General features: G+C 42.2%; 1 protein-coding gene across 1 annotated transcript; it reads right to left on the minus strand.

The window, feature by feature from the left end:
* Positions 1–38,905: 38,905 nt before the first annotated feature.
* Positions 38,906–183,261, minus strand: brinp2 (bone morphogenetic protein/retinoic acid inducible neural-specific 2; the record flags this gene model as incomplete). Its single annotated transcript, XM_079216273.1, has 8 exons — positions 38,906–39,727; positions 40,410–40,716; positions 46,463–46,685; positions 92,965–93,201; positions 113,497–113,602; positions 134,093–134,274; positions 141,583–141,773; positions 182,903–183,261. The coding sequence occupies 8 exons, from the start codon at positions 183,259–183,261 to the stop codon at positions 38,906–38,908; spliced, it is 2,427 nt and encodes an 808-aa protein (XP_079072399.1).
* Positions 183,262–288,358: the final 105,097 nt, after the last annotated feature.

A 288,358-nucleotide genomic window follows, 5' to 3' on the forward strand; every position in this document is an offset into this window, starting at 1 on the left:
AAATGTACTCGACACCCGGTGGTAAAATCATTGATCAGGAACGTTTATTCTTCGAAGAAGGAACAGAGCCAGAATCACAACATGATATGTCAATTGCGTATCCTGGACTGCTCAATGAATGAGCAGAGAGTTACCTCTTAAAACCTTTTAAGCCCCGTATGGACCTATATAGGTCCTTTTTTTACATTTTAGTTAAACTGTGTAAAACATTATGCAGCCCTGGGGGTTAATAATAATAATAATTATTATTAGTGGTACTAAATAACTCTTTGTGAGATACGACATGATTCACATTACAATACTTAAGTCCAACCAAATCTAATATTTATTATGTATTTAATAAATATTAGATTTGGTTGGAGAAATATGAATGATGAGTTAAATTAAACAAAGAGGCCGATATTTGATTCAATATAGTTATTCAATACCCAGAATACCAATCTTTAATTAATTTATTATTTTTTTAACCAATAATATTGTACATGGATTTATATAAATGTAAAAATATATGTAAGCCTTAAAATAAAAAAAAAAAATTAAAAAAAATTAAAAATAATAATGCCATACATGTTCAGTTTAAAAATCCCTATTATGGCACCACCTGGTGGAGGCAATGGAAGAAGTCTCAGCAAGAATTATCAGCAGGATGTCAAATGTTATGCATAAAAATGGCTTCTCTAACTGATCTGTTGTATAAGACATTATCAGATTGTTAATGCTGGTGAATGAAAATGTATGCAGGACTTTACTGTTTTATTTGTTTTGTATACAGTTAGGTAGTTTAATCCAGTGGTTACCAATGTATAGGCCCCCTTCAAAGCGGTCACAAGATACTTTTGCAGAAGGAACCAAGAAAAACCCTTCAGCTACACAAATTTATATTAAATTTGCTTTTATTTGAAATATTGGATATTTGTTATTGTATAAGTCCTTTAAGAAGTTTGAAGAGGAAATCACTCCTTGGAACTGCTAAAAACGTTTAAAAAAAAGAAGAAGAAAAAATATATATATGTAAGCACATTTTTTGTATTACTATGACATAAATCCATTCAATTTAGGGTTAAGAAACCCACATTACTCTATAAAAGATCAAACTTAAAACAGAAGAAAATAACAAAGACAAAGATTACACGCACGTTATTGTATTAACTTTGTTCAACGTTTTTTGTCACAGTTGAGAACGACATAACTCTGGTCCAACAAATAATTGTGAGCTAATAAGAACATGCATGTGGTCTGGGGCAGTGGTTCTGAACTGCTTCTGAAATTCCCTTCAAACTAAAACCATGCAAAGACACGTGATGCACTGAAAACAGGTCCGTGAACCACTGAAAACGGGTCCGCGATGGTGATCTGCCTTTTCATGCCTTTCAAGCCGTGAATACGGCACTTTGCTGCATTAAAAATTCCCTTCAAAATAAAAGACCCGTGACTCACTGAAAACGGGTCTGACACAAGTGCTCTACGAGGTGCCGATACCACGATTTAAAAACTAGTGGCAACTGCTCTGGCATGCCAGCTCGTAGTGGCAACTACCCTGGCACCTGACGTGGCACCGGAACTGCTACCTCTAAAGTAGTGGCAGTTCGAGACAGTTGCTGCCCCGGCACCTGGCAGCTCCCGGCAGCTCGAGGCAGCTGCTCAGTGCCACAATTTGAGCTTGCTCCTACTGGAGAAGGAATGAGTAATTTATTAGCAGCTATGGAAGTTAAAAATGTTTAAAAGGAGACAACAAACTGTAGTTATGAATATGTGTATTTATACCAGGATATATTTCAGGTCCTCGTTGCTATAATTCCACGAGATAATTTTTACAGGACAGCTGCCAAATCTAGAGCAGACGGGGAATGGAGCCAGACAGCTTTTAGTGTCTGGGACAGTGATTTCTAAAGGGGGTCTTAGAGATCCACATTTACTCCGAAAATGTGCAACGAATGTCAGATACCCTGTAGTTTGCCGGAAAGTGACTAATAATGGTTTACACTACAGCCATCTTTATCAGAAACCCTTTTTTTCACACACAGTGACTTGCTTAAAATATGCAATATCAACTTTCACACCAACACATACATACATTCATACATTACCAACAGTGGACCACCATGCTACTCCAACAAGTCTTGACTTTTGTTTCTGGTCATTTAGATTAAAAAAAAACAGAACATTTCTTTTTTAAGGCCTTTTCCCAGAATAGTACTGCAAATGTGCTTTATAAATATTTTTTAAATACATTGCCAAGAAAGGACTAGCATCTTTTTAATGCGAATGCATTACGGTAAAAAGTTACTTCAGTACACCCAGAAGTAAGCAGGACTGCTCATACGGCCTGACGAGTCTTATTATGTACAGTTTGTCATGCTTACACATACGTAAAAAAAAAACAGTCATAAGGTCAGTATGTTTTTGTAATAGCTGGACACATGTTCCAAACAATATATACATATATGTATGATTTCTTCATACATTTACTGAGCACCTCTATATGCTGCAAAATAGCACACATTGTACAGTAGATGCCAGCTGGTAAATTCATCTAATAGCCACCTTAAGTCAGGAGACACAACTGTCCTTTAAACTGCGGCAGGTGTGCATAAAGTTTACAGAACTTTAGTCATTCAAGGCTGCTAATGTAGCCAGCTAGCATCTTACTTTTTGGCGGAATTTGTTTTTTTTTGTATGTGTCGTAATAACCATATTGTGATGAGATCTACATTTTACACATCAGGTAAAATATAAAACATACAGTAATTCAAGTTAATTTTTCAACCATACTTCACACACACCATTTCTTTATTTTTATGTTGGTGTATGATGTACACCTGTGTTGCTTTGCTCTTTGTACATTCATTATTTTCATAAGGTTCAAAACAGAAGCCATACATGATCAATATAAAAAATAGCCTATTATTTTAGCTAAAGCTACAGGAAAACACTGCACAACATGTCCGCTCTGTGTTTCCTCTAGTTTCCAGATTTTGTCTCTATAAGTGACGGAATGTTCTGTGTTTCTCTCTCGTAGTTAAATTAGGAAAGTTTGACTCCAATCAACAATCAGCCATGTTTTTCGATAGCTCTGATGGAGGAACACTCTGGTGTACTGAAAGATCTGAACTGTATCAGCTCATCGGAGAACCATTTGTCCAATTCAGTGGGATTTCACAGAGAGAGAGCATTAGCTGCGTCACATGTGACACTGAATCAGCCTCACGCTGCATGTCTGCCCTCTTCCTCCTCTTCCTCCACTCTGATGCCGACCCACTGGGAGTGTGTTGTGCGATTGACTTTCACATTACTTCATTTCCATTCAGACAGTGATGGAGGTAGCTTCAATACCTGAAACCAATATGTCATATCATCACTCACTGGAAACCACTTACAGAATCATTTGTTTTTTGATGTCTGAAGCAGATTACCATCTTATTGGCATTTATATATTTATTACATGAATATGAAGTATTGAAAACGGACAGTTTTGCTATTTATTAAATGTTATTGACAGTTTTAAAATACAGTAAACACTGTTTTAAAGGCTTTACAAGACACTTTGCCACTGGTGGATGTTGTTGGTAAGCAGCCTGCATTGTGCTCACAAGTTGGCAGACACACTTTCACTTTCATTACAAGCGTATTAAAGCGTGTTGAGCCCATGAAGAACATTAAAGAGACTGTGTCACTCGAGAGCTGCAGGCCGGAAACAACAGTTTAAACGCGCCTCCCCTGCATATTAGGAATACTTTTTTTGTGAATGCTTGAACAAATGTATTTGCTAAATAGTAGCCTGATGTTGTTGTTATTCACAATTAACATTTTCCAGAGGCTATGGCATATTCAACCTGGCGCCCGGCCTGTATTTGTCAGGACTTAGAGCTATGGGAGAGCAAGGGAGCTTTCCAGCACCTTGGGAGAGTGAGGGAGCTTCAAGGGGATTATGTCACATTCATTCTTTTTACACCTTCTTGAGAGACCTTTAAATTGCACAATCAAATGATGAAGCAAACATACACACACAAACACGCGCAGATTTTAATTGTTCGTCAATTAATTTGCTGTAAAGATCATTGTATGATTTTAAATATGTCAGCACTGGGGAGCCTTGTGGGGAAGATTGTGAGGGAGACCTGTGACACACACATCTAGCTGCAACTAAAGGATATAAACATATATTTAAAGTATCCATCATGAGTCCAACAATGTCCAGGAATCAGGGCTCTAGAATCACGTTTTTACATGGGTTGCACTAAGGCCTCTAACCTTTTTATTTAGGAGCACCTTTTCACAGTGTATTTTGGCACCACAATAGCACATCTTAAGCATCACCTTTGCTGCCTGTTCCAAAACACGTTGGAGCAAGTGGGAACAGTGTAGCCATCAATAAAGAAGGAGAAATTGTGCCTTATTGAGTGATCTGGAGCCGATGATGAGGATTTTTATATTTGTGGCTCTTGAGTTTGATGATGTTAGCTTGTATCCAGATCTTTATATTTGTGGGGCAGTTTGTAAGGGTGGAGTGAGTGGCAGCAGTAATGAAAATGCTGGATATGCAGAGTTGGGTCTCATCAACATAACAGTTGAAATGAAGGCCATGATGTGATCGAGGGAAAAGCATGTAGAGGATGAAGATGAGGAGGCCGAGCATCGAATCTTGGGGAATACCACGTGTGATATGTACACCTGACTTGGTCCTAAAAAAAAAAAGATATACTGTAGGATGTATTGCAGTTCTGTGTTTTTGGACTGCAGCGCCATCCTATAATAAATCGGCACCTGCTTACATGGCCCATAGAAACATTGTACTGGAGGAAACTTGGTGGTCATGTCAAGTTTATTATTAGTTTTCCGTGGAAAAAACGCGGAACAGAATCTTTGCAAACAAAATGGCCACATCCTTTACCACATTCTCTGTATTCCCTGCAAACAATACAATGTATTTGAACAATAATAACAAGTTTAATTAGACATGATTTCAAATTACTACATTCATCAGACATTCTAGATATAAAAGGATTCATCAGCAACAACATTTTCCTTGGAGACCTTATAAAAAGACAACCCAGTTAACACCTAATTGGCTGCATGCTGAAGGTTACCAGCAGGGAATTGGAAGGCATATGCTGGTTCAATACTTCTACTCAGCAATAAGCTGTGTGGCCAAAGTCCTGTTGTCAATGGTAAAAATCCGGATGCATAGGAAAGTTCAAATAGCATCAACCTGACTTTGTATGCAATACATTTCTTTATAAAATCAGTCACAAGGTACTGCTTTGTACGTACTGCAAACTTTAACTTTTACTACCGTGATATGTGCCAAATTAAATACACAATCACTTATAATACAATGATTGCTGGTTTCCCAAGAACCACAGACAAGAGCCACAGAGACAGAAAACGTGTCAACGGAGGTTCAAGACACCATCACAGAGATTCATGTAGCTCAAAGTTATACCAAGCAGGTGATTTAGATCCATGTTTTCATAAAGAACCACAGCATGGTTACATTTTAAATGAGACAAAGAAAAATACATTAAGGAAACGTTTGGTGGTCTTGTGTTGTTATCAGAACTCATAAACTCCTGTGGTAGTCAAGGTTACATCCTAATGTTTTAAACTTTTTGACTTGAGACACAAAAAGGCTGGCAGCAATGAACTGAATATCAATCCATTCATCCGGTGAACTAACTGAGGTGCAGTCATGTACATGGAGAACATGAGTTCAGAAGGCTAATGGAGGTGATCTTTTGAACATGAGTTCAAAAGATCAGATTTTTCACTCAGGTTTACTTAATTATGTCGTTGCATGACTTACCTACTTCAACATAACATAGAGACTGTGTAAAATATGGAAAAGTCACCTATGGATTGTTGTTAAAGTTCATTGTTAAAGTTCAGAGTGGGACACTCCGGCCATCGCCATCTTGGAAGTGACGACACAGCTTAACTCCTGGGACCTGGATAATAAAAAAATGGGCAGAGAGTTGGATCGACGACGAGGATGGTGTGTTGCCGTTACTCAACCATTGTAGGGGATGTGAGTGGTAATAATTCCAACATGCTAACAAATCACCAGATGTGCCCATCCATTGGACGGGGAAAAAAGTAATGTGTAAAATCAATGCAGTTCCCCTTAAAAGCCTACATTGTGGTTGCTAGTGTGATTGATGTGGTTAGTAAGAGGTTGAGTCTTGGGCTTGTTTGGTACACATTAAGCATGCTTACTTTTTAAAAATGTAGCGAGATCATGTATCTACAAAAACAGTCTTGAACATAACATGCTATGAAATTATACCGCACAGATTGCAAAATATCCATAAAGTGTAGGTTTGATTTACCCTTCACTTCATCCCAGAATGGAAGAGCTCATCTCTGAAAACCACGTTAAAGTGAGTGGGGTCAGTGTTCTGCTATCTAATGACGAACCTCCAGCATAACTACAGTGCTTTAAAGTGAATTATCTTGTGTCATGTGGGAATTATTTATCAGAATGGACTACCAAATGTGCTTTAAAATGAGATCGCTCACTCTGTTAATTCCGTCAGGTGGTTATGGAAATACTTAAAACTTGAGGAAGTGGAGGAAAGCTATCAAGAGTTGATGAAATGAGCCGCCCTATTTTATAGCGCATTTCAAGTACATTTTTTTTACTGCCAGTCATCAGTTCTGAGAAATAATTTCCATCCGACTCAAAGACCTAACTTTTACTGGAGGTACATTTCCTTCTTGTCTGTTCTGATCCGAGCTGCCATTCTTTTCCTCGCAGTCAAAGAGATGCAGCGAAAGACAGACTGACGAGTAAGAAACAGGAAAGAACTGTGACAGAGCTTAGATGGAAGAGGACTCACTGATGTGTGAAAGCATATTCCACAATCAGGGCTGGGCTTTGTGATTCATAAAGTAAGGAGACAGCAGAGGGGAGAAGAAAATAGCAGAGGCTGTCAGTGATATCCGAGAAGAGAAGAAAGCATCTGAGAGCTCCTCCAAGGTCAGAAATGTAACCCCTGAGCTAGTGTGGAAGTCACCACTTGATGTTTCATAGGGCTCTTTGCACCTTCATTAGCCTTCTGACAAGCAGGGCATTTTGTGGAGCTTCGTCACATGTCTTTTGTGTCGTGAGGCGGCCCCAAAGGGCAGAACGCTTCCAAAAGTATATGCGGAAAATACTGAAACAAGGGAAAAGGCAAAAGCACAATCATTAATGGAAATGTGCCGCAAGAAATTCCAAAACACTTTTTTTTTCAATGTGCAAAAAGAGAAATACTGCAAAGCCAAGTTGGAACTGTTCATGTGGTGGATAATGAGTTTAGTTTATGCTGACTCAATGCCATTTGATGTTGTTTTTCTATTCATGTCAGCCAGTGACCAAGCTGTGGTATACTTGGTATATCAGTAATATTCAGGACACTTTCAGTATAAATGTAAGAGCGAGCCCAGCAAACCACTGCAAAACCCAAATGGTCATGGCCGTCAGGTTTTTGTCTCATTAAGTCAAACTATGAATCTCTAAATAAAATGTGGATGTTAAGTTAGCTGTTACACTGTTTCAGTTGATATTCCTTCGATGTTTAAGGTTAAAAATTAAGGTCAGATAGTAAAAGGTTTTGGGAAAAAGAATTAAATCATTTCTAAATCTCTTTTTGACATGCTGACAACTCAGAGATGTTAGAAGGAAAAGATGGTCCTTGGTATGACCTTCCGGTGCCTGCGTCAACCTCTGACCCCCCCTTAGTGTGCCGGACACGGTTCACTGCGGACTCCAAGGTCTCCCATCATGCTGCTGCTTGTCAAACTGTTCCGGATGATGCCAGCTGGCCGCCTACACTACCTCTCCCTTATCTGCCCGATCCGTTTTTTTACTTTTATTTTAAGTTCCACTTTCCAGATTATACTGATGTCATACTGCCCTTTAACTAATTAAATAATTAATTCTTGCACATTTTTTCACGTGGTTGGCCCTTTTGGCGTTTATAGACAGTGCCTTATAAGTATTTCTCTCCTTGACAATCCAGATGACTTGTTTGAAATGCATATCAAAGAGTAGTGCACAAACTGAGCATCACACAAAGAGACATGGCTCCTTGCACAAATACACAAACGTGCAACTGCAGCAGAAATGGCCCTCAATTGTTTGTCTCACTGAAACCTGCTAATGATAAGAGCTTGTCACAGGCAGGAGTGCTTGTACATGTGAAGCCGCTCCCTGTTCTCCACATCACAATCTTAAAACATACTAGTAATGTTACATGAAGAAAAATATTGCTTGTTTTTTTCGTCAAGAAAAATTCTGCGGTGACGTATTTCACTGACCAGTCATCATCAGCGAAGGCCTGATTCTGACAAGAGGCAGCATATAGAGACACTGTACATGTAATAACACTGTAATTACGTTTCATATTTAAATACACATGTCTAGACTTCGCTGCTCTAATTGCCAACATCAGGGGCTCAAAGTGGTCCAATGGGCCAACATCCGGCTCCCTTCTAACCCCAAAAAAAGAATGGTTGGTGTAATCTTTCATCATATCATCTGCTTTGAATGCCACGTCAACCACGATGCAAAAGCAGCCTTCATTTATCTCTAAAGCATTGCCCGACCTCGTCTCTCCCTTTTTTACACACTCATTGCGGTTTCATCACCTTACGACTTGATTTGACCTACCCGAACGCAGCTTTAGATCCGTCAAGGCCAACTTCACCCCTCTCTCATTGGTGCCACTGGGTTGGGTTCCGCAAAAAAAAGTCATGCAGGTATACCAGAAACCCCTTCAGCTCAGACCAGCCCGTCATGGACTCCCCCAGATCTGGCTTTGCTGCCAACTTCACCTTGCAGTCTTAAGATCCGACAGGAGGAGGATACCTCAGGGACTGGCAGCAGCTGGAGGCCAGGCCTTATTGATGGAGGGAAGGAAGACACAGGAGAACCAGAACCTGCTGAAATAAAATGAGGTTTTCTCATGGGAATCTGGTTCTCTGAAACACAACCACTTTTGTTCTAAGAGACTGCCATAATCAACACAAAAGTTCCTTGTAGGAACTTTGAAGAAGCTCTGTAACTTAAATAATAACTATGACTACCAGAGGTTACCACCTAAAAACAAACATAGATAAGAAACATAATAAGTTGCTTGCACAGATGACCTACTTGATGAGGAATCAAGGTGCACAGTGGTCGATGCCTTTTGCTAATGCATAATGTTAATAACTCAACATATAGGAGAAGATTTCAGCAATTGACATCTGAAAAAACTACAGAGATTTGTTATACATTATCAAAGTCTTTAACAAGTAAGTCTTGAGTCTATGAAGTCAACACACCCTTAAACTTTGCTTAGTAATGCACCCTTCACCAAATGTAACACCATGTTGATTCTTTTAAACAGAGTTGCAGTTACATAGTGTAGTAAATTGAAAGAAATAATTTGAAAGCCTTTGAAATATTTGTATATTATTGAAATACACTTTTCTAACATTTAAACGTGAAATAAACATGTGGGCTATTATGTCTTTGTCCTGTGAGACAAGTACAATCATTTGTGATTTCTGAGAAAATTGATCACAGCAGAGTTGCCTCCCCCACTGTGATAATCCAATTATTCATTGTCTCTCTCTGTGTCGAACACATCTTTCCCTCCTGCAGGTGCTGTGTAATTGTCTGCTGACAGATTGATCAGAGTATATCTGTTGCCAGCAAAATGAAGAGTTGATTTGCCTCATGCTCATTTTCAGGTTCCTACGTGTATTTTGGGGTTTTATTAGAACTTGTTTCCAGGCTACTTTTTCATACTGTCTGTCTGAAATTACCTTCACTCGCCCTTTCTGAAAAGCCCTGTCTTGACGCCTGTCTCTTTAATCCCAGAAAAAGTGTGTTAGCTATGGTATGTGTGTTAGTTTGGTTGTTATGCCTTAATGGGTGTCCCTGACAAATATAATATATATGATTTAAAAAGTCAAAACTGATTGAAGTCTTGCCTCTCGTCAACAGCGCAACAGACAAATGCGTCACGATTTCTAAGCATGTTCAAACAGTTGTTGATGAAGACATGTTAATTCAGGTGGACACGTGCATTCAGGTGGATAACGGTTGCAACAATTTGTACGACTCTGTGTGTGTGTTCCATTGCGTTACATCTTTTTTTGCCAGACTTTGATTAAGACCTTCCATCCCCCAACCTTGTATCATCAGAACCTTGGCAAACATCCTCTGAGAGAACAAACTTTTACATCTCCCACATCCTTAAAACTCCTCAGAGACACCTCAAAGATTTCTGGACCTTTTGTTCTGAGCTTCAAAATGAGCCGTACCCATTAACAGTCTACCCGCTGGTCTGTCTGCTACATGTGCAAGAGACTTAAGCAGACATTTTATTATTTTCAAGACAGCTAGTGCGTGCCTCCTCCATACTCCATGTCCTCGGGAAATGGTGGTGGTGAGTCAATTCCCTGAGCATTCCCATTTTCAGCTCGCTCCTTTGCTGTTCACGGGTTTTGGTTTCCCTGGTTTCGTTTTTCCTTTAAGTCTTAATTCAGCTCCTTCTGCAACTCTTTCCCTTCCACTCCCTCACAATTGTGTTCAGTTGAACCTCATTTCTTTAACTGTGTAATTATCACTATAATATAAACCATTACAGTACTGATACCCAGCGGCTGGGGACACCAAACATTGAAGAGGACAGAGGAAAAACACATAATTATTTTACACTAGTTCTATACTTATCCCTACTTTCTTTCTTATTCATGCCAAACAAACATTCAGTGTATAGGGGTAGTATACCAAAATAATAATGATAAAATAGCCTGGGGTATATCACAGTAGGCAAACATATTATGAAATTATATTAAGTGTCTTGATAGCCCTTTTATAAGCTGTATTGGAGGGGAGTTTCACCCATTGCTCAACATCCTTCAGAAAACAACAAAATATGTTTTTAGTTGAAATGTATTTATGAATAAAATATTTTTCCAACATCGATCAAATGTATCTTTAAGAAAAGAAATGTGACTTCTTTTCATTGTTTTTTTGAGAAACCAAACACTAAATGTTCCATATATTTTTCATATAAGTGAGCATCCAAACCGTAACAATATATATAATACACAATTTACAAACCAAGTCCAATATGCCATGATATATGGAATAGAGACAACATCTCTTTGAAATGGGGCAATATTTTGGGGATGTGTAGTGAAAGACAAAATTCCTCCCACTGTGAGCCAGCTGGGTTGGGGTTAACGTCTTCTTTATGTGCAACAAAACATTAAGCAGTAAAATACTGGCTTGGACGCAGCGCCAATTTGTATTCTGGTTGTTGATCGTTTTTGAGGACGTCCTCCCTTGGAGCGTATACTTATACTGCGTTGGACTGTAGATAAAACTGAGACAAACTGTACTGACCTTTCTCCTTCCAGTTACATTCATATGCAGCTATTGTACATTAGGCACGACGGGGCAGGTTTAGTTGTATTGTACACATCCAGAGGCAATTCACAGTGTCTTACTCCAAAACAACCTTTTAAAATAAAAGGAAACATAATTTAAGTAGCATTTAGTCATTCTGGCTTCGAGGCAGTGTTCACTACCAAAGCGAGACACAGTGCAACATTATATAATACAGCAAAAAGGTTGTGTTGAGTCACGATGATACATGCGCATGAATACCATTTAGCATGAATCATCAACACAAGCATTACATCAGTCATCCATAGGTATGTTGAATAAATTAGGATTATTATTTAGTAGAAATTAAACGACATGTAACGGTCCGATTACGCAAGGACCCAAAAGCACGACTCCGGAAGACAGAGATAAAGAATATAAGTCTTTTACTGAACAGGTAACACACAGGGAGAGCTAGGTTCAAAAACACAAGACAATCTGGCAGGGGACAAGTGCAAGTGAGGGGACCTAAGTAGTGAAGACTAATGAGGGGATGTGCTACAGGTGAGACAGGGATGGGCCAGGTGCAAGGAATGAGGACTGACGAGGAGGGAGTGACTGATGAAGGGGGCGTGCAGCAGGATCTGAAATGACAGGACAGTTAGTACACAGACAGACAGGCAGACAGGATGAAAATAACTTAAAGAAAAGTGTGGCGCTGAACCGTGACACGACACCCTTTCCAAGCATGTATGAGAACCTACATGCCTTTAGGTAATGTAATAACGTGTAAGCTCTCTCTTTTTTTTTCTTCTTTTCGTTCTGGGCTATTGTAGAAACATGGAGGTACAACATGGTGGACTCCGTGAGGACCCGCTCCCTACACTAATACAAATGTAGTGATGTATATTATATTCCAATTGTAATCCCCTTTATTTCCACACATTGGTACAAGAGTATTACATATATATTGAATGTATCCACTAGAGGTCAAATATAAAATGTATCGCAAAATGTATATGGTCCAGAGTCAATGGTACAATGCAACATATTGTTTCCTGATATAGGAAATGATACTGTATTATAATCCGTAATCTGTTTTTCTCCATAAAGCCCTGTCGATGCTATCTCCTCGGTCGGAATGAAGAGGGTTTGGAAAGCCACATGCAGCGTTGCCAGATAAGGCCAGTTTCCAGCGCAACTCAAAACACTAAATAAACAATAAAAAAACAGCTTTAACAATAATTTCAAAACCCAGGCAAATGTTGACAAAGGCAGACCAAATTTCATCTACCAATGCTTGTTTTTCTTCAGCCCAATTCATTCAAAAGACCAATTGGAAAGAAACCTGCCCAATCTGGCAACACTGGCCACATATCCCATCTGACCAACAGTAAACAGTTCTAGCCATATGCTTTAACACACACAGGTTTACACTTTCCGTCCAGATTCCACTCACCCTTTTATACAAACGCCCCGATCAACAAGCAGGACTTTCTAGAGCTGTGAGAAGAACACGTTCCCGCACTGGCTTCCCAATCCTCTCTTTCTTTCCTCGTTCCTTTCCTAGTGATCAAGCGTTCTTTCTGTGGTGTTGATGAGAGTAATATGGAGAGTACCCAGCGGCCATCCCTATCTCCCATTAATTATACTACAAACACTTTGCATTTTTCATTTTAATTCAGTGGCAACATTAAGTGCTAATGGAATAAGTAGGGTGGCATTAATAAGTGCAGTGCAAAGTACAAGAGGCCGAGCATATTGTCATGCCATTGTATGGAGAAAAAAAAATCCAATTGAAATACATTTTGCAGTCAAGGCTTTACAGATGCCTTTAATACAAAGTTTCTTTATTCTCACACGTAACAGAAAACAACAAGCAAGAAAATATGAATACAGTTGCCATGGTTAACAATAACCTGAGATAACTTGGAATAGAAGACACGACAGAGCTCGGAAATAGATGGAAATTACAGTCACTTAAAACTGGCCAAACTCCATCGGCTGAGGAAGATCATGAAATATGATCAAAAGTTCCAGAACAACTGCTCAAATGTTCTTTGGGGTAAGATTATTTTGTGAAAAATAATCTTCTTAACTTGGCGGCATATGCTCACTTCCCCTAATCCCGTGGAGACTCCACCGGCTCCCGAGTTCCACTCCATGCAAGATTTTCCACTCAAGCAGTCTCGTGATGATACTCTGCGGTCGGCCTTTGACCAAGTGATACGAGTTGATGGTCAGCTGCTGCGCCCTGACACAGCGCAGTCATATCAGCACTTTTCATTGATTAGGGACAGGCTGTACAGAGTGAGTCGTGACACTCAGACCGGTCAGGAAAACACCCAATTGCTGGTGCCGAAAAGCCGCCGGGAAATGATTTTCCAGGCGGCTCACTATAACCCGATGGCTGGTCACATGGGATATGAAAAAACACTAAACCGGATAATGACCCGATTTTATTGGCCGGGCATCCGGGCGGATGTGCAACGTTGGTGCGCGTCCTGCCCGGAGTGTCAATTGGTAAATCAACCGGCCATTCTGAGGGCGCCTTTGCGTCCTCTGCCATTAATGGAGGTGCCGTTCGAACGAATCGCCATAGACCTCATCGGGCCATTTCACCGGAGCGCACGCGGATATCGCTTTGTGTTAGTCCTGGTGAATTACGCAACACGATATCCGGAGGCAGTGCCGTTGCGGAACATTTCTGCAAAGAGTGTCGCGCAGGCGCTGTTTCAGGTCATCTCCCGAGTCGGAAACCCAAAAGAGATTCTGACCGACCAGGGCACATCGTTCATGTCACGTACACTGAGAGAACTTTACGGGTTGCTGGGCATTAAATCTATTCGGACCAGTGTTTACCACCCACAGACCGACGGGCGTGACGGTGCGGTTACGACCCTACAGGTTACCTGAACACAAGAGAAAAGTGGTTCAGAGGGAATTGGCTGCCTTGCTGGAGATGGGGGGTAATAGAAGAGTCCAACAGTGCCTGGTCTAGCCCCATTGTTCTTGTTGTCAAGAAGGATGAGTCTATACCAGAGATGGGCAAACTACGGCATTGTAATCTGGCCCGCCGAGTATTATAATTATTATAACATTAAAAAAAAAAAAAAGTTATAGTAAAGACCGCTGTAGCGCTTCTCCGTTCCCAAGTTCAGTTTCCCGAAGCACGATGACCACAACAGACCAGCGTTGATGTTTCTTCATGATTATTTGTTGCACAGCGCTCTTTTAAGCTTTCCGTGTGTGTGTTCTGCTGCAGCAGAAAGACCGCTGTAATGCGTTCTGCTGCGCACACGGCTCTGCTGCAAAAGAACACACACACGAAAAGCCTAAAAGAGCGCTGTGCAATAAATAAGCATGAAGAAACATCAACGCTGGTCTGTTGTGGTCATCGTGCTTTGGGAAAATCAAGTCGGGAACAGAGAGGCGTTACAGCAGTTTGTACGCGCCGTGCGGACCGCTGCCTGCCGTGTTCTGCTGAACTAGAGCGACACACAACACTTGCTGTGCTGCGCTGGTCAATTCCACCCCTCCTCCACTGATCCCACAGACAAGGGCGACACTTTTTTATTTTTTTTATTACCGTAATATACCGCAAAACACTGAAAAGCTCCACTTCTTAGCGGTCAGAATCCTTTTTAATTATGTCGTAAAGCGTTAACTTTAGAAGAATTACGGTAATATGAATCACTTTCTGTCGCCGGAGACAGGGTTTGTACTACAACAGTTTTAGAGTTGTAAAATGAACTGACAGCTGCATGCAGAGTATTTTTCCTCAGTATAACTAACATAACTAACCACACTCCACCCTGCGCGCTCATGTCATGTGACATATAGGGTTCTGTCTGTCAGCCTCCTGCAGTGATCCCTTCTGTCACAATGAGTGGACCCAAGAAAAGACAAGTCGACAGTGAGTGCAGAGTCTTTAATGAGTGGACTGCTAAGTATTTTTTCACCGAAGTACGATCAGAGGCAGTATGTCTTATTTGCCAAGAAACCATTGCAGTATTCAAATAATACAATATTAGCCGCCACTTTTCTGCCAAGCATGCTAACTATGCTAGCCAACAGTCAACGACAGAACGGGCGGCTACTGCTAAGAGGTTGGCAGCCAATTTAAAGAGTCAGCAAAATATTTTTCTCCGCCAAACTGCTATACAAGAATCAAGCACCAAGGCAAGTTTTTTGCTAGCATTCAAATTAGCAAAAGCCAGCAAGCCTTTCTCTGAAGGAGAGTTTTTGAAAGAATGTGTGGTAGAAACAGCAGGTCTCTTATGTCCAGAGAGCAAAAACTAATTTGAAAAATTGAGTTTAAATTGAGTTCACGCAGAACAGTGACTCGGCGTGTAGAACAAATTGATGAAGATTTAACCAGCGAGTTGAACAAAAAAGCTGAGTCATTTACGTTATATTCTCACACCGCCCCCTGCCGGCCTCGCCGTCGTCCAGTGTAGAGCCACGGCTCTCACACCACCCAGCACCCCCTGTGGCGGACCACAGGCTCCCCATCTTCCCTTTGGCTCCAATAATGTGTTTTACTTGATACTCATACTCTCATGTGGTCTGCATTTGGGTCCGCAACATTGTCCTCCCGTGACAGGTTCACACAAACACCCTCCATCCATCTGATACTGGCCCGGCCCGTCTGTCAAATCTTTTAATTCAATGTGGCCCCTGAGCCAAAAAGTTTGCCCACCCCTGGTCTATACAGTTCTGCGTGGACTATCGCAGGGTGAATGATGTGTCACGTTTTGATGCGTACCCAATGCCCCGGGTCGACGAGCTCCTGAGCGACTAGGCACTGCGCGTTTCTTTACGACACTGGATTTAACCAAGGGCTACTGGCAGATTCCTCTGTCACCAGAGTCCAAGGAAAAAACGGCCTTCTCCACTCCGTTTGGTTTATACCAATTCACCACGCTTCCCTTCGGGTTGTTCGGTGCCCCAGCCACCTTTCAGCGCCTCATGGACCGGGTGCTGCGTCCGCACGCTGCATATGTGGCCGCCTACTTGGATGATATGATCATCCACAGCACCACCTGGGCGGAGCATGTGCAGCGGGTGGGCGTGGTGCTGGAGTCCCTGAGGCAGACTGGGCTCACCGCCAACCCGGGGAAGTGTGCAGTTGAACGGAGAGAGGTACGGTATCTGGGGTACCACTTGGGCGGCGGGCATGTGCGCCCTCAGGTGGACAAGACCGCTGCAATCGCGGCCTGCCCGCGGCCCAAGACTAAAAAAGAGGTGAGGCAGTTTCTGGGGCTGGCGGGTTATTACAGGCGCTTCATCCGAACTTCACAGATCTGACCAGCCCCTTGACTGACCTGAATCGGAAAAGTGCCTCAGATCCGGTCCAGGGGACGGAGCGGTGCCAGTTGGCGTTTGAGGAGGTAAAACAGGCTCTCTGTGTTGAGCCGCTCCTTCACACACCTAACTTCTCTCTTCCCTTTACTCTGCAGACTGATGCGTCGAACAGAGGGCTGGGGGCCGTTTTGTCCCAGCAGGCAGAGGGGGTTGACCGCCCGGTCCTCTACATCAGCCGGAAGCTGTCCGAGAGGGAGGCCAGGTACAGCACGGTAGAGAAGGAGTGCCTGGCCATCTGGTGGGCGGTCGACTCCCTGCACTACTACCTCCTGGGACGCTCTTTCACCCTCTGGTTGGACCACGCCCCACTCCAGTGGCTACACCACATGAAAGATACCAACGCCCGGATTACTTGGTGGTATCTGGCTTTACAGCCTTTTAATTTCAAGGTGATCCATAGGCCGGGGACGCAGATGGTTGTGGCTGACTTCCTCTCCCGCTCTCACGGGGGGGGGGGGGGGGGGGGAAGTAGATTAGGCCGGATGGGGCCCCGGCCTAAGACGGGCGGTGGAGGTATGTGGTGGCAGGGGCATGGTTAGCGCAGCTGGAGAAAGGGAGTGGAGAAGCGACTCAGGGAACAGGTGTCGGGATGAGACCTAAGTGGCCTCAGCTGGAGCAGGTGGTGTGTCTTGCCTACATAAGGTATGAGAGGCACAGTCTGCAGGATTCATGTGACAATAAAGCAGTTACCAACGCAATCCCAAGTGTGCTGTGTCATTGGTGCTGGGGGGGACCCGAGGAAGTAGCAGGATCGTGTTACACCATCTTTTTTAAAATGTATTATTGATATGAAGTCTATGAGTTTATGTTTTTGCAGCCCATTGCAGGTATTTGAATGCATTGATATGAGTAGATTCCAGCCCTGTGTGTGTGTGTGTGTGTGTGTGTGTGTGTGTGTGTGTGTGTGTGTGTGCGCGTGTGCGCGTGTGCGTATTGACAGGCATGACACTGATGTGTAGAAGGCTTGTGAAGAAGGCTGAAGAAAGAAATGACTGGGATGAATGTTCCCTCGACATAGTGAGCGCCCACTTGATGAACAATTATCATTCATTACCGCTCGCTGACAGCCTCTCTCTCTCTCTGTTTCCTACCTCACTTTTCCCTACCTTTCACCCCTACCTCCCTCTCCAACTCTCCCGCTTTTCCTAGATGTCCTTCAGCAGTCCTGGGCATCCTGTCAGCCCTCCATCAGCCTATCGATTGGCCTATCTTTGCCCGACCATGGACAAATGCTTGCATGCCAATTCCTCTCTGTTTTTTCTCTTCCTCCAGACCCTTTTCTCTCCCCCTCTCAGTGACTTGTTCCATCGCTCTAAGTAGTTTTGGCAGGGTGGGTAAATAATCCATTCTAAACTTTATTTCACTGTGACAAGAAATATTGCTCTTTTAGACTGAGGTAAATAGTGGAGTGCCAGTGACGTTTAGAGAGACTGATAAAGATGGGCAGTGTGGTGTTGCAGATACTCAGAAGTGGTCTTCTCGTGGCTCAGGGAATGATAGGCAGATATTCAGACTGAAAAGCCTTTTGGTTTCTAATCGTTCATCTTGCTGACATTGACTTTACGTTCGGCATTTTCTGTAGGGGGAAGATTTTACTTTGCCCGCAAACCAATCACTAATATGCAACCACTCCGATATTGTTTTCCTTTGACACTGAGAGTGTTAGCTAGAACAGTTCTGTTATATTTCTATGACCCAAACTATGACTTGCCTTTACCAATCACATTTGGTATTCTAAAGTAAGTATTTAGACTGCGCTATGAAGACAAAGGCTCTTACACTACATACTCAATCAGTGTGCACTGCATATGGCATACTAGATAAAGCATTAATTTCGCAGCAGAGTGTTCAAACTAAAGTATACCCGAGCAACGGCCCAGCAGGTCTTCAAGACGCCAGCGGCTGCATCACAACTCTGAAAACGACTGCAGCAAATTCCAAACCAGGCTTTCTTTGGATAAACTGACCCCATATTGGGAATACACATGGTTCCTTCCTTTCAACAAAACAGATTCAAACTAATATTAAGAGCTTTCAGCTTGGCTCAACATCTCAGAAGCCCGACGGCCAGGCTGGTCTGAAGGCACCCAGGCAATGCAATGCATTGTGAGGCAGTCCAGTATGTGTCGTGAGCTCTTATTTAGAAATGATCTATTTTCTCTACATCAATAAATATATAATCTAGTATACATTTCTCGCGTACACGCAATCCACAGACTATACAGTGTGAACACTGCATAAGCCAATATTATACTACTAATATTTCAGGTCATCCTTGGTATGGATAAAATGTTGGCATGCCATTGTAGACACAGCCACGCTAGCAGCTGTGTGGTTGTGTTAGAAATCTACACGCTCTATTAGTGTATACTGCAAATTCAAACATTATGTCTCGATCATGACTGAATCGACAATGACAATTGTTCATTATGAAATTAAATAAAAACTTCGACTCAATTTGATATTTCTCTGAATTTAACGCCATCATTCATAATTATTTCATCCAACTGGTTAAGTATTTAAACAGTCTGCCTCGCAGCTCGCCATTGAACAGTCTGAAGAGATGCAAAGCATTTTGGGACAGTTGATTATGTCCAGTCAGCTCAAGTCTCATACTCCAAAATGATTCTGTTCTATTCTGGTCCGGAAGCAGGCTATGAATAACTGACATCACTGGAAAAGTAATAGCAGGGGAATTAATTTAGAAGCTTTGAAAATGTTATCCATTGTTCTGTGCAGTTAAAGTACTTGAACTTATCAGTTTGTTTACACAGATATCACCGCTCTGGACAGATTTACTTCAGAGTTCAATACCCTTTGAGTCAAGCACTTGTCAGATGTAGCACTACCCTCATACACTTTATAGGTCAGGGTTTTATAAACATTTCAGCCAAACACAAAACTTATCATCTTGCCCCTATCCACACTTGCAGACGTGGCCTAGTCATACAGATTTGTATTCTATGATGTTTTCATACAGTGGTTGCTTTTGCTTTTTCGATTACATGACGCACCCTAAAGCGAAATAGAAAATGTGAGAACTGCAGCTTTTTGGCAGTAGACTTTCCTCTATGAGCTTTTTAAAATTAAAGCAACAATCAGTTTTTCTTTGTGCTATTTCGGATGGCATGGTATATTTATCTCTTAGCATCCTTCACATAAACATGTTGGATTTTAGAATGTTAGAGGGGATGGAATTAATTTTCCGTATTAATTAACTCACGGGCGACCAACTGTGGCCTGTTTCAAAGTGGCTCAGGGTTAAATTAATACAAAATATATTCAAAAATCATTAAAAAAAGGTTTATCCCATTTCATTTTTTACCAATACATCAACTTTTTAATCAAAATGTTAATATAGATAAAAGATAAAATAAAAGACTTAGAACATAAACATAAACAACCCGAAGAGAACTCAACAGCCTACTATCAGATAAAATTGAGGGAAGTTTAAGATTCCCGAACCAAAGATACTATGAACACGGTAACAAGGCAAGCAGATTATTAGCATTTAGATTAAGAAAACAGCAATCATCAAATACAGTACAGAAAATAAAATCAAAAGAAACCTTTTCTACAAAACCCTATAAAATAGCAGAATCCTTAGCAGAGTTTTACAAATCTTTATATTGAGAATAATGTATGCCCAGAGCCCTTACAAATATTGCCTTTTTTAGATAAGCCCATAAAAGAAGTGACAGAGTGGACTAAGATTATTACAGACAGCTTTTGGGCTTCCGAAGTTAATTTCATTATTAACAAGCATTGGATCTATGAAGACCTTCACACCTAACAATCTAGACACAGGCTTTAGAAAGTGGTCAGACATGGGACTGGTTCACCTGCACCAGCTATTTAATGAGGACAACCTCAAGACATTCAAGCAGCTGAAAAATGATTTTGATCTCCCCAAAACAGATTTTTTCAGATACCTAAAATTGAGAACTTTTCTAACGACACACAAAGAGTGGGGAAAGCTTGTGAAACGTATTACTCTAGAGAGGTTTTTAATAGAAATACAGATGGAGAACGAAAATAAGAAAACAATAAGTAAACTGGCTACAGAAATAGTAGCCAAGATGGGCTGTGTTGCCTTTACGGCATTTTCTATTTTCATTTTTGTTTAATTAATGGGGTTTATTTCAAGACAGTTATTGGTAACATGATTTTCCTGTTCATGGCATGTTATGACGTCACTTCCGGTTAGTTCACTTCAGGGGTGGGACTTCCGGTTTAGTCACTTCCGGGGCGGGACTTCCGGTTTAGTCACTTCCGGTTAAATGGTGTCTGGTTTCACTAGCTCGGGTTAACATTTGACAGTGGACCGCATGCTCCAGAATCTGCTCGCAACCACGGGGAAGCATCATAGAGGCAATTTCGTGAGTGCTGTATAAAGATGCAATGTATATTTATGTTTTCTACTGTGAAATGTTATATTTACGTATGTACACTGAATGTTTGTATTGTCTTTGTTTGCAGTTTTCACCAGCAAGATTGAAGGAAAAGAGTTACAGTACATGGGTGAAACTTATTACGACTCCGTCTTCATTGACTGTGGTTTAACTCTGTGTTTAGTCCAGAGTTCCAACACCCTGCACGAGAACACTACATGGGCCCAACACATTCCAACTTGTGTTGGCGGAGTTGCGGAAGCGCTGCCAATCACACACACATATATTCTGGCTATGCCCCAAGTTAAATACATACTGGAGGGAAGTATTTGATGCCCTCAAAGAGATATTCCAACAAGACCCCACAGTAGCAATATTGGGAGTGATACCTGAAGGCCTGGATGGGGGGGCCATCAAATGGTTATAACCGAATCCCCCAACATACGACATATGGATCCAAAAAGTATAGGACATCTATCAAATGGAGCAAATCACATATTTATTAAGGCTCCAGAAGCCTATATTTAGTAAATTGAGTCCTGTCGCAGCATTATTATTACAATGAGGTGATTATTATCTGTTGCTTGGCCCTCTGGTAGAACTGCTCTCGCTAACTCTCTCTACATACACACAATACACAATCCTCTCTGGAAAGCATATATAGTAAATATAGTACACTCGGTAGTGGACAATTATTGGTTCTTCATCCCATTTAAATTATTTATTTTACTTTAATTATTATTTGTACTTATTTAATTATCCCCTCTTTTCATTATTATTATCCTCATTTCCCCTCTTTTGTTTTCTCTTTTTTCTTAGAGGGAGCACCATTTGATGTTTGTTGTTCTTCTTCTAACTTCGTTCGGTGTTTCACTATGGGAAACGCTCGTCGTGAGCAACTAAGGAAGCTCCAATGACACCACGTCTGTCAGTGACAGACAGGTCGAACTGTGCTGGCACCCCGCCCCCTCATATTATCACAGTCGACCGCCCCTCGCAAATCATTCTCGCTTTCTTCCCGTGAAGAAACTATTATAGCTCCCTCAGCTTATCTTGGCTAGCTTGGATTTTCTGCTTAACAGTTCACAGACGAACCGTGAAGAACACATCGCCGAACGCAGTTCCTGGCTCTAGTCTAGATTTGCTGGGTAAGTACTTTGTGAGAAGTATATTTAGACACTACATAGTATTTAGGCAGTGTCCGCGTCAAGGCGAGCTGTTCTCCCGACTACCCGGTGTTTGTTTACCGGTGTCGTCGGTCACTGTGTACCTTTATTATCTCTGGCTAACGCGTTACGGCGAGCCTACCAGGTCTCGGTTAGCATTTGTTTGCTAGTCGAGCCGAGTGCCCGGAGTTCTGCTAACGTGTTACGACGGGCGAACTCTCACGGTACACTATTAGCGGGCTAAACCCCCGTTTGCTAGAGCAATTCGCCGTCAGGCTAACGCTAAGTGTGGTTAATTGTTCATATATTTCCCTTCCTTCTCAGTTGCCATGTCGGCAGCTACCCCCACCAAAGGGTCGGAACCGAAGGCAAAAGAGGCTGCATCCTGCCATCCATCTCGGGCAGGGACCCTCACCCGATGTGCATAGCATGCATGGGCGCTAAACACGCTCAGATATCGCTGGCGGACCCAGTCATGTCTGCACTGTGCGTCAATGCCGGAGAAGGTCCTGGAAAGGAGGCTCAGAGTAGCGGTATCCCCTAAGCAGGACCCGTGCCTGTCGGGAACCGCCCCAAGAGCCACGACCAGCACACATCTGCCGCGAGCCTCTTCGAGCTGGGCAGACATGATGGACGCTATGTCCCCGGATATGCCTCCAATTTTCGAGGAGCTCCTCGAACTGGAGCCGGGTGGTGAGGACGCAGAGGGCGATGCTAACTCTGACCACCTCAACATGGATGATGAGGAGGATGACTCCACATTTCCTGTCCAGCTGTCCAGACCCCCTAGTGCATCCAAAGTTGCTCCCCCAGGGGACAGCAACTTGTATGAAGTCTGCAAGCGAGCCGCGTCCAAGTTGGGCATACAATGGCCAGCAGCCCAAGATGCTAAAGGGGGGGAAAGAGACCTGTATGACGGTAAAAGGCTGCCACCAGCCCAACCGCCATCAAAACAACTTCTGCCAGCAGTACCTATCTGCATGAAGGAAATGGCCAGGTTCTGGTCCAGTCCATTTAAGAGCAAGCTTCCCACCAAAGGCTACTCTAAACTGGAAGTCGAAGGGATGGGAGAGCTGGGTCTGGCTGGACCACCAGGAGTGGAGCCATCTGTGGCTTATCATCTCTACCCGGACCGCCGCTCTCTCTCAGCTTCCTCAAACATTGCTTTGCCTAATAAAATGGAGCACCTGACCGCCTCAATTTTGCAGAGAATGTACCGCTACGCAGCACAGTCAGTGTGCTCGCTAAGCGCGATGACTCTGCTGTCCGCGAATCAGGGAGAAATCCTGGAGGAGATGGGCAGGCAGCTGGACTCAGGTTCACCTAATCCAGCCCTATGGGATGTGATTTTTGTGGTGAATGATCTCATCCTCCGCTCCTCACGCGGTGCAGTACAAGGCTGCGGCCGTGTAATGGGCCTTGCGGTCTCAGGTGAGGGCCCTGTGGCTAAATCTCTCAGGCCTCAGTGATATGCAGAGAACAGAGGTGATGGATGCGGCGTATGACCCAACCAAAGGTCTGTTCGGTCCTGCTCTGGAAAAAATGAGGGAAGCCAGCACCCTCAGGAAACAGGAAGGCGAAGCCTTTAACCTCTGCTTACCCCGGAAGCACGTCCCTCGTACCCCACAGGTACCCAGGGGGCCAGACCTCACAGACAGGCAGCAAGCCAGCCAAATAACCATCAGCCTCGGGCGGAGAACCCTAAGACCTGGGGAAAACACTCCTTTGCGGCCACGGCAGCAAAGAACCGCCCGTCCCGCCCCGGGGAAGGGAAGAAGAAGCGCACAAACTAACCGGCCTTGCTTCTACCTACTCTACACCTTCAAAGAAAAGAAGGGTGGTGGAGGTAGGACCGAACCCCCACGTTCATGTTTCAAGGTCCCCGGTGGTTTCCAGTGCTCCGGGGGTACTTTTGCAGTTTCTCCCCCCTCACGTTCAAAGGGAGGAGAATCGGGGACAGCAGGGAATGCAGTGTCACCAAGCACTTTTACCCAGTTCATTGAAAGAAATAAAGTTAGTATCTTTGCAACCAAGCCATAGGCTGAGGGCAAGATACAATCCCCAAAACAAAACAAAAGTAAAACCATATGATGGCCCCATAACCCCGGCAGGATGAGCTCAAGCTGCGCCGAGGGGAGGCCGCTCCCTCCAGGTGAGGGAGATGACGTCACTTCAAGGTGTCGTCAGCCCCCTCACTGCCCAGGCAGCGCGCATGCGCAGTGCATCCATGGGTCCTTTTCACTATTTCGCAGGGGTACAGGCTACAATTCGCTATGAAACCACCCAGATTTAACGGTGTGTTAGTTTCTGTAGCCACGGGTGATTCAGCCCGAGTCCTAAAGGACGAAATAGCGTCACTGTTAAACAAACAGGCGATCAGAGCTGTCCCGAGCGAGGAAGCTCAGTGGGGTTTTTACTCCCGCTACTTCCTCTTTCCAAAAAAGGGAAGCGCATCCCTGCGCCCCATTTTAGACCTACGTGTATTAAACATACATCTAGGATGTTAACACACAAAGGGCTCTGTCGCTCGATTCGTCCGGGGGATTGATTTTCAACAAACGATCTTGTGGACGCTTATTTTCATATCGCCATTTATCCGGCGCACCGGAAGTTTCTCAGGTTTGCCTATCAGGACAGAGCCTACGAGTACCAAGCCATCACGTTCGGGCTCTCATTAGCCCCGAGGGTGTTCAGCAAGTGTGTTGAGGCCGCTCTGTCTCCGTTACGGAACAGCGGCATCAGGATATTCTCGTACATAGACGACTATCTGATATGCTCCCACTCACGGGAGCAGACGGTGAAAGATTCCGCTACGGTGATAACTCATCTCACGGATCTTGGGTTCAATATAAACTGGACAAAGAGTCGGGTCGAACCGGCGCAATGTACAGATTACTTGGGTCTCAACATAAACTCCCTCTCTTATCGCGTCACGCTATCGGAGGCGAGAGTAGCGTCCCTCACGCAGTGTCTCGCCCTCTTCCGACTGGGGAAAGCGGTGTCGTTCACACTATGCCTTCGCTTGCTCGGCCTAATGTGGTACATTTGGGGCTTCTACGGATGAGGGATTTTCAGCGCTGGGTCGCGGCATTACGCCTATGCTCACGCCGTCACCTCAATCGCAGAGTAAAAGTAACACCGGCGTGCGTAGCTGCGCTCTGCCCGTGGGAGGATGTTACGGCTCTCGCGTCAGGTGTCCCGCTGGGGGTGGTGTCATCCAGGGTAACCTTGACAACGGATGCCTCCCTATCAGGGTGGGAGGAAGCCATGTTGGGGAGAACAGTGAACGGCACCTGGGACCCGGGGCTGGCTCAGAGTCACATAAACATATTGGAACTCTGGGCAGTGTTTTATGCATTAAAGCATTTTCTGGCATTTCTCGAGGGACGCCACGTCCTGGTGAAAACAGACAACACCACTGTGGTGGCGTACATCAACCGCCAAGGAGGCACTCGCTCACTACAGTTACACAGGTTGGCTCGAAAGTCGAAAGTTCGACCTGTCTGTGACTGACAGACGTGGTGTCATAGGAGCTTCCTTAGTTGGTCACGCCGGGCGCTTCCCATAGTGAAACACTTCACTCAAAGTTCTTTCTGTGTGTTGTACACTGTACCTGAATATCATGTGTACCAAGACATACAACTGAAACATTTACAAAGAATGTGAAAATATATGTTGTTAAATAAAAAGTGAGTAAAAAAAAAAAGGTTATTACCCATGTTTTTGTTTCCACTCAGATTTGACTCGTTAATGGAAGTTCATGAGATGTGACTGGCCATTTAACACAGTGCTTGGTTTACCATGCAACTCCGAGTTGAATCATCAGAACAATAGATAAGCAACTGCATGAGAAAGAATATGCATATAAATACAAAAAGTGACATTAAGTACAACTCCCAAGGAAAGCTAGAAAACATCCACAGAACCTTTTGCTTAGTTTTGAGTTGTTGATGACAGATAGTTGAATCGTGGCTAAATATTATACTGTTCACAAAACTGATCTTTCATTTTGATCTTGCAAAGTCTAGGTCAGTTTGAGATGCAATTGTCAAATATGGGGCCTTGGTTTCGTTCTCATCTGTAACAACAACACTTTCTGAATGTCCCATCACTCTGTATGGCTTCTCCTTCATAACAGAGGCCAAGGCTCATGGGTATCATAATATATAGAGCCATCTATCCAGACCAACGGACAGGATAACACCATTCATCAGAAACAAAGCAGAAAAAGATCAAACTGCCAGCCATTACATAAACGTATAGAAGTTTTTTATGTTGAGTATTATCAAGCAAAACAATAAAAACTAAATTGAATTAGAAAAATGTCATAGAAATTAAATACACAATCAAATCAGAGAACGCTAAAAGATTATCAGATTTAAATAGCTGAGCAGTGAATGATGGGTATTTTTTCTTAATAAATGATGTGAACGGATAATAAATATGACATTTAGTGATTTATTGTCTATAATCACCATAACATTTAATATATTTTCCCATGAAGGAGTCATTTTTCAAAGCGATAATTGGTATGACAGGGAGTATGATCTTACAGATGCTAATGCATGCCTCCCCCCCCCCAGATAGGCCCAGTCACCCCCCCGTGACTGGGCCTGTTTGCCTCAGCAGTCCGCTCGCTTTGCCCAACAGGATAAACTGTCCTGATCTGTTCTGTTGTGTGCCGCCCGCTCCAGGTTCAGGCTCTCGCTCAAACGACAGGATCACTATCACAAGGGACGGCTACTCCCGCTGGGGAATATTTGCATGTCAGCCAGCCTGCCTGCCTGCCTCTCTCCGTGTCTCAATTTGTCATCCTTTCATTGTCCTTCCCTTACTTTATGCTCGCTCAGTCACTCATTCTATCACTGTGGGTGGATGAAAAGGATTGGCTGGAGGAACGACACTGGTAAGTAAAAGGGGAAGTCTTTAAGCAATGCAGACAACTAAACGTCTTCACGTAAAATGACAAACTTAACCTCCCCTGTTTATGTGTATTGATTGTAGGTTCCAATAAACCATCACTTATCACTTCCCAAGAACCTCCCTGGCCTTCAATGCTGCCTAGGATGCTACAGAATAGCACTGTATGTTCTTCTCAGTGATTTCAGACAGGTGTATCATTTGGGGAAGTCAAGAAGTCAAATCAGCTTCTGTATCATTTTGTGTAATCAGTGTGGCGTCTGAGGTTGCCATGGTCACAGTATGAGCCTGTTATGACTAATTGGACGGCTACTTAGGAGGGAACCTGTGGGGCCGGCTCTCTCTCTCCAGCTTCCAACCGGGCCATGCTGCACAAGAGGGATCCTTGGGGTGGTGGGGTTAGGAAGAGTGTCGGTAGGGGTGAGAAGACCTTTTTGTTTCGCCGTGTTTTCTCCTGTTTTCGGGTAAGGAGATCGGTAAGACACCTGTATTTTCTTTTGTTCCTTTTGTGGTAGGGAAGTTAGATTACGTGCACAGATTGTTTTCTTTGTTATTTTGGGCCAGGCTCACCCTGAAGAACTTATGACACCTGGTAGAAAAATAAAAGCATAATTGAACTACTCCTCTGCAGCATTGGTCCTAATTTGGGAGGTGGGGAGACCCGTCCGTATGTTGCGCTCAGGCTCCCCTAGGCCGGGCGTAACATAATTGGGGGCTCGTCCGTTTTTTTTTTTTTTTTTTTCTCTCCTTTTTCTCATGCTCTGTCTCCCGGAGTCGTCTGTACGTTTGGTACGTAGAGTGGGCACATGTATGGTGCTGGGGGAAAATGGACTTCGATTTGGACAAATTTGTGGCGGACCCTACGCTTCAACAGCTAAATAAATGTAGAAAGGGGGAGTTGGTGCTCGTTGCAAACTCGTTTGATATACAAGTCCCAGAGAAGATAAACAAAGAGGAACTGAGACAACTTGTGGCTGATAAACTAGGGGAGAGAGGGTTGTTGACTGCAGGGCCAAAGAAAGTGGATGATCAAGCTATGCCGATGACGTCAGCTGAGGAGCTTAAGCTGACACTGCGCATTAGAGAGCTGGATTTGAGGAATCGGGAGTTAGAGGTAGAGGCTATGCATCTTAGGGTGAGGGCCTTAGAACTGGAACGCAAGCCTGGGGGCCCGCCCCAGGCACCGATACCAAATCAAACCCCACAGTCTCCCCGAGATAGCTTCGATGTCAGCAGGCATATAGCGCTGGTGCCACCGTTCAGGGAGTCTGAGGTAGATTCCTATTTTAGTGCGTTTGAGCGCATCGCGTCCACCTTAAAGTGGCCAAGGGAGGTCTGGACTTTGCTGCTCCAGTGTAGGTTGGTGGGTAAAGCTCAAGAGGTGTGTAACACACTAACACTGGAGCAGAGTTTAGACTACGACGCGGTTAAGACTACAGTGCTACGGGCATATGAGCTAGTGCCTGAGGCAAGGGTTCAGAAGTGGCAAAAAGGATGGGAGCCAGACGTACGTGGAGTTTGTGCGTGGGAAAGGCATGTTGATAAATGGTGTAAATCCAGTAAAGTTGCTGACTTGGCGCAGCTGCGGGAACTGATTCTGTTGGAAGAGTTCAAAAAGTGGCTGCCAGAGCGCATTGTCTTGTACCTGAATGAGCAGAGGGTGACGACAGTGGCTGAAGCGGCTGTCCTGGCGGATGAGTTTGTCCTGACCCACAAACGTGTGTTTCCATCTTCTATGCACCGTGAGCCGTCAGTACCTATGATAAATAAAGCGAGGTCGCCAAAAACTTTCCGCCGCAGAAACTATTCGGCCCCGACTGCAAACCGAGAGTGCTTTTATTGTCATGACCGGTATTGCGGAAAAAGGAAGAATCAGAGAGGAAAAGACCTTCTGCCATCGGTCTAGTTCAGGGGGAGCAAAAAACTAGTCAGTATGGGCTTTGGACAGAGGAATTGCCATCACGGGAGATTGATGATTCTTTTAAACCCTTTATCTCACAGGGTTACTTTTCTCTGAGTGGCCGTGACGGGGATAGGGTCCCAATTACAATTTTAAGGGATACTAGGGCAAAACATTCTGTGGCTCGACGTGGTGCGGTACCGTTCTCTGACCGGTCTTACTATGGTTCTGACCTGTTGGTGTGGGGAATTAAATTAAGTGTTTTACGGGTGCCTCTTCCTATAGTTACACTCTCCTCCGCCTTTGTGTCTGGCCCAGTTCAAGCGGCTGTGAGAGATCGGTTGCCCATCGCAGGGGTTGATCTCATTCTTAGGAATGATTTAGCTGGTGTTAGAGTGTTTCCCTCTACTCCCGAGGTAACTGAGAAACCTACGGCTGGTGTGCTTGTTAGTAACCCGGCGTCGCATAGCGTGCTGCCCATTTTTCCGGTCTGTGTGGTAATGCGGGCGCAGAGTCGCAAACGGGGTGATTTAGTGGAGCTCTCCAAGTCTGGAGATGCGGGCAGCCCCTCCGCTGGCAAGCGAGGGGAGCCTATTGTTGAGGTGGTGACTGTGGAGGATAACTTGTGTTTAGCAGTGGAGAAAGGTCAGATAGTTATCGCTCAACAAGCTGATAGTACTCTAGCTGCCTGTTTGTTGGCTGCTCGGGAGCCGAAAAGTGACTCCAAGACTTTAGCGTATGTGTATGGTCAGGGGGTCTTGTTGCGTCAGTGGCTCCCAGTGGCTGGGGCGGAGTTCGATGTAGTTACGCAGGTGTTGAACAAACTTTTCTTCAAGTGAAGAAATGTTTGATCTTAGGTGGGGGGATGTTATGACTCAGGGCATCATGGAAAGAAGCCCCACCTAAGTGCTGTTCACCTCCCCGCCTGAGGGGAGGTGTTGTGACATGTGTTGCCTTGCCCTGTGCTTTTTCATTCGCTGCAGGTAATTGGACGGCTACTTAGGAGGGAACCTGTGGGGCCGTCTCTCTCTCCAGCTTCCAACTGGTCCATGCTGCACAAGAGGGATCCTTGGGGTGGTGGGGTTAGGAAGAGTGTCGGTAGGGGTGAGAAGCTCTTTTTGTTTCGCCGTGTTTTCTCCTGTTTTCGGGTAGGGAGATAGGTAAGACACCTGTATTTTCTTTTGTTCCTTTTGTGGTAGGGAAGTTAGATTACGTGCACAGATTGTTTTCTTTGTTATTTTGGGCCAGGCTCACCCTGAAGAACTTATGACACCTGGTGGAAAAATAAAAGCATAATTGAACTACTCCTCTGCAGCATTGGTCCTAATTTGGGAGGTGGGGAGACCCGTCCGTATGTTGCGCTCAGGCTCCCCTAGGCCGGGCGTAACAGAGCCGCAGCGGTAAATTGGAGAACGTTAAAAAAAATCTGCAAATCTGATTGAATGAAATAAATGAATTAGACAAGGTATGATGTGGTCCTGGCTGAGTAGAGACCAGAGGTATACGCATTTAAGACTCAATTCCAAAAAAATCCAAAAAAATAAGACTGACATTTCACTGTTAATGTTCTTTAAAACCAACAGGATATAGATATAAAACTGCTTAGGACTTTAGAGCGGAATATAATAAGATATAGATCATGTCTGACCTTCCTGAACTGATCCCCTTATTTGCTCTCCTAATTTAGTCACGTTGCCTTGCATCGAGTTCTTAACCCTCTTTGTATTAATTTAATCTAAATAAATCCTCTTGGACAGTTTAGTGAATCTGTTGTACACTTCCACACACTTTCTGCACTCCTGTGATTTTGCTTGATTTGCAGTAAATGCTCTCTCAATCTCCTGAAGACATGTAAGCACACACTATCCCTGGGCTTCAGCATATCAGACTAAGCCCTACCCTTTATCTGTACTTTGACTAATGCCATGATGCTTCTTTAGGATCTACGCTGTTATTTGCTCTTAACCCCCAAAGACGGTGATGGAAATCATGGGAGAAACATTTCTAAACCACAATAAACCTTAAGCCATATTTGTTAATATATATGTTGTTGTTAGGAAAGTAGTCACATATCAGTGTCTTCCAGAAAATGTATCACTGTGCCAGTAGCTGCTCCAAGGAGTTTCTGATCTGCCAACCCGATGTTGAAGTTAGGGTGAGAGTTTGGTCCTCATACGATATGTTCCGAAAGGTTTTTCCTGCTTTTTCTACTGAAGTCTAGCAAAAAAACAATTGTTATATTTCTGTCTTCACATAAAACTACTAGGGTTTGGCAACAAAACCCACAACAACAAAACAAAAACAAAAATCTCAATTTGGGTTAAAATAACCATGGATGTGCTGTAACTAAATTACGCAAGTTACGTGACAAATACATCAACATTATCTTCTGGTTTTCAATAGGAGAACAAAAAGCGGTTTCCTGGCTCAAAGATCGCTGTGTTGGACCCATCCACCTTTCCTCCTGCTGGGCTTTGTATTGTCCTAACTCTTCCTCGCTCTCGATTATGTTGATAAGATACACAATTATTTCCAACGAATATTGGCGCATTATTTTTCGTAGGTGTAGCTGCGAATGCTGAATGAGAACAAACTTAAAAACTGCATAGTTAACGGATGCAATGTGAAAGATTTAAAAAATCTTGGAATACCGCTTCTTGACGAATAGTGTCACAACCACACGGATGGCTCACGGGAACTATTGGCGTTGACGTCTGTAAATTGAGATTGTATGGACCGAGTGGGAGGGGGGAAATGCTGCCCCATATTTATTGAAAGCATGTGGCTACACAGTATGGAAAGGGAAAGATTGCTGATAAAGGTTTAAAGAAAGCAAGATGGAAAATATGACGCAATCCATCCTTCCCACTGTGACCAATGACACTTTCCTCTGCTAAAATGAGGAGAAAAAAAGAAGCATTGAGCACAGCATGTACTTCAGGTCCGGGGGTGCTGGCAACTGCAAGATAAACACGTAAACAGAACATTATTCATAAAATACATTTCCATGAAAATATTTTTGTAGGTCGACTACGGGGGGCCTACATTCAAGATAAAAAACCTGATATCAATGTGAAATGTCATTCAGGAATGTGGTCAGGGTGGCGCCTACACAAGCGGTGATGGGCAGAAAGTTCTGGATCTGATCCTACATGTAACGAGTCCTTTTTTGTCTTCATAAGTTGTCGAGTCCTGTTGTGGTTTGAGATCATTCCAGCTGTGGGCCTCTTTGTTTTGGGTCACGGGTGCAGAAAAGACTTTGCGCTTGTAGCTCCTCGGGCAGTCTCCTCGATCCTCGATCCCAGCGTTGCAATTTTATGAAATGGGAAGTCCTTCAAGATGGAGCGCTAGGCTGGATTTCCAGGTCACAAGCCGTAGGAGCAAGGGGCGAGGCCTCCAGTTGGTCTATTGATTTTCTTTTTTTCCCACTATGCGTGGCACTCTAATCTGTAAAAACTACAAGTACCTGTTTGCAACCAGCTCATCAGATGCACCTGCCTCTCATGTAGTGTTTTCATACCGGCTCTCCAGTTGAGAGATTGTTGCTCCTACCTCGGTAGAAGGAGACGAGAGGGCATTTAATGCGTCGCATGTGAAATAAGATTTGCTGACAGTTCTCATGTTTGTTTTTAACATGTGGGGGATTTCGGGTGTCGCATGTGACGCAATCCCATTTGCTTGCAGTTCAAATGTGCGGCAACCGACGTGAACAAACACATGCGTCATAAAACCACATGAGTTTTCACTTCGCATGCGTTCACATGCTTTTTTTAATTAAGGGCTACGCTACAGGAGAGAGACACAGGAATGCTACCTCCTGAAGAGAAAAAAATATGACATTATCCAAGGTGTTAATATCATTTTATTTGACCATGTTTTGTTAACTAGAAGGATATTTGGACATGTAATATTTTTGGGGATAACAAGCTGTGGTTTGGGTTCAGAATGTCTTCTGGAACAGCAGTGCATTTGTAATGTGACCTTTGTCTCTTCATGGTTGGAGGTAATGAATGAGTTTGCCAAGTGAGTCTTGGAAAGCAATACGAGGAATACATTATTTCTTTTTTTTTCTCTGCTTTTTTTTCTTTGCGAGCCGTCGTGTGAAGCTGATGAGCTGTATCAGACCTGAATGTTTTGATTCGTCGACCACAATGCCGCAAATACTGACACAGTTCTAATCAACCACCTTTTTTACGAGAACGACTCAGTTTGCCTCTGCCAAGGTCAAACAAGCGCCCGACTTTGCATTTCAATGTCCGTCTCGCACCGTCTCCAAATGAATCATTTCCCCTGAATACATTTGTATTAACGCTATTTGCATGTAATTTCAAAACCTTGAAGTCGACACTGTTATTGATGAGTATGTCAAATGACCCTCAGGTACCACACGCATGCCATTCAATTTCACCAATTCTACCTCATTAATTCAAACAGTCCGACTTCCTAAACATCATAAATCACTGCGCGACGAGCAGCCGACCCCTCTCACCTCTCCTCTCCCTCCCACTTTTTTCCTGAACCATATCCCCCCCCTCCCCCATCTCTCCCTCTGTCATCTGCTACCTTTTCAATCTCTCTCTCCCCTCAACCCCCCCACCCATACGCTTCTTTGGTAGGTCCAGAAAGTTGTGTAGTGTGCAGTCGAAATAGCGCTCTGATGGATTGGCTGTCTTCAACAGGCCTGAAGATTAGCCCAAGGGCAAACCCGCTCGTGTTTCCTAGGTGCCACACCGAAGATGAATAACTGTTTATTAACCCGATGCACAGTGACTCCTTCCCCACCTCATTATGTCGTCGGAGAATGGAAAAAAAGAAAAAGTTGGCCAACGCGGCCCTCTCCGTCACTCTTCTTGTCTCTCTCTCGCTCTCCGTTTCCTCTCTCGCTTTCTGCAGCAGATAAACCAGCAGCCTGATGTAATGTGACAGTGTGCGTTCGGTTCCTGTTTGTTCCCTGACAACCCAGGAAATTGGCTTTTCATCTTACAAAAAAACACTGCACTCCGCATATTAGAGGACATTCATCTTATTATGAGAGGGCCGGGTGTAATTGGAACTTTATGCATTCATTTTCGTGGCAACGCAGCGAGGGGCCAGATTTACCAGGACCGTTGTGGCGGGTTTTTTTCTTCTTTTTGCCTGGTCACATTCTGGAATCAAGGAAAAGTCGTAGGCCTGATTTTTATGGAAATTGGTGTCAGGGTGTAACATGGTCCGAGGAAGAACCCATAACCCAATAATTTTTCACTTTTGTTAACATTGTGAGATCCGGCAGGGGGGTCAGTCCCCTCAGCGTCATTCCTGGCCTATGTTGAAACATGTAGATAACCTTTCCGAGATATTGTGCTGCTCCAATAACCAATAATAGACGAGTACTTATTGAGTAGGTTGGTTTAGGCATAAGAAGTGAGATTGGTTTGGATGGAAAAAAATCAGGGTAAACCAATCAGAGGCAGAGTAGGGCCTTTTGCCATAGTATGAAAAAAAGAGAACGAACAAGGAAGGTTCAGAAACCCAACGAATGTATAATAATTAACCAATGGGCAATGGGCCTTCAAAACAATGGCCTTTCAGGATAATTTAGGTTTTCATACTATTACCGTTTGACCAAAGACATGGCTCCAGCGGAGGTACTGATCTAAGGGAACATAGGGTTGAGAGAACGTAGTGGCAAAACAGTATTCTAAGTCTCTGCCTTTGAACAGTTGTGCAGGTTTTTTCACAAGCAACGAGGAAGGTTGTGATGAGGACAGAAATGTGAACTCGCCACGAACATATCTTGCACACTCAGTGGCTAAAGAGGCGGAAGCCTTTGCCCTCTTTGGTATTTTAATATACATACATATATGTGTGTATATATATATTCAGTGTTTTTTGGGGGGAGTAGAAGCAGGGGAGTTATCACCTATGTGCTGAAGGCTTCTGTGTCTGCCGGCCCCAGAAGGGCTCTTGAGGCCCATGTAGCAAACATACGCAGATCATTTGTGCACAGTAATGACCAATGTAAAATGTCTGAGGAGTTTTGATTTAAGGAAAAACCCTGTTGTATTATCAAACTTCAAAGTTGACCCAGATTCATGTGACTGTCGCAGAGCTGTTTTTCAGAATAATGAGGGGAGGTCAATGACTGTTAAGTCCAAATCTTCACAGAGACCTGGATCCATCGTGGTCCAGGATCGAGCTGCACTTGACGGGTAGACAGCAGGACGGAGATCCAGGACAGAGGTCGGACCAGAAGAGGTGCATCATGATGCTTGTACTCAAATGTTACGTGAAGATGTCTGCCATATTATCTGTTCAGATAATTGTTTTTGTTCCTGCTGTTTACAGTCCTTATGATCCAAAATCATGAGATTGTTTTTTTGTGGCATGTATTTGTTGTTACAGATGGGCTTTAACTGAATTATATTGTGCATCCCTGTGTTGCATAATGACATTAAAGGATCCTTGTATCCTGTGAGTGTGTCTATGTAGATGTGGAGCTGTCCAAAGTTCTGAAAAAGAGAAATGGTTTGTTTTTTTGCACCACACTACGTCGCAGTAAATCCCATAGTTAGCGCTGGGAATCCAAACAAAAACCCTTGCTCATTCAAATAAGTATTTTAACTAAACTAACTATAAGACATTGGTCTCAAACACACAAGTGTTTGTTCTAATGTTGGATTTTAGAAAATTGCTCATGAATTAAAAAAATATGGAGCACGAGTGAAAAGGACTACGTTCTTATGTGGGTGTTCTAGTTAATAAATGAATTCTTTGATTTTTGCAACAGTGGCCTTATGATGTTACTTAGCAACTTAGTCCACATGGTGATTTATTCATTCCTCGTGTGTGAAAGCACAGGAGAAAGTCCCACATTATTAAAAGGCTGATATTAAAACGAAAAAAGGCTATACATTATTTTGAGGGGGAGAAACCACGCAATTATATGTGAAATCAAACATTCAGCACCCCCGTACATCCATAATGAAAGAATCCTTTGTTTAATAATTACATTTTGCCCCACTGCCATGATTGGCTGTGAACTGAACAATCGAATGACGCTTCTCAGATCGAATAGTCCTCTATTTGCAGTTACCATCAGTTTGAGATGACATAAATGCAGGACTTTTTTTTGCAGGACTTTTTTTTTCCTTCTTTTTTTCGGCAAATGATAATCCTGAACCGTGATCAGCATTGTTTGTTTCACTGTTGATACCCACCCCGAGCTTATTGTTATGGCCGACGTGCTGAAATGATATGCTTTACAATTGTTACTATGCTTTACTCACAGGGGAATTCACCTGGATATAAAGCGTCAGAAGCCCACACTAATATAACATTAGTACAAGACAGAGCCTTCTCCTCTTCACTTCTAATAATAAAAAAAAATCACTAGTGGTAGAAACACTGATATTATCAGTTTAGTATATTTATTAATGATAAAACAAAAGCTGCCGCCCTAATTCGGATTATTATTATTCTACTAAATAGTCAAATTTATACCATACCTTTTTGTTAAGACACGTGTGTTTCTATGAGGTGGAGAATTTACATTAAGCCGAGAAGAGGAGCTTGTGGTTCCGACTGCATATCACCATTATGTGTTGACTGGATGCTGCTGCCTTCTTCAAGGCCAAGAGCACCTTTAAGAGCTCAGCTGAACAGGATGGAGACACTGGGTGCAGAGGTGACCTTTTTCTTTTAACTGCCCCTCAAGATGTCTATGTGCCTGCTTGATTACACAGTCTTACTGTTGTTCATAGTGAGAGTGAATGTGAGACACGTGTGCCAGTTCATTAGGCCCACCAAGCTAAATCTGATGCAGTGTGATGGAAAGCAGTCCTGCGGTAAAATCTACCTTCATTAAGGTTGTAAGGATGAGCATTTTAGTTTGGCAATGTTTAAAAAATAAATAAAAAAGGTGTTGATTTAACTTAATATTTTGTACATTACAACACAGATCAACAGCAGCACAAATTACAGCCTGCGGAATGGATGCATTGATGTTTGCCAGGTGTACCTAATAAAAAGGCAGCAGTTGTAACTCAATCAGTTTACTCATTTTGATGAAGACTTTTTTTTAACGAGGTTTAACCTGCAACACTGACTGTCTTTTTTTTAGCATGTGGTGGGGGGGGGGCTGCAAACATATAGCACACATGTTCTAATAGTGAGGATTGAAAGCAAACAAGGAAGAGGATCCCACATAGGTAAACCACTTTGTTTTTACTTAAGCAAGCTGAGCACAGGAGAACTGCTGGAAATGACATACAAGGTTTACTGACTTTCAGTGAGAAATTAGTGAAGTAAATGTAGAATCATATCAAGTATCATCCTGGTAAATTCGCAGCTCTCATGAGTACCATCGCTACCCTGCAGAAACCTCGTAGCTCCAGTAGCCGGCAGCTGACATTGGACCCACACGTAAAAGAAAAAAAAAATAGTTTCATTGACCTGAGACTAAACCAAACCATTGAAAAAAACAAGATCCACCAGGTACAATAAGTTGCTGAGAGTGTCTCATTGGAGATAGAAGGTTTTTGCAGAGCAATAACAGTATGCGAGTACTGGTGTGCAATGTGACTAGTGACTCAAAGTTTCACAACACCAAATCAAAACAAGTAGCTGCAGAAAATGTGACTGGCATTTACATGAAGAAAAAGAACCTACATTACCACGTATTCTGGAGAATGTGTCTGTTGTTCTGTCTTGGTAGAAATATTGAAATATAAAAAGCAAAATACAGCCTCCGCTGGAAAATCAAACACAAACTAAATGTGCTTCTTATCTTAACATTGACTCTCCATATAAGGCATGAGTTTGCTTTTGTTATAAACATTTTTTTGGTCTTTGCACTCGGTTATCTAAAAAGCAATGTGCACTTGTCCACACCTGGGGTTAGATGGAGCATTATTTACAGCGCTGTTTCCTCAGACCTTTTTGTTTCCACATCAGAAGAGACAATCTTGACAATTTCTGCCTCCCCAAAAACAAATATAACCCAACATTTAAGATAGTATGCCAATGTGTTCACCTTCTTTTGGTATAGACACGCCACCAAGGACAGAACATCACTAACAGGCTTCTCACTCGGATGTTAAGCATAGATACTCTACTTACACATTTTCAAATGCCAGAAAAATGGAAGGCAGGGGTTAAAAAGAAATATTCAAAGACAGTAACAGGGTTCAGGATTATCAAATTTTAAACTGTGAAGCATAACATAACTCATTCACCACATATATAATATTATCCCTTTTTGTCCCACCTTCTAATGAGATTGTTCCGTAGCCAAAGAAAATAGGGTTAGAAAAGGGGAAATCTTCTTTTCCGTTTACTCACTTCTGAAGACCCCTTAAGAATTCCTCTTTACATATGAAAACCACCTTTATCTTTGCAAGGCAGATGTCTTAGGTATACTTAATGACGTCGGCTCTCTGAGGTTCCAAATAAAAATCTGTGAGGGAGTCTTTTAACTTAATCCAGTTGTACAGTTTGCCAAAAGCAGGGCAGTAATAGCAAAAGTAAGCCCCTGGGCTTGTACAGTAGAGCTTCTGAAAGAGTCCAAGTATCAGCTGTTCTCTCAAAAGTCCACACATCACTCCACTGTTCATCAAAGGGCTCTGGGAGCAATTTCTGACAGAAATATGTCAACAGAAAACCTGCCAAGAGTAACTGTAAGAAACGCCCAGCAATCAGCCTTCAGAGTTGGATGTTGTATCCAAGTGGATGATGTTGTTGTACCTCCCCTGTTCAGTCTCGCAGCGACTCCACTTTCTAGCAACACTTCCGGTACCTGACTCGCATGCTAAGCGAGCTAGCTGCAAAGCATTGCTCGCTCGGGTTCAGGAGAGGCATTGGGAAGCTTGGAGTTGAAGAGCTGCAGAGAGTCCTTGATGCGTGCCACCTCCCCGGCGGACAGCTTGAGCCGGTGGCGCAACAAACAAGAGAACAGGTCCAGGGGCTGTGGCGCCGGCGGAGACAGCCGGTTGATCCGGTCCCTCATCTCCAGCAACATCAGAAAGGCAGCGTCCTGCGTACCCTGCGTGTAAGGGTAGTCCAGTTGGAGGATTAGATCCTTGATGCCCTCGGGGTCAAAGTGCAGGCTGTAGCCGAACACTTTCAGCGTGTTGATCTTCATGTACCCGAGGTTGGATGTCTGGTCGTCCAGGTCCAGCGGTTCGTAGAAGAGAGTCTCGTTCACCGTCGGATCGTCCGTGAGTATGCGGCTTCGCAGGTAGATGTGCACCGTTTCAAAGAAGGACTTCCATTTGTTGCCCATGGTCAGTGTCCAGTTGTAACACTGCGCCGTGACGACGGCGTCAAGTCGAGTTCTCTCCCAGTCGGGGAAGTCGGGATCGTTCACTGGCATGAACCAGCTTTCTGAGTGACTTCCCCCAAAGGGATTGACATAAATCGCAGGCACAGGCTCCAGTGTTGAATTCTTAGTCAAGCATATCTGGAAAGAAATGCCCATCAGCATGTGGATGAGGTTGGACTTATTTTTGTTACTCTTGAGCGTCAGCAACATTCTCTTCCTCCAGGCGGGGTTGAACCAACTCCCCAGGCGGACGTCGTTGCTGATGTAAATGGCGTGCACCTCGATTCTGCTGTCCAGTCGCTGAAGCAGGTACTTCACCTGGAGAGAGATTTAAGAACCGTGAGATCAGATTCACTCTTACAGGTCGACAGACACCAAGTATGCTTTCACAATGTGTATTCTCTTTTAATGGAACGCTGCTCCGGTTTGTTTGAGTAGATGTAAATGCAGTACTCGTATTCTTGTGCGGGACCAAAACTAAGAGTGGTGGTTTTGGATTATTTTTTTAAGGGAACCCTAGTGTGGTTCCATTGCATTTAGAACACAACCCAATTGGGTATCGGACCGCTTTATATACAGTACTGACTTGGACTTCAGCAGAAGTCCCATGTTTGCTTCACATCTGGGCCGAAGAGAACATACAGAATACGCCAAATGAGGTCCATAAAAATAGTGACGTTTATATAAAGTCGTTTGAGATAAATTAGAGGAGGATTTGTGAGCAAGTCAAATTGAGGAAAAAAGCCATTCACTACATAGAAGTGACAGCTTTGGTACACGCCCCTCAAGCAAATTCGGTGAACTTTTTTTCCCCACTGATATTGTACACAGTCATTGCTTTTATTATTAACTGTTTTTTCATTCACTGTTACAAGTGTTATATGTTTGTGTCGTTAACATTTTTGCCATGGTCTTTAGTTTCATCAGAGGTATTGTATCTTTGGAACCACAGACGTTTGACAACCTAAGATAAGGAACACATATGAGAAGCTTTGAGAACCTCAGCATCCGGCATGTCCAAGTCAAAGTTCAGGTAGTGGTCCAGGGATGTGGCGATGCTCGGCCGGCAGGAGCCGAGATGAAGGAGGTTGCCGTTGTGACAGGCTCCGCAGCGGGTGGCGTTGTCGGCGGCGCAGGAGGAGCAGGAAGTGGAGGAGGTACCCACGACACAGGGAACGGCTCCCTGGCAGGTGGGCTGCTCCACGGGGCAGCTGCAGCTCTTCACCTCCTCGGAGAAGTAGCCCTGCACGCCGTGCTCATTGCAGTAGAGCAGAGACTGAGCCCTGCCCAGCCAGAACCCGACGGGCCTACAGGGGGGGGGGGGGGGGGGAAATAGCACAATAATGTTTTGTGTATACAGCACAGCATAATCAAGGAGAGTGTTTCACTGCCCTGTTCAGTTGATCGTTCAAGTCTGTTTTACATTCGGACCACATGATGTTCAGAGGTAAAAGAAAAGAGAGAAAGCTTTTATATTCCTTTTTTCTTTCTGTTTTCATTATTTAAACAAGCAATATGTAATAGATTTACTGTATTTAATTATAAAATTACCAGAGATGTCATACCATTCCGGTGCAAAACATCTGCTTTTGTTTTGGCCTGTGTGACCCCCCACCCCCAGTTCATTTTGACTCCTGGGGTGTCCAGATATGAAACTATTGCCGACATAAAGAAGTGTCTGTGTTGTTCAATCCGGCAAATTGTAATGTTGCGCTCGTCGTGAGCTTGTGCAGGTTCAGTGTCCTCAACCTGGTAGCTGGCCTGAATTTCCAGTTGGGGGAAGGGGGGGCAGCGGGCAGAATATTGCCTCCAATATTTAGAATTCGGATTGCAGTGCCAGTTTTAAACTCCATCTGTCTGCGTTACCTATTAAAGCCTTTATCTGAGACTGTTACTTGTCGCTTATCTGAACCTTTTAGCTACATTTTATCCATTGCGAGGTTCCATAAGGTAGTGATAGTGTTGGTTTCAGAGAAGCCAAATAAGTAGTTAAAAGTATAAAAGAATAAAAGAGCTTGTTATTTGTGTGTGTGCGTGTGTGTGTTTGTGTGTAAAAGCAACTCTGGATCACACTATGTTCTCTAATGGAGGTGACTCCTCTGGTTGCAAAAATATGTCTGATTGTAGAGAATTTTTTTTGAGAAAATTACCCTATTTCTCACTTCCTTGGAAAAGACCAAGATGGCGACGGACATAGCGCCTCAAAATAGCAGTCCACCAATCGGTGACGTCGCAGTGACTACATCCACATCTTATATGCAGACTATGGGTTGAAGGCACTGCAAATGGAGAGAGATGTGGAAATCCAGAGCCAGAAAAATGAAGTGTTGCTGTGAGTTGACATCAATCTGTACGGCTTAACTTAAGGCAATGGTCTCCCTTCTTTCTGAAATTAAATGAAAAGATCGATACCAGTCATATGTTTAGAGCAGGAAGGCAACCGGTCCGCCCCGTATGGACCTATATAGGTCCTTTTTTAGAAATGTATTTAAACTGTGTAAAACAGTTACAATAATCATGAACAAATATATTGATGCTACACATCAAGTTAAACAAGAGAACCTGGGCTACAATAATTAGTCAGCCATTTCAACACAACTCAAACTCCAACTAAAATAATTATTAAAATAAAATAGTTATAATGTTGTCATGAGTCAGCCCACTCTGCATGTTTCCGAAACTAGCATCCCATAGCTTGAAACCAAATGGCAAAAAGCAAGACAATTCCACACAGATTCCACATTTATTCACCAAATCCCTCTGCTGCAAAGGATCACTGAGATATGAACCAAAGAACACAGCAACATAAATCGCTGAGTCAGCAAATTCTGAAATTTTTTTGAGAAAATAGCAAATAAAAGAAAAAATGCATTTCCCTCTGTAAATCCCCACTATTACAAGTTTAATGAACACCATACGTCATATACAAGTGAAATATAAGGTTTGCTACATGAACAAATTCAAATGTCACAGATGCGCGAAAATATGCGCAAATGTGCCCAAATGCAAATTTTGGAAACCTCGCCTGAATTCTCTCTGTACTTTACCTCTCTGACTTTGTTCTGCTTCACTTTTTCAAGTGAAAACATTGCAGATAGACTGTTCACATATTGTGCTATGATTTGGGAGAGCCTCATGCCGTGTTCACACCAAAACAGTTGCGAATTTTCGCAACGCCACTTCGCCTATATCGCGCCGCAGGTGAAAAATTCGCTCTGTGTGGTTAATTTGTTTTTTCGCAACCATCGCTGGGGAAAGGGGGCGGGGCTTATCTCTGTGTCTTGAAAACATTTACTATTTCCTTCATCCACCAGGTAAATAAATAACCACTAGTTCTGCTTTGTACTTGTTGAGGAAGTCCCACACACGTCGGAACATGTGTCTGGGTTCATAACATTATTCGTAGTCGCACACAGCTCGACTCCTCCAGGACGAGTGTCTGAATGAAGTCGCTTCCAGCGCTCCTTCAGCGGACCAGCAGTTTCATTCAGTAACCGCAGGACGGCGGTGATGCCGGGCGGAGCTTCTATCTCCGTGTTTGTGAAAGCATTTACTATTTCCGCCATTCAGCATTGAAATAACCTCTAGTTCTGCTTTATACTTGTTGAGGAAGTCCCACACACGTCGGAACATCAACCGCCCCGTGTCTGGGTTCATAATATCCGTAGTCACACACAGCTCCGACTACTCCAGGACGAGTGTCTGAATGAAGCCGCTTCCAGCGCTCCTTCAGCGGGCCAGCAGTTTCATTCAGTAACGGCGGTGATGCCGGGCGGAGCTTCTCAACGCTGATTGGCTTTCGCAACTACGCGTCATGCGAATTATTCGCTGGAGTTGAAATATTTGAACGCCGGCGAAAAAGCGAAAAAGCGGTGTTGCGACGCCGTTTCGCTTCTATCGCGACGCCCGGCGAAAAATTCGCTTTTTCGCAACCTAACGCGGCTGTGCATTGACTTAACATGTAATCTGGACGCGCGAATATTTCACAACTGTTTTGGTGTGAACACGGCATCAGGGCTTAGTGAAGCATCATTTTAAGGAGATAATCATCCTGAAAGTGCTTTTTTTTATAGGCGGACCTGAAACTTCTATTTCTTTCAATTTGTTTCAATCTTTATTTATTCTTAGCCAGCAACATATATACTAATATTTACACATCTGCCCAAAAGCTCACAAGGGTTGCCTTTATTATAACACCAGAATTATTCAAATAGCCCTTGTGGTTGCAGAGATACACCCTTTTTAGTTTGGGTATGCTATTTCGAGCTGAATCCTAAAAAATGCCATAGAGCTTAACGGGTTGAAGACTAGAAGCAAGGGGAACGGCTAGCCTGGGTCCATCCACTTTGAAAATACAAGCTTACCACCACCTCTAAACCCCACTAATTAACACTTTGAACTGTTTTTAAAGGATAGGCTAAAAAAAAGTGAGTGTCATAAGACAACAAAGGTAAGGTGCAAAGTTTTTTGCTTGCTTTAAACTTTCCTACAGAAGAGAAAAAGATCCCATAAAAGCCATAAACATGATTTATGATTACATTTTTAAGGGAGGGAACACAGAAACACAATACACCCAGTCCCTTTTTTTCATATCACAACAAAAAAACATTCCAATCTGTTTTAAGTTATATTATTAAGTAACAACTTGTATTTCACTTTATTTCTTTATTTGATGTGTTTTTCTTTTGGTATTTTAAATCTTCTATAATTTTCTTCCTCACTTATTTCTTAATAACTTCTCTATATGTTCTGTACCTCATTGCAAAGTGCTGTTTTCTTTGTTATGGAAGGGTGGCGCCCTTGCCCTATTTTACATCCCATGTGCTTCTTCCATTCTCTCACCCCGCCGTCTCTCAGAGGCATGAAACACCAACGTTAAAGTGGCCAACGTTGATAAAAAAGCTTTGATGAGAGCCTTAAACCAGGATTTTCCCATAGACCACACTGACGTTCACCCTGTTTGCCTTCCATTTTCCATAGGTGGAAATGTAATTTAAAGTCCATATTACTTCAAAATTGGATTGTTTAATATATATATAGCAATTTGACACCTTTTTTTCAGTTCATAAAAGGGTGAGTGTTTGGTGTGACTGCACCGAGAGATGAAAATGCAGACATACATAAATTACCATCCACTTTGGCGCGGTAACAGCGGCAACAAGTTCAGACTGGAAATTGGCTCTGCAGAGAGATTCTATCCCCGGGCTAAGTTCAGGAAATCACACACAACATTGCCCAAATGCTCCAGCAATTCCTACCCCTCAGGCCTATGTAAATAGACACACACAAGAAAAAAAAGAATGATGATAAAACAAATGGGTTTGCGCAGTAGAAAACGGTGGAGCCTGCTAACGCCGTGTTGCTGGTACGAACTGGGTTATGACTGTTGAGTGACGGGGGGTGAGACAGAGAGAGAGGGGCAAGGCGACACAAAGGTGAGAGGGAAAGAACTGTCAGGAAAATTGAAGTCCGCTGTAAGCAAGTGCCGGACTGTCAGTCCTGGGAGAGGACTTGATCACAGCGTGCCACGTTACCGCGTACCTTACCACACAAAGGCCTCCGCCAACCGGTAACTAGACCCTTCAAGCCTCTCCCTTCCTTCGCCTACAACCCGCCATCACATCTCTCTTCCACATTCTCTTATTTTCTGTCCTCCCTCGTCTCACCTGCATTTTCAATTTCCCCGTCGCACGGCAGCAAAACTGCCACGGAACGACGGCTGAGTGAAGCGTGCAAGGGTGTTTTATTTTTTTTGTTCTGACGAGTCAACCGCGGCTGTAGAATTGACTCCAGCAAAGGGAGTCAGTCAGCCTGTCAAATTATTAGTCGATGGTGGTTTCAACAACAGCCTTTTTCTTTTTCTTTGTCAGTGCAGATGCAGTGGCAGCGTGGTGTGTTTCCAAACATCTGTACGCTGGTGCATTAACTCTCTGAGGTCTGAGATTGTCCATCATTTCTTAAATTCACCTTTTTAAAGACACTTGCATATGATACATACTCATGTGTTGTATATCAACATTTGCAGAACAATCTCAGCTCTCTATATAATTAGGCACCATTGTCCTAAGGCACAAGTGTAAAGAGATAATATGGCCCTAAAGCTGAAAAATGTAAGTTTGATTTTTGAAATTCTTCAAATCTCTTGTGAAAACATACCTTTACTCCTGTGGATGAACTGTTTTGGTGCTTGAATTTGGTTTACCAAAGGTCTTAGGTTCTGCACCTCAACAATTAACATCATCAATAATTAGGGGGACCAGATTGTAAAACCGCTGACAAAATGACTTTTGAGAGGTCCCTAGCTTCTGTTCCTGTAGCAGGCTGCAATATGAGGTATAAATAACACCCTGGCACATTGGTTTATTTACAGTGTCTAGACTGATATTTCTTTTATAAGATGTTGATGACAATCCCTTTTGCATGAAGTTGTTTCTAGGCCACTCCATCTGGGAGTGTCACGGGTCGTTGATACAGATTATTCATTCAGGTACGTGAAGGCTACAGCCATCTACACAGTGTTGTCATAATGCCCAACTGTTTGACACAGTAAGACTGTTGTACAATCTGTTGACAGCAGAAACAGCATATAGCTGAAGCCGCAATGACAGCAAACTACAAATACATGTTTTGGAAGGGAATCGGCTTAAAGGGAGCGATTGTGTACCCCACTGGCATGTTTCCCACCTTTCCCGTGTGTATCACTTTTGGGAGTTTTAGCCAAATTCAAAGCTGAGCTATTTCCAGATAGATGGCTCGGGGTTTTCCCAAGTGTGCCCCACTTGAGGTGGGCTGTTAGAGAGCCTACAGCTGTGATGAATCAGCACAAAGCAGCCACGTCTTCTTCAGTTTAGGGATCGGTTTGTCAGCAGGATTACGGAAAAACTACAAGACTCATTTTCATTTAAACTTGGTGTAAGCGTGGGCTGAGAAATTCGAATCATTTGGTGGATGCTCCCATTATATTTCAGTTATGGAAACGGCCTTGGCAGAGGTCTGCGGTCTCCTAATGCCTTTATAGTTGGGTTTGATCCCTGTAGTGTGCCAGTGGGTTACCTCTCTCTAGGCAGGCTGATGCGAGGATGCTTGGGGCAGCGTTTGCTCAGGGTGAACAGCTTCCTGACGACCTTCTGGGCTTTGCCCATGACCAGGGCGGCGCTAGACTCCAGCTGAGCGTAGCGCTTCTGGAGGGACAAGTCAGACGTCCAGAACTTGGCGATCGTGGAGACGTTCAGGAAGCGGTCGGTGGGCAAGCGCTTCAGCAGGGCTTTGAATTCATCTGCAGGGAGTTTAAGGGGGACAGAAAGGGAAGGTGGAGAAAGAGAAAATAGAACAAATTGGAATGAGCTCTTTAGATGTTGTTATTATTACCCATACACCATGCTCTGTTCTATCCCCAGTGCCATGCAGAGATAATGATTGAGGAACTGGAGGAGTTTCATCTGTCACTAGAATAAAAATACAAGAAGCTGTTGTGTTCTAACGATTTGCAATTACAGAGTAAACACCTGTGCTTTAGTCTGACCTCATCGTATTCATAGTAGCGTAATTTGTATGATGGTCATTTAGAAACACTAGCTGTCTGACGATTGTAGGGTACGGTGTCAGTTACAGATGGTCGTTTGTCTTTAAGAGACCAAACTAGTTATGGTAAAATCCATAATCACATGCTGAAGAGACCAATTACGATTTGTGGTAACAATGGGGTAGGTTGGTGGGGTTCCACCCTGACAAGCAAATCCCCCCTCCCTCAGAAGATAAATAAATAACAGTTCTGCAAAAGCACAGCAGGGTTTGAAGTACATGTTTTCAGTTTCAGTAAAATTTGTTTCATTTCACACAAACCTCTGCCACCAACCTCCAAAAACACATCAGTCAAACCCATTACAGCATCTGAATCAACTCTATTCACAATAGCACTGAGCATGGATATGAAATGTACTAACTTTCAACAAAATGCCGAGGTCAATCTGTTGAACAAACACAGAACACTAGATTTCAGGTCTCCACAAGTTAGATCCAGAAAAATAGTTGTATTACCTCATTCCCCAGAACATATTGCAGTGACTGCATTCTCATCTAGCATGTCAAGTTCATAGACTTGTAAAGGTCTATGAACCTTTACCAGGTACTGCATTTCTAACTCCATGTCCTTTAGTCTGTAAAGCAGGTTTTCTGTAGTGAATATGGAGAACGTCTCTAAACCCAGATGATCGATCTCCAGGAGTTTGAAGAAGAATGATTGGAATTGTGATAAATTATAATTTTATAATCCAATGGATAATGTGTGTGTCTGTGTGTGCTGAATCTCCAACATAAAAAAGACCATTTGAGTAAATTACACTGAGAATAAAACCGGTGCAGAAGACCCCCGTGCAGAGTTTGCCAAGAGCGTTCCGGTGTTCAGATCATTGGAGTTCCATTATGAACCAGAGGGCAGATATTATGCCAGTACAAAGCCGCAGGGAAACTCAACACCTATTATTTTCTTCCCTCCCCCCCCCAAAGCTAGTTAAGTAAGACCTTCTCGGATTGTTCTGGGTCTGCTGGAGAATCCCATTCCCATGCGCTGTTGTTGGCAGGGAGACAAGACAGCGAGGTAAATCTGCAGCCAAGCCTCCCCGAGCTGAGTCCAACTGATGAGACTCAAGCCTATTACAGTGTTTGGTGATCCCAGATGACACGGCAGTCCGTCGCTCTCCTTCCTTCTCTTCGTCTGTGTCAGTTTCTCTTCTGGACTACAGCGTTGTCTCGATGTCTCTTTCAGCTGCTTCCTGTCTGTCTGTCTCTCTTGTTACTCCCTCATATCTCTCTCTCTCTCTCTCTCTCTCTCTCTCTCTCTCTCTCTCTCTCTCTCTCTCCGGACCTGAGGCTAAATTAATACGGCAACATTAACTTTATCACTCTGTTTGGCTGCGTTCCTCAGAATGGTCTGCGTTTACTGTTTGTTTCATGTCACCTCTACTGATCTTCACAAAGCATTAAAAGCTACACTGAGCTGAGCGCGCAAAGTTCATTGTTTGAAGGAAAAAAGAAAAAAACAAACAAACTGAAAATAGTATTGTTCTGGAGCATCAAAAATATATTGAGCAACTTTCCGCGTGCATTTCACCTCCGAAACGCCTCCATTTTGGAGGTGAAATGCACGCGGAAAGTTACGGCCACAAAACATACTTGCTTTTTTTTAATCATTTACTAACACTTTACAAATTATCTTATTAATCCGCTTGGCTTCTGCCAATCGGCTTGTAGCTCCGTCACTGCGAGCTAAACACTCAACAAAGTCACGACTATTTGCTGTCCTGGCTCCTCAATGGTGGAATGAACTCCCCATTGACATCAGGACAGCAGAAAGTCTCTACATCTTTCGTCGCAAACTAAAAACATATATTTTTCGACTACATCTTGAATAAGGAGGGTAGCGCCGTAGTAGCACTTTCGTAGCACTTAAATGTCACTTACTGATAGCACTTTGTGGTTTAACTTTATTGAAGAAAATGCACTTTCTTGATTCTTGTTTTTCTGAGTTTGTACTCATGGTTGAATGCACTTATTGTAAGTCACTTTGGATGAAAGAGTCAGCTAAATGAAATGTAACGTAATCATCTATAAGTCCTTAATACTTCATTTAGAAATGGGGAATCCATCATTTATAAAGTATAAAAACCAAAGCTTATTCATCAAGAATGAAACATTTATAATTGTTTATGAATTGAATACTAATGAGTTACTAATGAGTGTTCATGTTGGAAGTGCTACCCAAGTTGTATATTAGTGTAGTTGTATTTTTGCATTGTAAAGCAAATTAGTGTTTGAATGGGAGACATGCAGCAGTCGTGAATAAATCAATACGCTTCATAATAAAATCTTAACATTAGAAATTGGCACATCGAACAGGTTGCAGATCGCTTTCGGGGTTGCCACAAACATCCAGAATGTGGCCTTTATTGTTCTTTCCTGTAAATGTGGAAATACAACTTGTTATCCACAGCTACTTTCTTCCAATACGGCTGCCGACATGGCAGGTAACCTCATCTGAAACCCCCTTATTAGTAATATAGTTATCTCATTCGGAATGCCCCATGTGATTTCTGTTTCCTCAGCTCAAAGTCATGCAGTGAGTCAATGTGACCACGAGCTGGTGAAATCAATGCCTCCGGACACCTCGACGCGCTCTCCTTCCCTCCGTCTTCATCCGTCTTTCTTTTTCCCCATCAGTGATTAACACAGACGGGCACATACACATTTGCCAACTACCTCCCCCCCTATTCCTTGTCCCTTTTAACACTCCCTATGCATTATTTCTCTCTCTCTCTCTCTCTCTCCTTACACACTCAAAGAAGTAATCATTAGTGCTGCCATCTCGCTGGAGGAATTTGTCTGTCTGTTTTTCTCCCTTTCCTGACATTTATGACTCTGTGTCCCAAATTTATGGACAATTTGGCTCACTCAAAATCTATCAGAGAAGGAGGCCATTTCCCCCAAACACACCATAATGGGTGACCGTGCCGCCCTGAAATCTCCATCTCCGTGCTGAGTTAGTGATTCATGACATCATCAAGTGCAGGTGACAGCTAAGTGACTGGCTGTGTTGAGGCCTGTTCATTTAACTCCTCACAAGGACGTGGGATATTACGAAGTCGGGATTTGAAGAGGCAGTGGAGAGAGAGAACCAAACTCAACTGCTGTTCGGTCGTAGTTAACCCAGCAGTGTGGCTGTAGGGATACTATCGGCAGCCAGTCTGTCCATCTCTTTGGGCCAAAAGGAAGTTTAACTATTGGACAACTACGGGAAAAAACTACTGGGAAAAATTTATGACAAACATTTATGTCCCACACCAGGCGGTGAAGTCAAACTGTTGGACACCTTATGGATGTATTGCCGTAAAAAGTTGGGACGGACGTTTATGTTTCACACTGGGTGTGAAGTCAAACTATTGGGTGTATTGCAATAAAAAGTTTGGGACAAACACTTATGTCCCACACCAGGCTGACACCAGAAGACAAAATGTATTTTGTTTTTGTTACTTTACTTACTTACTGACAAATGCCATGCTTAACAAACTACTTATTTCACATAAACAAAACCAGATGTTTTTTTTTTTGCCTAAACAGGCTTTGAGAGACTCATGTTGGCCATTCATAGAACACATGAGAAATGGAAAATAACTTTTCTTATGATATTATACGAACACATTATGATGGTTTATGACCAAACCTTGCACCCCTATCATTTCAGTGAATAGTTGCTTCTGGATTTATGAGTTCAGGTCAAGTCAAACACAGTCTTTAGAGGATTATTGGCTCATCTGAAAAGAAAAAGCTTACTTTATTAAGAAGCAACTGTAATTAAGAGCTTTTTGTGATGAATCACTCACAACTAAATGAAAAAAATAATTAGTTCCCTGGTTTTTACCTGATTCTTTTTGACACGATTCACAAATACAGATATTTGAAAATACAGACACTGGGAAGATTTACACATGTCAGTATGTTATTATGTATGTATGTAGGGCTGGGCACGTAACACAGCAATCCATTAACGCCGACAATGATTTTATCATGCGTTAACAGCATGTTGTTGTTTTTTAGCATTGGGAGGGGCTTAACACTACCACACACAGGTACTGTACATTTAATTGGACATTTTCATTTTAAATCTCTCGGCTATGAAATTATGTAAAAAATGTAATTCCATTTTTTAAGATTTTTTTAAACTTTACCTTAAATATGTAAAAGACCAGCAATTTATTAACTTTATATAAAAGCAATAAGTGCTTTTGATGTTTTCCAGTTCAGTTCAGTTTTTCTTACTCAGTAAGAAAAGTACAGTCTGTGTTGGGTTTAAAGAAGAAATTATCCTTTATTAATCCCCTTGGGGAAATTCTTCTCTGCATTTGACCCATCTCTGGATGGGGGGCAGTGGGCAGCCCTGTGGGGCGCCCAGGGAGCAGTTCGGGGTTTGGGGTCTTGCTCGGGGACACCTCGACATGTGAGCTATGGGGGGACTGGGGATCGAGCCGACTACCTTATGGTTGCGGGACGACCACTCATCCCCCTGAGCTACAGCCGCCCCAAAAACAAGTGCATGAAGTCTGGTTGAATGAGGTGGAGATGTGAAGGACAGCTGACAGGTATCAGTGAGAGAGGATCTGATCTGTTGAACTTCATCACTAGAATGTTTGTTCTTATGTAGGTAGATCCAAAGAGAACCAACATCTTCTAAGCAGGCCTCCTCATGTGAGGAACGTTCTCCTCTTTGAGAGAAGAGTAAAGATCCAGACGTGATCCTGACTTAAAATCTGCCATAGTGTATCAGACCGCAGGTCAGATCAGCGGCGGCTTTGCGCGATTAATGTTCAATCTGGAGGCGGAGACTACAGCGTGAGGCTAGATATTGGGAGGCAACACTGCCTGTCGGTGAGGCTGTGTAAGCGTGCGCGCACACATAAATAAATCGCCTTCAAAGTAAAAGCAGTGCCGTTTGTATTGCATTTATGGCGTGCATCTTATTTATTTATTTTTCATTTTTGATTGACCTAACGCGGGCCAGACTGGGAGAGCCCACACCTGGCCCGCGGGCCGTAAGATGCCCAGGTCTGCTCTAGACGCTCCGTCGTTAGGAGAATAAATACACAAGTTGTATGAAACAAAGCGCACTACACAAGTGACGGCATTACAACGTGCACCGACTGTTGCTCTCACTGAGACTACTGGACATCGATGTAACCCAGTGGCGGGCCGTGCATTTTGTACCTAGGCCTGCTGTCTGATATCGTATACATAAATACGCGCATGACGGGATGCTGTTCGGTGCACGCAAAACAATTACATTATAAAATAGCTATAACTTTTAATCATAAAAAGAAAAGAAAAAAATTATAAAATAACTATAACTTTGTGATTCTCTTTAGGCCAGCAGAGAAGGCTGAGCAGGCCCTGACAGCCCGCCACTGCTGTAGCCACAGTTATCTCGGAGTTACAGTTTGTAGCGTACCCCTCCAACAGCTGGTCTTGCACTTTGACTGATGGTTTTTAAATGTGTTTTATTTATTCCAAAACTAATGTAAGAACTTGTGCCTCTTCGGGGGAGTGCTAATACCGTTTCTTTCTCCATTCAAAATTGACCGTAAAGACCGTAGCTTTAGCCGTTAAACGGCGCACTATGCGACCGTTTCAACTCAGTTTTTCACCTTAAACATGCAACAAAAAACACAACATTGATTGATAAACCGTTTCTAAGTTACTTACAGAGTTCATTATATGGAAGATCTGTGGGTGCTGCTTTGACTGTCATCAAAACAGAAGACAGACATTTTGCAGAAACGTGCGTGGAACATTGTATTCATCAGTGGTGTATAAACCCAAAAGCCGTACTTGAGCAAAGTAAAGCACCTTCCTGGAAAATCACTCCAGTAAAAGTAAAAGTCACCTATTAAAATACTACTTGAGTAAAAGTCTTAAAGTATCTGATATTTTCTGTGCTTAAGTATCAAAAGTATTTTTCTGATATAAAATGTACTGAAAGTAAAAGTACAAGTACATGCTGTTAATAAAAAAGCAAAGGGTCAGAATTTTGAGAATTATGAAGTTTATTCTTTTAAGTGCTGTGGCCACCATGACCAAGGACAAGGGGATGTGTTGAAAATAACTGGGTTGGCTGTGATCCATCCATATATATATTATGTTCAACATAATATATTGTACCTAAGTATACTTTTGCATCTACTATGAATTTATCATCATAATTCTCCAAAAAGTAATATGACACTATGAAGGAGTTGTAACAGTGCAGTTATAAGTACTCATTCCGGGCCGCACAGAAAAAATTAATGAAAAAATTAAATTAAATTAAAGATATTTTATTGTGAAAAATGACCAGATACATCCGTCTGTGGTAACCTCAGACGGATGTAAATGTGTTACGTTACCCTAAAAATGAAACTTAAGGCTGTTTCAACTCTCCTGGTGTTCTGGATTAAAACCGAGGCAGGATATCCTGAGATCGCCAAAAAAGCTCTGAAAACCTGCCTCCATTTCCAACATCCTGTCTGTGCAGCGGGTTATAAGTTAAGCAGTAGACTGGACATAACGGTTTAGTTAGGAGTAGACTGGACATAAAGAACACACGTCAGGTGTCGTTGTCTCCCTTCTCCCTGAGGTCGGACCCGATCCGTGATAATATTGCCATCGTGGCGCACACTCTCCAGCGCCCTGTCACAGTGTCTCTGCAGAACAGTACGTTTGACAATGTCCTGGCACAATGCAGAACAGTTGTGGGTCTTCAAACACAGTTCAGCAAGTGCTGCTGAATTAGAACTGCAACAAATTGAACATGGACAAAAGAAGGAGTCGCTTGTCCCTCTAACAGGGACCCTTACTACTGAACATACTGTTTATGTTGTTCCCTAATAAAAGACAAAAGTTTCTTCTGGGACCAGGGGGGTATTCTTCGTACGTGGTTCAACAAAGTCGATCAAATGTCCTATTATCCGGCTTAAATTACCGAGATGATTGATGGTGGTATTATGGTATGGTGTACTAATAACACTGTCATATAATTATGAGTGCTTTCAACACATCCATAAGTTTCTTAAGCGCTAAATAAATGTTACGAACAGCACGGCATGCAGCGGGTGATAGTCTATGCATACAGTCTGAATACAGTGAGATGGTCAATCGGCTGCGCCTGTGGTGTTCAAGTTATGGCTCGAGAAGGTCCCGTAAATACATTATTCCTTGTCGGCAGAATCGATAGCGCTTGTACAGGAAGTCATGATGATGTGAGACCGGATCTTGGCGATCTGAATTTTGCGCATTATGCGATTAATCGCTGTTAATCACAGAAAAATCATGCGATTAATCAGTTAAATGTTTTCATCTTTGCCTAGCACTAATATATATATATACACACTCACACTAAAATTAACAGGGATTTGGTTAATTAAACATAAATAAAAATGTAATGGTTATCATTTTGTTCTGATATTATCTATAATATTTGTTTGCAAAAAAAGACAATTGAAATGATTGAAAATATTGTATTGTTATTGAAATGTTTTCTTTGAGTAAAAAAATGGTTGAACACATCATGACACCATTATAATTTACCTTTTCAAGTAGATCTTGAATGCATCATAACTTGTGTAAACCAGTGACCATATTTCAGGCATCTAAACACACGTTTCTGGGTTTTAGAGCCCAGCGTTGCAGCACTATAGGGACGCCAATTGAATGACAGATATTCCACCAAGTAAAGCTTGTGAACTTTAAATTCAAAACGTGCCGTTTCCTTCCTGTATCACTCCCAAGCTTCAAAACCATTTCATCCCCTGATCTTTCTGACAGTGTCGGTTAGGATCCCAGGGATGGATCCCTCAGTGGAGCTGATACGGAGCTGGCATTCTGTCTGATGTGAATGCTGAGCTTGCCTCGTCGTAATAACGTTCACCTTCCTTTGTGGGGATAATGTTAATCTTCAAGTGTACATATTTGGTTGCCAGCCTGATGTTTGTGCTTATTGAATCGTATTATATTTCTCTGTCATCCCTCTATTCAGTATACTTTGAAAAAACATATGTCTCTCTTTTAGTTATTTCTTCTATATATATCATTTTTTTGCATGTGTATAATTAAAATATTCGAAAACATTTACAAAAAAATCGTCTCTCACCCTTTGCATACACTCACTGTCAGCGTCACTGTCACAGATGGAATTAGAATTGATGGGTCGTACAAACTGCCTGTCATACGTTGCGGTGAACGCTGCTGCCAAGAACATCTCCTTTCTCTTAAGAAGACTATTTTTTCTCTCTCTCTCTGCGCGGTGCCCCTCTCTGACAGTGACATCTCAGATCCTCTCATTAAATCCCACATGATTCCTCGCAACAACAACTTCAATAATCGGCCTTCTTTCCCCGCTCCTTTAACTCAGTTGCAAACATGACAGACAATAAGGTTGCAGTTGGGATGTCTGCAGCCCCACCCCCCTCACTCCCTTATCCCCCCTTCTCCACCAATCCGCAGTGACGCCGGCTGGGGGAGACGGAGCGGAAAACAAGAGGGTCCATAGCTGTCGAGTAAGCCGCTATCTCCATCACTTCAAAGCGTCTGTGCCACATTAAACGCACCATCCATCATACGGCACTGACACCGCTCCTCATACAATAGTTAAAGCGGAGGATTTTGTTCCTGGCAGTCTCTCGACAGAGACACTGTATTAAAGAAACTAGACTTGGAGTATTTTTTTGAAGTCGGTCATTGCTCAATGGATTAATCGATCTCTCGGAACACTGGCTCAATACTTTAAAAACACTTTACTTACCGTGAATCCTGGAAGTACATTTGTACATTTTTATCATATATACATAGATATACATAGATTTTATAGTTTAATTGTTTTTCACAAATGCACTACATGTATTATTATTTTTTCTCCCTATTAGCTTATTTTCTCATTGCACACCTCCCCTGTTGCTCTGTTGCCTTGCCTTTAGCCTTGAGCCTACTGCATGGCGCGTCAAGGCCCCGGTTTAATGATCTGGTTAACAGTGCTCATCCAATCACATTTCACTTCTGTTTCTCCATGGACAATTGGACAATTGGAAAAATTTTCAAAGGATTTAAAAAATATCGAACTATGTGAGCGCAGAGCAGCGGCAAATATCACAATTTTCCATGAAAATGGAAGTTGTTTTAACTCTACCGCACATTATTTAATGTGCTCCATATTTCTCACATGTCATGACCTCCTGACCCTGAAGACATCAATATGATCATTTTGAATCTTATTCATAGCGCCACTTCGTTGCAACAAGAAGTTACATATTTTCTACTTTTATACCTTAATCCTCACAGATTAATCAGATCACTCTAAAAATGTGTCAGAGGAGACTTAAGCCCCGCATGGACCTATATAGGTCCTTTTTTTAAAGTTTTAAATTAAACTGTGTAAAACATTACAATAATCATGAATATATTGATGCTACACATCAAATTAAACAAGAGAACCTGGGCTACAATAATTAGTCAGCCCTTTCAACACAACTCAAACACCAACTAAAATAATTATTAAAATAAAATAGTTATAATTTTGTCACGAGTCAGCCCACTCTGCATGTTTCCGGAACTAGCAGTCCGTAGCTTGGTGCTATCAGAAAAAGACAAATAGCAAAAAGCAAGACAATTCCACACAGATTCCAAATCTATTCACCAAATCCCTCTGCTGCAAAGCATCACCGAGATACGAACCAAAGAACACAGCAACATAAATCGCTGAGTCAGCACATTTTGAAACTTTATTTTTTTGTTGTTGAAAAAATGCATTTCCCTCAGTAAATCCACACTGATACAAGTTTATTGAACACCATAAGTCATATGAAAGTGAAATATAAGGTTTGCTACATGAAAAAATTCAAATGTCACAGATGCGCGAAAATATGCGCAAATGTGCCGAAATGCAAATTTTGGAAACCTCGCCTGAATTCTCTCTGTACTTTACCCAATCTGACTTTGTTCTGCTTCACTTTTTCAAGTGAAAACAGTGCAGAGAGACTGTTCACATATTGTGCTATGATTTGGGAGAGCCTCAGGGCTTAATGAAGCATCATTTCAAGGAGATAATCATCCTGAAAGTGCTTTTTTCTATAGGCGGACCTGGAACTTCTATTTGTTCTGTGTTTCAATCTTTACTTACTCTTAGCCAGCAACATATATACTAATATTTACACATCTGACCAAAAGCTCACAAGGGTTGCCTTTATTATAGCACCAGAATTATTCGAATATCCCTTGTGGTTGCAGAGATACACCCTTTTTAGTTTGGGTATGCTATTTCGAGCTAAATCCTAAAAAAATGCCCTGGTGTTTAACGGGCTTTAAAGGTTAAGACATTGATAATGCATGGCAAGATTGTAAGGATTCGTTGAACGGCGGTGAGTCGGAGCATCGGCGAAGTTTGATCCTTCGCCATGAGTGAATAAACCGATGTAACTCGACTCCACATGATAAAATCCTTTCCAGATCCAAATGTTTGATGAGACTCCAGGCCTGAAGACATGTGCAGTCTAATGTTTAATCAGAATCATAGCGCCACCTAATAGTAACAGGAAGTAAAATGTTCTGTACTTTGGCTTGCTTTTCTTAGTAGATCAATCAGATCGACGTCAAATTACTTCTACACAGACATAAGACTTTCATGATGCCAGCCCCCAAAGCTTTTGATGTTTCATGTAATGCTGTTGCCGTGGCGATGCATCCTTCGCAGTCAACAACGAAGGTGGTTTTGAGGATCTAGCATGCTCGAAACGTAACTAAACTTGGCACACACATTTAAAGGCAAAGACGCAGTTACCCGATATGATTGTAATGCTTTAAAATGGCACTTCGGCTCGATAGCGCCCCCCTACAAATATTAATTTAAGCAGCCCCAGCGCTACGGTTGAAAAAACTTTTTTTTTTACAACCCATGAGTTGTGAAAGCCCACAGTTTTTGCCCCCCTATGACCAATTGACCTGAAATTTGGTACACATGTCCAGTTGTGTCTGCTTTACAAAAAAGTAAATCATGGCATTAAGCTCCGCCTACTTTGATTTTCTGCCGTTTAGAATTTTGTGAAAAACACATTATTGTCAAAGAAAATTCGACAAAGCAGCCCTCGCTGACTGAAATGGGTCGGCCATTTTCAGTTTTGTGTGATTTCTTCGTAATTTCTTTCTATTTCTAGTATATATTAATATTTATATATATATATATATATATATATATATATATATATATATATATATACATATTTACAAATATATAAATATATATATATATACCAAAATAAATATATATAAATTAAAGCTGCTCGCAGCTGTGTGCGGGCTCTCACTCCAGCACGTCAGGGGGCGCCGAAGGGTTGCCGGCTTGTCGGGCCGAGAACGTCCGCCCACCAGGCAGACGTTCCCGCCGGCGCCCCCGACGTGCTGGAGCGAGAGCCCGCTCACAACTTTAATTACATTTGCTCCTCAAAAAACTAAGCTTTCTGTTTTCGGATTAGCCCGTAATCCCCGAAAGACTTGTAGTTTTTCCAGACACATCGTCCATAATTAGTGGAACATCCTTCAAGAGGACGAGGGCACTGTCTGGGCTCATCTCATAAATTCATCAGCAACTATACACCAAACCTATTTCTTATTAATGGAATAGTATTAAAGTTGCGTCTATCCCTGCAGAGGCGGAGGTTTTGGGAGACTTATCAAACATGAGCCGCGTTTCATCATGTGCATTAGAAAGAAGAACATATATATCCACACGATAAGAGTATCGGGACTTCTGTAGTAATGTTCTTTTATTATTATTAAAAGGTATTATAATTATTTTTCCCTATTAGCTTATTTTCTCATTGCACAGCTCCTGTCTTGTTCCTCAGCTTCTGGCTGGCGCGCGGGCACAGCTTGGCAGCTGGTTAAGCAGAATTCTTATACAATCAGATTTCACCTCTGTTTCTCTCTATGGTAGAAAAGTTAAACTACATGGTGACGGCCAGCTAGGTTCTGTACATGTGATTCCTCACAGAGACAAGGATCCTCAGCAGAGGCACCCTGAATCTGCACACTCAGGTACAGTAGGTGGCGTTACGCACCAGCTGTTAAACAGCTGAGACACTGAAGGCGCATGTAGAAAATCCACGGCCCGCCACTGCGTTAAACCTACATTTAGTCTTGAATTATGTTTGGAATCCCAGCAGCACAAACTTCAGAGCCTCGACATCAGCGTTGCCTCTGAATATGACCTGACTGACTCTTTTTCAGTCGTAGATCAAGTCCGACAGTATTGTCTTGGATGAGGGCAATCTCTTTCAAAGGGCATATGTGTGTCGGCCTTGTCAATGTGTGACTTTGGCATCTTCGAGTGGCTGTATTAAAAACACACTTTTCAGCAAACAGCAGTGTACACACCTCCTGCTAATGGAGTGTTTAATTTTTCCACAAGCAAAATGCTTGTTTGCTATAATCACATAAAAGCAGTTTGGCACCCCAAACACTACCAAAGTAACACCACCTCTATATAATAATATATATATAATATCTATATAATATAATATCACGCACGCTAAATCCAAACGTGTGTGACAGATTCATAAGTCCTAAACACGCCAACCGCGGCGTTTCATTCTGAAAGCCATCATCATTTGGCCGACGTGACACAACGCGTCAGTGGGAAGCAATGTGCCGTTATTGGCCTCTGGTGGGTGATTGTGGCATAGGGGAGGGAAATAAATGCTCCAGTGTGGTACCTCCAGCCTCCACCAAGTCATAAAGAAGATCAATCTCAACTAGGAGCTCCGTTTCTCCCCCTTCTCGTTCAAGGTTGGTGTGGGGGCATAAAAAGCCCCGTCGCTGATGTTGAAAGCAGAGAGAAATGTAAAAATAGTTTAAGAGAGGCGGCGTGAAAGACAGAGCGAGGATCACATCAGCCAGCATGGCATCCTCGCGGGCGGTAGAAATCCACAAACGGGCTGGTTGTAGGGCTCCTCTTGGTTGACGAATAACTATTTGTATGTGCACATTAGGGAAAATGACACTTTCATCACGCCAGTATGCCGCTCAAACTGAATCACACACACACACACACACACACACACACACAAAATTATTCTGCAGTACTAAGAGGTGTTGTTATTCCGGTCCCTGTGAAATGTTGCTAAGTTAAAACTGCTAACAGACTGAACGCGAAGCTCAGCAGAAGCATCCGGAGCCCGACAGCCTGTTTATACAGTGCGTAAAATGTCTACACTGACTGCAAGGCTTATTTCACAATCCCAACCGATTATGTAAATCTGCCTGGTGCCTTAGATAATTATTGTCAATGTCAGCGAGTGTGTGCATCTGGGTGGGTTTGCTTGTGACTTTATGAGCATGTGTGTGTGCCGGGGTTGAGAGGGGTTCAAAATTCACGTTAATTCCAAGTTTAACAGGAAGACGTTACAAAATGTGCCACCCTCAGGGATCCAGCGGAAGTATTTCTGATTTAATAACTGTACTTCTTACCAATAACGTATGTGAGCACAGACCAATCAGCAGATAGGGGCGGGGCTTGGTTGCGTGTGAGAAGACTGTTTGTTCTTCACTGAACTCGGCTGCTGAACAGGTTAGTATAAATGCTACAATAGCATGAGTTATATCAGAACTGGATATTCTTCATTGAAAGAAGAAGGACGCTTTTAATTAGTGGAAAATAATATTCCTCTCCCAACTGGCTTTGTTAATTAAGCGTTCAATTGATAGATGGTTCTTCCAATCACCTGTCAAGTATTCTTTTGAAAGTGACTGCCCTTTTCAAGACTTTCTCCTGTGGCGGCTTCTCAAATGATTCTTTTTTTACCCACAATCTGACAAGTCAGGTTAATTGAAAACGTGACTATAAAAAAGTGTTCTGGTTACCTGGATCATAAGATACTAAACATCAAACAAGAGTAAGTAGAGAAAGTAAGCAAATATAAGGGAACATAATGACAAATAAGTAAAGATGGAGTGGTCCGTCAGTCGGCCGGCAGGTACTGTATTTACTAAGGAACCACACGCACACACACAAGTACTTGTGTTTGGGACTTTACTTTTTCAATATTCTAAAAGGTGTGCTAATTGCAGAAATGTGTGCAAATACTTTTTGGTAATAATTATACTTCTGGCTTAGTGCAATAGGACATTTTACCTTCCAGTTAGCGAGTCCAACTCAGCAGTCTCACTGATATATTTAGTCTATTCCATAAAATGTTGAGAGAAAACTCCACAGGCACAGGAAACTGGTTTAAGAATGAATACAGTCAGAGCCGAGTCGTATGGAGTCCTGAAATCAGGCTTGCATGAGAGCTATGATGAGATGAGTGAGAGAATGATTCTGGGTACAGTTTTCTTCTGACCACCATCAATACCAAGCTCAAAAACCTGACTTGCATCTTTTAATGAGGCCCAAACGTACACCGTTAACCAGGTACCCTGCAGAAATAAAACAAAAGCAAGTTTAAAAGGCACAAAGGAGGAAGATTTTCCTAAAAAAAACACACACACAATGTATAGCCTCATACTAAAATAATCCCTGTCAATCATCATTTACGACCGACTAGAAGCGTGCCAATGCCAATGTAGAGCCGGGGAAGAGCCTCAACTGACGAATCCTACTCATTCCGCCATTAAAATCAATCAATTGAACTGAAACTGGTACAGAAATTAAATAAAGAATTCATAATATTTTTACAAGTGCCAAGTGTTAACAGATGATCTTACCCGTCAAAGATGTTCTCACCAATTATCTCAACAAAAGAAATTATCTATATTCATACGAGTCCTCTTCTTTCAACCAATCCCCCCTTCACACAGTGAGCCTCCGGACCTCCAGAGCCTCCTTCAACTTCCAGCCTTGCATGAGTAAAAAATCAGTACTCTTCTTTCTCACAGCGGCACTGTATTATCCTCCGGGTCAAATTTGGCTGATCTCAGCTGAAACAAACACCTCAGGAGGCCACCGCACCTTTAGCATAGCTGTTTGAAGATGAACTACCTTCCTGACTCCCGCCGAGAGATCAGGAATGGATAATGGATTTAGGTGGATGGAGGGGAGGGAGGTCAGTCGTTGATATCCAGCAAGCTATTTTCAAGCTGCTTCCGCCTGAGGGGGAGCTATTTAATTTACCTGTGGAGAGGGCTTTCAGAGCACATGTGCTCTTTACAGCAATGTCCCTCTTCACAATTGCACGGTTGCGAGCAGAAACGGCAGCCAGAGGTCGCTCAAGGACATTCTGACAGCAGTTGCTAAAAGAATGGGAGAACGTCGTTGGTTCACTTCCACTGTCATCCCTCGTGATGGAGGTGTTGTCTGTGTCTGTCAGAGTGTAAGGTGTTGCTGTCGGGGGGGGGGGTAAATCGAAGGCTATTCGGATGAAGGATTTGGGAAATCACTTTCAGCCAATATTGAGTTCAGTGATATGAAATGTTACCAGTTCCAATGTGTTTTTTACATTCAAGTGTTCAGCTACTTAAATGCCACCTGTTACGGACGGTGTCCGGTCTGGTATGCGCACATGTGTTGTGCTTGTTTTGTGTTGCTTTGTTGTTGTTTTGTCTCCCCCTCCTGTTGTCTTTCTCACACTTCACAGATGTACACACCTGTTTCCAGTCATCCAATCAACCCACCTGTTCCAGTTCTCCAATCAACCAGTCCCCCTGTTAATAGTCCTCCGTTTTGTCACGTCTCTCTCTGCCCCCTGCATGCTGCACTCGGGTCTCTGAGGTTTTGTTAGTGCTTGCTTGTTTGGTTACTTGTTTATGTTTTGTCTTTAGCTACCCCACCTTTTGTGTAAACTACTTCTTGTTAGCATCCTACTTTGGTTTTGTCATCTTGCACTCACGTAGGTTTACTTGTTGTTAATACCCTAGGTTAGAGTGAGCACCACCCCCTGTACTTTTTGGGTGCGAAGCACCTGTCCATGGGAGGGGATGGGGTTTTGTTAAGTTCTTTTCTTTGGTGCCACTGAAAGTCCTTGTTGTTCCCTGTGTTGCCATTTTTTTTTAAATAAACATGTGACTGTACCCGCTCTGGTCCGGATCTGTTTTTTATGTTGCGTCCCACGCCGAGCCACCACGGGGCGTAACACCACCGCTTCAGACGACGCTGGTATTTTTAAAAGAGACATCTTTTATGTGTGTGAGGCTGACATCTTTGATTCAAACTGTATAAGTACCTTCAAAACACAATCAGTCTGTTTCTCCAGCAAGAACTGAGAGTCATTTAAATGTCATTGTTTTTATCGCAAGTCGGCCACAAGAATGCAGACGAAACATGGTGCTACGTTATTTTTACAAATGTTGAAACAGAAAATGAAAAGTATGGATGTACTGGGCTGTGTGCTATTTAAAAAAAATTAAACACATACATATTTCCAGCAATGGAAGCAAGAGTCTGCATCTATCTTTTTCAGTAAATTTCAGAAACTGACAATTCTTGCCTAGTGGTGTCCAGAACATGTTTCCCTTACTCATTTTTTCACAAAACTGTCACTTTTAGCTTGGACAGCAATTATCCCCCACAGACGTTAGCAAAAGCTGCATTATACTTTATTGCTCTCGTTTAGAAAACGTGTACCTGTTCATTTGATAATAAAGTGTTTTATATTTACAGGAACTCGTTTATAAACCGAGCCGCTTATAAACGTCGGCGTTAAAAAAATAAAATAAAAACACTAAAGCAGATTGGGAGTTTTATTTCTCTCCATCGGCATAAAAAGATGCCGATACGAAACCATGGTTATGGAAACTTACTGTATTAACCAGAGAGAAAAGCTTGTCCTGGAGCTCGCCATTTGGGCTGGATTTATAGTCTATGTTTGTGGTCAGTTGTACAAACTATATGGTTTGAAGCCTGAGGCCTGAATTCCTGTTACACGGTGACTTGGCTTCGCTCCATCAAGGTGCCTGGAAAAACTAAATTCAAGTCACCGCAAAAAAAAGAAGTCACATCTTTGTAAATGAGACAATGTGGCTATTTTAACCCTGTGTTTCACTTTTTTTTTTTAACTGCGACCAAATACAGTTTACTTGTATGGGAATGTTACTTTGTAGGAGACTGGATTGACACTTATTACCAAAAAACAAAGGAGCCAAATGACTGTCTGGCCAGCACTGGCTGGGTATCGCGATAAAACAAACGATCAACCCCATAAATCACAACCTACGTGCTGTTAACCGCGGAGGTGTATTCATTCATCACTCCTCTGACTCTCTTTACCCATCTGAGCTTGTTCCTTCAATTTTATAACTACACAGAGACGGACTGCTCTGTTGTTCCATTACTCAATTCATCATCTATTTTACTTCCTGTCTTATTGTTATTTGCTTGTTTATGTTTGCTCTTTAACGCTTTATTCTTATTTAATCTGCCTCCCCTGAGCCAACATATGCAGTATTCAACCAGGCGTGCAACCATAGTCATCAATTAACATTTTTCTTACGGCACACGCATTGTGCATCAGTGAATTACAATAATTTTTGCTGCTCTGCTCGCCCAAAGGAATCTGAAAATTGCTGCTTTACTTTCTTTACAGCCGTAATGAGAATTTTCACTGTAGGTCTGTTGGGTTCTGCTCGTCAGCATGTGAGCAAACCCTGCAGCAGCCTCCCCATTATTAATAAAGGATAAATGGAGGACAGGTGCACGATGGCGAACCCCTACTTAACCGTTGTAAGGCATTCCTTAACATGCAGACCTCAGACATTAAGGGGGAGCCATTCAGGGGTCTGATGGCTGTGCCTAATAAGGGGGCATTAACCTTCAATGCTCCCAAGGTCTCGGATAGAAAGGTAACCCAGATGGGCCGGTGCCGCGTTTGCCTGCAGACAGATGGGTTTTAACGGTGCACCCACTCAAGCTGCAAATGATCCTGACTTAGAGCCGCACTCTGTTTATGTTTTTTTTACACCTTTTACATTATCGCTGAGGTTCCTTTATGTGTGAAGGTTATGAAGCCAAATGGATAAGTAGGCGATCCGTGTTGTCAGTGATTTACGGGAACAGCGCCACCAAAAATGATTTGCAATCGGAGCCACTTTACATGCTAATATTTGGATTTTACAAACTGCACTTTCAATATTTATATTAAGACCTGCCATATGTTCAGTGAAAGCAACTGAAAACCCAATCGTCAAATTCATCCCCTGCAACAAACAAGAAGACTTCACGGAGTGCTTATCTCCCTTCTTTCTAATTTATATTTAATTCAACAATGTGACGGGGCTGTAGTGATTGCAATGTCAAGTAGTTTGCATCTCCAAGGTTCATTTGCAGAATATATTGTGCCGACATTTATGGTCCCCAAAATATGTATCCCCTTACTACATGTTTACAGGCTAAATTGTTAAAAATAAGACACTATTTGTCTCATACCGTTTGTCTAAACATGCCTGTATGCACCCTCTGTATGAAACGCTATGATATAGTGCCTCCCTCTTTAAGACCCCCTCCCGAAAAAGCACAGTCCGCCCTGATTGGCTTGCAAGAAGAATATGGCGCACCTTTGCAAAGAAAGGTGTCAAGCCGTGGGTGGAGATACTCGGATGGGGTGGACATAGGAAAGGGAGCCAAATCGGCTTGTTGAATTACATGTTTTTTGATACAAAGTAGCCCAAAAAAAGTTTGTAGGTTGGTAGGCCTGCTAGATACCCATATGTGCACAAGTGCTAAGAAAAATAGTTGTTAATGAGGGAAAGCTTAAGATAAGAGGACACCTAAATAACAATCCATCCATCCATTATCAGCCGCATATCCGGGGTCGGGTCGCGGTGGCAGCAGGTTCAGCAGGCCAACCCAGGCTTCCCTCTCACCCGCAACACTTTCCAGCTCATTCTGGGGCATCCCGAGGCGTTCCAAGGCCAGCCGGGAGATATAATTCCTCCAGCGTGTCCTCGGTCTTCCCCTGATTCTCCTACCAGTTGGACGTGCCTGGAAAACCTCTAATGGGAGGCGTCCAGGAGGCATCCTGATGCCCGAACCACCTCAGCTGACTCCTTTCGACACGAAGGAGCAGCGACTCGACTCCAAGCTCCCCCCTGATGTCCGAGCTCCTTACCCTATCTCTAAGGCTAAGCCCGGCCACCCTACGGAGGAAGCTCATTTCGGCCACTTGTATCCGAGATCTCGTTCTTTCGGTCACGACCCAGAGTTCGTGACCAAAGGTGAGGGTTGGAACGTAGACCGACCAGTAAATGGAGAGCTTCGCCTTCCGGCTCAGCTCCCTCTTTACCAAGACAGACCGGTACAGCGCCTGTTTTACTGCTGCAGCTGCACCGATCCGCCTGTCGATCTCCCGCTCCACCTTACCCTCACTCGTGAACAAGACCCCGAGATACTTGAACTCCTTCGCTTGGGGTAGGCAGTTTGTCCCCACCTGGAGGGAGCAAACCACCGGTTTCCGGCAGAGCACTATGGCCTCAGATTTGGAGGCGCTAACTCTCATCCCTGCCGCTTCACACTCGGCTGCAAAACGCCCCAGTGAATGCTGGAGGTCACGGTCCGAGGAGGCAAACAGGACCACATCATCCGCGAACAGCAGAGAGGCGATCCCGAGACTCCCAAACCGGATCCTCTCCGCCCCCTGGCTGCGCCTAGATATCCTGTCCGTGAAGGTCACGAACAGGACCGGTGATAAAAGGCAGCCCTGGCGGAGGCCAACACCCACCGGGAACGTGTCTGACTTATTACTGAGGATACGAACACAGCTCCTACTGCACTACTAAATAACAATGAATATTGAAAAAACAATGTGACAATATCACTGCAGGCATGGCATTGTCATTTTGACCTAATTATGTTCCTCGGGTTTGAAAGCCAGAGGTTAGCTGCAGTTATTGTAATGCACCCCATGGGGAACATGAACGTGTGCACCAGTTTGCATGGCATCCCACCAATAGTTATGGAGACATTTCACATGTTGAGACATTGGAAATATCAAACCCTTCACAGGGGTGCCAGATGAATAGTAAGAACCTGAAAATGAGCATAATATGTCCCCTTTAACAGGAATAAATACAGGTCTTGTATGCTGTGCAAATTGTAAAGCCCTTTGGACTGTATAAATAAATAGACACATTAATTCAAGCCTTTGGGAGTAAGTAAGCAGGGAAACATTGCAACTAAATTAACTAAAAATGTTACATCATGTTTCAATTGTCGCCGTTTTCTTATCGACATCAAGGTCTATCCGCAGTGTTTCCTCCCCCCACTTCTTATGTTTGGAGTGTTCTCTGAAGCACCCTCTTCCTGAAATGACTCAACACGCCGAATAATACGACTTTCTCCTCTTTCCGCCTGAAGGAGAGACATTTTGTTTTTCAATTCTTGAGAGCTTTCACCTTGTGATTCCTACAAGCTGTGCTTTTTGAAAATTACTATACACTGTAACAAGATTTATATTTAATTTACAGCAAGTTGCTGGCAGCAATTAGCAAGTAAGTAGCTGCATTCTATTTTACAGTATGCTTACTGTAAAATTAATCACAGTACCTATGGAATACTGTAGTCATTTTTACAGTAATAATCCAGTACCGTCATTGTTATTACAGTAGTATATACTAATAATGTACTTGTCATCACAGTAACCTTGTACAGTTTACAGCAAATCCTAGACTACTGTAACATGCATCACTATTCATTTTAATACTGTAAATGAATACTGTAAAATAATTACATACTGGAGGTCACGGTCCGAGGAGGCAAACAGGACCACATCATCCGCGAACAGCAGAGAGGCGATCCCGAGACTCCCGAACCGGATCCTCTCCGCCCCCTGGCTGCGCCTAGATATCCTGTCCATGAAGGTCACGAACAGGACCGGTGAGAAAGGGCAGCCCTGGCGGAGGCCAACTCCCATTAGAGGTTTTCCAGGCACGTCCAACTGGCAGGAGACCCCGGGGAAGACCAAGGAAACGCTGGAGGGATTATATCTCCCGGCTGGCCTTGGAACGCCTCGGGATCCCCCAGAATGAGCTGGAAAGTGTTACGGGTGAGAGGGAAGCCTGGGTCTGCCTGCTGAACCTGCTGCCACCGCGACCCGACCCCGGATAAGCGGCTGATAATGGATGGATGGATGGAATTACATACTGTAAAATGAAGACACCGTTTTTTTCAACAAGTCATTTATTTTAATATTTCAACATTTTAAATAAAACATTGACATTTTGTTTTTAGTTTGTAAAAAAAAATGTTTTGTAAACAACAACATTTTTTATGTTATTCTTGAACATACAACATTTTAAATGTTCCTCTTTCTTCAAGTTACTATGACAATTTAAACATGTTTTAAAGTAATTTGACAGTAAGCAGTCAAATTCAAGGACTGGAAGCAATAAAATATTCAGGTCAAGGGGGAAATGTATAAAAACAATTTGAACTGAAACAAGTAATTGTAGTACAATAAAAAGTCCATGACTGACTTTACTGTATTGAACTGAATCCTCTCCCTGGACGGTCGTCTTTTCGCTGAACTGGAGTCTCTTCATGAACTGGAGTCTCTTCCTGGGCATGAGTCCTCTTCCCTGCAGTGGAAGGACAGAGAGACATTGGTTACCGATTCCCATTAGAAATACCACAATATGTTTCTACTACTGACGATGTCAGCCTATGTGGTGTTTTGTCTGGTACTGGGATCTTACCAACATGAAGAGCCTTGAGGCTCAGTAGAGACACCTGGCTCAACATCAGCCTGGTGAAGGTTTCCTGCAACACAAAATAAACAGACAATAGTACTGTATTTATTAGAAGAGACATGAAAGAATATATATTATTAAGAATATTTATTTATCAAATACAGGTGTACTTAGGGGGAAAGTGAGAAGATAAGCATTGTTTAGTCTGGAAGGTGTGGTTCACATGGGCACATGAAGCAGGACAGAGATGGTTCCCATAACAAACACCTGCTTTTATGGTTTGAAGTTTGAAATGTGTGCAACTTTCTATATGGGGCTGCGAACAAGTGTGTGTGTGTGTGTGTGTGTGTGTGTGTGTGTGTGTGTGTGTGTGTGAGTGTGTGTGAGAGGGGGGGATATGATCAGCAATTGTATATGTTTAAATGTCTAGTGTGGAGGATATCATAAGGTCTTGAGGCAATCAGATGTAAAACACAATATGTATCAGGGCTCTCAAGTGTCACGCATTGAGCGTGACTGTCACGCATTTCGGTCTTCAGTCACTCTAGGCTATTTAATGTGCCGCAGCGCACAAACATGACCTGGTTGCGCTGCCCTCACCATGGAGGAATCAAGCACGTCTCCCCCGAATCCCCTGGAGTTCTGCCGCGACACAAATAGCCAATCAGAAAAACGTATGTTGTATCTGGGTGAAATGTAATCCAGCAACCAATGAAAACAACGCTAATAATAATATGGGGGGGAGGGGAGCTGGTCTGTGGGCATACGGCATGTGCGGGGGCGCGGCGGGGAGGGGAGGAGGAGGAGGAGGAGGAGGAGGATATGTCACTCTCACATGTCTTAAAAACTTGAGAACCCTGTGTATAATTGATTAAAGTTGCATATCGGTCGGATTAGACACGAACACGACAGGAGGGTTAAGCTATCAGCAACGTATCAACGTTATACCAGCTGGTGCAGTCTGCCCTGTAGAGTTAGCTCAGAAAACACACGCCATGTCGTGCTGTGTAAAAGTCTTACCTGACCTGTTGTGTAGTTCTGGTTCACCTTCAGTGGTGCTCGGTAACGTTACCCACGTCACGTGCCGCACGGTAGCTAGCAAGAGAGAAAAGAGTCAAAACTTCTCCATGGAGCTACGAGCTAGCCTTAGCTAACGCCACACACATACACACACACGACGACGGGGTCACACATAAACGATTCTAATTTATTTACACGTTACACTAAACGCATGCCATGTATCAACTAAGCCAAATGATTTATATCACAATATCAGAGCTGCCAACTTTTAAAAAAACCTTGGAGTGAGATTTTGTCGGGGGTGACCAAAATGTTGCCGCGCACGCAGCCACACACGTTGGTGGCTCAAATATCAGGAAATTGGAATTAATTTGGCGTTGTCCCCATGTTGTACCCTGCATCTTGGTGGTTTGTGGGGGTTTGAGGTCTGGAAGTTCGGTCTGGCACTGCTCCGCTGGGGAGAAATGATCCAAAATCGAAAATTGTTCGGACTAATCAAATTGTCAGGGCGGGCTTTATACGATGATGGACAGATGACAGTAATGTAACGTCACCACTTGGGAACCACATGTCATTAACATACCTTAGTCCAGGGGTGGGCAATTCATTTTCCCAAGGGGCCACATGAGAAATTTGGACTGTTGTGGAGGGCCGAACCAATAGTCTGAACTTAATTCAATTAACTCAATATGAATGTTATTACTTTATTAAAAAACTGTAAATTATATTGTTTTGAGCTGCTACTGGTAAGAATACATGTTACAATAAGGCTATGAAAATAAGTTTAAAAAAATGTAAACCGTACCTTAAATATGTATGTTAAAGACCAGCAATTTATTAACTTTAAACAAAAGCAATAAGTGCTTTTGATGTTTACCAGTTCAGTTGTTCTTACTCGGTGAGAAAAGTCCAGTCTGTGTTGGCTTGAACTAGAGCATGACGTCTGGTTGAATTGCCGCAAATTTGCCGTTTGTATTGCATTCATGGCGTGCACCTTATTTATTTATTTATTTATTTATTTTTAATTTTTGATTGACCTCACGCGGGCCAGACTGGGAGAGCCGCGGGCCGTAAGATGCCCAGGTCTGCCTTAGTCTCTGCTCCTCCTGAGTTTCTCCCGCGGTTGTGTCTGTTTGAAAATCTTCTTCTGTTGCTAACTTCGGGACTCTTTGGGGTAAATAGGATGTCTATGCAGCGAATAGGTTTACAGATGCGCTCCTTAGCGCCATCTATCGTTGGGGAGTTTGAAAAGGAACGAACGCACCTCGGCCCAAAATTAGAATTTTTTTTTTGTCATGAGAAATTGGTTGTGTGGCGTGAGTGCGTGTGAAAACATGCAAAAGCGTGTGTTACACGGCGAAACCGTGAGAGTTGGTAGCTCTGCAATATAAAGTGCAAATACTATATATGGGTAATATTAGTAACACTAACGTTAGCATACTAGTGCAGGAAAGTGTCTCTACTTCCCTCTTAACCTTTTAAGCCCCGTTAAGCACCAAGGCATTTTTTAGGATTTAGCTCGAAATAGCATACCCAAACTAAAAAGAGTGTATCTCTGCAACCACAAGGGCTATTTGAATAATGTTGGTGTTATAATAAAGGCAACCCTTGTGAGCTTTTGGTCAGATGTGTAAATATTAGTATATATGTTGCTGGCTAAGAGTAAATAAAGATTGAAACACAGAACAAATAGAAGTTCCAGGTCCGCCTATAGAAAAAAGCACTTTCAGGATGATTATCTCCTTGAAATGATGCTTCATTAAGCCCTGAGGCTCTCCCAAATCATAGCACAATATGTGAACAGTCTCTCTGCACTGTTTTCACTTAAAAAAGTGAAGCAGAACAAAGTCAGATTGGGTAAAGTACAGAAAGAATTCAGGCGAGAATGCAAAATTAGCATTTCGGCACATCTGTGACATTTGAATTTTTTCATGTAGCAAACCTTATATTTCACTTGTATATGACTTATGATGTTCAATAAACTTGTATTAGTGGGGATTTACTGAGGGAACTGCATTTTTTCTTATATTTGCTATTTTCTCAATTTTTTTTCAAAATGTGCTGACTCAGCGATTTATGTTGCTGTGTTCTTTGGTTCATATCTCAGTGATGCTTTGCAGGGATTTGGTGAATAGATTTGGAATCTGTGTGGAATTGTCTTGCTTTTTGCTATTTGTCTTTTTCTGATAGCACCAAGCTACGGGCTGCTAGTTCCGGAAACATGCAGAGTGGGCTGACTCGTGACAAAATTATAACTATTTTATTTTAATAAGTATTTTAGTTGGTGTTTGAGTTGTGTTGAAATGGCTGACTAATTATTGTAGCCCAGGTTCTCTTGTTTAATTTGATGTCAATATATTTGTTCATGATTATTGCAATGTTTTACACAGTTTAATTAAAATTTTAAAAAGGACCTATATCGGTCCCGCGGGGCTTGCGTTACACGGTGACTTTACTTGAGAAGACTGTGCTGTCATTGTGCTGTAATTAATGTACAGTTGCAAATTGCTGGCAAAAAGGAAATATGAAAGAAGAATAATGAGCTTTGTTACCTTGCTGTTGCTGAAGTTGAAGTGGACTCTGGTCAGAAATGTTGTAGCTCTTGCTCCAAAATGTTGAGAAGACTCTCCTTCCTCTCCGTGGTCGAGAGAATAAGAGTCCATCGGCACACGACGTTAGTCTACTGTCATCTTTGTGTAACACAACGGAGGAAATGCAATGTCGCTTCCCCCCCTCTGTCTGAGTGACAGCTAAGTCTAACGTCTGTGTTGAAAATAATGTTAAAATGAATTATGTGTATTCTCGCTCAAAATTACTGTATTGTGATTCACAGCAACAGTTATTACTGTATTGTGAGTCACAGCAACATTTATTTTACAGAAAGATTCACCCAGGAATGAATTTTGACCATGATGCATTGCAGATCTACAGTAACATGCTGTATAGGAGTTCTACAGTGAGAATATGACCAGTATACAGTAATATTACTGTGAAAACTACAGAAACTTGTTTCAGTGTACCTTTTGAACGCACAAGGTGAAATCACTCTCTCGCTCACACTTTGTAGTTTATATTTGATATTTTTTCTATTATCCTGTTGCTCGATAGCGAGGCTTTTACGGAATGCTCTTGAAACCCAGGCAACAGTCAAAGCTGTGGAAGTATCAAAAGACGCTAATGCAGTCACAGTTTGCCTCTGCGAAAACACTCACAGGGTGCTTACACAGCACACAATAATCACCCTCTTGGCGACATTAATCATCCTCTTCATCCTTGATAGTCATTGATATGGCGATTGAAGTGTTGACAGCCTGAATGTGCACATGCAATGCCGAGATGGCAAATTGAGCCTCGGACCAAAGCGCGTCTATTTATTGCAGTGACGGCCTTGAGGCTGCCAAGCAGACGGTGTCCTGTGGCAAGCGTGTCGGTGATTACAGGTGAGAACGTCTCTTCCCAACAAATCACTTGAATTGCGAGTAATCCATCTTTTATTTGTCTTAGTGCGGCAGGAGCAGAGCAGCTTTTCCTGCAAGACGTCCGAGATGTTAAGGGGGCCCGGGGCGAGTTAAGGTGGGAGATGCAAGAGGCCTTGGCTGTACCAAGCTCTCCTGTGCTCATGCAAAAAGGGAATTGCTTTGTTCCCTGCCGGTGGGCTGGTTTAAAGTGATTGGCCAAAATAGAGATCGGCGTAAGGGGTTTGGCGAGCGGGTCGGCGGTGGTCGTTCGGAGGCCGAACTTGTCCTGGAGAATTAAAACAGACTCTTCCTTCCTCCTCCGCACGCTTAACCTTTCAACACAGAAGGGAAATAATTAAAAGTTCCAAATGAAGAGCCCCATTGTGAATTTATGAATAGCAAATTCGGTCCCAATCATCTACGACCAATGAGGTGCCGACTGCTAAAGGTGAGTAATGAGGGATCGTAAATGTCTGATGTCATCTGGTGTGAAATGAAAAGGTGATCACCGCCCCATCATGATGACTTGTGTCTGCCGACTGGCCCTGGCTGAGTTACCGGCTGATGTAAACAGATATAAAGTGGTTAATGAATCGGCTGCTTCGTTAATGAAATCACAGCTTAACTGAGTGGCTGAGACACTAATTGTTTAAGCTGTCTTTATAATGGGTTTCAGGCTCGAGATGGAAGAGGTGGTGAATGTAGATGACTTGTTGGAGAGTCTGCTACTCGTGCTAAAGCTACTTTGAGATACTTTCAACTGGTTATGGAATAGTCTGATGCCCCCATGACTGATTCTCAACCAGGGGCCCTTGAGGGATTTTCAATGGGTCCCAAGAAAATGGAGAATGGTTTATTGTCACTATCTAAATCACAAAAAGACGTGAGCTAAGAGTTATGAGAGTGACTATTTTGATTCCTCCAAAGTTACCTCCCCAACTGTAGTGACAGCTACAGCATGCTGGTCATGATCATATCAAACAACCAAAACATTGAACCTTGAAGCAGAATCTTATCAATTTAGGGTGTAGGCTGTGGCAAGAAAACAGTTGAGAACCACAGCTCTAGCTCTATGTGATCTACATAAGTAAACAAGACCATCAGCGAGAGTATTAGCTATGTCTATATAGTTATTTTTTATGCTTCTAATTAGGTTTAATGAAACAATTGACGGCACGCAGATTAACCAGAAACTGCAGCTCATGCCGCGTTCACACAGAAAGAGTTGCAAAATATTTGCACGAGTACATTACATGTAAAGTCAATGCACAGACGCTGAGTTGCGAAAGCCAATCAGCGTTGAGAAGCTCCGCCTGAAGGAGCGCTGGAAGCGGCTTCAGTCAGACACTCGTCCTGGAGGAGTTGGAGCTGTGTGCGACTATGGATAATATTATTAACCCAGACACGGGGGTATTTGATGTTCCGATGTTTGTGGGACTTCCACAACAAGTATAAAACAGAAGTAGAGTTTATTTCAATGGTGAATGGCAGAAATAGCAACTGTTTTCACGGAGTAAAGCCACGGAGATAAGCCGCGCACCCTTTCCGCAGCGAAAAAGCTAAAAACATAATTAAAACATGATCAAGAATGCAGTTTAGTTGTATAGTTACGTAATTTTTAGGGCGGGCTTATTATTATTTTTCAAACGGCACCTTAGAAGTAGTTGTTAAAGGAGACAACTCATAACGACTTATCAGGCTCCGGGGCTACTTTGCAGTATGTGAATTATAGATCTAAGCCTGTTTCTCTGAATAAATTGCATCTATTTGAAATATGAAGGTGCATGTCGCCCTGTCTGACTCTCAAACTCTTCACCTCATAAAAGTTCATTCTAGAGAAGACGCACTTTACAAGGCCCTGAAAAGAAAAAGCTGTGGAGGCTCGTTAATGAGCACCTCATTAACTGGGAGGCTTGTCTGCATGGCCCCATGCAGCTGTGACTCACACTGAAGCGCACACACACACACGCGCGCGCGCAAAAACACTTGCAGAATCACACTGTTTCACACACACACGTGCTGTGATGACATTTGATTGAGGCTATGTGTGTCTGTGTTCTAATTGAGTCTCCAGAGATTCCTGTTGGCACATGGCACCAGAAAAGCCTCGGTCCAGCAGATGGAAATGCTCTACGCAAGGTTTTCTTTTCAGAAGAATTCCCCAACTGATTGATTTGACCTGTCCATCTCGACTAATATTCTTTAAGTCCATCCATTTTGGGTCACAAAGTTAGACGGCGGTTGCACAGTTGATCGTGCTATCGGTGGCCGCGAAGTGTAATCTCCCTTCAGTGTATGACTTTTTTTTTTTTTCGTTCACTCTGTCTATGGACACAAAGTAGTTGGGGGTCGGCCATGCACTCAGCTGCGTTGTCCCGAGTGGCCCCTACAGGCAGTGGGAGTCGGTTTTGAGTGGTGAGTGATAAGTCAGCAGGCTGTCAATGGAAGTATAAGGCAGGCAATAACAGTGCGAGTCACAGCAACCACAAGAGGTCCTTGAGTGTGCAACCATAAGCGACCTCCATAAATAGTGTGCAGCTTTCTGCAGCAGAACACGAGATCTTCCAAGTGGAGATGATAATAAAAATGTCTAGAGCTGACAGTGAACTGCAGGGTAGGGTGATCATTTCTGTGGTATTGGTCACTATAACATTATACAATTGATTAATTGTTAATATTAATTAATTGGTGCGGATTCGAGCGAAACATAGAGACTTCAGTTATGGCGTTAGATGGCTCATTCTTCCGGACAAAAATTACATATCCATTCATAATCCAGCCTTAATAATTATAATGGAGATCAGAATCCCCTGTCACCTGTGTGTGCTTCTCTCGCCTTGCTAAATCCTCAATTTGCTCTCCCAGTGACGCAAATCAAACCCCCTTGTTAAGTTCAAAGCGCATGTTTACCGGCGATGAACCCTCACGGGTCTGGATCTCCGTCCGACTGCGTGGTCGAGCCATCTGTGACTCGGTTGAGCGGTGAGAGATTTCGGCCAGCTTGTGTTAAATGATGTATCCCCATGACACCGCTATACCACCATCGTAGTTCCGCTTCACGGAGGTCGTCTCCAGGAAGCGAGCCGGGCGAAGCAATAAGAGAGTGTTCATTACATCTCGCCTTACCAGAGGAAAGGAAGGTACATTCTCCTCTTATCTCTCTATCTTCATGAAGAGGGTGAGTTTTTCCTCAAAAGGGGGAGGAATAGGGGTTATTAAGGATGACGAGTATAAAGGTACATGCTGTGTACAGTCTCGTGTTATTGGGCCCTCTTATCCCATGCTGTGAAAGAAGCTTGATTTACTGTAAAACACATTTTTCGGTGAATAATACTTTTTACTTATTCACCTCCTCAGTCTTCACATTCCTTCTCTTCTCCTCCTCCTCCTCCTCCCACTTCTCCGCTCTCTCTCCTCATCTGCCCGCCCCCCCTTCCCTATAATCTCATCTCTTTCCCCTTTTTACTTTCATGTTCTTCCTTCTCGTTTCCTCTCTCCACTTCCCTCCTCTCTCTCTCTCTCTCTCTCTCTCTCTCTCTCTCTCTCTCTCCCTTTATTTACTCCCCTCCCCTGCTCCATCTCATCCTTTTTCTCCTCTACATGTGTTGAAGGATTAATAGCTACCGGGTTATGCCTTGCAGAGCCACGGTGTCATCACCTCCTCTCACCCGAAGCGACGTCCTGAGACGAACTGCTGCCTGCTGCCTATTTGTCAGCTCGTGCCCTTGGGCTATTTATAGGCCCGGGGTGTGATAAGTAAGGGAAGGAAAAAAGGGAATATTGAGCGCCACCGATGAGCTGCTCTATTTTTTATGGGAGCGTTTCTCGCTTCTGTCCCCCTTCACTTAGGGCTATGTTGTTTTGGCCAAAAAAGAAGAAAAAAAATACCCCTCTATGTCTGACACTCCAGAGTACATCTCCTCCTCTGTCTTTCCCTATAATCCTCCATCCCCTCCCACCAAAACCTCCTCCACAGACATCTGTGGTGGTTAGTCAGAGCCAGCGGTCAAGTCTTCTGAGGATCATCGTTTTTTTCCACCGCAACATACAGACGAAGGAAATGCTACTGCCCACTCTCTGTCCTCCTCCTCTTCCCCCCACAGCCTTTTACCTTCTCTGCCTTCGCTGTGATGAAGAGTTGTTATCAGCTGGGAGTCGCGGCAAGACATTAGACTACAGATGTATACAACCGCTGACCTCTGAAGTCAGACACAAGGAAGAGAACATCAAATAAGAAAGAAGGGAGATTACGTAAAAGAGATAACAAAAGCCAAAAGGCAAAATTAAATCCGTTTAGAGTTGAAGAAAGTAAGAATCTTGTCTGGGAGTTTTTTTTCTACCTGAGCAAATACATCTTATTATTTTGTACTTTTCCAACAGAATTGAATGTGTATAATATCCATTTATAAATATTTATTAGAATAAGGCAAACATTCAATTGAATCTATGTATTGTACCAACGATATCTTTTTTTTTATTCACAGGCATTTTCTGAAGTGTCTTCTGAAATGTTTTCTTACGGACTTCTCAAGACTAACGTCAGAAAAGATCTCCGCCTGAAAATGAGTTTTCCGGCATCCACAGCTGAGGAGCCGAAGCGTTCTCAGCTGTGCTCCCCGAATTCTCGTGCACCTGGATTTGCATACAGTAACGCCCCGCCAGCTCCTTATAAGGGCATGCAACTGAAGAGACCTGCGCACAATCGACAGACTCAAAGCGAAAAGGGAACTGCGGTCAACTCAGCAGACACTCGGATCTTTGTAGTTAAATCAGCAGACACTGAAATGTCATTGCACCTCTGTACTGACATACACGGTAAACATTCAAACGACCCAGATCGGGTGCGAGCGAGAGTTTTTGCAAAGTTAGTGGTTAGCGGAAAGATCCACATCCGGTTTTCAAAATAAGATATTGACAAATCGTATATTGCATATATGGAAATGAGATTAAATTAATTATATACACATTAAGTAAAACATGTGACCTTCAACTAGTGAGTTAAAGAGAAAACACAACTCAATTGTGGGTGAAGTGTATTTATTATTTGATCGGAGGGTCAATGGAAAGATAATTAATGCAATTATATCTGACTGATATTAGGCTCGTTCGTTAGAGCTGCGCCTCGCCTGGAATCCAGACGAGAGCAGGCGGCCGCAGCAGAAGGCGTTGACAAAAACTGCAATCAAGTCGGACAGTTGTCAGCTGCCTTCAAAGTATACACAGGAAGTCACAGAAAAAAGTACTTCCTGTTAGTTCCGAACTTTTGTTTACTTGTAGTTTACAGATCACGTTTGGATTTATTATATGTGTTTATAAATATATATATATATATATATATATATATATATATATATATATATATATATATATATATATATATATATATATATTTATGTAGAAATGACTGTGTAGCTGCATCCTTTTGTATTTTTATGTCTGCCTGTGAAATACATTACTACTGGTTTAGATATGTCTTATGAAAATACGATTTTGTATTATCAACCACACAAGATGTGTTTTTAGAATAAACATGAGACGAATAGTCAATAATCGAGGGTTAAGTATTACAACTACACATAAAATAAGGATTTTCTACAACACGTGGTGTTTGCTGTCAGATCTAAGAGCCAATCAGCTCTCTGATGTAGCGAGAGCCAGGCGTTTCCCATCATGCACTGGGCCAAGCAGTCGTTTGAGAGCAACTGCGGCGACTGACTCTGAAATCGACAGCCGGCTTGGTCTCGTGAGAGTATCATTGACCACGTGTGCATGACGTCAGAGCAAGTCGGGACCAAGTCGGACACAAATCTAACCGGCATGCATTGCGTGCCGATCGCCGCCGATCAATTCTGCGCAGAACTGGCTCATCTCGAACGAGCCTATTTATGTGTTCAGGACATTTCTGACCACATCCAAATAAAATATCTTAACTTTACCAATTCAGATATAAGTAAAAACTGAAATGATTTTGTATCTTTCAAATAGATAATTTCTAACATTTTGCTAAAATTATGCTTCAATTCAAACAGTTGATAAATACAGTTAATATTGGTAGTTCATAGGCTGCTCATTGGAAATGTGTCTTTTCTTCTTTCATATTGTGCTCCTTTTTATGTTGCATTGAAATTAAGTAATTTAGTGTGTTCTTGGTCCCATCAAATTGAAAGCTGGACCAAAGTCAGGCCCTGCTAAGCCTTCTCTGCTGGCCTAAACAGAATCACAAAGTTATAGCTATTTTATTATTAGGGCCCGAGCACTGACGTAGTCAGAGTCGAAGACCTATTATTATTCAAATGTTTATTTATTATTCTTCACCAATGCGCAGGGAAAAGAGGTGCTTGGGATAAACCTACATTCTTCAAAATTTGCACACCCATCCGACTCGGCGAAAATTTTAATCTGATTTGGGTGTCGGCCAAAAGTCTGAGAAAATGTCTCTATAGCGCCCCCTTTAGTTGTGAAAGCCCACCCTTTTTGCGAACTTTGACAGATTGACTTGAAATTTAACACACATGTCCGGGTGGGACTGCTCTACAAAAAAGTAATCAGTGAAATTAAAATGCGCCGAATTAGATTTTCCGCCATTTTGAATTTTGTAAAAAACACATTTTTGCCCATTCCTCCTAAATATATATATATATATATATATATATATATATATATATATATATATATATATATATATATATATATATATATATATAAATTAAAGCTGCTCGCAGCTGTGATTGGGCCCTCGCTTCCAGCACGTCGGGGTAAGCCGAAGGATCGCCGGCTCGTCCGTCCGAGAACGTTCGCCTGCCAGGCGGATGTTCGAGGCCGGGAGAGCCGGGAGAGCCAGAACGGCCGCGAATACATCAAAATAACTGAACCAATAGTCATTCATGGGGCGGTTCGCTTGTTTGGGGGGAACACATCCCACGTGTTATTAGATTAACAAATCGTTTAACACCAACAGATGCTACTCAGTTTTATTTTTTTATTTTGTATGAATTTTGAACATTGAAGCCTGTTCTAAAATGTAAAATGCATGGTATGGTAATAGTTATGGTAATAGTTATTGTCCACAAGTGGAGTTTCATCAAAAAACTTTTTCATTTAAGCATCACCAAACCTTTCCTTACCTCTACTTTTTCACATTGTCACCGAATCCATTTTCTGGTGGATACATTTTCACAGCATTTATGACTTTGAAAGAGGATGTGTGATTTCGACATTTCACAATTATCATATTTATTGGTAGAAATAAAACATTGTGAAAAATGGTTTGTTATTCTAGTGGCTGGTAATAGTGTGTTTCCATCAGCAAACAAACACACACATCCACACTCCACGTACTCCTTAATCCTCCACTGACCGGCACCTTTAAATGCTTTTGCTCTGCTGCCGGTTCCTATCGCAGCTCTCAGATAGTGACCAGCAGCTGCTCTCCGAAGAGCAGGAGGGGTCGAAAGCAAGTGAGCCAGAGAGGGAGAGCAGAGAAGCAGCGGGAAAATGATGAGCCACAATAGGTCATTTTTTTTGCCAAATCTTAGTTATTTTTTGCGCAGATAGAACTTTATTTGCATTGTTCTAACAAAGTGATTGCACATGTTATTAGTTTTTGTCTGATGGAGCAATCTGATTTACTTGAAAGGGATTTCAATTTTCTTTATTCTATTATTTGAAAAAGCACGGATGGAGGAGTCACAAAAAGTTGGACCATTTTGTTAAAATTTTGTTGGTGCGGTGGGGCCCGAACATTTAGTTTATTGTCACATCTGACTGTACATTTGGCCTTGATGGTGGTGCTATGAGAAAAGTCAGGGAGTTACCAAAGTATCATGACTCTTCCTCTAAGGGAGATGAATATACACAGCCATTTTCATAGTCATATATATAGTCATATAGTTTTTTAAGTGTGATAATTTGTGGCAATTTCGGTGAAAACAGTTCATTTTCTTTTCCAAAATGTATTTTGTGTAACCTGCCTGATCATCTGACTGCTGATGTTTTCTGCCTTTGTTAAGACGTCTTTTTATTTTTTGCAATGTTGCTGCATTCCCAGTCATTAACCTCAGCAATTAAACTGTTGAGTGTTTGAGATGAAGAGAGAGAAGGAAGAACACCATCTCATGCCTCTATGTCTGCAGTATCAACAGGCAGACTGCTCACTGCCTCCAAAAACTATTTTTGACATAATTGTTACACTTATATCCACACTGGACTGATCTGAAATACCGAGTTCAAGCGTGGTTCTGCTTTGTCATCATCACTAACCCTCCCACAGTGCTGGATAACTACAAGGGACCAGTAATGCCACACACACCTACCAGGCCCCATAACCATAAAAGTACATTCACATTTGCCTCACTTGGCCAAATCTTTCCCTCATTCTTTTTTCTTTCTTTGCTGGACCAGAGCTGTCAATAGCAGTGAGCATGCCGTGTGCCAGAGTATTTGATCCAGAGGCACAAAGAGAGCGTGGCAGGCCGGTTGAAGAAGTCAGTGGCTCCCTGTTGCCATTGGCAACAACTTCCAAAAAGGAAATGCCTGCTGTTAAGCACGGCAGCGATGTGTTCGTGTTCCAGTGTAACTGGGGGCGACTGGCTCAGTGGTGAGCATGGTCGTCCTTCAATCAGAGGATCGTCGGTTCGATCCCCGGCTCCACTAGCCCATGTCGATGTGTCCTTGAGCAAGACACTTAACCCTAAATGTCTCCCGTAGCTGCGCCTACGGTGTATGAATGGTTGATAATCCTGATGTGGCATCTTGCATGGTAGCTCTTCTCATCAATGGGTGAATGATGTCATGTAGTGTTAAAGCGCTTTGAGTGGTCGGAAGATGAGAAAAGTGCTGTACAGGTCCATTTACCATTACTCATAAGATGCCACTTTGTTGTGTGTTTTTATTTAGAAGCAGAGCAAACTTTGCACTTAAAAAAAAGATGAAAGCTAACATGGAAGAAAAACCAAACGTTGGCATCGGACACAGTCAGTCACATATGATTTATAACTATGAATATCACATGCAAGTTATAAGCCAACACACTTATGGAATCCCCTTGCCGAGCCGACATCGGTCGATGAGGAAGGAGTCAACTTAAACAGTGTGTGAAATACCCTGTGGCCATGAGGGGGTAAAGGCCAGAGAGGTCTATTTAGGTCCACATTGAACATATACCACTCTAAAACATGAAATGAAGCAGGCTTCTAAGAGACATTGACTTCTTATTGTGCAAACTCCCACTCTGTTTGACTATGCTGTTACATTTCATCTTAAGAAAAGAATGAATGTATATATATATATAACTCATCTAGGTTTTTCCCTATCAGTCAGTAATTGCCAGTATTCCGCTGTGATCTCTGATGTGATTCTCCAGCCGCTAAAACCTGGCAATAGAAGAAACCTAATCTTTTACCACTCAGCGGCTGAATAACAACATGATTGGGTGAGGGCGACCTTCACCGAAGGCTTCATGAAATCCATTAGAGGTGAATTAATGTTTGAAACGTGTGTGTGTGTGTGTGTGTGTGTGTGTGTGTGTGTGTGTGTGTGTGTGTGTGTGTGTGTTTGCACTGGAGCGAACTCTTCAATCGGCGGTCAGCTCGGCCACTGTATGTTGTAGTTAATTATATTGTCAAACCTGACAGTTTTTAGTATAACTTTATGTTTGGAGAGAAATGCAAACTGCAGTACATGCAACAAATAGGTACAAATAAATCAATCGTGAGAAGCAACCACAAGGAAATTCAACTTGCCCCAAGATAATGAACGTCAATGGATGTTTACAACTGTGCCCCCCACTGTCTGGATTCTCCTGCTGCTCATCACTCTCACTACTGGCTGTTGTTCAGACTAAAAACAATCTCCCAACCTGCTTGTGAGATGGGGAAGATTGCGCCTAAGAAGCCACGACATTTTGCTCCCTTCACACTCCACATCCTCACTGGATCATCGATTAGCAGGCACTTTGTCCGACACACGGCGGAGAGTCAATGCAAACCAAAACACTTGTCATAGGCACAAGCTTATCACCAAGCGATGTCAATATTGGACAGTTCTGCAAAACCAGTGGCAATATTTTTCACATCCAATATCTGTACATGGCAATTATAGTGATTGAGGTTGACTTGTTTGTGATGAAGTTAAACAATCTTTGGTTAAGGTTTGGTCAGAGTTTTCTACCTTGAGGTAGAATATAGCCTGGGCAAAGGAGACCCTGGGCAGGTTGAGCCTTTAGCTGTTTCAGGACCAAATGCTAAATTGTCATGTCTGAAACTTATTACTAAGGCCTGGCAATATCCAAGAAGAGTGTCAATTTCAATACAAATAAAGCTTCCAATTAATATTTAAAAGACAATATTACCAAAAATTGCAATAATTGTGGTTTGATTTCATTAATATAAAACTGGCTCGCATCTGGTTCGAAGGAGACATTGTCAACAGTCAGCACTAATTTAAAGCTACTTCAATAAAATGCACAAGGCACGAGAAACCTGATCTCATAGAAGGACGTATACATCGGATGAGAGTATCACATGTCAACATTACGCTTGGGCTGTACGGCGGTGTAGTGGCTTGCACTGTCACCTAACAGCAAGGAGGGCCTGGGTTCGGACCCCTCTGTGTGGAGTTTGCATGTGGAGGCTAAGCTAAGGTTTAAATCGTGTCAACAATTATCTTATCTTTATATGAGTTACCATTGAATTGTTTGACCAATGTCATAAATATGTTTTAAAGTGCAACTTACAGTTTAATATATTGTATTTGTACAATGATTCAAAATAAATAATACCTGGCTTTAAGGTTGATTAGCCCGAGGTCATCATGGTATCTGTTCAGCTTTCAACACACATGTTGCCGCCACTGGCTATTTGTTTGAGAATGATTGCACAGGGACTCTTCCTGCAAATAGCAATTATGGACGAGCAGCCTACCCCAAGTGTCCGTTTGCTGTTCAGCATTTCACTGCTGAAATGAACCTGAGGCCCTCGGGGACAAAGTTGTCAAGAGTTCAATGCGTGAAGATCTTTTCGTCTTATTTCTGTCTCCAGAAATCACACAGAGCATATTACATATTATATACTTTCTGCATAGGTCCCAACATTTGGGAAAGAGCAGCTCTGGTGGTTCCTCTTTGTACAAATGTATATAGAGATGCACTTAAAAACTGTCAGCAAGTTATCTGGCCGGTTAATCAGCTGAAGGCACATCCGTCTGAATTCCTGCAGGTCCTAAACAGTCTATTGTAGTGTATTTCTATTTTGGGCGCTGTCCTCTTTTTTTGTATTATTGTAAAATATATCTTTCCGCTGATGATACTATTTCATTCTGCTGACACTCCCAGTAAAAACATAATTTTTTGATGCACTGGTCAATTTTCAGTTTTTGGGCTATTTTTCTTCCATGACATGCCTTATTTTAGACTACTGTAAAAAATATATGTATACATATGTTTATTCTATTCACGAGTGAGGGTAAGGTGGAGCGGGAGATCGACAGACGGATCGGTGCGGCTGCAGCAATAACACAGGCGCTGTACCGGTCCGTCCTGGTGAAGAGGGAGCTGAGCCGGAAGGCGAAGCTCTCCATTTACTGGTCGGTCTACGTTCCAACCCTCACCTATGGTCACAAACTCTGGGTCGTGACCGAAAGAACGAGATCTCGGATACAAGCGGCCGAAATGAGCTTCCTCCGCAGGGTGGTTCCGGCATCTAGTCAGGATGCCTCCTGGACGCCTCCCATTAGAGGTTTTCCAGGCACGTCCAACTGGTAGGAGACCCCGGGGAAGACCGAGGACACGCTGGAGGGATTATATCTCCCGGCTGGCCTTGGAACGTCTCGGGATCCCCCAGAATGAGCTGGAAAGTGTTGCGGGTGAAAGTTTTCTCTAAGAGCAGCAGATCAAACAATTCGTAATATTTTTTTTCCTGCATCGTACATAACAGATTAGAATTAATTGCAGAATTTATTTTGGATTTACAGTGTGACTCATCAATGGAGAAATCATATTTACAATAATCCTTCCTTGTCTGTCTCACAAAAAAAAAAAAAAACGATTTTGAAAGTAGGTGATGTGAGTGATGGTGCGATATAATCTAAGTGGTATATCCAGGTAAATAAATCTTTCTGTGATTGATATATCTGCACTGTGAAATCGTTCATTTCTAGGGCAGTGGGATTCTACACAATGCAATGATGTAAAGGTTTTAACGCTTCCGTGTCTGGCAAGATGAACATGCTGGACTGTAATAAACCCCTTATTCCAGAGTATAAGTACATACTTATATTTGCTTTCACTCAAAAGATACTACAATGTTAACAACTGCGACAACAAAAGCATGCAGGAAGAACAATTTGGTTCAGGGATTCCTGCAAAAAAAAAGAAAAGAAAGAAAGAATGAAAGAAGGATGAACAGAAAGACGGAAAGACAGAAAATACATACAAGAAGATACATGAAGCAGAAGCAAGGACGACTGTCCGTGCCAAACACAATCCTTCTGTGAAATAAAGGAAGAAAAGTAAATGAGAAGGTAGAGGAAGTGTTGCCAAATCTTGAGCCGATGCGAAAGCCCTCCCTGGGACGAAAATAATCCTTCCTCCTTTTGTTGTTTTGACAAGTCCGGGAAGTGCGTGTGCTACATGTTCGCCCTGAGACAGCGTGCTTCGTGGCGGCAATGAAGATGGAAATGGGCAGAGATTCAAAGCAGCGGGCTCCTGATAGCCTTGAGGGGAATCCATGCCAGGACTATTTGTATGTGGTACCAAGTATCAAACAGATTCCTGTTAGCTTGCAGGGATACTTTTTAATTAACACAATGGAGGAAGAGAGACAATTAGACCATTTGTACGGCATCGCTAAACTATACACGATGAGTCGGTTAGTCGGTTCACCCAAAAGAAGAAAAAGGTCTAGTAATATTCAGCTATGCTGGTTTGGAGGAATCCATCTCAGAGATTTCCCTTGAGCACAATACAATGCAGGAGAATGCAATTTAATAGAAACTATTAGTTCACAATAATATTCTTAATGCTGTGAATGTCATCAGTGAAATTCCATTGACCTTCATTGTACTGGGTCAGAAGCAGAAATCTCAAAGTTACATCAAAACCTTGGCACATAATACTAAAACTGTCTGCATGACTAGATACCAACAGACAAAACTATAAAAAGGATATACAATATAGCTTTTATTTAATCAGGTTGAAGCAAAACTCTAAAGCAATTACTTTACTAAAGTTATTTCGATTGAGATGTATTGATCATGCAAATAATGCAAATGCTTGCTTTAACCAGGCAAAAGAAAAAATACGTTGATATGTCAATGTTTTAATTTCAAGAATAGGTTCAGAAGTATAAGTAGTATGTTTCATATCAGCCTTGAATCACGCCAGTAGAAAGGCACAATTCCAGGTGAATAACAATGGGAATAAATTGGCTATGTTTAGGCCACAGAATTGCTTGTTCAGGTTTAAAAAAATATCATGGTTTGTGTTAAAATAATAACGTAAAAACGTAATTTAACAACTGTGATAACGTAAATACAGAAAAATAAATAAGAGCAGCCAAATGTCTTACGTACCTTGCTCTGAACGAATGCAGAAACAACGTTATCGTATCCAAGGCTTGGAGAAAAGTACAATGCCAAAAATGTTATTCAACCCCGGTAAGCCCGTGCAGTAGGGCACCGTTGAAGACCGTTGAAGATCATGGTCATGATTAAAAGAAACTAACTTTGACTGAACAGCAGTCGCCAGTGTTTCTTGACCTTTGCCTCTGAGAGACAATACTCAAAATGTGTATGGACACGAGGTGCTTCTTTGGTAAATACTGATCTTTTGTGCATACTTACCAGTGTATGCTGTTGTATTGTGGCTAAAAGACAGCTCCAAGCCCAATTTGAAATATTCTTCATCCACTCCATCCTCTTCCATCGACGAACAGACGTCCAGTTGTGATGAGTATTAAGGTGTATTTTGACTGTCTTTGACCAAACATCTTGGTTTGTATACTGTTGTATACTGGAGCCCTGGTGAGGAAAATCATGGGACGAATCTGTCCTTATACAATTATAAAGTGTCCCTCTATACTTGCATGCATCCTGATCGGGTTCTGTGGAAGTGAGTCTAAAAAAGAACTAGTGCAGTTTGCCTAATTGAATGTTGTACTTTGCCGCTTGGTCTGACTGGCAGGTCTAATGGTCACATTCCAAACCTGCTTATTCTTCTTCCGGACATTGATGTTGGAAATTGGTTCAGCCAGCAATGCACATCCAATTAACACGATGTGACCTGTACAGCAGGTACAGCAGCGGCATGGACGTCTTCTTAACAATACCATGTCGATACATAGTGAACACAACAAGTGTTTCAATATTCGTCTGCTAATGAAGAGGACTGGACAACATGCAGCTGCTCTGAAGCTGTGCTGCTAAACAAAGCGTCCACAGCTACACTAACGGCTCTATTCCAGTAATGCTTTAGAGACAATGCAAACAAACGAATGCTTACCAGGTTATGTTTGCTACATTAGCAATAAAATGTGCTTGTTAGCATGCTAATATTTGCTAACATGCAGAGAAAGGGATAGAAATATTTCATTTTAGCCGACAAGTACTTTGGCTTTTAAATACATCTTTTTGTCATTATGTATATGTCACACCGCGGTGAGGGCTGTCTTGTCTTGGGTTTTTGTCTCGTAACTTCCTGTTTTATTTTGAAGCCTGACTCTCCTCTCGTTTCAGGTCACTTGCCCTTCCTCATGTGTCACTGGTCTGATTGTCTCCCCTGATCCCTGAGTGGTTCCACCTGTTCCCCATTACCCTCATGTGCTTATAGTCTGCGTCTTCCCTCTGTCCTGTGCCAAAGTGTTTGTCTTTGTCGATGCACTAAAGCCCGTGACCACAGCCATAGATAGAATTTTGCCCAAGAGTTTTGTTCGTGAGTAGTTTTGTTCTGTTTTTTTCCCCCTCCTTCGGGAGCGCTTTATGTTTGATGGATTATTAAGAAAGTTGTTTGGAACAAAGGACACAATAAAGTGTGCCAGTACGACTATCTCCTGCATCTGGGTCCTCCTTTTAGACCAGGCCTGACAGTATATATACAAAACATTTTAAATGGGTTTTATCATCAACAACCATTGAATAATACACAAAGATCCAGCTTAATGTCTTGGTTGTTGGGGGAAAACGTGTTATTAATATGGTCATTCTAACTACCCCCTCTCAGAATACCATTATGCTATAGCCTCTTAAATTTGGCACTTCCACCTGCGAGTCAGCGCAGAGTTGCGTCTCAGTTCGGTTAATCAACTTCTGAGGTCGCACTTTGGGATGAGGATTGAGCCCAGGTCAGTGCAGTGCTGCCGATCGCTTTTATGTGTATTTCAACTTAATCAGACTCGCGTATTACTTACTTGAAAGTACCTTGTGGTTACAATTGCTCCCCACGTACACGGGCCTGTCGGCAGAAATGCTTCCCTGGTGCACCCAAATGTGTTATAATTCGCCGCTGAAAATAGTCCCCAACAACAGCACTATTTACTTCTGTTTGAGGAACATTTGATAACACACTCACCTTGTGAACGACACACACACACACACACACACAGGCTAGAATATTATAGTTCCGAGATGTAACTAAGAGAAACACTACAAACAAATCCTTCTGCTATTTCAGCACCACGGACAGCGCCAGACACACAGAGCCATGGTTGGCGTCCATAGATTCGAACAAACCTCAGTCAGATAAAGGATCAATGAGTTGGTGCTTTCATGGTATTTGTTCTTTGGAAAACAATTTCATGTTGGCGTGGAAGTGGCTTGTGGGCACTGAACAAAAAAATGTAGGACAAAAATGTATGATGTTTAAAGAAACCACATTCATGATAAATGAATGTTTTATCATCGATGTCAGAACCGTACAGCTCTCCGTATTAGCAATGCAGCATTGCAGTTCTAAACAGGTGCTGTGCAGAACCAGGTATTAGGGAATCCAGTGCTTAGCCTTGAAGCTGACTTTATTTCCCGATCTCACAAAACCAAAAGGTGTGATGTTCCAGACACAACTTATTCACACCTTCCCAGGACATCTTGCCTCCCACATGAGATCCATCCAAAAAGACAAGTAAAGAACACCCCTCGCAGGGAGAGAAAGAGCTCTCGTGATTTGTGTATATATATCTATATCTATATAGATATATATATAGATATAGATATAGATATATATCTATATATATATATGTGTGTGTGTGTAGCTTTGGGTTTGAGGGTATTATCCTCCTCTTTCTTCTCACACGCATAGACACACAAAATGATTTAGACTCTTCCTCGTCCTCCTTCTGTCTCTCTGACACACGCATGGACAATCTCTATCGCGCCTCACACACTCTACTCACTCTCACCCCCCCTTCGCCACAATAAATTTATCAGCCCGTACCAGCAGACAAGATTCAGCCCAACTTCCCCGGCGACCCCAGAAGCCAAAACAAGAGAGAGAGAGAGAGAGAGAGAGAGAGAGAGAGAGAGAGAGAGAGAGAGAGAGAGAGAGAGAGAGAGAGAGAGAGAGAGAGAGAGAGAGAGAGAGAGAGAGAGAGAGAGAGAGAGAGAGAGAGAGAGAGAGAGAGAGAGAGAGAGAGAGAGAGAGAGAGAGAGAGACTTTTCAATACCCTGCCGGTGCATCTTTGTAAAGATTTAAAATGCTGCAAGAAAAAAAGGAATTTGCAAAGTCAGGTGCTGTCAGAATGAGGCTAAGTGAATGCACAGAAATGCTGTTTACCCGTAATATCACTCGCTAAGCAATTTTCGAATAAATGGCAGTGCATGCGGAAGACCCCCCCCCCCCCACACACACACACACACACCACTTAAGAGAAGCTGCCAGAAACCTGTCTCCAATTAAATGCTGCCTTCACCTTCCAAGTCATTAAGAAGCGAGCTGGTGATGTGTTGACGTGTAGCAGCAACACACGCAAAAAAAGAAAACGACGCTTCAGCCACTTCAGGAAGTGACACCTGAATTGTTCTCTTCTCATCTCTTCGTGATGAACGGTTTTGATGGAGAAGCCTGGCAAGGTGGAAACACTGACTGCACACCTGACGGGGCCTCCGTCACTGAGGCTCAGCACGCTAGCGTGTAGCTTCCACTCGACTAAGCGCTGAACTTTGTCACACAGCGTTATGTCGGATAATGCAGCAGCTTAAAAAAATCAGCTGGAAGCAGATAGCGAGCCAGATCCCAGAGAGCGATAATTTGAGTCATGGGTGTGTTGTGCGCTTGCAGCAGGAACACGCTGAGACAATAGTGAATCCAAATTCAGCTTCTCCTTAATTATCACACATTGATGAGACAGCTACTGTGAAGTTAGTGGGAGAGGCCTCCACACTCTCTCTGCATAAATTCACGTTGAAATCAAATTAAAATTGGTATTATTCTGATATCCCTATCAAGATTTTTATGAAGAAAAAAAGAAACATGACCATATTTAACGATGAGTTCATAAGCAGTCAAATGAACGCGCGCACGCACACACACACACAGCTGAGTGCATCACGGCAAAATACATTTATCACACCACGACTTTGAGCCGTTTGCCTGCGCACATCGCCGCTTGTTTTTCAACACATTACGATTCATCACAGCAGTGGTTGTTGCAGACAGACCTATCAGAGATCTGAAATTTCTTGAATGCACCTCTTCAGTTGTAACTTTTGGTAATTGTTTAGCAAATGCGACATGGTCTTTAAAAATTGGACCCTGAAACTGAAATGTGTCATGCCTCAAGCCTGCCCACTTTAGTTTACCACCTTTTATACTGGAGATATATAATTATAGCTCTGCAATAAATTCTAGACAACTTTGTTATTCACAGTGTATTTTACGGGAACATTATAATTTCAAATTCAGAACATTATAATTTCAAATTCAGCAAGTGTTTACTTCCCATATATGAGAACATTGTAAAAGGGATACATTTGGTTAATTTTTATCATTATTAAGACCTTTTCAGCTCCCTCTTTTTCTCTTCTATCCTCCATCATATATTTTGAGTCTACTAATATTTCTGTTTCTTTCTCACTTGTATCTTGTACCTGGGCTACTGCGAGCCAGAGTCAGAGAGTGCCGGGGGTCAGATGTTGCGTCGTAGTCAAGCTGGCCTAAATGCTAAATGTAAGTCGGATGAAGTGGATGTTGAATAAAAGTCATTAATGCAGTGTTTGGCAGAGATTTTTAAGAACCTAATGCAGCATCCTACACAGTCTATTTTTAAAACTATTGTGATGGCCGACTATGTCACTTGGCGGTGCAACAACCAGCCAAATCCCACTGGGGATCTTCCCGTTTCTCCTGATTAGCCGCTCGGTCCTTGTCAACCACATGTTGTTATCAGAGATATGTTGGATTCACCTCATTTGCTTTCTCATTTAGAGCTTACTTGACAAAGCATCCCAGTCAAAATAAAGAGTATACAATGATAAGACAATGCCTGATCGGTCACTTGAGATAAAAGCTAGATAAAGGGGCTGCTCTGGCTTTACTCCCATAGAGCAGCAGCCCTGCAGAGACCCAAAGTCCCCCTCAGAGACTCCCGAAAGACATGTACAATATGGCATATTTATGATGTGTCTGACTGAAGAAAAATCCACAGCATTGGAGCTGTATTCCATATAGGTTATAATCACACTATCGATGACTGCGCCTGAATCGTCGGTAAAAATCCCAAGTGATCATGAACGTAGACGGAACAACACTTCACAGGTACACGCTGCGGGAACAACTTGTTGTTAAAAAATTAATTGCATCCAGCTTGGAGCTGTAAATCATCCACATCCCACCCGCCACATCTAGAGCTGGGACTGAACAGTCTCACACAACACAGTCTCTGTTCAGCTGTCCAGAGCTCCTCTCTCTTATTTACTGTCACACAGTCGGTACATCCTGAGCCTGTCGCCACGCCGAACCAAACAACACCGTCATGTGATGATGATGGCCTTTAATCAAATGGCGCCTGCGTAATATGAAGCCTCAAAGAACACTTTAAATATGTGTTGATTCAAAGGAATTAAGACAATTTTGGTCAAGCAGCTCTCAGATAAGATATTTCAAGAAAGTGGTTTATTGGAAAAGCTTCTTTTGAAAGGTTAAAACTTTGGAGAAAATGTAATTTATGTAACCCACAAATATTCTGGTTAAAGCTGTTGGACTGCATTAAACTGTAAGAGGTCAGCTCAATAGATCTGATAAAGCGCTGAGGGTTCTTCCGGCTTCTTTGCTCTTGTTTGCATTACTGCTGATATCTGGGTTTCACATCCTTTGGCCTCGGACCCTTGCCAGGTCTTTTACTGCCTGTAAAACTCAAGGCCTGTCTATCAGGCACTTTGTGTCTACTCCTGTGCCAGCTTTCAAGGTCACAAACCCAAGTTGTGCCTGTTGTAGCCAAGCGACCGTGACCCGCTAACCGTATCATTGACCAACCCTGTCTTCAAAAGTTACAATCCCATATCTCCACTGTTAGATATTTCCCAGTTAGAATTTATGCAATCGGAATCATTTTCATGCCATCCTGTTTTATCTTGAACACATTGAAAAGCAAAGCAGTTCACACGGTTAGCTTAGCTTAGTTTAGCAAGGCTTACCAAAGAGGCAAAGAGTAACAGAATAGGAGATGGGAACAAGTGTAGAACTACTACTAGTAGAACTACTACTATTTATATTGTATCATGTCTGCAACTACCCCTTTGAGATGCACCATTTCTCCATGACAAAATACATGCTCCATACACCGACGCCGTTTCTAGGAGTCGACAAGGTCAAACGTTACTCCAGTTGAAGGTTTTTTCCACTGTTTTACTCACTCAAACTGAAGCTGATTCAAACCATCCTCAGAAGCAGTTCCATGTATCATTACAGCCCCTTACCTGATTCCATGAACTCTTGGTTGAAGCTGTCCCAGGTGTCTCTGCTCTTCTCCAGGTTCCTCTCCATGACCTTGATGTCAGCAAAGGGACAGTTGCACTCTGGGAAGCGGGTCGAGCACCGGCACCAGCAATCGTTGTTGCGGCAGAGCAGCTCGCCCTCCGAGTTGCACGCCACATAGCTGAGGGCCGCCTCCACAAAACGCCCCCGCAGGAACTCTGGCAAGACATCTTGTAAGCCTGAGGAAAAGACACGTTGAGGTATTACTTCAATTTCAAAATAAAGTGTGTTTTACAAGCTCTTCTCACATGCTTTCACACGTTATTTTTGGAGGGCTGAAAGTAGAAATGTTGAGAATATGGAGCGGCATTTTTAGCCTTTGAACATAAAACGAGGGACTTTTTATTGATACATGAAAGAACATTGTGAATCTTTTACAGAGCATATTCACTAAGCTTACAATTTCTTACAGGATTGTAAATATTGATTTTTAACACATATTTCCTTCAAGTCAACAATCACGGTAGCCATAACCTCTTGAAATCAACTGTTTGTATGGACATCTTGAGAATAGTTTTTCCAAATTGCAACTAAATGCCCCCTTAGGGCTTTTTTAAACAAAACACTTGGTGATAAATTATGTTGTGTTTTCACAGTTTATGACACTAACAACTCTTGTTCATGTTCCAATATATACAGCAGAATACAAGCTACATCAGTGCTCATCTGCACAGAGATACTAAAGCTCACAGCGCGTCTTATCATGTCGGAGGCAAATAGAGAAGACAACAGCTCATTAGCTGGCTGAGTTTATTGACTTTTGGTTAAGTGAGCTCTCCGCACAATAGACTGCAACGCTTTACATGTGTGGGCGTGGCCAATACACGTAAAATGATGCTCGAAAGGAGGAAGTCCTCTTGAACCAATCAACAACCTCAACACAATCTTGACAAATTGTTGGACCAATGATTATTTCCAAATGTCATCTTCAACTCTGTGATGACCGGGAATAAAGCAAATGAGCAAATTATAGATTAATGTAGTAGCATATTGGAAAATAAATTATTATATGCAAATAGAAAACTTTCTTTAAATACTAAACGCATTTTTTCAAATGCACAGTCAAAACCTTTTTTAGATTTACGTTTCCTTTATTATATCTAGTAGTAATGAGCTATACTTGCCTTAGCCAGAGCAACAGTTAGCTTGTTGTAGCTGCACTGAAGGACCGTTAGCATCCATTAAAAAATCCTTTAAAATAGTTATTTAATAAATATAAAAAAATGAAGTGTAAGTTCATGAATTGAATTTATTTATATTGTATATAAAATCAGACACTGATGGCACAGCACTGTGTATTACATATTTTTTTAAACCCATAATGCTTTGTGCTAGTTAGAGGGAACTTGGCTGAAGAAATATTTCACAGGGCTACATCAGTGAAATAACGTTGAGAACCACGGGTATAGACGACATACTGAAATGGATTTTGCTATTACACAGTGTACAGTGTGATATTTGCACTGCATTATAATCAGTTAAACGGGAATAAATTCCCAAGCTACTTGAAACACTGTCCGTCTCCACGTCCTCTAACAGCCGGGGGGGGGTAACATCCCACTTTCAACTTCACCGCTTTCATGATTTAAATTGGACAAAAAATAAATAATAATACAGCTATGCTTAGTGGGGTGCCGCAGTCTATTAAACCCAAATCAAAAGCCCAAGCCTTAAAAGGGCGGCGTCATCCGTGAGGAACCAGCAGTGTTCCCTGAACCCGCTCGTTGCTCTGTGTCCGTCTGTCCGTCTGATCATCACCAAGAAGCTCCCTCGCTCTCTTCACTCTGGATGACTTCCAGCAGCCAAGTCAATCCTGCCATGAATACGTACGTCTCTTCTCCGCTGTTTACTCTTTCAATGGCTTGGAAAGCGATGTAATTAGTCACATTCTTTTCCTCCTTCATGCTTTGGCAGGTGCTTTGAGGTGTTGTGTGTGTGTGTGTGTGTGTGTGTGTGTGTGTGTGTACTAGTTAGAAACCTGGCAGGGGTTTCTTCAGTTTTGGGAGACAGCTAAATAACACTCTTCCCAACACCAATTGCAATCTAACTTTCCTCTGTCTCTCTTCCACCTCACATTTGTCTTTCTACTTCTCCTGTTTTTCTTTTCCTTCAGCCACAATCACTCTGTCACTCTGCGGAGAGTCGATGTGGTAGTTTTCTCCCTGTCAACTGCTTCTGGGTTTGTGAGCGCTTGTATTCTCTATGCTCCAGCTGTGGTGGTAGCGGTGGTAGTGAAAGTGGTTCCTAAGTAAGCCTTGGTGTTAAGAGTCGGATCATTCAGTTGTGAACTTGTGTTTGACGACACAGTGACATACAGGAATGAGAATGTGTTTGTTTTCTCCTCCTGAGCACCCACTAATTTATTCTTTTTTTTGTCTTATTTTTAGTTATTTAAATTTTCCTCAGTTCCTCTTACACTTCTCCTTTTTTTATTAAAATGGATGATATTGCTATTTCACTGAAATTGAAAATATTGTGTCTCTATTTACCTTAATGTAGGAAAAAAGCACACAAAACTTCTCTCTTTGGCTGCACACCTCTGTGGCTGTTTATTCGTGCTCACACAAACATTTCGCCCCGTGACACTTACAGCCTTTGACCCCTCAACGGCAACCCGTTCCTAAGGTTACGATATCTGCTCTTAAAGGGACATCACTTCCACCAACAGAGAACAGGTTAAAGACACAATGTTAGCTAATAAAAAAACTATATTATTATATAAAATTATAAAATAATTATAAAAAAATCTTTAAATTTGTTTTTTCCCTCCATCATAATAATAAAAAAGATGTATTTGCATGTATTGAACAACATTTGCAATATACAAGTGAAATATATAGTATTGTACGCAAATGGCACGCCTAAGAAAACGCAAATGGCACGCCTAAACAGTCTAAATGCCTAAACAGTCTTTACTAAAAGTCTTTACTAAAACCTCTCTAATTCTGTTCTGCTTCACTTTATCAAAGTCAAACTTTGCAGTGAGACTGTTCATATATTTTGCTATGATTATTTAGAGTTAACACCGTTCATCTACATCATTCCAAAGGGAGAATCATCCTGAAAGGGCTTTTTTTCTAGGCTAACCTAACATTTTTTAAAATTTGTGCTGTGTGCGCCATCTTTTTGTTCTTATTCAGTAACATATAGACTGCAATGTACACATCTGAACTGATCACACAAGTGTTTCCTTTTATTATAACACCAACATTATTCAAATAGCCCTTGTGGTTGCGGAGATGCACTCATTTTAGTATGGGTGCAAATAATCAAATTTATTTTAGAAAAAAACGCCTGGGGTTTAAAAGGTGGGGAAGTTCTACGGAGGAGTGGATGAAGCAGAAGAAGACCCACCTGCTGAATGACTCCGTAAAGAGGCCACCACCACTGCTTCAGCACCACCACCACCGCCTCAGTACCACAAGTCACCAGCTATCTGTTGCAGGTCTCAACGCCAGAGAGATAATGGGCGGAAGTGAAACCTCTCTCCAGGACTATTGACTATAAAATATAAACTCAGGGACGAGGAAAGTGGAGAAAGTGGAGAAAGTGGAGCAACCCAGCAACGATGCCAGGCAACCCACCTCCAGCCATCAAAGTCAACCTGCTTACGCTGGACCCTTCCTCAATAGTTACACGGTAAATTATGTAAATAAAGAGCTAAGTAATACAATCTACATAACGCTAGCATGTGATAAAAAAAAGAAAATAAATGTGCTTGCCGCTAGCATTGGCTCCATAGCAACCGTCTCAGTATGTGCAGGCAGCCACAACATAAGGGCCTATTTTATGTTGTGAAAAAAGAAGTATGCCCTTGAGCTATTCCTTTCGCATAATATGTTATTGTAAATGAAATATATGAACAACTATGAGAGTGAAAAGCTTCTCAACATTTCTGGACCAGCTTTGGTTGGATGTTCCAAGATGTCGTTCACTCTGCGTTCATCCGATGACCCGAGTAAAGTCACGTTTATTGGTATATCACATTTAAAAGCAACAGCAGTTGACCCACAGGGCTTTCCAGTAGAGGCCGATGGGTTAATAACTGCCTTAATACAGGTATACACCAAATAAAATGAATAAAATAAAAGTAAAAATGTAGTAAGAGGTTCCGAGAAATTGCAGTGTTGTATGAATCCAACAGTAGTTCAGAAACCAGTAAGAGGATGTTAGAAATCAAGAGTGTGAGCAGTTGAGATCTACGGGAGGCATTTACGAGCAGTGTGATGTGTACACACTGTGCAGAGAAGGGGACCTGTTCACTGAAACACCGCTGAACAGCATGCTGGGTATCGCTCGCTCCCCGTCGCTGTTTGTGGGAGCTTTTGAGGCGTACACTGTGCATATAAAAATTAAAAATAGTAATCTACTTTGCTTTGCAAATGTTTTAGGAAGAAGGAAATGCATAATGCATGAAGTCTCAGTGTGACTTCAAATCAACGCATACTTCCTGCTACGGTTCTAACACTTTTTGTTTCCAACCACCTGGAGGATATTCGCTGAGATCAGGACTGCTTATGTATTACATGTATGCGTAGAGCTGGGACAGAGTGTTGCTGGGACAGTTCAACATGACAATAACAGTGGACATAATATTTAGCCTCCATTGTGAATACCAGAAGAATGGCTGAACATAGAAGGGCATGGTGATGAAGAAAACGCCTCCAGGTTGCTGCCTTCCATTGTATTCCATTTTTTATTATAGCATATTTTAACTTGAATTATAATCAATCTAACATGGGTGTCATTTTATTAATTACGTACTGCTCTGTGGAGGCAGTATTAAGACACTCGTTTAATCACTCAATGGATCAATCAATCACAGACCCTCCATGCTGCAGCCTTGTGAGCACAAGCAGGACTCTGAGGGAGGAGCAGTTAAAAGCGATCGATCGCTTACTTGGTGAGAGTTCAAAGTGGAGTTCGCCGACAAGTGATCTGTCAGCGAGGGCAAAGTAAGTAAGCAAAGAAGGGGAGGCCAGAGAAACGGAGAACAGGCTGTGGTCAGAGAGAGTCAGGCAGGAAACGTGAGGCTGCATAATGCATGAGATGATCTGTAAAGTGATGGGGGACGAGAGCCGGTAGATGTGATGGGGAGATAACGAGGGAGTGGGGAACGGGTGTGCTGCTGGATGAGGGGTTGAGGAGATCGTATGCATGAACCGGCCACATTATTACTTTTGAATGCAAACTGTGCTGAGTGGTGTACAATTATCTACTTTTACTTTTCTATGCAGTGTTACTTTTGACAATCATGTCAAAGAGTGTGCGATTAACCTGAGCAGTTCTCAGCTGCCTAAACTGGTGAAAAGGTAACTAAGATTCCTCTTAACAATATACACAAATATCAAACTTAGGTCTCTAAAAAAAAAAATTCAAATCCAAAGAGAGTTTTGTAATTATGTTATTTTCAATATTAATATGCTCTACTCATAACTACAATTTTACTTTGCCGATTGCAACACACACTTTATTCAAACTAAATGAAACTTATCAAAGCCATCTTGGTTATCCTAATACGTCCAACAATTACCAACTTTGTTTGCTGGAAATAAAGCCTTTATATATCGGGTTGATTGTGAAAATATTCTTATCGTCTCTCTCTGCCGTTGCCGGCCTCAGTGCTATCAGTAGTTCACTTTAGCTGCGAGACAGAAGTCTGAACAACATTTTTAATTAGGCTTTATAGAGCTAATATCAGTGAGGATTCAGAAATTGGATTGGCAATTTCTCCCTTCAAATTGGTCTGGAAACTGCTTTTTGGCAGACTGCTGAGGTGATGGGGAAACTTTACTAGTGCATTTCTCCTTTTTCCAGATCTTGGACAGGATATGCATAACCTTTGCATAGGACTGTGGGTGTTTGACTACAGATAACACACACACACACACATGCATTCTCGCCTCGAAAAAAAAGTACTCTTGTCTGGCACCTGTTTCCAGTCCCTAGCATGAATTTCAGGACTGTTCTGTCTCCTTCCGACGGGGGCTTTTAGGGCCATTACCCAGAAGGCTTTTCTTCCATTCAGCCACAGCTTTAGATCCCCCCCAATAGACCAGAAATAACAGACCCACGGCCCCCTCTTGTTCCGTCTCTCAATATCCAGCAGAGACTACACTTATTTTTACATTTTGGGCAATTTGAAGCTCTTAAGCCTCCCTCTCGACCAACACCCCTCTGTTAGCAGTGTGTGTCCGAGTGCTTGTCCACTCTTGCCAGAATGCGCTCCCTGCTGTCGAGGCCATGCTGCTGCTCGGACCCTTGGAGGGTGCGCTTGCTCTCAGAGTCTCGGGCTCTGGCGGCAACTCATCTTCAGCACACGGTCCAGTGGACACTGAGGATGCTGTATAACACTCCGTCTCTCTTCATGTTTATCTCCATGCCTTCCTGTCTTTTATTCTTTCTTTTCATCCGGCTGTCGTTTGAATTTCCTGCAGACTGGCTGCAAAGCAGGAAATGCAAATTTTCGTTCAGCCGGGGGTTGTTTTGTGCTCTCTCGCGATAGTTTTGTGTTTGTTCGAAAAGACATTCAGCCACATGGCGAACTAGTGCAAATGCAGAGCAGTAATGTTGGGATGAGATAGATTTGAGTATAAAAAAGGTCAATTGCCTCCATAGTCCCCCAGGTGCTTTTTCAAAGGATGAAGTTTTACCCGCCAGTCTCCCACCACCTTTCTACAACTCCCCCTCACTTTAAACAACCTTTACATTGGAGACTCCCGTTTAGGGATCGTGATGTCAGAGGAGGCACTGGCGGGGCATTTGGCGAGTCGTTTATGTGCCGTGTTACACAGTGACAGGTGGTGCGCTGAGAATTTGTTTCAGTGACTGCCCAGACTTGGGCCCGAGCAGTGGGGGGCATTTGACAGACCTCTCGCCCTGCAGGAGCTCACAAGTGTCGTACAGCATCTGTCCCTAGGCCCTGCTGCCGCTATTGATGGAATTCCAACAGAGTTCTAAAGGCGCATTTGGGGTGCTGTGACGGGGGGTGGCTGTTAGAGGTTTTCCTGGAGTCCCTCTCAGAGGCTACCGAGCAGCTGTCAGCAGGCAATGGTGTCATTTTTGACTTGAAAGCGGGGCCTGCAGATTCATTTTTGTGCTTTCATTATGAAACCCTCTCGAATACACAATGAAACTACTTTGGCTGTGTAATACACTGAGAGCACGTCTATATTGTGTTCCAGGGACATCTATTAAACACACATATTTCCGTCACCGGGACCCTGACAACAGTTGGAATTGAAAAGGAATGTTTGATCGTATTTAAACTGGACTATGGATGTGTGTACATACTGTATGTTTACATAGCTTTCATGAATTGATGATATTGGAAAGGGTTTCAATTTTGTGGGAAACGAGATTGTGTTATTGTCGAGCTTGTGATGGATCGATTCAGCCTTTCGTAGGTCTGCACAGGTTCTCTGTGTTACATTTCCCCGACATGCAGAGACTGCGAGCCGTGTTCCAACACAGACAAAGGGTTTTACAATTGAAACAAGTACAGTGCAGAGCCTTGAGCAGGTCTGTGTGAAGCGCCTGGTCGATAAGGATGGAGATGGGAGAATATGAGAGGGGGTCCATGAGGTGGTGGATGCAATCAAGGCTTCTTGCCATTATAGTTGATGGGTACAAGAGAGGACAGGGGCCAGGGAAGTGCTTTTTCCCAGGATAATGCAGAAAAAGGAACAGGGAGGGAATAGGAGATGAGATTACATCCGCTTTATTAAATGGTCCTTTCAGGGTAGAATCCTGGCTACAAATAAAGCGACTGCCACTACGACCCAACATCTGTTCTTTGTGCTGGAGACCCTGAAAATACTTGTCGAGGTCTACTAGGACGACTAAAGTGCCCATTTTGTATCTGCCAGTATAAAAGGGAGATCAAAGTCTGGTCGACTTACAATATGTGTTTTGCTATTTCCAGCCACAAGTGGCTTTTTGGTTTAGCTTCATATCTGTGGCTCGGACAATTCTGCACCTCGAAATTGACGTTAAATGAACATGTTCAGTGCCCATGCAGGAAGTGGTGTGCTTCTATATGTGTGTACTAATGTGGACAGTAATTGTGCGTTCTCACCAAAAGAGTTGCAAATTATTTGCGCGAGTAGATTACTTGCAAAGTCAATGCACAGATGCGGATGGTTGCGAAAAAGTGAATTTTCCGCCGTGCGCCGCAAATGAGGTGAAAAAGCGTTGCGAAAAAATTCGCCCGACGCTGAGTTGCGAAAGACGATCAGCGTTGAGAAACTCCGCCAGTCGTCACCGACGTCCTGCCGTTGCAGAATCAAACTACTGCTGGTTCGCCTGAAGGAGTGCTGGAAGCAGCTTCATTCAGTCACACGTCCTGGAGGAGTCGGAGCTGTGTGAGACTACGGATAATATTATGAACTCAGACACGGGGGCGTTTGATGTTCCGACGTTTGTGGGACTTCCACAAAAAGTATAAAGCAGAACTAAAGCGAAAAAGCGTTGCGAAAAAGCGTTGCGAAAAGCGTTGCGGTGTGAACGCATCATGAGGGTATGAAGGTCGGTGTTTTGGATGGGTCTGTAGCAAAGTGGACTTTCATGCAGGAAAATATGTTCGCCCCCTGTGACAGACCTGTAATTGACCCTCTGCTACTTTACCATGGAGCCCACACAGTCACTAACTGCACTCCCTGAATAGATGTTATCTCATCTCATCAGCAATTTAGGAGAAGTACATGTCTGGAGATATTCTTCAAATGCAAATGAATGTCTTAAAATGTCGAGCGCACCTTCATGGTCATAATAATGCACTCCAGTGCAGTTTTATTCACATGGTCATTGCAACAAACATGTGCATACTGAAGCAAACATAGATCCAACCATATGGGAAGAGCTTGCTGTGGGCAGTGAAAGACGGGAGTGAGAGGCAAGGCATTATGTTCTCCAGAGAACTATTCCATACACCTCCCTCGCTCTCATCACAGGAACCACAGGAGGGTGATGAAGCAAGAATCCACGCTGAGATGTTCCACCAATCCTGGGAGTCTCACTCTGTGGGAGTTTCTTCGCTGCCACATTTCCTGGCGCATGCCCACCATTCATCCTCATTCAATCCTTACTTATTCAATCTCACCCCTCAGCCCTTCTCATTCCTAAGTGTCCGACCCCCTTTCATCACAACAAATGCATTCGCATATGTAAAACCACAGTGTCCTCAACAATGTAATTGCTAAACAACTGGACTACGCTCGGTACTGAGATCCGCTGATTCTGCGACAGGGTGGACATCTTAAACATTGTAATCTTTTTATATTATTATTATTATTTTTTATATTATTATTATTTATCCTGATGTAATATTCTTTACACTCACGTTTCAGAGTTAACTACTATCAGGGCTCTAAATATGGATGCGTGAGACAGTGAAAGTCCCACATTTAATTTCCTGGGGTTCCTTTAGCATCTGTATGGGGCTTTCAACTTACTCCAAAGTAAACCCATCAGTGTCAATATTTGAAGACCTAGTAGTAAAAGTAGTAATAGTAGTAGTAGTAGTGCGAGAAAGTCCTCTTAGGGCAGGTGGGACGGGAAGGTTTGATGGGTATAACAAACATGCACTTTCACAGAGCTGGGGCCGCTGTTCCTCGTGAACCCAAGAGTCAATGTTGGCTTATTTTGCCGTAGTTTTATTACGTAACTTCCATCCCTAACTAACTCCAGTTATGTAACGAACGTATGCTGCATATTTTACCTAACAAACATACTTATTAGACCCCAACCAAGATGTTTTCTAAAATCCTGACCAAGTACTTTTGTTGTTAGAAAGCCAAGTGAACCTACAATTGAAGTTTATTTCGAAAATACACTTTGCATTGAGCGGAAACTGACACTCTGGCCCTGAAACGTCCAAAACTGATGCTAGAAATAGTCTTAAGCGTAGGGCCACCAACCAAGTGTCGGTATTCGACTACGTTTGGATTAGGGATGTGTTGGAATGCCCATCACAGCTTGTCTTTCTGTATAATGTCATGTTTTTGAAATTACAATCATATGGAAAAAGACAGACACCGGCTAACGTTTGCAGAGTAAATGGATCTTTTAAAACGATGGTTCTGGGGAGCCAAGGGAGCTGCTTCTTTTATTATCACATATTGCCGGGTGAACGACGTCACTGCAGGTCCTACGAAACCTTCTGTCAGGAGCGGCCAAGCTGTTCATTCTGATATTCAACAATGAAGGGCACGGGCACTGTTGTCTCAGAGTCCGTATTTCCATGAGTGCACCTGCCTTCAGGTGAAGTTTGTCCTCCGTAACCCTTTGTCCACACGGGGGGTGCTTTCTTTGGTTTCGTGACAAAAGATTATGTAAACTGAAAGTTGCTCAATTCAACTAGTGCAGCGGTACCTGCATTTTTGTGTCTCTGTTCATGCATTTTTAGCGGCTTGGACTCTGGATGTGTTGTTGATGCACTCGTACTCAAGCACACCACCCACACTCAAACACACACACATTCACAACAGAGCTGCACGACTAATAACACGAAGTGGAACGCTAAAAACGCCTCAAAAAAAAAAAAAAAAACATTAGGCACAAATGATAATGACTTTGCAAGGCCACTTCAAAGCGTGGCTCTGAGGTCAGGTCTAAGGTCAGGCTGTTTCTTGACAATCATTAATGATGAGAGAAGGACGGCCACTGTTTGCACCGAAGCAGTGGTTTTCAATTCGCGGAGGCACGCAAACACGCAGGCGAAGCCTAAAGGTACACAGCACACACACACAATCAGAGTCAGAGATCAGAGAGAGAGGGAGGACAGCAGAGCGTTGAGGCATTCGGGGAATAGAAAACACAAAGAGAGAAGTTCTCGGCTGGAGAACGTACAGCTCTGAGATTCAGAGTTTCCACCATATCACCACAAGATGATGTAACCCGTTTCTGTCCTATGACTCTAATACGGTAGCTTTTTCTTTTCCTCCATGATGTATCAGCAGTGGAGAGGCTCAACACACAATGGGGCTGTGTATTTAGAGCGGTTCATCCTCCTACAACGGAGGGCTTTACATGCAGGGATTGAAGCCTTGACACACTTAAATTAATTGTTATTAATTTGCCTGTCAGCATGTTTTTGAAGCGAGGTAGATTTTTTTTTTTCTGAGCTTTCACAAGTGGTAAATCAATAGGTATACCTATGTTGCACAACACGGATGCAGCAAACTTTATTACTCCTTTCAACCTTGACAAAGGTGATGCAGACCAGATCCGCTCCTTTCATTCTTACCTTTCACAAAAATAGCCCGAGACATATTGTACACACTGCCTACATCTGTTTATTAGAGGCAACTCAAATTAATTTGCTAAAGGAAACTTAATAAAAAAAGGTTCCAGCAGTTTAGGCTGTCTAACAGTTTAACTCAGACAGACGAGACGTGGGTCAATAGGATCCTAGTCGTTGATGCTCTGTCTGCGCAAATCTATTCAAATCTGTTATTGTGAAAATGAATGAAATTCACATCACGGCCGGTATGAATAGTTTTGATGCAACTATTGGCAGGCGACCATATTCCACATGGTCTGTACAGGCCTTTACTTGGAAGTACTAACAGAGCCAAATAAACAACGGCTACATTTGAACGCTTCCTCCCACAGAGATACCCCTTTTTTTTTAAGTAAAATGAAACCCATTCCTTGATGGATGTTTGCGCTAGGCACCTAGATACCGATTTTATTTAGCCCTACGAAAGCCATAAACAACTTGCATGACCTAATTGTTGTTGATTGGGCTGCCGGAATAGGAGTTCTGAAATTCCAGTCAAATGGAAGCCATCAGGCTAATTGGCAGGAATTAGTGGATTGAGTTTACCCTTGGACGTCGCGGTGTTTCTCCAATCCCATTACAAAATCAACAGACAGCAAACGCATCATGAATTACACCATTAGCAAATAGGAGGAAACTTTAGCTCTGCAACGGAGTGCAATACAATCCATATATAGATAGTGCATATACATATAGTGCATTAAAGAAATTACATTTTAGCATATATACAGTTGATCTACGACCAATGCAATCATTTAGCCTCACATATATCATTTTTAGGACTGGACCTGACGAATGAGGTGTCTAAACTCATTGCAAATACAAATATTGATTATTTATAGCTCACTGAAACTTTGAATGTCCTTAAAATCAATTTCCTTCGCCAGCCTCCAGCGCCCATTATCGGACAGAAAAAGAGAAAAATAAGTCTAGTGACGTTTCCTAAAGTATCTCCGGAACCACAACGTTGATTAACTTCATTTAAATTGCTGAAATACAGTAAAGCCTTGTGGGAAGAGTTATTGACGAACAGAAACAATTAAACTTACTGTTAAGTTTATGTAATTACCTAAACCCCGTAACATCACCGTCATTTTCGGCAGCGGCCTAACGTTTTACAAAAGCGATCAGAAGTAAACTTTACAAAGTCGGATTTTCAATAAAAGTTCAATAAAAGTTGTTGCTTAGGCCTTGAAACACGGAGTTGGAAAAACTCGGGGGCGGCTCGACAAGGCATTTTTGGGGAATCTTGATAAAATTATGCTCAGATCATGCTGGATGTTCATAATTATGATCAATATATGGTATAAAAGTGAGTTATTTTATAATATACTATTCTAATAGTGTCATGGTCCCATGTGTGTATCTGCCTGGGCGTGGCCTTCCTTTCCTCCTCCTGCTGCCAATAAACCCACACACATGAACCTTATTCCCTAATCAAGCTCCCACAGTATATCTGCCTCAGTTCTCCCTCAACTTCTCGCCAGATCGTCTGTTCTCTTTCCCTGGACAACAGCTATGGCTTCTTGGACTTGTTATATCATTCCTGTCTGTAACCTTGTGCTTCCCCCAGCTACAGCCTCTCTGCTCCCCCAGAACTCTCCTGGAGAACTGCCTCGCCCCCCCAACCAGCCACCAGCCCACAGAGGACGCCAGCCCAGCTGGCACACCTCTCTCTGGCAAATAAAGATAATTGTGTTTAACTCCTGCTTTTGGGTCCAGCCCCGCACTACCATGACAAATAGTTGTGTTATTTTCTATCATTTTTTTCAAAATTTAGTTGTGAACTATTAGAACTCATAGGGGGTTCATACGACTACTTGACTGGGTACAGGTAACCCCAGAGCGCCTGAGCCCCACGTATGGGGGATTTGGGGTGAAAAAGGTTAATGTGAGTGGTGGGGCCCAACACAAACACACTAGTATTTGTGTATTCTGAAACATAATGGTTGTTTAACATGAGAGATGTCCATATTTGTGCTTTTCCCTCTGTCTGATACAACGTGGGTGGGCCTTTGCTGATGTCTATAGGGGTTTCCATGCAACTATAAGGACTTTTAAAACTCTAAGAGCCACAAGTATGTTTTTTGGTTAATTGATATTTCAAGTTAATTTAATATTCAGAATTATGTTCAATGTAGTAACTATAGGTAAAATATACTGAAAAATGTTTATTGTAATGACTGACGCTCGAGCCAGGTGATTTAATGATGGCAGCAGGTGTAAGCAAGAGCAGCATTAGGCATGAGAGCAGATAGTTCTTTTACCGTGTGATCGTTTTGATCGTTTATTAGTTTTTTGTGTATTTTGGTAGTGTTTTTTGCAGCACAAAATAAAACCGAAGAAAAGGAAATGAACGGTCTCCTGTCATTCGCATAGGAAAGGGAACTCAATGTGTCCGCAGCTCTTTAGCGGCTTAATGAAAACAACGGCGACGGAACGCCGCTACAAAAACAGAAGACTAGGAATCCGATCAGTATCATCCTCTGTTCATTTTACAGCGTGACATCTTTTACTGTAGTCTACAACATCATCCCATCTTATATCTCCAGGAGAGCCTCTCTTATTAGTAAGGGCCAAGAATGTTTTTTTTTTTTCATCATCTAACATCACGTTTAGCCTTTCCTTCTTTATTCGTGTCACACTACAGAGCTGCTTTTATAACACGTTGTCGAGAGCTGTGCTATTAATATTTTCTTATTGTTGTGGGTTCTCCAACACCATTGATGACACCGCGCAACCCTGTCTCCTAAAAATTACCTTCCCCCAGAACTAATACGCATTCCCAATTACGTTCAATCAGAAACGTATCTCCTCCCTGATTATGTTTGTGTTTGACGTATTACACATACGTTGATTATACACGTATACGTTGATTAAACACATATGTTGATTATACATGTATTTTTGTTTTATTGTTTTTATGTTTGTGTTTGACGTATTACAAATACGTTTATAATCGTGTGTTTGTGTTATTGTTTTCTTGCTTTATTTAAGCATAGTTTAATTTTTAAACTCTGCAGAGAAAAAAAGAAAAGCGGGGCGGGGTGAGGCCAGTGACAGCCGGCCGGGCGCCGACCGCACCGGGAGCCCGAGAGTCGGGCGCACCGGGAGGCGAAGTCCACTTGCCCGCCGTTGTTAGGCCAGTCTTCAGACTGCGTGCACCGGGGCTCGGTCTTCAGACGCTTGGCGTCGCCGTCAGGCCGTCGGTAACAGCCTCCTTCGCGCCGGCTCCGGTCTTCTCTGAGCCGGGTTGTTTGTGAATGCAACCCAAAGTGTGTGATGAACTCCATCTAGTGCAGTAAACCACTGCGATCATCAGCAGACACTCGGATCTCTGTGGTCACATCAAGTGTAGAATCTGACGTGAAAAATATTCAAACGAGCGGAAGGAGTCACGGGACCCAACATCCGGTTTTCAAAATACTAACTGATATGAATGTGTTCAGAACATTTCTGACCACATCCAAACATCTTAACTATACCGGTCTTACAGAAATATTGTAATATGTCAAACACAACGTACTGTTACAGTTAAGATGTTTAGATGTGGTCAGAAATGTTCTGAACACATTCATATCAGTTAGTATTTTGAAAACCGGATGTTGGGTTCTGAAGACCGAGCCCCGGTGCACGCATTCTGAAGACTGGCCTAACAACGGCGGGCAAGTGGTTTCGCCTCCCGATACGGCCGACTCTCGGGCTCCCGGTGTGGTCGGCGCCTGGGCCGGCCGGCTGTCACTGGCCTCACCCCGCCCCTCTTTTCTTTTTTCCTCCGCAGAGTTTAAAAATTAAAATATGCTTAAATAAAGCAAGAAAACAATAACACAAACACATGATTATAAATGTATGTGTAATACGTCAAACACAAACATAATCAGGGAGGAGATACGTTTCTGATCGAACGTAATTGGGAATGCGTATTAGTTCTGGGGGAGCGTAATTTTTAGGAGACAGGGTTGCACCGCGGTGTGAAATTGTCTTTTTTTCACTGGCACTGAACAATCTGTAAAGCTGAGAGGGACTGCACAGTTTTCTTCTCTACCAGTGCAACTCAATTCAGTTTATTTTATATAGCCCAACATCACAAATACAAATTTGCCTCGAAGGGCTTTACAATCTGTACACATAACATCCCTGTCCCGGGACCTCACAGCGGATCAGGAAAAACTCCCCCAAATAAAGATAGTAAAAACCCTTTCACAGGGAAAAGAGGGATGAAACCTTCAGGAGAGCAACAGAGGAGGATCCCTCTCCCCAGATGGACAGAAGCAATAGTCAATGTCATGTGACCAGAATGAATAATGTAATGGCGTTACAGCACATTCAATGAAACATTGCAACATATCCTCAGACAACGTTTATTATGATATCGTACGACGAGTTAATTTGTTCTTTTTCTATCAATATCCAGCAACTAGATCAATCAGGGCTTAGGCATCAAAACTACCTGGATAGGTTTAGAAAAAGATTGGCGTGTGGGTTAAAATAACTACAGAAGTGGCATTACTCTAAAACAAGATTTGTGAGAAATAACGTTTGGATTTAAATCTATTCAAAACTATGGTGCTAGTGTTACATAAGTACAGAAGTGACAAATACATCAACTTTGGTTTAAGATAACCACATAAATGGAATTAGGAAACAAATTAGTCACAATTAGTTAATTACGGAAGCGGCGTAACTTAGGTATTGAAGATATGTGACAAATAAGTCAATAATTGGGTTAAAATAACTTGTTTTGTGACAAATGTGTTATTGTTCGGGTCAACATATCTATGGAAATGGAGTAACTTAAGTACGATACGTGACATTTAAGTAAACGTTTGGGTTAATATAAATAAGGAAGTAGCGTTAATGAATGAATTGTCATGCCATATAAACATGGTTTGACACATTGCTATTACAAGCATGTTGATACATGCGGCTTTAACTTTAGTTTTAAATGTTTTCAGGTGCGTTATGGGTATAGTTATCACGTAAAAATATCCGTGGGGTATTATTTCCTTGATACCATGACTAACGGCTAGTATGAAACGCATTCAGACATAGAAAAGAAAGCCTCACAATGTCTGATCCAACACAGGACTTTTACAAAGAGCTGGTATTTTTCTCACTCTGTTAAATGGCGCAGCCGGATCCCATGCTGATAATACTCATCACTTCAGAAGCACAGAGCATGCTGGCTGCATTCCAACACAATTGCCTTTGGCCGTACAATGGCAAAGCAAATTACACTTCAGCTTTCGAGAAATCTGAAGTGTAGCCACTGTGAAGCGGTCGCTCAATGAAACGTGTGATACCTTGCATTTGGGACTAGGACGGTCCCAAGGACGAACTTAAATGACGGGAAAAGTTTGGTCCCCCTTTGGAAGAGGTTACAGATCAGTGCTAGTAATTATTCTCTTAAAGGAAAGGAAAGGTACTGGGTGGCCAGGGAGCATAATGGTATTTTGATATTCTCTCCTTTCTTTTATGATCTTTTAATATTTGTGTCCATTAGCCAGTCTGCCCACAAGCCTGTGATGTTCCAGTATATGCCAAAAAACATCTACAAGAAAGTGTTGATCATCATTTCAGGAGAAGTATCTGCTACTGTATTATTAACACCCAAAGTGATACCTCAGAAATTATATTTTCCTCTGCTTCATCGAATAGAAAATAGCAATGAGCTGGTTAGCCGGCTCTGAAAACTAAAAAACCCTGACCCCATTAAAAATCCAGTGAGAAGTGACCCTTAAAAATTGTGATGTAAAATTTTTTGGTAAGAATGGAAAGTTAGAGGTAGCCCAAAATGATGTTGGCATGTAGTGTGAGCCGGATGCAGGACAAGACTAAACTTAAGGGGAAATGAAAATTAATTAATTAATCTACTTTAAAATATTGTATTTAGGTATTGTAGTGTTTTTGAAGCTAAGTTTGTCACATTTGGACTTGCATATCTATGTAAAATAAATTGTTTATGTGTACATTGCATGAAATATGATAATTAATAAGGGATATTATTATGGAGGATTTGTAACTGTATGCATATGAAGGTCACTTTTATTACTGTAGAATGATTGATGTGTGAATGAATGTTAGACAAATATTGCATGCTGCATGTTGCATTGACTGCCGCTTTAAGTTATTGTAGTTATCTTGTTCGCCTGAGGGGGCGGAGCCGAACATTGACTTTTGAGACAGTAGACTCTACCCTTTTTGGGGAAGAAGAAGAAGACAAAGAAGAAGAAGAAGAATAGTTCCGCCCCTGAAACGGCAGGCCCAATAACATGGTTATACCCAGAGGTAAATAAGTATTAACCAATAGGAAGGCCTCTAAGTTCCGCGAATGAGTAGAAAACTAACTTGAATGCAAACGCTCGTCCTCTTTCCGTCTGGTCAGCGAACCCCTCAGACCTGTGGTCTGGAGTCCGCTGTGGATCTGAAGAGCCCGATCGAGAGCATAAGCTGTCTGTCATTTTTATTAACTCTTTTGGATTCCGGACCTTATTACCCACCACCTCTCAGGATCTTGAACTTATATTCTTTCAGTATGTTTTAAGACATTAACACAATTTCCCATTAAATATGGGTTTTCCACATTGTTCTCCCTGATTCAAATATCCTATCTATGAATATGCCAAAAGTCCATTATTAAGACGTGTGTATACACAAAAGTCCATTATTAATACACATATTTTTCGTGGCCCAATAGAATGACAACTGTTATTTAACACGGATTACTACTTTCTGGATTTTTATATATGTATTTATTTTATTTTATTGAAAAAACATGTAGATACAACTAAACAAACACAAATCTTCATAAAATCCTAATTACTAACTATTACAATACAAAACATGGTGAGCACAATGCTAACACACATCATTACTGTACGCACAGTGAAGCTCAAACATCCAAGCGAATTAACAAAAGGCAGAACACATTATTTACTTTGATAAACAAATGCATTCAGTCGAGGTGAATGAATCCGTATGTCGTAAAAAATAGATTCAATAATTGGATTCTTCTTCCACAGTGAGCTGATTCCTCTGTACGCTCAATGTTTTTGAGAATGTGTCAGACTGAAGCTTAAAGTTTATTCAGAAAAATTTAAGTCGCCACTTAATGAGCAACTTGGGGAAAAAACTCAAATTTGGGGGCTGACAGGGCAGGAACAGACTGTATAGAAGAAGTAGATGTAGTCATCATACCATTTACTGGCACCATTCACCATATGTATCTATTATTGCATGTTTAAATAATTTTATATTGCACCTTTCACCGAGTCAAATTCCTCGTATGTTCAACGTACCTGGCAATGAACACTTCTGATTCTGATCGTGACGTCACCCATTGGTTTGTGGACTGCTGTTTTAAAGTCTTGAGTTTTGAATTATGGCCGTCGCCATGTTGTTTTTTTTGCAACCAATGAACGTAAGTGACCATGTTTGGAATGCGGTGGAGTGGCGTAGTGACGCCGGATACGGCTCTGGTAGCAGCCTGTCAATCACAGGAAGCCCACCCTAAGAAGACTTGAAGCTAGAGATTGAGACATAAACTAATGTTTACAATGTTACTGAGGGAATAAATCAAGAGAGAAATAGAGTCACGGGCCGACTCCGTTGTAAATATGGCAAATGCTGATCTAATACTGCACTGGATGTGTATGTATTGTTCGCCGTTGACCGGCCACCTCCTATTTCATCTAGGTATATTTTTCTATTATTTAAAAGGAGCATCTAATGAAATGATTTCCTACAGTAACTTGTGTTTTGAAAACTGGATGTGCTGGCCGTGAACCGACTCGTTCTTAATGCCATTTGTGTTCACATTTGGATGTGAATGGACCGATGTGAGGATGGGGTGCTTCCTTCCAAAATGCTATTCACTTAGCCCACAGCTTTTACACCCATGCCCCAATCCCTGTGAAAGATTCCACCCTTGGCGTGGTGATTATTTTATATTTGAATTACGGAAAAAATTTACAGAGTTGGCCCTGCTGAATGGGAATGTGGGCCCGTCTTGTTTGTCACAAAGTAAATAGTTAAGACTTTTCTGTATGTACTGCTGTGAAACTGTAAACACAATTGCGTTGTGGTGTTGCAAAGTCAACAGGAAACGTGCACTCAGTAGATCGCTGGTCTCCACCAGGTGTGTCTACACATCCCCAATCCCAAACAAAGGGGAGTTGAATGTCCCTCAATTGTCCCTCCCGACTCCCTTTCAATGGCAATTGTGACAAAAATAGGGGCTTATCAATTTAGTTTAGGGCCGTACTTTAATGGATCATAACATATCTGGTATGGATTTAATCTGCAGAAAAAAAACAAGACCAAACTTTTCCATGGATGTCAGTTTTTGAGCCTTACTCTTTCTAGTTACCTCACTCTTATTTCTCTTCTGTTTTGCACTGGTGGCAGTGCTACTTCTACACCCTGTTGTATATATTTTACTTTTTTTTACGCTATCCATTCTTTCTTATTCCTTTGTTTTAATCCTTGATCACTCTCTGGCACAATAGTCTCCTTTAGCATTAGTCAAGTTTTATCTTTTCTGTTGTTACTGATGCACTTGGTGATCACCTGTGGCCTCTTGCTAGCCGCTCAATAAATGTGAATATCTACAACCACAGTGGTCATGAATCTGCACAAAAGAAAATATTAGCCTGATTAGCGCAGCTGTTAGCGAGATTAGATGTACACTGGTACGCCTGGCGGAGTTTATTAATGTTTATTAAGCCTTGAACATTGCTCAGACTTATTTTTCGTGGCCCGATAGAATGTCAACTGTTATTTAACACAAAGGGCTTGTCCACGGATTACCACTTTCTATGCGATTTCCTTCTGCGCAGAGTGTTCCAGGTGCAATTGGAAGGGGGTCAGGGAGGGGTGAGTGTGGCTGGATACGGTCCATCTACAACTCGGCAAGATAGCAGTTTCCCCCCCGAGAGACTGAGAGGCGCTCAGGCAAAACAGTCCTATGAACCACTGCAGCGTAAAGTAAAGGGTCATCCCGGCCAACTACTACACACAGGAGGTCACGGGCTTGGCAGGGTGGCGGATGGAGGTGGCGCCAATGTGTTGTCAAATCTGTCTGCAGACCTTTTTCTTTGGGGATGTGGATGTGTGTGCGTGCACAGATTTAGGATGAACATATGTGAGAGATGGTGGGGGTGTGTGTGTGTGTGTGTTTATTATCAAGCCTTACCCTTTAGGTGGATCTTATTTTCCGGGCTGTGCACCAACACCGAGCTAACTGAATCCAAGCTGTCATAGTTACTGCAGCCGAGAGGGCCTGTCCTCGTCTCGGTTACCTAGGAAACAGAGGAAGGACAGATCTATTTCAAATATATGTTGCTGTAAATTTCTTTTTTTCACATTAGCGCTGAATGAGGCAGATGTTTGTTTCCCGTTTCTGGCAGGCACGGGCAGACGGGATGGGGCCGAGGCCTCGGACAGCGGAGACAAAGCCAACACCATGTTTTGCATCTTGCCTCGCTCCCACAGCTGCAGCCGCCAGAAGGGAGGGAGGGAGAGGGGGAGAGAGAGAGAGAGATTTTGTTTTTTACAAAAACACTTTATTTACAAATTTTCAAAGTTTTACAAATACAATCAGTGTTAATGTAATAAATAACAATAGAATCCTTGTTCTACCGTTTCCCTTTTTTTTTAAAACACCATCAGTCAGTTAAAAAATGTGTAAAAGACAGTTGACCGTCCGAAACCTTGCACAGTGTGTTCTTAAAACACCACCGCTCTATGAACGACTCAAGGTCGGAGATGTGGTGATAAAAACAAAACTCGAGCCAGAGTCTTGACCGGAGGTTTGTCCTCCACACTGCCGCCGCTTCCTGCCCATCCCCATGCTCGACCTGCCTCTTTCTGCTTGTGTAAATCGCCAGTATAGCCTGGCCTGAGATGAAATTGAGGAGCTGCCACTTGTTTTTAAAACTTTTGTTGTAGCCCGCTCCCATAATAAAAATCCTCTCAGTAAAAACAACGAAGAAGCGTGTAAAAAACGATGTTAAAAGAGAGAAAAGACTGGTGAGTCTCTTACACTCAGTAAAAACGTGATAAACTGTCTCACGTACTCCGCAAAATGGGCATCCGCTAAAAACAGCTGGGTTAAGAACAGAGATAAAAGCGTTCGTAGCGACGGCACCGTGGAGGATCCTCCACTGGAGGTCGCCTGTCCGTTTTTTGAGGGGGGCTTTGTATAGGAGCCTCCACTGCGGGCTGGGGCCATCTTGTCCCCACTTCTTTGGTAGAGAGTCTCTTTGTCTGCTTCGTATATAGTCAGTTTTGCAGGGTGTACGACTCTCAGAAGGGGGCCGGTCTTCTCTCCCAGGCCTGGGCTCAGGATGATGTCCGGGTAGGGGTCTGCAGTGTTGCTTCTGGTCTGGCTGCTCATCAGGAGGTGCTGGTCTTTCTGTGTTAGCCTCCGGGACCAGAGCCCCAGTATCCTCCCCGCCGCTCGGAGAGACTGCAGCCCCAGCAGAGAGCCCAGGGCCTGGGCGTCGGTCAGTGCCGGCCCCACTGCATCCACCAGTTGCTGCAGGGTCAGGGTTCCAGACTGGGTCAGCGCCGCCATAAGGCCGTGTGTAGTGTGGTCGCTGACGTCCAGCCTGGCTCCATTGACCAGTGGTTCTCTCAACAACCAGTGCAAAAATGAGGCAACATAGTTAATTTTAAGAATTTAGGATCCATTAAAAACTGAGCATCATCCAAACCCAGGTTATTGGCATGCCTCAGGATGCTGCTGGCCACATCTCTCCACACCAAATCTGCCGGGCCTGTGAGGTACATTTGAATAAAACGCAATCTAAAAGTGGCAGTCCGGCTGGCCAAGTGGACAAGGCCCTGTCCCCCCTCCTCCCTGGCTAAAAACAACCCCCTGCGGCACCCAGTGCAGACCCCCCCCAGAGGAAATCCACCATCTTTCTTTGGATCTCCGCAAGTAGGCCTGAGGGGGGGTCCACACAGGTTAGCCGGTGCCACAGCTGGGATGCAACTAGGTTATTAAGAACCAGCACTCTCCCTCTAAGCGACATCTGGGGGAGCAGCCATTTCTATTTTTTAAGTTTCCCTTCAACCTTTTCTATGACGGTCTCCCAGTTCTTCTTTACTATATGGTCTGCTCCCAAAAACACCCCTAGGTACTTTAGACCTCCTCTCTTCCATTCTAGGTTTCGGGGGAGAACTGGGAGACCTCCGCGCCACTCACCGACAGCGAGGGCTTCACTTTTCCCCCAGTTGACCCTCGCTGCCGCTGTCGAGCTAAAATCCTCTACAATACCCGCTAAAATATCAACCTCGTCCTGGTTCTTAATAAAAAATATATTATCATCTGCATAAGCAGATAAAATCAATCTTCCATTAAAATCTGGATAAAACAACCCCTGAGTGCTGGAACGTATTTTGTGGAGGAGAGGTTAAAGGGAGAGAGCGTAGCGCATCCCAGACAGAGCACAGCCCTGCCTGACCCCTCTACACACTCTAAAAGGAGCACTCAGACTGCCGTTGATTTTCAGCACACTCAAAATCCCTGTACAGCACCTTGATCTTGGCTATGAAACCAGCGCTGAACCCAAAACTCTCCATCACTTTCCACAAGAAACCATGTTCAACGCGGTCAAAAGCCTTTTCCTGGTCCAGGGAAATCAGACCAGTGTCTACACCTAATGAACTAGAGACATCCAAAACATCCCGAATTAGGTGCACGTTGTCCACCATGGACCTGCCAGGGACGCAGTAGGCCTGGTCCCGGTGGATGACCTGCTCCATGACCCTCCCCAGCCTGGAGGCCAAAGCTTTGGACAGGAGTTTGTAATCCACGCAAAGCAGTAACACAAGGCGCCAGTTTTTGATGTAATGCAGGTTACCCTTTTTGGGCAGCAATGCTAGGACTGCCCTCCTACAGGACACTGGCATGGAACCCCAGGCCAGACACTCATTAAAAACCGCCGAGACATCATCGCAGATGATGTCCCAGTAGGCCTTGTAAAACTCCACCGTGAGCCCATCGATGCCAGGAGCCCGCCGTCCCTGCATGCCCTGCAGGGCAGTCAGCAGCTCCTGCTTCTGGAGGGGGGCGTCGAGCTGTGAGTTGGTCTCTGCGGAGACCTGGTTAGTCCCCCGCAGAAACCCTCCAGGAGAGCTGGCTCTTCCTGGTATTCTGTGGCGTACAACTGTTGATAAAAGCTCACAGCACGCCCTCGTATCTGGCCCGGGTCCGTCAGTTCCTGCCCTGTGTCAGACAGCAGTGCGTGGATTACGTTCCCCTGCCCGTTCTTCTTCTCCAGACTGAAGAAATAGTGAGACGGAGCATCCATCTCGGTGATGCTCTGGAACCGGGACTTGACCAGGGCGCCCTGCACTTTACTACCCAGCAGGTCGGCTAAAGCCATTTTTTTCCCTTTGAGGTTTTCAATATAACCTTGATTTCCTGTGGACTCACCTAAGCGTTCTAGTTCCACTATATCGGTCTCTAGATCTTCCATAGATCTGGTGCTGTCTCGTGTGACGTTCAAAGTGTGCTGTTGACACAGTAGTCTTATTTGTGTCTTACCGTGGTCCCACCACTGCTTAAGACTACTAAAATCACCCTTCCTCTGTCTAAAAACACCCCAGAAATAAATAAAAAACTCTCTAAAACTCTTATCAAATGTTAAAACAGAATTTAAATGCCAATAAGCACTTCTGGGTAAGATGTTTCTGATAAAAACATGAGACAAAACAAAAGAGTGATTACTAAAACCAGCTGGCATAATGGCACAACTCCTAAAGGTGCTAAAATGATGCTTAAAACAATAAATACGATCTAGCCTAGCTGAGGAGACCCTGCTCTCTCTGAGGTGGGACCAGGTGTACTGCCTGGAGTCTGGGTGCATCCTCCTCCACACGTCCACCAGGCCGTGAGAGCGGACCAGCTGCTTCAAGGCGTGCTGAGAGGCTGGATGAGGCTCTGTGTGATTACGGTCTAAAACTGCATCCTCTGTGCAGTTAAAATCCCCCCCCAAGAATAAAAAATCCTCCGTTGAGCAGCCATTTAAAACTTCATCTACTTTGAGTAAAAACTGCTTCTTCTCTGCACGAGATGTTGGAGCATACACGTTGATAAAAACAGCAGACAATGTGTCGAACCGAGCTTTGACTAAAAGAAGCCTCCCCTCGATAAAATGCTGGACCTCCAGTGTGTTGGGTTTAAAAGCCCGTGAGAAGAGGAAGCCCACTCCTGCGCTGAGGGAGGTGTTGTGGCTTAAAACGACTTCCCCTTCACACTCCCTTCTCCAGTCAGGCTCATTGTTAAAATCACTGTGCGTTTCTTGTAAAAAGAGAACGTCCATATTTTTCATTTTGGAAGTTTCATAGATAGACGTTCTCTTCTGGACGTCCCTGCCACCATTTACATTTAAAAGCCCTATTTTTAAAACATCCATGGTGGATAGAGTTAAAATGAGAACCAACCAATAAAACAAAAACCTAAAAGACCTTTCCAGAATTGCCCCTTCCATGAGTGTTTTGTTGTTGCCTTGCTTTGGTGACGAGTTTTTTTAATCTAAAACCCTCCTGCTCTGTGAGGCCAGGCTCCCCCTTCTGGCTCATGTGGAGCCTGGCCGAGGCGATAAAAAGACCGAGGTCTGGGAAATGGTCGCCAACCTTCACCTGCTGGTTCTTGGTTTTTGTTAAAAACACTTTCAGTTTCTCAAGTGTAATCGTTTTGCTTTTTTGGCTGCTGTTAAAAACAGCGACATCACTGCTGTCCGACACACACCCATCCTCCGCACTCTCATCAGTCACACACTCATTTGCCACCCCCCTCCTGCTCGACCTCCTACATTTTGCTGCACTCTTCTTTTTGTTTGCTTCCTCCAGCACCACTTCCTCCATCTCCGCCTCCTCCACCTGCTCACTCCACAGCACACTGTGCTCCTCCATGTCCTCTTCCTGCTCCTTTGCCTCTACGCCTTCCTCACCTGCCTTCTCCTCCACCTGCCTCACACACACACCACTCACACCAGCCTCCACCTCATCCTCTCCCACTTAACCCAGAGCACCCTCCCCTCCCGGAACAATCTCCTCACCCAGAGCACCCTCCCCTACCGGAGCAAGAAACAACTGTTCACGGTGATGCCCGTCTCGACGACGGAGTTCACCTTCTCCACCCGGTCCAGAAACACCACCACCGCACTGTTCATACGAGCGGCCGACACCACGCCGCTGTGGCCGACCATTTCCCCCACAGCGAGGCCGACATCCTCCACGCTGCAGGGGAACGTGGCACAGACCTTCACCCCGTGTTTCCGTGTCAAATGTTTGTAGCACGGGGCAGCCATGGTGCTAGCCGGCTACCCGCAGCGCAAAAAATAAATAAAAATAAACCCACTAAATACACCAAACACCAAACTATAAACTACTATGTGATTAATAAACTGTGTGAAAAGTATAACATTAACAGAGTGAAATCACAAAAAGATGCACACGCTCTGTCCCCACCACCTGCTCTCAGCTCACACACGAGAGAGAGAGAGAGAGAGAGAGAGAGAGAGAGAGAGAGAGAGAGAGAGAGAGAGAGAGAGAGAGAGAGAGAGAGAGAGAGAGAGAGAGAGAGAGAGAGAGAGAGAGAGAGAGAGAGAGAGAGAGAGAGAGATTCAACTTTGAAGAGACACACAGGGAAGTTCGAGCTGAGTCGGGTGTCTTGGTCTGATAATGACCGTGTGTTTGTGTGGAAATGCAACCATATTTGTGATGGGCGCATCAGTAGTTCAAGATGAGGCATTAAATATGGTGTTGATCCATTGATTGATCAAAATTACAAATTTAAAAAAGTTACATGACTTACATGGACTATTTATTATGTATTTGTACTGATTAAATAAGAGAGAAAGCAGTACATATGTATTAAATATGTATAAATATTTGTATAAATCACAACCGTGGTGCAAAAAAAACATGACTTGTTTTTGACCCAAGGGCCCCTGTGACCTCGGTTCCTCCCACTCTATTTGCATTGTATGTTTCCTATCCTTCAGGACCTATTACGCTCAAATAGCAGATTACATGCAGTACGTGAAGGACTTTGTATTTTACAGAGAATCCCTGTAACTAACCAGTGCTAAGACTACCACGTCTCCATGGCAGTCATAGCACTTGTACCTTGGTATAAACTACCAATTATTGCAACGGGCACCAGGGTATTTCCCCAGGTGGCAATCCAGCCAGCAGCAGGTTTGCAGTGAAAGTCCTCCAAATCTAACACCAATGTACTTCCTTTGCCGTCTTTTAGGACACAGAGAAACGTTTACCATGAGTAAAATCATGGTTAAAGAGGCTGTAATTTATGTTACAGGGCCCCAGGGCTCAGTGCTGGGTATGCTGCTATGCTGATGACACACAGCTCTATATGAGGACAACCCCCACTTCTTCTGATTCCCACTCTATGTCCACACTCACCACCTGCCTGGAGGACATAGAGACGTGGATGAAACTCAATTTTCTTCAGCTAAACAGTTCAAAAACAGAAGCATCTTAACGTCTAGCATCCTAGTTGGCACACCACATCAGCTCCGCTCCTCCACCATCACCTGTATCACCTTCTCGGGTCAAAACGTCCCTCTCTCCACATCTGTCACCAACCTTGTTGTTAAAATGGACCCTAATCTCACTTTTGACACCCATATCAAACACCTCTGCAAGACAGCTTTCTATCACCTCAGGAACATCGCCAAACTCCGTCCAACACTCACCCTGACAGATGCAGAGACACTTGTCCACGCCTTTGTATCGTCCAGGCTGGATTACCGGAATCTCTAACAGGAACATCCAGAGACTACAACATATTCAAAACAGCGCTGCCAGGATCCTGCTAAGAGTCCGCAAATACGACCACATCACCCCCGTTCTGAAATCACTACACTGGCTCCCCATCCCGCACAGAATTGAGTATAAGCTCTCCCTCCTCACTCATCAGTGCATTCACGGACATGCCCCCCAATACCTAAAAGAACTGCTCACCCCCCAGACCTCCTCATTCAACCTCCGTTCTGCAAACAAAAATACCCTCCAAGTTCCCAGAACCAAGCTCCGCACTATGGGCGATCGGGCCTTTTCCTCTGCAGCTCCGAGGCTGTGGAATTCCCTCCCCGACCATCTGAGGGCCCCACAGACTGCAGAGGCTTTTAAACGTGACCGAAAAACTCATTTTTTTAAGAAAGCGTACTGCTAAAATATCTTTTATGGGCTTTGCTTTTAGATATATCTTAAAAATGTTCTTGTTTTATCCTATTCTGTAGCACTTTGAGATTGTTTAAATATAAAGTGCATTACAAATGCAATGTATTATTATTATTATTGTATAATAAGAATCCGGTAAACTAGACAATGTGAAGCTTGTAGTCATGTCCTGTCTCGACAGAGACGGATCTCCAGAACCTGCAGCTCCCCCTTGGCTCCACCAGCTCCCCCGTGGCCACTGGCTATCTGCAGCTAAAGAGGAAGGGGTGGGCCCAGTAGTCTCTGCCTCCAACCTTGTCTTGCTTTTGAGCCTTTCTGAGGCCATTGCCAAGATGCTGCTCTGATGGTCCCACAAATACATATATGGAGATTGATTGAAAGCACAAGTCGTTTCAAAACTTGTATTAACGGTATTATTAGCAGGCTGATATTTAAACCATCCATCCATTATCAGCCGCTTATCCGGGGTCGGCCGAGCAGGCAACATTTTCCAGCTCATTCTGGGGGATCAGCCAGGAGAATAATCCCTCCAGCGTGTCCTGGTCTTCCCCGGGGTCTCCTACCAATTGGACGTGCCTGGAAAATCTCTAATGGGAGGCGTCAAGGAGGCATCCGAATTAGATGCCCGAACCACGTCAGCTGACTCCTTTCGATTTGAACCAACATAGGCAATATATCATGATTTATTGGAGAAAAAAAAAAACAGCATTCAGAACCCCCAAATAGCCGGAATGGAATAAACCGTTGTTTCATAACCACATTTTCCCACCACTGCAGCGATTCCCCTGTGAGATTGTCAGCCGGATCAGCCTCCTTGGATTAAATAGTCTCCTATTTGCTGTCTTCAAGCTATCTCTCTTACACACCATTTACTAGCCCTCTACCGTTCTGGCTCTTTGTGTGGAGGAAACAAAGAGGAGAGTCCCTCACTCACAGTTATGTCTCAGTAGGAAGTACATTTTGTGTCTGCTCCCACAAGAATGAATAAACCCCCCGAGCTGAAGAAGTGCCCCTGACATTTCCGCAATTAAGCTCCATTTCAAAAATAAGTATTTCCCACACATCACAGACATCAGGAGTGCTTCATACATGCAATGGAAAATATGATACATGAACAGCATCCTACTTGACATGCTGTGAGAGAGATAGTCCGCTGCTAATTGGGGCAACACAATGACAAGAGAGGCGTAAGAGGAAGTGAGACAAAAGTCGAGTGTATACAAGGGCACACAAATGTTCCAAGATCAAGCTCGAGACAAAAAAAGACAAAAGACCAGGGAAGAAAGGAATGAAAGGAAAAAAAGAACATCCAGAATGAATGAGCGAGGACGCAACAAATAGTTAATTTCCAGAGTGCGGCCTCTGGCCGAGCCATTCTCCGGCTTAATCACGCAATTTGGCGCCGCCCGTTTGAATTTGCCAGCCTCAAAATAGCCTCTGCCTTGCATGGAGATTACATCTATTATCCAAAGAAATGGAAGTTAGTCTTCAAGGCTCTGCAAAATGATACATTTCTCCAATACATCTCCGAGAGAGGCATCGCCGAGATGTAGTCAAAGATAAGCGAGACATAAAGGCGAGAAGCAATGGGTGATTAGTGGTGGGGGAAGACGCTGTTTTGAGTTGTTACTCGAGATGAGGGCGCAAATAATCTCTGCTTTTAATAATGAAAAAGACTCAACTGTTGCATTGCACTCCTGTTTTTGTTTTGACTTTGGAACAAAATCAGCTCTCTGTTCAAGTTTAATTCAGCCTTCTACGAGTGTGTTCAGATTTAACTAATAGGGAATTTCTATTTGGGTGCTGCTAATTAAAATGCAAATGTTTCAATTTGAGTGGAAAATTTGCACTTGTCCTTGAGTCGTATGATTCATAAACATATTATGGAATAAGGAAGAAAAATGAGAGCTCTCCGGAGAAGGATATCCCACACTGTATGTTAAGCATAGTTTGTGTATACGTTGTGGACTACGGTTTGTGGCTGTGAAAAGATGAAAGTTGTAAGAAACGTAGACAACGCCATGGTACCAACCTGTCAACCACAATTTAGCCACGCCCCTAAAGCGTACCCTGCTTTATGGTCTGCTTGACTCTAAATTACCATAATTTACTAAACGAACTTAACTTACTTTACTAAATGAACGTCATGCTGTGTTGAAGAAGACTTGAAACTAGAGATTGAGACCATAAACTAATGTTTACAATGTTTACTGAGGGAATAAATCAAGAGAGAAGTAGAGTCATTTTCTCATAGACTTCTATACAACCAGAGGAGTCACCCTCTGGTGGACAATAGAGAGAATGCAGGTTTAAGACACTTCTGCATTGGCTTTACTTTTCAGAACAGGAGGTCATTGTCTGGTTGCTAACTAGCTACAGTTAACATCTTAACATGTAGTTCAATAGAGAGCAATTAGACATGGGGTACATCCCAAGTCTCTTATTTGTCATCTCCTCACTCCTCGATCCTCAATCGTCGCTTGAACCAGAATATCGAGGACGGATCTCTTTTGATTGAACGTAGCAGCTGATTGGACTGAACAGAATTTCTAAAGATCACTGTAGTTTCATACCAGAGAGAACACAGATCACAGATTAAACTCTAGTTTTATATTTGATTAGTTTTCTGATTCCCCATCTGGTTAAAATATACGTTCATTGTACGTCTGAACAACAAAAGGACCACAAATAACGTTCTACATTTATTGAAAAAAATGTCTCATGATCTGTTATTTCCCTCAATTACAGATACAATTAGTATCAGATTTGGAGAGACAAAACACTTTTTACATCATTTATCATAATTTCTATTCAGTCACGTGAGGCTGATCATTACTGAGTGTCGGGTTTGAGGAGTTATGTTATTTCAATTTCCCCCGAAACATTGTGGTTTCTCTTGAACACAAATTAATGAATTAGGCTCAATCATATTCTGGGTCATTTACAAACACACAGACGGCAATCATTAATAAATAAGACGAATGCATTCTGCCGGTATAAATAGTATTGTGTCTTTATTAGTATTAGTATAGTGATCAACAGTCTTTCCAGCTGTGATCAGCTGATACATCGTCATAAGAAAGAGACGTCGCTTCAGAGGAAAGGACGTCTCAATTCTCTGAAAAACACATTTCCTTGTTTCTTCTCTCCTTGGATGGTTTCCTTGAAAAGATGTGAGGGAAACGGGGATGCAGTTAGGAGACTTGGGACGTACCCTTGCACTGCAAATTGCTGTCTGAATACACCTGTACAGATCAACATCAATCCATGTCACTGTATTTATTTCAGAAACAAACGTCCATATTTTAATCCAAACCACAATCCTTTCACAAACATAACTGAGTAGTTGTGTTGCCTAAACAGGTTGTTTGGACACTGTGTTCATTCACTGTTGCTCGTGTTGCTGGAAATCCGTAGAAATGTTCGGAAGATGTCATACCACCGTCGTATGAATAAAGTGTGTGGCCAAATCAACTTGTCTCACAGTGGTCCAATGTCGAATACTGAACACCAGTTCTCAAGCTTTAACTCAATGCAGACGGTCCAGCCGGTACCGTCTCCTGCTGGCCGTCTGCGGGCGGTACCGGATTTTGCCGTATAGCAACACAGCAGTGGTGAGGTTTTCGGAGAAAGATCCTGATCACTGCAGCTGACGGCGTTTGGCCAAGTTTGATCCTGGCCAAAGGGTACGACATGAGAAGTCACAATGGATCTATTTTCTCAGTGTACAGAAAACTTTTTTATTAACTGCTCTGAATGCAAGATTTACACTTCTATGTTTCCGCCATCATTTCATCTCTGTTTGATAGTGTTGATTATAATTGTTATCCAAAGTTCTGTCCCTGTTGTCTGCACTTTTCACTTGACTTTCTTTGTTTGCAGAACCCATAACAGTTTCAAAGCCGATAGCTGTGAGCTGTGTAACACCAATACACGCTGGGCTTGTTTGTAACTCATGCAAGCAACTTCAATGACAACGCGCCAGAGAGCTGCCACCCCCGCCTCTGCCTTTGTTGAGAACTCCCAAGAGCCCTTTACTGAGGGGATCTTTCAACCCGGGCCATTTAGTATTTTGTATTTGTATGTTTATTTAACAATGTGCATTATTCTAAATGCCCCTGAAAGTAAATTTGTTTTTTGAATGTATTTCTCTCCCTTTTTCAGAAGAGTTATGATTACTGATCTAACAAACTGATATTATTTACATTCTTATGCCAATTTAAGCACTTTATCAATGCACTGTATATCAAAAGATTGTTTTCATCTTGCGAAAGTGAAAAGTGAAATATGGATTTGAATGAGCTCCTGCATCTGAATGTGAAGGCCGAGCTCAACTAAAACTGCTCTACCACATAATTAGAGGCCCAACAGCAGGCCTGTGCACAAGGATATGATATGATTATATTTGATATGATATAAAATAAGTTATGTAACAAGCAGTGAAATAAAAAAACCAAGGCAGGTGTTAGGTGCATCTGTACAATGTATTGCAATCCAATGCATCTGTTCTGCCATAAGTATTTCTGGCCAATCACGTTTGAGCTGTGGTTTCAGGCAGGTAAACAGTTTGCATGGAGAGCATAAGCTTCGAAAAACATTGGCCGAAATGTTATCTCGAAACCATATAGTTATGGTCTGAAGACTATTTAACTTATTATTAGCTGTTTTTTTATTATGTATCTCCATTCATATGCAGATGTGTGTTTTGTAAATGTCGTGTTTATCTCCGCAAGAGGACGTCTTGACCAATAACTGATCTTGGCTGTAGCCCACAGAGGATACAATGCTGTCAGACCGATAGCCAATGGGTTCCTTGATATGCCTCTAACGTTCAGTTTATAATTAAATGAAATGTGTCTGCATTGTTTAAGTCGTTGCTTCTAATATTCTGAACATGTACGTCGATGAAAAGAACAAAACAACACCTGTCAACATATTGTACAGTACCATCTTTAACTATGGCCTCAGAAACAAACATTTAATTGAATAAACCAAACAATGTCAACAATACCTTTCGTAAAGGTAGAATCTATGGCAGAGCTGTCAAATTAAATAGATTATTGTTCTTATTATCAACAAACGTCGTAAAAAAACACAAACCAAGTATTATCTGAGCATCCAAAGCCTGGGATATCTTATTCCTAGGCTCCATGAAACATGTTCCTTTATTACCAAGGGAGTCTATTTTGGCTCAATCCCACATACACTGATGCTGCTGTAAGTACTCATAAAAAGTGTATTGATCCGCAGCTGAAAATAGTCCCCCCAACAAATACACTTGTTCTTCCTGTTTGAGCAATGTTTGCAAAAAAAACACAGTGCCTGTCTGGTTTAAGACATGACTTACTCATAAAAAAATTAGTTAATAAACGATGTATATGGGCTTGGGACCGAGTACCCCATACAGGGAAGTCTTCAAGCCTGAGAGACGGACTGGCACATTGTTGGCTGTGTTACTGTTATACGGATAAGATGAAATGGGCAAACATATAGAATTATACTTAATCCTTCAAGAAAAGTAAGCAATACATTTGCGTAATCTTCCAAATGTACAGTTTTTGTTTTGTTTTTCAAACTTTGATAATTTGTTCCCCTCTAAATCCTCTACAGGGCCCTGTTTCTCGTACCTGGCTAAACGAAGTCAAGCAAATGTCCTAATGTCCATCTTAAATTAGCGAGATGATTGACAGGCTACCTGGGTTTCTTCACGGCTGATCCGCGCTGAAACGGTCTCGTTAATTCTAGCCAGACGTCAGTCTTCTGGATAAATGCGCGCGCCCGCTCCTCTTCAGAAGGGATAATAATCGAGCACTGACACCACAAAGTTCTAACAGTACAATGGCAAATAAACTCAGAGGAACCTCTTTTTATTTCTCTACTGAGAAGCAGGAGATGATCATGAAGGCATATGAGGTCAATATCGTAGTCATTCACAGCAAACGCATTGCGAATATTCCAAAGTTTTTGCAACGTTGTTGCCGTGAACGCAACTTTAACAGCGCTCGCTGCGAGACATAAGCGTCACAAATATATCAGACAAGTTAAATGCGTCAGTGTTGAGAAAATGTATCGGCAAATTTTAAGTGCTTCATCACCCAAATCAATCAGATTATATTTACGAATAAATATATACTTATGAGGTAGATGTACTGTATGCTCGTATGAATCATGTACTACATGTATATACATGTATGTGTAGATTACCATATAACTAGGAGTTTGAATATGTATGAGCGGATCTGTATGTATGTATTATTCATAATCAGAAATTCAATCAATTGAAGCAGTGAAAATAAATTATGTGTGATTCTCTGTATTTTTATCACGATCAACTTAATCATGTTCTACAATAATGATATGTATGGTGTACTAATAACACTGTCATATAATTATGAGTGCTTTCAACACATCCATAAGTTTCTTAAGAGCTAAATAAACTTAAGAACAGCGCGGCATGCAGCGGGTGATAGTCTTTGTCTGAGACGGGCGATCGGCTGCGTTTGTGGTGATCAATGTCCTCGTAAATAAAGTATTTCTTGCCGGCAAAATCTATAGCGCCGCGTACAGGAAGTCATAATGTAAAGGATGGATCCTGCCGATCTGAAAGAACTCTCTCCCTATAAAACTAATATAACTAATATCGCTCCTTCATCAATGAGGAAGTGAGCTGCCGTTTTTGTCTGGTGGGAGTGGCCAGTTTATCCAGTGAAGTTCAGTAAGCCTGCCCGGGAGCAGGTTTACATTTTTGGATGTGTTGCTATGGTGATTAATCTAAGCTTGCTTCAAGAAACCGAGAAAGCCAGACCTAAGTCATCTTATCCTGACAATTAGCCTGCTAACTCAGTAAGCCAGGTACGAGAAATAGGGCAAAGGACTCAATAGAAATGTGAGTTGCAAACCACGATTTGTGACTTTTGTTGCCAACTAATTCCAAACACAAATGCCAGATTCACTACGCAGAAGTCACTTCTCCTGTTACATGACATCCTCAAGCAGCATTTTTTGACACCACAAAGAATGATGGGATATTTAAGTAGCAGTGAAGGTGTCGAGATTCAGAGGTGAAATAATTTTTCCAGTTCTGTGAAGCTTTTATTTACATCACTGTATGGCGTATACCGGTTAATACAAAATGTTCATCGCTACAGAATGTTGTTTACTACAACACAATGAGGTATAGAGGAGAAAAGTGCCTGGCTGCAGTTTCCCCGCTGATTTTGGCTCTTGAAAGCGGCGGCACTGCGGTAAAAATACTCTTTTGCGCCACACACAGCCAGTTTCTCCCTCTTTTCCAAACAGCACATTTCACACAGGTGTTACAGAGGATCTTTTCTTTTTTGTCTCACAAAACTGGAGCCTCAACTAGATGCGTGACTGAGAGAACCTGCGCGTTACTGCCAGAGATAAAGATAATGTATTTCGTTCCCACCTCCCACGCGGCGTGGCAGCGACACAGAGCCCAGAGGCGTACATGGACACGGGTCAAGTACCTCCCACTCAGCGTCGCTTTCCTCTTGGGCGAGGAGTTGATCTGGCAACACGCACGCGGCAGGTGGTTCATAGCAGAGATCCTCATTTAGCAGAGACATGCAAAGGATGCTCCACTCTATAGTGGGAGTGGTGGCGTGTTTGTGCACTTGTTGGTGTGTGTGTGAGTTTGCAATGCAATGCAATTGCTGAAAATGGGAGTATTTACCTAAACGGTCTTCAAGGAGGGTAGCTGCTTTATTTCTGTCCACATTGACATGTTCTCAGGTTCAGAGGTGCCTTTTAGTTTTTTCCGTCATTTGTTAAGGTGACATTGATCGTCAATGGCCATGAGTGAAATAAATTAGGTAGATTAAACATATGTATGATCTTCTCTTAAAGTGTTGAATTGTTTCATGAAAATCTGTTTCGTTGCATTACATCGTTGCTATGCAAATGTATGCAGGCACATATCATTTGATTATTTTGTCATAAGGGAGAACTGTGGTGTAGGGAAAATAGTGTTTTACACATGGTCTCAGGTGTAAAACATTTGACACATTTATATATAATAAATATATATATATATATATATAATTTTGTATGTATTCTTGGCTTTCCACCTGACTGGAGACCCTGGGGTTCAAGACCACAATGGAGGGAAAATGCTGTGGTTCGGAAATGTGTTGGAAAGCCTGTTGCCACGGTGAACTAGTCCCAGATAAGCAGCAGAAAATGGATAACTAGATTAATGGAATAAGCCCATACGATGGAATCTTGTCTAAATTTGCAAAGCTGAAGTTTGGGGGAAAAAAATAAATTGACATCAGATTTTGAGTCAAATGTTGCTAAAACCTGATTGGTGCACAAACGTCCCCAATAACCAACACTTATGTATTATGTATGAGCCTATGACTCATAGTAAGCACTTGATTGAGAGAGAGAAGAGAGTAGAGAAACCCAGGTCTTGTCTCCCAGACTTGAACCGATGATGTACATGGTCGACATAGGGCAGCAGTTTCCAACCTATTTTGTCTCTGACATACAACCACAGCCGGACGATAACTGGCGTCTATCAAAAGCTGTGGATGTTATAACAGTCATCATTTAATTGAATGACACAATGGACATTTCAGGCGTTAATCTTGGTCTTCAGTCAAATTTGGATCACTTCTCCATCACTTTGAGCTGTCAGTTTGGATTTTTCTGCTCTCTCGTTATGCCCGTGGTGTTCAGGGATTACAACAGATTGATATTTTCATTCTCGGTTTGGATTTGGCTTCAGATTCCCCTCAAACTCCGACACGCTGCATTCCGTACAGCCTACTTCACTGAAAATGCGGTTCTTTTCCTTTCAGACGTTGTAGTTGTTTTTCAGACAGCAGACACATTTGACTTGCAATGTCGGGTTGATTTTCCCGTCCTCTCGGGGTGTCTTGAGCTCTGTCTGTAATCACTCTGTTTCTCTCTCCGTTGGCAGACGGTACTTCTATGGCCGCTGCCGTTTTCCTGCCTTATGTTCTGCTTTTGCATCCAACTCTCCCCATTTTAATATCACTTTTACTAATGTTGCAAAACTGCTAGAAATGTACGAGGTGGACGGACGTGGAGGGCTTTCTACTACTTTTTAAAGAGTCGTTGGTGTGTCCTTGCTGCTGACAGCTGGTGTTACTCTGACTGTTGAAGATATATCCTACCATGCATTTTAGAGCAGTTCCTTCTTTTCTCATGTCCTTTTCCTCCACTTTGTGATGGGAACACAGAGACACTGATGCAGAGTCACCTTCAAGCTGTAGATTTTTTTTCCCTTGAAAACGAGTTAAGATACTAAATCGAGAAAAGAAAAAGTGGCACGTACATGTATTTACTGAATATTAAATGCATTACAGATATATTTCTGAGATGGCTTTGGCCACTTTACTTTAAAAGCATGGCTGAATCAATGCTTCATACTCCAACATTTATAGCATAAACTTGTTTGCAATGTGCGTCGCTAAATGGTCTTTCACAGAACAGGGGATTCAAGAAACTACACACAGAACAGCCCATAATACAATGAGACAGAAAAATGACCATGACACTCTGAAACTAATCTCTCTTTAAAAACCTTTACAACTAGAGTTTTAGGGCGCCTCCACAAGCCAACATTTAGTCAGTTTTAATCAAACTTGGGGTGCGGTTCATCTGGGTAGCTGTGAGACCAGTACTTGCCCAACAGAACATAATCTGACCCAATGGCAGTCCACTAAAATAGTGACGTCCTTAAAGATTTAACCTTTTGGAAACCGTAGAACCATATGTTACCACTTTTCTTACTTTTCTACTTTTGTTCCCCGTGTTCAAGTAGTCGTATGAACCCCATTTAGTTATATTACTTGTATTATTTTATATAATTTTTTTCGGAATTTTTTTGTGAAACATTTTTATATTTTCAATAAAATTACTTTTATACCATATTTTGATCATAACTATGAACATCCAGCATGATCTAAGCAAGATTTCTCAAACATATCTTTTGGAGCGATCACCGACATGTACGACCTCCATGGTTCAGACCCTTACCAACATCCCACATACTAATAAAATACCTTTTTGGAAAGGTCATGACCTAAATATTCGGAATATGCAAGCAAATTGAAGCATATTGGGTGTTGGCACCTATTTTTAGTAAAAAAACTGTGTCGTTCGGTTGAAAAATGGGAAAATCACTGTTTCTATGTGAAAGCCTTCTCTCACTGAGAGCTGTCTGGCCTTAAAATTTGCATAAGCCTTCCCCCTTGCGCTGTGACGTGGATTTACAAAGGTGGGGGCTACACAAGTCGCACAGCACAGGGAAATTTCTACAACATATTTATCTTCTCACAAGGGTTGCGGTATTTTAAGCAATTTAAATGAAGTTAAACAACGCTGTGATTCCGGAGATAATTAAGGAAACGTAAAAAAAAAAAGGTGACATTTTCGTGTCTGATAATAGGCGCAGGGCGGCGAGGATAAACTGGAGAAGGGATTTGTTCGCCTGGTCAAAGCGAGAAGAAACTTTGGCGGCGATTCCAGTCAGAGAAGTGTCAGCGCCCGAGATGAAAAATATAAATTTGCTCCCTCGTACATGCTCTTCTCAGCATATGAATTTATTAATTTGCTCCGCTTTGATCTGCGCACTGTGAACAACGCTAAAAAACTAAACAAACCAAAAGGTATCAAGTTCCGCTCTGATTCAGACTAGACAGACGAGACTGTGGCTTGTCAAAACGCCTTTAATGATCCCAGTCATGAGGCATTTTGCTTTCTGTTGGTGAACACACAACAAAAAGCTTTAGGATATAAGACAGGGCACCATTAAATATTTCTCTAATTGTGGCAATCGAACAAAAAACATTCCTTCCAAAACTTGCTCAATGCCCATTAATCTTCAAATTCAACGTGTTAACTTCTGACAAGGGGAACGACTTGGGGGAAAAGTTTGAAAAGACAATTTGTTGGAAGGCCTGATCCAGTCTTTTACAATGAGATGTATATGGATCCATTCATAACGGCTCCACACGGCTATACATGATTTAGTGTGTGATTTAAAGCATCTTTAGTTATTGCAGCAAAGATAAAAGCCAACTTGTTTGCAGGCTGCAGAGCCCTGGAGGTTAACACAAAAAAATATTTTTCATTGGCTGTTAATTTGCTCCATCACTAAATCAAAAAGTAGGTGCTATACAGAGCCACTTAATAATAATGCTTAAGGCTGGATCCACTTTTATTGATCCTTAGAAAATCATGTAGGACAATTTGACATACAGTACACCTCGCACTTTAAAGGACCGTTAGGAGTTTTGGGATCCAGGCCAGTTGCCTGGTTTGTAATGGTTCATTTCTTACACAGTGAGGAACTTTTAACTGGTTCTGAAACAGTCTCAATTTAATATGGACAACTCTATATGACGTACATAAGTAAACGAGACCATCAGAGAGAAGATTGTCCATTTCTATATCGGTATTCTCAATACTGTTCATCAGTGCCAACACCAAACTGCAAGACCTGGGCCGTATTGCATGGCCCGCTGGAGGGAAAGGAGGCACGTGAGAACAAGTAATAATGCTGGTTCCACCTTAACTGAGACATTACTTTTGTGGAGAAAGTGTGCAATTATTAAAATCATTACTATTTGACACATACTACATCTGGGACTTTTTGGGCCCTTTGGGATATTTAATTGTAGATGTATTGTTATTGCATGATTTGCATTTACTTTAAGGATATCCCTCTGCTGTAAATATGACTTTCCATATTGTTCTACTCAAATACAATTGATAACATCAATACTTTTTTGGCAAACACAGCTACACACAGACAAAACCACAGGATCCGACAAATTGTCAGAAAGTGGCTGAAGTCACGCTGGTAAATTGGACAAATGCAGCTGAACACTGCTTCTCCTGCCTGAGTGTATTTGACTAAATATCACTGGATGGATTGGAACCAGGCTAACGGATGCGGTGAACAGATCTTAATGGTTGCTTGCTATTCAACGTATTTATTCATAATTGTAGCCTTCTTTGCAAAAGATAAGGGGATTGCTTCAGTTCCACTCACTTGCAGACACAAATGTAGCAAATTTGTAGATTTCAGCCCCTAATTAATTCAGGCTAAGCAGATAATGTGGTTCCGTAGCCTCATGCTTAAGCAGTTATGAGATGCAGCATACTTGAAACTTTGTGGTGGTTTTATGTGATAAAGCTTGTCAATAGATACAAAAACTGTATTGCTCAGAGTTTATCTGCAACAGACTTTCTTTAAATTCAAATTTCATGTTCTCACATTAAATCAAAAGCAATTTCCAGAGAGTCCGGGAGACCTTATGTGTTCTCTGTATCTCACGTAGAACCGTACAAGGCTTCGTGATAAAATACAGTGTTGAGCAATCAAGTGTTTTCATCTTCGAATTGACTCTTGGCAAAGTAAACGGTCACTCTCACCTGTGCACACACGGCGGTAAGCTCACAGTGTTGACATCCAGCATTTACTCATTTCAATGCGATTCGATATTTAAGTTGAAGCATGAAAGCGCAGTCCGCCCACCCACTCACCTGCTGTCGTGGCACGAGCAGCAACAGATCTGCTAAAAAAAAGTAACGATCGGTTCTGCTTTGCCTGAGAAAAAAATAAAAAAAGGGTAAAACCAGCCGCAGGAGATAATAGGATTAATTTGTTCTGAGTTCTTGGAGTGGATTTCCGACATAAATCCGTTCCTCTTTGCAATTAACGATGAAGAGAGCTAAAGCTCGGCGATGGGTTTCGGGTGAATGACGCCTCACTGTGTCAAGGTGAGTCGAGTGTCGTGTGCAAAGGGTACACACAATGAACAGCGAGACCGTGTTAAGAACTGACAAACTGATAGAAAAAAAAGGTGAAAAAGGTTGTTGAACCACTTTGAATTCTAGAATTTGTGTCACTTTGTGCAGCAGCTTTGATCAGAACTGATGAAAATGACCAGATGTTTTTAACCCCCCCACGTGCACACGCACACCTACGAGAGAACGCACCCCAGCCTGTAACCCAGTCCAGATGGCATACAGTCAAGTCCAGTATGCATAAATAGACTCTTCCCCCTCAACTGGGACTTCAAAGAAACTTGACATTTGCCTCGCTTTGTGCCTCTGTGGGTTGCAGTGTGCTTCTAATCCAGCCTGCCATTTAGTAAAAATAATATGTTCCTGCTCTCTCTCTCTCTCCCTCGCTCGTCTCTCTCGCAGCTTTTGAGCAATGATGCACCTTGGAAATAATCTTTAAAAAAAAATAGATTGCTTGTGTGCATACCTTGAGAGCGAGGGGAGTGGGGCTATTTGTTACAGGCACAGCTCGGAGTGATCCGTCCAAAAGGGACAGTTTTATAGGAGCCTTAATGTTCACGCGTCTACCTTGAAGCGTGGCCGTTTGTGGACCTGCAGGACTGCAAACTCAAAAGTCTGCGTACAGCCAATAAACACCAGTATTTTCACCGGTGCTTCGTACTGAAAAGGACATTTCCCGGCTCGACTCGACAGTGTAGTGTAAAATACACATGTGGACATGCCGCCTAATGTCAGGAGGCTAAGTCGCTACATGGGTACAGTACCTTGATGGCAGCGGTGGCAATCTGGAGGTGGTGCAGTCGCCTCAGGGTGCTCTCTCGATCCGTGAAGTAGGAAGCGGCCAGCTGATGGAGCAGCTCCAGAGACACCACCGAGCTATTGCTGCTACCCTCCGACTTCTTGTTCAGCTTCTGCTTGTCCAGGAAAATGGTCAAAGACTCCTCTCCTGCAGAATCAATAGTCAGTGGATAGATCTGGTCAGTTTTGGTATTTTCATGATTATCTTATTAAAAAATATATATTTTTTCAATCTTGTCGACCGACGTGTGTCGTGATCTTGTTAATGGCAGAATTACTGAAGGGTCACTTCCGTTATAACAGTTCACCATGCCAGGGCAGCAGGCTGAACTTCTGCTTTTGACATTTCCTTGGCAAAACAGTCTCACTGTGTTTTTCAGACACATCGAAACAGAGACCTACAGGCATGTAAAAGTAATCAATCAACCTAAGCTGCATGTCGTTGGACTGTGGAAGGAAGCTGAAGAACCGGGAGAGAACTCACACAGAAGGCCCGTCTCGCCTGGGAATCGATCCCTGACCTCTCTTGCTGTGTGGCACGTTGCTAGCCCTGTTTATGAACATGCTTTTGGCTAATTGACATAAACTCTGAAAAGGACAATAAGTAAGTCTTAAAACAAAAACATCCAAGTGCTATCGATCAATGCCCGTCACTTCACTGTTACCTAAAATAGTTATTGGCATTTCAAACATTTAAAAGTCCAAGCAGGCACTGCTCTGCGTAGGCTTTATTTTTACTGGAACCGCTCCAAACTCCCACCCACTGAATTCAACACAAACTTTTTACTTGAATTTCAAAGCAGGATTTTGAAAGCAGAGATCGATGGAGCTCACACTTTTGGCTAATTGTTGGACATAGAATTTTGGAATTTAGCTGACATCAGCTACAAAATAGCATTAGCTAATGCTAATAAACAAAAAAAAATGGCTGCTTGTGTTGCATTCTCTCACATTTTTATAAAACAAAACGGGAATCAATGACGGCCTTTGAATGTGAGGCATGCTGACTCCAATTCACCTCACATCGAGTATAATGGAAATATTGATTATTGTCTTATCTTGAGCCATCTTATATCGGTTAGCGAACAGGAATCCAGCATAATTTATGTCAAATCCTGAAAAAATAATGCGTTAGCTTTAGTTGGTGTGGTTTCCTATCCTGCCACAGGGCTGAGCTAAAGGCACCATTTTATTGACTGCACCTTCACTAGAAGTGTGTAATTCACTCCTAATTTACTAAACAGTTACCCACTCTTATAGTACTTGTGTCAAATTACAATCTGATTATGAGCATTCACTTGTATAATCCAAACATTCCACAGTGCAACAAAAAAGTCCCATGGCATGTACACTACTTCCAGCAATCAATCCCACATTATAATCAAAAAACAGCTCTAGATGAGAAAATTACCATTGATCAGTTCAACGGCTGTCTTTGTTGGTCCAAGATTACTATGATTAGTAGGTGTTGAAATCTGAATTTGCCTAACTCTGTTTCGCTACTGTTTGTTTTATAGAGAGGAGCAGCTGACAACCTCCGGTTCTAAAAAGTTATGCCAATGCGGAAATGTATTAAACCTGCATTCTCTCGATTGGCCATCAGGGGGTCTAATGGTATTAAAGTCTATGAGGAAAATTGACCCACTTCTCTCTTGATTTATTCCCTATAGTAAACATGAGTTGATGGTCTTTATCTCTAGTTTCAGTTCTTCTTCAATACAGCATGATGTTCATTTAGTTAATTATGGACCATTTGAATCTAAATGGACTATCATTTACTAAATGAACATGAAAGCAGGGGATGCTTTAGGGTAGGGCTATCTTGTGATTGACCGGTGGCAACCACTACCAAAGCCATATCTGTCGTGTTTTCAGTCAACAAGTCAATTTATTCACTTGAAAATATACTTCACAGCTCAATGTAACCCCGGCTGGTGAGACGGCCCTATGAAAGCAAGCAAAGAAGAACAAAAGAGAAAAGAAAAATTAGATTGGGGATCAGTGAGCATTCGCTCAACCACGGTCTAATCAGCATGCAGACAGGCTCATCCCATTTAGTGGAGGCCGTTAATTACATATAGAATCTAACTATCAGTCTGCCACTGCATTCATCTCTATCTCCCACGCTGATGCTCCACTGCATACAGCCAGTGATAAGTGGTGCCACAGTTAGATGGCTGGGGATGAAATGTTCACCTTAAACATCAGAGGGATTGTTCGGAGATTGTCTTCCATGTGGACAGTGTGGGAATGAGGGGGTAGCCAACGTGGCCTGTTTTCGAAGATGTATGGGTAACATTTGCTTCAAATGATTCTGTTTTGTCCCAATTTAAAGCTCATTATACTGTATCTAAGTGAGTGCAACAATTATATAATTCCACTGTGGGGTTTTACTACAGACTGTCTAGAGTGAAATGGACAAAGTCACCGTGACGTCACCCATTGGTTTGTGGATGTTTTGACTTTGACAAAATGAACATATTGAATACTTAAAATGAGATTGAGACCATGAACTCATGTTTACAATGTTTACTGAGGTAATAGATCAAGAGAGAAGTAGAGTCATTTTCTCATAGACTTCTATATATCCAGAGGCGTCGACTCCTGGTGGACTTTAGAGAGAATGCAGGTTAGAGCACTTCCGTATCGTCTTCCCTTCACAAAACAGGAGGTTTTTAAATACCCCTGACTCTGATTCAATGAATGCTTAGATCAGGGGTATTCAACTAAAATCAGCAAGGTCCAGTTAGAGAGAACGTCCTCATGCAAAGGTCCGGGAACATCACAATAATGTCAAATTTGCGCTCTATGATTTTGTGCCATATGTATTGAAGTAACCAACAGTTGTATTAACGTCTGTACGTAGTCAACAACTAACTGTCAAATTAAATAAAGTTCAATTAATTAACATCCAAACAATATTTATTATTCCAATTTAACTGGAATAATTATAAATAATACATACTCTAAAACATACATTATCTTCTCTTATTTCAAGTAAAATTTAGAACAGAAAGCTTTTGAAAAATTTGACTATCAATTAAATGAATAAATTAAATAAAGTCCTTAATTTTAGAAAAATGAATTTAACTGAATTGTCCTGCGGTGTCAAGTGATGTCAATCATAAGAGCCAAGATATTATATTCTTGCATCTAAAAAGAGAAATGTGTGTTTAGGGACTTTACCTGGTTGTTAAACCACTTGTTTCAGCTCATTTCTCCTCTCTGTTAACGTCATTGTTGGTCAGTTTGTTCATGTGTTTGAGTTCTGATTGGCCTCTTTTCTGTGATTTAATTTCGGATGCGAGTTGATCCTTTTACTCAAAGATCTGTGCTTTGTCTCGCAGTGGCGCTTCACATCGCTGCTTTTAATATCGCTGAATATGAGACATACAGCGTTTGAACTGGTTGTGGGCATATTAAACATAAGAGTCTGTCCATTCTTGGTTCAAGGCTCTGGTTAAATCCACATTTATCTTTCTGGAGCGCCAAGTGAAATAACTTCTCTGACTCACGTACTTTTTCCAACTATCGGGTCTCTCTTGTCGCTCCGTGTGTGGGTGCATCCCAAGTCTCTCAATTATCGTTTCCTCGCTCCTCGATTGAAGCGGAAGTGGTTCTGCGCCGCCATCTTGACGGCCGTCCCAAAGCTCTTAAACTGCGGTCGAATAGTCAAATAATTACCTCCTAACGTCTAACCCAAAGCACTTTTCCTTAACCTCTGTGGAAAACGTCACGGGGTTAAGAAAAGATGGGAAGGAGAATTCATGAGGAGTTAGGAGAAGACAACTGCAGTGTTTAGCAAATCCGACTCCACTTTCCCTAAGCGACGTAGTTATGACGCGACGGCAGGCGCATGTTAGTGATGTCAGTCTGCAGCCAGCGGTGAAACTACAATGTTCCTAAAATGGACTACAAAAAGCGCAGCTTAGATACTTCATCTGTCTTTTTACAGTGTTGTGTCATAACGACAAACAACCCGGTTCATAGTATTACTCTAATAACGAGGTTGGAATAGAAATGAACGAAGGAATATGAAAGTGAAACCAACGTATTTTTCACAGAGAGTACAAAGCTACTAAACTGTTCAGTTTCAAATATGCTGAATTAAATAAGTTATCCCACAAACGATGTGTGTCATACATGTGTCTCATCTTTCTTTTTATTGTTATGGTTTATCTATATGCAGATTATAATCGGAGCATAAAAATATGCAGACAACAGTTTATGAATCACCACACAACTCGTGTTGACTTGATAGTGTTTTATTGTATTGTGACAAAATAGTTGAATTAAAAAGATGATCATCAGAAAAATTACTCAGACTGAAGAGCTCGTTCAGTTTAACTCTTTCATTAAAGCTTCTGTAACAAATAAAATAATCAAATAAAAAAAAAGAATGAGGGCTGAAGCTGCAGTTCAACACCAGAGAGAATATCAAATACGTCAGTTTTATCACTTTACAGCAGTTTTCAGCAACATAACGTTCGTAGTTTGCCAGCAGGTTTAACAGATTATTGAAAGTATTTCCAAGTTATAGCAACGGTTATTTACATGATCTGCGTTTGTCGGTCATGATCGTTTGTTTTCGTGAGCACCCGAATGATATGTCACTTTAAATGTTGCCGCCGCAAGGAATTGTGGGTCGGCATTATCTCCTTTCCTTTCGAAAAGGCAGGTCCAGTGGTTCCTATGCTAAAGGAGCTAAATTAGGAAGCATTGAAGCTCCTTTCCTTTGCGTTTGGACAATTCGACTGGCACTTATCATGGCAGCCACTTAGATACTTCCGGGTCATTTCACTCAGTTAGGAAGGTTCCTAACTAAAATGGACTATTCGACTGCAGCCTTATTCTGCTCTGAGGAGTGAGGATCGAAGAGCGAGGAGTCATGATCGAGGAGCCCCGAGAGCAGGCTTCCAGGAAGTATTTTAACGCTGGACACGCCTCCTCACTGTTCATCTGTTATGTGATTGGACGCTGCAGCTGAGTGGATTGATCGCTGGAGTTTCAAACCAGAGACGATCACAGATTAAACCAATATTATATCTGTTTTCTGATTTACCATTTGGTTAAAACACTTTTTACAACATGTATCGTCCTTTCATTCAGTCATTCAGTGTATCCTAAACATTGAGCCTAAAAAAATAATTCCAGTGTAGAAGAGAATAATTATTAATAAAATAGAAAATTTCGCAAGAAATGTTGAAAGTGTGGCTACTACTGCCGTAAGACGTCGCAATATATATACACATTACTAGTAGTGAGATGTGTTATTGAGGTACACACACACACATATATATATATATATATATATATATATGCCAACAATAACTGTGAGGGATTGATGGTGTAAATATGAACGAGACAGCACTTTTCTGCAACATATGACGTGATTACATAAACAAATATTGTGTACAATTGTGTATTTATTTTCTATTTAATACAATAACCCTCATTTGCGATACAGTTAATTCATGGACAGACAGGTAGACAGACAGGAGGCATTACAATGCCTTTGACTGAATATCTCCAAGTCATATGTGTGTGCAGATTTTCGACCAAACCATCTGTTGAACCCCATATTTCGAGGCAAAAACATGCTCAAATCTCCAATATAGTACATTCACCAGAGAGGAAACAAGCAACCGAACGCATTGATATGCTTGAATATTGTTATGGACTTGATAATGTGAACGTGAGCGTCCGTGGAGCTGTTAGTCCTGATTCAAAGTGACACACACATTGTGTGTGTGTGTGTGTGTCGAAGTCTAACAATGTATGATATATAAGAATGTGTGTGTGAAACGTTTTTTGTAGAGTTTAAAATATGAGTGTCTTAAGGCTGTAGCTGTCAGCTGACCAACGTCAGTTGGCTCCTCCTGCGTTTGTGTCACCGGTTGTCGTGGTGACAGCCATGATTGGCTAAATTGAAGCAGCGGTGTCACTGTCACAGAGGGAGACAGGAATGTGGATTTAATGGGAAAACAACCTTTCAAACTATTGTATTTTACAGACAACCGTGGATCCCATCGCAAAAATAACGTAATCATGAGAAGCACAAGACTTCTGAGAACGTTTCCGTCTATTTAAATATTTGTAAGGATTTAGAAATGAGAGTGTAACTTCAGTTCATAAAGTGCTCACGTTTCCGTCGAGAGAAAATTGTGGTCCGATTTAACATGGAGGTTGATGCCCAACTAGGCAAATACACTCCAGACTTTTGTCAACGTTTTAAACTTAAAATCATTTCTCTACGTTAAATTATGGGCACAAAGATTAGTGTTTTTTGCTCTCTTCACGCCGAAACCCCATTCAAGTCAATGGGACAATTTCTCGCCATTTTTCGGGAAAATGGCCGGTCGAATCTCTTAGAAAAGTCATAGCACACGATTCCCAATCAGGCCGCACGTTTTGATGTATTTTGACGCATGTGCTGGCAACACTCGATACCCCATTCAAATCAATGGGCCAATTTCTCGCCGTTTTCGGTGCTTTTCGGGAAAACGGCCAGTCGAATATCTTAGAAAATTTTGACGCATGTGCTGGCAACGTTGCGGAGGAGATACGTGCCAAAGTTTGGGACTATGATTATTATTATATAGGACCCCTTGCAGCTGAAGCCACACTTAATAAGATGCATTCCGCCCGTAGAAATCGATCCTGCGTGTATAAGCAGGACACAGAACACAGTATAAATACCACACACTGTATAAATACTCAATGCAGTTTGTTTAACAGGTAACAGACTACAAACAACACATCTCCACTCTGACAGTGATGATAACTGTCTTTATTATTATTATTATTAGTAGTAGTAGTAGTTTAACACTATTAAATCAACTGCAAACATTATACGATCATTTTTAATCAATATTTTAAGTGGATTTTTATTAGAATGTTCGCTAAAACCGACTAAAAACTGTACTTCTGTATCTGGGATGTAATGAGAGGATCAGGATCAGCGGTGTATCAATACTGTATCATAAGATCGTCTCTTTTAGCGCAACAAAGGTCTCCGTCCTGTCTTGTTGGGGGGGGGGCACGGGATCGATACGGCTCGCGATTGCGTTTTGTGAGTTACTTTTGTCTTCGGAGATCGAGGCTGAAAAGGAATCCAATAAAAAGAGACATATGCTGAGAAATGGCTCAATTTAATCCCGCCTCTGCTTTGTAGAACTCTTGTAGCTGCACGCAATGTTCATCAGAGGGAAGGATGAGCGGAAAATTACTGTGGAAAACAGACTTGGTTGAATGCTGCAGGTGCAAGGTGTTATATTGTTGCAATTTCAGTTTTTCACCCTTTCCCTTGAAAAGGAACCCAGTATATATCCCACACTCCTCTGCAGCAGTGCACTTATATGGGCTACAACTCCTCTGAGACGCATAATGAGGAGCTCCTCTATTTTTGGTGCGTCACGACATTTTCCTAACCCCGAAAATAAAGGTGTCACCTCACCTCCCAGGGTAGCAGAGACGAGGAAGTGGGTCCCGTACTTCTTGATGAGGTTCTCGTGGATTTGCTGCAGGGTCGGCCGTCGCCCCAGTAACCGCAGGTTGCGCAGGAACTCCGGCGCTAAGGGCAGCGGAGATCTGAGAAAATCTCTCTTCTCTGTTGCCAGGCTGTTCACCTTCCAGTGGCTGAACTCCCTGAAATGATGCATATGAAAAAAAGGTGAGCACACACTCCAGTTAAAATCTCAGTCAAGAAGGAGAGCTTAACATCACATATGGACACTTTCAAACACGGAAGAAGCTGAAAAGATACTCTGGCGGGAGGTGCTACATATCTGTCAAAATTAATTGTGACTCAAAATGTTACAAATGCATGGCCTGAAGTCTACATGGTAACTTCCAAAGAAGAATAACGTATGCAATTCAGCAGTGTAACTACGTAGCTAACAACTAGACATTAACGGGGAAAAAAACCCCAGCATGGATGCATCGTCTGGGTGGAGCTACATGGAGTACGAGCTATCGAATGAAATATCTCATCCAATCCAACCTGATTGCTCCCATATATAATTGCAACGTAAGCGCCACTTGAGGCGAACAGTATCCTCAGTGGTGGGTCTTTTTTGTTCACATCTATTTCGATGACTTCGCAACTAGTTAATAACTAAACTGTTACCAGTGGGACTTGAATTAAGCACTCACAATAAAAAAATGTTTTCCCTTTTTCTGGTGATATGATTGGTATCAATATCTAGGACCTTTAGATCAGTCACTGCCGAGGAAAGTGCTAATCAAAATGCCATATTAGGCTCGATCCAGATGAAATGCTTGTTAAAGCAGCACTTTCTGGTATCTTTATGTGAAAAATGGGTCAAATGACTAATCACTTTAGTGAAAGGTGTTGCTCATCAACAACCCCACAAACTATTTGCACGCGCCTCTGCAGTCTTTGAGATGGTTATTTATGGTTTTATAGCTCGCAAATTGTTTCGATCCAGTCTCACAGCTGTCTTAAATATTTTCCCAGCAGCAACAAGCTGCACAAAATTTAAAAGCTCTCGTAAAACCCACCTGCACAGCCCCAAACGGCAGACAACGTGAGGAAAAGGTGGTAAATATAATTTATCATGAAGCAGCAATTATTTTTTATTTAACCAGAAGAGTCCCATTGAGATTAAAAATCTATTTTTCGAGGGAGACCTGGCCAAGACAGGCAGCATCATAAAAAAAACACAGTTACAGACAGAAAACACAGAACAATACAAGTTAAAAGAAACTAAAAGCTAAGAGACAATGACGTAACAGAGTCAATTTAAGAAACATTTACATTTTTGGGAACCTGCCTCTATTTCTTTCTTTCTAGATTTAAAAGCAGTCAGTGGTATCAGTTCTCTGAGCTTTAAACATTCTGCAACATATTCCATGATGAGGGGCAGAGTACACAAAATCCCTTTTTCCCATTTCCGTTCTGGCATTTGGGACAGTGAGCATAAAAAAGTCCTGAGAACGCAAAGAATATTGTCCAACACTTCTCTGCATGATACAAACACACAGGTAGTTTGGGAGCAGACCAAGGATTGCCTTATAAGGGTGTACCAATGACAGAGCCTTACGGGTGGCCAAAGCAGGCCATCCTACCCGAGAGTATAACACAGTGGTGAATCAGAGCCTTACAATTTGTAATGAACCGCAGTGAAGCATGGTAAGCTGCGTCCACCCAACGAAGACAGTTAGCAGAGGCATGCATATAAAGAAGATCACCATAGTCCAACACAGGTAAAAAGGTAGCAGCAACTAATCACTTAATTATTTGAAAAGCAGAGCTTATTTCGAAAATAAAAACCCAGTTTTAACCTCAACTTTTTCACCAGATACTGTACATGTGGCTGAAAAGTGAGGGAGTCATCAATAAGAATACCAAGATATTTCTAAGAGTCTACAAACACTATTTCACTTCCTTCAAGAGTGACCGCCGAAGGGATATTCTGTGGCCTACTCAGACTGTTTGAAAACATCATACGTTTTGTCTTATCTGTATTTAAAACAAGTTTCAGTTGAAAAAGGGTATTTTGAACAACATTAAAAGCATTTAGCAGGAGATCAGGAACTCTTGCCTGCACAAGAGTTGACGCACAGCAATATATCACAGTGTCATCAGCATAGAAGTGACAGTAGCGTCCACCACATTTTGGCCCAGATTATTTATATAAATAGTAAATTTAAGTGGACCTAATACCGATCATTGTGGCACACCTTTAGAGACGGTAGCAATATCAGAGGATATGCCCTCATATCTGATCCACTGAGACCTATTCTCAAGGTAGCTCGTGAACCAAGCGACCGCTTGTTCCGAGAGCCCTGAGTTGAGGAGCCTCAGCCTTAAAACATCATGGTCAACTGTGTCAAATGCTTTGGACAGATCAATAAACAGTAACGCACAGTGTTGCTTCTTGTCAAGAGCAACACAAATGTCATTTACCACTTTCAGTGCAGCTGTAATAGTGCTATCTTTTTTCCTAAAGCCTGACTGGTAGGTTGATAAAATGGCATTGGTGTACAAGAACTCCTTAAGTTGCTTGCTCACAAGAGTTTCAAGAATTTTAGCAAGTACAGATAAGTTAGATATTGGCCTATAGTTATTTAAAATAGCTGGGTCACCACCTTTAAACAGTGGGAGAACAAAGGCAGATGTCCATTTCATTGGTATTTCGTTATTTTTCATTGTCAGATTAAAAATATATGCAAGTGGCTCTGCAACAAAATCAGCAGCCAATTTAAAAAAGTAAGGGTCTATGCAATCAGGCCCTGAAGGTTTCCTATGATTTAACCTTTTTAGGGCTTTATGAACTTCCTTCCATTTTCTCAGGTGTTGGTGGAGGCCCAAACAAAGCTCAAAGGAGAATGTATATCGTAAATAATTCCTAGTGGCTAGAAGTACAACTCAAAAATGAATGAGAATATTGCTCTGTGCTTGCTAAACAATGTGTACACAATGTGTACAATTGCATTTGCAAATTATGTCATGTTGCCCCAATTGGCCAAAAACTCAAATCCAGTCAGGTATATGCAATGTCAATCAATCACTCTTAGTATGATAATGTGCAAAAACCTAGAAACATAAAACAGCAGTATCCTATCAATGTGCACTGACTTTTCCTGGTCACAATACATGATATGATGGAGCTGAGTGACATTTAAATTACTACACCTCTAGTGCACCCGCTTCCTTGGCTGTTCGGACAAATGTCAGGCGAGAGAAACAACCTTATTTATAATACCTGGTCAACAGCGCGCGCACACACACACACACACACACACACACACACACACACACACACACACACACACACACACACACACACACACACACACACACAGAAAAAAAAGTCAAACAATATTTGCCGTGTAGATTACCTTCCTCTCATCTCTCTGCATTCAAAAATGCGTCCATTTCAAGTAGCTGATCATCATTTCACCACTTCACTCCTGCCACAGCGGGACCCCATGCTATGTGAAGATTATGCAAATACCAGCAGAAAAAGAACAGATCCACCTCAAATGCATCATTTTGCTGGCAAAACAAGAGCCATTAAGTATTAGCACATTATGTATGCATTCTCTCTGAGCGAAATACCAGCGGTGACAAAGTGTTTTCCCATGAGTCCTCTCCCCCGACACACGCACGCGCTCACGCACAGATTATGGAAGACAAATACACTGATGGAGGTACATATACTATATCATTGTTTCTTACAGTGCCTGTTTGCGGTCAATAGATTACCGTTACCGACAGCACACTACTACAATTATGATGTTGACGGTATTATGACAACACAGGGAGACATACAATAGGCAGAGTTTCTTAATAATACACAGTAGAATACGCATGGGTCATTCAGACTGCACCATTGTAAAGAAAAGCAGTGGGCTGTAATTAGCTTGAAGTAGCTGTGTTGCACATTAGTCTTGAAAGGAACGCTCAGATTTCTAACCGTTTAGCACAAACCATGACAAAGCTTTCCTCAGAAGGAAGGGCCCCTTCCCCTGGGAGCATATGGTCAAACTAGTGCTTCATTAGGAAGTTCATTGTCACATTATGCACCAATTAATGTCTGTGGCCCGGCCGCAGTCACAGTGCAACTTGTATCATTAACTCTGGCCGCACTGTTGTTGTTTTTCTTCATGAAAGCGGGGCAACTCAGGGAGTCTGAGTCTGAGGGCACAGTTCAGAGCTGTCAGTGAAACATGGAAAAATAATTAGAGCGAAAACACAAGAGGGGCTGGAGCAGTGCTTTTCCAACGCCGTTCTGTTTGCTCCTCCGCACTGTGTGGCCGTTACTCTATCTGAAACCATCACGGTAAATAACTATTTAAGCAGTTCTTGGATTTCAAATGTAATACAACAGAGATCATGTTCCAAGTAAAAGTCTTTCAATCCACATTTTGCCATAAAACTATAGAAAATGTAATCGCAAATATATACTTAAAGGTACTGGATGTAACTTACAGAAAATCCTTTATTAGTGACACCGGTGACCGTTAAAAGAACTGCAGTCAAGCTGCGAGAGAGAGAGAGAGAGAGAGAGAGAGAGAGAGAGAGAGAGAGAGAGAGAGAGAGAGAGAGAGAGAGAGAGAGAGAGAGAGAGAGAGAGAGAGAGAGAGAGAGAGAGAGAGAGAGAGAGAGAGAGAGAGAGAGAGAGAGCGAGAGCATCCTGGCATCAGCCAAAACGGTAACGTGACATTACATTACAGATATCATATTTAAAATAATATTATCTTATTATCTGGAATGCTCCTATATGTAATCCGGATGATTGGCTAAGTGATACTAGTTTGCCAAATGCATTGTATTTTTCTTGCAATAACGTCAGCAAGAAAGCAAGCTATAGGGCTGAAGAGAGGCAAGGACCTCGGGAGCAAACTTCCCTTGGATTTTCCATGCAAAATACTCCTGGAATTTACATTATTATCATAAATCAGCTGTAACTGTTGGCTGAGTAAATGGGTGGAAACGTTGTTTCATAATGTTGTCAAACCTCACATTCACAATTAATTACAGTATGTTGAGAAAAGAGGGTTGTGCATCTTAATTTTGTTATTTATGAGCACTCAATTCATAGTTATCCTCACATTATAATAATGCAATGATGTACTTGTTGATTCAGTCACATCTATATTTTATGTATATTCAGTAGCTTTTATGGGGCACATAGGCAGCAATGTAATGTATATATCAGGTCGCAGGTGGAAGTACTTTAAACCTTTTCATGTACTGATTATATTTTATTTTTTACACATGTTGTGAACAGCTGCTGGTCCTGGATGCTTCATAATGCATATTTACTACTGCTGTGGACCATAATGATATTTTTGTGACTTAACCTATGTTCCATTTTGGTTTGATCTATAGATTTATGAAATGTATCACACACAAAAGTGCAAGTGCACATTTCTGGATTACTTTACCGTAACATGAGCAGCTTAATTCTTTTGTTTACCTTCAATCACTGTGTCGGATGATACAATGATTGACTTTGTGATAACTTTGTGATGAAACTCTGTATTTAAAGGTTGATAAGCCTTTAAACTCATGGATCTCTGACTCAAACTGCACTCTACTGGATCATGTTTTATCATTTCACATCAACATGAAACAAAATGCTCACATCAGAGGAGCTAATTGCTTTTTTTTTTATAACAGGGTGTTAAAAGAAAGTATTATCATTATTAAAACTCCCTTTACAAAGGGAATTGTCCCCTCCCCCTGCTCAGCACGACTCCAAATGTGTCTTGAGTTTCTTTTTTACATCTGCGAAAAGAGGTGGAAAAAAACGGCCACAAGAGGCTGAAGTGCTCGAGCCTGCTAAAACAATATATGTACCTTGTGTGTTTTAGAGTGCATGGAGTGCAATGAGGGAAAAACATGGATGCTTTTAGTCCTGTTGAGAACAGTGCTCAGTCCAGCCTTGTATAAAATAAGTATTACAACAACAAACACTTACAAAATGACCATGAAAGAAAAATAAAACAATCACAGATAGGGAAAAAGCAAAACAGTTTTCTCCACTTCTTAAGTTTAAACACGAGCAAACAATTTAGACCACACTGTATGTGTGAGATAAAGTGATATAAATAGCGTGTTACATGAGAAAATGTCAAAAAGTCAAACTTTGCAGAGAGACTGTTAACATGTTGTGCTATTTTCTAGTAGAAAAAAAACTTTCATATGTGTCCTTTGAAAGAGGAAATTCATCCTGGAATTATATTTTCATTTTATGTTTTTCCCCCTGTGTTCTATCATCAACTAATAAACCAGTAACACATATACTGCTATATTCACCTCTTGACTAATCTCACAAATGTTTTCTGTATATTATACCATTATATCTCACCATTATATATAATTTGAAATTATTAAAATAGCCCTTGTGGTTGAGGAGATAATCTGGATTTAGTATGGGTTTGCAAACCATTCGCAATTTTTTTGAAAACACGGCTGCGCGTCTGAAGGTTAAATGAATCCCCAAAATGTTTTTTTTTCTTACCTTCCTTTCAGGGCTTCCACAGTATCTTTTGTTTTATGATCAATGTTTGAGTTGTATCGCACATTATCACACTTCCAGATTTGGACTCACCATATTCAAAACAGAACCGGCTCTAAATCATGGCATTTACTAACATAACAAAAAATGTGTGAGATGCAGGAACTTCTTGTTAACACCCAACTAAAATAAAATAAATGTCATTAAAATGAAGAAATATCTGCGTAACCAAATGATGCCACAGTAATGTGCTCCCTCTCTCTTGTTCCTTTGAGTTCAATCTTTATTGGGAGCTTAAACATGACTCATCCAGGCAGCGGAGAAGAATACCTTCTGAACACCCACTCCTGCAATATATGAGTAATAACTGTGATGTTTTCCAGGGACACCTCCTCTATCTGCAGTTTAATGCATTTTTCATCCACCTGCCAGTTCATTCTTTTATTACAGTCGATCCAAGATTTCTTGGATCGACTTTATCCAGGCTGATAGCCGCATGAGCGTAGGACGCTTTCCCCTCCGCTCTTTGTTCCTCGCCGCTTTATCCGTCACAGCGACCTGCTGATTGCTGCAAACACACACCTGCTTGTTTTTCTAAAATAGGCTGGACACAATAGGAGGGAGATGATTGCTATCTGCCGTGGTCTGTTACGAACCGGCGCAATGTATCAGAAAGAAATACAACCATTTATGAAGCTGCTGCCGCTTCGTTTTCTATAAAACAATGACAATCAGTTTTCAGCAATATTTGCATTGTTCTGTATGACATTGAGAATTATAGCAACCCTGATCATCAGCAGTGTTGAACCAGCAGTTGATTTTCATAAAGTAGTGAGACTTGATGGCAGCAGATTTTCCTCATGCAGAATTTCTACGAAAAGATATTATGGACTTCATAAGCGAACAGATTCAGAGATAACTTGGTCTCTGAGTTGATCTCTTTGTCGAGAAAATGTTTTGGTTTCCGCAGTTCTGATTAAAATGAACTGAAGGAAAATATATGGGATTATATTGGCAAAATACTATATCAACAAATCCAAGTATTCAAATAGAAAGCCCCTTTCACAGCAGAGACTTTTTTTGTGTGATTTATTTTGAATGGACGGATTTTAATTTTCCAAGTACATTGCCCACAAAAAGCAAATATTATGCAGCAAAAAAGCAGCGTACAATTTTTTAACAACCTATTTGAGTTTTCTGAGCTTATAAAAGGGAATAAAGACACCAGTCAATCACATTGTGCAGAAACGAGTGGATTTACGCCTGTCGATATGAAACAACAAGGAGGCTCCGTAGTCTGAAGCCAAGACTGCAAAACTTTATAACTTCTTTCGACCTTGACGAAGGCAGCATATCCACTTACGTTCTTCCCTTTCACAATAAAAGCTTGAGAGTATGGCAAGCGAGTATTTACATTTTCATGTTGTTTATTCGTCAAGGCCCTAAAGTTTCTTAATCCTCTCCAACTAGTTATGAAATTGCACCGCACCATCTTTATTGTTGTGGTAATTTAGAATCGAGAGCAAAGCACAACACCACCATCTTCACCAACTACTTCACCTGTTGTACAGTGATCATATTCATAATTTTACAGACTCAACATCTCATCCTATACTGTACCCGCCCTGCTTTGCAGATATCAGCGACCCCAAAATCCCTCAGCAGGGTCTGCAGCACAGCGTAAACTCTCTCTGTTCAATATTTAGTCCGTACATAGCACCAAAGCAAGCAGCAGTGAGAAAAAAGACAAAGATAAATAAAATTACATTTCTTGTTGAAGAAAACCGTCCGTCAACCCAACTGTGCTGCTTGGAACAGATATAGCTGTTCTAATTTCCAGCAGCAGTTACATGACAAATATCCCCAGCAAGAAGGTCAATCTCATTTGAATGTGGCAAACTACAACAATTAGTCTGCAGCTATCGCATGCATCAGCAGGCAATAGTTTTTAGCTTAGCATTTAGCCCGGCGAGTCACGGGACAACGGCCCGTGAGCTGCGCACTGATTAACTGGAGCTGATTTAGACTGATGTGTGTTTTCTGAGCCGCTCCACGGTGACTAAGCGCGGCCGAGGAGCGCTGACGGCGACGGGGCCGGAGACACAGAGGGGAGCGCTGCATCATTTGCTTCTCCGGGAGTTGACGAGGAGACCGTCGGCTGCCTATTTGGCTAATGATGATAGATGGTGTTAATTAAAAGGCTTTAGCGCTGCGCTGATTGCACCTGCAGCTCCAGCACTTGGTTTCGCTGAAGCAGAGGGGATTTGGGGTTTTATTTATGTCTTATTTTTCGAACAGGGGAAAGACGAAAAACCCCTGCCTCTGCATAAAATTTCCCTCGGATGTTCCTCCTGGCAGCGTGTTGGGGGGAAAAATAGCACCTGGATGTTATTAGCTGTGGGTTGTATGTATTTACCGTCTTTACAGTGGCGGGCCATCAGGGCCTGCTAAGCCTTCTCTGCAGGCCTAAACAGAATCACAAAGTTATAGCTATTTTCTCATTTAAATTTTTCACAAATACACTAGATCTATTATTATTTTTCCCTATTAGCTTATTTTCTCATTGCACAGCTTCCTCTGTTGCTCTACCTTCAGCCTGCAGCTTCCAGCCTGCTGTGTGGGCTGTGATTGGTCAGTGGTGCAGTGGCACCATTAAAAAAAAAAAAGAATAAGCTAGATCGAAGCTTGATCAAAGCCAGATGAAACAGACTTACTTTCGCATCGAGGGTTACGGAGGGTTACGTGCATCTGGTGAGTGAAATGCTGGTTGCGTTACTTTTTTTTACATCTGCAGTCGTATTTAATCATAAACAAGCCACAGCGCTGTTGTTGCTGCTGGGCTCTATTTCTCGTACCTGGCTTACAAAGAGGGAGAAACTGGCTGTGTGTGGAGCAAAAGAGTATTTTTACCGCAGCGCCGCCGCTTTCAAGAGCCAAAATCAGCGGGGAAACTGCAGCCAGGCACTTTTCTCCTCTATACCTCATTGTGTTGTAGTAAACAACATTCTGTAGCGATGAACATTTTGTATTAACCGGTATACGCCATACAGTGATGTAAATAAAAGCTTCACAGAACTGGAAAAATTATTTCACCTCTGAATCTCGACACCTTCACTGCTACTTAAATATCCCATCATTCTTTGTGGTGTCAAAAAATGCTGCTTGAGGATGTCATGTAACAGGAGAAGTGACTTCTGCGTAGTGAATCTGGCATTTGTGTTTGGAATTAGTTGGCAACAAAAGTCACAAATCGTGGTTTGCAACTCACATTTCTATTGAGTCCTTTGCCCTATTTCTCATACCTGGCTTACTGAGTTAGCGGGCCAATTGTCAGGATAAGATGACTTAGGTCAGGCTTTCTCGGTTTCTCGAAGCAAGTTAAGATTAATCACCATAGCAACATAGCCAAAAATTTTAACCTGCTCCCGGGCAGGTTTACTGAACTTCACTGGATAAGCTGGACACTCCCACCGGACAAAAAAGGCAGCTCCCTTCCTCATTGATGAAGAAGTGATATTAGTTTTATAGGGAGAGAGTTCTTTCAAATCGCCAGGATCCATCCTTTACATTATCATGACTTCCTGTACGCGGCGATATAGATTTTGCCGGCAAGAAATAATTTATTTACGAGAGCTTCTCGAGCCGCGGACATTGAACACCACAGGCGCATCCGATCACCCGTCTCACAGACATAGACTATCAGCTGCTGCATGCCGCGCTGTTCTTAAGGTTATTTAGCGCTTCAGAAACTTAATAATTATATGACAGTGTTATTAGTACACCATACATATCATTATTGTAGAACATGATTAAGGTGATCGTGATGAGAATACAGAGAATCACACACAATTTATTTTCACTGCTTCAATTGACTGAATTTCTGATTATGAATAATACATACATACTGATCCGCCCATACATATATTCAAACTCCTAGTTATATGGTAATCTACACATACATGTATATACATATATTTATTCGTAAATATAATCTGATTGATTTGGGTGATGAAGCACTTAAAATTTGCCGATACATTTTCCCAACACTGACGCATTTAACTTGTCTGATATATTTGCGACGCTTATGTCTCGCAGCCGGGGCGCTGCGCGAGTTGCGTTCACGGCAAAAATGTTGCAAAAACTTTGGAATATTCGCAATGCGTTTGCTGTGAATGACTACGATATTGACTTCCTCATATGCCTTCATGATCATCTCCTGCTTCTCAGTAGAGAAATAAAAAGAGGTTCCTCTGAGTTTATTTGCCATTGTACTGTTAGAACATTGTGGTGTCAGTGCTCGATTATTATCCCTTCTGAAGAGGAGCGGGCGCGTGCATTTATCCAGAAGACTGACGTCTGGCTAGAATTAACGAGACCGTTTCAGCGCGGATCAGCCGTGAAGAAACCCAGGTAGCCTGATGTCAATCATCTCGCTAATTTAAGATGGAGATTTGCTTGACTTTGTTTAGCCAGGTACGAGAAACAGGGCCCTGGTCGAGCCGAGACTGGGGCCGCGCTTCAGCCCCATATATTTATAGGTATTGTATTACCATTTTCATTTGTATTGTTGTAATTGCCTGAGTTATGTTATTGTTATTTGTATTATGTATTACTATTATTGTTGTTGAGAAAGTTCCAGATAATAAATATACGATTTGGTCTTTTTCTCATAATTTTTCAAGACGATTTGTTCCTGCTCAATTAAAAAAACATTTTTATTTACCCGCACCATCAGTAAAATGTGTCACTTTATATTTTGTTCTTACCGCTGTGGGTGTTCTTCACCCACAGCACACACACACACATCATTTTTGGTCTCCACCGACCAAGAAAATGATCCGTCTCTCGAGTTGCTAAACGCTGCACTGTGTTCATCCGTAAAAAGCTCCAACAGCAGTCGATGATTCATTGTCACGTTGTTAATTGTAAGTCGCTTCTATTTCAGCTTCCCCACGTGAGGAAGGTGTGGTGAACTTCACTGGATAAGTTGGCCACTCCCACCGGACAAAAAAGGCAGCTCACTTCCTCATTGATGAAGGAGCGATATTAGTTTCATAGGGAGAGAGTTCTTCCAGATCGCCAGGATCCGTTCTCACATCACCATGACTTGGCTCTATCGATTCTGCCGACAAGGAATCATTTATTTACGAGAGCTTCCCGAGCCTTACATTGAACATCACACGCCCAGCCGAGCATTGACCGTCTCACATACTGTATGCATGGATCACAGCCTTGAGCTTTTTTGCGAGTGGTACATGTTTGTACAGTGTCGGCGATACGGAGAACATCGGGAAATCCCCTGCATGGCATGCTGTTTGTAACGTTTATTTAGCACTTAAGAAACTTATGGATGCATTGAAAGCACTCATAATTATATGACAATGTTATTAGTACACCATATATATCATTATTGTAGAAAATGATTAAGGTGGACTCATGATAAGAATAGAGAGAATCACACACAATTTATTTTCACTGCTTCAATTGATTGAATTTCTGATTATGAATAATACATACATACTGATCTGCTCATACACATATTCAAACTCCTAGTTATATGGTAATCTACACACACATGTATATACACATATATAGTACATGATACATTCGCGTATACATATCCTCATAAGTATATATTGATTTGTATACTACTGCCAACAGGCACATTTAAATGAATATAATCTGATTGATTTGGGTGATGAGGCACTTAAAGTTAGCCAATACATTTTCCCAACACTGACGTATTTAACTTGTCTGATATTTTGCGATGCTTATGTCTGGCCGTCGCAGCAGAGGCGGCGTTATACTGCCTTCAAAGCAGACTTTGTCATGATTATGGACTTAAATTCATCATATGTAGTCATTATCATCTCCTGCTCATCAGCGGAGAAAAGAGATGCTCTTTCTCTGATCTTATTTGCCATTGTAGCGTTGAAGATCATGGAATCTTTGCTCAACGCCGCCCCCTTTTGAATATGAGCGTGCACACGCAATTATCCAGATGACTGACGTCTGGTTCAAATTAACAAGACTGTTTGAGGGCGAATAAGCCTTTGAGAAACCGACATAGTCTGACGTCAATCATCTCGCCATTTTAAGCTGGATAATAGGACATTAGATCGACTTTGTTGAACCAAGACCGAGGAATGGGGCCCAGATCATGATGTTTTATACGTGAATCCCTAAATGTATTATTGCTATTATTACAATCATCCTTTGATAATTGTTAAATAAAGAGAAAAATAAAACAGGTTTTCAGGTAAAGGAGAAAAGTTCAATGAGGTTAAGTGTTCCATTAAAAAAAAAACAGAAGACAAAGAGAAGGTGAGAGGTTCAGTTGCACTCCTCCCCAAAGCACGCCACAAGGCTATTTGTTCTGAGCCCGGAGGCCTGTTGAGAGGTTTGTTGTGTTGAAAGCGAGCAGAGCTGCGACTTTATAATGAGCAGTTTCACTTGAATCAGGCAGTGTCACCTGCTAACAACAAGCGGGCCACATACTATTTCCAACCAGCTAGCGGTGTTGGTGGTGGAGCGCACAATGCTTCAAGATTCTCCGTGAAAACCGAGCCCCGACGCTCTCAACCCTAATCATCGGCAGGAATGAGCCTGGTTTCGCGAGAGTGAGAGGTGATATTTTCTAACCGCTTCATTCAGAGTCTTTTTTTGTGCAATGCTCAGGGGATCTGCGGTTCCTGCAGCACAGAGGAAACCAAAAAATACAAGAAGTAGGAAGTGTCAGGGACACTATTGCAAGTGATTACAACATACTGATACAAAAAATAAAATCTAATTCTAGTTTGCTGCTGACTCTTTTTCCGGATATGACTCTTTTCACTCTTTGTCACTGAGAGGTGGATTGGAATAATGTTCACTAGAATTATGTAATAATAATATTAATAATAACTATACAATATATTTTTTAACAATAATCATAATAAATAATAATCATTGTTTCATCTTATTGGTCAAGTCATTGCATCATGTTTTACTTTTTTAAATATTTTTGTTAATCTTTAGAAAAAAAGTAAAAACACAATTATTGGCATAATTGCTTGCTTTTCATGCTTGTAAATGTAACTCACGGTCCTAATTACAATTCACCCCAATAGCCGTCCACAGAGAGAAGGGAAACGATGAGAGGAGAGTGGGTCACTCTGCTGATCTTAGAGAATCGTTCAAAAATTAAAAATATATCGAGCAATCTGATAGTTCTGTGATCTCATGCGAGTACTCAGTATAAGTATACTCTTGAAACAATTTGGTGTTGTTATTTAGCGTTTCTGAGGCTATGGCAAAGATGCTGCTTGATGGTAGCACATTTTCCTAACTGCATTTTGCCTGCAGAATTTAAACAATTTTCAAGGGTCTAGTAATTAACTGTGTGAAACGAATGGAAATCAATGGCCGTCTGGACAATTTTAAACTGCATAGCGCTTTTCGAAAATGGTCGGCGGAAAAATATAATTGATGGATAATTTGTAGTTAATTACAGCCTGAGAAACAACAGGTTTGACTGTTTGACATGAAAAAAAATGCACTTTAAATTTTTACAATTTCAATGTTGACAAAACTGAAGTTTGTTTAAACATAACTTCTTTTACTGAGACAGAACTCAATAGAGTTGACTAAAGTCAAAAATATTTGATTGGTTGACTTTTATTCTTTGAGTTCTCTCAACTTGGCAGCCCAAAAAACTAAAGTGACTTTCAAGTTCATTGATTGTCATGTGTCACTGAAAACCATGACAACCAGTGGCTGCCTGAAAATAATCAAAAATTGTGTATTTGAAAATATGTAAATTACCCATAATTTGACGTGAAGGAGCTAAGACATGCAAACACAATTGGCATAGTCATTTAAAATAAGGCTGGGCTGTACCAACAATAATTAATTTAATCGAAGATTAGTTCTAATCAGAGTTGAACAAAATTAGGTTTAAAATGAGTAAATCCGGATTAAAATTAAGCCGACAGTAAGGACAACAGACAGTAAAGGGAAAAAGAGACTGCCCGGTGGTCCAATCTTCCTGTTCAGCTCCAGAATTTCAAAATTCAGCAGCAGCATCATAAAACTGAACTGGGTTAAGTCTGTCCCTTCACCTTTTTTAAAGGAACTTGATTATGTTTGTCCAACTAAAAAAAAAAGGCAGACATTTTAAAAGGTAATCTCCTTAACATTTTAAATTGGAGTTTAAGTGCAAAGGGGGTTACATTCAATATTTCACAATTGTTAGACAGTTTAAAAGTTTGATGCAGCATGATTTTAAGTTTCAACCATGATTTAAACTGGTTTAAATATGAATCCATGTTGGTGCAACCCAGCCCAAAAGAGAGGGTGACTTGGTGGTTTCATGGAGGACATGCATTATTGGCTGGTAACAAACTTTACTTGACCCTTTTGTTAAATGTCAAAAGTATACCTGAATGTTAAAGTATATATATTCACTTCATTATCAGAGCTGCCATCAGATGCCAGATGTGTGTTGATGCTTTCATTATCTTTTCATTGTTGACAAACAGCTCTTCGACCCTTCTTGGATGCTACAGTACATGACCTATTTAGATGTATCATTCGCATCTGTCACAACATGCACCGACAACCAGGAAATCTGGAAGAAACCTGACGGTTTACGACTTTTTAAGAGCTTGATGTCACTATTTGAATCCCAAGTTTCTTCACGAATGTAGGAGCTGGTTGAAGCGCTAAAATGTGAACTGCTCTTAAGTTGAAATCTTTCTTCACAGTTGGACTGACGTACCTACTTTTAGGAGTCCGTGTTCATGAGCAATGCCCCTGAACCTCAAAATTGCCACCTAACGTTTGTCAAACCGCCATGTCAAACATTCAACCAATGGTGGTCCTTCCCCGGTGGTCTAAATAAATGAAGTGCTGGTCCTCCACAACCAGGTTTGCTTTACTTTTGAAACCCCAAGAGCCAGAGTCCATTCCCTGGTCCTGGGATCCAAGTTCATTAAAACTCCTTCCTGTCTACTGGGAGCCCACCAGAAATAGACTCTCCACCCAGCGCGTGATTTTTTAATGATGTCTGAGTTGCTCCCACCAGAGACATGAAACGTCTCCTGAAAGGGATTAAACTGGAGGCCGACTGCAAGGGACCCCGACCGGGGATCCCGTTATGACAGCTAATGGGAGCTGTGACAGGAAGGGAAAGCTACAGATGACTTTATCGCTTTATGATTGATTCTGTAGTATTTCCAGGTAAGCGCGGTAAAGTTTGTTGAGTGAGTTTCAAGTTGGGAGTTTTATTGCACGCTGGGGAAGTCAATCCAATTTGAATGTGTGGGAATGTTAAATTTGAACGGTGTGTCCTAAATTTGTACGAGGTATCACCTGCCTACCAGGCTGGCGTATCTAGGTTGAGTGTCTCTGTCAGCTATTTTAAAAATTGGTCACGCTTCAGCTGAATCTTGTTGGCTTAAGACACCACACGTTATACAATATGTCAATGACACTGCTGGGATTTGACATGATTGCAGGAAATTGAAGGAGCCATTTTTAAGTTGCGGGTGCCAGTAAGTGTAATGTGTGTAACTTTAGTTTCTTTTTACATAAAGTGTATTGGCATATAAAGTATGGTGCAATGTTGCACAGTAAAACTAACCATCCTAAATGATCTATATGTGTCGTGGTCCAGGGTTTGGTTTAATTTGTTTCCTGTTTGGTTTTGAAGAGCCCTGCTTCCTGTATTTGGTTTCACTTCCTGTCTTTGTCCCGCTTATTTTCTTCCTTGCCTGTGTTTCAGTAGTTGATTAGTCTTTAATGTATGTAGTCTGTGTTTCTCCCTGTGTCAGTGCCTGATCATCTTCCTATTTTCCCCAGTGTTCTGTACTCTCCAGTTAGCGCCCCTCTACTGATATAGTAGTTAAAATTAGCTCCATCTTATTAGTCATTAAAATGCTACTTATACCTTGGTGCACCAGCAATTTTAATTAAAAAGATACTATGTATCTAGCTAAAGCCAGGAATCTCTTGCTCTGTACGTTTGTACATCTATGTACGTGTGTGTGTGTGTCAAGAACCGTCCATCCGATCTACTTCACACTCGGTGGGTTTCTGGGAACCCAAGGACGTGCTAAGTTGTTGAGGTTTCGACACGTTCAATTTTAATAAACCCTGAATAAACAAGCAATAGTGCTCTGTGAAACAGTGGGGGGCTTCAGGGCTCAGTGGAATTAGTCCTGCATGTCAACCCACAACAAGCTTTTACGCTGGTGGATGCTGTATATTCTACAGAAGTCTACAAAACAATCAGGCACTAGCAACGATATCATACTGACGGAGGTCGAAGAATTTAATCAGTTCAAAAGAGGACCCTGATGCAGTAGACTAGGTTGACAAGTAGAGTTAAACAAACGAGTGAAAAATACATGGTGTAGCATGGGTGAGCTCAAATGCTTTGCTCTGAATTTGTGAAAAGGGTGTTACGTGCTCTTTCAGCAAAGCAGCTAAGTACTTATTCCACAACCTTTGGAATTACATGTCAAGGTCATACACAAATCTAAACGGTCAGTTTTATAGGTGGACGTGACATATTTGTAAAAGTGGGGCACTTTCAAAAGACTTCCAGTATAATATTAACTGGAATATGTTGATGTTGAGTTCATGAGCACAGAACAGATGCAAGTATGATAGATGTATTAAGGAACATACACCCAGAACCTTACGTGTGTATCCTTTCTCCTCGTAAAAATGTATACATTGTGTTCACGAATACCATCTTTATCTGAAGATAAGTACACTAACATTATGAACTAGTAGAACTATAGCAAGTTCCTCTAAAACTGCTGAAGTGCAATTTTCTTATATTGGCTGAAAAGGCAGATTTTCTTTTAAAGAATTTAATAGACTGCAGAAGTCTGGTCTTGTGCACTGGCTATGTATATTTTTAGTATTTATGGTGAAATAATAAAGGCAATAGTGCCGCGCTTATTCCTGCGTTGCTTTAACAGAGACTTTCTGAACACATTCTGCAGAGGAAGACTTTAAAAAAAAAAAAAACAGTTAACCCAGAGGATGCATGGCATGCTCCCACTCGGCTCCCACTCGGCTCGCCAACCTACCTGCCTTCCTGTATTAGTATCATACTGAAGAAATTAAGGAGCTGAACGCCTCACTTTCCCTGTTAAGTTTCTCATAGCTATTTCGAGTGTCGCAGCCAATCTCCCCGTGTGTGTGTGCGACAGGAGGCTGATGTGTCCTATTTCCCTTCAATACAAAAAAAACACCCACCCACAAAAAACTAGGTTTTCCGTTTATTAATATTTGTATCCACTGCTCCAGTCCCCAGAAGAGAGATGAGGTCTATCACTTCAGCATGAGATCCCCTTGTCTGTCTTGAAATTGATTCATTTCAAATGAGAAGGCTTCCATTTGATTGTTTCTCAGGCTGAATAATTGCTCCGAAGGAAACTGAGATTAAATATCGTGCATGTCTTTGACATAAAAAGTGCCGTGCCACTGTTAATTTGTTGAGATACGCTCTGTCTGTCACCACATGGTACTTTTCTGCAGCTTTCCAGTAGCACATTTCTAAAAAGGCATCGCTACGTATATGGGTAATTGCATTATTCATAACTCCTACTGCAAGGGGAGATTACTTATTGATGTACATAGGTATCCCCAAATCACAAGGTGAGAAAGTTTAGAAAGTTCTTTAAGTAATGGACTGAACGTACTACGGCGTGGTTACATAGATTGCACATGCATGAATTATTTCGGGTAAATACACGGCCAATTAGCAGCAATTTTCCCTTGTGCTTTAAGCTTTAAGAATGAACTGGTAAAATACTCACTGGGATATATTTTCGAAGCAGCGCTCAGCTCCTTGGTCAGGGCACTCTTCTTTATTGTCTATGTGCTCTGCTGGCTGCTTTATTTTTCAGTGTCTGCAATAGGGGTAGAACAATGGCTATTTTCTGTTGCTGTTTATTTCAAAACTACAAGTCATATATATCTGAAAGGGACAGGGCTTTTGTTGGGAGTCATCTATATTTGCTTTATTGTCTGTATACAATTGTTTTCTACTGCTTTTTCAGCCTGGTCTCACTCTGAGGATGTCAGATACTCACGCTTAAAAAATGGCCCCTGGTGCCTTTATACCAACGCACAAGGCACCCTTTAGGGCAGGGGTGTTAAACATACGGCCCGCGGGATAATTGTTAAAATTGCAGCAAAAAAAAAGACACTGAGCCAGGGCTCAAACCACTGATCCATCCATCCATCCATCCATTATCAGCCGCTTATCCGGGGTCGGGTCGCGGTGGCAGCAGGTTCAGCAGGCCGACCCAGGCTTCCCTCTCACCCGCAACACTTTCCAGCTCATTCTGGGGGATCCCGAGGCGTTCCAAGGCCAGCCGGGAGATATAATCCCTCCAGCGTGTCCTCGGTCTTCCCCGGGGTCTCCTACCAGTTGGACGTGCCTGGAAAACCTCTAATGGGAGGCGTCCAGGAGGCATCCTGACTAGATGCCCGAACCACCTCAGCTGACTCCTTTCGACACGAAGGAGCAGCGACTCGACTCCAAGCTCCCTCCTGATGTCCGAGCTCCTTACCCTATCTCTAAGGGTGAGCCCGGCCACCCTGCGGAGGAAGCTCATTTCGGCCGCTTGTATTCGAGATCTCGTTCTTTCGGTCACGACCCAGAGTTCGTGACCATAGGTGAGGGTTGGAACATAGACCGACCAGTAAATGGAGAGCTTCGCCTTCCGGCTCAGCTCCCTCTTCACCAGGACGGACCGGTACAGCGCCTGTTTTATTGCTGCAGCCGCACCGATCCGTCTGTCGATCTCCCGCTCCACCTTACCCTCACTCGTGAACAAGACCCCGAGATACTTGAACTCCTTCGCTTGGGGTAGGCAGTTTGTCCCCACCTGGAGGGAGCAATCCACCGGTTTCCGGCAGAGCACCATGGCCTCAGATTTGGAGGCGCTAACTCTCATCCCTGCCGCTTCACACTCGGCTGCAAAACGCCCCAGTGAATGCTGGAGGTCACAATCCGAGGAGGCAAACAGGACCACATCATCCGCGAACAGCAGAGAGGCGATCCCGAGACTCCCGAACCGGATCCTCTCCGCCCCCTGGCTGCGCCTAGATATCCTGTCCATGAAAGTCACGAACAGGACCGGTGATAAAGGGCAGCCCTGGCGGAGGCCAACACCCACCGGGAACGTGTCTGACTTACTACCGAGGATACGAACACAGCTCCTACTGCAGGCGTACAAAGACCGGATAGCCCGTGCCAACGGGTCCGGCACCCCATACTCCCGCAGCACCCCCCACAAAAACCCCCGAGGGACCCGGTCGAAAGCCTTCTCCAAGTCCACAAAGCACATGTAGACTGGTTGGGCAAACTCCCAGGACCCCTCCAGTAGTCTTGCAAGGGTAAAGAGCTGGTCCACTGTTCCACGACCGGGACGGAATCCGCACTGCTCGTCTTGAATCTGAGGTTCGACAAGCGGTCGGAGCCTCCCTTCCAGCACCCTGGCATAAGCTTTTCCCGGGAGGCTGAGCAGTGTGATGCCACGATAGTTTGAGCACACTCTCCGGTCCCCCTTCTTGTAGATGGGAACCACCACCCCGGTCTGCCAGTCCATGGGCACTGTTCCCGACCCCCATGCGACACTGAAAAGGCGTGTCAACCAAGACAGCCCAACAATGTCCAGCGCTTTCAGCATCTCAGGGCGGATCTCATCCACCCCTGGCGCCTTGCCACCAAGGAGCTTTTTGACTACCTTAGCGACCTCTGCCAGGGATATGGGAGAAACCACCCCAAAGTCTTCCGGCGCTGCCCCCTCTCCGGGGGACATGTTAGCCGGGTTTAGGAGTTCCTCAAAGTGCTCTTTCCACCGCCCGACGATGTCCCCAGTCTGGGTCAGCAGTTCCCCCCCCCTGCTGAGAACAGCCTGGGGTAGGCCCTGCTTTCCCTTCCTGAGCCGTCGGATGGTTTGCCAGAACTTCCTTGAGGCCAACCGAAAGTCCTTCTCCATGGCCTCCCCGAACTCCTCCCATGCCCGAGTTTTAGCATCCGCGACCATCGCAGCTGCAGCCCTTCTGGCCTGCCGGTACCCGTCAGCTGCTTCAGGAGACCCCTGGGCCAGCCAGGCCCGAAAGGCCTCCTTCAGTTTGACGGCTTCCCTCACCCCCGGTGTCCACCACCGGGTTCTCGGGTTGCCGCCACGACAGGCACCGATGACCTTCTGGCCACAGCCCCGAGCAGCCGCGTCCACAATAGAGGCTTTGAACATGGTCCACTCGGGTTCCATGTCCCCAGCCTCCCTCGGGATTTGTGAGAAGTTCTTCCGGAGGTGGGAGTTGAAGACCTCCCGGACAGGGTCCTCCGCCAGACGTTCCCAGTTCACCCTCACTACACGTTTGGGCTTGCCAGGTCTTTCTAGCCGACTCCCCCGCCATCTGATCCAACTCACCACCAGGTGGTGATCAGTTGACAGCTCTGCTCCTCTCTTCACCCGAGTGTCCAAGACATACGGCCGCAGATCAGATGATACGACTACAAAGTCGATCATTGATCTCCGGCCTAAGGTGTTCTGGTACCAGGTACACTTATGAGCCACCTTATGCTCGAACATGGTGTTTGTTATGGACAAACTGTGGCTAGCACAGAAGTCCAACAACAAAACACCATTCGGGTTCAGATCGGGCAAGCCGTTCCTCCCAATCACGCCCCGCCAGGTTTCTCTGTCATTGCCCACGTGAGCGTTGAAGTCTCCCAGGAGAACTATGGAGTCGGCAGGCGGCGCCCTTTCCAGGACCCCTCCCACCGACTCCAAGAAGGCCGGATACTCCGAACTGCTGTTCGGTGCATAAGCACAAACAACAGTCAGAGCTTTACTCCCTGCAACCCGTAGGCGCAGGGAGGCGACCCTCTCGTTCTCCGGGGAAAACTCCAACATAGCAGCGCTCAGCCGGGGGCTCGTGAGTATCCCCACTCCCGCCCGGCGCCTCTCACCCTGGGTAACTCCAGAAAAGGACAAAGTCCAACCCTTCTCCAGGAGCTTGGTTCCAGAGCCCATGCTGTGCGTGGAGGTGAGCCCAACTAAATCTAGCTGGTACCGCTCCACCTCCTGCACCAGCTCCGGCTCTTTCCCCGCTAGCGAGGTGACGTTCCACGTCCCTAGAGCTAGTCTATGCTGCCGGCGATCGGCTCGCCCAGGTCTCCTGCCTGGCCTGCCGCCCGGTCTGCATTGCACCCGACCCCGATAATTCTCCCCGCGGGTGGTGGGTCCACGGGGTGACTGCTGCTCCATGTTGTTTCTTCGGGCTGAGCCCGACCGGGCCCCATGGGCGAAAGCCCGGCCACCAGACGCTCGCCGACGAGCTCCCCTCCTGGGTCTGGCTCCGGGAGGGTGCCCCGGTTTCCCTTGTCCGGGCGAGGTAACTTTAGTCCGTGGGCTGCAATTCATCAGGGTTTTTTGAACCACTGATCCACTGATTGAAAAACAGGCATGCTATCCATTGACCTACAGTCACAATTGATTTAACCACTGACATTACTACAGATATTGCTCAACTGCGAGGGAATCTGCAGAGGAGAGTCCAGGCAGGTAAACAGTGGGCTGATGTCTGAATTTTTGGTCTTTATGATCCTAGTTTATTGTAGAAAGACCTTACAATATGGTTTATCATCCAAAAACCTTCAACAATGATTTAAACATAGAGAAATATTGTCATTATGTATGCGTTAATATGCTGTGATTTTACTGGTCCGGCCCACTTGAGATCAAAATGGACAGCATGTGGCCCCTTCACTAAAATGAGTTTGACACCCCTGCTTTAGGGTCTATATGAGATGCACTGGATTGATGCTCATGACCCGTGTAAAATCAAAAGTTGGACGATGTTTACGTTGCGTTACCAGAACAGGCGGACTAGCCGTTGGGAAGTTCGGGAAGAGTCCTGAACGGCTGACCGATTCCAGGCCGAACCGGTGGGTGGTCATGGGGTATTTCAATTTTCTGTAGTGTCTATGTTCCTCATCCTTGGCATGGACCAGTCTGGCCTTTGCAGAAAATACATTACTTAATAAAAATATACTTCAACTAAAAATATGATTCAACTAAAGTCATTATTGTGACTCAAGGGCTCCTACCTTAACTGCAAAATATGCAGAGTGGAGATTAGTTCATTTTGGGCCATTTACCCTCCTCGTATAAACATGTAAAGGTTTAACTGCCCACAAAAAAGCTAATATTTCCACCATGTACCTAAATTAATTCTGTAATGAAGCATCTAACCCCACCAACAAATCAAGGAAGATATATCGTCTAAAAAAAAAAAGCCTGTAATTGGCAATGTTCAGGCTTGGATATAAATTGTGGAAATAGAGCAGAAGTGTCATGCCTGGTCTAAAAGGAGGACCCAGATGCAGGGGATATTCGTACCGGCGCACTTTATTGTTTCCTTCGATCCAAAACAACTCTCTCACTAATCCATCAAACATAAAGCGCTCCCGAAGGAGGGAAGAAAAACAGGGGAAAAAAAACAACTTACGCACAAAAACTTTCGGGAAAAATCTAACTACGACTGTGGACGACTGTGGGCTTTGGTGCATGGACAAGGAAAAACACTTCGGCACAGGACAGAGGGAAGACGCAGACTATAAGCACATGAGGGTAATGGTGAACAGGTGGAACCACTCAGGGATCAGGGGAGACAATCAGACCAGTGACACATGAGGAAAGGCAAGTGACCTGAAACGAGAGGAGAGTCAGGCTTCAAAATAAAACAGGAAGTTACGAGACAAAAAACCCAAGACAAGACAGCCCTCACCGCGGTGTGACAAGAAGGACTTAACATTGGGGAAATAAAAGTCAGAATTGACTTACGTCTTATTGCATAATTTGTCGAGGTTGAGAATACTGTATAATGAAACTTGTACTTCTGAATTATGTTCCAAAAGCAAGAAAACCTCATTCAAAATCCAATTGACATTTGTCACGACGCAATTAACTAATACATAAATACTTACTTTCTCAACAGTGTGTCATGTGGCTCGCTGTGTTTATATAATGTAGTCCCCAACATCTAAAATCGTTGTTTCATATTTCATTTTTTTTGTGAATTCATGCATGTTTTTGAAAATCATACATGTTATTGCTATGGTCTAAGACAGTATAAAAACTATTATTAAACATGACTAGGGCTGCAACTAACGATTATTTTAATAATCGATTAATCGGTTAATTATTTTTTCGATTAATCGATGAATCAAAATGATGAAGCAAAAAAGCATTAAAAAGCATTAATTTCCAACCCTTTGTTCAAAAACAGAAGTGACAGTGCAAATTCACAGTGCAAAACATGTTCAGAAAGCACAAACAGGTTGCTCTTTGAACATCCCTGAGCTGTTAATTAAAAAAAAAAAATTAAAATGGACTAACACTAAAAATATACACATGTATGCTTTACATCTGCCAAATGTGAGCCCTTTTTTTTACTGTAATTGATCTCCTTGGAGCAGAGGCTGCTTTAGCATGCCCTGCTTTATCAATATGTATGAAACACTGGCACAGTGTACTGCTCCTCTCACGTCGGTTTGGACCTCAACCTTCAGGCCCAGCTCCACTTCATCTCAGCTCTGCATCAAGCTGTGCTACATATAGAGCGTCCTCTTTCTTAAACTATTTCATTCTGGGCCTCTTACGACCACACGTTGTTGGCTAAGCCCAACTACGTGATTTGATTCAGTCTACTTTGAGTAAAAAAAACAACCTGCAGCCAGTGTGCCGATTAAACGTTAACGAGTGACTGCGTGAACTGAACCTGACCGGGGGGTTACGGCATGTTTCACCATGTTACGGTTTTCTACAAGCAAGACTGAACTGTAACGGAACAGAACATAACTTTAACGACAATACACAACCCAAACACGTTAGCTAACGTGATAGCAAGCTGACTAGCTTCCATTAAAAACAAGTTTGAGGGAAATGAAGCCGCTGTAGACATCTTAACGCTGATTGGCCAAGACTCGACACGTCACATCCAAGATGTTCTATTTTTGCTGAGATCACGATCTAAACGTTTCTCAGTCCAATCACTCCAATCTCAGACACGCTGGCAGGCCAGTTGCTCTGCTCCGCTCTTTTTTTTTTCTCCGCGACTTTATGACTGCCGTAATAATCGCGCGACACAACGAATCGATAATGAAATTCGTTGCTAACACTTTTGCTAATCAATTTGTATTGATTTTATCGATTCGTTGTTGCAGCCCTAAACATGACCTCCCTTCCCAATCTCAAAACAAGGGTGCTAGAACTCAAATTACTAGTAAGTGAGAAACTGCTCCATATACAATGAATTGAGAGCGTTGTTCTCAATGACACTCAGAGCACCCAGGGGAATGTTCTGAGTGTATGGCTACATCTTCTGTTTCAGAGCAGAGAACACTACAATAGAATAAAGCAAAGTTATAAAAAAAGAAAACAAACTTTCAGATTTTCCATAAAATCAGCATCTCATTCAATGTCTATGGAGCAGCTTTAGGTTTGAGACTTAGTTTTCTGGTTTCTGGATTTGAAAGAGAGAAGCTGATGTTCACAAATATTGATTGAGCTTTCCTGGGCCATGGCAATAATATATTGGAATTCTTATTTTAGGTGGTGTTGCCCTTTATTAACAAACCCCATTTCGCATTAAGCTCCAGAGACGTTTCAATGACTCGAGTCAGATGAATGTAAAGTGGGTCTGGAATGTGTATGATAAAAAAGAAAGAAAGACCTTTTTAAAAGACCTAAAATTCTGCAAGGCATATTGCAGAATTTTATTGCATAAAAAAAGATTCCGTCGGAAACCCTAAATTGCTTTATCAACAAATGTAATAATTCAGCTTGCCAACAAAAGCAAAACGGAGAGATGTCTGTTTCTCTTATCTTGTAATTGGGACAATTTAAACCAAATAAGATATGGCATAGTGAGAGAGACCCCCCACCCCACCGCCAACGTGACCTCCACCACCACCACCAATTCCCACCCACCACACTAAGTGAATTGAGACTGAACCTCGGAATTATAATTCAAATTGACTGAATTAAATGAGAGCGTGCACCAGTAGCAAGCATACAAATGTGTGTGCTTTTATTTCCTACTGTATTGCCCTGGAGGCTTTTCCCCACAGACAATCTGCAGAATCAAAAGGAATGGCTTTGTTTGCCTGTTTTTTCTCTCCCCCTGCTGGGATGAAATAATTGACTCAGTACGTGTTAAAACACAGATTTGGTGGCACTTATTATTGCTGTGAGCTGTTGACTATGTCCTGGTGTGATGCCATTTTGCCTGCACATTCACATCGTGCACAGATATGTGGGCATGAAGACCAATTACAATTCAATCCCGGTGCACGAGTATGGGGTGAAAATTGACTGCTGCCTCTGGGTCGCAAAAGGACTTCCAGAATATAATGGTTATGAGAAGCGGTGGATGGCAGCCCTGATGAATGCAGCGCCCTTTTAACAGGAGGCAACTGCTCTTATATTACTTCCAAATTGACACAGTGCTCGCCGCAATATATTGTGTCAAGCAACCAACCAGGTTTAGAGTGGGATCAGTTGATCTTTGCTTATGCTTTAGAGAAGAAAAAGGAATAACTTGTATAAATGGATGGTCCAAAGTAATTTAAAGATCCGCTACTCAATATTATTTTTTTTCAACAATGAACAAAAGAACAAATGAAAATGAATTATCACCCAACTCTACTGTTCTACAACCCTTATCAAAGCTTTAAGCTTACGGTTTTTGGTTAACACTTTGTTTCTAGTGGAGGAAGGCAGCTGTTTTCAGCAAAAAAAAGTTGCACACAAATAGCTAGCTAGTGAAGAATGTTGTCTATCAGGGGAAAAGCCAGATGTTTTATCTCAGAACTTGGTGTACCAAAACAAGAGAGAGTGAATAATAAACTTACAGGTGACCTGAAACACAATTATGGCGCCATGTGTCTCCCCAAATAACAGCATTATTGTTGCTAGCATGTTAGTCAAAAGCCATTGGTTTAAGAACTTGATTTTTAGACGTACACATGTCACACATACATGGAAACAGGCAAGAAGTCCCAAACTGTTTTCTATCAACACAACAAAGAGGAACATTAGCATTCCTTTTGGAGTCAGGGGTGTGTTTCTTACTGCCTTATGTCCAATAGTCACTCTCTTCTTAGCTCTGTTTTGGTCTCCACCAACTCCTGAGATTTGTTTTGCTGTGTTCAGCAGCCAACTTTATCTCTTGCCCTTTGGCGCAAGGTAGGTGGCGTGTTGTTTATCACTGAAAACAGCTGCCTACTGCTGGAAACAAGGTTAATGAGCGAGCATGGACCGAACCAATACAGAGACACAAAAATGCAAAATACTGGCCTGCACATATTTCGCATTTAAACTGTTCATAACGTCAACTAAGTGGATCTGTTTTTTCCCTACCATTGTAATGGTTAAATACAAAATGTAATCTGTATTTTCAGTTCACGTTGACCGAGGGATGGCTATGGGCATTGTTGACTTTCTAGTGTTTAGGATTGTAGTTTTCCGTGTATAGTAGTGTAATACTTGGATTTCATGTATTGTGACTAAATTATGTATAAAACATGCTTTTAGTTTCGAAATGCAATCCATTTTATTCCTTAGGCTACATTTGAATGTATGAAACTCCAACGGAGCCAATCGGACAAACACAAATCAACAGTGACCACACTTCAACTGTATCTATATTTGTTTTGGCATCGCAGCGTAGCATTTTTACCTAATTACATTATCATACTGCATTTGCATGCAGCCATTGCTCTGCAGCTCTAGTGGACCAAATCTGTGCCAGGAAGTGCACCTTGCAGCGTCCTAGAAAGCCTTTATAAGTCTGTGCCGTGGCAGTTTGCTTGTTTCCATTAGTTTGCCAGTTCCCAGTGTGCTAAACATTAGGCGTACTGCCAAACAACACAATGTGGAAGAACTAACTGGTTCTTAGCACAACCTGGCCACCGTATGCTCTTATCCTTATGGTCAATTTGTCTTCCACTCTCACACTGAAGGGACAACAAATGAGCACACACTCACTCTTCCATCTACCTCTTACCTAGAAACAACATCTCTCTCTCTCTCTCTCTCTCTCTCTCTCTCTCTCTCTCTCTCTCTCTCTCTCTCTCTCTCTCTCTCTCTCTCTCCTGCTGTTTCAAAGTCAGTTGCTCAGTAAGCCGTTTGGCTATCTCCACCGGGGAGTTTATGCCGCCCAGAGATTTGTCCGTGGATCATGGGAGCGAGGGATATGCTCGAACAAAGCAAAATGACTGCTGCAAAAAGTGTGATCTCAGCAATAAGTTAAGGCCAAACATGAAAGGGAAATGGGGAGAAGAGTCAGGGTTTTCGTTTCTTGGACAGTGAAAGCAGACGAGAGGGTAAATTAAGAAAAAAGGGTACAGTATGTTAGACTAGTTCCTGACCCAACATTGTGTTGAATTCTGGACTAAATTTAGCATACTTGCCAAATATTACATCTATCAGTGTAAAAACTGATGTCAATGGAATTGTGCCTTTTTATGTATTTTTTCCTGTCAGCCAGATCATGAGTCATCCTGCCTCAAGATACAGCAGGGTGTAGAAACTTGTCAACCTGCTTGTATAACACTGCTCAAATTAAATCAGATGCCAACATAGATGGCAACAATGTGAGAAAGAAGGGCATATTTATACTCAACTAAATAGTGCCAAGGCATACTTGTTAAAGGCCATGACAGAGGCATTACGCTGGAAAATGTTCTGCAGGGTTTTCAAAAAGTGGGAGTGAAGGAAATTAGGAAAATGTTGCTGGATGTGAAACAAATGGAGAAGGACGAGAGGCAGCCAAATCAAAACTGCCGATTGACCATTTAAAAAGAGAACTTTAGTGGTTGATGATGCACGCAGACTGGACATGATCCTCCAACGTATCAACAGCACACAGAACAGAACATTGGCATTTAGTTTGTCCTGGCTTTCTCAAACGGACAGCTCTTAAAACTTGAATGTGGGTTTTCAGTTCAGTAATGTGTGGTGGGAAACTCTTTGGTTGAGGCATTGATGGACAACGAATGACAAACCTGATACCTAAAGCACTTTGGTTTAGATTCTGTCTTCAGTCGTATGGTAAACCAAATCAAACTAAAACAAATGCTGAGCTGTGCATGTTCTTCCCATTCACTGATCCTATTTTACCTAGAAAAAGTAATGCACTGTAATTTGTATGTAACCGTCCTAATCCTGAGCCAGGACTGCAGAGCTGCCTCTAAAGAAGTAAGGCAACGTAGTATAAAGAGTATCAAAGCCCAGGTAGGATGGAGGTTGGGTCAATCAAAACTGAGTTTCACCCAGGAGGCCACTGTTAATGTACCGTGTGAAACCAAAAGTCAACAGTGACTTATTTTATTGTATTTGTGTTAAGTATGTTACTTAACTAATAGCATCAATGCTAGTTTTCAAATACATATTTCAACCCAAACACAATCAAACACAGGATAGGATTTGAAAAAATGCATGTAACTAGATGAAACTGACACACAGTCCCTGACACTGATGCTAGAGGGGAAAGTAAAGTGTATACATTTTAAGCGTAGCAGGCCACTGACGAAGAGTCTGTTTTCGACAAGTTGGGAGTGAGAATGTGTTAATTTAACAATTCAAACAGACATCAGAGACAGGTGTGAACAGGATTCACATTGATTCACATTGAGGGACGGGGTGTCCCTCGAAGTGATTAAGAGTTTGACGGCAAGAAGTTGGTGTGAAAGTATTGTCAGTTTTGGAAAGATAAAGAAATTGTCCTACTCAGCCACCTCTTTAACTCCGACCACACAGCATCGCCGTGGAGACCTCATGGGAAGGAAGCCAAAGGAGAGCCAAGAGGAGGAGTCTCCACCCTCATCATCAAGGATTGATCCCCCTCTCGGAGAGGACGAGTCTTTACTTCCCTCACCAGCACCTACTTCCACCCCCCACACTTCATCAAGGTCCCTCACCTCTCTACTCTCTCCCTCCTCACCATCCTCCCCCCTCATGGAGTTCACTGACCGCATGAACGAGATGGTCTGGAACCAAATTCACTCCCCTCCGCACTCCCACTTCCCGTGCTGAAACCCCTCCAGCTAGACCTCCGTCACTGGTTCTAAGTGCTTTGACGCAAACACCGAAGTTAAAGCGCCGCGCCCCTCTCCCGCCTCCACAACATCTCCACAACCATCCTCTATCTCCACGACCTGATAAAGACATTGATTGATATATTTTGGGTCCGGACTACAAGGTTAATGACACCACTGATTATCTCCAGGAACAGTCGGGACCCTGTATGAAGTTAGCCTTCTTAATTCCTGTCCTGACTTATCGAAAAGGAAAGGTGAGGCTGCTAAGAAACATTAGTAAATCTGCAAACTTATCCAATTTAACATTCATTCCTCGTCAGCCTGTCCAAAGAAATACGGAAAATATAGTTTTAAACACATTAAACTTAGCTTTATTAAATGTCAGGTCTCTGTCAGGAAAAACATTTTTAATCAATGATTTCATTATTAGGCACAAACTTGATTTTTTGTTTTTAACCGAAACCTGGTTAGACCAAGATAACAGTGCAGCTGTTCTTATTGAAGCAACACCTCCCAACTTCAGTTTCATGAGTGAAACAAGAGTGCATAAGAAAGGAGGTGGAGTTGCTATTTTATATAATGAGTCTCTTCAATGCAAGCAGATGTCTTTTGATCATTTTACTTCCTTTGAATATGTGGCTCTCAATTCCACGCAAGTTTTATTCCTCAACATTTACAGACCACCTAAATACTGTGCAACCTTCTTTGATGAGTTTACTGAACTGCTGTCTATAATCTGTATTAATTTTGATTGTGTTGTCATTGTTGGTGATTTTAATATCCATGTTGATAATCCCCAGGACAGAGGGTCTATAGAGCTATGTGGTGTCTTTGATAACTATGATCTGACTCTGCATGTAATGTATGTTCTCTCAGGTGTCTTTCCCACAAGCCCTAAAAAAAGCAGTTATTAAACCACTTCTAAAGAAGGCTAGTTTAGACCCCGAAATATTGAAATTATTTTCAATATATTAAATTATCAATTAAATATTGAAGCAGCAGTATTTGAGCATGCATGAAGATACGGATCAGCAGTAGAGAAGTGGACGATGCTGTAGCGGTCGTTGGAAAAGGCCCCACGGGTCCTTTGATACATACTGACATGTATTGGGACTGACACTGCCATTGAAATGAATGGTAACAGTGTCATCTGCAAAGAAGCGAGATACAAACTTTTCAGAGGCACCTTTTGGGTTGTTGCTGCTCGATGGAATGTTCCTTTTTATACGTGCAGCTCTTTGTGAACTCTATAAGCCAAGGAACTCGAGGCATTTTGTCAGTGAATACTTTCACTGTGAGTTATTTCCTGATTTTGAATTGGATAGAGGCCAAATGGAAAGGCACAAAGATTCATGCATACAGACGCACACCCACACACTCATCTCTCACTCAGTCTTCCAGAAACATTTTGTTTTGACAGATTTGGCTTTGCATTCCATTTTTAAAAGCCAAGCCTCTTCTTGATGGTTTATATTAAAGGTTAATGTCAAATCTCGCTCACAGGGAGCCTTAAATCAATTTGTAGTTATTCACTTTTCTAAGGACGATACAAGGTCTCTTTTAGATTCACCTGCTGCTTTACAGACGCTTTAGTTCACACAACCACTGTTCATTTTAAAAAGGTACTGCATCAGTCATTGTGGCCATCTCCCTGAGCGCAATAGGTTAATGCATGAAACAAGTCGCTGATGTAGCACTGACTTTCTCTTTCTGAACTGTTACTTCTGGGGATGAGCAATTGTTGATAATCTAGTCATCTTTTTTTGCGCACAATGAAGCCTCTTGTGCTTTTCGGCTCAAAGAATCATTCAGTCGCTTAAAACCAAACAAAAACGAGTAGCATCTGTCTTGTTCTTTCAATTACATGTATTCTGTTTCTCTCTGTGTGATCTCTTTATCTTTAAAGGATATATATATATATATATATATATATATATACATATATATATATATATATATATGTATATATATACAGTATATATAGTGTGTATATAGTGTGCATTTTACGGCCCGCGTGAGATCAATCAAAAAAGAAATAAGATGCATGCCATAAATGCAGCCTCACCGACAGGCAGTGTTGCCAACTTGGTTCTCTTTAGATCTACCTACACATGAGAACAAACATTCTCAGTGATGAAGTTCAACAAATCCAGATCCAGATCCTCTCTCACTGATACCTGTCAGCTGTCCTTCACATCTCCACCTCAAACATTCAACCAGACTTCAATGCACTTGTTCAAGCCCAACACAGACTGGACGTTTCTCACTGAGTAAGAAAAACTGAACTTAACTGGAAAACATCAAAAGCCCTTATTGCTTTTGTATAAAGCTAATACATTGCTCTTCTTTTACATACATCTTTAAAGGTAAACAACAAACTGAACATGGACAAAAGAAGGAGTCGCTTGTCCCTAACATGGACCCTTAGTACTGAACAGACTGTTTATGCTGTTCCCTGATAATAGACAAATATTTCACGTGACGGTGTTATCAGTGGTAATTAGTATTAGTTCGTTCCTAGAGTGACACTTTTTTTTTGGAATCAGAGGGTAGAATTAGTACGAACTATATTGTAGAACAGAAAATATGATGTGGTGTAAACATCAGTGGTATCAGTAGTGTTGCTGTGTGTGTGTGTGTGTGTGTGTGTGTGTGTGTGTGTAGGGATGTTGAAGGTGCATAACAAAACAATAAGTTAAGTAACATAACCTAAACTAACTCTGCTGACCCAGGTGCATTATAGTCACATGGTAATAAAAACAATATCAGTATACTCCTTTAAAGGATTTACGCTTTGGTGCCATGCTGTCGAATCACATTTAAAAACGGCTTTGTCTGCGAGTGAGTGATGCAAGGTCCCCTTAGTACCGGGCCGCACAGAAAAAATGAAACGTTTAAAAAAAAAAAATTAAAAATAGGTTTTATTTTGAAGAATGACCAGATACATCTGTCTGTGCGTCTGAGCATCTTAGTCTTGACAGGAGGTGGGCCGGTCCAACACCGTCGGGTGTCCCCTATGGGCAGTCCGTCCCTGTGTGTGACCCACATTTGATCTTTTGTGAGCGTTATGTTGGTCAGCCACACACACACACACACACAGTGACCAAAAGGCAAGTGTTGGTCGCTACACAGGCTGTTGCCTCCTGACTGTTTCCATCACAGAGCCACAGGCCTGTTTTTAGCCCGCTGCTCGATTCCCGCTAAGCGTTCTGTGTCTGTGTTGTGGGCCACAGAAGAAGCCCGCAGGAAAAAGGCCAGACACACTCCCACTACCCCCATCGTGTGTGTCTCATCAGCAGCCAATCTTCCTCAAGTCCCCCATAAGTAGAGATGGAAATTAGGCAGAGACCCCGACTCTGTCTCCATAAGGACCACTTGACGGGTCATCTTTGTCGTTTCAGGAAAGATGGAAATTGAAAAGAGTGTGATTTTTGCGCTGTGCAGTGTTCTTCAACAACTACTTTGGTCAAGGTTTGAGGGATTAGCCGGGGTGCTTTGGTCCATGGGACTGATTGCATTTTTCAAGAGGGTATGCTGGGTCAAACATGACAATATAAATTCATACAATAAATTAGCATGCTTTTTTATATAAACGACATCAAAGGCACAATAGGAAAAAAAGCGGGACCTGAAATAACAATGTAATTAGTAAATCGATTGTTTGGTTGAAGGAATGATTGAAGCACAAGGTTTGCAATTTTTTTTAAATGAGATAGCCACAGATTAATAGTATAGAGCAAGAGCCAATGGTGACATCTTAGATTTACTTTTGTCAGACCAATCGTCCAAACCCCAAAATAGTCAGGTTAATTATCATATAAAACAGAGCAAAGCAGCAAATCTTCATATTTAAGACCCTTTTTTGGATGACATTTGACTTTCGCCGATTCATTTTCTGTCTATTTAATTAATCAACTCTTCTTTCAGCTCTCCAGCTGATATTGTAAAATGGAAAAAACCCACTTGGTCTGAACTCTTGGTCTCATTGATCCAACCTATAGGAGGAAGAAGAGACTAGTCTTCCGCTGCTCATAGAAGCTCAGCAGAGAGTCCTGATGGATGCTAGACTTGCGTTTAGAAACAACTGAGCTTGGTTACTTCTTCTTGTTGGACACATTTACAAGACCCAAGTCAGAGCTTCATTTGAGGAACGGAAGCTGTTGGATTCTCACAAATCAGTGAAGAATTTTGCAACTACCTAAGAAGCTTCATCATGGTATTTGATGATGATGATGATGATGATGGGTAGTTGGAAGCCTTCAATCATGCCTCGTAAGTCTGGTTATAAAAGTTATTCTCGTGAAACAACCACAAATTAGTCATTTCTGAGCCAAATTTTTGGTGTTTTCTGTGTGGTTTCTTTTTATTTATTTTTTGACAGCAGCAGAGCTTTTATATGCAGATGTGATAATATTCCCTCTGTGTGCTGGTCTTGCACTACCAAACCCATCAAGTCCTCCACTGTGCTTTGGAGTCAGCTAAACAATAAATAACATTAAGTTATCCACTGCCTATAGCCATCGGAGAGAAGAGGAAAAGGTCAGAGGTCACGACCCACCCAGAGGTAGCTCTCTAGCTTGTTTGAGGCTGACAGCAACGACGAGATTAAAGAAGTGAACGAATATGTGGGTGAGCACATGTGTGATGGATGTGGCTATCGTCAATCCCATCTCCATTACCCCTTTATTAAAAAGCTAATGAGAGCAGCCCATTTGGCTGCTCCCGCTCTGTGGAAGGCTAATGCAGAAGAAAGACTGCCGGCTCTTATTTCCCCCGAATGATAATCACATATCAATAAAGTCACAGGAGTGTAATTAGAAACACAAGAGATGTGCTTTTCACACTGGAAGGAGACACTGTGTTGTTTTCTCCGCAGTGACTATGCAACGTCGGCGTATTCGCCTCCTGCCTGAGACGTCCGGTGTAATTGCAACATTACGGGCTTGATCCGGACCACCAGTCCTTTCAGTCAGCCATCCATTGTTCTACCACGGACGCTATCTCCACCACCACTGATCAGATTTTGGAAAATGTTCAGGAAATTATCTTTCATCATTAGTCCACGGAGAAGCATTTCCGTTATGGCACGGAAAATGTGTAATATTTCATATTGAAAGTCACAACAAGGGGCTTTTTTTTTGTACGAAAAAAAAGAGAAGAGATTCAAAGGCTTTTTTGTTTGTTGAGTATAAGTATCTGGATTCGAAGCTTTGAACAGGATTTTTTTTTGGTCTTGTGAAAAAGTATTCTGGCCTGGCACTGTGTCCTTGAAGCCCATGTTGTCAGGCCCCCGCTGGCCTTGTTTCACTGCCACTGTCATTGTTTTCATACAAATTGGGAGGAAGTGTGCCAGTTTTCCCGAGGAATACTTTGAGTGGGACGCGTTGGCTGAAATGTACGAGTGCTTTGTTGTTGTGGATAGCGGGGGATGCAGCAATCAAGTCAGAGGCAAAAAAAAGCAATCCCAGCGTATTAGGAAGGCACTCACAAAGCTCATACACCAAGAGGGCGGCGAGGGAGGAGGAAGCAGCAGTCACTTCTGACATAGCAGGAAGCCGTTACAGGCAGCTTAGCCGTGACCTGATCGCATCTCAAATGTAAGCACTTACTTTTAGGACTTCATTCAGTGATGAGGGACCTCATGCAGCATCCCTACTAATGTGACAATCTGTTGTCCTGGTTACGGAGGAACTGAGAGAAACTTAATTTCCATCAGCAACCAGCTGCTGTAGGAAAAGGAAGTCTGCATCAGCATGTCATTAGAAAGAAAAAGGTGGCTGAGTGCACAAAGACCTCCGGCAGTTACGGCTCCACCTGCCGAGCAAAAACGACATTCCCACGCAAACAAAACTGCGTTGTCAACTATGTTGTAACGGTATGACCGGTTTGTTTGGGGTGCCAGTTAGGTCTGTGCCTAACAATATCTTCCTCAGGGTGTGAGTTAATATTTAGTCATTAGTTTGGTCAACCGCACACAGGGCTCAAGTAGAGAGTACAATCCCCCTCACACACTTCCCCACAAGCATTTCACAGGAATATTGTTCATCACAATTAACCACCACATAGATATCGGTCCTTTTTAGATGCTCGTGTATTTACAGTTCATTGCAGGCACAATACACACATTGAGTCCCTCACACAGTTTCCCCCAAATCCATCCCGTAATTTCCCTCTCATTCGCTTCCCCGTGCAGTCCCTCTCAGTTTACCGAATACGGGAAAATAGTTGATCAACCAAAAAAGATCCCTCACGGTTTGTGCCCGTAGGTCAGCGTGTCAGATAATCCGGTGGGTCCAGACCCGGAAGTCTGGTCCGTACCTTCCCTAGTCCGCGACTCCTCGTCACGTTACAGTCTGCTTACGCTGCAGCCATCGTTGCCTTGATGTTGGACAGCGGAACTTTTTGTAGAGCGCACTTAAAACATCCAAAACAAAGAAGACGTTCACGTGTTACACTCCTGTAAGGTCCGGTTACTCTCTCCTCTTCCGCTTTTGTCCGCCGTGCTGCAAAGGCACAGCGCGGATTGGTTTCTGAACGGGGATGTGTCTGTGACGTGTGTGTGCGGATGTGACAGGGACTGTTTGAGTGTGTAGTGATACCAGATCGCTACAATGTTTCGGGGAAAACGCGTTTTGTTTCCAATAATCCTCTGCAAGGTCGGCAGAGAGGGGAGGATGGGTCCAGGAAACACATGACTTTGACCCAAGAGAACGGTGTTCCTGTCCCATGTGAGACAAGATGTCAACATTGACTTATTGTAGTTCATGTCCGGTGCATAAAGAGCGTGACAAGCGTACTTATTTCGAGCCAAACCAAGTTGTTTTGTCTCATTTTTGTTTTTAGTGTCAACGTACAACCTCGGACTGTAAATAGAAGACATCACACATTGGTTTGTGGACTGCAGTTTTAAAGCTTCGACTTCTGCATTTCTTGTGACATGAGAGGTACAGCAAAAATGTTACAATCACCTTTCATTACTGAAAACGCACTGTGACGGGTTGAAGTTCTGAAACACGGACAACCTTTTCTCTGACTCAAGTGGAGGTTACATCACATGAAGGTGTTCATAAACTGAACCAAAAGGTTCCCCAAATACAATGCTTTTCATACACACTCAGTAATCGTTGAATCAAGAACGTGCAGACCGATTGCTTTGAGCAATCTGAATTCGGTTCTGAGTCCCAAAATCCATATCATCTAAAACGGTCCCCTTACTATATCTCTATTCATGGTCCATACTGTGTAGAATCTCTATTTCATAGCTTCATATCATATAGCTGGTGCTCACAATGCGCTGTGTGTACTTGTGTGAAGGTTTCCCTCTCTATCTTGTCCCACGCTCCGCCTGGTGACAGAGGTTGCTGTTGGAAATGTCGCGAATCTGAGTAACATTCATCTTGGAGGGAGTAGTTCATAAATAGTTGCTCACTCTGAAATATTGTTGGAAGTCAAATGTTTTCTAAGTTCCAGGACCAGGTTTCAGAGGGGATCCCCCCCTCCCCATGCAGTGGTTCAGTCCAATTAGGGTGAGGCCAGGTGGGGAATATAAAAAGCTACTGAGGGAGTGAGTGGTTGCTCTAGCTCATTTTACAGTGTATTTGCTCTCTGTTAATATTCAAAGCGCTTCATTGTGTTTATTAGTAAAAAAAAAAAAAAAAAAAAAGAGACTCAGCATCTTTGTTGCTACTCACCTCCAGCACCAGACCACCTCACTATAATCCCTCATTTATGTGGAACAGGGGTGCCCACACTTTTTTGGCTCGCGAGCTACTTTTAAAATGACCAAGTCAAAAAGATCTACCTACATTAATAATGTAATGTGTATATATATATATATATATATATATATATATATATATATATATATATATATATACCGAGTATACTTTATATTTACAATATTGGTGTATCTTGCATAACTGCATGAACCCTTATGACATAATACAATTCTGTACATTTTTGGTCATTACATTTGACTCTGATGACATAAATGAATGGAACCAGCAGGGTTGCATAGTCCAGACAGTAGCTGCTGGTAGCCAGCTTCAGGCAGATCAAATGGTCATCAGTCATGGTGGACAGGTGTTTGGACTTAATATTTTTCATGTGGGAAAAGGCTGACTCACATAAATATACTCTGACAGACACTTGTCAAGCTGCTCTGTCAAGTTGCGTACACGCCTTCCATTGAGTCTCCAGCTCTGACACCAGGGCCCTGTTTCTTGTACCCGGCTAAACAAATTCAAGCAAATGTCCTAATCTCCAGTTTGAATTAGCGAGATGATTGACATCACGCTATCTGGTTTTCTTCACGGCTGATCCGTGCTGAAACGGTCTCGTTAATTCTAGCCAGACGTCAGTCTTCTGGATAAATGCGCGCGCCCGCTCCTCTTCAGAAGAGATAATAATGGAGCACTGACACCACAATGTTCTAACAGTACAATGGCAAATAAACTCAGAGGAACCTCTTTTTATTTCTCTACTGAGAAGCAGGAGATGATCATGAAGGCATATGAGGATGTCAATACCGTAGTCATTCACAGCAAACACATTGCGAATATTCCAAAGTTTTTGCAACGTTGTTGCCGTGAACGCAACTTTAACAGCGCCCCCGCTGCGCGACATAAGCGTCACAAATATATCAGACAAGTTAAATGCGTCAGTGTTGGGAAAATGTATCGGCAAATTTAAGTGCTTCATCACCCAAATCAATCAGATTATATTTACGAATAAATATATACTTATGAGGATATATGTACTGTATGCGCGTATGAATCATGTACTATATATGTGTATGTGCAGATTACCATATAACTAGGAGTTTGAATATGTGTATGGGCAGATCAGTATGTATGTATTATTCATAATCAGAAATTCAATCAATTGAAGCAGTAAAAATAAATTGTTTGTGATTCTCTGTATTCTCATCACGATCACCTTAATCATGCTCTACAATAATGATATGTATGGTGTACTAATAACACTGTCATATATAATTATGAGTGCTTTCAACACATCCATAAGTTTCTGAAGCGCTAAATAAACGTAAGAACAGCACGACATGCAGCGGCTGATAGTCTATGTGACGGGTGATCAGCTGCGCCTGTAGTGTTCAATGTCCGCGGCTCGAGAAGCTCTCGTAAATAAATTATTTCTTGCTGGCAAAATCTATATCGCCGCATAAAGGAAGTCATGATGATGTAAAGGATGGAGCGATCTGAAAGAACTCTCTCCCTATATAACTAATATTGCTCCTTCATCAATGAGGAAGTGAGCTGCCTTTTTTGTCCGGTGGGAGTGGCCAGTTTATCCAGTGAATTTCAGTAAACCTGCCCGGGAGCAGGTTTACATTTTTGGCTGTATTGCTATGGTGATTAATATAAGGTTGCTTCGAGAAACCGAAAAGCCAGACCTACGTCATCTTATCCTGACAATTAGCCCGCTAACTCAGTAAGCCAGGTACGAGAAACAGGGCCCAGGTTTGGAAGTTCCTTAAATCATGAAGCTGCAGCTTTGAGGACAGATGTTGCATTTTCCGTTTGAAAGCATTAACTGAGCTGATCATATCAACAACGGTTTATTTTTTCCCTTGCAGCTCTAAATTAAGCTCATTTAACAAAACGGTTAAAAATACCAAGTCTATCAGCCACTGATCGTCACTTAGTTGGTTGTATTCTGCATGTTTAACAACATGGAGAAACTCCGTTATCTCCGGACAGAGCTCTACTAAGCCATCTGTGTGTAGAACAGCCGTCTTTGAAGAGCTCTCGCTCGAATAGGCGATCTTCGTTGCCACATCCATGATCTCTTTCATGTTTAGCATTGTAGCGCATAATGCTTGTTGGTGGATTATGCAGTGGTAATTAAGGAAGTCGGGAATTATATCATCCTCCCTGCATTTGGCAATAAATCCATTCAAGTGGCCGACCATTGCAGGCGCAGCGTCCGTGGTGATTGACACTAATTTGCACAATGGGAGCTGGGTTTTGTCGATAACCTGATAAAACATGCGATCTATCCGCACTACCTCTGTGAACGACCGGTCGATCGCGATCGACATATTGGGCACCCCTGATGTAGAACTACTACCAGTAATGCAGCAATACTAAATCTACTGTAGGTTTTGGGGTGATACAGTATCTCTATATAACCATGCAGCTGTTCTTGCACTTCCTCAGCTGAATGGTCCATGTCAGGGCTACCTTACAAATATCCTAGCCAGTAGATGGCCTTTTCTTTAGTTTAGTTTTTTAGAAGAAAAGGTTTTGCCCCCCCGCCAAAAAAAGAGAGAAAATGTAACAGTTATGAGTAGAAAGCAAAGAGGAAGAGTTTGCCATGTTTCCTCAGTTCTCTGTGATCACAGGAAGTGTCCCGCAGCTGAAGGCAGACTCCTCTGACAATCTGTCCCACTTTTGTCACCAAACCGTCACCTGTCATTTCACACACGCCCTCATCTGGAAGTGATGCTGTCGTTTCCACTCAACTTGAGGCGGAAAGAATAAGTTTATTTTGAGTGGAAAGGAACAGCTCCAGTTCGAGAGGGAACGGACTGCAAGCGTAAGTAACCGTTACCGGTGACCAGAGGAGTGAGACAGCCACCAGCTGATTTCAAAACACTTTTTCTATCTGAATATAACTTAACAAAAGGCAGAGACAAAAAAGAAAAAAGTCCCCGATAATTAGAGCGTATAGCTTTCTACATTTCTGACAGTACAAACGCGTCAACTGTCAAGAGAATCTATTTTTAAAGAGCTTGTGGAGTGAGCAGAAGGGGTAAGTTAAAACTGATTATTTATATATATATATATGTTTCCAAGTAGAGGAAATGGAAAATTCAAATTGCAGCCTCAGCTGACGCGTCATGTATCCGTCACATTTTTTGTATTCAATTTGGGATAATGGTGATGGGGGCTGCATTATTTATACAGCGCAAGGATAACAGCCTGCGCGCACACGCACACGCATACTACACAGTACATCACTACACCACCACAAAAGGGTCTCTTCTCTCTCAACTACCCTTCTTTTTCTTTTCTACTTGTTGAATACTGGACCATTTAACCTCTTTAGGCCTCCAATAACCATTTAAACTAAACAAGAGGAGAGAAAATCAAGCTCTCACAGCGCATTCACGTTCAATGTGCGACAAAAGGTTGTAAGTAGACATTTCTCGATAAATGAAGGTCAGTATATTAATCACTAGGAGTACTACTACGACTTTTAAGAAATGCTGGATACTGTCTTTTGTGTGTGTCAAGTTGGATGGGAAAAAAAACGTTTAGAATAACATCGGCTTTATCTGTGTTTGAACTTTAAGGCAACACTTTTTTTTTCTAACAAATTGCATTTCTTATACATAGGATTCTGTGTATTTTTTTGTGAGGCACTTAAGAGTATGAGCAGGTAGCCTGAGATATAAGTGAGAGCGCACCCTTTTCCTCTCGCCGGTTGATCTTCTAGATCCAACTACGCAAAGTCTCCTTCTGTCTTACTCTCTTCGACACACACACACACACACACACACACACACACACACACCTATATTTCCAACCAAGTGTGGACCTGCTGTTTCTGGTCATTTCGAAGGAACAAAAATAGAATAAAACATTTACTTTTCATATCTTTTCATGTACACCCCCACACACACTGACACCTCTTACCTGTAAATCTTGTATCTGGTAGAAAATCCCTGCTGGAACCTCTCTCTGAACTCGGTGTACTCCGGACACCTGTGGAAAGGTCCCTTCTCCGACAGCAGCCAGTCCAGCTGCCCCCCGCTCTGCCTCGTGTTGAAGCCCCATGCTGAGGAACTGGACGGGGGCGAGGAGGAAGATGAGGAGGACGAGGGGGACGAAAGGGAACCGTGGAGCACCTTCCCGCCGCCCACCTGCTCAGCTCGGGCGGTCCACGGCAGCCATAGCAACACCCACGGCAACCATAGGAGCATCAAGGAGGACACCGACCATCTAGCAAGGCAGGCGGAGCACCTCTCTTTTCTCATTGGCCAAGGATTCGCCATGGTCCAGGTGGTGATGTACTAGGGCACCTAGGACCGGCATTTCTTCTGACAGTCACCTCCCACTGGCCTGAACAACAAGACACAAAACAAAATTGCCTTTACTTCCACGTTGAAACATTTAATTTAAGTCAGTCATTGGTGAAAACTACTGTCCACATATTGTGATTCCATTCCAGAATAATAAAGACAGCACAATGTTCCCCAAAGTGGTATTCATCAAAATAACATGCGTCTTCATGTTGGCTCTAAATGTCCACATGAAGGGTATTCTATCTGCATGTCAGAGACGCACATAATTATTGCTATCAATCTTTGAGCATTAATTAAATGCAAAAATCATACAGGCGTTGCTTTTATTCCTTCAAAGAGGTTTTACTGATTAAGGTACTGCCTCTCGCTAAAGTGTAATCTTGGGCGTCTTTTACGTTTAACGTTCAGAGTTTCTCATCTCTGGACAAATCCAGAGTGGATTTCATTCACTCTGGATTTGCACTCCACTTAGCCACATGCATCTATTAGATTTGGTCCGGTGTAAGAGCTTAAGCCGGTCCTTATAACACATTGTGGCTTATTAAGGGAGCTGTTGTGAGGGCTGTCAATGTGACAGAGGTGTCTATTCCACTTCAGACTATATCCATCCACTTGATAGTTAATCCTCAAATAAAATCTTTGATGGGCTGCAATCATTCTAAGCTGGGAGAACCATGTACATGCTGAAGGAAAATCAGCAGGTACTCTTACTTGAGCAATGATCTTCATACCGACATAACGCTGGGTTGTTTAGCGGCAATGGACCCCAAGTACATGGACTAGGGGTGCAAGAAATATATTGGCCTGTGATCAGCCTTTTTATTTTCATGAATAGCACACCATAAAGTCTGTACTTTGGGACATTCTCATAAGAAATGAATCGGTGTAACGTGACCATCCGCTCGTCTCCAGCGAATCTTGTCGGTGTCCAATATAATCTATTAATTATCTTGTATAATTGTATTTGTCGAGTTCAGAGTTGATTTTGAATGACCTCATTAAAAGTATCCAAATGATTGAAAGGTATTGGGAAACGAATTAGTAAAACATTGAGGTTCTAACTCAGAAAGAATGGGTTGGGGCAGCGGAGCATCACTCGTGACCGCTATCTGCCCCGTCTCAAGGTCCCATTCAAAACATATTGCGCAAAACACAATATTCAATGCCGCCATGATCACTGGAAAGGGGTTTATAAATGCTAATCTCACTTTCATAGAATTTTTGCACCAAATGTCTGCATATTACCTCGTTTTTAAATATGTGCAAATATCACGGGGGAGCACCAAGACGCTTGTCAGGGCATTTCATCCTCGTCTTATTTTTGCAGGTTTAACGGAAAAGCAACGCAATCCTTTTTTGGGGGGTAAATTCGCCCACTAGTGTCAAGATGTGCGCCAAAGTGACAATACTGTCACTTGTTTTTAATGCTTTGTGTGTTTGGACAGCAATGTCATCACCCGCCTCAATCTGATCCGTGGTGTCTTCGGCACACACGGCAAACACATTGGCACACACATCGGCACAAATCGCACCACGGCTCGAGTGTGAATCCTCCGCGTCCGCCAAACTTCCAGCTGCTTGTATTTAGACAAACACACACTGTATTCACGCTTTCCTCGAGGTGATACTTCTGGAGACTTTACAGTGCCCTTCAGAAAAGTCAAGGCTTGCCCCTCATTTCGCAGGATTGCTGCGTGGAGTCTTCAGGGACAAGTCGGCATATCAGAATAGATATGTAAAGCAGCGCGCAGAACGCTTTAAGTGGATTGGGATCCAGAGTATTCCCTGTTTAGCGTACAAACAAATTAGAGAATTAATTTCAGGTGGATAAATGCAGGCTCAGACATGAAAAAAACAATACTCAGGGCACTGCATTTTTAATTTTCGCTCGCTGCACCGAGAGATTACTGCGGTTTGAAAAGGCAATTAGCGAAGTCATCTGTCAAACGAATGTATTTATGCAACTAAAAGCCGGATGAGAACTTGATGAATGGGACGGTGTACTGATGCAGTTTCCGTGTACCGCACTGGCCCAAAGGTAAAGCTGGTGTAAATAAAAAATGTGCTGCCTGCTGGATATCTAATTTCTCTGTTTGTTGTGTCCTTCTGAGGAAATCACATACCATCGAATGAGAAAGCCACGCATTGCAAACAAACACGTAAATGTCCAAAATGTTCTCTAATTTCTTTTTTGAACATTATGAAATCTCTAAGAATGTGTCCTATCATACTGAAAATAGTGTTTACGGATAAAAGTACACATATGTAACAAATCAACTTTACATTTGCAAAAGCTGCTGCTTTGCCATGTTGAAGCTACGACGAGGAACTTTAATTTCATGTTAATTTTGGCCCTCCTTGTGGACAAGAGTGGTAGTGTTTCCCAACACAGGAGTATCTAAAGAGTAATTGGCTGGTGTTAGCTCCCTGGGCTTTTTGTTTGATTTAATAGACTTAAGTACTTTTAGGTGACTTGTGATACTTTGCCTTTTGGAGTGATTTGATTTGAAATTGACAGGGTACTGGCAACAGGCTCACCTCACACTGATTGAAAACCAAATGTCCAAGTGGAAGTGCTATTTATTCCGAGGAGAACCCGTGCCCTGTTTTTTCCCATTCCACGGAGCTGTGAGATTTGCCTTTCAAATGAAGCTCTGCAACTCCTAAAAAACACCTCCCCTCTCAGAAATAAGTGACCCCCCCCTAATTATAAAATGCATAAAACATGTGCCAGCGAGACAATGGAGGGGGAGGTTAGAAATTGTGAATTTTTAGACCTGACATTTAATGTTCGTCTTGCATTATTCACACACCCTTTGAGTATTTACCCTTCTCCCTCTCTCTCCCAACTTGGGGGAAGAGTGAGGTAAGTTCAAAAAACAGGAACATCTCAAATCCATATTGGTAGACGGAGAGGAAGGAGGGGGGGAGGTCGTCCAGGTGGAATGGAAAAATCGACCACGTGTCGCGTTTAAACATCTCGGAGTGTCAAGGGGGGAGCGGCAGCTCATGTTTTATTGGATTCTTTTTTCTTCTTCTCCTTTCATCGCCTTCACCGAGCTTAGTGAGCAAAGAGCGAGTTGTTGTACTCTGTTTGCACAAAGAGGGAGGATGGTGGCGGGGATGGGGAGGGGGGGAAATGAGAAACATGGAAAGCTTGGAACGGTGATGAAAAGACAAGTGGCCGGGCATGTGGGGGAACACACACCACACAGATTGACAGCATGTTAAGCTGGGAAAAAAAATAAAACGGGCCTCTTAGAAGAATGCAGCTCAGTCTATCCTGTCGCTAGACCACCCGGCTCCGCCTCCTGACTCGTGCGGACGCCGGTGTCCTACCTTTTTTATAAAAAAAAATCTTTTCCAAGTAATACAATCCCAGTTGTCCCTGCCGCAGAGAATGTTACAGCAGCTGGGAATCCTTTATTAGATCTGACGCGCATCTGTGTGTCGCTGCGGACATGTGTATTTGCGCTGATTCTGTGTGTGTGTGTGTGTGTGTGTGTGTGTGTGTGTGTGTGTGCACATATGCTGCAGAGGCACCTGGCCAGGCCCTTGGCAAACATCACACCGGGTGGGGGAGGGGGGCATCAGCATTAGAGGCCAGCTGTACCCGAGCACGCTCACTTGCTCACCTCTCGGCGATTATGCGAGTCAGCATGCAGCAATCGCCGGCCAGCTGAACACCTGCTCTTGCCCTGTAATTCAGGATCACCGCACACTGAAGCCAGGGAGGGGGGGTGGAAAACCGAAAGAGAGCTGGACGAGGGGGAGCTGAAGGGGGGATTGACGCTAACGGGATGGGATGACAGGCGAGGAGAGAGAAACAGGGAGGTTAAGAGGGAATGACGGAAGGAGAGACGGATGCATCCAGAGGCAAAGACAAAGGAGACAGGGAGAGAATGGCTGTGACGGAGAGGAGATCACATCGACATTTTGATGTGGTCTTCAGTTGGGGGGTGAAGAGCAAATGTTGGCTGGAGGGCGTGAAGTGAAAGCAAGAATCCTCAGCTTGGGCCTTCGGTGGAAAAGACAACGGAAGACACACTTTCTACTCCTGGACACCACAAGTGTTTTTGTGTGTCTCTTGATTGTGATTCCCTTCACCTGTGTATCCCCCCCTCCTATATATACTCCCCCGCTTTACCTTGTCCCCTGTCAGACTGTCTTTGACTAAGTAAAGCACGTTTTTGATTTTTCCCTGCTCAAACCTGCCTCCGGTCTCTTTCCTCTGCACCTGAGTCTCAGCGCACCACATACCGGGTCTTGACAGTTTTACCCCCATGAAACCTGCTGATTACTTGCATGAAAGTAATTCAGCCATTTTATGTTTTTAAATATATGCCAATGAGGCATTATCTAATGGTAACTTTGGCTGAATTTAAATAATAGTAAAATGATCAACATTATGTGTATTTTCTTCAATTCATTCCAGCGTGGCTTTATTGGCATAGGAGTTTCAGGGGAAAACAATGTTGCCATAGAATCAAAATGAAAAGAAAATGCCACAATAATATGAATACGTAAATGAACATGCCAATATGATGACCCCAAAAAGAAAAAATCGCAAAATTGCTCAGTGCATGAAACATTTTATTGCCTTAACATTCAGTTGTCACGTTTATTTAATTCAACGTTTTTTCTATTTACTGCATGCATGCGAGTGATTGCCATGAGAGAGCCGATCTCTGGAAAGACTGGGACAAAATTGGTGGTTAAAACTCTACAGGGCACCTTCAGCCTGTCCTGGATGAAGTGGTGACTTCATCTTTAACCAAAAAGTCCAACCAACACAGTCAACACATCTTCTAAGCCAGTGATTTTCAACTAGTGTGCCGTGAGATATCGTCAGGTGTGCCGTGGGAAAATGTCCAATTTCACTTTATCGGTCCCAAAAAATATTATTTAGTTGCCGCAAATAATTTGCCATTGTTGAGCGTCTGAGCCTGCAATATAGTGGCTGGCCTAGTAATTAAATACTCTTCCATGCCAGTAGGTAGCGTAATAATGACCTACCATATATGCTGTGTTATGCTACAATGTGACATTTTGTAACTTTTTGGGTTGTTGGTGTGTCGCGGGATTTTTTTATTGTAGAAAATATGCTGCATCTCAAAAAAGGTTCTAAGCAACCTCTTTCAATCCCATTCTGACTACGACACTTTTGAGTGATTAGAGCCACAACAAGTAGTCCATTCATTGATTAGTCTAAAAATGAATCCATTTAGTCAACCGATTCATCGTTGCCGTAATTTTCCAGGCAAAAGTAGCTGTCGACTGAACATCTATAGGCGACAGATTAAAACAATTCATCAATCAAAAGGGAAAATATTCTGCAGCGCCACAAGATGGATCTCTGCTGCTTCACTGTCCCAACGTGTTCCATTGTGAACGGCATCAGAAGGAGGAAAGAGAACCAGGGGACCACCATGAGATACAATCCAACCGCAATGCCGAATCAGTGCTGAAAAGTCCCCGAACCGCACCCCATCTTCTAAATCTGCCATCATTTTGATCTCAACTACACACCGATGAAGTTTCATAACTGCATCTTCACACAGACATAGAATAGCCTTTTGAAAAGTACTAAAAATCTCCTCTTTTGGTAGTTCCCGCTGCATCAGGTGACTCCAGGACCACATGTTGCCATGGCAAAACACAGACACACACTCAGTCACGAGGTGACAATAATACCAGCCGCACATTGTCGCAGCTCAAGGTTCTTTAAAGTGTAAAAATCCATTTATTTCATCCCCGATAGAAAGGTCGGAGTGATGTCCAGATGTGGGCAGCATTCGTTCTTTTAGCAAACCAGAAGGGAAGACGAGCTGATGTGCGTTGACCAATGTGCACATGCAGATCTATTTCCTGGCTCCTAATATCTTAAAACCCTGCCATATCCTTGCTTATTCTAGCTGCCGCATGCTCCAGTGTTCATGAGCAGCGCAATCATCTCGACAGAAAATGATATTTGCCGAACTTGTTGAGGAAACGCCACTTACACCTTTTTTTCAACAAGTCCTCGGCTGAATGAATAGAACAATGAAACACGGCTTTTGTTTCTGCCGATGTGTTCAGTCAAGTAGGTCTCATGATTATAAATCAGGAAGCCGGTAACATTATTTCTCAGTGCGAGGAGATAATTTGACTGTAAATATTCAGAAAAAGCTACACGATTAAAGCAGGGAAATTATTACTTTTAGCCGTCAATATTTCATGAGGCCTTCTCCAATCTTCAAAACCCTTGGAGACGATTCGGAAGCCGAGGCCCTGCCCACTGAAATGGCCTCGGGGGGGGGGGTTGTAGAGTACCACAATTAAAAAGTGTGACTGGATTAATCAGCCGAGGAGACAATAGAAAGGGGCATGAAAGGGCATCTGATAAAAAAAGGAAAAAGAGAAACATGTAATTGCCTTTTTCTCAGCCTCGGAACGCCTACAGGCTGAATCCGTTCTTAAACAAGCAGGTGGTGGAAAACCCACCCATCTCAAAATCAGACGCACACACACACACACAAAAGCATGCCTGGATTGCGAAGCAGCAGAGCGGCAGCGTAATGGCGATAATGTCGGGAGGCACACTCTGATGTGTTTGGGGTAGGGTATTGGAACCCTGTCAATTCTGTGTGTGTGTGTTCACGTCCCTGTACAGCACATGTTACATCCATGTGTGTTACTGTCTCATCAGTGTGCTCGCTGGTCATCCTCTAGAAACACAAGCAGCCATATGGTCAATTAAGGCCCATCAATACCTCTGCTAACATCTTTACCAGCTGATAATTAAGAAAAGCACAGCCTGTCAGCAGCTCGCTCTGCTGAAAATCATTTTATCCCACCTCACGTACCCCATCCGCCGATAATTTATTTTGTAAGACCTTGCTCGACTTATCACACAGTATACGTCATTAGCTGTGTTACAATTATGTCTTTTCTGTCTCAAATTAGCAGGCTAATTTAAAAAAAGACAAATGACTTGAGTTCACCAGGAGAAATCATGAAACAAAAACTGTAATTTATAATGGGAAATAGGCACTGTTTTGTAGTTTTGGTTTCAGTCCCAACTTGTTCTTGAGCCAAGGCGGACTTAATTGGTTTTTACTACAAACCTCATGGTACCACTGAGAAAAAAAAATGCAATTTTCTCATCTAAAACTACGATGAGGAACTTTTTATTTTGGCTGTCCGTGTAGACAAAACTGGTCGTGGTTCAGAGCACCCTTCCCTTCGGAAAACACGTCATTCTACTGCTGCAGGGTCTGTCAGTCTGTCGGTACCAAGCCAATACATGAATATAAACTAAATTATTAGTAGTACAAATAGATCCATTAATAAACCGCTAATCACAGTAGACACATATAAAACAAATCTGGGAATCTGTCACCAATTTGAGTGAGACAGAAGCAGAGGCCCAAGCACAGACGAGCATTCCCCCAAATGACTGGTGCGTTACAGCCTCATTCATTAAATCCACAAGAAAGTTGTTGACAGGTACTGAAGTAAAGCTTCAATAATTAATGAAAAAGAAGGCGGCCGGGGGGCTTAAAAATGCAATCAGTTGCAAGTTGCTGATTACCTGCCTCATTATCAGCTTCAAACTGCTATTAAGAATCAGAGGAACAATCTGATATTGATCAGTTATGTGCAGAATAACTGGGCTCTAAATGTATGGATGACTGTAAAGCACTTCTTGCATCTCGAGGCATTGCGCAACATAATTTTCACGCACGTGTGGCAGTGTAATTTCAAATTCCTAGAAGGGACATGGTTGTTTTGCCAAGGTGTCATTTAATGTTCTTGATGATTCCATGGAGAGGCAACCTTTTCAATGTTTTCACTGTTGGCTAGAGTTTCACCAGATGGTCTGTACGTAGCAAGGGTTCCCTTTCTACACTGTAATAGCAAATGTTTGAGTGGATACAGTGTTGCAGATGGAATCACTTTTCTGTTTTTGAAAAAAAGAAAACAACATATTTTACATCTTTACATTTGGGCTCAAACCCACACAATTAAAGAAAGACCTGCAGTTTTCTTCTTCAAATTTGAGAGGAGTCAAAGGTCAGCACTGAAACATATTGTCTGTAGGCCTAACGACCAGCTTCTAAAAAGAAATCAGTTAGTCCTCCTCACTCGATAACATTCCCATCACAGCACTATTCTCCCATCTCCCAGCTTTTCTCCTCTTTTTTCCTCCTCCTTCCTCATTCATTTTTTTCACCATCTTTGAGTCCGATAATTACACAAGCTGCTCACTACTTAGTCAAGCAGCCACATGCAGTCCTCATATGTGCACACTGCAACATCTCCTTTATTAGTTGCTAGTTTAATCCCTTCCAAATAGGCCCACAGTCAGCTGGGCATCGGTTGATATTCTGCAGGCGGCAGCAGAAAGGGCCGTAGGGGATGGGGGGAAACTCAAATTACACCGTAGCACACAGCTATATGGGCTCACCTGAGGCTCTGCTTGGAATATACATGAGATTTACTTAAGCCAATCTATCTGTTGGCATGAACAATCTGCTTTCCTGAAGTCTTGGCAATGATGCAGAGTGGTCACTCATGACACATTGAAAATTGCCTGGAGAAAAGAAAAAGCATATAAAACCCCAAACGAGGCAGAATGGGAATGAGAGCTGGCAAATATGTGAATACTACATTTTTAATTCAAACTCAAAGCTGCAGTAATCCATTTTTAGCTTGTAGAAACACATTCTGAAGTTACCCTTGTAACTGTCAGAGCTTTGTTTTGGTTTTTCAGTCTGCAATTGTTACTCTTATTGATCTCATTTGAGCTTGAATTTGCCTGAAAAGTCTGCAAAATGAACGGGCAAATTCTTGTCACTTAGCCTGCGCTACAGAGACAAACTTAGCCGTTAGCTAACCATGGTGTAGCATTTAGAAGATAATGGGGCAGATATTTTGCTCATGGGTTGGAAAACCTTCCAGAACGGAAGTGAAAGAAGGGTGAATATTTATCAGGTGGCCAGACATACGTCTCGACCTGGATGCTATGTTGCAATGTATCTGCTTATATTTAAAACCTTTTAAAAACCATGGCCCCTATATAGGGTGATATTTACACAATAATCATGAGCAAATATATTGATGTTACACATCAAATTAAACAGGAGAACCTGGGCTACAATAATTAGTCAGCCATTTCTACACAACTCAAACACCAACTAAAATAATTATTCAAATATCATAATCATAATTTTGTCACGTGTCAGCCCACTCGGCATGTTTCCGGAACTAGCAACCCGTAGCTCGGTGCTATCAGAAAAAAACAGATGGCAAAAAGCAAGACAATTCCAAATCCCTCTGCTTCAAAGCATCACCGAGATATGAACCAAAGACCATAGCAACATGAATCGCTTTATCGCTTTACAGTCAGCAAATGTTCTGCTTCACTTTTTCGAGTCAAACTTTGAAGAGAGACTGGTCACATATTGTGCCATGATGTGGGAGAACTTTAGACCTTACTGCTGCATCATTTAAAAGAGATAATCACCCTGAAAGTGCTTTTATAAATAGAAATATAATAAATGAAAATGTCATGACATACATAGCAATATCATAGCTGCTAATGACTGATGCTAAATATAATCCATGCTAGCTGCACACAACAGACATTGAGCTCACAAACAATGTTAACAAGCTCTTAGTGAACCGTCCACAGCTGAGTAAAATATTTACAACCAGTTGGCGCATGATTGAGCAAGTAACGGGGCCCGTTGTGGGACCATTAGACGTTTACCAGTCTGGCCACGTCGGTGAATAGAGCAGCAATGCAATTAGCACTGGTCCAAATGTAGCTGTAATGATTATTCCTGCTATTACACAGACAAAAGGGCTTTGACCGAAAATACTAATGAACCACAATGTCGTGATAATAACTGGACTAACGCACGTTATGCTGGACAAGCTGATTCCGGACATATTCAGTGCCACAAATAGAAACCACATTGTCAACCTAACACATCTATTAATGAGTTTATGGTAGTTTTTGGGGACACACAGCTATTTGAATGAGTGTACATTGCCTCCATATTCTAGTTGTAGAATTGCAGAGGTGCTACTTAGAGAGATATTAATAGGTACCGTCTAACTAGGCAGCCATTGCCGGATGAAATTAGGATGATATTGGAGTCAAGGGGTTAGATTTTAATCCATGAATAAATTTGCTGATTGATTTTGTGCAATCATGTGCTTTTGTTATTGCACATGTGATTGCTGGCACATTTCATGTCAGTCTGAAGGTGGATTGATTTTGGAGGTGTTTCAAATTCTTAATATAGATTCCTTTGCATTGTTTAAAAACCTCAGTGATGGTGTCAGTCTAATAATATTTTCAGATGAATCTGATACTGCAATTCGAAACAGGCGGCCGCAGCCCTGGCGTTGACCGGCAGCGTCCATTAATCAGCTGTGTAGTCACTTCTGCCATCTGCTGATACTGCTAAATTGACAATACAAACCATTAATGGGTCGAATTAAGCCATAGCCAAGAGCCCATCACATTTTAAAGAAAATCCATCACCAACCAAACAGCTGGATATTTACCGCTTGATGGTCACTTACAGCCATCGGCAGCTTCCTGATAGTCTGACAAACATAAAGTACAAGCCAAATCCACAACCACAGGACAGCATGCTGGATATTTTTCTACTCAAACAAACCCACGCCGAATGCTTCGTCGTTCCAGACTATGAAAATAGAATAAAGCTCCTCCGGCAGTCGTTTACCCGATACATGATGATGCGATTCCTGAGCTTTTTGTGGTTGTATTCATCAGGCCAGCCACAACTAAAGGCTGCCAAAGCAGTCATCAACAAATCCATGATGCTATTTATACAATGGGTACTAGTGTTTACAATTAATGGGACTGATGTAACAGTTATCACTACCGACTGGATATCTTGGTTCATGTCAAAGGAATACTCTCAAGGAACAGTTGGCTGTTTAATGAGCTGGCTTAAACTCTGATGGTCTATCAGAGCATTTCCAGGTAGGCCGTATGTGGGCAAATGAGCCAACCATGGTGTTACACTGAGTCCAGTGATAAAGGTGGTCAATATTCCCACTTGCCAAATCCCTCTGATCCACAGACAAACCTGGAAACGGAGGTGGACTAATTCTAATTCCAACAGCACGTTCTGTATCAGCTCTCTCTCAGATCTCAATTTCTTTGGAAAGCAGTCATTTTGGGCTGCTGTACCCAGACAATGGACACACGCAGCCAATACTTGGTGTGAATGAGAATGAGGAGCTGATAAAGAGGGAGAGATTTGCATGATTCAGGGGAACGTGACTTTCCGCCAGTAAATTGTGATTAATGTATTTTAAAGGAAAAGGCAATGGATTTAGAAGGAAGCCGCAGCCAGTGGGGGAAGTACATTTACCCAAGTACTGTATCTATAAATACAGATTTGAGGTCGATGTTCTGCTACTTTGTACTTCTAATGCACTACATTTGAGTTGAAATAATTGTGGGTCTGACAGCTAGTAGGTCGGTCCAATACTTTGGTAAAGACTGAAATATCTCAAAGAAATTAGATTAATTTCAATGAAAATGTGACATTGATTGCGAACAAGTCCGAGTGACTATGGTAATAGCCCAACTTTTCTTCTAGCGCCACCACAAGGTTGACAATTACATGTTTTTTCTGTCATGAGATTTACTTTACATTCATTTTCTTAAAATGTGTCTTCCCTTGTAGTGGCTTATACTTTGATGAAGAACCAAATACCAGCCATCCGAATGATATTCTCATCATCCTCAGCTGCAGTTCATGTTTAGTGCTTATTAGAAAATGTTACAATACTAACATGCTCCACTATATTTCAAGATGTGTTATTAAATTACATTTATATGACAGCTATAAACATTTACATAAATACTTTTACTTAAGTACATTTAAATAATCTAGCGTTTTTCCTTTTAGAAAGTAATATTTACATGGAATGTACTTCTGTATTGCAGTATTGTTATGTTTACATAAGTAAAGAACGTGAATACAATGTCCACCTCTGGGTCTGCAATATTTTTTTTTGCCATATTTATTCTAATAATCATTTTATTCATTGATATTATTTAATGTCACGCTCCGCACAAGAACTTGCAAGAAGACTTATTCTTGAACTACATGTAGTACTACATTCAAGTCATACCAAACTGAACATTTATTAATCATTTACTTAAAAAAATAAAACTTTAAAAAAAAAGTACTTTGGGACACTTCAGAACTGACCTTTTTGATGCTCTGCTGCATGATGAATGAATGAATGAATGAATATATACTTTATTAATCCCCAAGGGGAAATTGTTTTGTCGTCATCAGTAGCGCCTTACCACTTGAAATACAAATACACAAGATAAAAGATAAAATATATAAAGAAGCAACAGGATGGGATGATGGGAACCTGTTTATTATTTACTGCTGGATCTCAAGTGCCTTATGAGCTGACATTTCCTTACATATAATGAATGTTTTTTTAAATGAGCTTGACTTTATGGTGTTTTGGTCACACTTGCGCTGACAGGGGCTATGCCATCCCTTTTTAAGGCCATTTCACATGGTAAGTAATGGGCAACCCGGAACTCATTCATCTTCAATAAGTGGTGAGCAGGCAGGTGGAGAGCCACGGGCCGTCTGGCAGCCTATACAGGCAAGCAAGTTTGTTCTAAAACTGTCATGTTTATGCTTATTCAGCGCTCGCCCACACAGCTGCTAAGCCACAGTTTAATCTTACAGTTTCTTTGCTTGACCTATGAAACGACACTCAATCACGGAGAAGGTTAATAACATATAAGAGCCACGATTAGCTGTGCCGTGTCTTTTTTTTATTCAATTATATGAGCTTAATTGTCCTCTCACTTATGTCAAGGTGTTAAAGAGCACTGCAGAGCAAGCATGGACGAGTGGGTGATTTACATCCAAACTTTATTTCCATTTCAAATTATTAAAAGTTCATACTTCAGTTTATTCTCCTGGTCATGTATTTAATGCTGTACCTGCTATGTTACATTTTAGCCAAACATTATGGGCCTGAAATCTCGGTGTCACTATAACCACTGGAAATTGTCATAGTACAGAGGATGCAGGAAAGGTTTTCTTTGAAATGGGCCATGTATAGGAATTGCGTAGCATTTAACAGTGGAGTGTGGTTGCAGATTCCAAACAACCGATTAGCGTGCCAAAGTTTGTTTGTTTTTGACATCCAACATCTGCGTTTCATAAAAAGAATTCCACCTACAATATCTGCTCATGGCAACTACAGCATGGTTCGGGTTACACCAAAGCCAATTAGTTAATGAAATGTTTTTACGGGGCGCCAGGACAGAAATCCAATAAGCTACTGAGCCTGACAATATCTCATTGTTACACTTGGGTTTTTACACAAATCAAACATTAGGATAACATTTAACGTTTTAAGTCTTAGCTAAACTAAACCACTGGTGGCTACTGATACATATTCACTACAGACATGAGTAGCATTTTTTCTCTCTGCTCTAGTCTTTCGGAGTTTGAAAATAATTTAAAGGAGTATTCTGACAATTGTTAAACTAGGCTTTACATGTCCCCCGACTACCTCTGTATTAAATGCACAGGTAACTGGTAATGATCTTCTAAAGTGGGAATATTGAAGATTTTCGTTTCCCTAAATCGCTGTTAGTCACTGTCTGTCATCAAAGGTGGGAACACAGGTGGGAACACAGTTGTTTTAGTTGTATTGTTTTAAGTGTTAGCTGGGCATGGTAAAGTGAGAAAATGCAAAACCCTTCAAAGTTATTCTGCTGAAGAGGTAAAAAGGAGTCAATTGAAAATAAGTAAGTAAGTGTTGGATAAAAAATACACTAATAAGGAGTAAATGCAAGAGTAAATATTTTTTAACAATGGCAAGAGTCAGTTAAAACAACACTTGGTGTAAAGTAGGTCTAACACTAACGAAGAGTAATATTTGAGTCTTGGAGTCAAATGAACATAACACGACTAAGTGTTATTTACATCCTAGTATAAAATCTGAGTAACACTTCTCAGTGTAGTGTAGTGTAAAATATTAACTCTTACCAGAGTTGAATTGACTCTAAAATGTTAACACTGTTCAGTGTAACTTTAACACTGTAGATATGTTCACTGGCTTTGCGTTACATTTGACTCTAAAATTGACAGTTCTAGTGCAACACTTAAACTGTGTATGAAACAAATTCATGATAGACATTTTTGGTTGGGAAACATTGACGTTCAACATATCTTGAAGGAACATACAACACTATAACCACAAGCTAGGAAAGCTTGCATCGTCCGACCACAGTCAAGTGTCAACTGCTTCCTACCAATTGTACCATGGCTAAGACAGCATGGGTCTACAGATGGCATCTTTCTTGATGTCTTTAGCCATCCTCCCAATAACACAGTGATAAATCCTAGCTTTGAATATGATCATTCTCTTCTATATCAAATAGTTTCTGGGCCCAGACTTTGTTGTGTTCTCTTTACTAAGCGTGTGGGGCCAGACCAGTCGGCATTGGTAAACATTACATTCTGTTTTCATTACTTTGGTATTTTCTGAAGACATTTCTTATTTGCTTCCTCTATATTCCCGTGGTCAGACAAATATCTGATCCTTTTACTGTAGTCATAAGGGCCACATTGCACTCTTTCTAGTACTCCTTCTAGTACTTCTATTATTAGGATAAAATGTTTGATGTGGAAGCTCGACTCATCTTTTTGTTCGCAACACTCCATACTCTCAAATAACCTCTACATCCGAGTGCTTTTGATAAACAGTGTAGCATCTGCTGGATAATTCAGGTCCTAAAACTTCCTTTCCAGACCAAAATGAAAAATGGAATCCCATCCCGTGGGGCCGATGCAGCCTCATTATTCATTGCCACTAGGTGTCATACGGGAACCCCAGTAGAGCGCAGAGCCGTGAAATATTGTATGTCCCAGCACATAGTTTAAGAGAGAATAGGGCCGTGTGTGGGCAGTGTTGTTTTAATTCTGTGTGGGCCATGCCAGTCACCAGGGGCATGCATTGTGCTCGTTTCTCCCGTCCCCACGGGGAATGAGCGTGACAGGGCAGGAACCCTCGTGACCCTGTCATCACAGAAACAAATTCCTCATTGTAACTGTATCGCTTCCGGTGGTGACGGGTAATCAAGGCCAATTGCGAGGACATCTTCTCATCTCTTCCGTCAGGACAGCGCATGTTGACACATGTGTCACTCGCGCTTTAAGCCGAGCACTTCAGCCATAATGCAATCAGCTAGTGTTTGCACGACGGGTTGAGATGAGGCCAAAAAAAAAAAAAAACGCATCCTTGGACTGTCTTCAAAGAAAATCATCCGTGGGATTTTCACAGGGGTGTATGTGTTTCTATTTGGACCTTTTTATTAAAACTGCGCAAATGTAGTCTGCTGAGCCACAAGTGGTGGAATTTGAATTCATGAGACTAGCATTTTGGGTGAATCAATAAAAGAAGCAACTCAAGGCCTTTTTACAGGCTGTCTCAATTTGTTCGAGATGCACGAGAGTTACCCGTTGGGACGGAAGTACCCACCCCTCCCAAAAAAACCGAGAGAGAATCTCTTGGCCAACGGTGAAGGAGAAGGCTTGATTGAAGGCTTATTCCTCCTTTCAACATTATCAGCAGCAACCTGCCTCCATTTACAGGAACGCATTAGCAGCTTAGCGTCAGTTCATTGAAATTTGTTTAAGAAGTCTCCTCATCTGTAACAGATGTACTCTACAGTCTCTTGGGTCTCAGTGGGTCTCACACACACACACACACACACACACACACACACACACACACACACACACACACACACACACACACACACACACACAGTGTATCTCCCACTGCATCACAGATAGATTGAGAGCTATTTCTTAATGATCCCTTCCCCCGGGATTCCAATAGAAAACCATTTAGTTAGTAGTGGTGCTCCGCAATAAAGCCAGAAGAGGTCTTGTAATTGCTTCACCGGGCCACATTCGGGCCTTCATTCGGCCGAGCGGGAAACTGCAGAAGAATCATCCTAAAAATGGCCCGTTTGTGCGTCTGCGCTGTATTTAACCTCCACTGGAACAACGGTGGTCTTTTTTCCCCATTCCCTGAATTGCACCACACCGATTAATCAGGTCAGTTGAAACACAAAAGTCTCAGTCAAGTGTTTCCCTGATCATCGGCAACTATTGAAAAAATGATGAGCACCCGTGTAAGGCCGTTATTAACCTTGTGAGCCATGACAGACATACGTAATTCCACAGCCCCTTGCCGTTCTTTGCCCTCGCGATCCTTTCCGAGCTGGATTTGCCACACAGTTCATTATCGCTCCTCGCAGACAATCATTCAGCTTTGGCCGTTGTGAATATGAAGAGTTATCTTTCTGTGATCTTCACCTTGAGGAGAATCTACTGTAAACCATTTAGCAGCACTGTTCTGTTCTTCAAGCATGGCTGGATTAGCACTGGGGAGCTCCGCTAACATCGGAGCCCCAAGGAGCGCCTAAGCAACACGCAGGGCTAAGAATGAACACAAAGCCTCAGCTCATTGTTTATGGTAAATTGCATGATTGAAAAACCTGATAACAGCCTGTTCAGTCAAGATTTGTGATAATGACCAAACATCTCCGAAAGCTAGCGCAGAGGAGAGATGAATCCAGGGGCTTCTAGTTTGACACTTTAAGGTAATAGCTGATAACGCTGCAGGCTGGTTCCAGCATTCGCAGCTATACCGACGAAAAATAAGGCCCCGTAAATCACAGATACAACACAAAATCATATCGTATGTTTTCCATGTTATCATGAACAAGGAAGTATGAAGACCGCAAAATCCCACACTGGAAGTATAGCCAGGAGGCCGCTCTTCTGTAGTTATTTTAACCCAAAGCACGATCTTTTCTAAAACCTAACCAAGTAGTTTTGTTGCCGAAACCTAACTGAATAGTTTCCTGTGTTCATTTTGAAAAGACTGTATGCGTGTAATGAGCGAAACTTTCGTGATGTATCATACGAAACCCACGCACCCTTCGGTTCCCCCTCAGATAAACAAACACTGCTAGCGCTGTCAGCTTCTCGGTGCTCAGTCGTCGTCATGTTGGGAGGCCATAGGTTTCGTGTTTAGCTCCTTTAACAAAGTACAGGACTCCTGAAACCTAAATCCGGTCTCAAGAGAACAGTCAATGCTGTAGAGCGAGATGTCCCTGTTCAGTAACAGTTGTTGGGAGTTTGGGTGTCTGTCTACATGAATGGTCCACTGCAGTGAAATCCATAAGGAATTTAAGGCCTTCTGAGCTTTCAAACTATAAGCGCATTTAGCAGAACTGTGAACTGTTGAGTAGATTGCTGCAGATTGAAATACCCAACAATATATAATGGAGTGGAAAAATCTACAGCAGTGAAATGCAACATACACATGAATGCAGCAGTAATATTTACATTTTTAATACTTTAAGTACACTAATATTGAATGCTGGACTAGTGGAATATATTCACAGTGTGGTAGTAGTACTTTTAACCAAGTAAATGACCTGAATACTTCTTCCATCACTGCATTAAGCTAAACATATATTTAACACATCCATACTCCTACCTTATAACAAAAGCATGCACATCAATGCATTACAAGATAGATTAATCTAATTGGAATTTATAATGAGGTGCTTTTTTTTAACGTGTTGTATTTCCATTGCACACTTTGTTATATTATTAAAGTGGTAATACCCACGAGGATATTCTGTTAATGTGTGTTTCCTGTGGTTAAAACAGATGCAGCACCAAAGTACTCAGAATGACAAGTGGAGAATATCCTCACAGGTATTGAAGCATTTACACATCGGCTCCTCGTCGGCAAGGAGGCTGCAAAGCAAAATACCTGCTGTATATGAGCAAAGTGGAGCAACAAACTGTTTGCATCACCTAATAGCCCAACCCACCACCACCCCCCACTGGTTTTCTCCTAGATATAGAAAATGACCAAATGAAGGCAAGTTGCGACGCTTTGTGAGAATAACCGGCACCTCGATTGGACTACAATGTACTTTAAGCGGCCAATAACAAGCTTGAGTGCTTATGATGCCTCATGAGCAACTCTTAAAGCAAGCAGTTACCGACGTGACCCTGCCAAGCCACAATTAATGTAATGAGGCTAAACGGTCACGGAAAACGTCCGTAAAACCTGCGCCGTCGTCCGAGAGAAACGCTGCAGCTCTGGACCATGTCGGGCCCGGCAGAAGGTTCAGAGATCCTAATTAACAGCGGTGGAATTAATTCCTGTATCAGTTTATAATTAACACATGGAAGAGTTTTCACTTTGAGGCAGTGTCAAGTGCAAAAATAAATAAATAAAAAGATTTGTGGAGGAATACCAAGCAACTTGGTGTCTATGGCTTTAAGCGGCAGTGAGATCGAAATCATGCCACCGGTTATTGGATTTTTTTTGCATATTCCCTGCCTGGATTTGTTTGCCAACTGTGCTTGTCACTTCAGTCAAGACTTTACCTCTCATATCTTTACCCGGTGTCCTGTCTTTCCCTGTGTTTGAGGCTCTGTTAAGAATTGTAGCACACAAAGTTGTAAATCACACAGCATCCGATCAAATATTTTATTGTCCTTAACATCTGTTCTGTCCTTAAACTCACTGCAGCCAATTAGCCCTTCATCTCTCGCTCGTTTGTATTGTTTCACCTGATGTTCATTAAGAATGGAAAAATTAAGTTTTCTCGGAATTCATGATTGTGATTGATTTAAAATTATAATGGATATATATCATTCTTTGTTCCAGAAATGCAATTTCGTTTCTATTCAGTACCTGTTTTTTTTTTTTTGCATGTTTAAATGGTTATAATCATATAATCATCTCCGATCACCTGCCTGCTGTGGATTGTCTTAACGTGCCTGTCGCTTCACCTGCGCTTAATGGCTACCGTCTACTCCCTGGACAACTAGCTGGCTGGCCGGTGGTCTCTCGCCGGCCAACGGCTGTCGACAAGCCAACCGGCTCCCTCCTGGACACTCCTGTCCGTGCTCCTTGCTGCTGCTCTGGGCTGGCATGGTTCTGCAGTACTCCACCTCGCGGCTCCTCCAGCTCAACAGCTTCTTTGCTCCTCTGTTCGTGTCGGCCATCGGGGCACTGGGACTTCTCCGTCGGCCCCGTTGCAGCCACAGAGCACTCTGGAGACCATCAGGACCGGCCCCCTCCTCTGGTGCGCCCTCCCCGTTCACATCCGTCGGCTCCCACCATGTCTTTAATCGGGCGGGCCCTCAAGGCCCACCTCTCCAAACTCGCCTTCACCTGCTAGCCCCTGTTCCTTACCCTCCACTACAGGACTCATTCTGCACAGCTTCTCCAGTTTTCTTTTGTGCCGGGGATGTTCTGTGTGTTTGTTCTATTGTCTTTCTTTGTTTTGTTTTGTTCTGTTTGTCTCTGTCCCATGTAAAGCGTCTTTGAGCATTTTGAAAAGCGCTATATAAAATTAATGTATTATTATTATTATTATTATTATTATTATTATTATTATAATGAGTGTGTGTGGACCCCAGGAAGAATATATCTATTTCAATTAAACCAGAATAATCCAATTGATATAGATTAGGGCTGCAACTAACGATTATTTTAATAATAATTAATCGGTTGATTATTTTTTCGATTAATCGGATAACAAAAACTAAACAAACATTAATTTCCAACCCTTTATTTAAAAAACAGAACTGACAGTGCAAAACATCTTGAGAAAGTGCACAAACAGGTTGCTCCTTGAACATCCCTGAGCTGTTAATTAAAAAACTAAAATAAAAATGGACTAACACAAAACATACACATGTATGCTTTACATCTGCCAAATGTGAGCTCTTTTTACTGTAATTGATCTCCTTGGAGCAGAGGCTGCTTTTAGCATACCGTGTTTTATCAATATGTATGAAACAGTGGGAAGCTGTACTGCTCCTCTCATGTCTGTTTTGACCTCCACTTCATCTCAGCCCTGCATCAAGCTGCGCTGCATATAGAGCGTCCTCTTCCTTCAACTATTTAATTCACATTATCTTATCAATATCTCGGCCTCTTATGACCACGACATCACGTTGTTGGCTAATCACAACGACGTGATTTGATTCATTGTACTTTGAGTAAAAAAAAATTAAAAAACCTGCAGCCGGTTTAACGTTAACGAGTGACAGCGTGAACTGAACCAGACCGGGGGTTACGGCATGTTTCATCACGTTACGTTTTTTTCCAAGCAAGACTGAACTGTAACGGAACTTTAACGACAACACACAACCCCAAAACATTAGCTAACATGATAGCAAGCTGACTAGCTTCCATTAAAAACAAGTTTGAGGGAAATGAAGACGCTGTAGACATCTTAACGCTGATTGGCCAAGACTCGACACGTCACATCAAAGATCTTTCATTTGCGAAGATCACAACATCAGTTTTTCTCCTCGTCCCACTCCAATCTCAGAGATGCCGCCAGGCCAGTTGCTCTGCTACACTCTTTTTTTTCTTCTCCAAGACTTATTGACTGCCGTAATAATTGCGAGACACAACGAATCGATAATGAAATTCGTTGCCAACTCTTTTGATAATCGATTTTTAGAGATTCGTTGTTGCAGCCCTAATATTGATATATAATCTCTTTTACAAAATGGTTCTGGCCAAGATGGCTGACAGTACGAAATTTCACACAAGAACCGCAGAAAATTCACATAAACGAGACGATCATTTAAGATTTTTCTCGTCAATCAGACACTCCTGCGTCTCGCCCCGTTCCACATGGAAATGAATGGGAATGGAAATCTTGGTCTCTATCACCCCTGTCAGACAGATGGTCCAAACCAAGAGGAAATAATAACAGACATCATCCATTCAGCCTGACTGCTGTGTTCATGTCAGCCAATCTTCTTGTTAGTGAGGGGTTATTTAGCTCCTCTTGTCATGAACAATGAGCGGCGAGTGATGTACCCAGTCAACACAGGAGCTGTGCTGGCAGGAACTTAATGTGTATCGCATTGATCAAAGAATTATAATTACTATAATGAGAATAGCCGGCACAGTTGCATCGATCTCATCCAGACTCGCAGGAGGATGACCACTAAACTATGGTTGAATAATATGACGGCAACATCTGGGAGGAAACAGCCGTCATTGGGAATGACCTCATCCCTAAACAGATCTGCAATGTGGGCCGCTAGTCAGAAGTCTGGTGACTAAAATCTGATTCCTTTCACTCATGCAGCACATTGCTGAACCGTATGTTTCAGAAAGACATTAGTGATGTTGAGCATTATTGGTCAAGTGGACCTCATATTTTCTAATTAGTGACGATAAGGTGGAAAGGGGACAAAAAAATAAATGGCATAACGTAATTAACACCAGGAAATATCATTATTTAGTAAAAAAAAAAGGAAACGTTTATGTCCGTCATTTGTGACGTATTAAGATCCACTGAAGCCTTCGCTTAGAGTGAGAGTAATACTCTAATAGTAGTAATAATAGTAAGGTTAAGCTAAATATTCCATACTGCTGGGCTGCTTATTTATTTATTTTTAGCATATTTCAAAACAACCTTGCCTGTCTGTCATTTTTTTTCCCCATAATTTCACCATTCATGTGCGGCAGACTTTGTCATTACTTCTGAAGGTCTGGTGGATCTTTTAATGTGATGGCGCCCGGGAGACGTAATGATACCCAAGGCATTCTTTACCGTGATGGCAGACAAGGTTGAAACACAGAACCCAGAATCACATAAAAAATCAAATTAAAATCACGCAAAATGGCAAATTGCAACAATCAAAGAACTTTCAAATATGACCAAACCATATTTTACATTTGGTCCATACCACAATCCTCCATACCACAATATTATATAATATTGGAGATCATTAACAGCGTCAGAGATCTTTCCAGCGTTTTTCAGAGCTGGATTTCAGGCCGCAGCTACAAGTCCCATCGCGGACTTTAAGTGCCTAAACTCAACAACTTGACACACTTGTAACTCGTTGTAACTCCGCTCACGCAGCCATAATGCATGAGTGCACTCTCTCACCCTCGCCTTACCACTCTGGGGGATGAGATTTAGATGAAGCGGGGTAGGAGGATGGGTGGGCGAGAGGCAAAGGTTAACAGAGGGGGATCAATGGTGATGCATCCGCCGACATATCTCTAAATGACTCCAACCACTATTTTGAAAAAAAAACACTCGCAATACACTCAAAGGGCAGCACTCATTGACTTTCTACTTGTATGTAGGTAAGTGTATATAGGCATGTGCATTTTTAATTGGCACCGTCCTGCGAGAGTTCCCCACCACTTCTCCAACAATTAGTTTAATGGAGCGTCACTCCAGTTTCTGGGTCAAAAGGGTCAATGCATCGACGTCCCGCGGACATAAAGCGTCAGTGCAGCCACTCATATCGCCATGAAAACTTTGCGACACACTTTGAATCACTCGGAGCGTACACAGAAATCCACAACTAGAGCCCAGGTGCTGCCTGGTAAATGGACTGTACTTGTATCGAGCTTTTCTAGTCTTCTGACCACTCAAAGCGCTTTCACACTACATGTCATCGTTCACCCATTCACACCCATTTACACACTTATGACAGGGTCTACCATGCAAGGTGACTGTCAGGACTAACTAACATTCACACACTGTAGGCACAGCTACGGGAGCAATTTGGGGTTAAGTGTCTTGCTCAAGGACACATCGACATGTTCTAGCGGAGCCGGGGATCGAACTGACGATCTTCTGAGTAAAGGACAACCATGCTCTATCACTGAGCCACAGTCTGGCAGCGGGCACAGTGGCGAGGAAAGTGTGCGATTCGTGGAGACGAAAAAGACTCTCCAAAGCAGGAGTGATGCAAAGACACAACTGTTCCCTTGTACTTCTTGTATATATCCACCCATCTGTATGTTCATTAAATTGAGTTTGGAACCGCATCTGTTTCTTTTGCCAGTTCTGTCTTTACTTCATTCAGGGAAATCACATTTTATATTTCAAATTCCAATGGGATTGGATTGATGGAATTAGGGGTTAAACAATGGGTCATTCCATTCGGGCTATATGGGGGTGCTGAATGCTGGTTTCTACCAATAAATCATGACCTATAGCTCATTTGTTGTTAAAATATCAGAAAATGTCCATCAGGCTATAAATCAAGTCTTTTGTAGTGGCTTCAGACTACGTAGCCTTCATGTTGATCCACTGTCCAAATTTGCAGGACCATCTTGGTGATAGTATCAGAATACACACACACACACACACACACACACACACACACACACACACACACACACACACACACAGCATGGCCCATTAATTTGAAACAACAACTAAGCCATAGTCTCGTGTATGTACCATTTTTTCGATTGATACAGGGGATCAATGAGCAAAATAAAAACTTAAATAAAAAGAAAAATCATGATTTGACGATCAGTACACAACATAAAAAACATGGCCAATCAGATTCATTTTTGTAAATACTATATATAAAATAATAAAATAAATGTCCCTTATTAGTCCCACAGTGAGGAAATGTATTCACTGCGTTTGACCCATCCTTAGTATTTTAAGGAGCAGTGGGCTGGCCCTAGTGAAGCGCCCAGGGAGCAACTTGGGGTTCAGTGTTTTGCTCTGCTATGGGGAGACTGAGGATCGAACCCGCTACCTTGTGGTTGCAGGACGGCTTGTAATTTCTTCGTCAAAATTGATTCAAATTCCACAAGAGACAATAACGGTCTCCTTGCAAATAACCTTTTCAAAATATTTGTGATGCAGTGTCTGCACCTAGCATCCCTGAGTACAGTTGGGTTCCATCTACTCTGCACACAAAGCCAAACCTTTACCCAATGACTGTATCTCGCTACTACACTGGATGGATACAATCATTATTTTTGGAGATATTGTGACGGTCCATAACTTTTCTCAATTCACCATTGAGTGGAGGCATTGAGCATAAATGCAACAAAGTGGGCCGATAATTGAGATAAGCAATAACTCTGTATATGAAAAGCACACTCCTGCGATGTTGCGTACGACCCTTGAGAGGCAGGTGCAGCTGGAAGCTGAGAGACAAAAGACAGAAAAGATAATGTACACTCCAAAAGGTCTTTAAGTGAATATTTCACAAACACAAAGACCAAAAGACAAGGATTAATTTCAAGACTGAAACTTTGAAAGTAATTTCAGCTCTAAAAGCAGGGTCAAAAGTAAATACAATATGTTGATCTATGTTAAATATAATGACCCGTACTTTGACTGTATATTATATATATATATATATATATATATATATATATATATATATATATATATATATATATATATATATATATATTTATTTATTTTTACTTCCTTTTCTAATTGCTACAAAAAAGATGTACTACATCAAAGCTATTTTGCTCAAAAGTGCCCTTGGCAAATATTTCTTCATCTGAATGCTCAGCACTTTTCCCCTTAAGAGAGATTACCCTAAAGCAACCTGAGATGCTGTCAACCGAAGACATCTGTGGAGACGCACCTTATCTCATCCTTTTTCTCCCTTACACTGGAAATGAGAGTTTACTGAAAGAGCGCGCCACAGTATTCACGTCACATCTCAACAGCAACGCGGGGCCAGAGTTCGCAAGTTCGCGTCCTGATCTCGAAGCTATTGCTAAAAAGATAGGGGGAATATATTTCCTTTAATATCGGCATTCATATTTGTGCTCTTATTCTTACGAGCGCTTTGGCAAACTGACATGCCAGCAAGTTTATTTACCCATTCAGCATGGCTGCCTCGCCTTTTCGCCTCTGATGTCTCGGGTGCGGGTTCACCTGAGGTGTGTGTGCAAGCTTTTGTCACGGTCTTGTTCCTCACGGCCCCTCAGGTTACAATGTGCATCCACTCAGTCCTGCTGCAGATGATGTTTCTGACGTCTTTTTTTTATCTGTCTAACACACACACACACACACACACACACACACACACACACACACACACACACACACACACACACACACAAGGGATAATTTAGGTCGTAAGCAAAGTAGATTTGCAGCATACATCCATCCATTATCTTCTGGATTCATCCATTAAATCCTGGATTTTCCTGCTCTTCCTGGGGAACCCCTAGGCCGTCCCAGGCCAGATGAGGTATATAATCTCTGCGGCTTGTTCTGGATCTACCCTGAAGCCTTATCCCAGTTGAATGGGCCTGGAAAAGCTCTAAAGGAGACAACCCGACGCTCATGGCAATAGGCAAGGTTCGGAACGTGGGGGATGACTGCTACATCGAGAGCTTTGGCTTCCGACTCAGCTCCCTCTTCAATATAATGGTCTGGTACAACACCTGCATCACTGCTGATGCCTATTTCACCCTCCTTTTTTACCCTCACTCCTGAATAAGACCTTAAGGTACAAGGATTTGGTCAAATTTTTTTTTTTCACTTCTCCTGAGCTTTCACTTGAACGAAGGGCGCCTCTCTCACTTTCCTCAACTCAAGGGTCTCGATGCGGTTGTTTCCGTTTGCACCCAATTGCAATTACTGTGTTCACAACTGCCCAAAACAAAATGCATCAGAGTCAGATTTAACCAAACTAAAAAGAGCAGGTGTGAAAACACAATTAAATATGTGGAACCAAACTGATTTTGAAGATGCATTGCAACACCTGGTTCAATTTGTATGACAATTTGATACAAAAATCATTTTGAACCCATATAGAATTAAAAGCCAACTCTGCAGTTACACTCAGGTCAACAAAAGAAAGGAGCAATTTAAAGTCATTTAGCTCTTTACCTTTGTTTTACGGCCCACACGTTACTGTTTTTGTTCACTCTCACCAACAATCTTTCCAGAAGAAACACACAGCAGTTTTTCAGCAAAGAAAAACTCTGAAACTCCCACTGTGCACAACTTGCCCAGCACCAAACGACAGAAATACAATGTTTGCATGCTATTGAACCGTGGAGATTTTGCATCTGAAGAAGCACAAATTTCCTGGTGGAGACCAAAACTGAGCTAAAAGAGAGAGAATATTGGAATCTCCTTAGGCGGATGGCTATGGCAAATAGCTTTCTGTCTACTGGATGCTTAACTTAGCAACTGATTGCTAACATATTCATCATAGCAACTTTATATGGTGATATATATAATGGTGACTGCTTGTTATGCTGCCTCCAAGTGTCCAAAATGTTTTATAAATGTAGGTTTTAAATTGTATTGTATTTGGCAACACTGTGGTTTCAGGTGAAATAGACTTTTAAGAATACAACACTCAAGTCCCCACAAAATGACACATTTTTAACCATTTGGGACTGCAAACACGCCGGGCACCGTGTCCAAAAAGCAAGAGAAAATAAGCCACATGTGGATCTTTTGGCAGCACAACAAAGCAAGATGATCAATAGGATTTATCATGTCTCGTCGTTTTGATAAAAAAGACCGAAGACTAAAGAGAAGAGTGAACAATGTCGTTTACGACAACAATACTGAACTCATGATAGAATGTTACATTATGAGAAATGTGTGCGTGCAGACCAAGACCAACACATGCAGGAAACATTTCCCTTGCTCGTTGGCAGTTATTGAGAAATCCAACCAAAACTGTGACGCCAACAATGTGAGTTTGCTTTCCAGTTACTTATCAGTCCACAACCTTTTCAAAATCGGGGAGGATTTGTCGACATTTGACACATCTGCTGACATTAGGGCTTCTAATCTTGTTGGGCCTCCGGGAATGTGTGATTCCAGTCAGAACAACAGTTCATGTCAGCCCAGCCTCTCGTTGCTCTAAGTGCGGGGTTGTATCTGCAGTCTCTGTAATCCTCCACACACACCAAAGGACAGTTCAGGACCCTGAGATGTCCGTAAACAGCCGACAATGTTTGAAATTCTCAGGGCTGTGCACAAATCTATTGTTGTGATTGAATCTGGACTGTGAATGTCTCCGAAATGTTAGGGCCAAGTTATCGTCCGCCCGTTGACTGCCGTTTAGTGTCGCTCTCACGGTGGCACTCTTTCTTTCTTCTCTGTGGCTTAATTCTGTTTCCCATGACCACATGGTATTATGGCAGGGGGCTGGATATTGATTTTGATTTTCATCAGATTTTAGATTACTGCAATATTATTAGCTTTGTGGCAAACAAAAATGTATACTTACGTTTTGACCTGCAAAATAGATGTAAATGAACACCAACTTTATGATTATTTTTAAAGTGTAAATTAAATCGCCACAAGCAAAATACGAATATTCGGCTATAAACAAACTACGCCATTGCCGCCTGGCTTCACTTCCACACCACTAAGCTTGATGGGTTCACCGTGATAACCTGTATTGCCCCTTAAAACCTCTGTAGTCTCATATAGATAGATAGATAGATAGATAGATACTTTATTAATCCCCAAGGGGAAATTTCTTGTCATAGTAGCGCCGTACAACTTGAAGATACAAATAAACACACAAGATAAAAGATAAAATATATAACTTGTACTTGTGAACTTTTAAGCTTTTATGTGTCTTTAAAAGGAGTTATCCGACTTGTTTTATGTCGTAGAACAGGAGCTTAAAATCAAAAGCTTGTGTTAACCACAGACCTTTCAGACATCTAACCGTAAAAACTCATAAAAAAACAAACATTTTGAGACGAGGAATTGCAAAAACGCTGACTCATTCCAGCTTTTAGGACTCATTCTGCAGCACTTTATTATCTTATATCTTATATTTTTAACCTCAACACCTTTTGTGAGCAGAAGAGCATTATCAGTCAGACGACTTTGTGGCGAGCACATTAATACCGAAAGGCTTTTGTATCTCTGTGTTCGCCTTGTTAATGAAACACATTAGTCAAACGCATTACTTGCACATTACTGCTCTGTTGCTGATTGTATTCCTGTCAGTACAAGGAGAAAGAGTCTGACTTGGAAATATTGAAATGTTGTTAATGGTTTAAATTAGATGCAAATTGCTCTAATTTAGCCTCAGTCCATTTATAGCTTTGAGGAAGATGGCAGAGTGTCTCTGTGGGTGAGAAGGAAACTAAAGTTTTCATATTGGAGTTGACGTTAAATCTATCACTGTGTGTCCCAGTGCAAGTGCAGTGTGTTAGTGGATTAAGTTGTCTTTTTTCACTGTTAATGCTGATATATGCATATGGTATATGTGCTGTGGGTTTGAGCAATTACTGGCAACTAACTACTGGTAGGAAATCGGCAGTACAAATCTTGACTCAATGTCCACTTATAAGCTATTTTTCAGACATTTTCCGTTCCAGATGTATGCTGAGCAAGACCATGACAGGTGGCTGAAAGCTTGAGAAGAACTCAGTAAGGCAACCTTGAGTTATGAATTAATTTGCACAATTTTGTTGTTTAGCATGACAAAAAACGTAACTGTTTTCAAGGGGTCAAAATGAAGGTTCATCTTTCATGAGAGCAAAAGCGATTCGAATTAATCATGAATGTCCATGCAAAATGTTGGGGCAATGCATCCAATATTTGTTAAGTCTGGACTAAAGTGGTGGATTTACCAACATACTGACCGACACTGCCATCCCTTGCTGCTAGCACAGCTAAAATGTTTGCTGGTGGCCCCTCTTAGCTTCCGATAGCTTAGCTTTGCAAATGTTGATGTTTGCAAAGGAGAACTCCAACAGTCTTTGGATTCAGCCACTGGTAAGGGGTAACTTAGCAAAAAAAACAGCATCATCAGAAATGTATTATGTTTTATGATATTTTAACCTATGAGCACTATTGGTGAACTCATGAAAAAAAACTACAATTAGCTCAATGCATGCCTCTGTGATCACAGTATCGACTGCAAGGAAATCTGCATTGGGTGAACCGATTGAAATAATGTTGAGTTCAAAGAATCCAATTTTAAATGCAACAGACCCCGTCCAAGGTCCAAAGTTAATATTACCTTGTCAAAGATAGACTCTGACAGTAATGTCTTGAATTAATTCTAATAAACCGCAATTTCCAGGGAAGATCAGCAAAAAGATGAAAAGGCAGTGGATACGGAAAAGCTCAAAAGCTGAGCAAAAAGAAAGATACCTAGAAAGATGGTGAACTAGTGATAAGTTGAGTCGGCAAGAAGTTATTGCATTGCAACAATTTACACCAACAAAACTGAAAAAAACAAATGTCCCCTAAACATATCTACTCAAATGATCAATGATAATTATGGCATGAGTAAACCCCAACAGATGCTCACATCTGAGGTCCTGGGTCCAAATAAACACCACTTTATTTGGGGCTCATTAGGGGCTCGTTCTGATGCTACTATTAGAAGTACTGGTTTGCCTCCATTCACTTGTATTAAGGAACATAACGAGTCACTGTTATAATTATCTTCCACTCCGGCTTGAGCAGTATGTACCAAACTTGCAGTGTCCTGTCGCTATTTCCTTTTTTTATTATTATCAATAACACATGTATTGCCTTTTCTTCTGGAGTTGCACTTTCTTGATGGATATAACAATACTTCTGCATGGTGCTCTGAATTAATAACATACGAGCTAGCGTGCGTGACTGCAGTGAAGATGTGAGGAAGTCATTTATTCCTGTGGTCTGTAAAAGTTGCTTGATTCTGCCTGTCAGGACCGGCGGCGCCTCTGTAGTGTGTGCATGTGTGTGGTGAGTGCACAACGCTGTTTCAACCCTGCACCTCTTTGAAGAGGAAAACTACTGCGAGGCTGCTAAACGGGGACCTTATCAGAAATCGGTAAGAGGCTGCTTTCCTGCATTGCAGACAAGAGGAAGGGAGAAATTGATCACCCAAACTATTCCCAGGCCCCAGATTTAAGCAGCTCTAAGAGGTTTTATTATTTATTTATTTTTTTGGTCATAGCTGCTTATTTCCCACTATGCAAACGTCGGGACTTCTCCTAGAGGCTCTTTGGATTTGCCGGAGCCATTCAACGATTAATTTTCCCCAAAGTGATACGGTTGTAAAGTGGCTGTGTACATGGGCTTTCATTCCAGCCCTAATAACCCAGAGCTGAGCTCATCGGAGCAGAGAGGAGATGAGGAAAACAGAGTGGGACCCATCGAGCTTAGTGATGGCCTCACAGATAAAATGGAAAGGGGGCATTATTGATCATCGCCACAAGGTCCTTCTTTATCGGTGCATTGGATGAGTTTTCTCTGCCATTGTGACAGGAGTTAGCTGCTGTCTGATTTAACTTGGTACAGCCCTCTTGCTTTAGCTTAGTTGGGAGGACAATTGTGTTCTGTCGTCTGTTTTTTTTGTGAGTAAAAACTATCTTGTAAAGTTTTGGGGGGGGATTTGTAGACTTAATGGCTTTGGACCACTCCAACTTGGTCCGAGAAAAGCCGAAAATAAAACGTGAATGTTCCCCTTAAATCCATTGTGCAATGAGAAAGAACCTGTTTGTATGAGTGCTATGAGTTACCCTGAGAACCTACATCCCGCGTAGAAACCTTCTGTGGATAGATAAGCTGTATTTGTGTTGTTGTTTTTTTTGTCTGGAAATTGTGTTCTGCTTCAAAGAGTCAGGACAAGTACAAAGACATCCTCTGTCAGGAGCAAGCGACGAGAGGAGCTTCTTTACATGATCGCTAAAAATCCTTGAACTGCTCCTGTTTCTGGAGCATTTTAAGGTCTTGGGACTACTGTGCTTTAAATTTTTTCAATTTCTCTCACCCTCTCAGTTTTCTTTTCTTTTACTCAAGTAGAAACAAACCTCTCCAGCCCTTGTCCCCCCTTCTTCAAAAATGTATTCCTCCTTTACCTCTTTCTCCCATCACCCCCTCCCATTCTCTGTTTTCGGCAACTCTGCTAACAACACATGGGCCAACTGACTTCAGACGGTACACTACCCTCTACCTCCCCTCCCATTTCAATTCCAACTCTGGGGGAAGAGACCATTAAAACCTCTTAGGTTAGACCAGGGGTGGGCAATTCATTTTCCTAAGGGGCCACATGAGAAATTTGGACCATTGTGGAGGGCCGAACCAATTCTGAACTTAATTCAATTAACTCAATATTAATGTTATTACTTTATTAAAAAAACTGTAAATTATATGGTTTTGAGCTGCTACTGGTAAGAATACATGTTACAATAAGGCTATGAAAATAAGTAAAAAAAATTGTAATGTAATTTTTTAAGATTTTTTTAAATATGTATGTTAAAGACCAGCAATTTATTAACTTTAAAGAAAAGCAATAAGTGCTTTTGATGATTTCCAGTTCAGTTGTTCTTACTCCAGTCCAGTCTGTGTTGGCTTGAACAAGTGCATGAAGTCTGGTTGAATGAGGTGGAGATGAAGGACAGCTGAAAGAGAGGATCTGATCTGTTGAACTTCATCACTAGAATGTTTGTTCTCATGTAGGTAGATCCAAAGAGAACCAACATCTTCTGAGCAGGCCTCCTCATGTGAGGAAAGTTCTCCTCTTTGAGAGAAGAATAAAAATCCAGAAGTGATTCTGACTTAAAGTGCTCTGCCATAGTGTATCAGACCGCAGGTCAGATCCGCGGCGGCTTTGCGCGATTAAATTTCAATCTGGAGGCGGAGACTGCAGTGCGAGCCTCCGCATAACAATACGCTTTCACTTCAGTCTCCAAGTCGGCAACACTGCCCGTCGTGAGGCTGCATGCCTTCAAAGTAAAAGCAGTGCCGTTTGCATTGCATTCATGGCGTGCACCTTATTTATTTATTTTTAATTTTTGATTGACCTCACGCGGGCCAGACTGGGAGAGCACGCGGGCCACATCTGGCCCGCAGGCCGTAAGATGTCCAGGTCTGGGTTAGACGCATCAATAAATAGCCAGAGAGCTTTGCTGGTATTTTGCCCCAAAAGCAAGAGGAAGCACAGGTGTGTGACAAAGGCAGGGGAGGTTGAGACATGCTGCTTCTGGATAAAAGAGACTTTCAACACAGTGTGAGATGTAGATAGTGTAGATAGAGATTGATGGGAGAAGTTGCCTCCAAATTTAGCTTTTAGATCGCTATCTATCATCATAAGCTCCGGGGAAATTAAACTTGACCTCATGAGCCGAGTTCAAAGAAAATAGTGATGTGAGCGTAGAAGGATGTGGAAGATGGCACTTCAAGAGCAGCATTAATTTTCTTCATATTCTTCATACATCTCAACACCAACGTTTTCTTGTTGTTCATGAGTGGCACGTCATGGCGGCAAAAGGCAACGTAGTTCGGCTTCACTGAAATTAATTGCAAATAAATGATCAGAATCTCTTCAGTTGGCCGCTGCTCACAGTTATCTGCTCTGCATACCGGTTGCAGGCTTTTTTCCGTCGAGCAGCAGTGACATTAATCTACAAAACAAGGTGACTATTATTTATGTATGCAGTGGTGTCGTGGGCCTGGGAATTCCCTTAACTGTTCTCTTAATTGTACCCATTCTCGCTCTGCCATGTCTCTTTAGTATCTCCCTGCCCTCCTTCTCACCTACATTTAAGAAACTCATTTGGTGGAATATTGTGTTACTATATAGAGTCCTGTGTTTAGAAATGTGTATGTCATTATAGCATTGTATTTGTAGAAATAGTCTTCTCTCTTAATTTATGAAAAGCTGTGTCTTGAATATAGGAATGTGTTTAAAATAATTTACTTTTGTATATCAATCTTTCTTTGGGTTGCTCCATCCTTACTTGCGTTATGAAGCATATGCCCAGAAACCAAAATGACCTGTGTTCTCATATGTCCTTTTCCAGCTGGAATGAAAGGTTATTAAAAAAAATATGACGAGCATGAAGAATATCTTTATAGAAATAGCAAATATTGTTGCTGACGACCTTGTTTACTAATGCAGGTCATCTAGAGTCACCAGTATTAAATTGAGGCTGTTTCATAATCAGGTAAAAAGTTCCTCACAGTAACTCTAATGCACCTTTATGATAAGTTGAAGCAGATATTATGTATGCTCTGTTATGCCATGAGTTACATTTTCCTACTCCTACTATTGTCCGTATTGTAGTGTTGGGTTTTTAATGCGGCCTTCTCTCTTGAGAGAGCATTTACTACCTCTGAGACTTTTACCTGGTTAGACTAAGTAAAGACAAGAAGAGAAAGAGGAAAGTCGTTCCTGCTGTTTATCAATGTTGCATAAAGCGCAGCACATTCATAACTTATTTTGGATTCATACAAGCACAAATGCATTTTGGATGTTTTTCTAGGTTGGGCGTGCACTATTTCCAGCTTTGTCAAACTGTGGTGTTAAATAAATATGAGCAGGTGGGTTGGGTGCTGAACCTTGGAGCGCAGCGCAGAGCAGCTCTGTCATGCCAACTACTGGCACCCAGGGTAAGAGAAGAGAGAGGAGACGCTGCAGAGAGGACTAAGAGGAAAGGTCGGTCGCTATTGAGTCACTTTGTGACGTCTTGTATGATGTTTACACAGAATGTAAAGACGCAAAAAAGCATGTCGGACAGACCTGAGAAGAGGTGATTATATTAATTACTGCCAAGGGTACTTGGAGGTGAAAATGTTGAGGTTTTTTGGGTGCTGTCACTTTTCTCAGTGTAGGAACGGCTCTGTGATGCTGGGAGCACAGCGCCCCTGGCAACGCTGCCATGCCAACTCCAATCATGTGTCCCGCTTCGCTACAAAACAGCTGAGTCCCCCGGGAGGATGAAGCCAGCAGCTAACGAGAAACAAACACCTCTCTGTTCTTGATGGGGAGAGAGAGAGAGAGAGAGAGAGAGAGAGATGCTGGCTACTGCCTCTGTGAAGCAAAAGGCCAGGGTTACGACTAGCCCGCTGCAACTGTAGTTATTAGCTGCATTGTACTTTATTCTGCGTACTATCTTGCTTTTCGCTTTAAAGTATTGTAATCATATGACTCATTACCCACATATGAAGTGACTTTGCGTGATGTGATGCGTGTCAATAAATCCAGCAGTAAATTGTCTTCTCTGCAGAGCCTCAGCTCTCTTTTAGCTCAAAGTTGTGTTTCTCGGGACTGCAGCTCCGCTCTCATTAACATTGTTTCAAGGAGCATCAGGCAGCTGTCAGCAGCATAAAAAACGAAGGGGATTTTTTTTTTTATAAATGCACAAACAGGCAAAAAATATATAGCGGTTGGACATGCTGGAACATCAAGCAGGTAAAGATGCAGATGCTTTTCTCAGGAGTTGGTGGAGCAAAATGAGAAGTGACTATTAGACCGAACCAAGACAGAACGCCCTATGAATACTAATGCGACCTGAGGTCTACATCTCTGAGCTAAAGCTGTAGCAAAGTGCCCATTCAAGTATAAACTTCAAATGATAGTAAAAAGACATGTAAAACTATTCACATATTCGAGTGATGTCATCTCAATGTAAAGTAAATGTGCAGCTGAGGCCCAGCTGAAAGACACCCAATGCTCAACTGATATTAACTGGTATTAAATTCTCTTAATACATCATTAGTATAGCCGGCATGAGCAGCCTGACTTCACATGATACGTGTCCATGAGTGCTGTGCAGAAATAACACAGCAATTAGTGCAAATATTTAGTCTTCAAAGACGAGATATATATATATATATATATATCCGAGATTATCAAATGAATCCAATAGCAGTGTGAAGTAATCAATGGTTTTACTCTACAAAAAGCTTTATTTCTACCTCTGGCATAATCCCTTTCATCTGATTATGAATTCCTATGATGAATAGATTTCCAATAGAGAGACTGGCCACCTTAAACAGTAGAAACCTTACTCCACAATGTCTGTATAAGTGTCCATTAATGGCCGCAGTGATTACTGAACTTCCCTTTAATGAAAGCTGTTATTCTCCAGCTCTACTCCACAGCACAGAGGCCATGATTAGACACGGAAGTCACGGTAGAGAAAATGGCCTCGCTCTTCCTTCTGTGGCCGAGGCGCTGTTTAAAGTGGCTCCCGAGGGGTAGAAGTTTGAAATTCATTTCCTCAATAAAGAAAGAAATAAGTTCATGGGAAAAAGATGTCTCACAAAGTAATGGCGGCCACGGCCGCATCCCGTCTTTGCTGTATCCGTGAGTCGCCTCGCTCGCCCGCACTCTTTGTATTCCTTATCCCCCCCTTCGCCTCTCTGTTCTGTCTGGCGCCGCACATCTTTATCATTCCCTTTTTCTCACAAAACTCACTTTCCTCTCGCCCTCCGAATCTATATCCACGGGCATTCTCCGTATCTTCTTTTGAGCTTCACAGCAAATGGAGGAGCAACATCATTTTCAGGCTCTTATTCAGCCTCCTGGCTTCATCTGCCTGCTTCTCTATCACCATGAATATTTTTTTTTATTGTTATTTTGTTAAACAGGGAGAGGAAGGGAAAAGTACATTAAATATGCCGCCTTCGTGTTAAATTTGAGCGACTGTATAAGCGACTTAGTGTCATGACTATGTCTTAACCTTCCCACCTTGCTGATAGGAATGTGTGTTTTCGCAAGCTTTGCCGGTAGGAAACACAAGAGGTTAAAGATTGCACTTTCAGATCAGCTGCAGTGAGCAAATTTGTGTTATAGGTTGAGAACAACCCTGAAGGCTCTGTGGAAAACCTGTTAGGGGTTAAAAAGGTTATCCATTTTTGTACCGCTAAAAGGCAAAGACCGGCTTGTCTATGATGGGAGTCAGTATCTGACAGTAAGGTTTTTTGACAGATAAGATGAGCTAAACTAAGCACGTATCACAGCCAGTTTTTATACTGTTTCTACATGGTCTGTAGTATTCATAAAAATAATAATTTTCATATTTCTTCCCTTTCTGCTTTGTGACACCATACAAAACAAAGTGTGGACTTCAGTCAGTGAGAATAGGTCTTGATTTCCTCTCATGGGTGCTAATGATGCCGAGTGACAGCCGCCAAAACTGTCCAATCATGTTTACTCCTCATAGTACGTATGTAAAAAGGCATTGAACCAACAACCTGTTCTCACTCCCAACGTGGTTGGTCAGTGCGTCGGTATGCAACACTCTGGGCTTTCAACCAACTCCATTGTGAACCCACCCTGAAATTATTAGAAAATCAGAGACACTGATGTAATAAAATGAGCAGAGGTTGAATGGATCAAACAAACATAGGACATTCACCCAGGAGACCGCTGTTTGTGTCCAAGTTAAAAATATTATTATTAATATTATTATTTTACTTTACAAATATCATCGGCCCAAATATCATTTAGGCCGCGAAGCGGTTTTCCATTATCTATCATATCACTGTGTGGGGAATTGGCAAATTGGCGCCCACTGCAGCTGCAGGCGACCCTGCTTGCTAAGAAGGTGCCGTCTACAGATCATGTTTGAGGGGGGGGGAATGGGAGGGGGCGCATTTTCGCGGACCGGCCTTCACGGTGTGGGCGAAAAATATGACGTAATAAATATGACATAATACGACCGGCATAAAGACAATTATAAAGTGCATAAAGATACAACTCACCATGACGCTTCATTAGTGGAGCCCTGAGCTTGTTTCTCTGCTATGAGCTGGAAAAAGGCCGAGCCCCGACGTCTGTTTATGTCCAGTCTACTGATTCTACTCCGTAACTTAAACCTTTATGTGCACTCTATAACTTCATTAAAACCCGCTTCACAAAGACAGGATGTTGAAATGGAGGCAGGGTTTCAGAGCTTTTTTGCCGATCTCAGCCTTGATTTTAATCCAGAACACAGAGTTGTAACGGACTTTTAGGTTTCACTTTTGGGGTAACGTATCACGTAACCTCTTAACATATGTCAAGAGGTTACGTTTGAGGCTACGCACAGATGCCTGTATCCGGTCTTTTTTCAAAAGAAAACATTTTTTCCGACATTTGTTTTTATTTTTATAAATTCTTTCTCTGTGGCCCGGTACCAAGGGACCCATGGACCGGTACCGGGCGCGGCCTGGGGGGTTGAGGGCCGCTGCTCTAATGCAATGGGCTAATGGGCTTAAGTCAGTAGATTTCATATGATGACATTATTGATGATTTTGCATCAAGGTAGGCCAGAAAGTTTACGTTTTAGTTTTAGTTTTGGTTTGTGTTTTCTGTTCTTAGTGCAATAGTGTAATAATTAGATTTTCTAATCTCGGAGGGGGTTTCGCCCGGGGCGTAATTACATGTAGAACCGCCACTGATCGGCAGTTCGTTCCCCGACTCCGCTAGTCCATGCCGATGTGTCCTTGGGCCAGACACTTAACCCCAAATTGCTCCCATAGCTTCGTCTACAGTGTGTGAATCTTAGTTAGTCCTGATGGTCACCTTGCATGGTAGACCCTGTCATCAGTGTATGAATGGGTGAATTATGTCTTTGAGTGGTCAGAAGACTAGAGAAAGCGCCATATAAGTACAGTCCATTTACCATTTATATAGTCAGAGTACATTTTTCTAAGATGATTTCAACTTTCTGCAGCTTATGTAAGCTCATTTGACCTTTTTTTTCAAATCAGACACAATGACACAATTATAATAGCGATATTTCCTTTGCTAGTTAACCTGAACCTTACATTTATAACACCTTCAATAAATCTTAGCCAACAAAGTTTCGGGGAAGAAGCCCATAACAGGCTCCTTTCTGGAATTATTTTGTATTTTTGTCCCATTTATAATCATGTTTTTCTCTTCTTGCCCAAGGTCCCTGGGCTCAATAACATGCAATGCCACTGTGTGCGACAAGGTCTCTGAAAAGTGTTCACACAAGTTCTGTATTTACACGGACGTTGTGACAAAGACAACTATTGACACTATTTTTCAGACCAAACAGCAACATCCATCCATCTGACCGTTCTCTACAGCAGATGAAAATCTGTAGCAAGTAAAGTGATAGACACTCTGTTTTCTTGCCGGGAGCCGCTACTTTTCCAATTACATATTTTACTACAATGAATCAATTTGTTGAATGTTGTGTTTAATTTGTATGCCAAACAATACTGCAAATGAAGAGGAAAATGGAACATGATTTCATGAAACTGAAGAATATAATAGTGCTAAAGGACGCCTGTCAGGATAATGACACATCATGAGGCATTCACTTTTAAGATTATAAGGAAATACTTTAACTGTCATAAATAAGTAGAAATTTGTTAACAATCTAGTAAATAGGTGAAGCATAACAAATACATTTAAAAAATACCAAATCGGGGCCATCTAGCTGCAGGTACTCACCTTAGATGAATGAGTTCTGTGGGGAGAACCAGTTAATCAGAAAACCAATTTACAATCCCAGTATCAGAGTCCCTTACTTTGTTAAACCAAATGGAACAACAGGAACGGTTTTGGCTGGCTACTGACGTCTTTACACTGCCTTCCTGTCAGTTAATAAAGGATTGATTTCAAAACACGAACGTTGGTTTATGAAGCGCTGAATGGTTTATGTCTGCTTTTCTGCTGGGACAGGACAGCCAGGTCCCCCTTTAGTAAAAACAAAAAAAGAGTGCAGTCTTTTGTTAAATCACTGCACTTTAACTTTTTTTCTTTGATTTTATACATATGTGTATATATAATATACTCATATATATATAATAAATATATGTATATACATATATACAGTTGTGTTCAAAATAATAGCAGTCCCACATCGCTAGCAAGATAAATCACTGTTTTTGTTAGAATTTTAACTTCTACACTGCAAGTAAGTTTCTAGAAGGTTTAGTAAAGATATAGAAAACCGACAGACCCAACAGGCATGACGTGCATGCTGCTGATTCTGTGAAATTGAATAATTTAGTGAAAGGGTGCGTGTTCAAAAAAATAGCAGTGATTATTGTTATATTGATTATGTGAACAAAATAGGTGTTAAACAGGTGGCCCTTATTTAAGGATCAAGGCAACTGACGCTGCATATGCTGGCTGTGCATTTGTCCTTGAAAAACAGAGTAAAATGGGTTGTTCAAGAAACTGTTCAGAAGAAGAGCGTTCTTTGATTAAGAAATTAATAAACCTATAAAAAAGTGCAGAAAATGATAGGCTGTTCAGCTAAAATGATATCAAACACTTTGAAATGGCAAGCCAAAACCAGAAGGGCGAGGAAGAAAAAGAAAAACGACTATTCAAATGGATCAGAGAATAACCAAAATGGCAAAGGCTCAGCCAATGATCAGCTGCAAGAGGATCAAAGAAGATCTAAGATTGCCTGTGAGTACTGTAACAATCAGACGACGTCTATGTGCTGAAGCGGTTACAATATGCCAAAGAACACATTGACTGGCCTAAAAAGAAATGGCGTAATATTTTGTGGACTGATGAGAGTAAAATTGTTCTTTTTGGATGTAAGGACCACAGACAGTTTGTCAGACGTCCTGCAAACACTGAATTCAAGCCACGATACACAGTGAAGACGGTGAAGCATGGTGGTGCAAGCATCATGATATGGGGATGTTTCTCGTACTACGGTGCTGGTCCTATTTATCGCATACCAGGGATCATGGATCAGTTTGAGTACATCAGAATACTGGAAGAAGTCATGTTGCCATATGCTGAAGAGGAAATGCCCTTGAAATGGGTAATTTAACAAGACAATGACCCCAAACACACCAGCAAGCATGTCAACACTGCTATTTCTTTTAACATTATATTTCTTGACTTTCTGTAAAATATTATCAAATTCAATTACTTTTTCCAATGTTCTTGCTTTGAAATAGAATGTGCAGTGTCCCCAATGCATTTGTGTTCATTAAAATACAATTTATTTGAAGAATTTTGAGGTTTACTCACCTTTTTAAACACACTGCTATTATTATGAACATAACTGTATATACATAACTGTATATTCAAGAAGCTCTCTCTCTCTCTCTATATATATATATATATATATATATATATATATATATATATCTTCTTGAATTGCCTTAATGCTCAAATGTGACTTATAAATATACTTGCCCTGCCTGCGTTTCTTCTGAAGTGTAGTCACATCTGTATCTGTTCATCTGAGAGATCACATTCTATCGCTAATTTTAATGCATTTTAAAGTTGTTAAATAATGATGCTTGCTATCCTTGAATCTTCTATGTATAAGTCGTCATACATGGCAACTTGGTAAGTGGTTGGTTAAGGTAAGGTAGTATTAAGAGCGACAAAGTATAACACAGGACTTTCACCCAGGAGACTGAGGTTCGTGTCCTGTGTGAAACCAAAAGTCCATGTTGCCTGACTTTAAGTATGTAACGTAGTCTCCTTAACTATGTAACAAAAGTGCTGTATTTGAACTCAAACCATGATTTTTACCTAATTCAAGTAGTTTTGTTGCCTAAAGTTGTTTCCATTGAATTCAGAAGTTTATTTTTTTTTTAAAAAGTGTTTGAACAAACCTAAATTTGAATCTCTTGAAAACTGTAGCTTGTGAGGTACGTAGAACGTCATAGTTGTAGTGTAGGACCACTGATCAGCTGCCGTATTTAACAAGTTGGGAGTGAGAATGTGATGTTATAATATGTTGTTCTAAAGTTTTACAAAAATATATGGAGTCTAAATACTATTGCAATTGTTGCATAAAATCTAATAATAAAAAGAAAAACAACTATAGAGGGAAACACATTGATGTACTGAACACTCCTTGAGGGGATGATGAGGCTTGAAACGACTACCATAGAAACATTAAATCAGTTTTTGCACTACTTTTTGCATTATTATAGTCTTTCCGAATATTGGCGCTTGTATCAGTAATTCGCTCCATCAGCTGTATGCAGAAATCTGTGTAATTGTCAATGTTCCATTAGGGCTGTCCGCAGCACTCAAATCCAAAACGTATACTCATAATCATCACAATTTCAACAATGAGGGCTGATACGTATAAAAAAGCCAGAATCCATATGACCATAGTACGCGCTGACTCTAATGACTTATATGGCTCATCCTGGAACACCCAATCCTGCTGTCGTGGACCAGCTGCTCATTTCAGAGTGCTGTATCTGTATACGATCCCATTATATTTCCATGCCACTTAAGCTGCTGGGAAAATATGTTTTGGAAAAGACGTTAATTATTTTAGGTGGCCGTTAGTGAAGCGGTGGAGTTATTACACTGGATAGTCGTTTCCAGCGATGATGGGCATCAGCAGTAAATAACCTGGCTCATCAGGGCAGGTTTTCAGCGCAGGACTGCTGACTAAGCCTCCGCCAGAAATAGCTCATGACTTGCAATTCTGACCGGACGAGAGATCATTTTAAAATAACATGATGTGACTCTCTCTCTCTCTCTCCGATGTCAAAAATATATGGACCCTACAGCCTGATGATGAGACATGACCAAACAAATTGGACCTGCATTTTTATGAGTTCACATGTTATATTCAAGGTGGTTCCTTCACTGACATTTTCTTATTTTCCATTATTTTTGCTTTTGTGGTATATTTCAGGTGGGTGGCACTGATTATTGGGGAGTATATACATCATTGTTTATGTATTTCTTTGGAAAAAGGCAGATACATATAGAAGCACTGTGAGGCCTGTGTTCATGAATTTGTCAGAATAATATTTATAAATTCCATATTTATTTAATTATTTATTTTTAATTATTTTATTTTTCATCTGTGAAAACAGTTGGGGGTGCCAGGTGAAAATAAAAAATATTTTGCGAGGATCTTTATTTATTTTTCGTCAAATCTTTTGCTATTATTGCAATGCAGATTTTTTCCAAAAGAGGTTGAAACGCTCCACTATCCTACTTTCTAAATAGGACTAAACATGTTTAAACATGTTTTCTCCCAGGTATTGGTTTTGGTCAGGCATGCACTCTAAACATGGGATACATTGGTATAGTGCATTTTGGCAAATTATGTAAAGAACTTTACAAAGGACTTTAAAAGATGATCCTGACCAAATCTTCTTTTCCCCCCGTTATCAAATCATAAATGCAGGAGAGAAAAATAGTCTGATTAGATTTACAGAATTAAACACCAGAATATACACTCACCTAAAGGATTATGAGGAACACCATAGGATTATTAGGAACACCATACTAATACTGTGTTTGACCCCCTTTCGCCTTCAGAACTGCCTTAATTCTACGTGGCATTGATTCAACAAGGTGCTGAAAGCATTCTTTAGAAATGTTGACCCATATTGATAGGATAGCATCTTGCAGTTGATGGAGATCTTGCAGTTTGTGGGATGCACATCCAGGGCACGAAGTTCCCGTTCCACCACATCCCAAAGATGCTCTACTGGGTTGAGATCTGGTGACTGTGGGGGCCATTTTAGTACAGTGAATGCATTGTCATGTTCAAGAAACCAATTAGAAATGATTCAAGCTTTGTGACATGGTGCATTATCCTGCTGGAAGTAACCATCAGAGGATGGGTACATGGTGGCCATAAAGGGATGGACATGGTCAGAAACAATGCTCAGGTAGGCCGTGGCATTTAAACAATGCCCAATTGGCACTAAGGGGCCTAAAGTGTGCCAAGAAAACATCCCCCACACCATTACACCACCACCACCAGCCTGCACAGTGGTAACAAGGCATGATGGATCCATGTTCTCATTCTGTTTACGCCAAATTCTGACTCAACCATCTGAATGTCTCAACAGAAATCAAGACTCATCAGACCAGGCAACATTTTTCCAGTCTTCAACTGTCCAATTTTGGTGAGCTCTTGCAAATTGTAGCCTCTTGTTCCTATTTGTAGTGGAGATGAGTGGTACCCGGTGGGGTCTTCTGCTGTTGTAGCCCATCCGCCTCAAGGTTGTGCGTGTTGTGGCTTCACAAATGCTTTGCTGCATACCTGGGTTGTGGGGAGTGGTTATTTCAGTCAAAGTTGCTCTTCTATCAGCTTGAATCAGTCGGCCCATTCTCCTCTGACCTCTAGCATCAACAAGGCATTTTCGCCCACAGGACTGCCGCATACTGGATGTTTTTCCCTTTTCACATCATTCTTTGTAAACCCCAGAAATGGTTGTGCGTGAAAATCCCAGTAACTGAGCAGATTGTGAAATACACAGACCGGCCCGACTGGCACCAACAACCATGCCACGCTCAAAATTGCTTAAATCACCTTTCTTTCCCATTCTGACATTCAGTTTGGAGTTCAGGAGATTGTCTTCACCAGGACCACACCCCTAAATGCATTGAAGCAACTGCCATGTGTTTGGTTGATTAGATAATTGCATTAATGAGAAATTGAACAGGTGTTCCTAATAATCCTTTAGGTGAGTGTATGTTCCTTGTCTCCCGGGGGATCTATGAATATTTTGTTAGTGTACCATAAAGTTCTTCTTCAAAAATGTCCATGACAACACCAGCCAACTGTCTTCCCTCACAGTGTTATATTACAATCTCCATAACAGTCTATGTCGGGATCTCTGTTAATTTGTCATGGTGTTTAGGGTTAAGTTGAGCGTGTCACTGCTGTCACATCTTATTAAAGGTGTGTGCCAGTTTTGGCAGATAGGAGTTCAGATGTTTCGTATAGTCTGATCCAAACAGGTCTGTCTGATATGAGAATGCAAATGCATTCATCACGAATATTAAGTCATGTGCTTACAGCCGTTTCCCACATTTATGATATGAAGGTTGCAAATTAGTTTTTTCCCAAATCAACAGGGAGAGATTTTATAAACACCAGCAACTGTATTTGCCTTTCAGGTCAATTTTGCAGCATTTCCAGAAGCATGGTGTAGCCGGATGGGATGTCGGGATGAAACAATTACACGAAAGAGAGACCGCGCGAGTGTTTGTTCAGCCCGTCGCATGAACTCAACCTGGTGTTCTTCACTGTGGGGTTGATGGGTCCCCTGTTATCCATCCATCCTTCATCATACAGCAGCATATGCGACTGTAACGTATCCTTAGAAGTCCTCTGTGACAGTTGACTCTCAGGTATTTGGATTTGTTTTTTGCTTCGTGTAACACGATTCAGACACTGAGCTTACTTGTTTGGAGTTATGAGGTGTCAGAATTGACAACTTCATTGCAAGTGTAAAAAGACTTTAGAATGTGTAGGTGGCAACAACACATGTTTTTTTTTTATTTAAATAATGAATCATTTTGTGTTCAACACCAAAAAATAGTAAAGAAGTAAAAAAGTAGGAGAACCATGTTGACAATGTCGTTCTGGAGTGAACTCAAGGTTTGTGTTTGTGGACTTATTGTTGGAGACCTTCGCCCACGTCCATACCCTTAATGGGTTCTTTTCTGGCCCACGTGTCATCTTTCCACAAGGATTGCTGAAAATCGCGCCAGTAGTTTTTCTGTTATTCTGCTGACAAACGGACAAACAAACCACCAAAACGAACCAAAATCATAACCTCCTTGACGGAGGTAGTTGGACCACCCTTAAAAATATTGAATGACTTGTAAATGACAGAAGCCATTCTTTCAGCTAACTTTATTACATTTCTTGAGCCTTTTATCGGCTGAAAGCTCAACCAAATCCAATCAGACTAGAAACTAAAAGGGCTCTTGAAGAGCACGGACCTCCACCAAGGCCATACCATGTCTCTCAACACTAATGAAAGTGGAAACAAATATTTGTGCATTCGGCCTCGGATCTGCTCCAAACTGTAATGGGCCCTTCCTTGAACCTTTCACCTAGTTATACGAAAACCAGGCAAATAGTTTAATCCTGTAGACAAACACAACAAACTGAAAACATCACCTCTTTGGCGAATATAAAGAAACTAAGGTTTGCTATATTGCTTCCTAGCTGTAAGCCAGTTCAATAAAAACAAACCCTTACAGGGAATATCGAGTGTAAGAAACAGGAGACCAACATATCCTCCAGACACTCACTCTCAGGGCGCCAATTTAATGTATTGATTATCTTTGTGCTATTTTACCATCACACTTCGATGTGAGGGTATACAGTTGCGGAGGAAAGTGCAGGGAAAGCATTGAGGCTGTAGCTGTGTAACGTTGGAGATATTGATCACGGTGGAAGGAAAACACATGAACCGTTTGTGGCTTTGGTTTATGCATCGGCCCTAAAGTGCTTTGTGTGCACTGCAGTACAGTACGTCGAGTGCTTCAGCCTTCTACAGGCTCCAAGGATGAAACGGTGAAATGGTGCTTTGTGAAAGTCATGCGCTGAAGTCTTAAGGTGCAACTTCTCCCCATTGGTCACCTTTAATAAGAAGTGCACTGGTAACAAAATCAACCTTTTGTGGGTGTGAGGTTTGGACTGGGGTTTGCATCCTAGATGCCTCTTGTTTTCTGTTTGGGACACTGGTTCATGGAAGAGCAGGGCTTTTGAATAATAATTGAAAAATAATCTTGTTTTTTAATATTAACAAAGACAAAAATATTTCCGGAACTTAACAAATGAGTTGAGTTGCCTCCACATAGCCATAGAAATGTAATTAATTATGCATTTGTTGCTTGTTTATTGAAAGTATCTGATGAATTGTAAAATGTTGATACTGAAAGTTAACATTTTATTGATGCATTCGGTGTAATACAAATTCTGCTAATAGCAACTGAGTCACGATCCAACTTTTGATACTGAGTACATGTGAATCAACTTTAAACGTACGTTTACTACATTTTTAGGTTTATTTGTTTTGGTTTAGGTAATACAACTACCTGGTTAGGTTTAGTTATTACAACTACTTGATTAGGTTTAGGCAACAAAAGTACTTGGTTAGGTGTTGGCCACTAAATTACTGCAAATTACTCAAACGATAATTAGGCAACAAAACTAGTTGGCTTTAGGAAACAATTGTGGTTCTGGTTAAAATAGCTATGTTTGTTACGTAAAATAAGCTTGCTTGTAACGCAATGTGAGTTCATCACAAAGTAACAAGAAAAAGAAGTCAACAATGATCATCAATTTAGTCGGGCCATCTATTAGTGATGGCGATGTGGGTACGGACTTTTCTATTTGAGGAGTTGGTAGTGACAAGTGGTTGTAAATATATGCTTTTACAAATAAAGTGCAGTATTTCAACAGTCTGGAAAATCTCCATGTACTGCACGTTAATTCACCACTCATGAACAACTGTTTAACATGAGAGGAACCGCAAGGTTCACGTTGCTCTTTCATTTCACATTTAAAATACCTACATACGCTTATATCATGTGAATGCATCCCATTCATGAAATGTGTGTGTATACGTGTGCAAAATATTCAGGAGAATGGGATGCTGCATGTCACTGATTGTGCACTTCTGTCTTCTTTGCATGCTTTTGATTTTGCATAAAATATGTCAACTGATCACATAAGTGATTTTTCAGCAGCTCTTGTCTACGGATGGTTGCTTATTTAATTTTAATGATGCTACTATATCTCCGCGGGGACCTAAATGGCAGCAGATAGATCCAACTTTAGATTAAAAGGTTCACCTTCATACTCTGAGTAATGTTAGCTGGCTTATTTTCAGAGGCAAGTTTATTACCGTCTCCTCATTATATATTGCGTGAGGTGACCAGTGTAACGCGATAAATCGTACTAGTCCAGTGTACGCATATTTCTTGTGTTGGCCCAGTATAGTTTTAATAAAAGATAATATCCAAAAAGAGTGTTTGGGCCTTCCAGCAGCGCTAGGCGACTCCAGAATGTGTTGGGTTAAGATATCAAACTATCTTTTCTCTCATCTGGGCTCACGAGGTTGCAAGCAGTATTTCTTTGGCACAAAAAAAATGCAGTGAAATGCAGAATACACACCGCTGCAGATGTCAAGAAGTGTGTGTGTGTGTGTGTGTGTGTGTGTGTGTGTGTGTGTGTGTGTGTGTGTGTGTGTGTGTGTTATAAAGCTGCCTCATCTCTTTCCTTATCTTAAATGCACTTCTGAAAAGGGCTTTTTACATTCAGCCTCCGGGTGTTATCTCACATCTGTCCGTCTCATCTTAAAGTCAGACATGCACTCGGATGTATTCGCACATCTCAAGTTAAAACACTGCAGGTATATAGACACATCTTATACCTGACAGGCGCGTGACATATTCTTTTGCATTTTTTTACCATCCGGGCTCTCAGAGTGCACCGTGGGAAACGTGATGGATGGCAGCGGCCGCAGCGCATGACGGGGAACGGTGATGGATGGCCGCGGTGACAGCGGCCACGCCTTTTTGGGTTTCGCCCCTAGAATGGCACCAAAAGCGCGTTGATGAATGGTTTCACTTTATGGAACTTGATGGGGTGCTGCAGTCAAAATGTTAAGCCGAAGAAAAAGTTATCCGTGGGCATTAATACGAGGTGGATTCTCTAAGCACCGCACTGCGTCCTATCGGTCCCGCTGCCAGGATAGAAAAGATTTCCCTTCTTTATTATTATTCTGATTATTAATAATTAATTGCAAAAAGACTCCCTATATCTATCACAGTTTGCAAAGTCTTAGCAGGGCCTGAAGGACTTGCAGGGTCTAACACGCTTCCTGTCCTGCAGGTCGGGGAGGAGAAATTACAGGGTTTTGCCTTTGACTGGAAGTGTCCTCAAATATGGAATAACCTCTTTATGACATAATGTAGCCTCAATTAATTAACTTCAAAGTACGTGTGAAACAGATTACACCTCAACAAACAAGTGTTAGCTAAAAATGAAATGAATAAAATATATTAAAGCCTCTTTTTGCACGTGAACCTCAGCACAGAACGGCTATTTAGTTATTTGTTTTAAAGGGATGCACAATGAATGTGTCATGTAATATCTACGGCTCATATTACTTGACTTGCAATATATAGAAATGTGACACTATTCACAGTCCATATGGAGGCATATGCATACTTTTAATGGTTGTGCTGAGGGGAATAAACAGTGCCGTTAAAAGTAGTTCCCTTTTGTTGATGAAAAGCAATTTTAATTTAATTTCTCAAGCTGATGCGAACGTATTGACAGAAAGACATTTCCATGACTTTAATGCAAAGAGTGGCCTTTGACGATGAATCTTGGTACTCATTCCAACGTTGTGGCAGTGCCGTCTCTACAGCTGAAAAACCTAATCACCTTATTATGACGCCACAGCTACCGGTTGTTATTTGTTCTGTGTAAACACATGAAGCTCTAGCGTAAGTTCAGACAGGGAGATCACCGTCAGACTCTATCAGCTGTTGAACAGCTGGGCGCGGCGCACAACTCCCCGTCTGTCAACAGTGAGTCACGCCCTCCTCGTTGCAGTCTACTTTTAAATATGCTGTATCTAGCGTCCTGCTGCGTGTCTCATGCGACCCTCCACCTCCAGCAACTCCAGCAGAACCTCCAGCCAGCGCCATCAGTGTCTGGTCTGTAGGTTGTTTACAGATTACTGCCTCAGGGCAAACACAGCGCGATCTCACAATCACGAGCATGGAGGGAGGTCACACAGGACCAACCTGCAGAGCTATTTTAACCACTTTGACAAGAAAAAAAAGGCGTGGCCACTCCGTGGAGCAATGTGCCATTACGCAGCGCTCGCCTCGCGATGTTGTGCATCCTGGCTGACCGACTTGACCAGCCCATGTTGTCCAAATAACCACCAAACAACCAGTCACATTTAGTAATAACAAAACAATCCAACAAAACTAAAACACTGCACACACACACACAAGACATCTCCAGCAGCTGCTGCACCATGGAGGGGAGAGGTGCAGCCCCCAGTCCGGGCTCGAACAGCTGCAACGACAATGCTGTGTATGATTAAATACGACTGCAGATCTAAAAAAAAAAAAGTAACACATCCAGCATTTCACTCACCACATGCCCGTAATCCTCTGTGCGAAAGGCGTCATCAGTAAAGGTAGTTTTTTGGTTCTAGGTAGCAGCTAGAAGTTTCTAGTAGCTTCGTGCCCCACTGACCAATCACAGCGCATGTTAATGGTCACGCTGGGCCACTGACCAATCATATACAGTACATCTACGCCATTTTGCAGGCCTTGCACGTCGAAGAATCCGCCCAGCTTGTCAAACTAAACATCTGATTTGTTGAAGACAATCAACCACAACGTCCACTCGCTGTTTACTTTAATCTGCAAAGGCCTGCTTAAACTGCTTTGCTGACAGAGACACAGGAAAGAACTAATTTGATTGGATGAAAGCTTCTCCTTAAAACCAACTGCGCTGCTGCAGGCTGAAGACCGCAGGCAAAGCAACAGAGGAAGACAAGGAGCTGTGCAATGAGAAAATAAGCTAATAGGGAAAAATAATTATACTACATGTAGTGTATTTGTGAAAAACAATTCAATTATAAAATAGCTATAACTTTGTGATTCTGTTTAGGCCAGCAGTGAAGGCTTAGAAGGCCCTGACGGCCCACCACTGCGTTGTAGTATAACTGCACCTGACTATAAGCGTATGTAACTTGTGTATTTATACATAGTGTATTATAATTCCCATAGTTAAAATACATTATATTTATTTAGTGCATTATGAAGACTGTTATAAAGCAGTAAAATGTGATTTTTTGTTTGTTTGTAAAAAAGTAAAAAAAAGAAGAAAAATTTTTGACCACTTATGACACATTTTCACATGTTATTGAAAATTGTGTAATCTTTTTTTTGTGCAAAAAAAACTAATTTGATCCCTCCATTCCAACATAACTTGAATAAATCAGCATATGAAAAAAAACATATATGATTGGATATGTCTTGTATTTTACTATTTTCTATTTATATATATATATATATATATATATATATATATATATATATATATAGCATAATGTTTCTTTTTTTGTTAATAGGTTACTGCTACAAAGAACACAACATGAAAAACATTCGGAGCAGAGGGCATATGAGGTTTCAGGAAACAGCCCAGTGCGTCTTGAGCACAGTGAGTTTCCTCATGGCTGCCCGTCTCCCCTCCAGAGGCAGATTCTCATCCAGGACAGCCTCTGATAAACAGGCCATCTTGTACAATACACATGGCAGAGTTTGCTCCTGGCCAAAACTAACAGATTCCATGCGTAAAAAACAATACAAGACCGTCCATGTTTGACACTTTCTGTTCGCACTCCGTCTCCCTCCATCTGCTGGACCTGAGCTGACTCTACGTTACCTTGGATGTACAGTACACCCTCGGCCAATCAGCAACCTCGAAACAAACGATAAAAGGAAACATCACACACGTCCCAACACACTAAACCACATAATGCTTACACATCTCTTCCACCCTCCTGCCTCCCCCTATCTGATTTATTCATGGGGGCTGATTAGGCTGCAAGGCCAACGTAAGCTGGTTACATCATTGTGTGGGCAAATTGCTGTTAGTGGGAGCTGCTTCCCAGATTTACAGCTCCTTAATGGGGCGAAATTGGAGGAGCGATGGTCGGTTTAATTAAGGAAGCTGAAAGAGCTGAGGAGCAGCTTCCAGGGCACTGATGTGTGCTTGCAGTGGGAGTAGGATAGGGCTGACTGATGAAGGGTGGCTAGGTGTGTGTTTACATGTGTTTACCATTATTTATTCAGGGGGTTTGTACTGAGCACTTTTCTCCTTTTTCCAGCGTGCCTTTATCATAGTCACACAAAGTCACACATCCCACCAGGGAGTCGCCAGGACTGCACAGTTCTCTACTGAGCCTCTGCTAGAGAAATTTGGCATTACGAAAATATTATACTGAAAGCCATGAAGGTTATGTAGCCCTGGGGGTTAATAATAATAATACATATTATTAGTGGTACTAAATAACTCTCTGTGAGATATATATCCTGCTGGATTTAGTACACAGGTGTCATTTTGGTTCACCAGGGATCATTGGTGAGCAGACCAGGTGGAGGCGGAGTTTAGGAGAAAAAAGGGGGAAGGAGGAAGGAGGGAGGGAGAGCCAACGTGAGGTGTGAATGAACAGGTGTGGAAGGACAGGTGTGAATGAGGAGGTTGCTGAGCTGTTGCTGAAGGGAGGACGTGTGAGCTGGGAGTACGCGCCGCTGACTAAAGCCTAATTTATGGTTCTCCGTCAGGTCGACCCCTACGCCGTAGCCTGACGCGCACCTCCAAAAAATCCAAACTACGCGTCGCGTTGACGCAGACTGCAAGCGCTGTGATTGGTCCGCTCAGAACGTAATTTCCGGCAGTTGCTTTTTCCCAGCCTCGACCGGTTTAGTGGCCATACAGACCACCTACGTCTTCTCTGTCGCCTGCGCTTCAACATTTGCAATATAAGCATTTGCTCTTCAATATTGATGAGCTCCAACTTTAATGCAGCCGCTTGGTCGCCATTGTTTACTGTGACCGGAATTCGGCTATAACCCCTGAAACAACACAGCCACACACCCCTGGCGGTACAAAGGATTTGTTTTGAAAAAGTTCAGTTTCTTAGTTTGACAAGTTTTGTTTCGTTTTGGTATTATATTATTATTGTATTATTGTTCCCCAAAAGGGTATATATGATTTGAACAGTAAACAAATTGTTTTAACCGAAAGCCGTTGTCTGTGGTCAATCTCTTTAACATTTAATATGGTCACTTGTTTAATCATTTAATTATTTCAATCAGGACAGGTAACACTTCGGGTAGCTACCTGGTAAATAAACGAACCCAACCACCCCATCATTAGACCTGGGGTAATAGAGAGCGGTGGGGTGCTACAGTTATTACATAGTTTTTGCCATCATTTTTCTCAGGAATACATACATACAAAGGGAATGTACTGGAATCCGATTTCTTAAGCTACCTTTGGGCAGCAGAAAGGCCTGAACAAGTCCAAGTTCCACTCTCTGCTAGCTCTGTTTTTGGTCCTCACCATCTCCTGAAAGACTATCTGGATCTTTAGCTACTATGTTAGCTAGCTAGTCGCCGTCTTCCGCTGCTGGGCAAGTAGTGCTCCGTTTGACTTTGGAGCTTCCTCCCCGGTAAACAGCTGCCTGCTGCAGCCCAAGACAACGCCATGAGAGTGGTGGGAGTCAACCTGCCGAGGGGAGTGCAGAATGAGGTGATGATTCTGCCTGGGTTCACCACTACAAGCAACTTCTTTTGACATGGCAGCAGTGGTTTCAATAATCTGCCTAAAATGTGTGTGTATGAATGTGGTGCTCGCCTCTTCAGACTGTGCTACAGCAAACGTGCCATGGTCATAGCGAATACTTGGTTAGCCCGTAACTAGTAGAAATGATGCCAGAACTATTAAAATGATAAAACAGAAAGAAAAAACTGGAATTATCTATTCATGTCTGGTGGAATAGCCTATGATAAGAAAAAGAAAGCTAAGCTAGCTGAAACCATGTGAACAATGAAGCAACTCCACTCAACTTTATTCTTCCTGCAGGCTTTCGACTGTAATTGTCTTTACTTCCTGAACTAAACTTAAATCAAAGTTGACGTGCATGTGCGTGTGTGCGTCTCCTCGTGAGTGCACATTTGCCTCCATTTTAAGCAATTACATAATTCCCTGCAGACCAGCTCCTTTGCTTTTGTTTTCCTGGAAGTTTCTGGAGCCCTCCTGCTGTGAGTTTCCTGTGAAAAGCAGAGGGCAAAAGCACCCAGAGGAGCTGCTCAGCTGCTCACTATTGCCTATTAAAGATAATGAAGCTGAGACACTAGTGGCATAATGAGCCAAGGCCTATATAGAGTATACCCACCAGCATATGTGATTCATAGCATTCAATATCATCAATGGCACATACTGTATCCCATTATTTCCTGTTTGACGTTCAACAAGTATTTTCCACAAGAGTGTAAAAAAAATATCACAATTGCCCTGTATTTCAATGTAGACAACTTTCAGCTACGAGTCGGAAATAGTCCTATATCGCAGTCAAATCAACGCGGTTGTTGTCATTGTCTGCAAGAAGCAGAGTCATTATTCACCCTATGTGGAGCAGGGCCATGATTTGTGTCTTGCTGACGTCGTCGATACAGAGTCTTTGCTGAACAGGTACAAATAAACCAGCTTGAATACTAGCAAGTTGTGAACAATCTTAACGTTAAAGGCGCCCTGTGGAGTTTGTTTGCTTTTACTACTCTACTGATCGCATGCAGTGTTTCCGACCTAAATACATTGTGTATATCCTTGAGGTCAAAGGGTCGAATTCATTTCCTTTCTCTTGTGCAATTGAGCATTGACCAAATATGGACTGTTCAGGTAGCGGCCTGATGCTGCGTTCACACCAAAAGCGTTGCGAATTTGACGCGCGAGTAGATAACGCGGCGCGAATAGCGCGTTGTTGAAATGTTTCAACTCGCCGAAAAATTTGCATGCCGTAAACCAATCAGCGTTGAGAAGCTTCGCCCGTCATCACCGTCGTCGTGTTGTTGCTGAATCAAACTGCTGCTGGTCTGCCTGAAGTAGCACTGGTAGCGGTCGTTATTCAGGTGCTGGACTACAGATAATATTATGAACCCAGACACGATGGAGTTTGATGTTCCGATGTATGTGGAATTTGCAGAACTAGTGGTTATTTCCATGGTGGATGGCGGAAACGGTAACTGTTTTTATGGAGACAAGCCACGCCCCCTGATGGACATTAGAGACAATGCATGTTTTAGACACTTCCTTATCGGCTTCATTCTTCAGAAGCGGAGTTGGCCGCCTGGTTTCTATCCATGTTTACTTGCAAGCAATTTTCTTCTTTGCTGCCTCTGCAGATGCATTGGCACACTACTTTACACCTTATATGTCAAACCATGATGTTTTACTAAACTTTACAATGTAGTGTTGTTGATTTTTTATTTGGTTTTAATTCACAACTTTAGCCACGTGTTTAAAGCTGCGACCATACTCTAGGGGAATATACAAATATATAGACATTTTATTGAAAATGCAGATTGATCAGATGGGATATCATTTTGTTGACAGGGTAGAATTGTGGGAGATGGGGGAGGGCCCCACAATGGCTGTAAAATTGATTTAGATATTTTCAAACCGTTTACTCAGCACCAATAATGATGTTTAATTACAAATCACAGATAAAATGCAACTTAAATTCCAGGCATTTTGAAGGCCCTCCCCCATTTACTCCCTGGATAGTCAGCTCCAATACTCCCCAAACTATAATGTCCCTGATACACACTTGCGATAAGAAAATATATATCTACTCCATCATATTTTGAAGTGTTTTACAAATACTAACCTGTTTTTCAATATATTTTATTTTTCTTGAACTGAATTTCTGGCTCAGTAAATCAAATATTACAAATCCATCTCAGAGGAGTAGCATTTTGCGACTGCTGGGCAGCAACCAAAGCTGCTGTTACAAAAATGGTAAATTTCGGACCGCTTGTTTTTCAATCAATCTTGGAAAAGAGGTTTTATTCATTAGATTAAATAACCACAGACAAGAGAACATGATGTCCCAAAGAAACAGAATACAATACAACGTGTTGCAGTTCTTTTTCAGGGAGATTGCAAATATCTAAAGACGAGACAAATCAACGAATCTCGGTTCATCCTTCTCCGGCAGGTCGATTAAAAGCCCAACGATTTCAATAGAATCAGGCAGTCCTCCCTTTCCTTTTCAGCCTTGATTTCAAAATGAATCTGCATCAGCTTTGTGCTCCTTTGTGAGGTTACAAAAGACGTGATTTATTAGTCTGACACGCACCCTGGCTGCTCCGGGACTCTGAACACACCTCCTTTATCTTTCCCCGCTTAAAGCACTGAAATTGCAATCAGAGATACACAGACACACCCAGAGCGGTAAGAGCGAAGGTGCAAAGCATTGTACTATCCTTCATATTTCATCTCTTATTCATTAACTTACTCAACCTCAGATTTAGAACCTCATCAACCCCCGGTTTTACACACTTTACGCTTTACGCTTTACAGCAGGGCTATGTTTTTCCGTCGTGGTGCATATGTGAGTAAGGGTGTGTGTATAGAAGTCCATAGGAGGAAAAAGAACCCATCAAAGCCTCGGGGCTTATCTATTAGCAGGAAGCAATGACCTTTCTGTCTTCGCTAATTTCACACAATGGCCTGACCTTTAAGCAGGTTAGTCGCAGACGCGCGGCTAGTGAAGGGTCTTTACCCGCGACAATGGCACTTTATCCCGCCACGCCGACAACAAAGAGGGCTGTAATTATCTCCTTCATTATTATCGAGCCTCTTCATCCCTTCACTTGCTGCGTGTGGAAAGTTGGTATTGGAAATTATTCATTTTTCAGCTTATTGTGATTAAGAAAAAGAATCATGCCCATTTGTAAACAATCTATATTGAGCTCTTTGCTGTTGGAGAATCACGCCTCAGTGGTATTGTAGTGTTGCCCTTTTTCAGCATCAAAGGGGCGATGCTCATCACCGTCTGGAGGGGTGGGGGGGCTAATTTACATTTGTTGATCTTTAGCGGTTGAAAATTTCCCAAATGAACATGTTTGGAAACGTGTAAAAACGACAAGTTGCAGCTTTTATGCTAAGCTAGGCTAACGTTTTCATTTTACTTTGTTGTGCTATTTTCAATGACTTTATAGTTTCGTCCTGTTTCTACGATGAACCTTGAGATGATAATTAGGGTATTAAATCAAGCATATATATAATATTATCTAATCTTTCTTTTTTGTGAAAGCTTGGATCTCCACCAGGCGATCGTGCGTTCAGTTGTGCTTGTTTGTGTATGTGCGTCTGTCTGTCTGTCCACAGCTAATCTCCCATACCATTGGACCCATCAGCTTGATATTGTCTGTGCACATGTATGACTGTAAGCTTAAGGACACCTTGTGGTTACAGTGATTCAGACTTTTTGAAAAACCTATGTCATTGACTGTTTTATAATATAACGCACCTAAAGGAGATCTACATCTGCATTCTACTGAAGTCACTTTACTAGTTTAAATTAAATCATCTCAGAGGTTTCGAGGGACCCAAAAACTCTGACATTTTGTCAAGGGACCCAACTACTTTTTTTTGTAAGGGGTCACCTCTGGTTTGATTGTCAGCAATGGATTACATTTTATAAATTTCTCATAGGTTTTTAATCTTAATCTGTAAAGTAGATATTAACTATGACCGTCAGATAAAACCAGCGCAGTAAAAAGTGAATGAACACCTTCTTTCTTAAGTTGAGGAGGTGTTTGTGAACTGTTGTCTGAAGAATGGTAAAAAAAAAAGTGATTTTCTTTCAATTTGTGGCATTACACAGAGTTTTTGATGGAGCATGTCGACGCGCCGTGTTTCGTCTCCTTCACTTTCCCCGACAATCTGGTCATTTGATTTCCCTCAGCGGCTTCTTAAAGGCAACAGAATGGAGGCTTAAGGATAGCATAAACTGAGCCTCCTTTTTCCTCCATGGCTTCATTTAATTGACTAATCTGCTCTGCACTGCCCATGAGCGCAGTAAGCCAGTTGTCGACTCAAAGAGGGCCCCTCACTTCAAATAAATGAGGGAAAAAAAAATCCGAGACCGGAGCCAGATTTTCGCCCCGAACAGAGAGAGGGAAGAGGCTTGTGAATTCTATTAAGATGTATGAGACGACAGTCGCCAAAGCCATTTAATTGCGCTTCCGTTCTGCTTAATCCCGGCCCCAATAGATGTGTGCCTGCAGGTGAAGCAGGATGGTGAGATGATGAGTCATAGCCAGTCAGATAAAAACAACTATAAATCAGGTGACAAGAGCATGAGTCAATTTCCACATAAAAAAAACACTCATTTCTTTTTCGCGGGTTGTCGTGTGAAATATGTGCGCAGGCACAAAGGTTGCGCGAGTGGGTGTTGGACATGGGGGGGCCACTTAAATTTCAACACTGAACCCTTCTGTCACCTCTCACACTCACACTCACACACACACACACACTCACCATCACTCTCTTTTCTTCCCTACAGACGTATCCATCTTCTCTCCCTTCATCCGCTATCATCGGTAACATAAAACCGGGTGCGTAAATCGCGCAGCAGACCTTTTATAGTGGCAACGCGTAGAGCCATTCCTTTGCATGATGGACAAGGGAGGAAGTCTTTAGAGTTTTCATGAAGTGCAAAAAAAAGAATTATAATAATTTTTTTCATGACAGGTTTGTGCTCCTGTGTGTTTTCCGTATTGATTCTGATGGAGGAGCTACTTACTAGATGTATCACACGCGTACCCTGCAGCCTTCACATTGATGCAGGAATTAATTAACTGAAGGCCTTCACAGAGGAATTAAGCTTTTATTTTTGCTGATTTAAACAGGTTAAACTGGTTGGACATTGCTAGATTATACAATTTTATTTCCACTTTTTAAGGAGCATTTTTTTGTTTCATTTTAGCAGTGATCAAATAACTAATGTGGGAGGTGTCACTCACAAATAAGTATTGTTCTCCTTAAACTCTCCAGTATTTGAGCATTTTCCAGCTCTTTATTTTGGTTCTATAGCCAACAAGGTTACTCTTTTAGTTAATCCCCTAGAGTGTGGTTCTGTTTTTCAAAGACTTTTCTGTCCTTCCATGAACAGATTACAGGCGTGAAACTTTACAGGTCTGGAGTTACGATTACAATGAAGACCCGATTTTAAAACCCTGGTCAGATTTGAGATGAGATCAACTCATCAAACAACGTTCCCCTCACTCAGCACACTGACAAAGTTAGCGTCGAGCTGGGGATGAAAGCGGTGCATTTAGCAGCTCAAACATTCTCCATCTGGTTTCTACTCTCGTAGCAAGAAACAGGACTTCACTGCACCAGAAACCGACGCTGTTCTGCCACCTGCTTGCTGGGAACAGATGTGCCTGAAAACAAAGTTCTTGCTTACTTCTATTGGAACTACAAAATTCGGCATGTTCTTCATGTGTTCACACTTTATCAATGATGTATTAGTCCCCAGGACCTCAGATTAAATAACCACTTTAGCAACATATAAATTAATATAGCCGGGAGTATATCTTAAGGGCAAGAAAATACCAGAAATACAGCCCTGAGGCTGCAAATCTACTCATCATTTGATCTATAAGCATCTCTACAAATGTCAAAACAATAGCACACACAAAAAATGGAGAAAAAAGAGTGTCAGCTCTGTTCTGCATAAGTTAGCCCCACGCGGTGTCCTTTCCTTCTGTGACATGATAATCCTTGACATGAGACCTCAGTAAACATGCTCACTGCTACACGCACTAGAAGTGATCGCTGTAACGATGCTCCGTCGTGCTCAGGCCAGCCTACTGTTTAAATACAGTGAAGTAGACAGTGACACACCCACGCTGCTCTGTCACTGTGAATAAGCTCCCGTTATTAATACACAATAACCAGCCGCCTGTTTTGTGAATAAGAAAGCGTGTGTGGGAGGGGTTAAACTGTACAAGTCTGCATTAGAATATTTGTATTTGTTTTTAAGTTGCTGAAGATGTGTCTTTCATCTCTGGTTCTTCCATTTGGTTATGATGAGCTAATTATTTTATCCCCGATAGTATTGCTGCATCAATAGGTTAGTGAAAGTTATGCTGGGAAAAGAACAACGGTTGGATTAATTTAAGTGCAGTTGCCAAAAAAGTGATTGAGAAAACAAAGCAAAATCAATCAAGGTATCATCACAAAGGCGTTCCAGTTCTGCATCATGTAAAATAAAATCAACTGCCAGTACATTATTCAAAATAAATATGTTACAGTTGTGCGGGATGTTCAGCTTGGCCAAAACATCAACAAAACGAAGATACTGATGCAGTTTTAAGATTCATATACTTTATGCTTAACAAGTATAAAGTAAGCCATTTGAAGCACTTTTGTTTGACTCCAGAAGCTACGAGCTTCCAAAATGTATATTTGTGATCTGGCTTTGCTAATTATCTATTTGTATCTTGTTTGTTTGTATAATGTTTCCATTTAAGTGGGGACAGTGATGATTGGATTGTGTCTGCTAAAATAAAAATATTCATCAGTTTGTGACATTGATTTGTTTTTTGATTTAATAATTGTACTAATGATGTTGCAGTTATATTTGTTAATGTCTCGGTGACATCACGATAAAGATGATTCAATTTGTGTTTTAAATGTTAACCTTTAACAGTAGTCACTCGGGAACCAAAAGCATTTTAATCATGAAAATAGTTTTAGTTTTATTAGGCACTCCAGCAAAAAAGTATAAGAAAACTACCATAATAGGCAATCATACAAATGTCCCTTCACCTTCCGGGACTGGGGATTTGGAGTGTATCAGTGTACGTATCTCTAAAGTACTTGGCAGCAGTCTGGGCACATCTCCCTCAGACTTAGGAAGGACATCTAATCGGTGGAGGATTTCCATATCCCGCCTGCCCGCCCGCCTACAGTAATCTGAAGTGCATCACACATCTGGCCAAGCTTTATTTCAAGAGTCTAGAAAGTAGATAAGCGAGTGACAGAGATGGAGATAACGCTAATCCCAGAGTGGGGTTGGGTCGAAATGAGTGGCCACTGCACAACGACAAAGCAACGAAATGGTCCAGTGGCCTCGGCAAAGCCGATCTGAAATAGAAGTGGAGGGAGTTAGAGGGGGGTGGGATGGAGAAAAGGGCACAGGGATGGTGATAAAAAAAAGAGAAGTCGCTGGGAGAGCGAGCGCAAAATTGATAGATGAGGAGAGAAAAAGACAAGCGGAGGTCGTGGATGTGCTGAAGAGAAGTTAAGACTGTGGACATGTTCTGTGGAGGGATGTGTACCACACAGTATACTGTACCACCATGTAGCATGGGCACCCTGGACTTCTCCAAGTCTTCATGATTACTTGCTGTTGTAATACAAATACTGCAACATAAGTAATTTGTTACTGCAGGGATAAATTCCACTTTTGGTCCACGGCTGGACGAGACGTCAATATTTGTCCTAAATTGCATATGATTATGTCAGTGGTTGTATGGTTATGGTTTGGGGAAATAATTACTATATTCACATTCAGGAAAGACCGTTTTTGGGTAAAAGCTGCATGAACGGATTTTCTTGGCCACTTGGGGACGGCCCCACGAGATGAAAACACAATATCTCATTAAGCAAAGGATGCACAAGGGCCCGAAGCAGCCACTGCAGTGCCATTTAGGCTGTTTTTACATACATTTTTAGGGCCACTTGAGAACGTCGGCACGGCAGGATATTGGTATATTATTAATTTATAGAGTTGTTGGAATTAAAGGAAGCACCGAAGCACCTTTCCTTTCGCATTCAACCAGTTCTTATCATGGCTTCCACTTACTTATACTTAAGTGTCATTTTCTTAACACATAGCCTGAGTGTCATCAGCAACACTGGAACACTTTAACAAACAAAAAATAGAGTAGAGAGCCTGCAAGTCTCTCTACTCCCTGAGGAGAACCCATTAGTTTTTTTGGTTTAAGTTCTGGATTGTGTTGCTGCATCATACAACTTACACACAATATACTCCCCTTCGCTGCTGATTGCACATGCCTGTTTCCTCCTATGTTATTCTTTAATTTGGCTTGGTTATGTGCATTTTGTTCTTTTTACACAACCATGCTGCCCTATTTGCTTCAACCAACTCCCGAGGTACATGTCCACCAGCTAGTCGCTAACTTTGTCTCTGTGTCATTGGCTGCTGGACAGGTAGTGTTAACCAGGTGATATCTATATGTGGGGTTTTCACTACTAGTGACATATTTTTAACAATATACATAGTCATTTGACCCATTGTTTAGTGCAGCTTCAATACAACATAAATACTGCGGCAGGGTCGGGAAAACTTGCTTACTGAGGTTTCCGATGTCAAAGGCCGTCATTTTGCTGACTCGATCATCCAACCTGACCCCCTCCATACGATGACGTGCAGCACTATATTAACAATATAAATTGCTACTTTTACTTCATGCTATTGTTTCGTATTTTTTAAAGCCCGAACCAAAATGATCCTCCCTCAGGTGCCATACACTAATACAGTGAAGACAAACCAGCACAATACAAATTACACAGCGCACGAGATAACTTGAGAATGCGGTGACAGAAAACAATGCCCACATTAATTGCTTTAAGAACAGCCATAGCAGTAAGCTAATTTTCCCATTATATTTTAATATCCCTGCCATGCATGTCATGATAATAAAATCCACTTATGCCCTCACGCAATTTCATACTAGGTGAGAACATTTTTGTTTCCAATTACAAGAACATCGTAGATAAGCAGGAATTATAATGAGATCGTTTTCCAAATGGTGGGGAGGCGGGGGGAGGGGGGTTAAATGATATAGAAAACACAAATCAGTGGTTGTTGCCTTTTATCATAGCAACAGTGCTTCTCCGCCCACCATATTGTGAGTGCAGTCACAGTCACAGCAGTCTGCTGCGATGACAAGGACGACGAATGACAAATCTCTTCACGGCGAGATCTCTCTGACAGACCTAAATAAAATATTTGACTAAAGTGTCAAATATTTGAACTCTTCAAACCACCCGACGTGCTCTTGATCTCTCTCACCAGTCTCGAAAGTGTACATGACACCCTGGTAGAAAGATAATGGAAGATTTTGTTTTTCTTCTACCATCTATCTCGCTATAGATTCATTGAATTACACAGCAAGCGAATACATTTCACCTGGCGGGGTTCTCGAACGCATTACCTTTAAGTAAAATACAGAAACAAAAGTGAGATCCACCCCCTCTGAATTTCATAACATTTTTGGTAGGGATCTTACCAAGACTGATACTTGGGTGCCAAAATTCTGAAAACTTCTTTTCCAATACCAGGCCGATCACTGGTATTAGTCTCAACTACTTGATTCCTAGTGTTGTGACGTGTCGTGACGTGTTGTGTGGTGACGTGACGTGACGTGTCTCACTGGTGGTTCATCTTAAGTAGATGGACTGATTGTGACACCAAGGAATTAGCTGACACTGCACTCTCAATCATCCACCAACACTGCTTTTGTGTTGTTGTTTTCAGCAAACCAGCTGCATTCATCTCATCCATTCTCAGCATCTGCTGCTAGGAGAGCAGCTCAGTTCTTTCTCCTTGGATGGTGTGTTTTGGTGCCGTAATCAAAGTCACTTCCAAATCGCCCCCGCCTTGTATCATGTCCACACCCACGCTTTGTCTTGTCTTGTTGTCTTTGTTCCAGAGTTATGGACGGACCGATTTGTAGCCAGCAGCCAATATTAGAACCTTTTTGAGAACACTCAAAATTTGAGCCTAACTCACACTGAATTTGTTTTGGCAGACACAGATAATTGATTGTAAAGAATTTGTAAAAAAAAAAAAAAAAAAGAAGAAGAATTAAATCAATAAATTTGCATTTTTCAACATTCGAGATAAAATTGTGCTCAGGACTTGTAATAAGTGGAACACAATTGAAAAAGTGCTCGTGGGGAAAAGATTTGTTGGGCCCCTACTAAACCCTATTCTATATTGAAAATATTTGAAAATTGATTAATTGTTTCTACTTTTTTCCTATATTTGCAGAAGTCGTTTTTTAAAGCAAACAATTATCTAAATTAACTGAATCCAACTTCATGGTAAACAAAATGGACCTCACAATAATATGTGCATAGACACGCTCCAACTTTACGCATAAAATAAGTGTGCACCTAAAATTATCATTAGACTCATGACACACGGCCAATTTTTTTCTTCCCACATGTTAGAGAATCAGAACCATTCATGAATTGACAATCTTGTTTCCCGCTTTTTCACAGTTATTAAATAGATTTGGCAAATGCATTAGTGAATGAATGGATTCAATATTCTTGTTTTCTCAAGTATTTTGAAAATGAATGTGGTTTTAAGACAGGAACAAATTCCGGTGAAATTCAGAGAATATTGGAGTTGTGCATAGAAACGTTCATACAAACCGTTTCAGTCTTGATTTGTGAAAGAGGTTGTACTTCAAATAATTTAAGTAATTTATGTTGATGGGACTTTTTTTAATTTTATGATTTAATTAATGCGCTCCAATATTTTGATTAACCAATTACCAAAGAAAACAAATGGCAGACTAACTAATTGATAAAATAATCATTAGTTGCACATTTTGGCTAGCGTGAATGAAACGACACCCAGCACTGGGTTCTTTCCGCAGCGTTACTAATACGATGAATCCATCAACTTCCATCAGTTATTTCTGATGCCTTAACAGTCCCGCATAACCACATACATCACTACTCCATTTTTAATTAGCACTGACTGGCTTGTGTCACAATGACGGAAAAGGGGTTGGGAATATTAATGGGTGGTGGCGGTAGCCATGGAGCTGTTCATCCCCCCACCCACCCAATGCATCACCCTTCAGCCTCCATTAGTGCTGCTCTACGCTTCCTCACCTTCTATCAACTTGCATGCACTTCATAATTGTTAAACAATGAGTAACAAGTGAGTAGACCGGGCAAAAGCAACATTGTATTTAGTTAAAATAGTAAAATTGGGGCTAATGCAATTGCTACATCTGTGGGAGTATTATTTGAACATGCTTTTGTTTTTTCACAGCTGTCAGGCTCACATCTTTTTCCACCCCCCACCCTCACTTTATTTGACAGTTTACATTGTCCTTCGGAATTCGTGACCCTGGGACCAAACCGAACCACTGAATATGTTTTACAAATCAAACTGTCAAAAAATGTCACCCAGTCCTTTTGTGGCTGGCTGAAAAGATTCCATTTTTTTAGGAAATACAAAGGAATTGGCGGGTTATTGATGTAATATTTACCAGAGCTTTACAAAGGAGTCAACAGCTGAGCTGCCTGTTGCATAAACCAGTACGTGCACACATCATAGAATAACTTGATGGCTCAATTATCAAGCCGAGCTCACTTCCAGCAGCTTCATCGAAGAGAAGAATATGAAACGTATCATTTTATTTTGCATATTTATCAAGAAAAGGAGGCCCCATCTTTTTTGTTCGCTGTACAAGAAGAAGGAGAAACGAGCAAGTAATTAAAAAGAAGTTTGGAGATGTTCAGGGCTCCCTTTTTTGCCGGGGGGGAAATAAAGTGTGTCATCACTGCTTTATCAGCTCCAATGGGAGCCTCTGCTTCTTCAAGAAATTGTATTTTTCCTCTAGTCTCAACTCTGCCTATTGCTAATCACATTACCTTGTGTGTGTGTGTGTGTGTGTGTGTGAGAATGCGTATGGGTTTGTGCGTGTTCCGATCGTTTGAGTGCGTGCACTCAAGCACACAAGGATGAATATGCCTGTTCTGTGTGTGTGCCAAAAGTCAGTGTGCTTTAATACAATATTCAAACACTCCCATGGTGCTTTTACATCAGGGAAATATTAAAAGCTCCTCCATAACCACTGCCCCCTGCTTCACCAACTGTTCCGGCTTACATAGACTGAGAACTGGGCTTAATCATCAGACGGGGAGAGATTCCCCTCAGAGCTGCCAAGTGAACTCAAACCCCAGCTTTGTTTCCCTGCCCCTCAAGCGAAGCTTGATATTTAATGCATAGGTGCGCCGGCTGGCAGTGAGGGACGGGGAAGGAGAGCTGAAGTTGACGTGCGGCTGGCTGAAATGCAAAGCCGTCAAAACAGAGGCTCGTCTAAGAGACAAGTCCCGTGAGGAGAAGGAGGGAGGGAGGTGGAGGGAGAAAGGGTGACAGCGCTAAGAAAGAGTGCAGAGAGGGGCAAAGGTGAGGTGGCAGAGGATAAAGACGTGGTGCATAAACTGTATTTAAGACATACAACAAGTCATTGATTCAGTTCCAAGAAGCAATCACAAAAATTGCGTGTGACATATGTTTTATTATTTATCATTCTCTGAATATGTTATAATAAAATGAGGGTTGTCAAATGACTCAAACTAATTAAATGTTTCCAAAATCCAGCCTAAGTTAAAGCCAAAACTTAACAGATCAATTCAATCATAGTTTCCAGCATTTGGGGGGGATTTGTGTCATAAATTTGACTGAAAAGCCAAGGACCTAGCACTAAGTTATGACGTAGGTACCACTCCAATGTTCTGACCCCCGAAAACGTAAAAATAAATAAACCGGCGCTTGGTCTGAAGCCCCACGCTTCAAACTGTGACGCTTTAGGTGCCCTTCTAGCTGGTTTTGGATGTGTCAGGTCACAGTGTGTCACTTTACTCTTGTTACATGATTAGTGTCTTTTCAAAATAAACTCCCGTGTTCATAGGAAGTGTATAATTTCCGCTCGTTATGTCTTTTCAAAATAAGCTTCCAACGTAGGTTTACTTGGTTAAGTTTAAACAACAGAAGTTCTTGGTCAAGTTGAGGGAAAAAAAAGTTGTTTCCTAAAATGAGTATGGTTGAATGAATATATACTTTATTAATCCCCAAGGGGAAATTCCGTAACACATGTAACAGAGATAGCTAAGTACATAAGTTGCAACAAAAATAAGGTAAATACAGTCGAACATTGAATTGGTTCCACAACAGGGGTCTCGTGGGTGAAAGTCCTGTGCACATTTGACGGCCCATTCAACCCGACCTCCTGCGGACCGCCACCCTACATTGGAGTTAATCGAAAGCCTGGTGTTTGACGAGTTGGGACTGAGACTTGGTTGACACCTCACAGGACTAAAGTGAACTCCTTTTGCCAGCGAGTTAACTGAAAACCAAATCACCAAATGCTGACTTATTGTACCATCAACTCACCCCTTTGTCAAGCCTCTTCCGCTCCAGTAAAATATGGTGAAATAAAAGCTTTGATGTAACACAATAATGTGCAATACCAAACCTCTCTCTGTTTTGGATTCTTTGGATCTGTATCAAAAATCGACATTATTAAGGCAATTATTTATTGGCCATTGACACAAATTCAAGAGTCATAGTTCACCAACGTTGAACTCGTGGAGAGAGAATTGCGCAAGAAATGTTTCTGTGTTCAGGCCACAGAGGCCACAATATTTTAAGACTTCAAAATTGAATACAGAGGCACAATGGATGCAATTGATAAGTCCATTCATTCAACTTCATAGCAGTAAAATTAAGAGACAGAAGACTCACTACTGTACTACTATGAAGTATATTGCATTGTGTAACCTTGTTGACTTAACTCAGGGGTGGGCAATTAATTTTCCCAAGGGGCCACATGAGAAATTTGGACCGTTGTGGAGGGCCGAACCAATTCTGAACTTAATTCAATTAACTCAATATTAATGTTATTACTTTATTAAAAAACTGTAAATTATATGGTTTTGAGCTGCTACTGGTAAGAATGCATGCTACAATAAGGCTATGAAAATAAGTTAAAAATGTTTTTAATTTTTTAAGATTTGTTTAAACCTTACCTTAAATATGTATGTTAAAGACCAGCAATTTATTAACTTTAAACAAAAGCAATAAGTGCTTTTGATGTTTTCCAGTTCAGTTGTTCTTATTCTGGGAGAAAAGTCCAGTCTGTGTTGGCTTGAACAAGAGCATGAAGTCTGGTTGAATGAGGTGGAGATGAAGGACAGCTGAAAGAGAGGATCTGATCTGTTGAACTTCATCACTAGAATGTTTGTTCTCATGTAGGTAGATCCAAAGAGAACCAACATCTTCTGAGCAGGCCTCCTCATGTGAGGAAAGTTCTCCTCTTTGAGAGAAGAATAAAAATCCAGAAGTGATTCTGACTTAAAGTGCTCTGCCATAGTGTATCAGACCGCAGGTCAGATCCGCGGCGGCTTTGCGCGATCATTTTCAATCTGGAGGCGGAGACTGCAGCGCGAGGCTCCTTGGGAGGCGGGGGTCTCGCCGCAGCACCCGCTGCTCGCTGAGGACAGAAACTGCAGAACAATACGCTTTCACTTCAGTCTCCAAGTCGGCAACACTGCCCGTCGTGAGGCTGCGTAAGCACGCATAAATAAAAGTAAAAGCAGTGCCGTTTGTATTGCACTCATGGCCGTAAGATGCCCAGGTCTGACTTAACTGGTACATTTGGCTGTCAAGTGATACGCTTTGGATGCTGTACTTGTCTGACATTTGAATTGGCAGTACAAAAGGTTGCATGTATTTCTTTTCTTTGATCTACGTGAGTTTACTTTTCTTATCAGTCTCTGCTGTGGCATTGTGGGGCAGGTTGACTGATAACTCACAGCCTGCAACTACATGTGCTGTCAGATAGACTTAATGTGCGCTCCGAACCCAATGAAGTGAACATGACTTGGGATGACATCACCACAATGCAACATTGTGTACAATGTGATGTTTAAGGGGCGGCACCCCTGGTGAATAAGGGTAAAGAATTTAACTAATAGATATCGCCATGAAAGTTCACCTGGTAATAACTTACATTAACACTATAATTTTTTGTATTACAAGTTTTCGAAAAATGTATGTTTAAATTTGCAAATGTGGCATGTCCTTATATGTGCTCATTTGCATTCACTTTTAGAACAAAATTCTGAACATTGGGTAAAGCCAGGTTCAAAAGGCTGTTTTCATTTTGTTCACATATTAGTCAAAGGTTTTTACAGAGGGAATTTTGGATGTCTCTCTGCCCATTAATAAAAAATAAAAAAAAATACATTTCGGCCATGTTTTAAAGGGAATAAAATATTGTATAAATCACTCTATGAATGATATATGAAAAAGCCCCTTTGTTAAAAAAAAAAAATTCAGAATATAGAGAGGAATGAAACTGGAAAGGTTTGGTGGATGTAAGGTGGATGTAAGAGCTGCTGAAGTGGTGATTTCTGGCTCAGTCTGAGAAAAAAATAATTTAGAGAAAACGGCCCTTGTTAAATTAATGCGTCATGCAAAAAAAGAAAAAATGCTCATAGAGCAGGATGAAACTTCCCCAGTTGAATACGAACATTAAGAAAATGTTTTTTTTGCACTACAAGTTGTGTGAGATGTAATGTTTAAATGAGGGAGTATGTGTTGGTGAATTTGTATTTGGAATAATTTTCTGAAAGAAGACATGTTATGGAAGCAAAATAGCCATTATTTGCGTGGAGCTTCACGCACAAACTAGATGTAATAACACACCCATTCTGTCATGTGTGCAGTTTTATTCAGATGATGTTGGTCCTGCTGGATGAATATTTAGAAGTAATAGCACGACCATAAATCTCCGCCATGTGTCAAGGCCTTTACACAAGAGGATGCCCTCAGCGGGTTATTCATCACCATAGACATCATGTTGTGGAACCTGTAATGTATACATTTCTCTAACAAGCACTGGAGCCGTGACACGTTTGCCCAACAAAAAATATACAGTGTTTCCTCAATGACGACTCCCGCCGTATCGTACGCCCGACAGGCTCGTGGTGTTTTTGTACTATTTTTAGGGAGAGGGTACACGCGATTTTGATATCTGTCCGGAAACGTGTCCTCTGAGAGCGTGGCGATGTCGCCACATGGCTGTGTCATGTCATATCTCACCCGAACACGGGGGCTCATAATGTAACGTCTCCCATCATGCAGCGGGAGTCCCAAAGCCTCATTCTGCAGCATGCTACAATGCGCTCTGCCTCAGGGTACAGACGTAGGCTGAGAGATGGAAGATGCAAGCCGGCCTTTTGAAGCCTGCTTTCTATGGCTTACTTCCTCCTTTAGTTCACAATATTACATTCTGAGCACTTTTCTTATTTTGTATTTTTACTGGTAATCTGAAATATTCACCTGTTTGATTTACAAAATATTGTTTTAAAGACCATGAATTTAGGTGGATTGCAAACTTTGCTTCCATCCAATTCCTTTCATTTAATCCTGTAGCACTCATTCGTAGGGTAATTTTTCGTTTCATCCCATTCGCTGAATTCTTGAATGAACCTGCAATGCATCTCTCACAGTTCACCCGACAATGAACCAGGCATTCCGTCCAATTCGGCCACATTAGGGTAAACTGCGGGTTCTCAGCAGTAGGTCGGCTAAAAAAAACAAACGCTGTTTGTCATTCATCCGAAAAGCGTCGGCTAGATAAAGAGGCCTTGTTGTGCTGCTGTTTTTTGAAAGCTGGCTTTTGAAGCAACAGCCCATTGTTGTTCATCACAGCACCAACAAGCGCCATAAAACAGTGGTGACAAATACTGGCCGATGCCACCAAAACCGACACAGACATGCAAATTGCCAAAAATAAGTTGAAATGTTTCAACGAGTATCATTTGTTCTTGGTGAGGAAAGACGTAACATGCAATGGTTGTTACGTCTTCTTAAGCAGCGGTCCCTAACCTTTTTTGAGCCACGGACCAGTTTTGTGTCAGACAATATTTTCACAGACCGGCTCACGGTGTGGGCGAAAAATATGACGTCATAAATATGACGTAAATAATACGACCGGCATAAAGAAAATTAAAAAGTGCATAAAGATACAACTCACCATTACGCCGAATTAGTGGGAGCCCTGAGCTTGTTTCTCTGCTATGAGCCGGTCCCATCTCAGGGTGATGGGAGAAAAAGACCGAGCCCCGATGTGTGTTTGTGTCCAGTCTACTGACTCTACTCCGTAACTTAAACCTTTATGTACACTCTGTCACTTCATTAAAGCCCGCTTCACAAAGACAGGATGTTGAAATGGAGGCAGGGTTTCAGAGCTTTTTTGCCGATCTCAGTATACTCTGCCTTGATTTTAATCCAGAACACCAAGTTGAAACGGACTTTTAAGTTTCATTTTTGGGGTAACGTATCACGGAACCTCTTGACGTGTGTCAAGAGGTTACGTTTGAGGCTACGCACAGATGAATGTAGCCGGTTTTCAAAATTTCATTTTTTTTTCCGACTTCTTTCTTCATAAATTCTTTCTCTGCGGCCCGGTACCAAGGGACCCACGGACCGGTACCGGGCAAAAAAACAAGACAAGGCTTCAAAAAAAAACACTGGAGCGAAGCACAGAGGTAAACAGGCTTACTCACAGGGATATGCACAGGAAACACACAGGACAAACCGACACTGGGGCAGGAGACAAACAGGGTTTAAATACACAGGGAAGGTGCAGGTGATTGGACACAACAGGAAACAATCAGGGAGAGGGCAGACAATCACAGGGGCAGGAAGTGCAGAGACACAGAGGACACAAGAGACACAGACTTCAAAATAAAACAGGAAACAGCCCAATACCGTGACAACGGTAGATCCAGGGCGCATGCAAGCCATGCTGACTGACGCAAGGTGACGAAGGGCTGCTCGTGGTGGACATTATCAGGAAGTTGGGTGAGGAAAAATCTCTAAGGCTGCTTTTAAACATCACACTTTCAAAGGAAAAATGGGCCTGTTAAGTTAATGGAAAGTTGAAGTCAGTCTAGCTCGACAAGCCTTCAGCGGGAACAACAGTGGGATGTATGAAATGGGTCTCATGTGCTGCCAGACTTGAGCAATGCACAAATCAATTAGGCTGTGACCACATGGATGAGGAGTAGCTGAGAGAACCGTCAATCTGAGCATGAGCAGCTCCTATATGACACTATTAGTGAGCTACAGTGCTTTTCTGCTTTGAGGTTATAGACTTGACGGTTTGAGCAAAAACACCCTATTAAAGCAGGCCGTGGCTCTGTGGCAGAGTGGGCCGTTCTCTAATCCAAAGATCCTGAATGGGTGAATGACATGTAGTGTTGAAGCTTGACCACTTTGACGTCACCACTTTGTTTTTTGGCAACCAGAAGTGACCCAAGAAGGTGGAGCAACGCTGAATGAGATGTTTTTGGGCAACAGAAATATTACAATAATTAGCTTTCAGGAAGTGAAAACAAACTGTAAAACGGCTTCAAGTTCGGAGGCGAAAACACAGACAACCAAGTGACCTGTCAATCCCAAAGTAGCTCCGCTCTAAAGCATCCCCTGCTTTATGGTCTGTTTGACTCTAAATGGACCATAATTTACTAGATGAACATCATGCTGCATTGAAGAAGACTTGAAACTAGAGATTGAGACATAAACTCATGTTTACAATGTTTACTGAGGGAATGAATCAAGAGAGAAGTAGAGTAATTTTCTAGACTTGAAGCCTTTATGACCAATCCTGCAGTTTTACTGTTTTCCAATGTCACCAATAAACAAACTGGTCGGAAATGTTAGACCCCGTTGATGTATTGTTCTGTAAAGCAATCCAGCTGAATTCCTGTTCTTAACTATCAGACAACATGAGGAGTTGCCACCTGATGGCCATGAGAAATGATTCAACTTTTCAGAACTGAAAACCCTGCCTTGTTCCATAATCCAATTTCTTTTCATGCTAGTGTCTTAATAAAAGCCATTTAGAACCATATTCTCAAATATACTGTGTAGTACTGTATACACATTCATGATTTTCCATCATTTTTAAATAGCTTTCAAGATCTGTTCTTTTATGCAGTTTGTGAGTTTTATATACAGTAGAAACATATGTAACTATGCAACTTTTTATTCTCTTTAATGTAGAACATTTTCAAAACTGACATACTGACTCAAATGAACATCCTTTACACATAAACAATGGCCAGGCAGTATTATTTTCTCCAGTGTGGTGACCCTTTGTGTTTTCTGCACAAACTATGTGGCTGTATATGTCGGCACTGATGTGATCAACAACACAGCTTCTTATTCACAACATTTGCAGCCTGCAAAACCTGCAGTGGCGTTATGAAACATGTCGGTGGCATCATAAAGTGGACCGCAACAAAGCTGCAGCATGTTTTTGAGAAGCATCCATCATTTGTGGAGGTTTTTGTGAAAGAGTCAAACCCAGGGCAGCAGAAGGAGACGAACGTTTCAAGGAAACTATTTTTGGATTTTTATATTTCAATGCGTAGTTACTTCATTAAGGCTGTGAGAGCTGTGTAATCGCTGAGTCCGGGGGACGTCGCCTGTGTTTTCAATTCTGGAAGAGAAAGGCTCCTCCATATCTCCTCCGTTTCCGTCCCGGGCTTCAAGCAAAGCCAATTACGCTGCAAATCTTCTGCGCAGCGCGACCGCCGCTCTCGATCACTGCGACGACGGGACGTAAACACGCCGAGCGCACACAGTCCTCTTTCTACTCAGCGATGAGACAAAATAGAATTTACAGAGAAATTGCTGTATTTATGTAAGTGCACATGTGGCAACCCTCCTGTCTCTCCCAAGGTAAATGTAGTGATGCAAACAAAGTTACTACTGAAGCACAGTGCGGTCTGATCACATGCCATATACGAATTTGTCTGGTGTTGCTAAAATTCAAAGCCCACATGGCCCCTTTCCGTCAAGTGAGCGCACATCGTACTGAATGTACAAACGTTGGAAATAATGGTATCAATATTGAGCTGTATGGAAACTGCTTTGAGTCTCGGCATACCCGATCGTTTAAAAAATATATGCTGCACCTATTGATTTAGATTCATCTGACATTTCTGTTTTCTGGCTCCACCGCTGTACCGCTCGTGCACTCAGCTTCTCATAGATTACTTGTCAATCTCTAAATCCAATGCAATCCCTTCCTTTATTCTGGATTTTGTCTTTAGATTTATATTTTTTTTTTTCTTCTCCGGGCAACCAATCTATTTTACTCCGCTGCCCTCACGTATCGAACGCTTCGCCTCCTGTGTTAACGGAGCGTTTAAAATCTTTCCTGAGCTGGACGTTGAATCGCTTTTGTGCTTTTACCAATAAGCAATAGAGAGGGAGACTCTCGGGCAGGGGAAGGCGCTCAGCACACAGCGGGACAAACAAGATCTCTGCGTGACACTGACAACGGCGTAATGCCAATTGTTACAGCAAATCTATAAGTCCATATTTCATCGGGGCAGGGTGTGTGCCGACGGCGGCCATGGCGGGAGCCCCCGTCTCCCCCAGCACTCTCTTGACAAACGGCCTCATTTGTCCAATATTGAGTTCTGCTGGAGGGCAACCTATGATTGACCTCAGAGAGATAAAATTACAGCTCAACATAGAGAAACGAGTAACAGCCCCACATACCTTTCCCATCAATCAAACTTCAGTGTCCTTTTTTATCCTGTGTGTGTGTGTGTGTCCTCAGAGTCCCATTGTTCAGCCCATTGGTCACGTCGCTCGCTTTAAATCACCTCATCAGCTTTAACACCCCTTCTGTGAGTTGATTCGCCCCCGCCCCCCACATCTCGGTCAAGGAGACACTCGCACACGCACATTTGATTCGCTCATTACTTCGGTCAAGGAGATGCCTCGCAAATCTCACCTGATCGCTTACACAAACCTCGCTCTGCTGGCAACGCCCTTCAGAGGACGCACGCGTCTCCAACAAGCTCCCCCGCGTCGGGAGCGTTTTGATCGATAGGTAATCCCTGATGGAGATGGCCCTCCGAAAGAAGGTCACTGGATCCCAGCCAGACACTGAGGGGAGGGCAGGTAATGATAAACATCCGTCTTTGAGTTCAGGGGGGCAAACGAGGGAACGGAAAACCCACCAGGGCTCTGTGATGTGATGTGTTGTGATGTGCTATAAGCTGCTGCTGCTGCTGCTGCTTGTCAGAGGGATCATGATAGCACCTTGGTGTCCTGAACCGATAAAAGCTAAAAGCTAATTTAGCTAATTTAGTGGAAGACTGTTGGATTGTGTCAAACCTTTCTAACCCTCTTCCATGTTTTGCTGTCAAGCAATACAGCAGCTTTTATATTTTCCAATTTAGTAGAATACATTAATTTGTGGAAAAGCATCAAATGAATAAGTATGAAACAATCGGATTGGGTTGATGAATGTGGATCCTCTTCCTATGTTATGCTGTAAAGCTATCCAGCAGATTCTATTTCCATTTTAGGGGCAATCAATATAAAATCCCTCAATGTAGCAATGAGCCACAAATGGATTCACAAAAGGACAGAAACCTGAATTCCAGCTTGACGTGTCCTCTTTTGATAGTTTTCTGTTCACGTAGATTCCATTTGCTGGAGGAAATGACTTCCCTGATGACTCACTGGATAATGGTGACACTTCCAATTTGAATCTGCTGTTGAGTTGAAGATACAACTGGCTGCATTTACCAAATGTTGGTGTTGAACAAGTTAGTAGTACAACAAATTATTGTCCTCACTTTTTCAGTACATTTTTGGAATGAGTGCAGGCCTTAAAGTAAAGAAAATGAAGCGCCGCATCACAACGGGATGACTCAGGGTTTCACCGAGTTGCAGCCGACGACAGCTCCCACTTTCCAATTCCATGCGGGAACCTCTATAATACAGAGCAGAGATCACAAGATGGTCACACTCTGCTTTACAGTGCTGTGAAACCGGCCAGTGGTGGGGAATTTAATCTAAAAGGAACATTTCAATTTTCCCACCATTAGTTTTCGGGAGATTTTAATTAAGCATAAGCCATTAATCTCCATTTTTGCCCATTTCTCTGCTGTCCCTCTTTACACTCGGTAAAACACACTCACAGTTGAGTCCGTGTGCTGCATAAACCAGCATGCAGTGGATATCCAAACAAAATCGTTCGCTGCATTAGTTTCAGTGCACACGTCTGATTTAGTGTTGAGGGTGGAATGGTTGCACTGTAGTAAATACACAACACCATTGTGAGCTACAAAGCCCTGGACAAACAATATTTTGACCTTTGTTATGAGACGATCAAAGCTGGACTGCTTCAGGAGTGAAATACTGAATTATTTTATTTGCATATCTGGCCGTTACATGACCTATGAAAGTGAGACGGCGGAGGATTCAAATACACCCATATATAATAGATTAATAATTTAGATTTTACAGCAAAATAGAGAGTGAATTGGAGTGAAATCGTAACTTTGGTACAAAATACTGTAAAAACACAATATTTAAGACATTCTACTCAGACACTATACTGTAGACATTGTCCACAGTATGTGGTGAGGCTCACTTCATATGTTTGGTGAAGGATAGTATTGTTGTTGTTTTTCATCATCAATGTTTATTCAATGTTTTTCTTTTTCGTGGCTTTTAATTAACCCCATTTCCCATAAGCCCCAGACATTTGTGGGTTGCACATCACGGCCAAAAAGTACATATACATATCTCCAATTAGGGAGATTATTCTGGTTTACATGCTTCTGGAATGAATCCAATGTTTCAGATGCCCATTAAGATTCCCCATTAAAAATCTAATAATGAATAAGTTCATCTGGAAGGAATATATGGGGTGATGAAATGTTCCTGATCCATAAAGATCTGAATACAAATAAAAACACTGCTATAAGGAAGAAGGGAAGGGAATATGAAGACATCTCATAGATCACTGTACTAATATGTTTAAAGGTTTTAGCTTGTGAAATATGCCTTTACCATATCGTGTGCTGTCCAACTGATGCACCGTAGGTTCAGATTTCTTTGAGTACTCCTGGATAAATGCACATCAAACATTCATTGCATTTGTATTTTGTGTTGATGATGACTATTAAGGCAAAAGGTCAGCTTTCCCTTTGACAGCCTCCTTCCAACACTCGTGGGGCGGCGTCTTGTGAATGATGCACATCCCGCCGCCGACCGAGCCAATGCTGATGTTTTTTCCAATTATCTCACAAGCTGTAATTCTCCGGTGCTGCAGTTCGGGGCTGGAAGTTATTAAAAAATAAAAATAAAGTGTCGGGGGGGGGGGGGGGGGGATTTGATTCAGATGCTTTATTTTCTCATTCTGGGCCAGTAACAGAGTTTAATATGATATTGCTCTCAATCTTGGGAGCAAATCTTCTCTCATAAAAAATCGATACCAGGCTTTTTTTTCTTCTTCTCTTTCTTCGCCACGCTTTTAATTCTCTTGCCTTCCCTTTCACTGTCGCAACCTCTTGCCGCTCCTCTCCATCCCGTTGCCCTCTTTCCGACTCGGAAGACACAGGAGTGTTCTCCGTGGCCCTTCAATTGGAACTTCTCTCCCTCGGCGGTGTAATCAGTGTTTCGTGGCCCTCCACACGAGCTGACCTCTTCCTCCTATCTCCTCCCTGAGTAATGGGGTCCAGCCTGAGCTCTCCAGTGACCTGCATGGGCCCCCTCGGCCCTCCCTTTTTTCCCTTTCCCTTCCGCCTCCTCACACCTCTCCCCTTTCTCTCCGCCCCCCTCTCTCTCTCTCTCTCTCGGCGGCCAATTAAAAAGCAGAGACAGCGGTGACGGCGGGCCCCCGCTGGCGCGAGTGATTGGACGAGCCCCAGCAGTGTCCGTCTCCTTTGATCCCCACCGACTTCCCTGTGTCCAATAAATCATTTTCTCAGCAAGCGGGGCCTCTTTGACCGAGGCAATCAAGAAATTCCACTTTATCTGCCGCCGATATCAAAGCCGGCTATGCCGTTAAACATTAAACGGCGATTTTGAGATGACCCCGGGATAGAGCCGTTTTGTGAGCAGATGTGATTTGTGTGTGTGTGTGTGTGTGTGTGTGTGTGTGTGTGTGTGTGTGTGTGTGTGTGTGTGAGAGAGAGAGAGAGACCCGCAGGACAGTGCAATCAAACAGAGGCAAACACATCCAGCCACACCTGCGCCACTGAGATTAGTTGTCATTTTACAGCATTTTCAGGGAATTCTAGATCACACCCCTCCCGATACCTAGAGCAATGCAGCTGGAAGTATCCACAACAGTAAAGTGTCTTTAGATCCAACAGAGGGAGCAGCTGGCCCGGTGAAGAGCCCACTCGTTCCTGTAGTCTCCTCCCAGAGGGTCACTTCGCCGTCCCCTTGAGGGAAGCGAGGAAATAGACGAAGCTGTCATGGCGGATTCCTGATAATAACTTGCATGTAATGGATATGAGGGACTCTGTCATGCACATTTTCAGGTTCCTATTTGTGTTCTGGGTTTCTATTTCAACATGTTTACATGCTTTAATGTTCAGAAAACGCATGTTTTTCCTCAGACTGTCTGCTTTAATATACCTGGATTCAGCATCTGTCTGCTCAGTTTTCGCTACTGTCTCTTTAACCCTTTGGGGGCGGGGTCCACGTCGACGCGGCCAAGCAGGTGTTTAAGTTTTTAATAAAAATGATATCGTCACAGAGATATGGTTTAAAATCTGGCGGATATGGTTTCCACTTCCGCGTCTGAGCATCTGTACATGGACGTGTCTTACGACTTGTGCAAAGCTTCAATGTGAGTCAGAAGATGCCAAGCAAAGAGTCCTGAGCAAAGCTATATTGGAGGGGACAGACGGCGCAGCTCCAGTGCCTGAAGGATTCGCTAACAAGGAGCTAGCCGGAGCTAACGGGCCAGATAGCTGGCTACAGCTTTTCTGTGAGACTGAACGGTGAGTAATCAATTGTTGCCCCTATCACCGTTAACTTTCTTACAGTGAACTTAGTACGACTAGTAGTGTTGGACCTCCATTATGTGTTTGTAAAACCGTAACTAACGTTTGTTTGTTGACGATAGCTTCGTAGCGTTCGCGTCACTAGATAACGCCGTTTTGGATGTCTCTTACGTGTCTACGACTGAACGGTGCATACTCAACTGTTGTCTCTATCACCGTTACAGTCACGTTACGTTAAGTCACGCCCTCCCGCCACACATCGTATTTCTCACGCTGAAAAAAAACTCTAGGCTATTTAATGTGCCGCAGCGCGCAAACATGACCTGGTCGCGCTGCCCTCACCATGGAGGAATCAAGCACGTCTCCCCCGAATCCCCTGCCAATCAATTAAAAGAAATGGGCTACACGAATAGCCAATCAGAAAATCGTATCTGTTGTATCTGGGTGAAATGTAATCCCGGCCGCGCCTCCGGAGATAATTGACTACAGCTAATCAACTGTTGTCTCTATCACCGTTAACTTTATTACAGTGAACTCATACTGACTTGTATTAATGTATTTTACAGAGTGGATTCAGAGCTGCGAGGGTCCAGAGGACAACATGCAGCTGCAGCATCGTCTCCCAGTCCGTCTGCCTGCCAACACATCACCATAGCAGGCCTCAAAGCCAGCCACAGCTCATCATCCCCACCATATAATAATACATTTGGTTTTTGACATTTATCTACATGTGTCTACCATTTTATTCATATATGCCACTTGCTTTTGTGAACCTAAGACCTTTGGTAAACCAATTTCCATCACCAAAACCGATATACCACATGAGTAAAGTTATGTTTTCACAACAAATATGAAACATTTCCAAAATCAAGATTCAATTTTTCAGCTTTAGTCATATTTTCTCTTTACATTTGTGCCTTGGGACAATGGTGCCTCATTATATAGATAGCTGAGATTCTTCTGTAATTTTTGTATGTATGTATCATATGCAAGTGACTTTAAAAAGAGAAATTTAAAAACGACGTAAAATCAAAAAAATGACCCCAAACCCCAGAGTGTTAAGCGCCATGGATGGATTACCAATCAAGCCCAAAGTGAGAGGGGCCCCCTTTGGCCTTGACTACAAAGAGACACAAAAAGACTACAAATACACCAAAGCAACGACAAAAAGAAGCAAAGAAACAGGGACACCGAATGACCTCAAAGAGATACAAAACACACCAATTGGGAAACACCTAAACAACTACAAAGACACACAAAATGTCCTCAATGTATTTTCTATTCTATGAATGTTTTTGTTTCTGGAGTGTCAGAAAACAGTGAAAAATACTCTTACTATAATTTGAGTCCAAATGAGTGAGTGTAACTATTTCAAAAAACAAAACAAAGACGCTCCGTTTACTTTTATATTTGGCAAAGAGAGGCAACACATCCTCACATTTGAGATGCTGGACAAATCAACGTTCAGCCCTTTTGCTTACAAAAAGAAGGAAACCCATAATTGACCAATTTTAACCTATATTTTTCCCAATCATTTTCTGTCCATTCACTAATTCATGTAGACTAGACGTGGAGAATACTTCTACGGTATCTATTTGTGAGAAAGGCGTGAAAATACTTTCTACTAAAGAAATAAGTCAGTGGAATACATGGCTGGTAATGTAGGCTTAATGTTTTATTTTTTGGTCATTTATTAAATTAAATTAAACTTTTAATTTCCACAGAATGGGTCAAAGTATATTTGTACGATTGATTGACATATAAATACAAGTTTAGAATTAAATCAAATAAACTGGAACTAGTGGGAAAAATAAAAAAAATGTGCACACGAAACTAAACTATCTGCATGGTTAGATACCCACAGAAGAAAATAGGTGTTCTTTATTAACTTTATTAATGTGATGTAGATGTAGTAGCAGCAGTAGTATGTCCAATGAGAAATCAGTATGTTTGATGAGAAAGGCATATAATAAAAAATCCTGTGATTTATTATTATTAGTAATTTCAAAGTATGCCAAGAGCCAAAGAGTACATTTATTGCAATACAACTGTATAAGAAAATGGAAATGGGAATTTCAATTAATTTCATGTGACCTTTTCTTTCTACATGCAGACAGAAACACATTGGGGGAGAGAAGAGGATTGTGATAATTAGGGCTGCAACAACGAATCGATAAAAATCGATTATCAAAAGAGTTGGCAACGGATTTCATTATCGATTCGTTGTTTCGCGCGATTATTACGCCAGAGCGGAAAAAAGAGCAGAGCAGATCAACTGGCTTGGTGGCGTGTCTGAGATTGGAGTGAGATACGGAGAAAAGCTGAGGTCAGCGTCACGATGTCTACAGCGTCTTACTTTCCCTCAACTTGTTTTTAATGGAAGCTAGTCAGCTTGCTATCACGTTAACTAGTGTGTTTGGGTTGTGTATTGTCGTTTTTTTCCAAGCAAGACTGAACTGTAACGGAACATAAAGTAACTTTAACGACAATACACAACCCAAACACACTAATTAACGTGATAGCAAGTTGACTAGCTTCCATTAAAAACAAGTTGAGGGAAATTAAGACGCTGTAGACATCGAAACTTGTAAAAAAAATGTAACGTGATGAAACATGCCGTAACCCCCCGGTCTGGTTCAGTTCACGCTGTCACTCGTTAACGTTAAACCGGCACACCGGCAGATTTGGCTACAAGTTTTTTTTTACTCAAAGTAGACTGAATCAAATCACGTAGTTGGGCTTAGCCAACAACGTGATGTCGTGGTCATAAGAGACCAAGAATGAAAGAGTTTAAGGAAGAGGACGCTCTATATGCAGCGCAGCTTGATGCAGGGCTGAGATGAGGTGGGCCCTAAGGTGGAGGTCAGAACAGACGTAAGAGGAGCAGTACAGCTTCCCACTGTCCCAGTATTTCATACATATTGATGAAGCAGGGCATGCTAAAGCAGTCTCTGCTCCAAGGAGATCAATTACAGTAAAAATGACTCACATTTGGCAGACGTAAAGCATACATGTGTATGTTTTTAGTGTTAGTCCATTTTAATTTAATTGTTTTAATTAACAGCTCAGGAATGTTCAATGAGCAACCTGTTTGTGCTTTCTGAAGATGTTTTGCACTGTGAATTTGCAATGTCACTTCTGTTTGAATAAAGTTTGAATAAAGGGTTGGAAATTAATGCTTTTTAGTTTTTTTAACCGATTCATCGATTAATCGAAAATTAAAATAATCGTTAGTTGTCGTTAGTGATAATCAATGGAGGCCCACAACCACGAGGGAGTAGGGATATTGTGGTTATGTGTGCTACAGGACGACTGATTACCATAACTTGAGATGTTTTGTACTATGAATTTGCCATGTACAGATTGTTAGCTTTAAAAAGGTTGCTTTTTCTTTTCCTGTAAATGGAGGTTGAAACCTTTTATGAAGAACACAACCTCTCATTCCTCTCTTTGTGGCATCTCAAAGCAGCTCCAGTCACCTTTGTCCCAGCTTTAAATGAGTCTCGGTGTCAGGTTGTGTCGTTAAATAGAACCGGGAAACTGGCTGACCATTTTAGTTTTTTCAGATGGAACGGAACGGGGTGAAACAAACACATATGATTGGTTGACACTTCGCCACATCATTGTGGTGCTGAAAGAATTTGAGAACGGCTTCCTTTGATAGCTTCTGGTAGAATGTTGCTGAGTCGCTCACTGCGTTGGCAGCATTGCTCTCTTTTGTTGTATTATATATTAATTATTATTATATCCGCTGGGAGATAATGAGATCAGTCTTGTGTGTGTGAGTGAATGCGAGCATCTTTGTGTCTGTCCATGGAAAATCCTGCACACTGCTGCACTAAACAGAATAATAAAAAGCCTGCATGCTCAAAGACCTTACGCGGTCGTAGTGACTCGCTTTCTTACAACGTTTGATACGGCCAGTGATTGCATCTGCATAGATAAAAGAGAGCGTATGTGTAACAGAAAACACATCTGATACATTGCAGTCTAAACGAGGGGTAAGTATTAATATTCGTATGGCGGAACATCTAGTGCTCACTAGCTTAGGCTTTAAATGCTGTCATATGTGCCATTGGTCAATGCTGAGTACCATTACTTTAAAAAAAATGTTGGAACTTTCCAAAAAAATATTATCCAAAGGGAAAAAAAACAGTTCTATTCCAGGATGACCAAACCACCATGAATCCCACAATGGTGAAACATATCTTCTATCATAGAGACCCTCTGATGGAAGAGCACATTGCGTGAAAACTGAGCTACAAGCCCCATCGCTTCAGATCACCGCTTCCCACGACGAACACACACACACACACACACACAACTTTCTGCTTTCATCAGCTCGTCTAACCGAGGTTCCATGACCTCTCTATCCGTCACACTGAATTTACCATCCATACACACACACACACACACACACACACACACACACACACACACACACACACACACAGCCTTTATCCACACACTTTAAAGTGTATTATTTGGCCACTAGGCACAGGTGAATGCACACATATACACACAAGCATTTATGAGCCACATTTGCCCCTCAACCGGTGCTTACCGATGTAAACACATGTACACAACACACCCATTCACCCGATTAAACGCACACCCAAAAATGTGAGCTACATCCGCGGTGCTGCCCCCCACCCCCATGCTTGGATCCCTCCCACTCAATAGCAGCAAATCCCCCTCACAGCTTTTAATCAGATGGGCGACTATTGGAGTTTAGCTAATGAATGTACTGTGATGTTATAATCTCAATAATCTCTATGAAGCCTCTAATTGAACCATATGCTAAATGTGATGTATGACTCCATCAGGAGCTGATGTCTCCTTTTATGCGATGCCGTTAGTGACCTTGACTGGCTTAGCGTGTCACTGTTGAGGCGAGGGTCCAATCCTGTTAGAGCTATTCAGCGGAGCTGGCACACCGCGGCCGACTGCAGGATCAGCGGAGGCGCCAAGTGGAAAGTGACGCGGCAAACTTGGACCGACTTCCGATACCCCGGAGGAAGGTAAGTAAGGAGCACAGATCTGTGTGTGGTGATTAACCTGCATAATTATTGATAATGTATGTATTAAGGGCACATGCTGTTTGTTATTTCTGCTCATCCAACTGGGTTTCTAGTGCCAAACCACATCATCTGGCCTTTATATGGGGTGGTGAAGCTACAGCATCTAAGGCAGGACTTTTTGTCCTTTTTTTAAAACTTTTTACGAGATCAATGTAATTATAATTACCATTTATAAAGGCATTAATGTATTATTTATCTCACCTTGGACATACCTGTACATACCTTTGGTCGCAGCCGTTCACATACAGCAATATGACACACTTATGCTGTGTTCACACCGGGACACAAATTGTTGCGTCGCGCTTACCGCTTCAGTTTTGTCGCGCGAGTGAAACAAGGGTGTTCACACCAAACGCCACAAAGGAGGCGTGGCTTATCGCCGTCGATTCTCTCCGTGAAAAATAGTTATCTTTTCCGGTATCGACTATGGAATAAATAACCACTAGTTCTGCTTCATACTTGTTGTGGAAGTCCCAAACATGTCGGAACATGAAACGCCCTCGTGTTTGCATTCATAACATCATCCGTAGCCGCACACAGCTCAGTGAATTTCACCGACTTCGCCAGGAACTGCGTCTGGTTTATCTCCGTAAAACGGATACCGATTCTGCCATCCACCATGGAAATAACCACTAGTTCTGCTTTATGCATGTTGTGTAAATTCCACATATGTCGGAACATCTAACTCCATGGTGTCTGAGTTCATAATATTATCCGTAGTCCCACAACAGTGTCCGAATGACGACCACTACAAGCGCTACTTCTGGCGGAGCAGCAGCAAGACGGCAAGACGGAGGTGGTGACGGGCGGAGCTTCTCAACGCTGAGTCTCAACGCTGATTCTCAACGCTGATTGGCTGACGCAACTATGACACTCACACGTTTTTGTCGCTGGAGTTGGGATATTTCAACTGGCACGACGTCGCCCCGCGTCCTTCGCTCCGTTCGCCCCGCATCAAACGGTCTGTTCGCGCCACCTCAAACACGTCAGTTGTGTGTGTGGAAATGTCGCGTCTGTACATTGACTTTGCATGTAATAATCTGGTCGCATGTCAATTCTGTCGCGTCCGGTGTGAACACGGCATTACATGAAATAAGTTATTGTGCTTTCTATAGATCTTGTTTAACTTGACAACGTCCTAAATGGGCCCTTTGTGTTTCCTGTTGCAATGTTTGCTAAAGCAGTGGCGGACCGGAATTGTACTCAGACCAAAGCAGTTGCCCTGGCAACAGAACGTCAATGAAAAATATCCTTTTTGATAGATATTAACAGAATAAATACACTGGCTCTGCCTCTTGGATGACACGCTGCCCCCGACACCCAGCCAGGGGAGCAAAAAAGGCAAAGCTCTGTACATGTTGTTGCAGCTTCCTGTATCCGATAGTGGAGAACATTTCCTCAGACATAGGAGACGTGTATCCTTAATAGTCATCCTTCCTGTGGTCGAGCCTTGCCCTCCAGTTCTGGAGCCTCTCTGAGCTGCTGTTCAGACACACACATCTCACCAGAATTTAATTGCATAATATTCATGCCTCAGGAATGAAAATCAATGTGTTTCGCCTTTCGATGTTGTCAAATGTGATGTCTGATTCACATGAGCACAAAAAAAAGCACGCATGAGTAATTTCAAAGGGACACGTTGTGTTTAATAAAATGATATGGGTGGGAGGGGGGGGTATTAGCCCTCATTTTTGAATGTCTTCTCATGAATTAAATATGTAATCAGACATGCAAACCAAGCCAGACCAATTTGGGAGTTTGAACTTGGCTGAAACCTGAGTAAAAAAGGCCTCTTCAACAAATAAATTAGCATTATTTCAGGTGGGCTTATTTTGGGAACATATTTCCTTCCTTCAAGTTTCCCTGTAACAACAAAGGAGAGGCAGATAAACTATTTGCTGATGTTCCCTTCTCAACAGGGATTATGATGAACACAAAACCTCTGCTGCGTTGTGCAACAACACATCTTGCTGAAATGGACTGGTTGATCATATTTGAGTAATTTTTTTTAATTATTGCGGTTCACGTAAAGCCAAACATATGCTTTCAAAGTACAATTTAACACTAATATGTATCCAAACACTAATACATGAAAATGTTTCTGTAAAGCTCTACTATGATAGTATGTAAACAAATAATACTAAATAAATAAGACAGGGGATAGAAACCATTAATGGCAGATCCATTCAGTTACAGCTGGTGGATCAGTAGCTAACCCAGACTCCATGGCTCTCTATGAATTGTAACAGTGTGGCCCACACGTTGGCTAAATAAGGGCTATATAACACTTCCAGCAGACACTGAGCAACTTTAGCATTCAGTCAGAGTGATGTCAAATATTCACTCTCCTTTTAGCTCAAACTTTGGTCTCCACCAACTGCTGAGAAAAGTAGGCTCTTTTGCCTCGCAACCAGCTAGCTGCTAACTTAGTCCGTCTGCCGTTTGGTGTTACACTGGTATCACAGTGAGCATGTAGTGGGTTAATTCATGGCCATCGCCGCCTGCCAATGCTGAAAATGGCATTGATCAGAGCTGTGTGACCAAACCATACAGTAAATTTGCAATAGGACAATGAGCTAAGAGCTTCAAAAGCTTGGTAGTTACAAAGTTGGATCAAAACTCGTACGCGGGTACGTCACTGCAAGGGATTCCCTAGGCTTAATGTTAAAGAGGGGTTTAATCTTTGCATACCTCTGAACTTTTTACTGTCTCCTGTTGGCATCTGTGCACTACATGACACCAACGAAAGTAGGAGATCTCTTCTCTCACACATGTAACCACGATTGCCGCAACTGAATGGGAAGGAAGGTCATCAAGGCGTCCTCCCAGATGTTCTACGCAAAGCCCACCGACTGATTCCGCAGCCTGATAGCTTTTTAATAAGCTCATCCGGCCGTTGACTTCATCCCACTCTGAAGTGACCCATCAGATCCGAAGGGAATGAGGCCGATGTTGGGCCGTAAAATGCATTCATGGGGCGAACGAGTGTCTTACTGATGTGAAGGACCAGCTGAGGCAGTGATCCGTTCCTTCTCACGGTTGGCAAATTCTGTGCCCGCCATGCATGATGTAAAACAGCATGAATATAAAGTAATGCGTATGCTCTCACCTCTTTATTTCCATCTCCCTCCACCCCTTTCTCTTTCTTATGGAACTCTCTCCCGCACTCAAGAAGACCGACTGAATGCATGCACTAGCACCGAGCACCTGAATCCTAATAAAGTGGGTCAGAAAAGTGTACAATTGGTACGTTTCTGCAGCACAACCTGTTTAAGGCTCGAGGCAGGGTGTGTGTGTGTGTGTGTGTGTGTGTGTGTGTGTGTGTGTGTGTGTGTGTGTGAGAGAGAGAGAGAGAGAGAGATAAGGGTGGTGGTTAAATCTCCTTCAGTGGCAACAGTAAAAAATCAATAGCGGAAGGGGGTGTGGATGTCAGAGCCAATGACTCGGGATGATTTAGTTCAATACGCAGATCAGCGCCGCAACTGATAATCATTGTGTTTCTCAACACTAAACGTCCTTCCCAATCATCGTCGGGAAGTGGAGGAGAGCAGGAGAATAGGTGGCAGAGGGAGACTCGCATGCAGTCATCAGACGTCGTAGTGCGTGGATTTGGCATGAATAATGCACAGCTCTTGCGCCGAGAGAGTTTGGTGTTCCTTAATGTTCCTTCTTCCAGCATCTGACAGGGACCTGGATGACAAGTTCTAGACCTCAACATCACTTATGCATGACTCAAAAGTAACAATGCACTGCATTTTCACGCAGGAGTTTCCACCACAGGAAAACAGTGAACATGGCTGGATGGTATTGTTTGTTTGTTTTTCTGCACACAGAATGTGTTTTGCGGCTTTGCATCGGCAGCAGTTTGCTCATCGGGAACGAGTGGAAGAATTGGTTGGTGTAAAAGAGCGAAACCTTGAGACAGTTTCATCAAAGGAAAAAAACAAACAAGGAAAACGTATCTGTTCTATTTCTGGGAAGTGTAGCTCTCATGAACTGTTTGCAGCTTTAAAATGAATGCACTATAATTCGTACATAACCTATGTCAGTCAGGACAGGTGATGTAGCAGAGGAAGCGGCAAGGTCTGCATAGAGAGTGTCCGATGTGAAACTAGAAGTCCTCGTTGACTTATTCTTCGCGTAACCTCCGGATTTAAGCATCTCCACTTATAGTTATTTTTAGCCAAATGTTGACTAATTTGTCACGTAAGCTTTGTTCTTAAGTGATGTCGTTTCCATAGTTATTTTAAGCCTAGCTTCTGTATTTTTCTAATCCCAACCAAGTAGTTTTGTCACCTAAACACCACAGGGGATTGGGCAGGCCGACTATCTGCTCGTGTTGCTGATCATTCGTAAGAAAAAGTAACAAAATCACTCCGCCGATAATAACCTAATGCATAGAAAAAAAGTGATCTTGGTGTACATCGAGAAGAAAAATCAAATTTTGCAAACATTTTGCGCTTGACCTTCCCGAAACAATTTCCTGGTGGGAAAGACGAACCAATCCCATAACTGATTGTCCAAAGAAAAAAAAAATAATGAGGCCGACCTTTTTTTTTTCTACACAACTCAACAGCTTAGTCCATAAGAATACTCGGAAGCGGCTTAAAAAAATAAATAAATCGTCACTAGATTAAATATAAAGGAAATCTCTCTTCTATGCAGTGGTAAAAACACACACACACACACACACACACACACACACACACACACACACACACACACAGATCACTCTCATCCACCCCCTGTGTATATTGAAATGTCAGCAACCGCTCTAGTTGGAGCCTAGCTGAGGATGAATGTAAATATGGGAAACAATGGAGCGTTCACACCGCTCATCCCCCCCCTTACTACAGCTGTAGGGATGTAGCTTCTCCTTGAGAAGGGGGCACACACTTTGATGTACAAAGAGAAAAGGAGATGGGGCAGAGAGGAGAGAAAGAAGGAGTTTGCGCCGCCTTTCATGTCGCTCCCTCCCTACACATTTGCCTCGAACGAGCCACTGAAGCAAGGCACACCTCCAAGGTTTCACCAGGACAGTGTTGGTGGTGATGAGGGTTATTGTTTCATCCTTTTATTTTCCTTTTACCTTCAGGCGCTCTTTCTAATGACTCAGATTTCAGACTTCTTTTCTAGGTTTTCTGTTTTTGTGGCAAATCTCTTGGATAGGAAGTTCAGAGAGCTCAGCATACCAGCTGCTGGCAGCACTGATTTATAGGTTACCGCTACTAAAAGTGGCACGTGCATTGACAGAACAGCCAGTTTATGTCTAACTATATCAAAGAATAGGGATGGGCTGCTGCCGAAATCATTAGATGAATGAAGAAGTTCATCATCATGAAGGTGATGGAGAACCATCTGCGCTAATGGATTCATTGTTTCAGACATTTATAAAGCGATAATATCATACTTTATTCTGATTCCAGTGTCTTCAATCTGAGCATTTGCAGCTTTTTTTAGTGTTTAAAGTGATTGTCAACTGAAGACATGCGAGTCTTTGTCAAATAGCTGTGTGTGTGTGTGTGTGTGTGTGTGTGTGTGTGTGTGTGTGTGTGTGTGTGTGTGTGTGTTTCAGACAAATCAGTCTAAATATATGACCATGCCTTCCATGCCGACTGCTAGCCGGACCACAATGCCATAACATCAGCGCTGGACGCTTGCGGCTAAAGGGGAGAAAATCCCTGCAGCCGGGTTCCAACATGGTGGAAATCCCGAAACCAGAAGATTAGAGGTTGTTGGAGACAGTACGGAAATAGTTATCTGATCTCAAATATATTTAACAAAAAAAAGAATAAACAATACCCAACCATGTCCTATTTATATGTATGTTGGACCCTTGACAAAAGTAACAAAACATCAGAAAGAGGTGAAAATACAGCCACTCAAATAACCACTCTTTTCCAGGCTCCAGCCCAGTGGCTTCTGATGGACTTGAGCACAACCCTCCCCACCCTGAATTAGAACAAACAGCCTAAAAATAAATGTGAATTAGATCAGATGATATCGGAGCCCGACATGTGAGAGATCAGACGTCTAACTGTCTATCACAATTAAAGTAATGAGGACGTTCCCCCCGGACAGATGACCCACAGCCTCATACCAGCACAGAGATGAATGAGCCTGAGATAAAAAAGAAAAAAAAGACAGTACAGCGGGAATCCTGCCGATCAGCGTGATCGGCGGGCAGGGTCAGCCCCTCGGACAGCGGTCGGGACGCACATTGTGCGGAACATGATGACGGCTCCCCCTGTAGGGCAGGAGGCTGCCCGGCCACGGCGTAGGAGGAACCGCTCCTGTCTTTACCCACCTTGATGTCAACCTGAACTTTACGTGACATCAGTGAAGTCTTCAGTTCAGCAATGTAGAAAACCTCCAGGCAGAAACCAGGTAGACTGCAGATCAGCCAGATTCTGAAAGTTTGTTAAATTTCATTGCCACTTAGTGTGCAAGGGATCCGAGTTCTGACTCCTGTTCCAATGAATTTAAAACCTTTAATGTGAAGACCCAATGTACTCGCGGAAGCCAGGGAAGACTTGAAAGAGGGTTTATTAGAGATGGATCATAACGTGGCAGCAGGTGATTACCATCCAATGTCCACGTTGCCCACTGCCGACATGACAGTTCCAGATAAATATATTGGTTATCACTCTTTCCCTGTACATTACAACAAGCTAAACACGGTCAAAAAACATGTTGCAATCCAAACAGACTTTATGTTCCATTAATGTGACCGCTTTCTGTCCCTACTTTGCCATTTGCACTGAAACCGAACTCTGACAATATTACCTGTGGTAGATATCTAGCAGAGTACTTTATGGCAAGAAAATAGCACAAAAACGTGATACACTCTGAAATGATATCAGACATTACATAATATGCCATGCCAACAAAGAAAAATTCACCCAATATAAATAATAATAATAATTGGCTGGACTAATTTTGTATTGACTGAATGATAACTATTTACTGATCCCCAGACGGGAAATTCAGATGCCAGATTTCCGGAATGATGCAAGCTCCAGTCCAGTCTGCACCCGGTGAGTGCTGCTTTTTGATGCACAGGATGTTTGACGGAGCAGACACATTATCTCTCGGATGCTAATGTTTGGGTTAAATAACACTTCAAATGGATTTGCATTACAGTCCTGGCTGAGGGCATTCCCCACATAGCATCATCAGATACGGGATTCGACAGATAATGCGTCTGACCACCAGCCATAACTAAACCAATTAGGCCATAAGGTTTACGTTGGTATGTGTTGGATCGGCAGCTGGAGACTCTGAACTGCAAATGTCGAAGCTGTCCATGTCAGTAAATGGTGAGAGTCACTGCTCACCAAACTGTAAACGGCCACAGTTAATGTGTTTCATTTCACCGGAAGAATAAATGTGCACGTATAATTCTGAAAGTGCATCATATTATATTTAAACTTTGCGCCACACATTTAACTTTACTTGAGTTCAGCTCTTGTTATAGTACTTTAATTTTCTCCCTTTAAAAGGGTTTGTTTTTCATTTTTTACGGAGCAAAGTTTGAAGAGTGACAGAGAGTGTCCTATGCTGTCTATTCTGTAAAGGCCCCTGAGGCAAATCTGTGATGTTCAGCCATATAAATAAAATTGACTTGACTTGGCTTAACTGACTCTAATGACCCCACAAAGCAATATAAAAAGTAACGTGAAATCAATGGTCACGAACCAAAATGCATCTACCGCGATGCACCGGGAGGGAGATGGAAATTGTTCACAGTGAGGTCTGCATAGCGTCCAGAGAACGGATGTTATTTCTTTATTTAAATGATGTTTTTTCTCATGATGTGGGCTTCACAAACACAATTCCATTCATCGCCACAGTGCTGATGTCAGACAGAAGCTTAATTAAGATGGATATCTAAAAAAAAACTGAGAGAAACAATTTCAACAGCACATACAATCCGCATTGTTAGATATAAATAATGGCAAGAAGAGGGATCCAAAACTGTTTGTGATCGGTTCAATTCTTTTGAAAAAATACAACATAATCTGTAGCATGGGAGATCATGTTAACCACTTTGTATTGTCAAGTATGGTTTGATGAAGTCTCTTTTTATATGATGAGCTTTCTTTATATTATGAGCCTTATTCAATTTCAATATTTAACATTATCATTTGACAGAAGACAGGTTAATTATTTTATGTTATAATTAGATCTGTTTTTATATTGGTGATTATACTGAAACATATATTCGGACAGATATTCGGACAGATATTCCGTACATCACAAGAGGCAACCTCCGGTGAAGCCAATGCTGATGTTAGAAGTCTATGAGAAAATGACTCTACTTCTCTCTTGATTTATTCCCTCAGTAAACATTGTAAACATGAGTGTATGTCTCAATCTCTAGTTCCAAGTCTTCTTCAATACAGCATGATGTCCATTTAGTAAATTATGGTCCATTTAGAGTCAAACAGACCATGAAGCAGGGGATGCTTTAGGGTGCGGTTACCTTGTGATTCACAGGTCTCTAGCCACGGCATCTTATAACTTTAACCCTTTCAGAGTGAGTTTTCAGTTCATGGAAGTTTATTTTAACATTCCAGTCTCTTGAAAATGTCTTATTCAGCATCCGGCTGTACTTAGCTCCACCCTCTCTCGTCACTTCTGGTAAAAAAAAAGAAAGGCAACCACCCCAAAAACTAAATGGGGATGCTTAAAACTAAGATGCATACAGTCGGTACAACATGACAGGTCAGTACTCAGTCAGTGTGGGTAAAGTGACTGTCAGAACCGGCAGCAGGGCTCGCATCAGTTCTGGCTTCAACAAACCTTATTAGTGCACAGAGAGACAACGTACTGTCTCTCTGTCAATCAATACTCAATTTCTCCGGTACCACATTGGACGGTAACGCCTTCCTGATCCAGCTTGAGTGTATTACGTAAAGACAGAGGTGTCAAAAGTATTCACATTCATTACTCAAGTAGAAGTATAGATACTAGGGTTTAAAAATACTTCTGTAAAAGTTGAAGTATCAACTCAAGCGTTTTACTTAAGTAAAAGTGTAAAAGTACTGGTTTAAAAACTACTTAAAAGTATAAAAGTAAAAGTAATGTAAAGAGAATGTTTTTTTTCCATTAAGGACAAACTCTTAAGCCGCGTCTCAGGGGCCTATAGTGCACTACCCCACCTCCCGCAAAACAATACTTTTTCTAAAGGCCATAATGACTATAATGTTTTAAAATGTTATGTTGAAAAATGTGGGATGCACTAGGCTACCCGTTTCAGCTGCATATATGCCCATTTAAAATGATCACATTTTATTACAATGCAAATACATTAAAGTACCATATGTGTACTACTGAGCATTAACATGCGTTTCATGGAGCGGAAGACATGATAACTAGTTGCCTATAAGTATTGTAATAGTGCAAAATAGGCGGCGGCAACTCCAACACAAACACTTAAAGCTGTGGTTCTCAAACTTTTTCTGTAAATAACATAATTGTGTGACTCTTCTGTGCTTTTATAAATAACAGAATAAAGAAAATTGCAATCAATTTCAAGTAAATCAGATTGCCCCATCAGACAATGTTTTGTGTAAGTTCTATCTGTGCAAAAAAGTACTCATATTTAGTTACTACTAAATAGCTCATTGTGGAAAACAATAAGCTTACAATTTTTTTTGCCAAACAAAACAGAATGAGTGCAGATATGTGAGCCATCAGGTTGTATCAGTATTAGTGGCTGCAGTGAGCTGCTTTCCTCGACACATATGTTATCAGGGCTCTCAAGTGTCACGCATTGAGCGTGACTGTCACGCATTTCGGTCTTAAGTCACGCCCTCCCGCCACACATCGTATTTCTCACGCTGAAAAAAAACCTCTAGGCTATTTAATGTGCCGCAGCGCGCAAACATGACCTGGCCTCACCATGGAGGAATCAAGCATGTCTCCCCCGAATCCCCTGCCAATCAATAAAAAGAAATGGGCGACACGAATAGCCAATCAGAAAAATGTATCTGTTGTATCTAGGTGATTTGACGGAGGCGCGGCCGGGAGAGAGAGAGAGAGAGAGAGAGAGAGAGAGAGAGAGAGAGAGAGAGAGAGAGAGAGAGAGAGAGAGATATGTCACTCTTACCTGTCTTAAAAACTTGAGAGCCCTGTGTTATAAACGGGGTTGTAGACCGCGGTGGATTGGCCATAGGGAGTACCATACCACATACCATACCACTAATGCTGCTAACAGCAGAAATATAATAAACATGTTCGCTGCTGCGGGGGCCGGCGGCGGTGGCGTAGCCTCTGGCTCCGGGGCTTTGGCTGCGCCGGGCGCGGCGGGGCCCTCTCAGGAGGTGTCGGACAGTGAAAGTGAGGCTCTCGCTGCCATGGTGGTACAGGAGGGGGAGGAGGAGATTGGTGGCGGTGATAGCGGGTGAGTGTGCTAGCTAACATGTTGATGTTGTGGATAAACACTTATTCACTAAATGTTCAGAAACGTTGTCTATGAACTTTACTTGACATAACAGATAGCGTGTGGTGTAAATCTAGTTCTAAAATGTTGGAAAATGATATACTATCCTGATTAATTAACCACTATTTTATGGTGCTGTGGTTTGAGCATGCAGATCTGCTTTTTCACAATTTTTATAATTACAAATCAGGTCACCAGAGTTAAAGTGTTTTAAGTATCAATACACTTTCTTCAAGCCCACTGTCCAATTTGTTCAAATATGCTTTACCTATTTTTTCTGTCAGTGTTTATGGTTTATTGTCCTTGCTTTTCTTTTTTTGAACACTTATTTATGGACATTTTCAGATTAAATTACATCAAATAAGAGACAAGGAGACAATGACCCATTTCAGTATAGTAGTGTTATTAAGGGCTTGTGTGATTATATGTACAGTACATCAACGGACCGAGTTGGCACAGTATCGCGGATTGTGGTGGGTCAGTGTGGACCAAAAAGTCAAGGGCCGAATTTTTGTCCCAGTCCAGGCCTGGTTGTAGATTTGATACGGCCTCTCTCATTTCATGCTCAATATTGAGCTTAGATCTGTTTTTTTATTTTGAGAAACGCAACAGCAAGAAAAGACGAGCTCACAGAGTCGCGTCAAATCGCGCAAGCGTAACCTGTTAATGGCGTACCGTAACCATTTACCTGAAAGTACAGGCATTTGTCCATGTATTTATTAATGACTTAGTTTTATATCCGTGTATTTTGTACTTTTGTAATGTGTGAAGCCAGCAGCTCATTGTTGGTAGAAGACACGAGCACTTTGGCTCGTTTCACCTGGAGCAGGAGAGCTGCTCCGGGTTCAGAGAGCTGCTCCGGTGCGAGGAGAACTACGGTTGCTCTTCACATGAGAGCTGCTGTTGCATCCTCACCCTGGGAGCGTTTAAATATAGCGGTCTACTTTTCACGCGACATTTTTCGACGCTCTCTGTCCGCTGGTGTGTGTGCTCAGCGCTCACCTGTGTGCGCGCGCACGTATCTGTGGGCAACGGGGCGGAGAGGTTTTTTGTGTGTGTGTTTTTGAACAATGACAAGCCGTAATGAAAACAAACCAAAATGAAATAGTAACAAGGCTATTTTTAAAATGTAGGGAGTAGAAAGTACAGATATTTGCGTGAAAATGTAAGGAGTAGAAGTAAAAAGTCGTCTGAAAAATAAATACTCCAGTAAAGTATATATACCCAACATTTCTACTTAAGTAAGGTAACGAAGTAGTTGTACTTCGTTACTTGACACCTCTGCGTAAAGATTTTTCACCACCACATACATATATATACTGTACATAAAAACATCATGTGGGCCAATCAATACCTGTAAATTGGCTGGTGAGCGTTCCTACACGGTTCTTAAAAGGGAGAAAAATAGCAGCTTTAAAGTAAACACATACAGAGAAGGTTGGGAGAAACCTTATTTCAAAGGTTGAAGTTGTACCTTGCTGTGCTGTGTGCCTGGATTATTTTATGGCAGTGCTTTTCTTTGGTAAAAAATGACCACAGTAAAAAAAAAAAAAGATTATATTTCAATAGAAACCATAATAACATGTAACATTACTTTAATTTGCTTAATACTCTCAGTCTCGAATGGAATCTCAAGCATTACATTTAAAATGTATTATTTATTCATAATTGAATAAACAATCATTTGACTAAATTGTGTAAGTAAATCAACCAAAAATGTGTGAATTGATTGGAGAAATTATAAAAACTTAACTGATTATGACTGTTTTGTTGTCTTTTATTTCTTAAAAGAGATTTTCATTTTAAAATTAAATTTTTCTTAAAAGTCTGTTTTCCCAATGAGAACATTTAAGGTCAATGTCACCAATCTCCGCCCCCTCACCTTCCAGCCAATCACATTTAGGGTTCTACAATACTGCAGGTGAGAAAAGGGCTGCAACTAAAAATGTTGTTCTGTTTTTTATATAATCTGTTGATTAGTTGTATCATTGAATTTGTCAGGAAATAGTCTGTGAGAACTGTGAGATGGGCAATTAAGACCTCATCTTCATAGTGCATTTTGTACAAAATTGCATTGCCAAATACGAACATGTCTATTTATTTACATGGAAACCCGTATTTGATAAAGGAGAAAAGCTCATGGTGGTGTCTGATTTTAAATGTCTTGGAATCACCATTTAAAAGCATGTTAAAAAAGGTGACCAGTACTATGGGATTCTACCTGTCTGACTTAGGACAATGCCCAACAACAGAAAACAACAATATCTGCATGCCATGATATCCTCACATGTAACACAGTTAAGTAGGTTTGAACCGGGCCACAAGCCAGCATGACAACTCTGAAAACCAACTGACAGAAACACTTGATCGAAAGGCCAACGGCCATCACCATTTGCCATGTAGTACAAAAGTTAAATTTAATAATACGATTTTGACATTTCTGAACATTTTGTAGAGATTGTGCCTGCACCTCCCACACTGAGTCAGTGCTTGATGTGAAGGGATGACAGCAGCAGGGCAGCGATGGACAAATACCAGAGGTTACTGTGTCGAACAATGCGGACGTAGCAAGTTTGAGCAAACGGTCTTCTCAGTGAGAGCCCCCCCCTACAGAATTAAGAGAGCGCAGTAATTACATAACCTTTAAGAAAGAACTAAAGAGGTGGCTTCAAGAAAACTAAACACCATGAGTCATACATCACAGCGCCTCATGCCACTGCTGTTACATGCTCCCATTGTGTTTATATAACATATAACTGCTACTAGTATTGTATTGTGCTGTACTGTAGTGCTTGCTGAAGCATCGTACTGAAGCAATAGGCCGCTAATTTGTTATAACCTGCCCAGGGATTACAGATGAAAATTAGCTCATTAGCTAACTCTGGGCACATTTATATTGAGATGGCAACTGAAATGTTGATTAATGTGCACTGTTCCTAGTTAATGAATTAATTACTTTGTGAATGGATGAATAAATAACAAAGAAATTCCATCACATAATTAAAACAGGAGAGGAAAAATGGCTTATCCTTATTTTGAGCTCAATGTGAATTTCTGCCTAATAAATGAATTAGTAAATTTAAAGAGAAGGAGAATATGATCATCTGCTTCCTTAACAAGAGTGAGACGATACCACTTAATCATAAAGGACTACAGACGGCGGTCAGTTAACTTGGCTTAGCACAAACACTGGAAACAGAGGAAAACCAACTAGACTGGCTAATTGTTTTTGTCTAGACAAAAAGTTTTTTTCCCGACTATTTGTGGTTTCTTGGCCTTGTTTTGTCCTTAAAGCAAAGCTAACCAGCGTTAGCTAATCAGCCTTAGCTTCATCTTTGGCGCACGGACATGAGAGCGCTATATTCATGAGAGCGCTATAAAGACTTCTTATCTCAATCTCTGCAACAAAGCAAACTGCTGTATTCCCCAAAACATGTTGAACAATTTCTTTCAGCAATTAGCAAAACTGTCTCATTAGTTTTCAGCCACATATTAATTGCTACATTTTCTTTTCAGCGCTGCTTTAAAACCGCCACGACTCTGAATCACAGAACCTCCAAAGCGCCGGGGTTCTGCAGTTACTGATGAGACGGATATTCTCTCAGCCAGCCCGGGAAAATCAAACCCATTGTTAACCACTGCAGGCTGGCAGATGGATTGCATAGCCACCTACACACAGACAGAGCACAGCACATTTGTGGATAACTTCAATTATGCCGCAATGGTTCCACAGCCCGACTTGAACTTTAAAAGCCTGTACACAGTTTATCTTGAAAAGCACAGCCCGCATGCTGAGGGATGAGAGCGCTGGCGAATCTGAAAGCCCCGCTATTATGTATCAATCGTTGAAAAGGCTGCATTTTCAATATCTCCCTGCGTCCTTGCAGTGTGAAGGGCACCGCCATATCGTATAGCACTACTCAATCTTGAAAGAGCACATGCCTTTACATTTATACACGCGCATTTAGCAGGTGCACTTTCCTGCTGAGCGATTCACAATGAAGAGCTACAGCGGATTTCGCTTTTTGACTTCGGTTTTGTGAGAAGCGAGGGCAAAGGTCGGGAGACGCAGCGCCCTGAAAATGCGTATTAGAAACGAGAGCTAATAAGAGAGGTCAAATGGATTTCTCTTTTCAGAAAAGGACAATACGGAAGCAGGGATATTATCTTTTCTGTCACTGAGTGTGCTTTCACTGGTAGTTATTTATTTGTTTAGCAATTGTACGCAATTGTGACTGTATCATTGGGATGGGAGAATGTTTCAGAGGCTGCAGCGGACTCCAGGAGAAATTCAGCCACCTTTCCGTTTTTATTTTCATTAAACCTGAAGCCACGCTCTTGGAGGAGGATATACAAAAAAAGAGTGAAAAAGGTTTCATCAAAACACAGATGCTGCCTCTCTTTGAAATTTTTTTTTAAGTGAGAGCGCCAGTAATATCAGCAAAAATTATACTACATCACTGAGAATAATGAAACTGACATCTTTAAGAGGTCCTTTCTAGAGTCGTTAGCTATGAAATGTGTCTGTTGAGGCCCATCTACTTCAGCTGAGGGATACTAGCATATAAAGCCATTTTCATACAGAGGAATGCACTTTTGCACATCTATATTAGCGGTTCCAGACTGGGGACCACCCAGGGCCTTTACTTGTGAGTTCCACAGGGCCTGAGCAAAATAAGAAGGGGTTTGAATTCTGATCTTACTTTTAACTCCTTTGCCGAGACGTTTCTGCGCTGAGAGAATGCGTGAGAATAAGCAGTGAGTTATGGGTTTTATTCCTCCTGCTGCGCCTATCGCTTCAGAAATTGACAGCTTTATGAGTATGAACCGAGACAACAAGCGGCAACAAAAGCAACATTAGAACTCGTCTTGCCTCCTACTCAGTGTTGTCTAATGCTGCCTGCGGTCTCACGTAGGGATGGGCAGTAATCTAATAAACATGCCAGGCGTGATGTAAGTGCTCCATGATGCATTTGTATTGAGAGAGGCTGAAAAGATGTGAGGACTTTTTTATTCATTTTTTAAAGATGTTCTTACATGTGAAACTTTCCAGATTGATATCCTCTCCAAATAGTCTCAAATAGGACTTTGTTTCTGTAAACTTCTCTTTTTGTAACTTCTGTTCCCAACTAGCATTGAAACGTTCATTGTGTGTGTCAATGTCTTGCAATTCTTTAGCAAATGCTACCCGAACCAGAGGAAATGGAGCGTTTGTAGGGGACTATTTTAAACGGTGGATGAATAGACATTTGGTGCTCTAGTGAGTATTTGGGGCAGCAGTACGGTGTATGTGTATTGGTTTGAGTCAGAAGAAACTAAAGTGTTTGCATGTGTGTGTTTATACTAATGAAGGAACATGTCACCCAGCTCAACATTGTGGCTCATTCATGTGTTTTGGGGACAACAATGGAGCTCTGTGACACATATAAATCAGATATATCTCAGGTATTGTACACACATACAAAAAAAACATTACAACCATTATTCCAAATGTGACACATTTCCCAAACTATGACACACATTATAAGATTTTCTAATTAAAGCAGCACGTTTAGCGTGGAAAATGTATCGCATAACATAATTGGGATTATCTCGTTTGTAGTGTAGACTGCGTTACACACTGGGGGCATGGAGGTTGACAGACAGGCCAGACAAAGTGGATCAAACACAGAGAGGCTACTGGTTACATTACATTGAATTTTTTGGGAGTTTGACAAAGACAAGGGAATAAAAGGCAGGATATCTTGGCCTTTGCTGCATCGATTTTTACCAATCTTTTTTTAAACTGTTTCTCACAAGTCCCCCCAACTATGGAAGTGAAATACTAAATCACTAGTATACCCTTTTGTTATGCTGATATTGATTTCAGCCATATCGCCCGACCCTCGTATCATGCATATGTACTTCGCAGGTGAGGCTCGATGAGGAAAAGTTTGGGAGTTTGCAGTATCAACAGCTGCAGTTTCATGCATTTTGGGTATTTGACTGTTGTCAAAATCCATCCTATAATTAACAACACTCACTGTTTCAGGCATTACATATTCGCTTTCTCCTGTCATGATGTCAGCATAGATGTACACTTTGTACATTGTGAACCTTATGTTCCCAAGGTCTGATGTTCCCAGGGTCCTATGTTCCTATGATCCAATCGTCCTAATGTCCTAGGCTCCCAGGGTCCTGTTACCCTGGTCCTACGTTCCCAAGGTATCCTCAAGGATCTTATGTTCTCCAGTTTAATATTCTCTTTACACACAATAAGTCCCCTATTTAAAAGGTGTTCATGTTGTCACAGACTCATTTTCTCAGGACTTTATGTTCGACACCATTCTGTGGTCCCTTTAGTTACCCCACAACACCATTCATCATATTAAGTGAATAGAGGTGGGGAAAATCTTTATCAGGTTCCCACTAGAGCTTGGGAACCAGCCCGTTCTCATTCCCAGGTAGCTCAAATACATAATTATTTCAACATAACCTACGATGTGTTTTCCTCAACCAAACAAAGTAGTTCTGCTGCCTAGACCTAAATGGCGCCAAGGGGTACCCTGTGCCGGCTCGGGGTCCAGACCAAACGTCTGGAAATGACGAGCTGAGAATGATAACAGGTTGTCAAAACACAGCAACCTGGGAAAGTACATAAGTAGAACTTGGGAACACAGCCCCCTTTGTCATGTTTCCATTGTGTTCCATGGGGAACACAGGACCCCGGGAACATAATAAAGACCCAATGTTGTCATACCCTCCATGTGAGTGAACCTAATGATTTGAGTTTCATCCTCTCGCCCGCCCCGGGTCTCTTGCGGTGCCGGTCGGGGTTGTTAAGTGTAAATCTAAAGGCAGCAGCTCCTCCTCTCACAGGAATTCTTCCGGGCCACATACAGTAGTCTCTCGACAAAGTAGCTGACAGGTAAATGTTGTGCTTACATGGTTCAGTGAATCTGTGAGAAATTGCGCCGTGCGTAGCCGGCATTCTGGGTGACTGATGGCTCAACAATATCTCACACACACACACACACACACACACACACACACACACACACACACAAGAGAGAGACATGCCGGGAGGAGAGAAGCAGGCAGGCAGGCAGGAAGATATCCATTGGTGAGGATAGACCGCAGGAGCACACACACACACACACACACACACACACACACACACACACACACACACACACACACACACACACACACACACACACACACACACACACACGTTGGTGAGATGAAGCAAAGCGGAGGTTGAAGGACAAGTCAGATTCAGCTCATTTCTGTCATAAAATAATGGAGGCGATTGTGGTTTTGCACACACACACACGGACATATCGCAACATGTTGCAAAGTTACAGTATAAAAAGATTTAGTGCGCACACACACGCACATATTTCAGAGGGCTGCAATCCAGCATCTCCACTAAAAAAATAATAAAAAAAACTTAAAATCGGACACATGCACACACACAAAATGCACAAATAAACCCTGCGTGAAATGATGCTGACGTCTGAAGACCCACGTGTATTTACGTGTATATGTATACACATATACATATGTATATGTATTTTCACGTGCACCCTCTTACCCTCTTTGCACAACACACATTGACGGGAGGAACACACGTTCTTCACGACGCGCTTTGGGCGAGGAAACGGGCCAACCCGATGCCCGTTCATTAGTATCGTCAGCTCTCTCTCTCTCTCTCTCTCTCTCTCTCTTTCTCTCTCTCTCTCAGCTCGTCGATCATGCGTCACGACTTTTGGAGCGCCGCGACGCCGCAACTGACCGCGCGAGCCCCGCATATGTGCGCACCGACCCGGGAGCGGGGCGCTGCTCGTAAATACTAAATGTGCGCGCGCCAGGCAAAAAAAAAGCCGCACAGCGCCGCACTCTTTTGTACACCCTTTTTTAAATTCCCCTCCCAACTCACCCAGCGTGCGAACGCAGGTCCTCCCCGTGCGTCTCCTGGCGTGTGTGTGTCCGTGTATCCAGTAAAATAAGAATAAAAAGAGGTGGGAGAGTGCAACACAAAGGGTGCTAACGAACAAGTGGACGTCAGCCAACCGCCACCGACTCCCCTCTTTCTTCTCTTCACCTCTCCTCCTCCTTCTCTCTCTCTCTCTTTCTCTGGTTCCCTCACTCTTCCCCTCTTCCCCGGGGCAGGGTGGGCAGTAATAATCCAGACATTGTCCTCTTCATCAGCACGCAGACGGGATGGGAAGACTCCGTTTGGCGGAGTTCGGAGGAATGTCTCTCCGCTGTGACCGGAGCCGCTGCTCGGCGTAATCCCGCGTTCAGAAGTCCAAGTCCACGGTCTGACAATTAAAGGTCCGAATAAGATGCTGAGTGCGTTTGTTTTCAGTGTGACTTTTAAAAAAAGTAAATCCCAGGAAGATGTGCTCTCCTCTCACTTCCTTTACTGGACTCCTAGAAAAAGCAGATGAAGAAAAAAAGACTCTCCCTTCAGAGGGATCGGAGCTCACCTGCGGCCGGAACTGATGCACGCAGGTATACACAAACGATGCACCCTCCTCCTCCTCTTCCTGTGTGTGTGTTTATTCGCGGTCTGCTGGGTCTCTCCGCGCCTCACTCAGCGTCATCACTCAGTGTCAAGCCCGGCGTTGTGTTGCTCAAAGTAGCTCAGGGAAGCGCGTCTCTTTCCACCAGCGCTCTCCGCTACTCTCCTCTCCCTCTCGCATCTCCTCATCCAGCTCCGTCCATCCTCCCGGTGTAAAGCCACGCCCCCCCCCCCCCCCCCCCCCCCCCCCCCCCCCACAGCCGACCTCCACCCCCACTATATTGGCGGCGATTGGCTGAAAACCGCAGAGGAGGAGGAGAGGGTGGGAGGTGCGCGCTGCGAAGATGGAGGGAGAGGGGGAGAGAGAGAGTGAGAGAGTGGTGAAGCCGGAATGAGAGGATGAGGGAGAAGACGGAAGAAGATAGACCAGAGATGAAAGAGAGGATGAGGTTGGAGAGGAATATGAGAGAAGTGGTATGAAAGAGGATTTAAAGAGGAGGGAGAGTGTTTCAGGGATGGAGGATAAAGGAGGCAGAGAAAAACAGCAAGGGTTTGTGTGAGGGAGTGTAAGGTGGGGAGGGCTTGATGTGTTTTAAACCCAAAGGGACAGGCTAGCTAATAAAAGTGAAAACGCTTCTCTCCTCTTTTTTGTGTGTGTTACCCTCTCATTCACGCACGATGCTTTGGCCAAATTCTGTCCGCCGTGAATCTGCTTTGACTGCCGGCAAAACTGAATTCATACCGACAATGTCTCCAATTACCGAGCAGAGTTGTACACCTTTCTTTGCGTGTCCGCCCGCTTCTCTTGAGAACGATCTGTTTTGTGTGTGTCAGTCAAGCAGCTTCCTCTGCGAGCCTGCGATGAATAAGTCAGTGTGTGTGTGAAGGGGAGGGGGGGGGGGGGGGGGGGGGGTGGGTTACTGCCCAGGGCCGTCAGGAAGGGAAAAGTAAGTAAGGGCCCCCGAAGCCACCTCCGTAAATGGGCCTCTGATATTGCGATTTGGCGCGATGCAGCCGTACATTTTAGCGGGCGGGTGTGTTACATTAAAAATCACTCAGCAGGCTTCTGATGGATGGCCGGCGCAGCAGATACATTTGCAGCTATCTTGCGTCACTATCTCAAATAAAAGGATCAGTGACCTCACTGCAACTAGTCGCTCCAAAGGTGTCAAGGGTCGAAGGGTGTAGGGGGCGTAGAATGTCGTGCACATTGCCATATGGGGAACATTTTTTAAATTCCCCAATATTTGAATAAAGAAGACGTCGGAATCGGGCTGCATAGTGGTGTCGTGGCTAGCACTGTCACCTCACAGCAAGAGGAACTCGGGTTCGATCCCAGGGTCGCCTGCGTGAATGTGATAGTCTGGCGACCAGTCCAGGATGTACCCTGCCTTCGCCCAATGTCAGCTGGGATCGGCTCCAACAAATCCATCCTCCCCCACACCACCACCGCAACCCTGAACAGGATGAGTGGTTCAGATAATGCATGGATGTAAGTTCAGATAATGGATGGAAGACATTTGAATCATTAGACTTGCAGAACATTAATGTTGCATATTAATGTTTGCATCCATATGGCATGCCATTATAAGAGGGTTTATAAAACGGGAAGCTCAAATCAAGCAATCTCACTGGTTACACAACATACCACTCTAATTTCTTTGGACTTTAAGTGTAACTCTGCATCTGCAATGAACTCGTAAGACTAAGGTGTTGTCCTGGTTGCTTAGCGACAGGGTCACGGGGAGGGGGATCACTTTCGCCAACCAAGGGAACGAGTTGCAGATGGAAAGTGACAACGTAAACTGCTGTAATCTGCTATGAAATGGAAACATGTACGGTTATTCCCTCAGTAAACATTGTAAACATGAGTTTATGTCTCAATGTTATCAAAAACATTATTATTTATTCATTCAAAACGATATAAATCAAATGTGTCTATGACTTTCATAAGGCTATTGTTGATTAAGTTTAAGTTAGATATTTTATTTTATTTTGAAACAGATGCTAGCAAATAGCTAATCACACACTATACCGTGGCAAATATCTTGATGCTCACCATCAATTATGACAGAAGGTCATTTCCCAGCATTAACAATTGATGTTACTGCAATTCATCAACTAAATAGACCTTTTCTTCACAGCAGACAATTTGACTGAGTAAGAAAAGCACAAGTGTAGCTCAAGTAGACTTCTGGCATTTAGAGAAACATTGACAGAACTCATCGTGTTTCGCACTTTCGATTTCACGCTGGACATTAACAGCGGCCTCCTGGGTAAAAGTCCTGTGCATGGTTTAAACACACGGTTAATGTTGTAGAGAACTACATACTGCATTATGTTTAAGAAAACCAAAGTACCGTGTTCAGGTTAAGAAGAAGATTGTGATTTGGGTAAAAATAAGTATGTTTGTTAGGAAACATAGTTGCTTGTGAAAAAGACTCGCTGCCACAGTATGCGGCCAGCAGAAGGGAAGTTAGTTATATATGGACTGACATCAGAGGAGCAGTCCGGGCCGGTTTGGCAGAGCAATAAATAAATGGATGCCTTGCAGTTTGAAAGCTTCAGAGAGATGAGGATATTGGACGGAGTCTCAAGCTTGAACGGGATCAGGTGAGCAGAGAAAAGCAATGTGAATTTAGATTTTTGTTTACTGTCAAAACATTCACGACTCAAAAGGAGAGGAACCATTCGGGCATTGTTTTTGTGTCTGTTTGCATGAATGCAGGTGCACACACACAAATCAGCTCTCGGCAACTTCTGCAAAAAAAACATCTTTTCTCTTGTTTTTTTTTGTCTCTTACTATTCTGGCGATGCATCTGTTCATTAAGAGCATTTTAAATATACATTCAACTGCGCAAACATAATTGTAAAAGTACACCCCTCACCCCGGTTTATGTGCAGACACCGGAGCCAAGCCCTCATCGCTTACAGCTATAGGGGAACATTTTATTGGCAGGACAAGCCAGGTTAGAGCTGAACCATTTGCATTTTGTAAAACTGTGAACGGCAAGTTTTTTTTCTACGTCTCCTGGATCGGAGTATGCTTGTGTGGGATCGTTTCCTGTCACACCTCCACCCATCTCGAAACAAATGAGGGATTAAAGCAGAGACGTCTAGAACAGAAGACGGTGATGGGAGAAGAGCAAGAGGATGACAGCAGCTCACTGAAATCCACAGGATATGTATTTCTTTTGTCTCGGGGTTTAGAAAGTACAACACCCACTCAGTGGCTGAGCTTGATCTCTCTTCTTTATTATTATTGGACTCTTTTTTCTCCGGCTGTGTGTCGTGATTTTAAATACTGGACAGCAGGGACATTTTTACATGCATTAAATATTAATCCCGTCTGAATTATCTCCCATGTGTCTTTTCCTCACACATGAACAAGCAGGAATCTCTGATGGTCGTTATCTCAGATGATTACGAAGACAGATGCCCTTCTGTGCCAAATGCCAAAGCCCGAATTGAAGCGGAGATCAAAGAGGGACGCACGATCAGATAGCTGCCAATTTTTTTATGTGCTAATGGGAAAATCTGAAAATGTCTCCAAAGACGGTCGGAGATTGGCAGATGTGTTGCAAGTCAAATCCAAATCTCATTTCGATAGTATCCCCCATGACCTAAAAACAGACACCTGTATAAAAAACATTTTTTCTATGAACATTATGCCAAGTTTGAATTTGTTAAAATACCCAGACAAAACAACTGCTTCTATGAGCACATCACACTGTAGGGAGTGGCCATATTGGGAGAATAACAATGTCTTCCTGGATTGAACAGAATGTCAAAGTGGTGGGTTGTACTGAGAATTTACATGTGTCCATTCCTTTATTTACCTCCCTCGGTGTTTTCTGACATCTCCCCTACAGGTCTTGACCATTCAGTGGTTTCCTACAATGATGTTAAGTGTTCATTTGGATCACAATCACGAAAAGGAGGAAGCTGTGCAACTTGAAGCGACATGAAGCGATCAATCACATCGCCAGCAAGATCTGTGGTGAGTTAGCTGTATGTCTGAATCAAATGTCCTTCATAGCTTTTTTTTACTTTAACTTTATTGTTTAAATAGCTTTAATGAACCAGTCCGTTGTCTGAGCATGGATGTATGTGATCACCCACTTCCAATTATATCAGCCGATTGAATTGGGTTACAAGGGGCCTGCTATACCTACTAGTAGGATAAGAATCACAATATATAAATACAAGAAGACGACTCCGACCTTTTGTAGACCATTCTATTGTGGTAGGAGCAACGGAATAATTCAGGTGACGTGGTATAAAGAGAGAAAAAGTCCATGTAGGGAGTAGCTCCCGGTGGATGGATGGGTCAAACAAACAGAGGACTTTCACCCAGGGGACCACTGTTCCAGTAAAACCAAAAGTCAATA

Source organism: Taurulus bubalis (genome assembly GCF_910589615.1).
Source record: "Taurulus bubalis genome assembly, chromosome: 1".
NCBI classification, from domain to species: Eukaryota; Metazoa; Chordata; class Actinopteri; order Perciformes; family Cottidae; genus Taurulus; species Taurulus bubalis.